General features: G+C 44.9%; 12 protein-coding genes and 2 long non-coding RNA genes across 39 annotated transcripts; 7 read left to right on the forward strand and 7 right to left on the reverse strand.

The window, feature by feature from the left end:
* The first annotated feature begins 227 nt into the window (after positions 1-227).
* Positions 228-62,450, forward strand: SMARCA4 (SWI/SNF related BAF chromatin remodeling complex subunit ATPase 4). Of its 12 annotated transcripts, none has more exons than XM_083592765.1 (36): positions 228-524; positions 9,798-9,886; positions 12,477-12,726; positions 13,377-13,509; positions 14,029-14,421; positions 14,587-14,685; positions 16,505-16,763; positions 17,134-17,260; positions 18,501-18,674; positions 20,020-20,193; positions 20,336-20,503; positions 23,144-23,194; positions 26,392-26,522; positions 27,805-27,862; positions 28,160-28,278; positions 30,174-30,324; positions 30,489-30,652; positions 31,555-31,621; positions 32,604-32,714; positions 34,030-34,272; positions 35,932-36,045; positions 39,916-40,023; positions 40,735-40,821; positions 42,077-42,123; positions 43,254-43,420; positions 45,384-45,547; positions 46,768-46,995; positions 47,215-47,313; positions 47,563-47,640; positions 49,151-49,378; positions 55,591-55,844; positions 57,459-57,567; positions 60,206-60,307; positions 60,795-60,927; positions 61,444-61,583; positions 61,954-62,450. In XM_083592765.1, exons 3-36 carry the CDS (start codon positions 12,505-12,507, stop codon positions 61,984-61,986), a joined length of 4,935 nt encoding a protein of 1,644 aa, XP_083448891.1. In that variant the 5' UTR covers positions 228-524; positions 9,798-9,886; positions 12,477-12,504; the 3' UTR covers positions 61,987-62,450. The 12 variants fall into 12 exon arrangements, with proteins under 12 accessions (XP_083448891.1, XP_083448897.1, XP_083448898.1 ...); XM_083592771.1 differs by having other exon boundaries at positions 57,462-57,567; XM_083592772.1 differs by having other exon boundaries at positions 49,151-49,369.
* On the reverse strand, positions 18,696-24,695 carry LOC310753023. Of its 3 annotated transcripts, none has more exons than XR_014543071.1 (5): positions 24,567-24,695; positions 23,917-24,072; positions 21,006-21,568; positions 20,399-20,459; positions 18,696-19,768 (listed from the first exon to the last, which is right to left on the reverse strand). It is a non-coding gene; the product is annotated as an uncharacterized lncRNA (long non-coding RNA). The 3 variants fall into 3 exon arrangements; XR_014543072.1 differs by lacking the exon at positions 24,567-24,695 and adding an exon at positions 24,182-24,480; XR_014543073.1 differs by having other exon boundaries at positions 18,697-19,768; positions 24,547-24,611.
* Positions 62,451-62,685: 235 nt separating the features above from the next.
* On the reverse strand, positions 62,686-69,787 carry DNASE2 (deoxyribonuclease 2, lysosomal). The gene is made up of 7 exons (XM_083593769.1): positions 69,496-69,787; positions 66,488-66,605; positions 66,033-66,210; positions 65,046-65,160; positions 64,655-64,816; positions 63,621-63,818; positions 62,686-63,485 (listed from the first exon to the last, which is right to left on the reverse strand). Exons 2-7 carry the CDS (start codon positions 66,583-66,585, stop codon positions 63,106-63,108), a joined length of 1,131 nt encoding a protein of 376 aa, XP_083449895.1. The 5' UTR covers positions 66,586-66,605; positions 69,496-69,787; the 3' UTR covers positions 62,686-63,105.
* Positions 69,788-72,830: 3,043 nt separating this feature from the next.
* On the reverse strand, positions 72,831-91,959 carry LOC310752821 (uncharacterized protein). 2 transcript variants are annotated; one of them, XM_083593897.1, is made up of 12 exons: positions 91,812-91,959; positions 91,484-91,560; positions 84,430-84,564; positions 83,657-83,774; positions 79,326-79,376; positions 78,734-78,811; positions 77,751-77,807; positions 77,243-77,302; positions 75,855-75,919; positions 74,615-74,696; positions 74,067-74,125; positions 72,831-73,118 (listed from the first exon to the last, which is right to left on the reverse strand). In XM_083593897.1, the coding sequence occupies exons 2-12, from the start codon at positions 91,525-91,527 to the stop codon at positions 72,905-72,907; spliced, it is 963 nt and encodes a 320-aa protein (XP_083450023.1). In that variant the 5' UTR covers positions 91,528-91,560; positions 91,812-91,959; the 3' UTR covers positions 72,831-72,904. The 2 variants fall into 2 exon arrangements, with proteins under 2 accessions (XP_083450023.1, XP_083450022.1); XM_083593896.1 differs by having other exon boundaries at positions 83,642-83,774.
* A 4,914-nt stretch (positions 91,960-96,873) lies between these two features.
* KLF1 (KLF transcription factor 1) lies at positions 96,874-102,705 on the reverse strand. The gene is given in 4 exon segments (XM_083593737.1): positions 96,874-97,844; positions 99,085-99,952; positions 102,466-102,554; positions 102,557-102,705. Coding segments are annotated over 4 exon segments (1,194 nt in total). The 5' UTR covers positions 102,618-102,705; the 3' UTR covers positions 96,874-97,668.
* Positions 102,706-111,172: 8,467 nt separating this feature from the next.
* On the forward strand, positions 111,173-123,658 carry GCDH (glutaryl-CoA dehydrogenase). Of its 2 annotated transcripts, none has more exons than XM_083593658.1 (12): positions 111,173-111,407; positions 111,823-111,937; positions 112,316-112,351; positions 113,915-114,058; positions 114,742-114,804; positions 115,648-115,818; positions 116,218-116,347; positions 116,924-117,140; positions 118,255-118,358; positions 118,554-118,679; positions 119,103-119,263; positions 120,211-123,658. In XM_083593658.1, the coding sequence occupies exons 2-12, from the start codon at positions 111,835-111,837 to the stop codon at positions 120,282-120,284; spliced, it is 1,329 nt and encodes a 442-aa protein (XP_083449784.1). In that variant the 5' UTR covers positions 111,173-111,407; positions 111,823-111,834; the 3' UTR covers positions 120,285-123,658. The 2 variants fall into 2 exon arrangements, with proteins under 2 accessions (XP_083449784.1, XP_083449785.1); XM_083593659.1 differs by having other exon boundaries at positions 111,230-111,407; positions 111,740-111,937.
* SYCE2 (synaptonemal complex central element protein 2) lies at positions 123,646-133,198 on the reverse strand (the record flags this gene model as incomplete). 8 transcript variants are annotated; one of them, XM_083594079.1, is made up of 4 exons in its annotated part: positions 123,646-124,475; positions 125,370-125,574; positions 128,914-129,035; positions 133,037-133,198. In XM_083594079.1, the coding sequence occupies 4 exons, from the start codon at positions 133,196-133,198 to the stop codon at positions 124,281-124,283; spliced, it is 684 nt and encodes a 227-aa protein (XP_083450205.1). In that variant the 3' UTR covers positions 123,646-124,280. The 8 variants fall into 8 exon arrangements, with proteins under 8 accessions (XP_083450205.1, XP_083450207.1, XP_083450212.1 ...); XM_083594081.1 differs by lacking the exon at positions 133,037-133,198 and adding an exon at positions 130,412-131,160; XM_083594086.1 differs by lacking the exon at positions 133,037-133,198 and adding an exon at positions 130,834-131,158.
* Positions 133,199-133,323: 125 nt separating this feature from the next.
* On the forward strand, positions 133,324-141,822 carry LOC310752976 (small integral membrane protein 44-like). Its single transcript, XM_083594177.1, has 3 exons — positions 133,324-133,442; positions 138,054-138,363; positions 141,066-141,822. The coding sequence occupies exons 2-3, from the start codon at positions 138,114-138,116 to the stop codon at positions 141,224-141,226; spliced, it is 411 nt and encodes a 136-aa protein (XP_083450303.1). The 5' UTR covers positions 133,324-133,442; positions 138,054-138,113; the 3' UTR covers positions 141,227-141,822.
* An 865-nt stretch (positions 141,823-142,687) lies between these two features.
* Positions 142,688-151,918, reverse strand: FARSA (phenylalanyl-tRNA synthetase subunit alpha). Its single transcript, XM_083593569.1, has 13 exons — positions 151,696-151,918; positions 148,904-149,041; positions 148,710-148,808; positions 148,425-148,543; positions 147,949-148,041; positions 147,470-147,598; positions 146,813-146,928; positions 146,401-146,485; positions 145,745-145,844; positions 145,297-145,465; positions 145,076-145,153; positions 143,656-143,770; positions 142,688-143,053 (listed from the first exon to the last, which is right to left on the reverse strand). Exons 1-13 carry the CDS (start codon positions 151,876-151,878, stop codon positions 142,948-142,950), a joined length of 1,530 nt encoding a protein of 509 aa, XP_083449695.1. The 5' UTR covers positions 151,879-151,918; the 3' UTR covers positions 142,688-142,947.
* LOC310753050 lies at positions 151,898-159,489 on the forward strand. Of its 3 annotated transcripts, XR_014543119.1 has the most exons (5): positions 151,961-152,087; positions 153,220-153,367; positions 154,997-155,047; positions 157,913-159,161; positions 159,199-159,489. It is a non-coding gene; the product is annotated as an uncharacterized lncRNA (long non-coding RNA). The 3 variants fall into 3 exon arrangements; XR_014543118.1 differs by lacking the exons at positions 157,913-159,161; positions 159,199-159,489 and adding an exon at positions 156,949-157,883 and having other exon boundaries at positions 151,947-152,087; XR_014543117.1 differs by lacking the exons at positions 154,997-155,047; positions 157,913-159,161; positions 159,199-159,489 and having other exon boundaries at positions 151,898-152,087; positions 153,220-153,471.
* A 6,296-nt stretch (positions 159,490-165,785) lies between these two features.
* CALR (calreticulin) lies at positions 165,786-175,786 on the forward strand. The gene is made up of 9 exons (XM_083593701.1): positions 165,786-165,988; positions 168,556-168,657; positions 168,986-169,189; positions 169,644-169,738; positions 170,566-170,775; positions 171,107-171,220; positions 172,364-172,507; positions 173,328-173,420; positions 174,647-175,786. The coding sequence occupies exons 1-9, from the start codon at positions 165,901-165,903 to the stop codon at positions 174,845-174,847; spliced, it is 1,251 nt and encodes a 416-aa protein (XP_083449827.1). The 5' UTR covers positions 165,786-165,900; the 3' UTR covers positions 174,848-175,786.
* An 858-nt stretch (positions 175,787-176,644) lies between these two features.
* On the forward strand, positions 176,645-191,573 carry RAD23A (RAD23 homolog A, nucleotide excision repair protein). 2 transcript variants are annotated; one of them, XM_083593822.1, is made up of 10 exons: positions 176,645-176,971; positions 182,484-182,645; positions 182,979-183,166; positions 183,992-184,047; positions 185,065-185,192; positions 185,934-186,009; positions 186,240-186,370; positions 187,413-187,577; positions 189,715-190,783; positions 190,831-191,573. In XM_083593822.1, the coding sequence occupies exons 1-9, from the start codon at positions 176,900-176,902 to the stop codon at positions 189,826-189,828; spliced, it is 1,092 nt and encodes a 363-aa protein (XP_083449948.1). In that variant the 5' UTR covers positions 176,645-176,899; the 3' UTR covers positions 189,829-190,783; positions 190,831-191,573. The 2 variants fall into 2 exon arrangements, with proteins under 2 accessions (XP_083449948.1, XP_083449947.1); XM_083593821.1 differs by having other exon boundaries at positions 176,718-176,971; positions 184,013-184,047.
* A 10,078-nt stretch (positions 191,574-201,651) lies between these two features.
* LOC310752617 (tetratricopeptide repeat protein 39A-like) lies at positions 201,652-226,635 on the forward strand. Its single transcript, XM_083593400.1, has 19 exons — positions 201,652-201,701; positions 206,067-206,165; positions 207,923-208,054; positions 209,402-209,469; positions 210,197-210,264; positions 211,036-211,100; positions 212,014-212,116; positions 212,486-212,551; positions 214,718-214,826; positions 215,425-215,492; positions 217,501-217,560; positions 217,745-217,906; positions 218,887-218,978; positions 219,348-219,468; positions 220,244-220,355; positions 221,159-221,273; positions 222,019-222,135; positions 223,045-224,075; positions 224,583-226,635. Exons 1-18 carry the CDS (start codon positions 201,667-201,669, stop codon positions 223,160-223,162), a joined length of 1,710 nt encoding a protein of 569 aa, XP_083449526.1. The 5' UTR covers positions 201,652-201,666; the 3' UTR covers positions 223,163-224,075; positions 224,583-226,635.
* Positions 226,636-228,425: 1,790 nt separating this feature from the next.
* GADD45GIP1 (GADD45G interacting protein 1) lies at positions 228,426-235,669 on the reverse strand. The gene is made up of 2 exons (XM_083593985.1): positions 235,173-235,669; positions 228,426-229,139 (listed from the first exon to the last, which is right to left on the reverse strand). Exons 1-2 carry the CDS (start codon positions 235,652-235,654, stop codon positions 228,791-228,793), a joined length of 831 nt encoding a protein of 276 aa, XP_083450111.1. The 5' UTR covers positions 235,655-235,669; the 3' UTR covers positions 228,426-228,790.
* Between the last annotated feature and the right edge of the window lie 47,897 nt (positions 235,670-283,566).

A 283,566-nucleotide genomic window follows, 5' to 3' on the forward strand; every position in this document is an offset into this window, starting at 1 on the left:
CCAAAGCTGTCCCTTGTATCCCTCCCACTCACCCCCGCTCTGCTACGCCGACGCTCTCTAGTGCTTATTCAACTGGCGGAGGGGGGAGGAGGCGGGAACACAACAATGCGACGTCTCTCTATTGGCCAGCCGGCGACTGAAGGTGGGGACTTTTTCCCCTCTTCCCCTGATTGGCTTTGCCGGGCGGAGAGAGCTCTCTTCCTATTGGCTTGGAAGAAAAGAGAAGGCCGGTTCAGCCGAGAGGGAGCACGCGCGTGTCCCAATGGGCGCGCGCACGCACGCACGCGGGCGAGAAACCTGTTCTGCCTGTTGGGTGAGCGAGCGCGGCCGAGCGCCTTCTTGGTTAGCGCTCCCTCAGTCGGGGACGCGCGGCAGAGGGGCGGTGGGGGAGGGGAGCGAGAGCATCTTTCTCTCACACGCGCGGCGGTAGCGGCGGCTCCAGCTCCTCCTTTGTTCGCCTCCACACACCCCACCTCGCCCTCTCTTAGAGATACCGGGCCGCCCGGCTGGCGGGGGCCGGCACGGTAAGGGGTGGGGTCGGGTCGGGGGGGGATGTGGGGGCTGAGGGAGGGTTGACCGCGCACGCGCGGATGGATGGATGAATGGATGAAAGAAATGTACAGCCGTGTGAACGAGGAGGGAGGGAATCGTGAGGAGGGGGCCGCGAGGGGGGGAGGATGACCTTCGGAGCGTCGTGTGTGGTCGGAGTGGGGGGGCGCCGTTATTTCGCCTCACCTGCCGCGCGGGTGGGGGTGGGGGGGGTCGGCGGAATTGAGGGTAAGCGGATAAAGGCGTGCGCCCGCGTCCCCGCCTCCTCCTCGCACACCCCCACCCGCAGCATCCTCCCTTTCTTCATGATCCCCCCACCCGAAAGGACCCCCTCCTAACATTTCGCACCCCGATCTCAGCATCGATTTTGGCGTGTTGTTTCATAGATGTAGTTAACGTCCTTTTAAAAAAAATAAAATAATTCAGGATGGGGAGATTTCCAGCCATCCAGGTCTTTAAATCCATTCATTCATTCATTCATTTCTTATCACACCTACATTTTGTCCGCTCTTGACCCGCCTAAACCCATCGACTTCCCCAGAGCTGTAATAGGTAACTGTTAAAAATCCCCCCCCCAAGAGAAATGCATGTGGATGGATTTGCAACCGGTTTGGAATAAATAATATATTGTGCTATTGTGAATGCATTGACGGTCAGTTCTCCCCCACCGGTACAGTATTAGCAACATTTAAGTGTTACGTTAACATTTCAGAATAATAGTTGATAGGTATGATTTATATTGTACTATGTAGCCGCCTAAATGAGAATAAAAATTCCATTATGTCGATATTATATTAAAGCCACCCATACACAACCGAAAACCAGTTCTAATGGGCCTCATATTGGCCACCAGCAGCCCAGTATTATTCCCCACTCACCCTCCTGCACCCACCAGCCCAACACCTTCATTTGCCATTCTTGCTTCCACTTCTATAATCCAGTGCCTCCTCCTTCAAGCCAACATCTCCAGGGACAGTACTTACTCTTCTTGTTGTTGTTACTTATTTGTACCCTGCCTTTTTCCCTGACAGGGACTCAAGGCAGCTTACAGATAACATAAGGGGGGACGATAGAACCATAGAATTTTAGAGTTGGAAGGGACCCTGAGGGTCGTCTAGTCCACCCACCCGCTAATAATTAAAAAGACAATTAAACAGTAATAGAATTAAGCTATATCTATAAAGCTCTCTCTCGATATATGATCTATTAAAAACCTACAGATAATTACAATAAAAGCATCACAGCACCAGCCCTTTCATTAAAAGCAGTTCCAGAAAGCCTGTTGGAACAAGAAAGTCTTCACCTGCTTGCAAAAGTACAGCAAGAAGGGAGCCAGTCTAACTTCTCTGGAGAGGGAGTTCCAAAGTCTGAGCAGCCACTGAGAAGGCCGATCACTTGCTCCTCCACTTACCATCAGCAGGTCTCTGTAGCATCACTGTTTATTCAGAGTAGAAGAATAGCCATTTTCTAATGGATCACCCAGTATCAACTGGTTGCTGGGATTGCTGTGAATTGTGTTGGACTAGTGTGACTTGGTCTGATCCAGCCCTTAAACAAGCGTGCATATTCAGGATTGCTTGAAACACCTTTCATTTATGCTGTAACTGTTAAAAGGACCTGCATGCATATACCCTTATACATAACAAGAATAAGAGGAACATGAGAATTTTAGTTTTGCTGCTTAAAGTAGAGCCCTTACAGGACTCTTTCCTGACCCTGTTGTGCACTATATCAAGCCTCTAGCTACCTCCTTCATACACTTCCTTATTCCCAAGGGCTGACAGATGCATCCCGCCAACATGACCTTTTCTCTAGCTACCCCTAATGCTACTACTCCTTCATTATTCCTTGTGGTTTCTTGTACAATAGCAGTATTTTCTCATGTTTTTCCCACAATTTTTGAAGGTATTGGACAAAATATTTATTTTTATTGGTTTTTTTATGTAAACTGCCCTGAATCTTTTGTGTGTGTGTGTGAGAGAGAGAGAGAGAGAATGGTAAATAAATTTATTAAATAAATGGGTGACCCATCTCCAGGTTCCTATAGCCAGCTAGGGATGGAGGCTCTTTCTGTCCTGCCCTCCTAGTTCTCTTCACTCCTTTGCATATTCCTCTTCTTTTATTCTTCTCCCTTTATGGCTTGCTTGCCCCTTGTTTACTCTCCTCCAGTCCCCTCTGTCCTTTGGTTTTTCTGGAAGCCTTGAATAAAATAGGAATGTCATCAAGGCAGTGGGATCTCTCTGTGGGGGTTCTTAGAGGTATCTTTTCCTGTTCTCTTTTTTCTTGTTGTTTGTTTTTAAGCTATTGTCGTATTTTATTATGGAAAACTTCATTTAAGAAAGAAAGAAAGAAAGAAATGGCATGAGCCTCCCTCATGCTGGTTTAATATTCCTAGAAGTGCTGCTCAGAGTCAGTTCTCCATTCCAGAGTCCATTGCAAATTGCAAAGTACTCATTATGTTTATACAGTGTGTGAATTTGTGTGACTATCTGTCACTTTCTCTGTCTTGCGCTTCGATTATGATGGACTGATGCTGCTTTCAGTCTCTCTGGACATCCAGCATGTCATGAGAATGCCCTTCTTTGCCCTGCCAAAGTCCTTGTTCTGTGCAGGGGACCAGTAAGCTAGGCTATTTTCCACTGCACAGTGGAGCAAAAGGGAAGTTTGTGCTGTTGTTCTTTTCATGACAGCATGATAGGTATGACAGGCCCCTTACTCAGCTACAGCATTTGCTTAGTCTGGACACCTTCTGGAGCCAGCCATTGACACATCCAGCATTTTCTCAAGGAATCTAGGAAATTGAGCTCTACATCCTTCTCTCTTCACAGATGCTCTCCCCTTCTGAACCATGAGCATTCTTCCCATTACTCCGGACTCTCCTCACAGACAGTGCCCTTTTCCTTTCAGCCTCTCCCACATGCTCACTGCTCTTTCCCACCCTGCTTTAGTTGGGGAAATTGCATTTCTCTTACTGCTTGTGCCATTCACCAACCCACTCACACCATTTCCTTTGCTCCTTCAGTGTATCTCCTTGCCACTGTACCCAAGGGTCACAGTTACCCATTACCTTTTTGAAATGTTTTCTTTGTCAACAGCCCAACCACTCTTTCACTCCTCTTTTTTTGGCAGAATTCTGCAGAAAATTGAAATATTTGCCTGGCTGAGATAATTGGGGCTCAGAAATAATACATAATAATACTGAATGCATTCATCCATAGCACTGATTCATTAGTTTAGCTTTATGAGGAGCGAGCCTTGTGTTTGCTTCCCTTCTCCAGTGCAGCTGTGAAGAGGCACTAAAAGCATTTGCTCCCATTTTGGACTAACTGTAGCTTGTGACATCCAAACCCAGAAATATTGCAGTTAGTCTTAACTTCTTAGATGAAACAAGCCAACATCAAACTATGATTTATCAAGCTGCTTGTTTTTACTAGCCGTAGTTGACATTAACTACAGTTTGTAATTCATATGTAATGCTATACCATGGAAGCTTCCAATCTTGCAGTCGTGCTGGAGGAGGGGTTAGTAAGCAAGTCCTAGGCTTGGTTCACCCCATCCTTGTAACCTAAAACTGTGGTTTAGCATTAGGTGTGAAGCAGGCCATTGTATAAACTGCAAAACAGATGTCACATGTACGTGGCTCCAGTGTTAGAAATTCAGATATATAAGCTAGGTGCCTAATGGCTCCTTAAACCAAGTTTACAGTCACCAAAACAGAATGTATAGTTGCCATTTTTGGGCAAGACAGTTTTAAAGTATGCAGCCTGGGATTCATTTTGGACTCACGGCTCTCCATGGAGGTGCAGGTCAATTCTGTGTCCAGGGCAGCTGTCTACCAGCTCCATCTGGTACGCTGGCTGAGACCCTGCCTGCCCACAAACTGACTCACCAGAGTGAGGCATGCTCTGATTATCTGCCGCTTGGGCTATTGCAATGTGCTCTATGTGTGGCTCCTTTGAAGATGACCTGGAAACTACAATTAATCCAGAATGCGGCAGCTAGACTGGTGGCTGGTAGTGGCTGCCGAGACCATATAACACTGGTCCTGAAAGACCTGCATTGGCTCCCAGTACGTTTCCAAGCACAATTCAAAGTGTTGGTGCTGACCTTTAAAGCCCTAAACAGCCTCGGACCCGTATACCTGAAGGAGCGTCTCCACCCCCATCATTCAACCCAGACACTGAGGTCCAGCTCTGAGGGCCTTCTCGGTAGTGGCACCTGTCCTGTGGAATGCCTTCCCATCAGATGTCAAGGAAATAAACAACTATCTGACTTTTAGAAGACATCTGAAGGCAGGCCTGTTTAGGGAAGTTTTTAATGTGTGAAGTTTTATTCTGTTTTTAGTGTTCTGTTGGGAGCTGCCCAGAGTGGCTGGGAAAATAAAATTATTATTATTATTATTATTCAAATGATGGCCTGATTTTCAGTTAAACATCTGGCTAGTTAAACCTTTAGCTAGGTTAAGAACTTGGAAAATGTAAAGAAGAAAAGTCACTTGATCCAGGGATAGTCCACACATATATTGGCCTATTCCTACCTCTTTCTCTTAGTGGTGACTGCTCCTGCTCAGGCTGCACAAAAAGCATTTTGGTTCCAGAAATCCAATCAGTTATAAAATATAACTGATAGAATTCTACATGGTGGGGTATTAGTGTGTGAAAACAGTCCAGATCCAATGATCCCCAGGAATGCAGCTCCTGGTGGTGGAGATGCCAGGCACAATCCTGATGCCTAGGCATCTTCACTTGGTCACAACTGGTTGAAAACCAGGTGCAAAATGCTCCTGGCTAATTTTGAACACTGCTTGGCACATTTAGAAGAATGATAGCAGTGTTAGAAACTCAGATATATTAGCTAATCTTCAAATGCCACCTTAAACCTACAGTTGCCACAATGAAATGTCTAGGCACCCTTTTTGCCGTGGAGTTTATTATTATTTGTTTTAAGGGGAAAAAATATCAAAGCAGCTTACAACATATTAAAATATCAAATAAAACAATCCAGAATAAAACAAATTCAGTCTTCAAGGAAAATATTTCAGATCCTTCTCTAAGTGACATTTTGCTTTCCCCATATTTATTTGCCTACTGAATTTATATAGCTCACCCATAAGAGAAGTACTCAAGCAAGCCAGTGGGGTTTAGTGGCTAGAGTGTCGGACTAGGATCAAATCCTCACTCAGTCATGAAACTTTGCTGAGTGATCTTAAGCCAGTTACAGCCTCTAAACCTACCTCATAGGGTCATTGTAGGGATTAACTGAGGAGGCGATGAACCATGTACTATACTACCTGGAGGAAAAGGTGGGATATAAATGCAGTGAATAAGCCCTCCTGCTTACCTGCTTAAGAAAGCTAGTGGAGCCAGTCAGATGGAGGTGTCAATTGCCACCCTGGCATCCAGGCATCTCCATGTGGTCGTAATTGGATTCACACACCAGTCGCAAAATGCAGCTGGCAAATTTTGAGAACTTAATTTGATTTGATTCTGGCATTTAGTTCTCTTGTTTATTTTATTTATATTTTAATACTGTATTATTGTTTTAACATGCAATTTTGAGCTGCCTTGGGGGCTCATATGAGGCTGAGAGGCAGAATATAAATTATTTGATAAATAAATATTTGAATTTAGGCCTCCTTTGGTACAAGTGAATATGTTTATGTTTTCCTTTTCAAAACTGTAACAGAAGCATTACTCTTATTATGTTTATGCATAGTGCAGTGTAGGAGTGGGGAGCACATTTTATGGCAATGGGCTTGTTTTAATGTGTTGTAAACTCTTTTGAGATTTTTTTCCTCTTTAATATATAAAGTGGTCTAGAAATGAAATGAATAAGAAGAAACTCCAAAAGGGACACCTAGACATTCCATTGTGGCGACTGTAACCTAGGTTTAAGGAGCCATTTGGCGATTAGCTTATATATCGCGGGTGGAGAGGGACGTGGGTGGCACTGTGGTCTAAACCACAGAGCCTAGGGCTTGCCGATCAGAAGGTCGGCAGTTCGAATCCCCGCGATGGGGTGAGCTCCCGTTGCTCGGTCCCTGCTCCTGCCCACCTAGCAGTTCAAAAGCACGTCACAGTGCAAGTAGATAAATAGGTACAGCTCCAGTGGGAAGGTAAACGGCATTTCCGTGCACTGTTCTGGTTTCGCCAGAAGCGGCTTAGTCATGCTGGCCGCATGACCCAGAAAAACTATCTGTGGGCAAAAGTCGGCTCCCTCGGCCAGTAAAACCAGATGAGCGCCACAACCTCATTCGCGACTGGACTTAACTGTCAGGGGTCCCTTTTATATATCTGAGTTTTTAACACGGACTCAAATATAACAGCGGGGAAGGGGCTTAAATCAACCTAACAGCTTGTGTAAAAAAGGTGTGAGTGGGGGCTTAAGAGAGCTCCAAAAAGCTAACAGATTTGTTAAACTTCTGTTCTAGTTCTCACCCATCTGAACTTCCAGTGACAATGGCACATGAATCTTTTAAATAAATTTGCATGTTTACCATAGAAAGCATTTTATTACTGTGTTAAGTGTTTAAGGACTGTCATCCTAGAAACACTTAACTAGAAGTCCCATTGAACTCTTTAAGTATTCTTTTGAACTATAGGTGGGGATATTATGATGTTTCTTTATATTTGTCAAAGCTGCACGTTTTCCTTTAAACTATGGAAAAATCTTGTCTTTATAAAGGTTTAGTTGCCCGCATCAATAAATGCAGTGCTGCCTTAGCATCTTGTTTGCCACCATCCTTTTGTCTCTCCCCCCCCCCGCCAACTTAATAAAGGGAACAGCCTAAAGAATTTTGTGCAAATTTCCCCCACTGCTTCCACTTGAAGCTTAGATTATCATAGTCAAACATCACAATTAATTATAGTTAGCTACTAACTAGGAGTGCTTATGAGCTTCAACTCCTGGTTAAAAGCAATTCCTTATTAGTGTTAGCATCAGTGACCGTGTTACCTTTAGAAGTGATAAAGGTCAATGGAAGTAGTGATTTATTCATGAGACTGGGAAGTGCGAGTGCATAATATGGTTGCCTGTCTGAGATGCATTAACTGGTTTAAGGGATTGTTCCCTCTTCACATCAGTTAAATCATAGAGCTGGGAGAGGATCCCAAGCATCAATTTATATCAACCCTTCCTGTCCAGGAATCACAGCTAAAGAATCACTGGCAGATGGCAACCCAACATCTGTTTAAAAATGGTAGTCTGTTCCACTCTCAAAACAGCTCTTATCAGAAAATTATCCCTAATGTTTAGTCGGAGTCTCCTTTCCTGTCATTTGAATCCATTGGTTCCTACCTTTTGGAGCAATAGAAAACAAGTTTGCTCCATCATCCTTATGACACACCTTCAGATAATTGAAGATTGTAGTATGTACCTCCTTCTCACGCAGTGTTAGAAACTCAGATTTATAAGCTAGGTGCCAATCATAGGTTATGGTCACTACAGCAGAATGTCGATTTGCCAGGGGGTTGGACTAGATTACTCTCGTACCTTTCAACCCTACAATTCTATAATCTCAACTACATTGCTTGACTCTTACAGCAATTCACTTGTCCCAGTATGCAAGAAGAAGAATCACACACAATGGAAATTGTATTAACTGTGAACTAAGGCAGAAGTTGTTGCCATCCTGACGCCCAGATATCTCCATTTAATCGCAATTGAACCCATGCTAGTAGCAAAACGCGCCTGAGAAATTTCGAACACTGTTCTCAGATGCTTTTCACCTGTCTAACTGTTTACCTTGATATTTTGTCACTGAGGCTGAGACTTTCCATCACCTGTGGTTCCCCTCATGCTTGTAGAGTTTGGCATCCTTACAGGCTGTTTTTTATACCCCTGGCTAGCTTTTCTCCTTAGGAAACACTAGCTTCAGAATAACAATTTTCTTCTGAACCACTGTGGGAGGAAAACAAATTCTGCCTCCACACATGTCCTGACCCCATTAATCATCATCTCTGGCAACTAATGCAATGTACATTTTTTTAAAAAAATCCTACGAGAAGATTTTAAAGGAAGGGTGGATAACCTTTAACCATTCAGATGCTGCTGAACTGCAACATTATCCCTCACCATTGTCTATGCCAGGCATAGGGAGTTGTAGTCCCAAAACATCTGGAGGGCCAAGTTTGGCCATGCCTGGTCTATGCTGACTGTGGATGATGGGAGTTGTAGTCCAACAACATTTGGTGTACAACAGGTTAGCCACCCCTTACACACCAAGAACAATCAGATGAGTGCTATTTATGAGAACCAGCATTATTGTTCCAGCATTTTAAGCATTCCATTTTATCTTATGTGTTTTCAGGGAGCCACATGCATAAAAAATACCCTTACCACATCCCTTGTGTTAACTTGGTCTTTGGTAAAGGTAAAGGGACCCTTGACCATTAGGTCCAGTCGTGACCGACTCTGGGGTTGCGGCGCTCATCTCGCTTTATTGGCCGAGGGAGCCGGCGTACAGCTTCCGGGTCATGTGGCCAGCATGACTAAGCCGCTTCTGGCGAACCAGAGCAGCGCACGGAAATGCCGTTTACCTTCCCACCTATTTATCTACTTGCACTTTGATGTGCTTTCGAACTGCTAGGTTGGCAGGAGCAGGGACCAAGCAATGGGAGCTCACCCCGTCGCAGGGATTCGAACCGTCGACCTTCTGATCAGCAAGTCCTAGGCTCTGTGGACTTTTGTATGTCTCCCTAAATGAGTACTGAAGATAATGAAGGGATAAGTGGATTTAATGGGTGATATTGGATCCCTTAAGTAGGATTTTACTTGGGATTACCTTAATAAATACTTTTCAGTTGCCAGCGCAGCAACAGCAACCCCCACAATAATATTAAATTATTATTTTCAGGTGCAGGCACATTAATATGCATTATTTATTTCGATTTAAGACCTCTCTTCATCAGAGACCACAGGGTAATGTAAGAAATAATAATAACATTTACTAAATAAATAAATTAATGAAATTTATTAGAGTGCCTGTTTCAAAATATATCACAAATGGTGTGTGTGTGTTTGGGGGTTGCTTTTCTTTTGTGCAAGTATTTAAATGTGTGATTTGCCTAGACTGGAATGCAGCAATTCTTAGTGTTTGGCATGATCCTAGAAAGGCTTACTTACCTATATATAACATTTATATAGCAGGTCGCTGTGTTGATTTTTTGGTAGGCAGCTGGCGTCCTTGAAAAGCTAGGGTGTATATATTTTAAACAGAAAAGTAAGTTCAGTTGTGGTTTTTTCAACAGCATTGGAATAGATACTGACAATTCAAAGAAATTGCTCATTGCCACAGTGGACAACTGCTATGAGTTAACAAACAACCTGAAGTTCACAGGTAGGTGAACTTAAAGGATAAAAAAATCATGTATATTTCAGCTGTTCTTAAAAAATGAGAGACTTCGACAAAATACATTTCAGGGTTTTATTTTGGGCAGATTTTGCGTTACTTATCAGCATTTCTGTAGTTAGGAATGGAAAAGAGATTGTTAAAATAACAAAATCTTCAAGTTGCTAACAGTTTTTAGATAGTGGAGAAAGCTAGGGTCCCCATGGTCGGGTTCATTGGGTTTTGTCTGTACGTGTGTAAAACGAGGTATCAGTTTTAAATTAAAGCTATTTATGTTCATTCTAAATGAAGTTAACCACTTTCCCGCAAAATGTGTCTTAAAGAGGCAGTGTTTTCTATAGGAATATGTTGTTAAGTAGCGATGCTTCTGGGCATAGCCTTAAGTTGAATTTCGCACAAGTAAGATTTCTGGGTGTGAGAGAAAGTGGTAAAGAAGATCAGATGGAAAATATTGTGCTTCAGGTGACACACAGGCAGAGGGATACTACTAGAATGATAGTCCCAACAGTAGTCTGATGTCCAAACTCGTGATACCATGAGAGGCAAGGTCTGGGCAGTTCAAAATCCAAACACAGGGAATGTATGTATGTACATATGTACTTACTGCTGTAGCATAAACATATATTACAGTGGCTTTACAACAATTAAAAAAAAACATAAAGCAAGACAGTAAAGTTATAGAAAATTAACAACTACTGAAAAGCAAAAAGAAATTAAAAACAAACACCAACAGACCATTGTGAGGGACGTACCTAGGCCTGGTGGAATGGAAAAGTTTTCAGTAAGCTTTTAAAAGTTGGCACAGAGGGCCTCCACTGATTCTCTGTGTCCACATGTTCCACTGGACTGGGCCAATGACACTGAAGACTCAGGTTCTCATTGTTTTCAAACAAGTCTCACCGACTTGGGGACCAGAGACTCTCCTGCAGAGGATCTCAGTGATTCAGCTGTAATGTAAGGGTTCAGGCGATCTTTGGACTGGGCTCTGTCTAGGCCTTGCTGGAGAATGTGGGATCCCTAAGGCAGACTCCAGCTGTCTGTGTCTGTACAGACACTTCCTAACTCTCATCTAAAGTCCTGGAGGGCTTGGGAAACAGCAGCCATAGTAACACTCTGTTGGTGTCTGTCTGGTAGATTTAATGACAAAAAGGAGGGACTGAGAAATGTTGGCTTATCCTGAGGTGACTGGCCCTGCTTTCTAGTACAGTGTTACCTCGGGTTACATACGCTTCAGGTTACATACGCTTCAGGTTACACACTCCGCTAACCCAGAAATAGTGCTTCAGGTTAAGAACTTTGCTTCAGGATGAGAACAGAAATCGTGCTCCGGCGGTGCGGTGGCAGCAGGAGGCCCCATTAGCTAAAGTGGTGCTTCAGGTTAAGAACAGTTTCAAGTTAAGAACGGACCTCTGGAACAAATTAAATTCTTAACCCGAGGTACCACTGTACTGGGTGATGAGAGAAGGAAGTGGATTCTAGCCAGGAGCTGGTGTTATCCCTTGTTCTGATGTAACAATATCAATTGAATAGTATCAGATTGTATCTTTTTTAGGAAACAGAAGAAGCAAAAGCCAGCTGGTGTTTTGTACATTAATAACCTTAATAGTAGGATGCTGCTGTGCAGGCTTCGGGAAATTGGAAGAAAGGACTTGTGGCACCGTGTGGGCAGGGCTTGCCTTTAGCCAGTAGCTCCTAGGAATGGTGTTAGCTGGTGAGCTGCAATTCAGCTGGGGAGTGGCAGGGAGGTGAATGGGGTAAGAGGTACAGCTGGCTGAAAATGCTACTGACAAAGTCTATGGGGAAGGCGAGGAGAGAAGGCCACACATCTTTACTCAGCCAGGGGGATGGGGAGATGCAGATAACGCAGCTTCCTTCTGTGAAGAACATGGAAGGACTGTCCATGAACCAGTGACAGGTCAGAGGCTTCTGAACAGGCTATGCTGGGAGAAGTGGAAGGGGGGCTTTGGAAGCAAATACACGTACACCAGGAAATAAAGCCTGCTTATCTGCATCACGTTAACCTGGTTGAAAGATTTCCTGTGAGCATAAAGGCCCTGATCCATGGGTGGGTGGAAGCAAGTCCCAGTCATACTACATCATCCAAAGGTACTCCAGTTACAGTGGTGCCTCGCAAGACGAAAAACCCGCTAGACGAAAGGGTTTTCCGTTTTTCGATGCGCTTCGCAAGACGAATTTCCCTATGGGCTTGCTTCGCAAGACGAAAACGTCTTGCGAGTCTTGCGATTTTTTTCGCTTCCCCCCCCTTTTTGCTAAGCCGCTAATAGCCTTTTAGCCGCTAAACCGCTAATAGCGCTAATCCGCTAAGCCGCTAATAGGGTTGCTTCGCAAGACGAAAAAACTGCTAGACGAAGAGACTCGCGGAACGGATTATTTTCGTCTTGCGAGGCACCACTGTATTCTCTCTTTTTTTCCCCCTAAGCACAAATGGTGGTGTTTCCAGAGCAGCACATAACTATGTCATGCTGTGAACCACTGATGATGTATTTTTCCTCTGACAATGAAACACAAATGGTTTGGGGGCTTTGTTTCTCACTAATAATGAATGATCTTGCCCTAGGATACTATCTTGAACAACATCGTTGAAAATGTCTACTCCTGATCCTCCAATGGGAGGAACGCCTCGTCCGGGGCCTTCTCCTGGGCCTGGACCTTCTCCTGGTGCTATGCTGGGCCCCAGCCCTGGACCATCTCCAGGTTCTGCACATAGCATGATGGGCCCCAGCCCCGGGCCACCATCAGCAGGACACCCTATACCACCACAAGGGCCCGGAGGTTATTCTCAGGACAACATGCATCAGATGCATAAGGTAATAAACCACAACATTGCTTTGCCTCTGTGTATATATAATGGCACTGCTGTGCTCTCCTGGTGTGGAAAATCAAGTGATCTTTGTTTCAGTCTTCCTTCTTTCAACGCCCCCTCCCCAATAAAATGGAGCACATCTCTTATGTTTCAGCATAAGAAGTAGAAGCCTTCTCCTCGCAGGTCCATTCTTTAGAAATTTAACATTTTAGTTCTCTGGTTTTAACCACATCCTGGGGCTTCAGGTGACTGTTTCTACGTGGTACTGAGACTTTCCTTTTTCCAGATTGTGTCAACCCCCAATGTTTCAGGCAATTCTTCCGTTCTGAAAAGTGTTTCATTGCTATCTTGCTGTGTGAAATGTCCATACATCTTTTAAAATTAGGCCATCTTGTACGTTTTTGAAAGAATGTAGAAACCTAGCAGTGTTGGTGGGCATACTTATTACCCAAGTCACACACACTGCAAGAGCACCTTAACCGACAGGTGTTTAGAAATGGAACTTTAATGTTCAGTGAAATGTGTGTAGTAGCAGTTCTCAATAAGCTGGTTTGCACATCCCATTGGTTTCATATAGTGCACACTTAGAAACTGTTCCAATGAAATAGCTATTTAAATGGATTTTCGATATTCGTTTTTATATTGTTGTTGCAGCCAATGGATTCCATGCATGAGAAGGGAATATCTGAGGATCCTCGTTACAGCCAAATGAAGGGCATGGGAATGAGGGCTGGTGGGCACACAGGAATGGGACCTCCTCCTAGTCCAATGGATCAGCATTCTCAAGGTATTGCTTTCTTAAGATTAATGTGGACCAGATTGCAGATTAACTCTGTATTCTTGATATAAATTTAAGAATTTGAGATCGTTTTTAAGCAAGAAAAAGAGTTTCAATTTTGGTGGTACTGGATAAGTTGCTGCTTTTACAACTGGGCAGATGTAGCAGGCAGTAACAGCACTGCCGCCGCTTTCTGTTACTGATCTGACTGAGAACCACCTCTGTAGACTTTCAGCATATATTTGAAGCATTTGTGCTCTTTATTCCTAGCAAATATTGGCATTATTATGTTGTGCGTTTTTAAATAAAAACAGCTGTATATTATATTGTTGTATCCCACCTTGGTACCTTACGGTGAAGTGTGGGTAAGAAATATTTTGAATAAATCTCTCGTTTTAAATGGCTATTTAAAAATAGATAAATGTAGTATCTGTAAAATGCAAAAGCATGTTTAAAACAGAATTGTATTTAAAGCTTGATTACAGCAGATTGATCTCTCTCCGTCTGTCTGCCCACTCTTCTCTCTAGGTTATCCTTCTCCCCTTGGTGGTTCTGAACATGCATCGAGTCCAGTTCCAGCTAATGGTCCTTCTTCTGGCCCCCAGATACCCTCTGGTCCTGGAGGAGTCCCATTAGATGGTACTGACCCCCAAGCGCTAGGGCAGCAGAATCGTGGCCCAACTCCTTTTAACCAGAATCAGCTGCATCAACTGAGGGCTCAGATAATGGCCTACAAGATGCTTGCCAGAGGCCAGCCTTTACCTGACCATCTTCACATGGCCGTGCAGGGAAAAAGGCCAATGCCTGGAATGCAGCAGCAAATGCCAACTCTACCTCCACCTTCTGTATCTGGAACAGGACCAGTGCAAGGACCAGGGCCTGCCCCTGGACCAACACCTCCAAACTACAACAGACCTCATGGTACGTATAAGCTTAAGTGCATTATTCTGGGGTGATTGGCCACAGAGTAACCCACTTCTGCTAGAGCCACACCTCCTTCTCCTTCTCCCATTTAAGGAGTGATACAAACGGCGGAGGAAGAAAAACCTTACTCTGTGTGTATGTGTCTGTCCAATGTATGCACAGGTATGGGAGGGCCTAACATGCCCCCTCCTGGACCCTCAGGAGTTCCCCCAGGAATGCCCGGGCAGCCCCCTGGTGGACCCCCAAAACCCTGGCCTGAAGGTAAGACCTTTGTGAGGGCAGGATTAATTGAAGTTTAGCTTTTTGTTTCAGTTGTATATTGAAATGCATTTTGCATGAACAGCAAAATCCTATAAAAACTTGAAGGATGCAACTGTACTTTTTGTTGAGTTTTGTTACATTAAACTAGTATGGCTACCCCTATATAATCCATGCCATATCACATTGTTTCAGTGATACCAATTTGGCCATTTTTTCTGAGTTGAAAGTGATAATTCTTAAGATATGTTTTCAGAAATCAGTTTGAAAACTGCCACTGAATTACAGTTCTAACTTTTGTGCATGAATTATTATTAAATTTATTTTTATGACATCTCTGATACCTCATCCCAGCTCCTATTCTCCCCCTCCCCCTGACTGTTGTGGTGCCAATGGTGCCCCACTTTAGGAGAAGCTGTTGTGATCCACCTTTGGGTCCCGCTCCAGTAGCTGAAGACAAATGCTTTAAATAACCGCAAAGTGGTTTCAAATCATGGGATTTAAAAACTTTAACTAGGATATCTTTTGACTTGATTGATTCTGCTATCCATGCATAAACAGAACACCTCCAAGCTAGTCTGCAGCACCATGAGGCTGAAAATGATTACAGAACTCCTCAGCCATCTTGATGTTTCAAATCCAGAAATTCTATTAACTTCACCCATTGGAAGGTATAAGTACCATTAGAAATTCCAGGTCACATTGGAAAGTCAACTTCTGGAGATTATTGTATTAAATTTGAGGTAATTTGGCACTGATTTGTTAAAAAAACAATAAATTTTCATTGTCAAAAAAAGGGGGAACGTCTGCCTGACAAATGGAGTCATCTTCAAGTAGGATAGGATCAACTCCTGAAAACCACAACATATTCAGACCACTTTCTTTTTGTTCTGAACTTGTGTTTAGCAAAATAGTTGCTTTCCTTACTTAAAAAGGCCTCTGGGACTTGCCTCAGCAGGATCCAAACTGCCTTTTGTAACATACAGTTTTGAGGAGGAAAATGGGCACTAGCCGTCTGAGGCCATCGGAACAAGGTGGCGGTTTGGGGGTATGTTTTGGTGCTAGTAGGAGAAGCTGCTTTGCAAACTGCTGAAGGTATCAGAGATTTCACGTAGCTGGTTTTGCCAGCTTCTCGTTAGATTCCTTTTCCCTTTATGTTTTGTATTTTTGGATCCACTCCTCCCAGCCATAGAGCTCCTGCAATATTTAGGTTTTTCTCCCAAACCAGATAAGCAGATATTTTACTCTTTGGAATGGTTCTTATTGATGGCTCATTTTCTCTAGACAAGTACACCAAATAGAGTTAGAAAGTTGTGAACATTCCATGACATCACAGCAGCTCAATGGCTTGGATAAAATGGTGGTTGAATAGTAATAGTTGTCAAACAGTTTTCAACTTATTATTATAGGCCAGATAGTGGAATAGGTGTTCACATTTAGTGCTCCTTTAATTCATTATAGAGAGGGTGTGGTATTTTTTCAGGTCATTTCTTGGGTTGAGAGCCAGTCTTATGTATGAGTGGATGGAATGGCAGGTGTATACAGCGGAGGCCATAGCAAGCCACAGTGGGAAGTGGTTGACTTTCTCTTAGCTTACTTCATAAGATGTTTGTGAGGATGAGCAAGGGAGCAGAACACCACTATCTTCTGTCTTGAGCTGCTTGCAGGAAGGTTGGGTTAAATTATAACGAAACAAAACTATTATTCAGCATGTAGAAATTGGTCCTTGAACACTGCAGTCTTTATGCTCATATGTGCTTATATCAGGCTCTTCTACGAGGGAGTCTTTAACAGCCTTCTTCCTACCAACGTTCTTCTATAGGACCAATGGCAAATGCTGCAGCCCCTACTAGCACACCTCAGAAACTGATTCCTCCTCAGCCAACAGGCCGTCCTTCACCAGCACCTCCGGCGGTACCTCCAGCAGCATCCCCTGTAATGCCTCCCCAAACTCAGTCACCGGGACAACCAGCCCAGCCTGCCCCAATGGTGCAACTCCACCAGAAGCAAAACCGTATCACTCCAATCCAGAAACCAAGAGGACTTGACCCAGTTGAAATCCTTCAAGAGAGGGAGTACAGGTAAAAATGTAGCTACTACAACCTTAACTGTTTCACTGGTGCTTCTGGGCAACAGGTTGACTTTAATGAAGGCTGCATTCAGTGAAGTGACTTTTGGGGGCCTGTTAGCACTATTCTAGTCTTGGTCTTCATTGTGCTCTCATGCTGGAACAGCAGGAGAATGTTATTAGCAAACCTGTGTTTGACCTAAGACAAGTGTTACAGCTTTGTCCCTTTGCAGAGGGGTGAATTTAGGTTTATCTTGAACCTGTGTTGCCTTTCTCTTAGGTTCCTGACCCCTTGGTAGGTAACTGCTGTAGCTGATATCTCTTGTTTAGACATGATAAAAGACCTAAACAAATGCATTGTTTGTCTTAATCTACTGTGTCAGACTGCAGGCTCGCATTGCTCACAGGATACAAGAACTTGAAAACCTTCCTGGGTCACTGGCTGGTGACTTGCGAACCAAAGCTACCATTGAACTTAAAGCACTACGGTTGCTTAACTTCCAGAGACAGGTAGGCTGAGTTCCATAGCTGGAACTCCTGTTGCTCAAGACTATTTTGGAAATCGGAATCACATATTTTACTCCAGGGTTTCGTAACTTAATAGAAACGTACAAAGGCATTGAGTAGCTTCATTTCAATAAAATCAGAAGCTTAAAATGTGACAACCATCTCCTGGCCTTCCAGGGTCAGTTACTTGCTTTTCTGGTAATTTTTTTGTTTAGATACGGGCATGGTTTCATAATAGAGGACCAAATCAATTGTCAGGTGTGCCAGTGCTGTTTTGTATTCATAAAAACGTATCTTGAAAGCAAGAGGTGATAACTTGTGCCAATACTACCTTGGTGTAGTCTTTTAGCACCTGGCCTACCTGTTTGGCTTGAAGTGCCAGAATTTGTTTGTGCCTTAGGCAAATACGTCTCTCTGTGTTATGAATTGGAATAATTTTCTATTTATGTCTGCCTCACATTTATATATCATGAGGTAGTTAAAAGAGGTGGCAATTCAGTAGCTTTCCTTTTGAAGAGAAAATGACCTGATAGCCATACCAATGTAGAGAAGTTCTTCAAAATGCACTTACTGTTCTTTCCTTCTTATTTTCCTTTCTTCCATTTCTTCCAAGATGGTCTCATTTAAAATAACACAGATAAAAATTAAAAACAATTTAAAAGAGGAGCCCTTGGTGCTAAGCAGCAGCTGCAGTCCTTGTGAAGCCTGTCAAGCCCCGCCCCAAGTCAGGTGGAGAGAGGCAAGGGCAGGGCTCTTCAGGCCCTCAGCAGGCAGTCCTATCAATCATTTGAGGTGGCTATCTATGTATATTTGCTTTGTCCTTCTGCCTTGCTTGGAATTCTAGTGATTGGGGTTCTGAGGTTCAAAGGAACCTCAGGTGTGGATAAGTCTCATGCCTTTCAGCAGGGTCACGTGTGTATTTTCACTGCTTAAATAGACTGATAAATGAAGCATCCCCTAAAACAGTGATGGCCAAACTTGTAGTTCCAAAACAGCTGGAGGGCCAACTCCCATCATCCCTAGCTAACAGGACCAGTGGTCAGGGATGATGGGAATTGTAGTCCCAAAAAACAGCCGGAGGGTCAAAAGACAATTGCAAAAATATCTTATTGTAATGTGCAGTTTTGGATATGACTTGGCAGGTACGTGCCTTGTGACAGCGTGCAGGTGTATGTCTTAGTCCATTCCTTTCTCAACTTTCAGATCGGAATTGACTCTTTCTTTTAAAATTGTTGTTTCAAAGCTGCGTCAAGAAGTTGTGGTATGCATGAGAAGAGATACTGCTCTGGAAACAGCACTGAACGCCAAGGCATACAAACGTAGCAAACGGCAGTCCCTGCGGGAAGCTCGCATCACTGAGAAGCTGGAGAAACAGCAGAAGATCGAACAAGAACGAAAACGCCGGCAAAAACATCAGGCATGCAATTCTTCTGTTTTTATGTGAGATGGTGGTGTGTAGAGGAGGGTGGCAAAAAGAGCAGCGCCGGTGAACATTTATTATACTACTAATGTTTCCATTTTATTTTTCTACATGAAGTTATTGCATTTTTGTAGGTAACTAACATGCAGCAAACAAAGTAACTCCATCAATTTCTTGAATAAGGAGAAGGAAAATTAGGTCGTGGGGATGAAATCACTTCTAAATGTTGAGAAGGCTAAAGGGTTAAGAGAAGAGGGTTAAAAGAAGAGATAAAGGGAAGTAAAATGCAATGCAACAATGGAGGTGAAGAACTAGGTGCATCACTGCTCAAAGAGCTATTGAAAATATGGAGTTAACCATCTTTGGTATCCATTGCTGTAGGTCTAATTTCTTTAGCATAAAAAGTTAGCATATCGCGAGCCTGTTTATCCAGAGAGGGAGGTAGATGAGATTTCTAACGTTCTCTATAATAAACGTCTTAACTACTAAAACAGTTCCTGTATTTTCAGATTATCATGTACAGTATTGGAACTGCCTAAACATAGACTATGATTAAAATCTTAAATAAGAATACACTGCACTGTTTTGCTTAGGACTGTTGAGTAGCATTCCCGCTACAACCCTGTGAGGTGGGTTACAGCAAGCATAGGCAAACTCCAGCCCTCCAGATGTTTGGGACTACAATTCCCATCATCCCTAGCTAACAGGACCAGTGGTCAGGGATGATGGGAATTGTCATCCCAAAACATCTGGAGAGCTGAGTCAGGGATGATGACAATGGAGTAGAGATTTGAACCCAGGTCTTCATAGTCCAATCCCAAACCTCTTTCCACTGCATCTCACCAGCTATAGGATGGTGTCATGTTTACTCCTTGTTCACCTTTGGCCACTCTCTGTATCTGAGGAGGAGATGTTTTTGATTCACTGAGTATCCTTTGGCTTACCATTCTCACACGACTGAACCTACCTCACAAACAATTTTGGTGTTCCCATCAGGAGTTTATGGGCAGCTTCGTGTACATTGGGCTTCCCTGGAGGTTGCCTCAACCTGAGTGCTCTGTTTGTCTGCTTCTGGCTTTGTGGAGATAAGACTAAAAGAAATTACAAGCAGAAATTGAGATTTTGGCTGGAGGAAGGAAACCTAAATTATTGAAAGCAGTAACATCCTGCAGAACATTTGCAACAGCTAAGAATGTGACTGGGCTTAATATGCAATTGAATACACTTGTAATGGGCATTTTGTGATTGCTGATATCACAGTTGTAGATTGCCAACAGTCTTAAGAGGCTCTGTCACAGGTGTTTACATTCATTAACCCCTTTTGTATTACATTTCCTTTTAGGAGTACCTCAATAGCATTCTTCAGCATGCCAAGGATTTTAAAGAATACCACCGGTCTGTCACAGGGAAGATTCAAAAACTTACAAAGGCTGTGGCCACTTACCATGCCAATACTGAGCGTGAGCAAAAGAAGGAGAATGAGAGAATTGAGAAGGAGAGAATGCGCAGGTTGATGGTAAGGTTTGTTTCAAAATTGGAAATTGGAAAGGTTTCAGGCATAAACTTTACCCAGCTGAGCTTGCAGTAGATTGCAGTTTGGTACACTTTGTTTTAAATTACTGTTGTTCCTAATTTAAAGCATTTTTTTTTTTAAAAAGGCTGAAGATGAAGAAGGGTACCGTAAGCTAATTGATCAAAAGAAAGATAAGCGCTTAGCTTACCTGCTTCAGCAAACAGATGAATATGTGGCCAACCTCACAGAGCTGGTGAGACAGCACAAGGCTGCCCAAGTTGCAAAGGAGAAAAAGAAGAAGAAGAAAAAGAAGGTAACCTGGAATTCATTAACTTGCTATGATCAATAATGCTGATGAAATGCAAACTTCGTATAAGCATTTGGGTTGGAAGATGCTTTTCATTTCATTTCAGGCCTTTGGTTGTGTGCTTCTGAACAGGGTCCAATTCTCTAGTTATTTTATTTTTTGGCATAAACATAGCATTGGTATCATAGCAAATCAGAATAGATCACACAATATCCATAAATAAAACACACAAAACAATTGTTGTTAAATAGACTACCATTTCAACATTTTATGTTAAAACCAGTCCTTTTTCATGAACAAATAACATGACTAAAGGATCTAACTGTTCGGTCATAACCTGTTAGATTTCTCACGGCATCTTTTGAAGCTGCTGAGAAGGTCCAGAATATTCAAAACATACCAGCTCTTCAACATGTTCCTTACTCATCTATAAATGTGATTAAGCCTTAGATGTCATATACCAACAGAACATATATTTATAGAAACTCTTCTTAAGATTTGTACTTACATTTTGTTGTGGAACATGTTGCCATAGCCAGTTCTGGGCACCTAATACCTTGCTCCAAATCCCTTTCCCATAGCAAGCAGCCGGTTTGTGGTCCCTTCTCAAAAACCTCCTGCTTTAAGGAACATAGATGTTTCTGTGTCTGAGTGCAATTAATTAAATCGAATTTATTTCCTTTAAAGCTTCCAATTTTCTATATGTTGCCTTGGAACATGTTTCTGCTCTATTTGTACTAGATCTTTAAAATTTTGTAATGTGGGTCTTGGTAATGCAATAAGCAAGTTATATAACCATTCTCAATTGAGCATGGGAGGTATCCAAGTGGATTACAATCTCCCCTATTGATTGGAAGGCAAGACTCATATGAACAGCTTTTTCCTGGAGACGTCTCCTGGTCCAGTTCATTTTCTGCCTTTGCTTGGAGCAAATCCTACTTGCTACTCCTGTGTGTTATTCCTGAGCCTCAGGCCTGTTGTTTTTCCTCCATTTAGTTAGTCCCTTGTTTGTTTTCTCCTGGTCCCAGTCTCCTTTTCTTCAGCATTCTTTTTTATTATTATTATTATTGTCTGAAAGCAAAGGAGGAAGAAACACTTTCTTATCATTCTACATTGGTTTGTTGCCTATATTCTCTTATTACCTGTTTTTACTCCCTCTCCTCCCATGCTCCTACAGGAAAAAAGGCGATAGTCTCCAAAATTATGCTCAGCATTACATCATGACACATTATGTCAGGGTGGTCAAGCATTCATGGACTGCCTCAATAATTGTCAGGAGGCAAGTTCCATCCTCTACTGTCAATGTGCATGTTCTCCGGGAGCTGATAGTGTTTCTTGGTTGACCCCAGTTGTTGATGTTGTAGGCACAACCAGGAATGAGATCCTCATAGCACTGTACCTACTTTACAAAGGATCACTGTGGCTCTTGTCTTCAGTACAAAACCATCCAGGATTCTTCCTGTACTCGCTGCAGACACGCTCTCCAGCCAGCACCATTATCAGCCACAAATGTTAGCCCTGCAGTGTCAGATGTGGGCCTCCAGAGGGCACATGATGACTTTGATTATACCAGGCATCCCCAAACTCAGCCCTCAAGATGTTTTGGGACTACAACTCCCATCATCCCTAGGTAACAGGACCAGTGGTCAGGGATGATGGGAATTGTCGTCCCAAAACATCTGGAGGGCCGAGTTTGGGGGTGCCTGGATTATACGGAGGAGATTGATTCAGAAGGAGAAGACATTTTAAATGCACTAGGAGTGATTGAAACTGCAGTTCTCCAGAGGGGATCAAACTGAATAGTTAAGTCAATGTCTACTGTTAACTTGACAGTTATTAAACCAGTCCTCTTGTTTTCACCATGACCTACAGATCATTTTGAACCACCTGAAGGATCATGGGTTTCTCATCAGTCAAGACAAAAGCCATCTACATTCCACTTGCAGGATTCAGCATAAGGGAGCAATGATAAATACTGCTCAAGGCACATCCCCACTCTTCCTACTGAGAAGTTCTGCTTCACCATGGCATCTATGGCCTCTAGCAGGACAGCAGAAATAATGGTTCTTGCCCAAGCTTTGGAACACATATTGCCATGGGAAAGTTTCTATTCTAGGCCACATCAGTGGACACTTCTCTCATATCAAGATGCCACTCTGGAAATTTATTTTTTCCCATGTGGCAGTCTCTGTGCTGGTGGACAAGATCTAGCAACTTCTCCAGGGGAGTCCTGATCAAGGACTTGCTGTACATGAATAAATGCCAGTTTCTTAGGATAGGGAACCCACTGCAGGGGCACATGGGATATATCAGAAGCATCCCACAGCTTCAGCTGAAGGACCAGCAACTTCAGTTCCTCCTCTCCTTGTAATCTTTTCATTCTAGCTGGTCACTGCACTCTGTAACTAAGAGAAATGCTGCTTGAGGTTCGTTGCTGTTTTTACCTCCTCCATCACAATCCCTTTTCTTTTCATGTCATGTCTTAGATTGTAAGGCTGAAGGCAAGAAATGTTTTATCGCTGACATCTAGGAGCCTTTTTTGGCTGAAGAGTGGGATAAAAGTGTCTTAAGTAAATAAAGTGTTTAAAAATGCAATTTGCTATTATTCCTGTTAACAAAGGATTAATATTCTCCCTTTATTTCCAGAAGGCTGAAACTGCAGAAGGACAGACACCGGCAATTGGACCAGATGGTGAAGTAAGATCCAATAACAACAATAATCATAATAATATTCTCCCTATTCATGACTTTTCTAGCCACAGTTTAGTGTGCTGATCTGTAGCCATTGGTCATAACACACTATAAAGTGCTATGGAGCAGTCATCAGATACTGTTCCATTTCATTCCTTCCCTATGTCCCAATTCCTTATAATGGCTAAATGGATATTCCATGTTCAGAGACAGTTACTGAGAAGGACACAACAGGCCAGGGGCTGAGTTCTTTGGCCTTCATGCCCTGCTTAACATGCTGCTGGACTAGAAAAGACCAATGGGGTGACCTGACCGAGGCAGTCTTTGTGTTCCCAGTGTGCTCTCACTTCTTGTGCATCTAGTCTGACCATCAAGAGCAGCACTGTATTTATATCCTTGAAGGATTTCGGGAGTTTTGTACTTTATAATCCCAAGCAAATGTTAAGGGCGTTCCATTAAAAAGGCATTGTTCCCTTCCACTTAACCCAAGCCAGAGCCACCCTGTTCTTAGGCCTAAACAGAAGAATCATATAGAATACTTTACCAGAGCCCTGTCCAGCCATCAAGGCATGAAAATGACAGTTTCAAAAATGGAGAGCAGCTGCCTATGTTGCTTTTGTGCTGGCAATAACCTCTTCTCATCCTGTAAGTTCTGTTGCATGCCTTTTCAATGTTTGGTCCTTTCTTTACGTTCTTCTATATGTTTTACTTCCCACTGAAAAGCTCACCTGATTTTGTGGAGCGCATTCCTTGGTGGTAGTAGCAGGTTCCACCTGAGGCTCAGGATCCGTGTCCTGAACCTTGGTCTGTTTTGGATTGTCTGGACAAAGCGGAAGGCATGGAAACCCAGCACTTGAGCCACAGGCTTAGATTAAGGTTTTTGACTATGTGGAAATGAATTTTGGAGGATAGCCAGCATCAACATTCACAGGAGAAAATTGAAAGAAATGTTAAAAACAAGTTTCTGATTGCTTCTTGAAAATCAATCCTTACCTGGTAAGCTAGAGGCTGTACTAACTTGCCACAGTCAACCCAGCTGATGGTTCTTTACAAACTTGTCAAACTGCCCAACATTTTTGGTAGTTTTCCCTCAGACTAGCATTTACATATCATTAATACAAAGACAATACAGTAGCTATATCATTAGAGCATCAGGTCTCTTACGTGATAAAGGACTTTGCCTGTATAGTAAAGGAATAACCCTTCCTGTAACATCCTATCTAAATTAAACTTATAACCATTTAATTTATATCCACGCAAGTAACAAAAAGCATCTAGTTCTAATTCTAAAAACAGCTAAATCTAAATATATATAGTTTAAATCTTTTGGAACAAGAAAATGAAAAACTCAAGAAAACCATGTAATAACTTCTTCCACCTCCAACAGTCAGTTAGAAATGAGTATATTCAAACAGCTATTGTGATGACCTCATTTACCAACCAGTATTGTTGTCTAAGCATGACTTCATAGAGGAAAGAGAGAAGAATGGTGATTGGCTGACTAGATGTTCCTGCTTATAGGGGCTTTCCACAAGCTTTATATTATCATATTTCAATATCTGCTTCTTAGGAGGGTCAGCAGAACCAGTGGCGTAGCGTGGGGGTGCAGGGGGGGCCCGGCCGCACCGGGCGCAACATCTGGGGGTTAGGGTTAGGGGGCGCAAATCCACGGGTTAGGGGGCGCAAATTACTTGCCTTGCCCCGGGTGCTGACAACCCACGCTACGCCACTGAGCAGAACCATTAACCTGAAGAAGTTAGGGCCTGCTGCCCATATTAAAAAAACCTCAACTAGCATGTTTTTGTGCCTTTCAACAAAGATTGTTCTTCAGAAATCCGCCAGTGAAGGTTAATATGAACATTGCTGTTTCACTGCGGTTAAAGGCAATTTGAGCACCAGCTCTCTGAGAAGTTCAAAGAAGAAACTACAAAACTGCTTTTGAACAATTGAGCAGAAAATAAATGAGCTGCTTAAGCAGAAAGATGAACTAATGAAGAAGCTTGAAAACTTGTTGTTGAAAATTAAACAGGAAACACACAAGTGCTGCCTCACGCAAAATGACCTCAAGAGTATTGTCAGTGTGTTGAAAGTGATGGAGAAACAGTTAAAACAGGAGGCTCACCACCATGTTGAAATAAAGCTAAGTTTGAAAAATGAGCCCTGCAAGGAACATGAAGGTTTTGGAAAAGATCATGAAAGGGCTGGAGATGAAAGAAATGGTACCTAGGCTTCAACGAGAAACTGTGGAAAAAGAAGAGCTGAAGAATCAATTTAAAAGAAGCCAAAGAATAAATTGCATGTATAAACAAGTAACAATGATATAAAACTGCTTAAGGCTCAGTATGAGAAACATCCAGCTTACGAGAGGACCATCAAAGCCCAGGCTATAAATAAGCTGGCTGTAGTCATTTCAGTCCAAGTGTCTTGGTCATTATTTGCCAGCTGCTTCCCTATCGCAGCTTCGCTGCAAACAGACCATAGATTTTCAACCATTTAGATAGTATCATAATCATCATAATTTTATTTGTGTGCCAATGTGAGATTTACATAATTACACACATAACAAAAGTAGTCATAAACAATAAATAAAACACATTAAAACATACACAACCAAATTTATTTTAAATAAAATTTATTATAAAAGCAAACATACACAACCAAATTGAGCAATTTCCACATAAATCATAATGCAGTCTAAAAATAGAGATGCAAAAAAATTATATAACAGCAGAACAGTCCCTAAACAGTACCCCAACCCAAGAGTTTGTTCAGCAGCCTCATCTTTTGTAGCTGGAGTCGGTCAGCGCCCTGCTCTCCCAGGCCAAGTGGGAAAAGCTAGCAGGGCATAGAGGCAGCACTGCATGCACTCACTAATTTCTTCTGACCCTTTGTCTATTCTAATCATATGTGAAGCACTCCAAAAGCTGCAGGAATGTGCAAGTTTCCCTGTCCTTGTCCAGCAAAGTGTCCACTATGTCACAAAAGCTCTCAGTAAGCCATTTTTTCCTAGAATTATAGTGTTGGAAGGTACCTTGAGGGTCCACCCCCTGCAACGTAGGAATCTCAACCAGATCCTACATGCCAGGTGACCAACCAACTTTTCTTAAAAAGGATGCATAAACAGTACCATCATTGGGGACCCTCATTTTTTGTACTGTGGAAATATAAAACAATATGTTTAACACACATCTGTGTTTTTTCAGCCTTTGGATGAAACCAGCCAAATGAGTGACCTACCTGTGAAGGTGATCCATGTAGAAAGTGGGAAAATTCTTACTGGCACGGATGCACCGAAAGCAGGACAACTGGATACTTGGTTAGAAATGAATCCTGGGTAAGTTGCCAACAGATTTTAATCCTTTGTATTTTGCCATGAAATTAGCACCTTGTAACTGCATCCTGTTTGTTTGTTTGTTTGTTTGTTTGTTCAAAAGTCATATTCATGGGGTCATCCACTACTTCTGAACTTTCATTGTTAAGAAAAGCTAGTTTGTAATATGCCTCTAAGTTTTGTATTCAGAAGGGGAGTATTGGTATGGCAACAGCTATTAGCCTCAGTTGCTTAAATCAGAGGTTTTCAACTTGTGTGCCTCAGCACCCTTGGGTGACAGCGATTGGTCAGGGATGCCGTGGGAGAGCCCTCCTTCTCCCTCCCTCCCTCTTGACATCATTCTTGCATATCTGCAAATCGATCAGTCTTTGTCTCTTTCCCCACCCCAGTCCAGCCTGAATCATGCTGCTCCTCCTGCTGTTCCCACTTACATGCACACCAAAAACCGCACCCAAAAAGAGTGGGGGGGTGGGGGGGTGGAACAGGGAAATCCCTACATAAACACGTCCTGTGATGGAACCCCAGTGTACATGGCTACCATGGGGGAGCCGCAGAAAGAATGTGGTTGGTCAAGGGCACTGTGGACTCAAAAAGGTTGAAAACCACTAGCTTAAATCAAGCTTCCCTGTAAAGAAACAGTAAATCTGGCTACCAGTTTCTAGCAAGGCATCTCAGATGCCTCCAGCTGTTCACAGTTGCAGGGGAAGGATGCTGGGCTTAGGTAGCTCCTTGATCTGATCCCACAGGGCTCTTCTTATGTACTTGGTGTTCACATTCCTGAAACCTTCCTTTGGTTGGATATCATGTTACAGAGCAAGTGTTCTCTTTGTTTGATTTTCCCACTCCGTAATATTGCCCTAGTTTGGAAATCCCAAGTCATAGCTTCCCTCACTGTGTGGGAAAACAGAAAATTTGATTTGTGGTGAACTTAGATTTTGCTTGTTTATCAGAGAAGCATTTTTCCCTTCCAGCCCTGGGCATGTTAGGGATTGCTTCTTGCTGTGTGTACAAGGGACTGGAGTGGGGATAACTTTTTAGAAATGTCTCATTTTCTCTGTTCAAGATTCCCCTACCCCCAGTGCTACTGACAGAATACAGACCCCTATTTTCTAGACTTGAGATTCTTTCTTCCTGCAAACTCCCCCAGTGACTTCAGAAAAGAGGAGCAACCCTAGTCAGATTGCTCTCCGTGACTGATTAAGTAGAAAATTAAGAGTATCACATTTTCCTATCTAATTTTTTTCCGTGTTATCCATATTAGCCATTTTAATATCTGTTTAAATAGATATGAAGTAGCACCAAGATCTGACAGTGAAGAAAGCGGATCCGAAGAGGAAGAAGAGGTATGAAGGAATGGCTCAGCTTTCACATAATTTTCTTGATCGCATTCTGTGCAGATGTAGCAGATAAGCCAGAAGACTGCTGTGGAGGCATGGTCAATGCCCACAAATTGTATCTACATAAATTCCATGTTAAATATTATGATATACACAGGCTGCGGTTCTTGAGATTTTGCCTGCGGCTGGTCAGTGTATGCAAGTATTTCAGCAGACTTTCCTCCTAATTAAGACAGCATTGAAAGCATTTTGATTTTATGTCAGTATATATATCAAAACTGATTCAGTTTTTGTTTCTGACAGGAGGAGGAAGAGGAACAACCACAACCTTCTCAGTCTGCTTTACCTGTGGAAGAGAAGAAGAAAATTCCAGATCCAGATAGCGATGATGTATCTGAAGTGGATGCAAGGCACATTATTGAGTAAGGCTCACATCATCCCTCTGTGTTTATGTTACCAACTATCTTTCCCTCTAAATATAAGGGAAAGTGTCAGATGAAGGTGTTGGTCTCTTCCTTCACTGGAGGTTTTTAAACAGAGGTAGGGATGTTATCTTGTCAGGGATGATTGAGCCAGACAACCGTTGAGGTCCCTTCCAACTCTACAGTTCTGTGATTCTAATGTATAAGTTCACCCCACAAGCAGAAGAGGGCAGAGTCTGTGCTTGTAAGTCTACCAAAGTGTCTGAAATCAACACACACAAAGACTTTAACACCAGGAGCAGAAAGATACAAGGCTGTAGTTAAACAGGCTTGAGCAGAGGTTGCTCTTCTGATATCTCTTGTTCTTGCTCTACCTTTCCTACAGCCCACTTTCAAAGGGGCAAGAGGAAGAGTTCTCCTTCTACAGTCAAGGAGTAGAAGAGACTCTCTCGCTCCCTATCTCTCTCTCTCTCTCCCCTCCCCAAGAGGATAGGAGTTGGGGAAAGGACCTGTTACTCTCCACCCCCATATACACATAGGTATCAGGGACACCATAGATCCAGGATTAGTAGCTGGGTCTGGTTGTGTAAATTATTTTCAGCCTGCCTTTCTGGCTGACAGGAGGCCTTCAAGGTAACCAACAGAAAGTGAAAATTAGTGCACAGTAACATACAATACAATTATTTTTAAATAGAATCATGACTTGTGAAAAATTAAGGGAATGTTTATCTAATTTATTTGCCATACAAATTTTTCATCTCAAGCTGATTTACAGTAAAAGCAGGCAATACATTTCAGTAACAATAAGCTATGGATAAAAATAACACATATAACTAATTGGCTAAAAAATATAGCACAGCAGCAGCATCAGATCCCCCAGTCATTCACCTAAGAGAGAAGCAGGTTATAGATCACTTGAATGATCCTAGAAGAGGGGATCCACGGTGCTGTGTAGAGTTAGTTCTGCCCTCACTGATCCTTATACTGTGGAACATTGATTTTCAAATATAATCTGTTCCGGAAATCCGTTAGACTTCCGAAACATTTGAAAACCAAGGATCAAAGGGCTGTCCGCAAGTTCAATGGGGAAAATTGAGAAACGCCCCTCAGATGCCATTCGACTTCCAAGGCATGTTTGAAAACGGAAGCATTCACTTCCCAGTTTTTGGCGTTTGGCAGCCGAAATGTTCGGCAGCCGAGACATCCAAAAACCAAGGTTTGTCTGTATTGCAACCCCCCCATCTTTCCAGAGGCCACAACCCTCCCACAGTACTAGGAACTTTAGGCAGGGCCTTCCCCCAAAAGAGAAATAAACCCAGCTCCAACTCCTCCCACAGCCCAGAGGGTGAGGAAGCTAACTGAGATGATGCTGCAGTTCAGAGGAGGTGTTTTTTCACCTGAACCTCATGCCAGTTTCCAACCTAAAACACTTATCTCCCACATTTAGGTTGATCCTACACAAAAAATACACAACAAACCAACCAACCAATAACCCCGCTCAAACAAACAATAGTCTTTGTCGTTCTGCGCTATAAAAGGTTAAGTTTTCTTTTAAACGTTCTAAGTTAGTAAGAACATAAAAGACCCTGATGTTGGGAAAGATTGAGGGCACAAAGAGAAGGGGACGACAGAGGGTGAGATGGTTGGACAGTGTTCTCGAAGCTACTGACATGAGTTTGACCAAACTGCGGGAGGCAGTGGAAGACAGGAGTGCCTGGCGTGCTCTGGTCCATGGGGTCACAAAGAGTCGGACACGACTAAACGACTAAACAACAAGAAGAAGTTAGTAAGGGTTTTGCCAGTTAAGTATATGATCCAAGTTTACCTCTCTCTCTCTCTCATTTTTTCTCTCACTCTTAACCCATTTTCCCAATCTGTTTAATCTTTTCCCTTAGGAATGCAAAGCAAGATGTTGATGACGAGTATGGAGTGTCTCAAGCCCTGGCAAGGGGGTTACAGTCTTACTACGCTGTGGCTCATGCAGTCACTGAGAGGGTGGACAAACAGTCCACTCTCATGGTGAATGGTGTCCTCAAGCAGTATCAGGTGAGAAACTGAAAGCAAGGCCCTTTACTTCAGAGCAGTGTTAGCTTAGGCACTTGTGCTGGGTGTAGATGTGCTTAAAATTGCAAAAGAGGAAGCAAGTATTGACAGTATTTTCTCTCCATTTGTCCAGAATCGTGTGAGCATTTCTTTTTCTTTTCCCATAGATTAAAGGTTTAGAGTGGCTAGTATCCTTGTACAATAATAATCTAAATGGAATCCTGGCAGATGAAATGGGTCTGGGTAAGACAATCCAGACCATTGCTTTAATTACATACCTCATGGAGCACAAACGTATCAATGGACCGTTCCTCATTATAGTACCTCTGTCGTAAGTATTCCTATTGGATCCATCTGCCACTTAAGGATTGTCACATTCAAACACTTCCGTGTTCATGCAAAATATCTTATTGTAGTATATCACCATTATAGTTCTGATGCAGCCATCTGGGCTGGTCTGCTTCGTGCAGAAATATGAACAAAATATGGTCACCAAATTCAGCAAACTTGATAGAAACAGGGCGAGACTAGCAGAGTATGTGTGGCGATAGTATAAATAACTTTCAGAATTGGGAGTGTTAAAAATTAGACCTGTTAAGCATAGCAAGAAATCGCTGAGGGAGTGTGGCTGGTGTAATTCTGGAAGTATGATTTAACTCAGACTTAGCAAAAGCTGGTTTGCACTAACCACAGCATGGCCACTTTTTGAGGCATGTTACTAGGCCAGATTAATCCCATTCAGTTCTTTGATCCCATGTAACTATATAGTTGATTGATTTGAATCAGGTGGTCAGAAGTCAAAAAGTGCTATGAAATGTGTAAATACTGTATTTGAAGTGCCATTGAGAACTAGTCTTTGTATTATTCCTCCAAAGCTTTTAGTGTTCTATTCTTAAGAGGAACTAGGTCCATAGTTCATATCGTTATTTGATGCAGTATTTGCAAGAAAGACGGCAAAAGCATTACATGAGCTTTGCTAATAAAACAAATGGCTGCTTGAAAAACAAGTTTGCATGTCAAACTCTGTTTCAGGATCGGTGAAACTGACTCTTATCTCCAGCTGACCAAATTACCTGATGAACTGGCAGTTGTGAACGCACATTTGTAATGCGCTTTGGTGATGTGCTATTTTGAAGGGGTTGTACACAGTTCTTGTTTTTTAAACTGCCAGTCTTTGTATTATGTGTGGTTCGTGGCTATATAAAATGAAGCCTTTGCTGTTTTCTGTTCTAGAACTCTCTCAAACTGGGCATATGAGTTTGATAAGTGGGCTCCTTCTGTGGTTAAAGTCTCATACAAGGCAAGTATCGTGGTTCAGATTTTCATTTCAAATTTGTCAAGTCAGTTATGATTCCAAGGAAAGAACCGAGCATCCTCTGACTGAAAGCAAATTGTTGCATTTCCCTGTACATTCAGCAACAGCTGTGGCATAATATTGGGGGCGGGGTCACCTTTCTGTTTCTTAAACTACTCTTGCCCATCAGTGTAGCAGGTCTGCTACAGAAAAGCTTCTTCTAAAGTTAAAGAGAGAAAATGCTTATTTTTTCTTCTTATTTTCCAAAGTCCAGCATATTTGTTTGTGACCCAAAGTTGTCAGCCCTCTCCCAAAGCCTCTTGCTTTTCAACTTCTTTCCTGCAAATAGCACACAGCTTCCCCCCATAATCCCTCAGACCTGTGTGTGAAAAGGAAATTTCTGTTTCCTTAAGTGGTATGCATCTTCATCAGCCCTTCCCCATTAACCCTTCTTTCTCAGTCATCTCCCTGTACCTTCTGCCTTTTTCTTCAGTGCTCCTTTTTAATTTACATTTCTTGTTCCTGCTTTTTTGTGCAGTGTCTGCCTTTCTTATAATTCCTTCCAGCCTATCAGCTCTATATTCCTTATATCTAAGTTTCCCTCAGCCAGCTCCACAAAGCCCCTGTCTTTTGTTTGTCTTCCTTTGCTAAATCTTGACTGCAGACAACTTTGTTAGAAAGTTCATGTTCATATTAGATCATCACTCCCCAAACTTCAGAGCATGGGAAGACACCCAAAGATATATAATTTGGCATGAATATTTGGCTTTTTTATTGTATTATAATTTGGAATGTTTTAATGTGGTTTTTATTGGATGGTTAAAATGGAAAACTTAATAAATATTTTTTTATAAAAAAAGAAAAGAAGGAATACTCATGTTCTAGCTCAGCCAGACAGAGTCAGGGGTTTCACAGCCACAAGTGCAACACAAATGTCAATTATTTCTCCAAATTCTGTGCTTAGTTTTTCTTAATTCTTTTTTGTTAGGGCTCTCCGGCTGCAAGGCGGGCATTTGTACCTCAGCTTCGAAGTGGGAAGTTTAATGTTTTGCTCACTACGTATGAATATATCATCAAAGATAAGCACATTCTTGCAAAGGTGAGGCTTTCCTATTTGAAAGCAGGATTTGCTGGTGTCTTGATTTTCCATTAGTTCTAGAAATGAATCATTGTGGTATCCTAAAGGTATAGACAATATTAAACAGCTTTTCTTGGAAAACCAACGTTAAGTAAAATACATTATTAGTATTAGAATAACAGATAAATGAAGCATTTACAACATCCCCCCACCATGCATAACATTTTCTTGATTACTGAAAAATGGAGGACCCTTGCTTATTTTGTCCTTTTAAACCAGGGACAGGGAACCTATGGCTCTCCAGATGTTCCTTCCTTGACCACCATCAATGCTGGCTTGGGCTTATGGGAACATCTGGCAAGCCACAGGTTTCCCCACCCCTGAATTAAACTGTGGTGTCTTCTTTCCCAGTCACTTGATCTTCAAGATGGATCATGTCAGTTATGTCTTCTGAAGCAATTCAAAGTGGCAGTCCCCTCTCCTCTCTGATTAAGAGCAGATACCCGTCTCACCCATAATGAAAGGGAGAAAGAAAGAGTGTAGTGTACGTGTGAATATGTTGGTTTTTAAAAAAAGAAGAGTAATTCAGCTAATGCAAATGGCATTTGTTGCATATGGTACTGTGGTTGAATATGATATGCAATCTCTTGCTTCTCAGTTCTCATTTGGGTGAGATACTTTTGCTGCAGTAACACCTGTACAGTATTATTTGCTCATTGGTTGCGGTTTGTCTTGGTTGCATGAATAACACTGCATGTGCTCTGTTGTGTTATGTCCTTATTAAATTTTCAATAAAAAGCAATGTTGAAAGAACAAAAACAAATAACGGCTTATGTCAGCCCACATGTCAGCTGCCTCGTATGGCTCATTAACTTCAACTGCAATCATCGGACCCTTTGCCATAAAGCAACAGCAGTGTCCTGGGAGATGTTGCTAAGATGGGGTATTAATAAGTGCCAATTCACAACTTTCTCATCATGATTACATTTGAGTAATTGCTCACAAGAGCCATAGCACTAGTTTAGCCTATGTGGGATGCTTCAGAAGTCCCATTTCTCTGGAGCATTTGAGGGTGGTGAGAATTTCCCCGTCTTCAATATTTCCCTTATATTGATTCTACCTGTTATATTGCTTCTACAAATTAGTGGCATAGTGAATATTCCCCTGCATTTTTCTTAGGTGCAAATTAAAACTGAACTAGTTTAACAGATACCTAGCTACATCCAAACTATCACCTTGCTGTGGGGTGAGCTGTACTGTATTGAAAGCCTAATAATCATACCTGAGAAGTAAACTCTTAAGTAAAGTAGATTTGGTTACTGTCCTGCACCATCAGATTCGTTGGAAGTACATGATTGTTGACGAAGGTCACCGAATGAAGAACCACCATTGCAAGCTCACCCAAGTCCTGAATACACACTATGTAGCTCCACGTCGTCTGCTTCTCACAGGGACTCCACTACAGAATAAGCTGCCTGAACTATGGGCTCTGCTCAACTTTCTCCTTCCAACTATCTTCAAGAGCTGTAGCACATTTGAACAGTGGTTTAATGCTCCTTTTGCCATGACTGGAGAAAAGGTAAGTGCAGGAAGAAGCATCTACCAGCATTTTCCACCCAGGGTTTTTCACTCCGAGCTCTGGAGTCATTCCCTGTCGGTCCCATGAAATTTTGCAATCTTCCACCTTCATTTTCCCCTCCTTGCACTGTCCAGTCACCCATAAATTTCACCAGTTTTTATTTAATTTTTCTTAGGGGGAGGGGGTTGGATTTCTTTAGGGTGCCCCAATGTGATACAGATGTCATACAAAAAAAATAATACTGTTTTTAACCAATTTGATTTATTAGAGTCTTGTGATTCTGTGTGACTCCAAATAGTTTTATTGCAATGATTAGGTCAGTTGGCACAACATTTCTAACATTTTGTACATTCTTTTAGTGAGCTCAAGTGTTAGGCCACATTTACTTTCAGAATTGACTTCACTGTTGACTGTCTTAGTATACATGCATGCAGCATGCTGTTCTGATCAGATGCAATGGTGAATTTCCTTTCAAGGCCTCTCTTCCACTGTGTATTGTTCAATATAGTAAGTACCGATGGGACTGCAATTAACCCATAGTAGAAGGCACTGCTAAAGAAAAACACCTTTCTGGTGTTTGCTTTTAATATTTTGCATTTCAAAAGACAGTGCTCACTCTGAGGTAGAGTTTTAAAATACTACGCCAATTTTGTGTACGTGTGCATTTGGCACTTCAAATAGTTTGGGGCAGAAGATGAATAAGGATAGAAGATCCACATTTTCCCTGTGATTACATTTGGTTTGACTTCTGGGTGGACATTTTCCTCATTCCAAGCCCTTTAAGAGAACTGTAGCATTTCTCCCTCGCTCCTGCCCTCCTCCTCCTGTGGTAGCATGTATGTGAAGGAGGGAAATGTGAGAGTTTATTTTGGGGGAAGTGGATGGGAAATTATATCTATATATCTACACACACACACACACACACACACACACACACACACTTACTTATAGTGCTGTTACACTCTGTTATTTTGTTTTTCAGGCTATGCAAGATGTTTCCTCTAATTTGCCATGTTGTAATCTTGATGCTCACAGCATTTTAAGTCAGGGTTACAGATTGGTAAATTAGAGCATCCGTAACCAATGGTGACTTGGGGCCAAATTAAGTAGACTTGCCTCTCGGAAGCCAGGTTGCTGTCAATCAGCAAAGGGGCTGTAGGATTTGAAAAAGAGAAATGGATGGCAGGAGGAATGTACTAAAGCTTCACCCTTCCGTTCCCTGCTGCTTTTCCCTTAAGAGACAGCACTCATATCTGTTGCAGCAAAAAGGCTGTCTGGAACCCCCGCTGGGAAAGGGGGCTGTAGGAGAAGCATCAGGTGCAGGAGGGGTTAAGCATTGTGCTCTCCTTGGCCATTTTACAGCTCTTTGGTAGTCTGGATTTGCTGTCAAAGATCTTCTTCAACCCTGCTGCATTTATCTATCTATTGATATGTGAGATTGTGTAATTGCTACGCTGATTGTGATCATTTTAGGGGATTAGAGATGAATCAGTGAAGTGAAATTTTTTTGGTTCGTGGTTTTATTGTTTATTGTTAACATTATAGTTAATGATAGTATGGGTTTTTTGTCTGAAAGTGATCATACTTTTTTCTAGTGATGTTGGGGAAATATATTTAAATAACACTTGTTTCCTTGAATCTGTGTGCAACTACAAACAGGTGGATTTAAATGAAGAAGAAACTATTCTGATTATCCGTCGTTTGCACAAAGTGTTGCGTCCCTTCCTGCTAAGAAGGTTAAAGAAGGAGGTAGAAGCACAGCTGCCTGAAAAGGTAACATTTAAAAAGCAGGCAATATTCCAGCTCTTAGAATCTTTCATATCATGTTGTCCATATGCAAGTTCTTCTGCATGGCATCATTCCTAGTTCACTTGTTTTGAAGGGGCTGCTGGAGATTCTGTTTTATCAAGGAAAGTCTGTAGAGAGGCTTGGGACATGGGAGGCGTGATGGTTCAGTAGAGTGGCAGTTCAGTACCAAACTAAAATGGTTCTTTGGTAGCTGAGATGGGAAAGACCTAGAGTTGGAAACTTGGAGAGCCACTAGCAGAATGTACAGTACATGACTAGACAAACAAATGGCTTGTCTCAGAATAAAGCTTGGTATGTATCAATGGACCATTCACGTAATTTCAAAGAAGGCTGGGGTACTGCTACTAAAGGCATCTTTCATTACTTCAGGCTTAAGATGCTCCTCTGTGTGCTTTTGACTTGTGGCTTTTTTGCTGATTATTGTCTAGAATTTAGGATTGTGATGCTCCATCCCCAACACAGAGCCTGGAATCCGTTGTAATATTTAACTTCGTGGGAATATTTCTGTCTTGTATTCTGTTTGTAGCTCTTGTGGTTGCAGAGAAAAATCTGAGCACTGCATAGTTTGTGGGAGGAAATGAAGCCCTCCTTTTGGTGCAGCTGTCTTCATTCTGTAGGGCTTGACACAAGATTAATTGAAAAGAAAGATGACAAAAAATGAGTGTGGAACGAACAGTTCTGGCAGTATTTCGTCCTTCACTCTCAATGCACACACATACCACCATCCAAAGATCACAGGGCAGTTCACAACATAAAAATACAAAATGATAACAAACTGCATAATAAATCAAAACCAATAACCTCCTTCCCACAAACACATTTTAAAGGCCTTAGAATTTACTTGGTTGGCGTATTCTGTGATCTGCATCCTAGATCAGGAGTGTAGAACTCAGAGGCTGATAGAATAAGAGCTTTCTGATTCAGTTATGGTATTTGATCTCTCCCAGGGCATGGTTGGATCCTACTCCAGGGAGCTTCACTGACTACTACCTCTTCCCTTTCAGAATGAGATCACAAATGGGGCATGTCTTGAGTCTTTTTGATTCAATCTTTCCTTATACCTTTGCTAACAGCTGCTTCCTGGGCATCTGACCCAGGAGAGATCCCATGAGGTCCAGTTGACTATTAGATATCAGAAAGATCTGCTGTAATGAGTTTTACAAACAACAACAACAACCATCCTAAAGTGGATGACTTAAGGCAAATTTATCCATAGAGGAATCCCAAACAAATGTTGTTTGGCAGAAGTTGACCTAACTGCCTTCATCTCAGCATCACTGTAACTTATCACCATTGTCAGCGTCATCACAGATCCCTATACTGTGTGTAGGGTAGATGAGATCCTTTCATGCAGATGAGATCCTCACATCTGCATGCAATGCCAAATTTTGCCCTCCAGAAGAGCTCTCTTCTGACAGATCTGCTGTCTACATGAATATCAGCTTCCAGTGCAATCGGAGGAGTCATCAGTCAGGAAGTTTGGGGCTCTTTCATAACTTCTGTAATTCTTGCTAAACAACTAAGAGATTCACCACCACCAATGGTGTTTCCAGCTCAAAGGTCTTCATATTTCCATGTTGGTATTTTATAGGGCTTGGCTCTTTCTCACCTTTCTGCAACACAAGCCCTCCTTATAAAACAGACATGGCCATGGAGAACTTACATTTCATTTGTTTGGTCTCATAGAATCTTTGGACATACTTGGTGGGTATGACCACAGAGATTACAAAACCAACTGTTCAGTCACCACAGTTCCACTACCTGAAAACTGAGTCTGCAAACTCTGGTGGATATAGCTGCATGCAAACAGTTGCATGCCTTAACACAACCTGTTATAGTCAGAAATTAATCTGACTATAAACACTATTCTGAAGGGGAAATGGTGGTACTCAAATCTGCCCCAGATCTGTTTGGTTGTCTGCTATGTCCTAGGATTTGCCCAGCAGCTCTCTTGCTAGCTCTTTTCTGTGAAAGGGTGCTCCAGAAATACATTAATATTAATATATTTTTAAAAATCTTTTTTTATATACTAGGGGTTGTATGTATTTTTCGCTCTATAGGATGCACTTTTTCCCCTCCAAAAATGAAGGGGAAATGTGTGTGCGTCCTATGGAGCGAATGCAGGCTCCCTGGCTTCAGCGATAGCAATGCGAAGCCTCTGAAGCCTGCACTCCAGAGGCTTTCCGTTGCTTTCGCTGAAGCCAGGAGAGTCTGGTCTTTGAGGCTGGCGGTGGGGGAAAGCAGCGCTTCCCCCCACGGCAGCCCCAGAGGCTCGGGGGGGCAGCGGGAAGGCGCGCGACGCCTTCACGCTACTCTCCGACCTGGTTTGGAGGCTGGCGGTGGGGGAAAGCAGCGCCAAGTCAGTTCCTTCTCCCTCCTGTGGGCTTTTGCGGGAAATGAGGGAATTCCCCCACCTCCCGCAAAAGCAGGCAAAAGACGTGCGCTCTTTAAAGGCTGCGCGGCTCCTGCGGGCTTTTCTACGAGGAATTCCCCCACCTCCCGCAATAGCAGGGAGGTCTGGGAGAAGTGCACAGGCTGCGTGCAGCCTGTCCGCTGCTCCCAGAGCTGGAGGGGGGGGGAATCAAATTTTTTCCCTTGATTTCCCCCTCTGAAAACTAGGTGCACCCTATGGAAAGGTGCGCCCTATAGAGCGAAAAATACGGTACATTGCTTGCCAGCTCCCTCCCTTTGCACCCAGGCAAACCCCACCCTCCCGTTCAATCTCCCTTAAATCCTTCCTTTACTCTTTAACCCCTCAAAAATCCCCCTCCTCCCTTTATACACCCAAACTCTCCTGCTTCATGAAGCCCCACTTCGCTGTACAACGTGCCTCCCAAAATCCTTCCTCTTGCAGCTCATCCCAAAAAACAACTTCCCCTCACAGCTTGCCAAACCACCACTCCCCTCCCTCCTTTACATGTCACCAAACCCCCATCCCTTTCGTCCCTGTCCCTCACTGCTGCTTCTGTGTGAAGCTGTGGGGGGAAGGAGAGAGAGAGAAAATGCATTTTGAAATTCAAGCTTCCTTCTCTCTTTTTACAGGAGAGAAGAAAGCTTCTTATTTCCCTTTGTTTCCCAGTCTAATGCTGCTGACCAATTAGACAGAAGAAAGTGCATTTTAAAATGGGGCAGGAATGAAGGGAAAAACCTTTCTCTGCTTTGTTCCCCTCCCAGGAGCAATGAGGAGCTCAGGAAACAAGCTGGACCTGCTCCAAACCTTTCCACCCCACCCCCTGCCTCAAGTGTCCCCCATCCTATATTTGTGCACCTGGTTATTCCTGTCTAAGTGCAGAACCTTTCTTTTGTCCCTCTTAAAAAGCATTTTGTTGGGTTGGGCCCAGTTTTCCCATCTGTGAAGGCCATCTTGCATCCTGGTTCTGTTTTCTGAAATATGAGATACCCCTCCCAGTTTGTTGTCGTCTGCAGATTTGATTAGCATCCCCTCTATTCCTCATCCAAGGACAGAACCCTGTGGCGGCACCCCTCCTGTTACTTTTTTCCAGGATGACGAGGAACCATTTGTGGGGACTCTTTGGAAAGTCTTATACCAAGTCAGAGACCATTGGTCTTTCTATCTCAGTACTGTATACACTGACTAGCACAGGCTCTCCAAGGTTTCAGGCAGAGCAACTTTTCCAGCCCTACCTAAAGGTACCAGGGATTGATTGAACTTAGAACCTTCTCCCCAGCCGCCCCCCAAATACTGCTACTCAAAGATTTCTACAAGTCTGAAGACACTGGAAGCAATGAAATCTTCCGAACTCAGGATATTTGGATCCATGCTTTGTGAATGCAGTTTCATGAATTAATATCTCCTCTCTCTGTTCACAACAGGTGGAATATGTGATTAAGTGTGATATGTCTGCATTACAAAGGGTACTTTATAGACACATGCAAGCCAAGGGAGTGCTGCTTACGGATGGATCAGAGAAGGACAAAAAGGTTTGGATTTCAGCCTTTTTCTCTAATGTGCAGTAAGAACAGGCATCTTATTGTCAGGTCTAGTCAATGAGAGTTTTTATTTTTTTCATGCAAGGATAGTTGTTATGATAGACAATGTTTTTTCAGAGGGGGAAAGCATTTTACTAAAGAATTTGAGTTTGGGCTCTTGAGGGCCTTCAGATTCATAATGAAGAAACATCAGCTCTCTTTACACAAGCCATTGAACAAATAATAATAGTATCTGACTGTAACACTGTTTTGAAACGTAATTTTAAAATTTCCTACTAGTTCCAAAATTTGTAGCAATATCAGGGTGAGAAGCTTTCCTGCAGTGGTGCTCATTTTTTAAAACGTGATGTTGCAACATGGTTGCTTGAATAATTTTTGTGAAGAGGTGCACCTTCATGAAATTGTTTACTTAGGTTATCTGGTTGCATACTGCTCAAGCAAAAAAGCCAAAACAAACACACACTTCATGAAATAAGGCAAAAGAAGGTCTCTGCCATGGTTCCTGTACTGTCCAACATTTGTTCCATGGTTTAATCCCTAGATAGAAAATGATAGATTTATTAGGAAGCACAGTGATGAAATATGCCATAAATAGTTTAACACCCCCCCCCATTTTTTTTTTTAGGTTTTGCACACATTGCTATCAATAATTGTAGTTCACTGAGGGAGAAATGTTTGAGTAGTGCTGTCTTATTTTTCCAGGGCAAAGGTGGTACAAAAACGCTCATGAACACTATTATGCAGCTGAGGAAGATTTGCAACCATCCCTACATGTTTCAGCACATAGAGGTAAAGAAGTGTTTTTGGTGTTGACATTTTCAGCCTGCTCAGTGAGGGCAACTAGCAATGATGGGCCAAAAGTATTGCTGGAATACTTGTTCTTTAGCAGGAATGAGGAACTGCAGCCCCCCATGGTGTTGAACTACAACTCCCATCAGCCTCAGCCAAAATGGCCAATGGTTTGGGATGTTAGTTGTATTTAAACATCATCTATAAGACCACAGGTTCTCCTTCCTGTCCTACAAAGTAGTTTGGGCATGGGATGTCTCGTAAATGTTAGATTGACCCACCATTTCTATTCAGTTCTGTCCTGCTTCCCCAACTTATTCTACCTTCTGGAACCTCCTCAATGCTGGGCCTTAGCTGTGCAGCTACATGGAGAATCTGACATGCAGTTGCATATTTCTTGCTGCTGTGACTTCGTGTGATAATATTAAATATAGTTTCGGTAAGAATGCAGCTCCTTCTCCTCCACACTCATGCACCCACCACCCCGCTTTATCCCACAATTTGAAGATCCAAAAGTTAACTGTTTAGGCTCTTTTAAGTTCTTATTCATGGGGGAGAGGGTTATCCAAAGCTGGCCATGATGGCTACACTGCCTCCACAGTTGATGGCAATAATGCTTCTGATTACCAGCTGCTGGAAACCACAGGGGGGACAGAGTGTTTTTGTGCTTGGATTCTGCTTGCGGGTTTCCCATGGGCATCTGGTTGGCCACTGTGAGAACAGGATGCTGGAATGGATGGACCATTGGCCCGGTCCAGTAGGCTCTTAATGTGGTTGTATATAGTGCAATACTTTGACAACATCAGCCTTTACCAGCCTGGTGCCCTTCATGTGCTTGGGACTGTTAACTCCCATTGACTGCAGTCAGCAAAGCCATCGTAGTTCTAGTTCAAAGGATATGGAGGGCACCTGGTTGGCAAAGCCTGGGCTTAATGATGGAATCTTGGAATCTATATGGAAAGCTTACAGATGTGGAATCCAGTGATGCTTGTCTCTTGTTCTTCTGCAGATATTTATGCCTCGTTGAAAAAGATTTCAAACCCAACTGAAGCATCAATTTATTTGTAGGGTGCTTAGATTTTAAAATTGTCATAATAATGATTATGATAGCTGAAAAGTTAATTACTGTTTACCATTATCTCTTTGCATGTTACTAAAGCATGTGGACCATTATCTCTTAGAGGAAACCGTCTCTGAAATATTGTTTGGCCTGTTCTGTTCATGCTTAGACTGGCTTTCTTATGTTTTGTTGTAGGAATCCTTTTCTGAGCACTTGGGCTTCACTGGAGGCATTGTGCAAGGGTAAGTTGGCCACCACAAAGAATTTTAGGAAGTGCATGTTTTTCTTGGGCAATCTCTGAAACCAAATGCTGAAGAGGAGACTTTAGTGCCCTGCTTGTGAGCTTCCAGAGACATTTGACAGGCTGCTTCTGAGTTATTGTGGGATCACTCACTGCTTTCTCTTCAGTAAAAGGATTTTGGTTAGGCTCAAAGTGCCCTCAGAAACCCAAAACCCTCTATTGTTCATTGAGTGAGTCCTTTATTTCTCCAGGAGAAAGACCAGGCCTCTTCTCATCATTAGGCACCAACACTTGCCAAGTGTTTTGTTAGCCCGCCTGTTTTTAGCTTACAGAAGCCCTCACAATTCTGTTCCTAGTGTTCACATCACTCCTTTTAACCATTAAGTAAATTTCCCACTTGTCTTGTAGTTCCATCTTCCATGTTGATTTGTGGTTCTGGTATGTTCCAGAATCCTTCTGTTTTGGCTTTCAAGGTTGGTTGCTCTCAGTCATGTATCAAGATGTATTGCCCCCCTGGCTGTACCTTGAGGTACCCTGAGAGCACCTGGGGACCCCACAACTAGAAGACTAGTTATGATTAACATTTCCCCCTGAAAAACACTAATGTCAGCCTTTCCCTGCAACCTGAAGCTGGATAGAAGTATTAGTTACGTTCTAGAGCGCTCTTAGTGAAAGGGCTGGTGCTGTGTTGTTTTTTGTTGTGATTATTGGCACGGTTTTAATAGATTTATATTTGTATATAGTTTTAATTCTATCAATGTTTAATTGTTTTTTTATTATTGTCCCCTCCCCCCGTGTTTTTAGCAGTTCTTATTTTTATCTATAAGCCTCCTTGAGTCCTTTAGGGGGAAAGACAGAGTGTAAATAAATAAATGATTGATTGATTGAACCACACTGTCAGTTCACACAGTTAAAAAGGAGATCCAGTAGGGCCAGGCTTTGTGTAAAATTGCTGTGCTTCCTGAAGAATTCCCAGTATCCACTGAACATACAAGACTTCCACCTCAAACACACAAGCATTGCTTGGCAGATAAATTGATGTGAAAGCAGGTCCCCGAAGGCAGAATGTTAAAAGCCACTATACCAGAAGAAAACAGTTTCTTTGTTTCTCCTCTTCATGTTCTGAACCAGGCTTGACCTGTACCGCGCTTCAGGGAAGTTTGAGCTCCTAGATCGGATTCTTCCCAAGTTACGAGCTACCAACCACAAGGTGCTGCTTTTTTGTCAGATGACCTCCCTCATGACCATAATGGAAGATTATTTTGCTTACCGTGGCTTCAAATACCTCAGGCTAGATGGTGAGTTTTGCATTGGGGCCTGTAATGTTGTAGGAAGACCTGGTTTTGGCACGCAATTAATTACCTTTCTTCATGTAGTCTCTGTATGTCTTTAGTCAGGCTGTGTGTGTGGAGCATTGTAAGAAAGTGAAACGCACCAACTTCAGTGCATAGGAAGGTTCTCTTGGCATGTGCAATTTTGGGGCGTGATCCTGAATGGCCCATGGGGTAGCATGTGGAGCCATCGCGTAGGAATTTGAGCTCTTCCCTCCCCCACTGGGCTCACTTCATGCTAAGCTTAGTGTTCTGGCTGCACCATTTCCAATTCTTCCTCTCTGCTACAAACATTCACAAGTTGATTTCTCTTTCAAATTTCAGAATGGCAACCAGACACTGTACTTAAGTTACAGTGACCTGCCCTGGTTCTCCCTCCCCTCCATCCTGCAAGTCGTAGTCTTTCCCAATGATGCCCCTTGCAGGTGGTTCTCTCTTGAAATGATGGGTCCTTTGTTTAATAATGATCCCAAAATACCATTCGTTTAAACATTCGGGCAGATATGTTCCTCTATCACAAGAGGATTTGAGCACATTCCCTCTGTATTTATTCCTCTTTGGTTATGCCAGTCTTTTATTATTTCAGTTTTCATGTTTCCTCTTTTTTTTCCCTTCAACTGGTTCCTTAATTAGTGGCAATGACCCTGTTCACACATTTTTCCCATTTTAAGGATGGTTTGTGAGGTAAGATCAAGAGCAGGTCTTGAACTCATTCCCCCTCAACACGTGATGCTTCACTTTGCAGGGGAATGAGGCCTTTATAGTGTCTTCCCAAGTGAATGCCATGAAGTTTGAAGTACAGTGGTACCTCGGGTTACAGACGCTTCAGGTTACAGACTCCGCTAACCCAGAAATAGTACCTCAGGTTAAGAACTTTGCTTCAGGATGAAAACAGAAATCGCACAGCAGCAGCGTGGTGGCAGTGGGAGGCCCCATTAGCTAAAGTGGTGCTTCAGGTTAAGAACAGTTTCAGGTTAAGAACGGACCTCCGGAACGAATTAAGTTCTTAACCCGAGGTACCACTGTATTTACATTCTGACAGGGGACTGTCCAATAGCATCATGTGCTGCACATGTGACCCCCAACACTGGTCAGAAATGGGGGTCTGCTTGTATTGTGCTAGTAACAGAGAAGAATAAGTGTAGCCAGAGTTGATGGCCTACACTGGGCAAAACAGAAGCCTGCTTATGTCATCGGCGTAGGCCCTGCGTGGTTGCTACTTCAGCAACTACAGAGGCCTGGCAGATCACGTACCCTACCTCCCATGTCACCAGCAATGCTGAGCTAGGAACTTGCTACATGATCCACCTGCGCTGTGTGATTGTAGGTCAGTAAATATTACTAGTTGAGTCTGGGGTTCCCAACCATGTAGAAACAGCAGCCGCAACTCTTTTATAAATTGGCCTTAATTAACATAGCCTGCCTCAATGGTTTCCTTGGTGAATGATAGTGGACAAAAGCAGGATGGTGCCTTTTTACTGCAGGTACTGGTGTGCAGCTGAGTGTTCATTTCTATCTTATTCCCCTCTTATCCCCAGTTTGGAGTACAGAAGTAGGAAGAGGCAGGATTGGGAGAAAGCACCAGTACCAACTTCCCTGTCCTCTCTTTTCCCCTTCCCCCTCTCCACCCCACCCCAAGACAGTATCTGCTAATCCAAACCACCTGATTGTTCTCTGATTGTAAGTTGTCTTTCGTAATACCATTAGGAACTTAAATAGTTAAATTGATATGCAAGCTCTCCAGACATTTTGGAATGTGGGTGTATATCTCAACTTGGTTGGTTCCCAGTATAAAAAATAATTCCCCTCTGTGGACCAGTGCTATGCTTACCCAGATTTCTGGGGTTCGTAAAGATGACAGGCTTTCTACTCAATCCAAAAATTTGTAGCAGTGGGGGGAAAAACCACTCTTGTCTCTCTACTTTTAAAGGAACCACTAAAGCGGAAGACCGTGGTATGCTGCTGAAAACGTTCAATGAGCCGGGCTCTGAATATTTTATTTTTTTGCTGAGTACCCGAGCTGGAGGCCTGGGGCTAAACCTACAGTCTGCTGACACTGTGATCATTTTTGACAGTGATTGGAATCCCCACCAGGTAATAATAAAATGCATATGTGGGCTTCAGAAATGAAGTTTTTTTGAAACTGAATACTAGTGTGGGGTGGGGTGAGGCTGGTAATGATAAATTTGTAGTATGCCTGTTTTATCTGTTGAGCTGATACAAAAGAAGCGGGGCTTTTCTGTGTCTTGCTGTACTTTGGTCAACAGTAAATGCACATCTGTTTGATTACTGAAGTTCTGGATTTTCAACAGAATCTTGAATGTTAGCGCTTTTCTATAGTAAAAACTGAGGCTCCTTTGAATATGGGGGGGTGCTTTGTGCCAAACATAATGGGAATCTTGGGGTAGAAATCTTCCTATCACCTCCTAAAGCAATCTGGCCTTCACTGAACACACTATGCCATGGATGTCTTTGGGAAGCTCCTCACATAATTGATTAACAATGTTTCTTATATCCCATGCGTCTTCCTAAAGGAAGCCCAGGGCAGCTAACTTAATGTAATACAGAAAAATACATAAAACCATTCAGCATTTAAAATGTCAATTAAAATATATTTAAAATGGCATGCTAATACTTTCAGCCCAAAGACCTCACAATTATGCCCCAAAGTCCTAGGCAAAAGTTTTAACATTCTGCTTGAACGTAGCAAATCTAGCAGACTACCTGATTTCAGCAGAAACAGACTTCCTTAAACATGGCACTTTTGCTGAAAACACGCTGTCCTAAATCACCTTGCCACCCCTGCTGATGGGACCACAAACAGGACCTCTCCCACCGATCATTAGTCTTGGGTCAGAAGCTATGGGGAAGGCACTCCTTCAGGTACTCAGGTCCCAAGTTACGGCTTTGTAAACCAAGATTTATGTAAAAAGTTTCTATATTACCCTTCGCCAGAGTTTCCAAGACATACACACACACAAATATATAAATAAAATCAGCTATTCCGATAACCCTGGTGAGTGGGCCACAGAGTAGAACACTGGTCTTCAGTGGAAGGGTCTGGACACACTACTGGTTCACAGGCTGACCTAAGGTAAGTCACAGCAGCTTCATTACTACTATGCAAATGTATGGTGGTAAATTAAGAAGTGGGTTCTGAACAACACTGATCTCACGTAGGTGCAACTTAATCCACTGGAGTATTGTGGGTTGATTCTCTCTAAAGTGCTGTGCATCAAAGCACATGAAGGTGATAGCTGAATTTTAACTACTCTCTGAACAGTGAGAGCTTTCTTCTTCTCTCCCTTTCTTAGGACCTGCAGGCCCAGGACCGAGCGCATCGCATTGGGCAGCAGAATGAAGTCCGTGTGCTGCGCCTTTGCACCGTGAACAGCGTGGAAGAGAAGATCCTTGCTGCAGCCAAGTACAAGCTGAATGTAGATCAAAAGGTTATCCAGGCTGGCATGTTTGACCAGAAATCTTCCAGCCATGAAAGGAGAGCTTTTCTCCAGGCTATCTTGGAGCATGAGGAGCAGGATGAGGTAAGGGAGCAGAGGGGTGGTTTTTTTGCTTTCTCCTCCTCCAGCGTATGAGTGGTGAATGCATTGCCTAGCTTTGTGCTTTGTATGACGCTGACGCAAGGGACTGTGGGCTGGAAGGAAATGGCATGAACCCTTGTCATGCTAGAAAGTGAATTTGAGTGTCAGTGAAAGGGGCTGGCTTGACAGCCCTGGAGACTGAAGTCCTCTATCTATCCACAGACCAGATACAGCACGGGCAGCGGCAGTGGCAGCGCAAGCTTTCCCCACACTGCCTCAACCCTGTGCCTCAACTCCGACTTGGAGGAACCACCTTTAAAGGTGAGAGGGGTCATTCAGTCGCCGCGCCTGTCCAGTCCTTCGCCTCACTGTGTTTTAAGACTGTCAGCAAAGTTGCCAACTCGGGTGGCGAACTTCCCTGTCCACTGAGACTACCCAGCTCGTTTTTACATGAGTAGCTAAATCAAATGTGAAATAGTAAAAACACATTCAATGTACAGTTTTGAGCAGTGAGTTGCCAGATGGTGCATCTCCATATGAATTAAACGGGGCTCTTTTGAAATCTTTCAGGAGGAAGATGAAGTTCCTGATGATGAGACAGTTAACCAGATGATTGCCCGGCATGAGGAGGAGTTTGACCTTTTTATGGTGAGAGTGACTGCCTTGCTTCTTGCATTTCAAACAGGTCAGCCTTATCTTCCTGAATTCAGTCTAGTATTAAGGTGTACTGGTGTTAAGTAGTGTTAAGTAAAAGCACGAGTCCGGGTCTAGAAATCAAGAGTCCTTCCAATAAAGAGAAGGGTTGTGCTTTTTTTGGGGGGGGGGGGAGAAAATACAAGGTTTCTGCAAATTCTGCCCTTGCAAACCCTTTGAGTTCATTCAATTAACTGATTATACTTGCTTTAAAAAATCCCAGTGGCAGTGAAAGCAGGACAAGCACCATGGGTTCTTTTACAAAACTTGAGGAAGAACTTGTGTTCTGGTTGACTGGGGTGGCTATTAGTCTGAGTCTCACATTATGGCAGCAGTAGTGGAGAGAATGAATAGATAGCTGAGAGTGCCATCTTATTCTTTGTGAATAAGCTGATACCCAGTTCTAAGGCTCAGGGCAGGTGACATACTGCAGCTGCTGGGTTGGATCCTATGCCCTTGGGATGCTGCTGTCCTTCTGTTTCCTCCAATAATCATGAGCCCCTCACTTTAGGGCCCTGAGAAAAAGGCAGAAGGGGGTGGGGAGAAGAATCCTCCTACCCTTCAGCCTGTGAACACCTATGTTTACACTAGCTACAGGTTGCTAGAGGAGGGGAGAAGGTGACAGGTGAAGTTCTGGATTTTCAACAGAAAGGAGGGAAGTGGCAGTTGAATCTGGCTTCTTTCAAAGAAAATGATTGCAGTGTTTCCTTCTGCTCTGATATGGTGTCTAGGGAGAAGAGTTCTAACAGGTAGAACTCGATTCATGCTTTTCCATAGAAACATACACATTTCAGGTATAAACCCCTTTTGGAGCATACTTGAAATGGCTTCCTCACCTTTCAACAGGCTATCACGCATCCATGCTGACCTCCAAAGCCTGTTAAATTGAAAATAAGCCCAATTATAAAATTAATGAGATTTATGTCAAGCATATTGCAGCCCAACCTTCATCCACTAGGCAAAGGGTGGCTAACCTGTGGCGCTCCAGGTATGGTCGTACTCCAGCTCCCATCAGCCCAATAAGCTTGGGAGTCCTACAACATTTGGACATTGTCTCATGGGCAGGGCATTCCTGGGTTTTATTTTAATGAGAGAGGCAATATATAAATATTTTAAATAAATTAATGTTGTTAGGCTCTGTCTCCTTTTGATGGCAAGTCTCGCCCTACTCTAGGGACATGATGCCTGCTGGTGTTTCCCCACTGTCTCTCAGCAGAAACAACTATGATTGTGGCATGAATTAGTGTAATTTTTATCCTTTGTTTTCTGTATAACCCCTAGTCTGCCCAGTATGTTGCTAACACAGGCTTAGTTTCCCATTGATGACCTTCTTCTGCTTGATGACTCTCTAAGAGCAGCTGCCGTGGGTCCAAGTAGAATATATAACCAGTATGGCCTTAGAATATATAACTAGTACAGCCAACATACCCTTTGGAGCCTTCACCTCAGGCTATTTTCCTTACAGCGCATGGACTTGGATCGCAGGCGAGAAGAAGCCCGCAATCCAAAGAGAAAGCCACGTCTAATGGAAGAGGATGAATTGCCCTCTTGGATCATTAAAGATGATGCTGAAGTAGAGAGGCTAACCTGTGAGGAAGAGGAAGAAAAGATGTTTGGGCGAGGTTCTCGTCACCGTAAGGAAGTGGACTATAGTGACTCGCTGACTGAGAAGCAGTGGCTCAAGGTATACATGGTACAGCATCGTTCTCCAATGATTTTCTAAATTTTTATTTCTACTTGTGTCTGTGTTGTCTGTCTGTGTGTCAGAAAGTTGAGGAAAATACCCAGTCTCAGAAGTTTTGATGGTCAGCTAAGATTGTGCTAGCAAGCACCGAGTTTGGCAACAATACTTTTTCTACATGATTATCAGAAATACTATGATGTTGTTAAATTGATAACCTAAATGTTGGCATTTATAAAGTCTAGGAGCTTTCTTGAAACACACATCAACTTCACCATGCAAAACTTCTGTTGGGTATTAGGAACTCAGCTGTGTGGAAACCATGTTGCCAAATTTAAATTCAACTGATCTCCTTGACAGATTGCAAACATTTCAGATGCAGTAAGCCTGCTTGCTTTGCAGCTGAGTGTATGCTGTTCTGGCCCAGCAAAGATTTCATCCTACTTGTTGCTAGGCAGTGATCCAGAGACTGGGGGCAATTTGGTCTGCAAGAGGCAGACTTTGGGGCAGCACGGGGAGGGAATAGAAAGCTGGTCCTGAGCTGCAGTAGCCATCCCGAAGCACTGTTCCTCCTTCGAGCTTGTGCAAGAGAAAGAAAGTGCAGGTTGGTTAACTTTGTTCTGCTGCCGATCAAGCTAAGCTGGTTTTTCTTTGTGGAATATCCCAGGTGCTGAGTTAGGCTCTTAAAGGGTGAGAAATTCAGTGTGCAAGTCAGGAGCCAGAGAATCTTGCTATGAAATTCAGTTATGAGTTCCTCCTTCCAACCTGCTCCCTTAAGGGCATGGTGGCGAAGCCAGGTTCTCCAGCTGAATAGTGAGTCCTCTGCCCACACGTTATGCTGTCCTGTTTGTCCAAGGCAGGGACACGTGACTAACATGGTGAACCCCCGTTTCAAGACATTTCTTAACAGCTTCGTAGAGTGAACCAAACAAGGTGTCCTGTCCAAACTAAACACTAGACAAGGATCTGTCCACTGCACTCGTGAGTCTCGGTTGTTCTTGTCGCCTAAAATACTTGAAGCTTCGACATTTCTTACCATAGACTTCTGCTTGCTACCTGAGGGGAACACCCAGGCCTATGGACCAAGTGCACAGAAAGTGAGCCTGGCCTTAAGAAGATCCACAGAGCACATGACTGAAGTCATTAAGGTGGTCTCTGCCACGACTTATCCTGTTAGAGACATAGTAGCCTGCCTTAAGGCTCTGAAGGAGGAGTTGTCAGGAAAATTAAAAAGCTGCAGCTTCTCTTGCAAATATTCTTGTACCTCATACATGCTATTGTTGCAAATGCTGACTTTTTTTGAGAGAACTTATTCCTTCTTTTCCTGTTTCTGGAAAAGTGCAAAGACCATCCTGGAACTGTTACAGGGAAACAGTTTTGCCAAAGAAGGTGGCTCAAGATGCTGTCGCATCCACTAGCTGGTCTCTGCAGACCTTGACATGTGTCTACATCTTTGTGCTGTTTCATCTATCCCTTTGGAGAGGAGCAATGCTTTAAAAACCTGTACCAGTGCCTTGCCATTGGGAAGTTTGGTGCTGGTCAGCAGGTGCTTTTGAGCTACATAGACCAGTGCATGTAACACGGTACTAAACAACTCCTTCTGGTAACTGCCAGTAGTGTGAAAGTGAGGTTGCCCATTATGCAAGTTAGTTGCATGTTCTCATGGGCACCTGCCTGTCTTCCCTGGAACAAATTCTTTGGGAGAGGGACTGAAATGTTGAGGTGGCATGCATGCCTTGCATGCGTCAGATTCAGTCCATTTGAAGATCACAAGCTGAGAAAGGCATCTGCTGGAGACACTGGGGAGTAGCTGATGTTCAGCAGTGTCTCTAGATGCAGCATATTAATTTCCAAGGGCAGGAGGCCGAAACTCAAATCGAGAAAATGCCATTCCAGCTCTCCAGCTTCTCTGACGGTAATGGCAATGCCATTAGAGGAGATCTGCTTAAAAGACTGTGCCTCACTGCAAGGTTTTTTCACAGACCACATCACAGCAAACCAGATTTCAGAGAAGTTTATTTTGCAGAAGAGTCACTGGCATGATGACTGTTGGTGTTCCAACAGTTCCAGAGGAAACGCAGGCATCATGCATCGGGATTCATGCAGGCAACACTTCTACTTCAACCCAGAGATTGTTCAAGCGCTTTCTAGCTTGAGACCAGCATGGGTCTTTGTCACCAAGTAGAGTATCCCTTACTGGGTTTGAAGTGCGTTTGAAACCTTGCTGAGAACATGATCAGCACCTTGATGCTTTGGATTTGGGCTTTACTTTGTTGGACTTTACTCTGTTCCGAGTCATCATACGCCTTGGTGGGCAAGCATAAGCCCACTCTCTTTCATCCCCACCCCCTTCCGGGGCCGAAAATGGCACATGTGTCATTGGTTGCACATGCCTTGAACGCATGCAAAATGGGAGGTGCCTGTATTTCATATTGGGAGCTCCAGCATTTAAACCTTCGCAGGTGAAAAAGCTGTGCATGGCCCTTTTACAATATACACTGCATACATTGAATTTGAAGGGCTGTGTGCTGTAAAATATCTACTGTCAAAGCTAAAAGTTGAAACGCATCCTGCAGTTTTCTGTGAATCAAGTAGACATCTAATAGTCAAACTTGGGTTCTTCAGTCTGCAAAACCTTTGCTTCAGCAATTCTTACAGGGTCAAGCTGCTTTTTACAACCAAACATGGAGCACTTTGCTGTGGATATTGCTGCTTTTAAAGAAAAAGAAATCACTTTAAACTTGTCTATATGATCAGATCAATATTTGGTGGGCACTGAAGCAAAACTATTGCCTATAACTGGTTTGTGTTCTGCTTGTGCAGACCCAGAGTAACCTGGTGGAGCAAGATATTTATTTCTGAGTGCTGTGCGCATTTTCATAAGATCTATCAGTATGAAGAGAGACATGTCTAAGCCTATCTTTCTACCAAGGGGTATCCAAACCTTGCTTATAAATTAGAAAAACAGTGCATGAACCTCAGGGTTCTGATGTTCTCACCTACCTCCAGTGAGCAGACCACTGCCCAGCAACAAATAAAACAGAAAATGTTGTCTTAGCTGAAAACTTTCTGTCTGATTGTTTATTGGACAGTAATCTATAACCTGCATGTTTCAGTGGTAGTCTGTTGTTTGTATAGTGTGCTTGTTGTTTGAGTTGTAGTGTGTGAGGTCTTAGGCTAGGAGTGGATGGTTGTACAGAGGAAGAGGTGGGTGCTCTCTAAGTCCTTCCCAGAGACTTTTTGCTTCAGCATCTGCTCCTTATTGGCTGGTCAGAGAGCGTGCCCTGTCTCTGGACTGCTACCTATCAAACAAGTAGAAACAAAAAAAGGTAAGACCACTTTTTCTGTGTTACACCGTGTTTGAAGGTAGCAGGGAGGAAAATATCATTTTATTTTATTTTTGCTTCTGGCCTAAGTACTTCAAAAGTTAGATGCTTTATCAAAAGATAATGAAGATCATATGTTGCCAATAAGTCCGTCACTAAATATCAGAGTGACCTGCCAAGCAAGGTTATATGATCTGCTCCTTTATTGCAGATCACCTTAGTTTCCCCCCCGACAGAGTCATTGAATTCTTTTTTATATTTAAAAAAATTGCAGAAGCGTAGCCATATTAGTTCTAAACAGCAAACAAACTACCATGTTTTGCATTATGAATGCCAGGGATATCTGAGCTTTCATCGAGTAAACCAGTTAGTCTCTAAGGGTGACATCTTTTCTAGAAGATGTCACATAGCAAGCACTGGCTGGCTGAAGCAGTGCAAACAAACTGGCAGGCAATCCTTGCCAGGTTTATTAATCCATTGTATGTGATGACGCTGCATATGGATGGTCCACACATTTGGTTTCTGGTCCTGAGAAGAAATGTGAGGGCAAATCCATTCGCCAGATAAGTCTCTGTCAGACAGAACCATGTGGCACTTACTCAACTGCCTCTTTTTACAAACCAGATATTATTCCAACTGGGCCGTCTTTGTGGGCATGCTTTTCTCCTGCATCTTTACCCAGTAGCTGGATTCTCCAGGGCAGCATCTTCCTGCCTTCTGATAGGAAAGGCAGCATGTTTGGGATCTCTCTGTAGCCCCTCTTTTCAAGCCTGGCTTGAGCTATGCCCACTAGCAAGTAGCTGAGGCTTAACCACCAGGAACCACACTGGTCCTAATAGGCAGCCCAGACTTCAGCTGTAATGCATTGCAGCTACACGGGTTGCTTTCATATTGAAGTTGAAGATCGCATCTTTTTACCGCGCATAATGAGGGAAACAGGAAACTGATCTCATCTTGGAAGTTCCCTGGTACTTAAAGGAATTGTGCCGGTATCTGAAGACAATGTGCTTAGTTTATTAGGTGGAGCATTTCTTGTAATCGCCTTTTTTGAACATCCCACCCTATCCAAAAGAGCAAGCAGAAGCGAGAATACCTTCTTGTGGAATGAGCGTACCCCACAGCTGAACAGTGGATCATTGACCAGAGGATCTGGAAAGGGATTAACAATGCTTTATTTCCTAGGAAAGATTTTAAAACCTGCTATAGCTTAGGGCAGTGAGTGGCAAACACAGCCATACCAGTGAGAGGGAAATTGCTCAAGTGTGAGCCAAGCTGGTTTTTTGTTTTTTATGTTTTCCATGGGACAAGAGACTCCATTTCAGTTCTGGATCAAGAAAAAGGAACGCCTTTAGCTCCCGGATATGTTTCCATTGGACTCCACATTTAATGTTTCATACTTGTGCCCTTTAAAAGTGAATTCTGCTTTCCACTAGAGCCCAATCGGAATCTAGCAAGGTCTTCACCCCATACTATGTGTTTTGGTGTTCTCTCTTGGAAGAGGCACAGCAGTGTCTCACAGCTAATGTTCTGGACATCCCTTCCTGGTAGGTACTAATTGATCACAAAACAGAGGCCACATCAAAAACATAGAAACTAGGTGTATTCATAGTTCCTTGAGTGATTTCACCCCACCCTCCTTCCTCTGGAGGTGTCTTGCTCTGAGTGAGACAGTAAGACCTTCAGACTTTGGAAGGGGATGAATAGAAAGCAGCATTCTGGGACCCCTTTTGTTTTGACATCAGTTCTGAAAGAGATGTGGGCACTCTTCTCCCGTGCACATGAGCTTTCCGTGGTGTTTCATGTGTTGGCCAGTGCTGAGGTATAGTACCTAATGTGTGACTAAAGAAGACCATTCCAAGAAGGCGAGTAATCTCCATATTTGGGGGGAAAGTGAGGTTGAGGCGGGGAATTTGAAAGTGGCAGATAGAGTAGGTGGAACCCCCCATAGGCCCAAATTTCTAAAGAAGAAGAGTCAGGGCAATTTCTTAGGCTCCAGTCTTTTTCTTTACAGTCATTCAAGAGCCGCCTGCCTCTATTGCACTTGTTCTCTCTCTGTTCACCAAATTGACCAGAGTCAATATGACACATGCAGACTCCAGGTCTCAGTTCCTCAGCAGCTGACAATAGCATCTACAGCACGTATTCCACAACTTACTATTCACCATAATTGAAAAGGTGGGTACTGAGTGTGTGGAGAGGCTTGGAACCAAAATGGGTTGAAGCCAGGGTGTCGATGCCATTTAAACGAACCTTGTTGGCAGGCCATTCTCCTCTTGAAAGTCCGATACCAGTTTTCGGGTGTTATGGATAGTGCCTGAATTGCAACCGTGAGGTTAATTTGCTTTGGATGAGAGCCTCTAGCCATGTATGACTAAAGAAAAAGGAAAGATGGGCCATTTTTACTTCTGAGTTTTCCTACTTCTGTTATACATGGCCTGCAGTTTGCTGGCCTCTATTCCTCTCCTGTGCAATCTGAAGCATTAATGTGTCTTGTTAACTGGTGGTTAGTAGCCGCGGGTCTCTTTGCAGCTTCGGAAGAATTTGCAACTGAGCTGGCAGGAAGGGGCATCCCCCACACTCTCCTCTGCATTGTCACGACAGATTCCTCTGCAGAGTCCCAGCCTGCCGGCCCTGTTTAACATGAGAAGAAAAGCTCATAGGTAAGAGAACCATCTTTCCTTTCCCACCGCTACAGAGTTGCAGCCTTCCATTATCCTTTACTGGTTAACCCGGGAAATAAGTGTCTTTTGGGAAGCGGCCCATGCAGACATCCCATTCCTCACTGTGCTAGATTGCTTGGATGTTTGTGTGAATGTCTGTGTTTGATCATTTCACGGTGTGTCGTCTTCATGCTTGCTGTTCATTTTACCTGGCTGACTGAGCTGCTCCTGTCCGCAGGCCATAGAGGAGGGAACGCTGGAGGAGATAGAAGAGGAGGTGCGCCAGAAGAAATCTTCCCGCAAGCGGAAGAGGGACGTGGACGTCAGCTCATCCACGCCAACCACCAGCACTCGCAGCCGGGATAAAGACGACGACAGCAAGAAGCAGAAGAAGCGTGGGAGGCCCCCGGCCGAGAAGCTTTCGCCAAATCCACCCAACCTCACCAAGAAAATGAAGAAGATAGTTGACGCTGTGATTAAATATAAGGACAGGTAACAGAAGAGCGGGATGTTTGTTTGTTTGTTTGTTTCTAAGAAGGCATAGGACATTCTTCAGTATTTCTGCTCTCTGGGTAAAAGTTCACTTTCCTAAATCTCTCCAGGATAGACTTCCTGCTGCTGCATTTGGCTTCAATTCAAGGAAAGATATCACGAGTTAAAAGGACACTGTGAATTAGGCACATGTCATTTACATAATTTGCATTTTTTTTCACCATCATGGAGAATCCAGACTGAAGTTGATGGATAGACATGTTGTTCTTCTGGATGAAGGCAGTGGGTTGATTCAAATATTGAAAGACGCAAATGTGGGTTAATTTGTAGCCGTGCATATACATCAGTATTAAAATCAGTGGGTAAAACCTCAGCGCCTAGGGCTTGCCGATCGCATGGTTGGCGGTTCGAATCCCCGCGGCAGGGTGAGCTCCCGTCTTTCGGTCCCAGCTCCTGCCCACCTAGCAGTTCGAAAGCACCCCTAAGTGCAAGTAGATAAATAGGTACCGCTTTATAGCAGGAAGGTAAACGGCGTTTCCGTGTGCTGCGCTGGTGCCAGCTCGCCAGAGCAGCTTCGTCATGCTGGCCACGTGACCCGGAAATGTCTCTGGACAGCGCTGGCCCCCGGCCTCTTAAGTGAGATGGGCGCACAACCCTAGAGTCGGACACGACTGGCCCGTATGGGCAGGGGTACCTTTACCTTTATATACATCAGTATTAAAATCAGGAACTAACAAGTAATCTCAGTATTACCACTTTTATCAGTTGCCATCATTTCTGATGTTTGTGGTTGAGTGCCGTTGTTTTTGTATCCAAAATGGCACCAACCACAAACAAAATGGGAAGATACCAGCATGCTCAGAACTGCGGAAGTACAGAGAAGCTTTCAGGTGTTAAAAAGGCCAAGCAGACAAAAAACAAAAAATCCCACCAGTGATTATGGTGTGTGCTGAAGTGGGCAGAGAATGCTGATTGCTTGGGGACAGGGAATGCAATGGAGTATCCTGGAAGAAGGCCTGGCTGATTGGCTGGAACAATGTTCATGAGCATTACAAACTGCAACATTTTGTCATAGGTTCCACTTGTCTACCTTGATCCTCTTAAATACCCTTGAGCTGGCTAGATCAATTACTGAGCGATTTGAAGGCTGCCGGTGATCCAGGGGGCCAGGCAATGAGCTATCCTTGCATCAGATTATTTTTGCTTAAGCGGAGAAGGAAATATTAAGCCTCCAACCTTGGCTCATATTGATCATGCAACAGGATGCTCATTTCCTTCTGGTCTCTTGTGATCCATCCTGACAACTTTTATTCAGGACCTTGAGCCTGAACCACCGACCCTGATTTTTCCGTATTTGGAAAGGCTAAACAGAGTTGGTACTTATCCAGTGATTGCTGGTGTGCACATTCCTAAGTCAACAAAGTGATTAACGTGAGGACGTGACATATTGTGCAAGCCATTGATGGGTTGCTTTATTAAATACAGAACACGTCACTATTTGTAAGAAAAGTCATCTTTGTATTTTGCTGTTGGTACTTCATGGCTATTGAAGACCCGTGGAGTGTGAGGGAAGCAGACCTCTTTTTAATCGTCTTCCTTTTTCTTGTCTTGTAGCAGCAGTGGACGCCAGCTTAGTGAAGTCTTCATCCAACTTCCTTCTCGCAAGGAGCTTCCAGAGTACTATGAACTCATCCGCAAACCAGTGGACTTCAAGAAAATAAAGGTAATTATTCTTGCCTCGTTGTAGCAGCACAACATTCGCCTTTATGTTCTCATATTTCCAAAATTCTAATACTACCAACAATGTAAGGTAGTTGGAAAATGTTCCTGCTGGCCATCCTGATTAGGGCATCCATCATTTTATGTTAGTAGTACAATTTGTTGTTCACTCAAGATGATAGTGGACTCCAGGAAAGAAGCCCACCTTGTGGAACGCCCTCCCATCAGATGTCAAGGAAATAAACTATCTGACTTTTAGAAGACATCTGAAGGCAGCCCTGTTTAGGGAAGTTTTGAGTGTTTGATGTTTTAACGTGTTTTTAATATTCTGTTGGGAGCAGCCCAGGGTGGCTGGGGAAACGCAGCCAGATGGGCGGGGTATAAATAAAAAAATGATGATGATGATGATGATGATGGCAAACAGACCTGATCCCATCACTGCAGGGCTATTCTAAGGATTTGTCATGGCCTGTTAAAGCTGAGTTTCCATGCTGTTGTTGCCAACTATGGAAAAGCAATGCTATCTCTAATTGATCACAGGAATAGCTCACTTTTTCTCCCTTGGTTTTGAAAGTCCAGTTTACAGTGTGTTGAAGTGCTGTATTTAATGCCATTCACCACAACAAAGGCAAATGAACAGGAACTGGCCAATGCAACACAGTTGTGACAGACGTGTAGCAGCATCCACAGTGGGGAGACCCAGTATTTTTCTGCATTATTTGTAGGAACACTTTTCGGTAGGCTTGTAAGAACAGTGCACACAGCTCTTGCAGTTTCAGCAGCAGTGCATTGATCCATTTTTGCTCTACATCTTGTGTTGATCTGTTAGGTTGGATGCTGTAGACCTTATTTTAACACATTAGTTTTCATTGCATTTTAATATTCTTGAGAGCAACCTAAATAATGTGCTGTTACCTGAAGTGTGATCCAGCTCTGCTGACGTATTAAATTGATCTCCTGTTTAGCAACATATATTGCTTTATGAATGTAATTTTATTATTGATTTTATGCTGTACACCACCACAATATTTTCTTAATGCTGCCAGTATGGAAAGTTTTGAAAATAAATAATAAGCATGATTTTGAAGGGGGGGGTATAAATATATCACTAAATTTAATTACAGTTTTAAGTATCCTGTGGTTTTTCTAGATGAGGCCAGTGTTGGTTTGCCAGTAAATGCACCTATTTTGGCTCAGAAGCATATTATTTGGTAGTTGCTAACGCGTAAGTGGCTGGTTGGTTTTGCTGCGACTTGTCTTGTGTACATGAGCATTTCAAGGGGCTTCCCACTTAGCTTTCTGGAATAGATGATATTTATGTGTTTCAAATTGGCTTCAGTGTAACTGATGGAAGGCAAACTTTGGAATATGCAAAGCTTTGTATAGTCTCTCACTCAATGGGTGGAGTTCTTAATGATTTCCCTGAATACGTACACACATTACTTGTTCTGTTGAATGTCAGGATGTGACATTTGTTATCCAGCAGTGCCACCCTACCCTTTTAAAATTTTGTGCACATTCAGGTGTTCCAGTCTTTCTAAATGTTCTACTTTAGTTACTAAATCCATTAAAAGCTATTAACTGTAATTGCATGGTTAAAGCCCTTTAACAGAAGCTTTCATTTTCTCCAAGTAGGAGTGCCGACTCCTGTGACTTAATTTCATAGACGTCCAACAAAATCAGTACTTGGGTATTGCTTAGTTCACATTCTAACACATCCAGAACTGTGTGAAATCTTTTATTTTGCTTCTGAGCACTAAGTCTGTCAAAGTGGACTTTGATCCATAAAGGGTTATGCTGTAATAAATTGGGTCAGTCTTTAATGTGTTATAAGACACTTTTGCTGCAACAGGCTGTTGCCCTTCTGGAATATGTGGCTTAGTGGTTAAGAGTTGTGAACCATTAGAAACCCTGGTTGGGGTGTCGCATCTATCATGAACTTGTTAGGTTATCAGACAATGTATATAGTAAAGGACTGCCTCCAAGCAGGAAAGCATTTGTAAATTTAAGCTGTTAACTGTCATCCAGTTGTGTACATCCACAATTGTATCTACAATTGTGTCCCTCTTTTAAGCTGTTATTGTGCCACAAATAACCAGCATGGGAAAATATGGGTCAGCAGACTAGTAGGAATGTTTGTGGGCTAGTAACTTTTATAGACTTCACTGAAGGACTGGCTCTTTCTAGGGTGGAATATAAAAAACGCTGTGAAAATGCTTTTTTAAAAGAACGTTTTGAAAAATACATTGAATTGAGTGTCACATTTGTATATTACATTTTACAACATATTTAAAAGGTTTTATTTGCAGCTGAATCCTAGGAAGAGCAATTGAGCCTTAGCCTGGGCAAGGCTGAGTAGGATGTGTTTCATTTCTTTCTGCTTTGCCACCCCCTTTTTATCTTAATACAATGTACTATATAGATGGTTTTATATGGCTTAATGCGGTGGGCAGTTGTTGCTTTTACTCCCATTACATTAAATCTTTTCCCTTGTTTAACTGTTAAGAGGTAGAGCTGTATGTTCACGTGGACAGATAGAAAGCACAGGATCCAAGGAGACAAAGTAGAACCTATTTAAATACTGGTGATTTCTGTGCAGACATGACCTGGAACCTGTCCCTTTGGTTCCCTTTCCTTTTCAGGAGCGCATCCGGAACCACAAGTACCGCAGCCTGAATGATCTGGAGAAGGATGTCATGCTCCTGTGTCAGAACGCACAGACTTTCAACCTTGAAGGCTCTCTGGTAAGGCAGTTGCCGCTGTCGTATGAATGGCATGTATGTCCCTGTCCATGCAAAGAAAGGTTCACTGCATCTCTCTCCCTTGAGTCCCTTAAGGTGCGCATCGAACTAGACCTCTTGTTCTGGAACTGGAATTGTCAAAACCCGATTGCCAGCTGTTTATCCTTAGAACAAGTAGCTGCTGTTGTGTCATCCCAGTTATCACAGGGGCTGTAATTTTTTTATGGAACCATGGTATGTTGGCAGTGTATGAAGCAAGTTCTGAGGTTGCATAGAATTGTTATTTGCTGCGTCGTGAGGTTTTCTGAGACTTCAGGGGTGTGTATAATATGAAGTGCCTTGAACACTCAGAAGCACTTTCAGCATGAGCCCTGAAAAGATTTCTCTTTGAGCAAAAGCATTGTGACAGTGTAGCATGATAGTAAACATGTGAACTAGCTTTGTGGAGCTAGGATTTTACCCTAAAATGTGATTTGCATGTTCCTTGCAGATTTATGAAGACTCGATTGTGTTGCAGTCTGTCTTCACCAGTGTGAGGCAGAAAATTGAAAAAGAGGAAGACAGTGAAGGCGAAGAGAGCGAAGAAGAGGAAGAAGGAGAAGAGGAAGGATCTGAATCTGAATGTGCGTACTTGCTTGCTTGCTAAGGTTTCTTTTGTAAAAAGTATGTGTATGCAGTTTAGTAAAAGAAAATGCCTGAAAGGAGGAACCAGAAAGTCAGCAAACTGGTATTGGATTGAGCCACGGTCTCATGTTCTGTGTACACTCAGAGCATCATATAGGGAAAATCCTTGTGCTGCCACTGTTTTCTCTATCCTTGGAGACTTCTTGATTTTCCTTGAGGGGAAAAAAGCCCGTTTTCAGTGTGCAGATGCAAAGGCTTACAGTCATTGTTCAGAACCAAGCGGAGGTGAAAGTATTGGTTCTTGATTTAAAAAGGCAATGAAGTACAGGTGGCATAAAGGGAATTAGGCTATATAACGATGAAGCCTTGTCATGAATGGTATTGCATTTCCATTCTTGTGTTCTTTGCTCATGAAGAGATGGGAGCACACAGAGATGGGGAGTGAGAGAGAGCATGAAGGCTGATCCTATCCTGTTGTGGCCTTGCCAATCTTACCTTTTTCTCTTTCCCTTCAGCTCGTTCTGTCAAAGTGAAGATTAAACTGGGCAGGAAGGAGAAAGCACAAGACCGGATGAAAGGACGTAGGCGCACCAGCCGTGGGTCACGGGCCAAACCTGTAGTTAGTGATGATGATAGCGAGGAAGAGCAAGAAGAGGTAACTGCAGGATGTCATTCCCCTCACACTGTTGCCAGTGGTTCTCAAAGGAGTCCTCAAGGACAAATTTGTTCAATTCCAGTGGAGGGAAAGGGGCAAAGAGAGAAAGTAAGACAAGTCCTTTTACAGTTTAGGCAAGCACAGAAGTGGGTCCCACTGCTTATGATCCAGCCTCTTGGGTTTGGAGTAGTGGACAAAATGCTGAGTTAGAGCCAGGGGCCACTACTCATCCATGAAATTTCCTGGGTGACTTTGGGCCAGTATATCAGTCTAATCTCTGGCTGCTGTGAGGATAAAGGGGGAGGGCACCCTGCTTAAAAAAATTAATTGCCTAAAAAAGAGTGACATATTATTTTTCTTTCTCCTTCAGGATCGCTCAGGAAGTGGCACCGAAGATGATTAAAGAGACATTCCATGGTGCAGACCTCAAAGCATCCGTCTTTCCAAAGCAGAGATGCTGTATTCCCTTAGCTGCAACGGGTAGCAAGAAACGTAGTGTCGGATGTGGGCAAACTGTATAAAACTCTTCCATATTTATACTGCAGTGAAGATGTAGGACTTGTTTGTGTCTTGCCTTGTCCTCACATCAGTAGCATTTGTAACAGCATTAACTGTTTTAAAAAGAATTATGAATTGGGGAACACTTGATATATATTTTTTTTCTTTTTATGGCAGTACTATTTTCAGTTGCAGTATTGAATCACTGTAGTTTTAACCTGTGGGTGCATGTGTGTAGCAGTCCACTTCCTAGTACTGTATTTTATGAAAACAGGTTGAGCAGCCAGCTGCCCACCAGGTGAGGAGAGGGTGGCAGTGGCAACTGTGTGTCACTGGATTTCAAAACAGTAATAAATTAAGCAAAAAGTACACCCCTTTGTCTGCGTGATGCTTTCACCTTGCCGTGTCAGCTAAATAAATTCCTCCAACTGTTGCCATTTTTAAATAGCTCCTTATCTTGACTGATCTCACAGCATCAGGGGTGTCCGCTTGAGACCATTAACCAGCATTCTGTCTCATTTTACAAGCCTTTCTTAAAATCACACCCATTTCCTTGCCTCTTGTGAAACCCCAAAAATCCATATTCCTTGAATAAACACCCAGCTGTTGGAATCAAATATTTATACAAAGCACAGACATACAAAAAGTACATTGCTGCAGCAAATTAACTTCTATGGGCCAGTTATTTTCTCTGTGCAGCCCCCAAAACTGTGGCAGGTGCTGTTATGTTGAGGACACTGAAGGAGAGGGAAGTCCAAAGCAAAGCCTATCATGTTCCCAAGTTTGGCAAGGGGTCATTTTCAGAAACGGGTGGAAGGCGGGAAACGGGGGGAGCCAAGAAGTGGTAGAGACCATTTCACAGGAGCAAGGATGGTTCACAGCACCAGAATATACCAGGACCCAAAACTGGGAGGAGCAAACAGGATCATGGGAACAATTTAGGTAGTGCTTAGCCCTTGGGAGTCACCCATGGCACTCTTACCCAGTTTGGTGAGCCATGTTCACCTAGTATGGCTGAGGCTTCTCAGGTGATCACAGTCCGTGTAGCTGGCTGGTGCCCGGCACCATCACAGTCAGTGTACTTCTGTACCAAAGAGCGGAAGGCCTTCCACACGGCTGCATCACGACAGCAGATGGTGCCGCCCCCACGGTATTCCTCCGCACGATTGCGGTTCATGTCCCCAACACAGGCCCAGCCAGGATCACTCTCTGTGCTCACACACCACTTGGAATGGTCCATCATGGAAGCAAAGGAAATGGCTGCATGCTGGAAGGCTATTTCCTCCATATTGTAGACTCGGAAGTGCCTGGAACAATTGGAAGGCAGGATCCCTCTGGACCTGAGCCAGAACTGGACGTAGAGGTTACTGGCGAGAGCTTGGGCCAGCCAGCCTGAGTAGAGGTCTGGGTAGAGGAAAAGTTCTTATGAGAAAAGCCTTGACATGACTGTGAGTACATATTACCAACCCCTTCTTTTAAACGTGTTGCTCAACATCTCCCATCGCCTCCCTTTTCAGCCGGTCCCATCTCTTCACCTACCATCGTCAAAGGAGCGAAACTTTGCAAAGCTGATAAATTCCTTGCCCCCCACCGATCTGAGGGCCACGGTGGAGTTCCAAGGCTCCTCCTCAATGTGTTGCCCCTCTGAAGCATTCAACAAGGCAGGCAGGTCCTGGGCAAAGGTTCCTTCCACGTGATGATCGTAGACAAGAGGCTCAGTGTAGAGCAGCTGATTCCCTGCAGCAGAGACAACACATCTGGCACATCAGAGCCACTGGCTTGTAAAGGAGCTGTCCCCCAGCTGACAAACCTCCTAATAGAGATACTCAAGATTTGCATGGGTGGCATCAGATATGCCAGCTACAGGCTCCGTTGACCATCCCAGCCAATAGACCTACCTGAGCTATGTTTCATGCTTAAGGGCAAACTCCTGTGTATGTAAACCTTAGATACCAGAGGTACATAGGACAGGGAGAGGGATGAGGGATAGCTTGCCCCATCTTTCCTTGAAAATGACTGGCATGGCATATACACTTGCATCTTGCATCACAGCCTTGTCAGGGGCAGGAGAAATGCTGTCTTGTTGACCCATTTCCCTACCAATACAGCTGGGTATCTATCCGGCAAAGTTAGCTGAGAACAGATAGCCTTCCAAGCCCAACTGTAGCAATTCTGTTCCTTGCTCTGGTTCCACTAGAACATAGATGACAGAAGAGGGTCCCTCGCCCCTAAGGAAGGAGTGTTTATGTGCATGTGCAGAGTAGCCAGAGCTGAACTGGATCATTTTCTCTGAACTTTCCCTGTCCTGTGGCATATTTTCACAAAGCTGGGGATAGTCTCAAATAGTACACAGGGGCCAATTTCTGCCTTAGGCTACTCTGTAAAGTACCACGTACCGCTATGGTGCTGTATACAGGTTTGGTTCATACAAAACACATGTCAATGAAACAGAATTTGTAGGGGAATCCTACCATAGGGAAGCCCTAGCCCTTCCCTACCAGGAGCCTGGAAATAATCCCAGAGTTCTGACTTCCAGTATCAATATTCCGTCTGTATCAAGATCCTACACCTACCAATCTCTTTGAATTGGCCATAGGGAAGTGTGATGCACAGGAAGGTCTGCCCATAGGATAGACCACTGTGAGGCCAGTCATACTGCTCATCTGCACTGGGCGGGAAATGAGGAGTGCTGTGAAGCAGCCAGAATCCCTGTGTTTTGTCCAGCAGGATGACTCCTAGAGGGGGAAACAAAAACAAACAAAAAAGTGGGGGTTGAAACTTAACCCAGGTGTGCTGAAGTTCCAAGAGTGTTGGGCCAGGTGGCTGGTCAGGCCAAGTCATGATCTACAGCCACCACACAAGTTGACGATAACGCAGAACCAGTAGCTGAAGTTCTCAACCTTCTTCAAACTTAAGACACATTTGCTGCGCTCCTTTGCATGCATTTGGATAAGGGGGGTCTACCTTTTGTATGGCCATTGAGGCTGGAGAAAAGCTCATCTGGAGGCTCATAATTGAGGCTGGAGACAAACTCCTTTGGAGGCTCATCGTTGTATAGGACATAGGCTGTTTGCTCCTCCTGGGTGAGAAATGAAAGATACGGTGGTTAGAGAACTGGTCTATTTTCCAAGCTTTCCTCTTCACTGAGTTTATTGAAGCAGCCAATACTTTAGCCCCTCCTCTGGGCCAGGCACTCAAGAGCCAGCCAAACTGCACAAGGAGTCCAGGTAGTTGCACTACTGGCAAATGTAAAAGGGGTGTTTAAAAGCTTTCCCAAAGCTGGAAAAGCACTAACGAGACTTTGGGAAGGAGGCGGGAGGAATATAGGATCCTGTGTTGAGCCCTCACACCTTCTTCCCAAAGCCCAGCACCTCCATTGCGTGACAGCACGAGGGGAGGCAGCAGGGGGGCTGAAGGGGCTTCCAAAGTTGGCAAGGGCTGCCAAAAAACAGCCTTGAGGGTTGCATGTGGCCCTTGGGCCACCCAGCTGTAAAGGATCCTTGGCTGGACCTTGGAGATCATGCAGCACTTCTTGCAGGAGCCACAAAATAAATCTGAGCTTGAGGAGGGCCATCGCTCAGTAACAGAGCATCTTGTTTTGCATGCAAAAGGTTCCAGTTTCAATCTCTGGCATTTCCAGGTAGTATGCCTAAAACTACAGAGACCAACAGCTAGTCTTTGCAGACAGCATTGAGCTAGGTGGACTAATGGCCTCCCTAGATATAAGTTGGCTTCCTTTTTAAATTAATTAAGCCATTTTGAAAGCCTGGGCTCTAATCTAGGCAGCTGAGACAGCCTGCCAGTGGACAGACAGTGAACCAGTCTGCCTGGAGTGAAGGCGTTTGCTTTGGGCTGGAATTGAACCTTCGCAACCAAGATCACCCTTCCTATCACTCCTACTCATTTGGGATACTGCAAAAGCAGCCTCACGCCTCCTTTTCTCAGACTCACCTGTCTCCGGGATGCCTCTTTGTACAGCTGCTGTACAGTCCGTCCCACAGCTCCTTCGGTACTGTTCATCAGGCTTTTGCCTTGTACCCAGCCCTGGGTCTGGCCGTCTAGATACATGTACCGCATGCCCTCTGCTGGGGGGCTATGATGGGGTTTGGGCAGCTTGTAGGCAATAAACCTGAAACCCAAAGCCCATTAGAAATCACACACCTTGCCACACAGGGGACAGAAGTCTTCCCTTTCTACTTAGGACACAGGTGGGCAACATGGTTACTAACTAGACATTCCTAGTTTACAATCCCCTTTTCCCACCCACATTTGATAGGTATATAAAATCCTTTATTTATTTATTTAATTGGTTAAAACACCCTGAAAACTTTGCAGAAGGGTAGTATGCAAACCTCATAAAATAAAACAAGAGTAATAAAAGCAATTTAGGTCCAATGGACACACACCAATCTACAGGCTGCCCAGAGTCGTCATAGCAGGAAATGCTCCCCGAGACGGCATTGTGGAGGACGGGCACAGACAACAGCAGCAGGATGGGCAACATGAGGCCTTTGTCTGAAGTCCCTGCAAGGAATACAGCAACAGCAATGAGTGATGGTCAAGAAGTAGCCTTGAAAAGGATACAGTACCTTGTATCCTTGGTGACTGCAGCCCCCCTTTCTGAATTTTCAGCTTCCATTACAATAAAGCATCTTCAGCGCTTTTACTGACATGAAGGCAGTTTTTTTTTTATCCAATTGCTCTCTAAGGGATAGAACAAGGAAAACAGACTCCTTAGTTAGCCCCTTAGTGACCAAGCTGCATAGGACCTTCTCTTGGCTCTTTTTCTTTCCTGTTTATTTCCATGAGCACTCCCTATTAACAGCAGGTAAGAATGAGCTCATGGGACATGGCTGGCGCTGCGGTCTAAACCACTGAGCCTCTTGGGCTTGCTGATCAGAAGGTTGGGGGTTCAAATCCCCGCGACGGGGTGAGCTCCCGTTGCTCGGTCCCAGCTCCTGCCAACCTAGCAGTTCGAAAGCATGCCAGTACAAGCAGATAAATAGGTACTGCTCTGGTTTCACCAGAAGCAGCTTAGTCATGCTGGCCACATGACCCGGAAAAACTGTCTGCGGACAAATGCTGGCTTCCTCGGCCTGTAAAGCGAGATGAGCGCTGCAACCCCAGAGTCATCCGTGACTGGCCTTAACTGTCAGGGGTCCTTTACCTTTTTAAAGAATGAGCTCAAGTACCAGCTGTTGGTCAGTAGCTGCTAACAGGGGTTCCAGCATCATATTGCAAGATCCTGAAGAGTTTGCTCACGTGAGGAATGCCACCAGCTACATATGGGACTGAGAGCTACAAGAGCAACGCCCCTCTTAAGACAAGGAGCTAGAAAGCGCAACAACAGATCTGAAACACATGATGAGCCTCCTGACATTTACACCCAAGAAGATTTCAGGATTCAGCATCTCCCACTACACACAAAGGCGTACTTTACTCTTTGGTGGGGAAAGCAAACAAATCCTAGGTAGAGATGTTCCCTAAGAGTCAAGACAGCCTGCCAACTGACCATGACAAAAGAGGCCCTGGGCATGTGCAGAGCATCCAGCAGTCTTAAGCTCAGAGAAGGAAAGACCTGGGATTGAAAGAGCTGCTGGTGATTGGGAGATCTATCAGATCAGGGATGGGCAACCTCTTTTATTTATATATATGTTCTGTTTTACAATTTAGAATATTTATTTAAACAACCTTAAAATATCAATGACTTCCCTTCTTCTCTTTCCATAGTTCATTTAGCATAACATAAATCCCTGCTTATTTTATATAAAGTAAAGCATTCTGTATTTATTCCATTATCACAGCCCTCAAAACTTATTTACACTGTTGAATTTATCTTAATGCTGCCGATGTTTTCAAGTGTACACAATTTCCCCCTATATATTCAATAAGCATTTTCCAATCTTCTTTAAACATATGTTCTTCAGGTCACGGGGGTGATGATACAATTGGCTAAAGATTTTGGATATAATATTCAGTTAGAATCTTGGGAAAGGTTGTGGAAGGAAGGTACTGTATTAACTTTACTGCATGCAGTGCACTTAAAGAAAATGTTATGAAAATGATGTACAGATGGTATTTAACACCAGCTAAACTGGCTAAAATGTACAAGACTAATGAGTGCTGGAAATGTAAGGATAGGAAAGGTATCTTCCACCACATGTGGTGGACTTGTAAAGAGGTAAAGGCTCTCTGGGAAATGGAATATAATGAGTTAAAGAAAATTTTAAAAAATACTTTTGTTAAAAAACCAGAAGCCTTTTTTACTGGGTATAGTGGGTGAAGAGATACCAAGGGAAGATAAAAAGACTGTTCATGTATGCAACAACTGTGGCATGAATTCTTTTAGCCCAAAAATGGAAACAAGAAGTACCAGTGAAAGAAGAGTGGCAGATGAAGATGGTGGACTTTGCAGAACTGGCAAAGCAGACAGGAAAAATCTGAAACCAGCACGATCAAGTATTCCAAAAGGATTGGAGTAAATTTATATGATATTTGAGATATTATTGTAAGCAATTAACATCACTACCAGGGTTGTCTGAAGACCTGTAATGAGAAATTTTCTATCTTTCTATATTAAATTAAATTTGGAGTCACTCTGTAATGAGTGTAATTAGAATTGGAAAACGTATAAATTGCAATGATATAAAGGTTAATTTTGAAAGCCATGAGGCGGGAGGGAAGGAAGTCAATAGGCTCTAAGAGCCAGGGCAGTATAGTGGATAATGATGATGTGAATGTACAGTGGTATCTCGGGTTAAGTACTTAATTCGCTCCGGAGGTCCATATTTAACCTGAAACTGTTCTTAACCTGAAGCACCACTTTAGCTAATGGGGCCTCCCGCTGCCGCCGCGCTGCCAGAGCCCAATTTCTGTTCTCATCCTGAAGCAAAGTTCTTAACCTGAAGCACTATTTCTGGGTTAGCGGAGTCTGTAACCTGAAGCGTATGTAGCCTGAGGTACCACTGTATATATTAAATGGGAAATAAATAAGACGAAAGAGGGACAGGGTTGGACTAGATGACTCTGAGGGTCCCTCCCAACTTCTTCCCTCACTGGAGGCATGCTCTCCCTGCCTGACTCCACGGCGTACTCTGCACATGCCCAGGAGCTCTCTCGGTGATTACCTGTTGCCAGTCTCGTGGGCGGAGCCAGAGAGGCGGGGGGGGGGAGAGAAAAAAGGAGGGCAAGCGCCCCCCAGAAGGAGCTCTTCCCCCTCTCACTTGCCCACCGAGAGAGACGCTGGGCCCCTTCTGCCCCTTTTCTGCCAAGGCGCTGACAGGGAAAGAAGCCATTCCCGGCGGCGCTGCCTTCTCTCGGCGCCTCCCCCCCCCCGCGCCCCGGGACCAAGAGGGGCTCGGCGGGGAAGAGGGGGTGTGGGGGGGTCCCTCAAACTGCAAACAGGGCCACTTACCAAGCTTTCTCTCCGGAGGCGGCGGCGGCGCCGCCCTCAGCCAAGCGCAGGAACCGAAGTGAACGACGCGCCGCTGACACAGAACTCGACAGCTTTCGCTCGCTTCCCCAAAATACAGCCGGCGACCCAGGGAAGCTGGCGGGGGGGGGGTCACGTGCCCGCGCTCGGCCCCTCCCACCCCGCCTCCCTGGGCGCCCCCGCGACGCCTTTCTTTGGGCGGGGCGGGCGCAGGTTCGGGCGCGCCGGCCCTGCTCGCGTCTTGCGCGCAATCAGGGCTTTTATCTGCAGCCGAGTGATTCACGGCGGAGGGAAGGCGGGCTCTCGGGCGCCCCTAGAGGAAAGGCAGGGAGCCGGGGGAGCCTGGTAGGCGCGCGCAGGGGGGGGTCCTTTTTTTTTGTGCGCAAAAGTTCTGTTTATTATTATTGTTGTTATTATTATTATGTGAAATATACTCGGGAGTCCAGAGCGGATTTCATGCTCTTTATTGAGCTCATATTATTATTATTATTATTATTATTATTATGTGAAATATACTCGGAGTCGAGAGTGGATTTCATACTCTTTATTCAGCTCATAGTGGTGAGGAGGAATGGAAGTTCCCCCAGAGTGTCTGCCTTATATACATTATTTACACAATGGGCCCCACGTGATTGGCTAATTCCGGGATTCTCCTGTAGGCCAATCAGGTTGCGGATTTACTTCCACCTGCAGCTGGATTGGGTGGCTCCTGTGAACCAATCAGACTGCTGCATTCTGTATCCTATTGTTCTAGGACCAATCAGAATGCTGCATTCTGAATCCTATTCTAGGACCAATCAGACTGCTGCATTTTGGATCCTATTCAACTCAGTACATAACATTATATTTATTCTTTTGAGATTTACACATTTCACCAACTTCAAATCTGCTGTCAGATCATTTGTCATATGTGTGCATATATATATACACACACACACACACACACACACTTTATGATTTTCAGGTTTATACACTCCAATAATTTTCCAGTCATTTTAACATTTCAAAACTTTGTTCCCTCTCTTTCTGCGGTTCCTTACATTTATTTTCAATATCTTCTGCATATCCAAATTGACTTAATTTGCTCATTTATTCATCTGCTTTAAATATATACTCTTATGAAACTGCAGGTTATTACAATAATCCTGCCAATATTCTTGCAATTTATCTGTAAGTATTCAATAAACCATTTCCATTATTTTATAAAAAGTTGTCTTGATTTCTTTTTCTTCCCGTAAGTTTCGCCATTTCTGCGTATTCCATAAGTTTTCGTATCCATTCTTCTTTTGCTGGGACTTCTGCTTCTTTCCATTTTGGGGCAAGTAACATTCTTGCCACTGTAGGAGCATACATGAATAAGTTTCTATACAGTTTAGGGAGTTCTGTCTCTATAATTCCCCAAAGAATTATAATGTTCTTTTGGGAACATTCAGGCCTTGGAGAAGCAACCTGTCAAGGAAAGAGCTCAACTGCCTGTCAAGGAAACTCATCAAATCCGACACTTGGCCAAAAAAAAAAAAAAAAAGGCTGCTGGTCCTCCTTACTAATGATAACCAGTGTGATAAGTTGTTCCACTGTGATGTTCTTCATCTCTTACACACTATTATCATTATTAAAACACATTTATTCAAATGTTGGAATACAGCTTTATCCACTGCCGTAATATCAGAGAGTGATCACTGCAATCCTCAATCTCTCATCCCTGTCATGTTGGCTTGCCAAATACCCTCAGTAGGAACCCACTAACAATCTGGTTTACATTTACAATTAATATATCCTATCCACAGACACCTCTGCATTGATGCTGGCATTAAAATACCCTGTTCTTCAATAAAGAGAGAAAAAAGGAGACCAAATTGTGTCAAATGTATCTTTTGATTAGTCGCTGATGGTATGTGAGGTGTTTTGATAGAGCAATGCTCCAGATGTTATGAACCCAAACCTCTGGTGGTATATTAGAGTCTTCCTTCCATCGTTGGGCAATAACTAGTCTAGCTGCTTTGAACAGGAAGGAAACTAATTCTTTAGATTTAAGGTTATAATTTGGGGTCAAATCTAGTAAGGCATAACATAAAAAGGGCAGGCTAATAGTGGGATGGGCAGGAGGGCCATTTGTTATAGGGCCTCAAGTTCAAAGGGGACCTCAAATTTAGACACTGCAAATCCCTTGTGGCTGGAGCAGGAGGGATCATTTTTATGCTGTGGTCCAAGTTCAGAGCAGCATGGCAGGACCTCCTCCTGCTCACCTCCTTGCCAGGTGATTGCTACTGTCAACTCTGACAGCATCATTTAACAAATAGCTAGTATGTGATGTGGTTTATCCTAGCCAGATCAGAACTCTGGCATGGGGAAGGGGCTTCAGACTTTTGCGCCTGCCAGTCCTGAACAGAACAGGAAGCCCTGGAGGCCTGCTATTCACAGCAATGCTAATAATAATAATAATTTATTATTTTTTCCCACCCATCTTGCCGGGTTTCCCCAGCCACTCTGGGTGGCTCCCAACAGAATATTAAAAACATGATAAAACATAAAACATTTAAATCTTCCCTAAACAGGGCTGCCTTCAGATGTCTTCTAAAAGTCAGATAGTTGTTTATTTCCTTGACATCTGATGAGGACAGGTGCCACTACCGAGAAGGCCCTCTGCCTGGTTCACTGTAACCTCACTTCTCGCAGGGAGGGAATCGCCAGAAGGCCCTGGGAGCTGGACCTCAGTGTCAGGGCTGAATGATGGGGGTGGAGACGCTCTTTCGGGTATACTGGGCCAAGGCCGTTTAGGGCTTTAAAGGTCGGCACCAATACTTTGAGTTGTGCTCGGAAACGTACTGGGAGCCAATGCTGGTCTTTCAGGACTGGTGTTATACAGTCACCAGTCTAGCTGCCGCATTCTGGATTAATTTCTTTCTGTTATAAATAGCAGAGGAAGGCTGTTGGTGGAGATTCTGATCTGGGCTGGGGCTGGGGGGGGTGAGTCAATGCCTTCTTCTCCCCACAGCACACTCCTGATTTAGAATTATGGAACTGTAGAGTTGGAGGGGACCCCCAGAGTCATCTAGTCCAACCCATTATAATGCAGGAAACTCAACAAAATCCATGACTGATGGCCACCCAACTTCTGCTTAAGAACCTCCAGTGAAGGAGAGTCAAGCAGCTTCCGAGAAAGTCCATTCCACTGTCAAACAGATCTTAACTGTTGGAAGTTTCTTCCTAATGTTTAGTTGGAATCACCTTTATTGTAATTTTAACCCATAAATTCAATCCTTCCCCCCCCCACCGCCTATTTGTTAAAACAAAACTCAACCACACAAAGACAGATGTTTGATGGTGGATTTCAGATTTCTTCTTATTAAACTTTATTAAAGGACATTCAACCACAGAAGCCTAGGTGCCTTCACGAAGTTAAAGGGGGCAGTAACCTCTTGGGTTGGATATAAAGCAAAGGAGCTGAATAGATCTGCAGACATGGCTGGCTGGAGAACCAGCCTTGGAGGAAGTGGAAGCCCACAGCCAACAGCAAGATTAGGAGCAAGGCCTTGGCTAATGCCCACAGCAAGCTACATGCGTCCCGGAGAGTTGGGCGCTGGGGACAGATGCAAGAGAATGACCTACAAGCAGAAACACAAAAACAAAAGAAGACACCAAACTCCAAGTCAGCTGCACAAGATGGTTTGGTTCTCGGTGGTTCTGTCTTTGGGGAGCTCTTGTCTGCTAAGAAACACCTACGTGTTGCAAGGGATTCTGAGCAGTGTTCTAAGTAAGGCACACAAACTGTTCACAAAGCATGCTGGTCGGGTCTACCACATGAATTGAGATTATAACCTTGAGCCCACCTAACACTCATTCGCGGGAGACAGTATTGCATGCAGTGCCGGATTTACGTATAAGCTAAACAAGCTATAGCTTAGGGCCCCACTCTCTTGGGGCCCCCCAAAAAAATTAAAGGGGAAAAAACCTGGATGTACATTTCCAAAATATAAAATAAACAACAAATAAAATAAAACCTACATACAGTAACAGTGTTTTGTGTTGTATAGGCTCCTATGATGTAAGTCATGGGCCCCGCCTGCTAGCCTGCTCCCTAAAATATCACTGGTTTGCTCATTTATATATATAGGGTGCCTACATTCTGCATGGACTGGTTGCATGGCAACATGTGCAAATGGCTTCAGATACCTATTAGGTCCATAAATTACCATATAGCATATATTCAACACAAAAAACAGCGACAATTTGTCGTTAACAAAGGATAGTTGGATATATAAAGCACCCCATTACCTTCAGTAACTTAGTGCCTCATCAAACCTAAATCCGGCCCTGATTGTATGGACAATGTGTCTTCCAGGGGACCCTGCTTTTCAGTATCTTCTCTCTGAAAAACCCCTGATCTTTGCAAGAATGCTAATATTCCCTTGGACACAGCCTGAAAACCACCAACCGACCACATCAGCGCGCAATGTCTGTGCCTTCCCTTCTTCTCCTCACCCTGAAATTCTCACCCCGCTGTCTCCTCCCTATTTGTATGATATTCTCTGATAATCCGTTTGATCACTTACCAGGAAGGGAGCTGCTCTTTGAAACTGATTCTGTTTAGTTCCAAACATGGAAGCCTTTTCTGGGAGAACAAAAAAAGTGTATGTTGAGATTCAAGTGATTGGCTGAGCATGTGTACTGTAAAAAGCCCCTATATTCTGCTGTAGACCAAGAATGCCCCCTAGAGCGAGGAATCTGGCACCCCTGCAGTGAACCACGGATGAGTTTTATTTCCAAATACATCAACATCTGGAGGACCATAGGCTTCCCACCACTGATCTATATTTTTACACCTTCCTTTGGGCAACAAGGAGTCAGATAGGAAGAAATGTGGCAAGGCTGAACACTGAAGGATTTGATTCTCTGCTACCTCAGTTGTGCTGCTTGAATTCTGAAGTTTCTGGGGTACTAAGACAGGGTTTACATGCTATCATTTCCCCCTTACATTCTGTCTGAACCCCAGGAATGGCACTGACATGAGCCCATAAACATTTCACATAAACCACAAAGGTCACATCCCCTGACTCACATGCCCCCTGCACTTTGCGTATATAATTTGTGCCCCTCATACCATCTGGTCACATGCTTGTTCCTCTAAAAGAAAGCCCCCATTCGAGGTCCCCACTTGTTCTGAAAGTAGCTCTTTCTGGAATCTGAAACAGAACATAGTATTACATCTCCAAAAGGAAAAGTTTGTGAAAGAAGCAAAACAGAAGGCAGGACAAGAAAGGACACTGCGGTGATGGCATGATATATTGTGGGCCCAAAACATAGTTACTTTGATTGTACTTCCTTCTTTCTCCTCTTTGATTCTGCTTGAACCCTAGGGAGAATGTTATGTTGATTTGTAGGTCCCCAATGCAGCATTTACCCAAACACACACACACACACACACACACACACACACTGTAGCAAACTTTAATACTAACCCCAAACACTTGCATTTTAAGAGAAAACACACAGGTAACCCTGAAACACACCCAGGGATGTCTGTTTTTGCTCTACAATTTTCAGGCAGCTTATATTCTTAAACTGGGAGAGAACACTTCATCACATTCAATAACCTCTGGTGCCTGCAACTATTATTCCTGGATGGTGAGATTTGTGAGGACCCTGTCCAAGGCCACTCAGGTGGGTTTGAACAGGCCTCTGTCATAACATCATCATCATCATTTCATTTCATTACTGCTTTTTATTTTTAAGGGGGGGGGAATCAAAGCTGTTTACAACCCCCATTAAACATCAAATAAAACAATCCAGAATACAAAATTACAGAAGAAAGACAGATATAAAGTATACATTCAAAGCTACATATTTAACAGGAAACTAAATTATCATCTTAAAGTTATTTCAAAATAAAACATTCCAAAGGAAGTCAACTACGGAATGCACATTTAATGTGGCAAAGTTAACGATATGTAGTGTGTGTGTGTCACAAAAGGAAACATTACTAAAGGAAATTTTATTTATTTATTCATTCATTCATTCATTCCGCGCCCATCTGGCTGGGTTTCCCCAGCTACTCTGGGCGGCTCTCAACCGAATATTAAAAACACAATACAGCATTAAACATTAAAAACTTCCCTAAACAGGGCTGCCTTCAGAAGTCTTTGGAAAGTAAGATAGTTGCTTATTGCCTCGACATCTGCTGGGAGGGCACTCCACAGGGCGGGCCCTCATTTAAAACATCATAATTAGCAAGAGAATAAAATATTATCATAAACATAGAACATGCTGGCTAAACAGTTCACTCATCTATTCAGTCTGCCTCTCCAGTTCACCATAAGCAACCGTTATTGCTTTAAACTTACAGTGCCATTTCCTGCTGAGCTTCCATCACACTGTCCTCCAAGAGGGTGATGTTTCTGTGCAGCTCCTTTGTTGTTGGAATTAAGAGAGACAGAAACAAAAAAAGCAACACCTGTTTTTTAGACGTTAGAAATCTCCGTTCTCTGAATCCCATTTCGGTCAGGCTGCAGGCTCAATTATCAGCCATGAACTGGAGGAGACAGGAGAATTCGAGTACTATATTAAATGTTATGGATTTGGGGACGAGGATTAATGATATTTCTTAGTCCAATGATTTGGCCTGTAAAAAAAGTTCAGGATTTCCCAAGAATATGGGAACTAATTTGGAACTACTTTGAACTTGCCAGGGCACGTCCAAGCTTTATGAGGAACAGCTGAGGGAACTGGGTACGTTTAGCCTGGTAAGGAGGAGACTGAGAGGAGATATGATAGCCAGTGGTGGCGCAGAGGAGATATGAGAGGAGATATGATAGCCGTATGGGCGGCGCAGCCCATACAGACTGCGCATGTGCCAGACTAAACGTCTTTCCTTCTGCAGTGTTGGATGGCAGGTTGAGAGGAGTTCCCCACCAGGACAGACTTTGCTCGTGTGATCGAGACATTGATTCCATAAAACATATTTTGCTGCACTGTGCGAAATATGAGCAAGCCAGGGCTGAACTGATATTACCCTTGCTGGTACCTTTCCCGGGAAAATCTGAGGCTCACTATGTCAGGTTCCTATTGGAAGACTGAACAAACGCTAGAACATTAGCAGTGGCGAAGTTTTTATCGGTGGTTGTAAGAACCAATGATCCCTATCTTTAAGTCTGAACAAAATGCTTGTTTAACCTGGAGGTAGGCTGTCTGAATTGTGCATTGCTTTGTAACAATTTGTTGGATCTCTGGACCGTAATAAAGATTGACATGGTTGATATTTTCTCATGCTCAGGAGCAGTGGCGTAGCGTGGGGGGTGCAAGGGGGCCAGCTGCACCGGGCGCAACATCTGGGGGTTAGGGTTAGGGTGCGCAAATCCACGGGTTAGGGGGCGCAAATCCACGGGTTAGGGGTGCAAATTACTTGCCTTGCCCCGGATTCTGACAACCCACGCTACGCCACTGCTCAGGAGGGTAGGACCCAAACCTGAGAAGTGAGAAGGAAGAAGATTCCAATTGAACTTCAGGAAGAACTTTCAGACAGTAAGAGCTGCTTGACATTGGAACAGACTCCCTCGGGAGGTGGTGGACTCTCCTTCCTTGGGGGTTTTTAAGCAGAGGTTGGGTGGACATCTGTCAGGGATGTTTTAGTTGAGATTCCTGCATTGCAGGGAAATGGACTAGATGAGCCTTGGGCCTCTGCCAACTCTACAATTCTATTAATCCATGATTCTCTGGGATGGTTGGGACATACCTGGCTCTTCAGAGACATTCCTTGAATGGTGGTGCTGAGTTTCTCAATCTGGTGCTGTCTCTGAAACACCCATAACAAAACAGAACTCTTTTGTTCAGGTTCAACCCACAACAACAAAGTTTCCTCAACTCCTAACATTCCTCCTAGCCTGAAATACTAAATCAGTCTTACTAGTGATGATATGGTGTCTGGAAAAATATGATATTATTCATCTCTGTATGTTCAAAATTACACCCTCTTTTATGTACTTAAGTACTATGAAAAAAACAGTCTGTTTCCAGCCTTAGATGCTGCCTTCAAGTTGCGCTTCCTTTGCAACACATTCCTACAAATAAATTGTAAGAGCCGTTGTCCAAGCCATGGTAGCAGCTAGGAGATCCTGAGAGTAGTTTGTGGAGTTGAGCCTTGCTTCAACATTAAGTCCTTCCTTGAGCCAAAGAGACAAAGTTGCCTTAACTTACCACCGGGAACATGTGTATATCGAAAGCTCAAATACATCTGAGTTTACCTGTCTGATCCTGTTGTTCTTTGCCTGCCACTTGGCCTCCCATTCAGACAAGTACCTCTGTGGAGTAAGGTTAAAAAAGAGAACATTATTGCATTAGCAACCTTGTCATTCAGACACAAATGCACAGCCACTTACCATCTGAGCTGTTTTCTATTCCTTTAGATCAGAGGTAGCCAGGTGCAAAGGTCAGGAAATATGGAAGGAGTATGGTGCAATGCGTCAGTGCATCTAACTGTTAACCAGAAGACTGGTGGTTCAAGCCCAAGCAGGGATGGCTGTGGGCAGGATTCCTGCACTGCAGAGGGTTGGACTAGATGACCCTTGGAATCCTTCCTAACTCTACAATTCTATTCTCTGAACATCTGGAGGGCATAGGACTGGCTACCCCTGCCTTTGGGTCCTATTTCTGTCCCAGTCAAGTTGGCATGCAACCCTGGAAACCTCCTTTCAATTTCTCACCCTCTGAGCAAGTTGGAAGCAAAGTCCTGTGCTCCAAAAGCAGAAAGCACACCCTCAAGCATGTCACCAACGAAAGCAAGAATACCTTTGTTAACGTCTAATGCCTCTATTCTCAAAACTAATATCCCAAAGTATGTTACTATCAACACATTCCAGAATGCTCCTCCTAGCTATAGCAGTTCGAAAGCACACCAGTACAAGTAGATAAATAGGTACCGCTGCAGCGGGAAGGTAAACTATCCTATCGGAAGGAGTACTTCGCTTCTAGGTTCTACCGGTGTTCCTGGGTTTGCCTTGTTTGTTTTTCTTACAGTTCAGGGTCAGGGGTGAGGAACCTGTATCTCTCCAGGTGTTACTGGACTATGCCTCCCATCATCTTAACTATTGGCCATGCTGGATGTGGCCAATGAGGGTTTGAGTCCAACAACATCTGGATGTCTGCAGGTTCCCCATCTGCCTTAGGTATTGATATAGAGCCATCAGCTGGTCCTTATACAAAGACATACAAAGAATGTGACCTTCACCTTCAGCTCATTGCCTTCTGTTCTCAGCTCCTTTAGGATATCCTTGTTGGACTTCTCCTCCAACTGTTGCTTGAAGACCTTTGTGTAACGATAGTCAAGTCAAAGTTGATTTCTTTACAATATGCAAGTCAATTTTAGTAAGAACAAAAGATTTCATGATTGGGCACATGGAGGGAAGCAGTTCTGAGAAGCACGCTTAAGGAACTGAAACCTAGGACAGCAATCATTTTGAGACAATTTGCAGTTAAAACTTGCACAGTGTTAAGTAGAGTTGGTCCCTTTGCCCCACCAATAAAATATTTGAGGGGGCTGGGGGCCCTCAAAGCTGATGGGCATTGCCTGATGGGTCTGGATTAAGGTTAAACCCATGTCTTTGGCATGCTAGTTTTCTACTTGCAATTAGTTTTTGGTTCTTTGCTGGCTAGGTCACCACTCAAACATGTGAATTCCTCACTTGCAGTGTGAAGTGGCACCATCTAGGAAAAGTTTAATGACTTGATCCTGCTGCACGGACAACCAAGGCCTTCAGGAAGACGGATGGAACCCATGCTGGTTGGTCCCAACTAAATTTGCCACATCAAGCAGCTCTCACCTTTTTTTCCAGTTCTTTAACAGTCTCAGCCATTCTCTGATTTTCCTTCTGCTGTAATTTAGAGAAGAGATGGAAAGGTCTAACTAAGTCTTGCTTCCCAGATACAGATCAGACTGAGTTCTGTAGTCTGTTCTATTCAAACACACAAACCTGCACAGATTTTCCTCTATCCCTTTCAGATTATGGGAAGGGAAGGACTCTTAATCTCAGGGTCATGGGTTCGAATCGAGCCCCACTTTGGACAAAAGATTCCTGTACTGAAGGGGGTTAGACTAAATGAACTTCCAACACTACAGTTCTATAATTCTATGTCAATTATTTCCCCCTCCAGCCACACCCCACCCTGCACCATACATTTTAAAGTACTATGATACTACAGTGGTACCTCAGGATTAAGTACTTAATTTGTTCTGGAGGTCCGTTCTTAACCTGGAACTGTTATTAACCTGAAGCATCACTTTAGCTAATGGGGCCTCCTGCTGCCGCCGCACCGCCAGAGCCCGATTTCTGTTCTTATCCTGAAGCAAAGTTCTTAACCTGAAGCACTATTTCTGGGTTAGCGGAGTCTGTAACCTGAGGCGTATGTAAACTGAGGCGTATGTAACCTGAGGTACCACTGTACTTTAAACAGTTGTGGCTTGCCCCAAGAATCCTGAGAACTGTAGTTTGTTAAGGGTACTGAGACTTGTTAGGAGATCCCTATTTCCCCTCCCGGAGTGGTTTAACAGCCTATCCCTCTTCCCAGGGAACACTGGGAATTATAGTTTTGTGTGGGAAATAGGGGTCTTCTAACAACTCTCAGCATCCTTCACAAACTATAGTTTCCAGCATAGGCTTAGCCAAGGGGGGGCAGCTGCCCTATCAAGTAAAACAATACAAATACTTAACTGACCAATCACATTGGTTCGGGCCCCCAAAAAAGTCCTGCCCCCCCTAACCAAGTCCTGCTCTCCTCACAAAAATCCTAGCTATGCCCATGGTCCCCATAATTCTTTTTTTTTTTTTTTTTTTTTTTTGGTGGAGGGGAGTCATGACTGTTAAAGTGGTACTTTAAATTTATGGTACAGATGTGATATCAAAGTAAATGTGTATTTATCACATGATGTTATCTATTTGTAGCTGTATGTGCCTTATTGTTTTGTTTTTGCTGTACATACTCATTAGTTGGAGCGAATGTCTTATATTTTACCCCTGAGTGTGATCAGAATTTATATAGCACTTCTGGTTCAATTACAACATTTTGTTATCCTTCAACAATACTATAAAGTAAGTAGAAGTATTCTGCAGATGTGGGGACCTAGGCTGGAAATGTCTTCTCTAGGGCAAAGTAGTAAGTTCAAGTAACTACTTAATTCGTTCCAAAGGTCCGATCTTAACCTGAAACTGTACTTAACTTGAGGCTAATGGAGCCTTCCGCTGCCGCGCAATTTCCGTTCTCATCCTGAGGTAAAGTTCTCAACCCGAGGTACTACTTCCAGGTTAGTGGAGTTTGTAACCTGCAGCATCTGTAATCCAAGGTGTCTGTAACCTCAGGTACCTTATTTCCTCATTTTAGCAGAGCACTAGCTTAGCATGCAGAGTTCCAAATTTAGTCCTCCAATGTCTTTAGGCAGAGTTAGGAAAGACTTCCCCCCTCAGGCCTGAAGAGCCATTGCCGGTCAGCACCAACAGTCCTGAGCTAATGGACTGGGCACAAGGCAACTTCCAGTGTCTCCATCATGTTGCCCCAGCTCAGGAGAAAGAAAGCAATTTTTAAAATAAATTGGGTGCTTATTAACACTGAACTCTGTTAGTATCATCATAGAAATCTATTGGGTGAGATTCATTTTTATAAACCCCATCAGTTCAGTGAGTCCCACTTGCCCAACAGGGCTTTCACCCTCTTCCCCTGCCCCCACCCCGGCATGTCCCCTCCAAATTGGCTTAGGAGGGAGGAGGAGTTGGGGGGCACGACGACAGCAGAACAGTACAGTATGCAGAGGGAAGGAAGGAATCCTTTAATCTTGCACAGATGGAAGGTTCCTCTTAGCCAGAGGCTGAATTCCAAATGATAGTTTTGTTTTTTCTTTAAATGTATGTAAGAATTCAGATAAGGAGCCGGGGAAATGTGCAAAATAGAAAACAACATCTCTGCACCCAGGAAGAAGCAGCAGCTATGAGCTAAGAAGCGAAACATAGAAAACAACAGTATATAATAATGTCTGTTGCGTTAATATTTCAAAATAAAGTGCCGTCACCTTTAAGTACTGTTTAAAACACTGGACTTCAAAACCTTTAACTGTTGATTCTAAAACACAGATTCCCCAACTGTGGTCTGCAGACCAGTTTCGTTCAGGTGGCATGCTGTAAAAATATAATTAAAATCACACAGCATCTAGCACAGTGCATTATCACTGTTACAACAGTCAGAAAAATAATTTAGTGGTCTGCCAAGACCCTCAGCAATTTTCAAGTGGTCAGTAAAGGGAAAAGTCTGAGATCCACCACTGGGGGCCTTTTTTTGACTGGAAGGAGACTTATAAACAACAGAGACACAACACAACGGAACAAGATTGTTTTATCTCCGCCCCGCCCGCCTTCATCCCTCCGGCAAAAACACTGGAAAAAGGCAAGAAGCTGTCCTGATTAAATTGTGGGGGTGATTGTTAAACTCATTACATGGAACAAAGGGCCTTTCCAGAAGGAGAAGCACCATTGGAACTTGGGCTGACCTAAGCAGAATAAAATAAGAATGCCACAGACAGGGTTAAGATAATATTGTTAAGGCTTGGCTTGCTTATCTATCGTGTTGATGGCCCTCCTTTGTTCATAGAACTCAGTGCTGGCTGGCACTTTCCCACAGGCCTGCTTTCAGTTCTGTGCAATGAGAAGAGAGAGCAGCAGAGGCCTTGGAGTTCCCCAACAGCAGTTAGCTCCTGAACAGACACACCCGTGATAGCCAGGTGCTATCCTGAGAAGTATTGAATTACACCAATCGCTCCTGAAGTAGGCATTTAGTCTAAATCAGCATATGGAAATTGGTCCTTATCTCTGATAATGCATTTACTCTTTCCCCCTGATGTTCCCTGAAGTCACCCTCTTCAAAGCAGGGTGGGTGGTGCTGACTTTCAATGGCAGACCCTGCAGAACAGAAGGACTGTGAATGTTTGCCTTAAGGCAGAAAATGGGATTTCTGTGCTAAAAGACTGACATTCTATACAGCTAAGGCAGAGGTTTTCAACCTTTTTGAGTCCACGGCTCCCTTGACCAACTACATTTTTTCTGTGGCACCCCTGTGGGGCTCAGGAGCTCAGTTATACTACCATGGATAGGCAAACTAAGGCCCAGGGGCCGGATCCAGCCCAATCACCTTCTAAATCCGGTCCATGGACTGTCCGGGAATCAGCATGTTTTTACATGAGTAGAATGTGTTCTTTTATTTAAAATGCATTTCTAGGTTATTTGTGGGGCCTGCCTGGTGTTTTTACATGAGTAGAATGTGTGCTTTTTATTTAAAATGCATCTCTGGGTTATTTGTGGGGCATAGGAATTCGTTCATTTTTCCCCCAAAATATAGTCCGGCTCCCCACAAGGTCTGAGGGACAGTGGACCGGCCCCCTGCTGAAAAAGTTTGCTGACCCCTTGCCTGCAGAGCTGGCAGCCTCTCATTCTTTTTCAAACACCCTCCCTTGTGGAGTGTTCCCTCAGCTCCTCTCCTCTCTCTTTGGGAGTCCTCTGGGCTGCTGCTGCTGCTGTCCCCCATCCCCACCCCAAAAAGAGGTGCCTCCTCACACTGTCCCACAGGGGCCTGGGACTTGTCTGCCCATTCCCAACAGCAAGGGCTGGTGGACTGGCTGGCTGGGCTCCCTTGCCCACTTGCTTGCTTACTCCAAGGCCACCTCAGCTCCTGGCAACCAGCACCCCTTGGCCAGTCCCAGAGGCACCATTTGCCTGAGGAGCTTGTAGCCAGGGCTGCTGCACCAAACAGCTGTGCAAGCCTTTGGGAGACAGAGCTGTGAGAGGACACCAGAGGGAAGGAAAGAGGGACAGAGGCCAGTGTTGCCCACGGCACCCCTGACCATCATTCAAGGCACCCCAGGGTGCCACGGCACACTGGTTGAAAACCACTGAGCTAAGGGGATGCAACATCCATCCAATTCATCCGTGGGACCATTCCAGTGGCACCTTTCCCCCCCCCCCAGCAAAAATTTGCAGGGAGTGCCTAGAGCTTCATGCCACAAAGCCAGTCCCCACACCTCTTTCCATGAAGCAATGACTGTACGAAGGTCTACCAAAGAGTCAGGGAGGGGGGAGAATAAAGGAGTCCCAAAGATTCCCTGCAAGGGTCTCACTTGCTTGTGGATGCGCAGTTGGCGTTGACGGCTTCGGTTCTGGAACTCCCTCAGGGCGTACTGGGCTTCCTCCAGCTCTTCTTGCAGTGCCCGGGTCTTCTTCTCCAGGGGTTCAAAACTGCAGAGGGAGAAAGTCAGCTGTATCCCCCAGGATCAAGTGCACCAGGACGTGGCAAGAAGTTCTTGCCTTACTCAGTAAAGCCCTGGCCTCCCTGCCAGAGACTCCTGTCTCTTTTACTTGTTGTCTGCCTAAAATATGTTCTGTTACCCCAAGCATCTACTTGACACAATCCAAGAGATATATTCCATCATCCTTTGTAACAGTGCATCTCTTTTTCAACTCAATGCAACAATGGGGAAATGGCTGAAAAATCTATTGATACAGGGGTGTAGTGTGCAGGGCATAGCTGTCAACTTTTCTCTTTTCTTGCGAGGAATCCTATTTGGAATAAGGGAATTTCCCTTTAAAAAAGGAAAACGTTGACAGCTATGGTGCAGGGTGCCCGGGAGCCATGGCCCCTAGTACACAATTTTTGAAGGGGTGCGAATCAGGCGACCAGCAACCAGTGCTACACCACTGTCTTGATACCAGCCAGAGGAATAGTTGCTGCTGCTTCCTGCGAAGGTTGGCTAATGTTCAGGCACCAAACAGCCTAAAAAACTTAACTGGAAATAAAACACACCCTTTGTAGGCAAATCTAGAGCAGCCACGGACAGTTTTTTGCCCTGTGCCCCATCCCTAGTTTTGGGTGCCTGCTCTGAGAGCCTCTCACCTCTTGGCCTGCAACAAGGAGCAGAGCTGGGCCTGATGTCCCAAGAGTGCCTCATATTGGTTCTGCCAGACTTCACCATGAGCAAGTTCTTCGTGGATCCACTCCTGTAGCCAAGCGTTCTCTTCCTCAAAGTTTCTGGGTTTAGATGGGGAGAGACTAAGTGAGGACTGAGTGGGTGGTGGAAGTACCATTGTAGAATCCCCAAAGATAGCAAAAGAGATGGCTCCTCAGCTTCAACTCATACCTAAAGACAGACATCTAATGGCTGTCCATCAATTTTTGTATAGAAGAATCTGGTGCAATTGGCCAACAGAAAATATGAAAGCAGAGTAGGGGATATTACATTATGTACCTCCATTATTCTTGTTAGTCTGTTTTATTTCATACTGTGCTGTTGCTGAGGCTACAGAAGCAAAGGAATGACTGGCATGATATTGTGGGGAAAGGCCAGGAATCTTATCCCTTTCCCCTCAGGCCATTTTTGTCCCCCAAACAAAAATCGCTCCCCGCATCCAAAACTGCTTGCATACGAGCAGGATGTAAATCTACCCTCTTAAAAACTGAATTTGTTGCTTCCTTTTCCTACCCTAAGACAAGGTGAAAAAAAAGTTCTTCCCCAACTCAGAAAGTCGTGGACTCTGCTTCACTGAAGGTTGTTTTGACAGAGGTTGGGTGGCCTTTTGCCAGCGATTCTTTAGCTGTGATCCCTCCATTGCAGGGGGTTGGACTAGATGACCTGTGGGGTCCCTTCCAACTCTACAATTCTAGGATTCTGTGCTTCTAGCTGTCCCTTACCTGCTCTACCAAACTGAGTGTTTTATATTGTGATTTAACTCTGTTAAATGCATTCAGTCGGCCTTCCCTCCCAAACTATTGATGGAGAAGTTGACCTTTCATTAATAAGAACTCTCTCTGCACCCATTCTCTGGACAATGATTTTGAACCACTAGTTCTGTACTTCCAGGATCAAAGTATACGAGATGTTACTCATGTCTTTATCCCTTTTGTGGTTGGGTGGTTTAAAAACAAATAAATAGCAGGGGTAAGGTTTAGACTATTTGCCCTTGTTTGAACTTATCCCTCCCCCCCCGCCCCCCCCACCATGTTTGCTGTATGTAAAAAGGTAAAAATGTAAAAATGGACCCCTGACCATTAGGTCCAGTCGTGACCGACTCTGGGGTTGCGGCGCTCATCTTGCTTTATTGGCCGAGGGAACTAGCGTACAGCTTCCGGGTCATGTGGCCAGCATGACTAAGCTGCTTCTGGCGAACCAGAGCAGCACACAGAAACGCTGTTTACCTTCCCGCCAGAGTGGTACTTATTTAGCTACTTCCGGTATGATGGCGACCAGCACTCTACTAATGTGAGCCCGTTGATTTTATCTTTTTATTTTCTCTTACTCCTTTTAAAGACTATTTTAAAGACTATTTTAATGAACACTGAGCTCAGATAAATTTAAGCACCTCACCGCATTCTATCCCACGCTTTGTATTCCTGACTCTTCTTGGAAGTTTAAAGCTGAATTGACTATCTTATCACATTGCGAAGAGTTTACAGGAAGACTCATGGGCTGTTCCCACCGCAAGTTTGGAGGCACAGACGGTGCATAATTTAGTGTTATGCCAATAACCTTTGGCACACTACTCCTCCTTGAACAGGATACTTTCAAGGAAAATACTCCCTCGACTCTTTGAAAAACCTAGGGAAGATAGAAGAGCGAGGTAAAGGGAGAGATGACTCAGCAATTAGACAGCCCTGCTGATGCGAGGAGGGGGGTTGGAAAACGCTGCAGAGAATCTGAGGATTTAGAGGAAATGGCATGTTTGCCCCTCACCAAGCAAACCAAAATCAGTGAATTCTTTAATGGAAAAACAAAGGATACTTTTAATATTCCGACCTCGAATAGCTTCTCTCCATTAGCAGAGATAATAGATAAGGAAACTACACCGAAGGAATTATCCGCTAAACAACCCACTAACCCCTTAAACAACCCACTAACCACCATCACGAGACCAAAAGGTCCCCAAAAAGTTCCAACTATGCCCATTCAGGCGGAAGACTACATCAGAGAACAAGAAAACCATCTCTCTGAATTACTACTGGAACACTCTACCACGTTAGACCTAGTGGCTAAAACCGTGGACTATATCTTTAAATACATAAGAGACATCAAAGGCTCCCTAGAGAAGATTTTATCCTTTGTATCCCCAAAAGTTAATGTCAGCCCCGTAGATGCTTCACCGGAGGATAGGGCCGAACCAACACCTACAGTACCTGTCCTACTGCGCTCAACTTCGCAGACTGGCTGCAAATTTGAAAATGAACAAACTATGGAAGATTTACACACCATATCTTCCTACAATCTCTCACTACAAGCCACTAGACTCTGTTTAATTATCCTCCCCTTCAAAGGTCAGGTTGTTAACTGGTCGTCTATACATGTCGCAAGAAGGCATCTAGCTGAGCTTTTGGGCGTAAATCCCCTTTCCATCGATCTGAAATCCACTGTCCACATTTACAGCAAGCCACACATGCAGAGGATACTGCTCACCTTCGAATCTAAAAAGTTTCCAACTTATATGATGTCCTTACGAAACTACCTGACTAATTATGGAATTTTTATTACAAGAGTTTTTATCAACACTAAGATTTGCCCTCTTATACCCTACTCTCCAGCTAAAAGGAAAGCAATTAAAAATGAGGGCACCTCACTTACTACGAGCCCTTCCTCTCCACCCTCAGACTTAATTAGTTGGACAGAGACCCCCATGCCCCTCCTATCAAAGGCTACTCATCTAGAGAATTCGATGGAGCAGGAGTTACTTGTTTCCTTCTCCCATCTGCCAAAAGCCGAACAAACAGAGATAACGGACAGACTAGATGAGTTATTACTCTATCTCCGCAACTCTGAAGATCTAGCGCCCACAAAAGAGGCAAATACTCCACCTAACTTGGAGCGAAAAATGGGATATGAATCTCCTCAGGTCACGTCAGAACACACACCCCTACTCTGCCCAACTGAAATCCACGCCGAAATCTCTGTGGCGCCCCTAATCACATTACCGGAGACTTTACCATCCAATGGATGCATCTTCCACGACCCCGGGAAAGCCCTAGATGCTATTGAAGAGACAAAATGACTCCCACCTCTACTACTATCCTGGAACGTTGCTGGATGGCAATCGAAAACAATGGACAAAGATGTTCTAACCTACGTATCACAGTTCAAGATCATCCTGCTCCAAGAAACCTGGATGCAAAATCCTTTTGAACTACACAATTATTTTGCTTTCCATTCTTGTGCCACAATCGGCCCAAAAGGCAGAAGACCAGCGGGAGGTCTGAGCACCTTCGTATCGACAGATCTAGGAACCTCCCCTATCCAATTGAAAATCGATAAAAAATGGATTTTGGCTGTTAAAATATTCTCTACCCACTTTAAGATCATATGCATCAATGTTTATATTCATCCACTTATGAAACAAACTGATCTTAAAAACATCTGGAACGAACTGGAAGACTGCATTCTCCTCAAATAAGTTCCCCTCTGCCTCCTTAATTATTGGTGGGGACTTTAATGCAAGGCTAGGCCACTCAGACGAACAGCTAATTAACGAAAGTGGAATGGGTCCCCTAAATGCTAATGATGAACATTGGCCCCTATTCAGGCGTCATTCACTTGACCCAGTTACCAATTTTGCTGGTACATGTCTTTTTCTAATGGCACTTAAATTAAACCTTGTTATTTTAAACGGCCTCTCCTCGGGAGACTGCCCCAGCCAATTTACTTATTGGTCAGGCTTAAGGCATTCTGTTATTTACTACATCCTTGTCTCTCAAGAACTCTTTGATGAATATATTGAATTTACTGTAGATATAAGAACCGAAAGTGACCATCTACTCCTAAATCTTAAAAGGACTGAATTTTGGGAACCCTCTAGATGTGGGCTCGTCCCACAGACACCTGACCCTAATGTTCTACAACAAATAGGCAGATCCAGAATTAAATGGTCCCCTTATGTTAATAACAATTTTAGCATTTGGACACAATCAATGGAAGGTCAACTCCTCTGGGCTGATCTGACCTCCAATGACACTGAAGAGACCTCCCCAATTGACCATTATAACACTTTAATCCGAAAACTCCAACCGTTATTGTCAAGACTCAGGAGACCTAACCACAATGAGTTCCCTACCAACAAAAAATGGTTTGACCGCGAATGCATCCAGGCAAAACTTATACTTAGGGAATGCTTTAAGGTCTTCCGGCAAAATCCTAACCCTATTACTAAATTAGAGTTACAACTTAAAAAAAAGAACTACAAAGAGTTACTAAAAACCAAAAAAAGAACCGCAGACTCTCTCATCTGGCAAGCCCTCATAAAAGCGTCAATAGAAAAAGACAATACCAACTTCTGGAAAATTATCTCCAGTCAAACCAAAACTCCTAACGAGGGCACAATAATCCCTGCAAACTCATGGGAAGAGCACTATAAAGTGCTGTTTAGGGAACATCGTCCTTCCGCGCTGCTTAACATCTCTTTAAATAATGATACACCATGGCCCCCAACATCTGAAACTGAGATCACTTCGTTAATTCTACAAATGAAATCTGGCAAAGCCCCAGGAAGTGATTTCATTGTCGCTGAACTTCTGAAAGTGCAAATAAACTGGTGGGCCCCGGTTCTTGCAAATCTATTTTCATATATAGATAAGACAACTGAAATCCCTAAAGGTTGGGGACTGGCTATAATTGTTCCTATATTTAAAAAGGGCAACCCCTCTGACCCAGCTAATTATAGACCAATTAGTCTTCTGAATGTGATCTGTAAACTTTATACAAAACATCTATGTTTAAAATTATGTGAATGGTTAGATCATAATGACTTGCTAGAAATTGAACAAGCAGGGTTTACATCTGGACGTTCTACCATAGATCACTGCTTAGTGTTAGATTATTTTGTCTACAAGTATGTGAAACATTGGAAAAAGTCATTGTATGCGGCCTTTGTGGACCTAAAGGCAGCATTTGATTCTGTATCCAGGGGTAGGCTCTGGGCCAAATTGGCCAATATGGGTATTAACAGAAGGTTATTACTTCTGATGATTAAGCTTCATGAGAACAATACCCTCCAGATAAGACTCGCACAGGACGGCAGACTCTCTAGAGAAATCCCAGTCCAAAGGGGAGTTAGACAAGGATGCCTATTAGCCCCATTTTTATTTAACATCTATGTTAACTCCCTGGTCACATGTTGCCGTGAAATCGAAAACCCCCCCCGCGTGTTCTCTAACGGCAGAAAAGTACCAGTTTTAATGTATGCGGATGACACTGTTCTTCTCTCTCAAACCAAAGTGGGCCTGAAACGTGCCTTAGGAAAGTTTAGTGACCAATGTAACACTGAACTGTTAACAATTAACTTTGCCAAAACCAAAATTTGTACATTTTAACCGCTCCTTCAGGAAAGATAATTGGAGCGTAAAGGGAAACGCCATTGAACAGACTAAGACCTTCCAATACTTAGGCATTACTTTCTCTTATAATGCCAAACTGTCAACACACCTGACCACATCAGCTATATCAGCAGGAAGAAGTGCAAATGCCATCCTTAGATTATTCAGAAGGAAAGGAGCTGGCTTCCTCCCGATGGCCCTAAAAGTTTTTCAGGCAAAATCTCTAGCCCAACTCCTGTATGGCTCTCAAATTAGCCCCTCTGCCAACCTTAAGACCCTTGAAACAGTACAATCAAAATTCTTAAGATCATTATTTGCTACCCCAAAGTGTACACCTAATGCAGTCTTAAGGCAAGAGGCAGGACTGCCCAGAGTGGAATTAAAAGTCTGGGAGCAAGCAATATCCCTCTGGCTGAAAATCCATTACAATCCTAAGGGACTGTTACCTTGCTTCCTGGCCGCAGCTCCCTATCCTCCTTGGCTTATGCAAATAACTAATAAGATCAAACAAATTGGCCTAAACCCTGAAAATCTTTTTATTGAAACTCCGAACAAGGCAAAAGCAATTATCACTCAGAGACTTTACGATGTCGAATTACAACAAGAAGTCGCCCTACTCCCGGAGACGTATAGATGCTTAAAAGCTTGGCCTAATTTTGCAGCTGCCCCTTACTTAACTAACATCACTAACGAAGCTTATAGATGGGCTTTCTCTAGAGCCCGCTTTGAGACAATGCCCTCAGCAGTGCTGTACGGCAAATTCACGCGGGTACCAATGCATGCGCGTCTCTGCCCCTGTATGTCTAATAAGGTAGAATCTGTCACACACATCCTTCTATTTTGCGAATTTTATAGTGAAGAACGAGTTCAACTTATTTTGCCGCTTTTATCAAAATTTATACCCCTACAACAATATTTGGAATCCTCCCCCGAAATTCTACGAAAATACCTTCTGGAAGATTCCTCAAGCTCAATATCATATGAGGTGGCCAAATTTTGCACTTTAGTAATCAGGAAGCGTAAATCTCTTCTGTTGAATGGCACACTGCGAAGTTCCCTTGTGTAATCTTTTTTTCTTTTCTTTTCTGATGTTATTGTTGATTTCTTTTTGTTTGATCTTGTGGTGTTTAGTGTTACTGGCTTTTGCTGCAATAAATCTTGAACTTGAACTCTACTTGCACTTTGACGTGCTTTCGAACTGCTAGGTTGGCAGGAGCAGGGACTGAGCAACGGGAGCTCACCCCGTCACGGGGATTCAAACCGCCGACCTTCTGATCAGCAAGTCCTAGGCTCAGTGGCTTAACCCACAGCGCCACCCATGTCTCTTGCTGTATGTAATGGAAGGGAAATTACTGCAGCCTAATTCACATCAGGACGATGGTGGGCTGTGGTGGGACAAAGTGTAAAAAAGACCCTTCCGTACACTGCAGCCCCAGTCTGGTTCAGTCTGCACAAGGGCTAAAGGTGTGGATCACATCTCATTCACCCTCAATGCTCTACATTTGCTTAGCTGCTTTCTAGCACACACTTGCAATATTGGGTCATACGTTGCTCACTGTCAGCTTCTCAAGCCACAAACTGAAAGCTATAGGAAACGTACCCTCTTTGCTTCAGTTTGTTGTCTCGACTTGGTGCCACATCCATGATGCTCAATTCCTCAGTTGGTCACTTTCTTTTCTAGAGAAAAAAAATCAACACATGTGCCAGCATGGACTTTGGAGAGACTGGCGGGAGGGGGGGGGGAAAGTTAGCTGATTGTGCTGTTTTGGATGGGGAGGGGGGAAGAAGTTGAAAAGGAAGAGGGAAAATTTCCGCCACAGAACCCCCAAGGATGGAAATACAAAAAACAAAAACAAAAAGTAGAGGACCACAAAAATGCCATATCCATTCCTGCAAGTTAGTTATAGAAGAAATGACAAGGCACTTACTTCTGGCAAATAGGAGCCAGTCTGAGCTAAACTGGGGCATCAATTTATTGCTAACATGCAGTCCAGCTGAACAGATCTTCTGAGATTCATCACGGAGCTCTGGTTGCCATCACATAGCCACAGGTTGCTTAGCAACCACCTGAACTCGGATACTCTGGCCTTGAATACACCTGCTACTTGGTGTCCTACTATGATTAAGTTTAGTTAAAAGTTTCTTGGCAATCCCATCTGTGGGCCCCAAATTCATAAGACCTGTACACAGGCATTCTTCAAAGGCATTATTGGTGGTTTACAGAGTTGTGGAATTTCTTCCTCCTTTGAGAGATTCAGCCTTTTGCATCTGAGCCAGCTTTCCCATTTGATCTGCTACCGTCGTTTTCTTAACTGAGATCTTTATAATCTTTTTGGGTTTTGTACAATTAAAGTGTGTTAAAATTACATGGAAACTATGGTTTGGGGGATTAATTATGATAAAAATGGTTTGCTTTCATAAATTGTGTGAGACAATGTTTAAATTTCCAAAGCTTAAACAGGAAAGCTGGTTGCCTCAGAAGTCTGATTTTCACTCATATGGTAAACATGAGCTCTGCCCCTTCATACTGCAAGTGTAGGTGGATCCTTCCTTCTACAAATAAAATCCATATCAGGAGAAAGGGTTCTAGTCTAGCCCCCTCCCAGACATCCTACATACTGCTTTTCTAAGTGCAATTATCTATTTGTCTTATTGCTGCAATGTGAAAACGGTAACAGCCTTTGAGTAGTTTCTGTAGACTACAAATATAAAAGGAAAATTGATAGAAAGGACAATACAGTGGTACCTCGGGTTAAGTACTTAATTCGTTCCGGAGGTCCGTACTTAACCTGAAACTGTTCTTAACCTGAAGCACCACTTTAGCTAATGGGGCCTCCTGCTGCCGCCGCACCACCAGAGCCCGATTTCTGTTCTTATCCTGAAGCAAAGTTCTTAACCTGAAGCACTATTTCTAGGTTAGTGGAGTGTATAACCTGAAGCGTCTGTAACCTGAAGCGTATGTAACCCAAGGTACCACTGTATTGTAAATAAAAAGACAATAGACAAATATAAGCAATAAGTTTATTGGTACAAAATGGAAGAGGCGGGAAGTCATTCATTTATGAAGAATATTATGATTTTAAAATTACATATTTTTTCTGTTTTGTGTGTATTAATATCTGCTGACTTAAGAATGATGACAATAATAATCATGAATATACTTTGAAAACAAAGAATATGTATACTTGTAAGATGTAAAGCTATGATGTAAATATATAATTGTGAGTAATAAAAGGGGGGAGATTTATTTGTCTTGCAGAAGCCCCCATGTGAGCCCCCACAGGCTACCAGAAGTGCTGCTACCTAGGCACAAGTTTACTGTTATCAGAACTAAGCCAGAATGTACACAAAGGAGGCTGTAAGTCTCCAAGAGAGCATTCACTTCTTATTCCTTGTTCAGCACCTGCAGAGCAGGCAGAGCTGCATGATCGCAATGTGTATATGAAACAGTGGCTGTTCTCTCCTGCTTTGCGCAAATGGACAAACAAGCCAAGATGGGGACAGCTTAGTGTTGCATTAAAACCTGGGCTTGTGGTTTGTTTCCTCTTAACAAACCAGGATTGCTAGCCAGTCTTAAACCCAAATCCTGACTTGTTAAGGAGAAACAAACCTTGAACACTGTGCCAACCTTCTCCAGCCTGCTGTCCTCCTGATGTTTTGGGCTATGACTCATGAAAATTGGGACATTCTAGAGCTGGACTGTAAAGAAGGCTGATTGCCGAAGAATTGATGCTTTTGAATTATGGTGCTGGAGGAGACTCTTGAGAGTCCCATGGACTGCAAGAAAATCAAACCTATCCATTCTTAAGGAAATCAGCCCTGAGTGCTCACTGGAAGGACAGATCCTGAAGCTGAGGCTCCAATACTTTGGCCACCTCATGAGAAGAAAAGACTCCCTGGAAAAGACCCTGATGTTGGGAAAGATTGAGGGCAGAAGGAGAAGGGGATGACAGAGGACGAGATTGTTGGACAGTGTTCTTGAAGCTACTAACATGAGTCTGACCAAACTGTGGGAGGCAGTGGAAGACAGGAGTGCCTGGCGTGCTCTGGTTCATGGAGTCATGAAGAGTCGGATACGACTAAATGACTAAACAACAACAATTCTAAAGCATAGAATGTCCCTATTTTCATGCAGAATGTTGGAGGGTATGCCTTCAGCCCCAAGGAGCATGGCCAATGGTCAGGGATTTATAGTCCAAAACATCTGCTTCCTACTTTGCCCTTACACAAAGCAAAGAATAATTGGGCTGTGTGAACAAGGGAGGCCACAGCTCATTGTCAAATGTGAACACAGCCAATGATGGAATGAAGAGGGGTTTAGATTTGATGGCAATGCTAAGGAAACCCCACCTTAATGATAACGAGGCAATTAAGCCTAAACCTGAGAAGGGAGGAGAACTGTTTCTAAACTATCTAATGCTGGGATGTTTTGCAGGGGGCATTATTAGGCAAACAATCAGTAACCCTGGCAACCAGGTGGCTTTGATCAGCCCCAGAAAGGATACTGTTATCTGAGGAAGAATTTATAGCGCTGGTGATTTGAATTATGCAAGGTTTGCAGCCTTGCTTCAGAGATAATGAGATATACTTGTAGATGTGACCACTTAGGGCTAAGTACAGGTTACATTAACCACATGATTTTTAAAGCATGCTTAACGCTGGTACTTTTCTTTTGAAGAAAAAGCTGCTAGAGTGCCCCAACTCAACGTCATACTCCCCTTCTGGACTGGTGCTCCATTGCTGATTTCCTACAAATATCACCAGGGGAGGTCTATACACATGGTTTTTAGCATTTATTTATCAGATTTTTAAAACAAAAAACCAGTAAAACTGAACCAAATAGGATGGCATTTTGGTTGTAATGTGGGCCCAGGGCAAAACTTGTACGCATAAGCAACAGAGGCCATGATAAACTTCCATGTGGAAGCATCCACTGTCGTGGCATTTTCAGGAACATGGATTTAGTTTGAAAGCACACATTCACCAATTGAAAACACCAATGCTGCAAGTGGGTACTCAACCCATATCTACCACACTTAAAACATTACAGCTGTCTATTCACTGAGGAAGACAGCAGGCGTCTGCTGACTGCAAGGAACCAGCTCCCCTACAGAGAAACCTTCTTCTTCTTCGGAGATCACTTGTAGCCGAGTAAGATTGTCTTCCATAAACACAGTTTTAACAATGAGTCCGTAGGTGACTGTGGAGGCCAATTCTGGATCCACACATGCTTCCACAGTGGGGACATAGGTTTCTGGGTGGGAGTTGATCGCTGTGTGGATTTGCCAAGTGTGCCTTCCTCTTAGCACCATGTGCATGCTAGCACTAGATTGGGTGCTCAAGGGAGGGGGATATGGGACACAGGGCTCCTGCAGAGCTGTAGCTAGGCGATCTTGCACCCCTGGCAGAACCGTCCAGATTGCGCCCCCTAGCCATGGACAAATTAGCTCTTCTTTCCACCTCTTATCCAACCCCCCCTTCAATCCACTCTCTATTTAAAACCATTTCTTATAAGGCAATAATCAATTTTTTTATTTATAGACATATTTATTGACATATTTATAGTCTATTTTGCGCCCCCCCCCCTCGCCTGTGCCCCTGCCGGGGGCCCACCTCACCACCCCCTAGCTACAGCCCTGGGCTCCTGCACCTTTAATGTGTAGAAGAGAGAATTTCAACAGGTATAGCTTGCAAAGCAAGTTACACATTTTCTCTTCTAAGTAACGGTTAAAGATTCAGGAGAAGCCCAGTGCTCTTTTTCTCCTGGCCACTATAGCACTAGATCCGGCCAATCATTTTTTCCACTGAATAAAATGCCTCACACTTAAAATACACGCACTATGTCTGAAATCACATTTTAGCAATGTAAATCAAGGTCTGTGGTTTCTTAAAGAGGGTTTTTTGTCACTCATCCTTCCCAAAATTATAGTATTCCAGAGCCAGATTAATGCAACTATATTGCCACATACAATACCTCTTAGCAAAGGCCACAATGCAGCCTTCTGGCTGTGTCTCATGACAATAGTTTTATTACTCAGCAGCAGCTATCACAACCACAATTTCAACCAATACTGTTTTTGGATTGCTGCTCCCATTTTGTAGTTTGAGGACTTTAAAATATATGACCAGCATTATGTTGCCCTTCTAGAGATTTCTGTACCTTCTACCTAAAGCTGCAATCCTAACACCATTTATTTAGAAGTTGGCCCCACCAAATTAAGCGGGACTCACTTCTGAGTAGACATGATTACTATTGCACAGTTAGTGGCTGGGGTGAGGTGGGAAATATCCAATTTATACACAAACCTTAATCTACTGACATGTGAAATCTGAGGCTGTGTACAACCAGGAAGGTTCATATAATCAGTTAATGTGACCATAAGTTTAAGACAAAGTTTACTTTTTTAATCAGTCCAGGACAGGTTTTTACCAAGCAAATTGGTAGTGAACAGGAAGAAGGAATAGCGTAAGAATAAATTGTTATATGCCTACAAGCCCATCCTATTTTAAGAGCTTTTTTTTCTTAAAAAATGTTTAGGGGTACTCTCATTTTCTGACTCGTATTGAAAGACTGCCCCTCAATGAGGCCAAACTTAAGATTCTGCACCCCCCCAAAGCACTGCCTATTTCAATCTATGCAGTGATGAAAGGTACCAATGTGTGATCCTTCTGGTGGGGCCAAGTTATTCTTGGCATTATCATTTTGGCTTGCTGGGACAGCATGGCATGAGTTTTAGCTTATTTTTATAATTTTATTGTTTATCTTTTAATAATGTTTTATGGTATTTTGTGTAAAGGCATGGACCTCACAAATCTCATAATAAACTTTGAACTTTGATCATTTTGGCTGCTAAAAAGGTGAGAGGACACCAGAAATTATTTGTCTTCTAGAGGGTAAAACTCTGAGCTCTGTTGCCCAGTATCTGATCCAGCAAACTGTAGAATGAACACTTTCAGTTTTCAGCACAAATGAAATACATGAGACAGCACTTTTTCAGCCAATTCATTTTAATAAAGAAAGCTGTAGGGTTTTGCCCTGGATGGTACTATTACTCCACCTTCCCTTTATACAGTTAGAGAACCCGCAGGACGCAGTTGTCTCGGGATGCCCACATCCCTTGGACGCGAACTCAACTTATGTAAGCAACCCGTAGCTACAGGAACATTCTGGGGGGACTGAAGACAGTGGTCTGCATGGATGACGACTGGGTCAGAAAAGCAAAATACAGGGAGAAGATTCTATTCCCCATGAGCAAGGAACAAGCAATGTCCCCATAAACAAGCGATGTCCCCATAAACTGGAACAAGCAATGGTATGATGGGAACTTTAGCCAAACAATGTCTGAAGAGCCACAGATTCCTCACCTCTGAGATAGATGAGTTGTTACCCCAATCATTCTGCAACGGCTTGGTTTTATTTCATAGAAATTAGTACATATACAGAACAGTGGCAAACTTGATCCAGTTAAGAGCCTGGATCAGCACAGAGAGAAGCTGCACCAGAACTCGCTAGTGCAGCCAATCCCAGCCATGTCTTTAATTGCCACACCATTGAGATGGCCATAGTTCAGGGGGAAGTGGCCTAGCTGCCCAGATTAAGACCCTTGCCAGGCCTAATTAGTTCCCTACCACAGATGCAGAACACAGCACTTGTGAAGGACAAGGGGCTACAAGTAGAGAAAGGCTTACACCTGCAGTTATCCAATGACCCACCCCTACCACCCTCTTCTTCAAGATCTCCTGTTGGCCCAGAATGTCCACTGCAGTCCAGGGTTTGGGCATCAGTTACACGTGTTTCTTCACATGGAGGGAGAGGTGATCCGAACGGGAGAAAGTGCGCAGGCAGACCTGACACTTGAATGGGCGTTGGCCAGTGTGCTTGCGATAATGGCGAGTCAGCTCATCGGAGCGGGCAAATTTCCAAGCACACCCTTCATACAGGCATGGGTATGGCTTCTCACCTGCAAGAGACCAGCAACAATCACTGCAACCTTGTGCTTCTTCTGAGCCAAAAGAGGATTATACTCACGTTTACTTAACTTATTTCTATGTTTGCTTCTTGTTATGTTTCTATCCCACCCTTCCTCCCAAGAGTCCCAAGGGCAACGAACATACAAATGATAAAACAAAAAAATCTATATAACCCCCATGTGTTCCAATACAGATGCAGACAAGGGAAAATATCTACATAAAATGTTTGTTGGGAGAGGCTGGGCTTTACCAGGCGCCCAAAACGGAACAGAGACAGAGCCCATCTAATATTTAATGGGAGGTAATCTGTGGCTTCTCAAGGAAGGCCCCACTTATTGAGTTCATTGCAGTAATCCAGCCTGGAGGTTATCAGCACATGGGTGGCAGAAGCGAAGCCATCCCAGTCCAGAAACAGCCATAGCTATCTTACTAGCCAACGCTAATAAAAAGGTTCTCCTAGCCACTGAGGTCATCAGGGCCTTTCATGACAAAGATGGATCCAGGATCACCCCCAGACTACAAACCTGCTCATTTTGGGGGAGGTGGGGTATGATTTCATCTAAAAAAGGCAACTGAGTAGACTCACACCCACTATTGAAGAACAACTCAATCAGCAGCAGTTTCCCCCTCCAGCCTTGGCATGGGTCTGGGTCACTGTAGTGAAACACCCTATAGTTAAATGATGGGGGGGGGGAACCAGAATAGAAAGCAGAGTACCTGCGATGGGAATTTCCAGTGGAAAGCTGGAGTATGGTTAAGTAGTGTTCAACTTGCAGGATGATACTACTGAGGACAGCATTACTAAGGAATCCACTCCCAACCCAGGGACCTCCCTCAACCAAGAGCCAGGGCTTTTTCGGCTGTGGCCCCGATCTGGTGGAACGCTCTGTCACAAGAGACTAGGCCCTGTGGGACTTGACATCTTCCACAGGGCCTGCAAGACAGAGCTGTTCCACCAGGCCTTTGGGCCAAGGCACAGTCTGACCCCCTCCTTTGCTAATCCTCAGAACTCTAGCCCAATGGTTGCCATTAACTGAACTGATTTTAGAATGAATTGATTTTAGAATGTATTTCAATTAATTGATTGTGGTTTTATGTAAATTGTGTTACTTTTACTGTTGTTAGCCGCTCTGAGCCTGACTTCGGCTGGGGAGGGCAGGATATAAATAAATTTTTATTATTATTATTGTTGTTGTTGTTGTTATTATAAAGCGGCTTTTTTTTTTTTACCTGTGTGAGTGCGAAGATGGGCCTTGAGGTGGGAGCTCTTGGTGTAAGTTTTCCCACAGTTGGGATAATTGCAGATGTGACTGGCAGGCTGCTTACGGGATGAAGTCTTGTGTCCTTTCTTAGGCTTGTCTGCGGCTTCCTTCGCAGGCAAAGGAGGCGTCAGGGTGCTGTAAAGGGAAGATGTAGTAGACGCAGCTGCATCTGTCTGGTAAAGCTGTAATGTGGCTTGGTAGTGGCCAGGGTAGGTAGGGAAACTGCTGCTCAGCAGACTGCCGTGCGGCAGCTGGGATTGCGCCGGTGGAAGCTGACTGTGAGATCCATGTTTGCTCTGCAAAGAGGGACCTGGGTGTACATAGGTCAGCTGGTAGTACTGCCCATGAACTCTCTGCTTTGCCTCTCCATGGTGCTGTACTGTGGGAGCAAAAGCCCCAAAATCTGCCTGGGCAAGGAAGTGCTGCAGATGATCACTGGACAATGCTAGGCTCTTATTTGGATCCATCACATTCTGGGCGTATCCGTGATGGGCAGGAGGAACATAGTTCACAGAGCTATCTCCTGGTTGGAGTTTGGTGTCAAACCCTGGTGCCCAAGGAGCATCAGGCACCCCTCTGTTGGTTTTGGGTAGCCTGCTTCTCATTCCCTCCTCAGTGGTTACTGGCAGGCAGGCAGTGGACACTGCAGGTTGTTCCTCTTGGCCAACCCAAGTAGCACTAGAGGTGGCTGGCTCCGAGGCAGAGAAGTTTCTCATGAGGAAGTCAACATCCCAGTAGGCTTCATATTCTTGCTTCATCTGCTGAACCCCCTCAGGCTGGGGCACATCCAAGAGCCCCCGAGATGAATGGCCTAATGAATCCTCCTGTTTCCACCACTGTAACGTAAACAAACAGTACAAAAAGGTTAGGCCCTGGTGCCGCAACTGGCTCCTGCTGAATAAAGCTTGCAACCGTTCCCTTCAGTTTCCTTGCTTTAAACTCTGAAGCAACTTACAAAAGCTTCTAATGCGCTCCAGTGCCTGCCATTAGGGCAAAGATAATGGGCTTCTTATCAGGCCTCCTGCACAAGCTACAATTCTGCATCAGGGATAGGCAGGACCCTAGCTATCTCTACAGGGAGCTCAAAGATAGGCAACAAAAATATTCATCAGAATATTTTGAGCCCTGGGGGAAAACCATGGAGCAAATGTTTCTTGTGGCTCCTGTCTTCTAGTGCTCTCAAACCCACCTATCAGGATCACATCCCACAGCACTGTACTGCTGTTGTATGACTGGATGTACAAGAAATTTATTTTTTATTAGGAATTTCAAATTAACAGTTCTTCAAAAATACATCATCCTCATTTTCCCCCATCCCCATTTTTCCCCTCCCCTCCCCGGAAAACAGAAAACCCTCCCTTCCCCCCAGACTTCCCTCAGCTCCTCTCTCTGGTTTTTCAGCGTTAGTTATTCTCTGCATGTTACAGAATTGTACAGATCCTTAATTTATCTATCTAAATATTATCAATAAAAAGTTTGTGTATGTTTATTCAAAACCTGCCAAGGAGACCAGTTCATTTTGTTGTTTCTTTAAGTACTTTGTAAAGGGTTCCTATTCATCTTTAAAGTCACAGTTATCCTTGTCATGTAATGATGTACAATAAATTTAGATCAGGATCAGGAAGCAGAACTGAGAGATGCCCTTGCAATGCCAAGCACACAGGAATCTTGGTTATAAGACAGGCATAGGCAAACTCCAGCCTTCCAGATGTTTTGAGACTACAATTCCCACCATCCCTGACCACTGGTCCTGTTAGCTAGGGATCATAGGAATTGTAGTTCCAAAATATCTGGAGGGCTGGAGTTTGCCTATGCCTGTTGTAAGAGCTCTCTTCTCTAAACACAAGCTTCCCTCTTCCATCTGCCCATGAACGCCTCTGGGGTGCAAGGCCTCTTGCAATCATGTGATCCTCTGTGAAGGATCCAAAATGAATCACCATCCATACTTGTGTAAGGTAGGTTAGTAGTCTTATTCTTGGATTGCAGAAGGGGTGGAGACCAAAACAAAACTGCAGCTTGCTTCGCCACACCCAGCAAGTTCATGGCTCAGTCAGAGATCTGAACCAAGGATACCCCATGCCTACTAGTTTGTCAGTTTACCTGGCACAATGGCAGTGTTCACAAGTTTCTCTAAAAATCCAGGTCCCACCACAGTTAAAGTCAAGAAACAGGCGTACAGTGATTTATAAAACAAGCAACCATTATAGATTACATGTTTCTCCCCAGTCATAATTTCAGAGCATTGATTAGGTACACATTTTTGAAGAAAATTTAGGCAAAGGGAGGGGCAAAAGAGAAAACGTAATAAGACTGTGCAGAAAAGAAGGTATGCTATCTTGCCCATTTCACATGAATGACAAAATTAAAATCTTAAAATAAAGGAAGCCCCACATATATCACCAGTCTCCTGAAGGACACTGCTTTCTTCACATGAGAAGGCATTTATACTGCTGATTCTACAGCGAAAGGGCAAATACATTGGCAGAGTGAGCATGTTGTTAGAAACACATGGAAATTCAATTCTACCCTAATTGTGCCAAAAAATATTATAAAATGCAGATCCCTGCCTGGAGGAGCTCACATTCTAAACTTAGATTAGGAACTTAGGCAGGAAGAAAAAAGGGGGAGACATACAAGGGTAGCAGGCATGTTGTGCCCAGAGAAGAGACGATGAAGACTGTTATCATGTATTTCTTAAAATATCTGAAGGGCTGTTCCAAAGAAGACAAAGCAGACCTGTGTCTAGAACCAATAGGTGAAAATTGCAGGTAGGCAGAAACTTGCCAACAGTAAGAAAAGCGGAACAGACTGCCTCAGGAGATGGTTGGGATTCTCCTTCACTGGAGGTATATAAGCAGAGGCAGGATTGGAACCTGACAGGGATGCTGTAATTTTCCCTTGACTGAGCAACCAATTGGAGCGTATTGTTTCCAATGTGCCTTCTAGATCCAGAATTCTATGACTGTGGTTATAAACAACATATTTAGCAGGTAGACATGTGCAACTTTAAAAGCTATCCTAGAAGCCTAGCATATGCATATTACAAGAAAACATATATGGCTGTTTCAGAAAGAGTGCCTTGCTGGAAGCATGAAAACCAAGTTTTACATACACTTTTTTAAAAAACCTCTTCCTTTTGCCATCTTCAAACAAGTTAGGCAGAATTCAGAAGTGTTTGGAAAGAAGCAAAATGGAACACATCAATTAAGGGCAGATATTTTATAACGCTAAGAAGTAACCTAGGGCCAAGTCAGAGACCGGTTAACGCCCCCCCCGCCCCCCGTTTTAATTCCCAACCCTCGGCAAAGGACACAAGCCAACAGGACACCATAAACCCCTTGCTCCTCACCTGGATAAGTTCAGATTGTACATCCTGCAAGTGGTTGAACCCAGCTGAGGATATTACAGTATCCACAAATGCCATGACCTGCAAGTAACCAACTTGAACACAAGAACGCAAAAATTCAGAGGTTTGGTCCAGGAGCGCACCTTTCTTCTCATTCACCTAAACCCTACAGCTTCTCCTCTTTTTCCAAAAATAAAAACTTGGTATTCTAATAACCCTTTCCCCTTCTTAATTCCTCCTCTCATTTGCCAGTTTGGAGAGAGCGGAGAAGATTAAATGGGTCTATCAGCACCAATCAGGAGCAAGGTGGGTGGGGCTGCCTAAGGAACGAGGCGGAGCTGGGATAAGGATGTTCAGCTATTTTGCTGCATGGTTATTGGTGATTTTCTTTAAATATCTTGTTTGGTGAAAGTCAAGCTCATGTTTACACAGAAGTACATGCAATCATTTAAATTGGGCTTACTTCAAAGTAAGTATGTATAGGGTTGCAGCCTAACAACCTTCAAAGCTACTAGAAAAGTGGGATTTAATTTTGTGTCTGTCCCATGTAACTCAATGTGGCCAGGTGGTTTAAAATCCAAATGATCCAGCTCAGTTAGATGGTAGACCCCACTGCAAACTAATCACAAATTAGTGTTTGGGATGCGTAAATATTAACCCCGAGGCATCTGAAACAATTAAGAAAGTTGAGGCACTTTAAAGTCTTATCAGTTTGTATTCTCTCCCACTGAAAGCTGCAGTTCCAAACTCACAGACTTCTGAGTAAACTTGCTTTACAATACAACCTCATGCCTGTTTACTCAGAAGTAAGTCCCATTGACTTTCATGGGGCTTACTCATAGAAAAGTGAGCAATCTTATAATGCACAGGTGAAAAGAATGAGGGAAACATCCTGAGGCATGTAACCAGCTTTAATAAAGGCACGTAACTTTTTAAAAAAAGTAAGAATCCAGGATTCCCTGTTCTAAATACTAAAACATCCTTTTTGAGAAAAAAATAAATTTATTCTTAGACCAGGAACTTGCTAAGGCTCATCAAGAGGAAAGTAATATGGAATTCTCAGTTTGTATTCCAAAATAAGGTGAGCATACTTGGCCAAAGGAATTTAAAGGTGGGACTATAGGGTTGAACTGCTGAACTGCTAAACTGCTGGTTATCAAAATGTTCAACTCCATTCATTTGGTTCTGAATAGAAACAATGGTTTCTTTGCCACTGTGGTTGTATTGCCGGTTTCCTGGATCTCCTTGCTTATTTTGAATAGGCCCTAGATCTAATTGAATTGTTAATCTCTATACTTTTTGTATTTCATTTTACTGCAGATGTGAGGAACCTTTGGCCCTCAAGCTGAACTGCAGCTCCCAACCTCCCGGGCTATTGGCCACACTTGCTGGGGCTAATGAAAGTTGTTATTCAGCAATGCCTGGAGGGCCAAAGATCCCCCATATTTATTTATTACTTTTAACTCTCCGCAGAGCCCCTTACCACCATGCATATAGCCCTGTAACTGAGGATTATACTTTCTACATAGACTCTAATTTATTAAAAGCTTATTCCACAATGCATTTCTTGGTATCACAACAAGATATGTTGTTGATTTCACCTTCATAAGAACGGTGCTGAGTTCAAAATGTAGTAGGGACCTTGGCTTAACCTTTTGGGACCCTTTCTTAAATGTACAGATTTGATAATGACACTTTCCACACGGTCTTCCATTATTTGCCCTACCTCTCCTCTCTTCATCCTGCCAATTTTTGCAGCTGAAACTGTATAGAAGATTGTTTTGCGTGTGGACTGTGTCACATATTTATGCATTGTTTGCATAAGTCAAGAGGTGGGAAACTTGTGATCTTCCATATATTGTTGGACTCACATCAACTCCAGCTATTGGTAAAGGATGAATAAAACTGTAGCCTAGCAACAGCTGAAGGGCGAGGAGAGGCTTGGCACCATTTTGAGCAGAAAACCAAATTGTACCTGTGCAATGTTTCAAGATGAAAAATATATTAATATTAAAGCATAAGAAGAGTTTTTTTCTGCTTTTAGTGTAGCTTCTAGAATAGGGGTCAGCAACCTTTTTAAGCGATGGGCCAGTCCACCATCCCTCAGACCATGTGGTGGGCTGGACTATATTTTGAAAAAAAAATATGAACAAATTCCTATGCCCCACAAATAATCCAGAGATGCATTTTAAATAAAAGGACATATTCTACTCATGTAAAAACACACTGATTCCCGGACCGTCTGCGGGCCGGATTGAGAAGGCAATTGGTTTATTCTATCATCATCAGATTGGGCACAGTCTTCCTTTTGGGAGAAAGCAGCTGCTGAGCAATTCCACCTTCTCTCTGTCACCCAATAGCATTGCCCCATCAATGATACAGTGGTACCTCGGGTTAAGAACTTAACTTTTTCTGGAGGTCTGTTCTTAACCTGAAACTCTTCTTAACCTGAAGCACCACTTTAGCTAATGGGGCCTCCTGCTGCCACTGCGCTGCCACTGCACAATTTCTGTTCTCATCCTGAAGCAAAGTTTTTAACCCGAGGTAATATTTCTGGCTTAGCGGAGTCTGTAACCTGAAGCGTATGTAACCTGAAGCGTATGTAACCTGAGGTACCACTGTACAGGCTTTTCCTTTTCTTTATTTATTTTCCTTTTTTCACGTTTTAGTTAGGGACTTGCGGAAAAGGCAACTTTGGGTCCCCCCCTCCAGACCTGCCCAAGTGCTCAGTTGAAAGCCATTCAGGAAACCTGAGTAGCCTGGAACCTGGGGTGATTTACCAGCCTCTCCCCCCAAATAAGTCTCTTTTTGTTTTCCTGCCTTGCGCTGGAATAAGAGTTAAGCTCTGGCTTTTCTCTGCCCTGCTTTTCTCATTCTCTAAGTCTCCTCCTCTAGCTAGTTAACCATCCTACTTGTAGTCCTTCTGTTTCTATCCCTCCCTCTCTAACCCCTTTCCAGCTCTCTCAGGGTCTACCTTGTGCCCATCACATGCCCCTCTTCATATTTGCATTTAGAGCCCTCCATTCTTAACCCCAAGGTTGCCAGTCCCGTTCGCAGGCTTACTGTATCGTCAATCTTTCGTTTTCATAACCCCACTCAGCCTTTACTATATAACAAGTCAAACACTCTTCGATTTGCGGTGTTTGGCCAATTGCTACTTCACCCGTGTATAACTTGTTTTGTGGTGCCCTCTAAACTTGAGCAAAAGCCCGGCCAAAATAGATGTGCTTGCTGGGTACAGATGTTTATCAGCAACTCTGTATACATGTAGATAAATGGTACCATTTTCCACTCAGCCTGGCAACTGAGGAGTGATAAGGGCTAGCCTGAGGTATAATGGAGAATGCCAGTGCTATGAAGGAATATCTCCTCCTTTTTCTCCTTGCTGAAGAATGGTGTGTGCTTTTAATATATTGATAGGCAGAAAATCAACACGTCCAGATTTGACCATCATGCAGGTGCAGCAACTGTGTGCTAAATATTTTCTTCATGTTGTGCAACAATTAACAGCAGAGAGCTTCTCTCTCTCTCTCTCTCTCTCTCTCTCTCTCTCTCTCTCACACACACACACACACACACACACACACACACGGGGGGGGGGGGGGTGGATTGCAACCCTACTGCTTATACTCAGTTTCTGGCAATATACAACCCCGTCTCCTTATTTTCTCAAAGCTTTATTTGTTTTTGCACATTTTGGCCAATAGGAATAACATAGCATTGATTAAAATCACATTTTACTGAAGGTAAATCAAGTGAATTATGTTGTTGACAGCAAAGCATAATTTTCCAAGTACTGCTTTCCCAAGTAGATATGGTCTCTGTGTATGTGTGTCTTCTTCTTAAGGGAAGATGGCAGCCAGCAGTGCTCCACCAGCTGTCACTGCAGCCGTGGTAGCAGCGGACAGCCCAGCAGCACCGATTGACTGAAGCGCGGTAACAGCGCTCCCAGCTGCTACTCCTCCACCATTGGCGACGGCCGCTGCCGACATCATTTTTGCAGCCAGAGAGCCAGCTACAATTCCAGCTCCAGTGAAGCCTGCTGCCCCCAGTGCTGCTGGGACACCAATCATGGCCACTGCCAAGCCGGCTGCCAAGACACTACCTGGAATACCGACCATGTTGGCTTTAAGAGACCCACTCCTCTCCTTGCAGATCTGCCCCATCTCATTATATTAATATCTGTGAGCTACTGGTAGAGATTGTCCTCTCCTGCTCTAGAGTTTCTCTTCTTCAGGAGCTTGTGGGCTCAGATATTTTCCAAACAAGCGCCTTTGTGGAATATCTCTGATCCCTGCTTTAAAGCGTCAGCAGTAATAGGAGTAGAACAACCCCATTTTGCTTCCAAGCCTGTTCAGCCGGGCTTCAGATCTTTTTTAATCTTCAGAGCTCACCATGTTGAAGTTGGGCAGCATAACTCTGCCTGCAAGGCTTATCTCCTCACAGGAGCAATTTATCCCCCCTCACTCTCCACGCTAGTTTTAATATCACCACAGCTTGCTACCAGGCCCTTCTGAGGCATCCAGATATAAGCCTAGAGCAAGCTGCTAATCCAAGATCTTGGTTTTCTCTTAAAGCAACCTGCAAATGTCTTTCCAGGGGAATGCTAGTCTGCTGCAATATATTACCCAGGAGTCTCAGAGCCCAGGTCCTTTCAATGCATCTTCTGGACCCAATTTGCTTTCGAGAGCAGCTGATATTATTCTGGGGCTCTCATATAATGTAAGTTTAGTCATGGACACTGTTTCTCCATTCTCTACCTGCACATTAGGTACTATTATTACTATTACTATTTATTATTTCTTACCTGTCCATCACCATAAGGTCCCAGGGTGGGTTACAACAACTTAATTAAAACCAGTTTAAAACAAATCACAATGAGCAGAATAGGACGGACCCTAGAAATACGTATCTCAGATGGGTCTGAGGGGCTGCTTTGCAAGTATGATTGAAATGAAATAAATGTTTACAAAGAACTTACAAGTGGTATAGTTAGATGGATGTAGTAAAGAACTTCTAATAAATGCTTGGAAATAGACTTTGTGAGAAAGAGTATGTCTCCATTTTTGTTATTGGCATGTCTGTTTCATGTAATAACTGGTGCTTAAAAACAAACGAACCTACATTTTATCTCCCATACCTTCTGTGCTGCCATAGAAACAACTAGCTAGTAAAACTCCTAGATAGAAGGAATCAATGGGCCAAAGCCTCGCTCAGCTAGATACAACTTTATCCTAAGGGCAAGAAGAGGAGGAGTTTGGATTTGATAGCCCACTTTATCACTATCATAAGGAGTCTCAAAGCGGCTAACATTCTCCTTTCCCTTCCTGCCCCACAACAAACACTCTGTGAGGTGAGTGGGGCTGAGAGACTTCAGAGAAGTGTGACTAGCCCAAGGTCACCCAGCAGCTGCATGTGGAGGAGCAGAGATGCGAACCTGGTTCACCAGAATACGAGTCTACCGCTCTTAACCACTACACCACACTGGCAAGAGAACAATAGGCCAGCTTTTGAGAGACAGTGTGGTGCAGTGGTTAGAGTACTGGACTAGGTTACAGGGGTCAGCAAAGTTTTTCAGCATGGGGTCGGTCCACTGTCCCTCAGACCTTGGGGGTGGCCAGACTATTTTTTTTTTTTAATGAATGAATTCCTATGCCCCACAAATAACCCAGAGATGCATTTTAAACAAAAGCACACATTCTACTCATGTAAAAAACACCAGACAGGCCCCACAAATAACCCAGAGATGCATTTTAAATAAAAGGACACATTCTACTCATGTAAAAACACACTGATTCCTGGACCGTCCGAGGGCCGGATTGAGAAGGCAATTGGGCCACATCCAGCCCCCGGGTCTTAGGTTGCCTACCCCTGGACTAGGAGATCCAGGTATAAAATGCCCATCCTTCAGCATGAAGCAATTTGACACTGTGGGCAGTGGCAGTGGAGAAGGCAATAGGTGGCATGGGAGAAGCCACAGCGGGGCTGGCAGCCATGCCACGGTGAGGGCTAGAGCCAGATCTGCCTGCCACCTGAAGGAAATGGCTTTACCTCAACTTTTGCATGGGCCAGCCCTGACCTTCGGTATATAACTTGGTGGCTGAATAGTACCATCTCGAAATCAGGGCACACCATTAGCCACGCTGGCAAACACTACAGAATAGGACCACAGTTCACACTGTCAGCTTCTGCTGGGATGACGTTTTCCAGCACAAAGGGTGCGCCCAGTGCACATGCACTCCCCGGCCCGTGCTTTAAAAAAGTTATCCACAGTGCAAAATGTGGCAATTGTTGCCTTCAGTGAGGATGTGAAACCGAATGAAATAATACAGTATAGCAATACCGCTCCTCCTGAACACTGACTGTTCTAGAAAAACAATATCCAAACTTCAAACGAAAGAAAGGTGAATGGAAAAAATTCAGACCAATCCCATCACGGATTCTATGATAATTAATTTAACATTGTGTATGCCATCAAATGCCAACAGTGCCTTTCAGCTCTCTATATTGGACAAACAGGCCAAACTCTACGCCAAAGGATAAATGGACATAAATCTGATATCAGGAATCACAAGACAGAGAAACCAGTAGGAGAACACTTCAATCTCCCAGGACGTTCTATACAAGATCTCAAAGTAGCTGTCTTATTACAAAAGAATTTCAGAAATAGACTGGAAAGAGAAGTTGCTGAATTGCAACTTATTACCAAACTTAAAACCATGGAGAGACCTGGTCTGAATAGAGGCATTGGATTCTTATCTCATTATACATGATATGGCCCCTTGCTTTTTTCCTGTAAGACCAATTGCAGTCGTTAACAGGTTTACCACACCTATCAGCCGATCACCCATTCCCACCACCCTTCTGAGTAATATCCCTCCCCACCCTCTCACTATATATAATGGTCTGGGGACTTCTGTTTCAATGTATTTGAATAAGTGTGCATGCACACAAAAGTTCATACCAATAACAAACTTAGTTGGTCTCTAAGGTGCTACTGGAAGGAATTTTTTTATTTTGTTTCGACTACGGCAGACCAACACGGTTTCCTACCTGTAACTTATTTATTTGTTTGTTTGTTTTAAATTGAAATACTGTCCTTCATCCGAAGATCTCGGCAGCTCGCAGCATAGAAATACAAAATAAAAGCACAAAATACATAATAAAACAACAAAAACCAATAACCCCCTACAAATGCATTTGAAAGGCCTTAGAACAAGGGTTTTCAACCAGTGTGCTATGGCACCCTGGGGTGCCTTGAAAGGTGCTCAGGGGTGCCGCGGGCAACACTGGCCTCTGTCCCTCCTTCCTTCCCTCCTCTGATGCCCTCTCCCATCTCGGCCTCCCAAAGGCTTGCACAGCTGTTTGTTGCAGCAGCCCTGGCTACAAGCTCCACAGGCGAATGGTGCCTCTGGGGCTGGTCAGGGGGTACTTCCCAGGCCCCTGTGGGGCAGTGCGAGGAGGGACCTCTCATTGGGGTGGGGAGTCAGCTCAGATACCAGGGGTGGCAGCTACGGCTGCCCAAGGATAGGGGAGAGAAGGCTGAGGGAACCCTCCACAAGGAAGGGTGTTCGAAAAAGGGTGAGAGGCTGCCATCTCTGCAGGCAAGGGGTGGTGAAACTGGGCTCTTGAGCAGGGTGCCATCGAAAGAATGGAGTTGGTCAAGGGAGCCATGGACTCAAAAAGGTTGAAAACCTCTGCGTTAGGATGTTACTCTAAGAATATTAGAATTGCATAGCTGTCAACTTTTCCCTTTTCTTGCGAGGAATCCTATTTGGAATAAGGGAATTTCCCTTTAAAAAAGGGAAACGTTGACAGCTATGGAATTGTATTTTTAATATTTTGTTGGAAGCCGCTCAGAGTGGCTGGGAAATAAATAATAAATTGTTGCTGCTGTTGTTAATCAGCCAAAGTTTGCCTGGTTGAAGAGAAGCATTTTCCCCTGGTGCCTAAAGATCAGGGCCCAATTGAGGTTTGATGAGGTCCTAAGCTATTGAAGGTAATGGGGCCCTTTTATATCCAGCTGTCCTTTGTCAACAACAAATTGTTGCTGTTTTTTGTGTTGAATATATGCTATATGGTAATTTATGGACCTAATAAGTATCTAAAGCCATTTGCACATAACAAAAAATGTATTTTAACAAAGTAATTGTTGAAGTGAAATACAATTATGAAGTATCTTATATTTTGGAAATGTACATCCTGGGGTTTTTTTCTTTAATTTTTTGGGGGGGCCCAATAGAGTGGGGCCCTATGTCATGGGCTCCAGGAAAGCCTCCCTGGGAGAGCATTCCACAAATGAGGAGCCACCTTAAAGACAAGCAAATTTGTTACTGAGAATCTACTTCATGGGTAGGCAAACTAGGGCCTGGGGGCCAGATCCGGCCCAATCGCCTTCTCAATCCGGCCCGCGGACGGTCCGGGAATCAGCGTGTTTTAACATGAGTGGAATGTGTCCTTTTATTTAAAATGCATCTCTGGGTTATTTGTGGGGCATAGGAATCCATTCATTTCCCCCAAAAAAATATAGTCCGCCCCCCCAAGGTCTGAGGGACAGTGGACTGGCCCCCTGCTGAAAAACTTTGCTGACCCCTGGCTCTACTTCAACAGGTGGACGGAGTCTCCTGCGTGGCAGGTGAAGAGAGAGAGAGAGAAGAGAGACGATTTGGCAGAGGATGAAGCGAAGCTGGCAACGCGCCCGCCTCCTCCTCCTCCTTCCCAGGCGGGCAAAGCAAGGCGGCGTCGCGAGCAAACGCCTCCTCTGCCGGGCCAATGGCGGAGAAGCCCTCCCTCTCCCGCTGCCCGGAAGACAAGGCAGCAGCAGCAGCAGCGTTTTGGCCTAAGAAGGTGTTTGCAGTGAACCTGGAGGGGACGCGAGGCGACCTTGCTGCTTGCTTGCCGCCGCTTTGCGAGCTCACAGAACAAGAGCGCAGAGCCAAGCCGAGGTGAAAAGCGGCAGCCTTGTTGACTGTGCATTTGTAATGGCAGAACGGGAGGGCGGGATTCCTCTTCTGGGGGGCCTCTATGCTAACTGTGGCCCGGCTGGGCCCTTCTTCGCTGAGCTCCGTGCGTTTGGGTTGGTTGCGCGCGAGAGAGATCCACCCAGGCCTCCTTCCTCTCCCCAAACTGAAAACAGAAGATCTCTGCTCATTGCATCAGGCGTTTCAGCCACTTACTTTTGGGCATGTTATTGGCATTAGGGATAAGCCTGACCAAAGGTGGCTTATTTGGGAATGGAATGGCCAGCTAGCACCATTGCCTGCTTTTAATCTTTCAGCATGGCGAGAGTTAAGGCTGCAATTGGCAGGGAGCCCTCCAGAACTTGTGGCCTTACAATCTTGTTTCACCTACCTCCTTCAGGAACTCGTCCTGATGGCGCTGAGGTTACCTGCCAGGAGGCTTTTGCAATGCAGCCGTTGTGTGACAGGCCCGTGCGATGTCCGTGCACAGGCCACCAGCTCAGCTGTGCAAAAGGGTAAGTGGGCAACTTCTGCTAAAAGGGATACCTGAACGGGTGCAATATTGAGGGGAAGGTGGGAGAGATAATAATGTCCGCACATTTCTTTGGGAGTTTCCACCTTGCCCCATTCTCCCTCCAACGGGGGGAAAAAACTGCAGCTGCCACCCAGACCCCTTTTTATATCTTAATTTTGGCCTGAAGGTGTACAGGGCAGATTGTGCAAGGAGGAGGTGTTGGAGAGGGCCGAGTCCTGAAGATGGTGGTCTCTCTTAGCTGCTTTCAGGGCTGAGAGTGACAAGTTGTCTTACAAACCTACATTATTGCGTCTGGGGGCTGGGGATGGAGGGGTTCACTGTGCTGGGAAATTGCATTATATTGTTGCTTATATTGCAGAAAAAGAAGCAAAGCCCTCTGGGAGAGAAGAGAAAGGTATGCATGTTTCAGTTGGCTTGTGGAATGGGATGACCTTTGATTTAAAGCACCATATTTGGACTTCCAGCCACCGCGTCATCTCCTGCAATGTTCCTCTCTTCTCTTGGTCCTGCTCCACTTAAGAATTAATGTTTGGTAGGCCGTGTGCACCCGTCTTCCAGTGCTACTGTATAAAATAACAGCATCTCGCTAACTGAACTCCCTGAGTTTTGATTAGCCCGCTCTCCCCTTCACACCATGTGGACTGGTTGGGTGTCTTTAGAAAGATGAACTCGTAGTTCTCATAGGACAGTGGTGGCAAACCTATGGCACGGGTGCCAGAGTGGGCACGCAGAACCCTCTCTGTTGGCATGCGCCATCACACCAGCAGTACCGTTGTTTGGGGTTTTCAAATTGGGCAGCAGCTCCCCCCCCCACCTCTTCGTGAGTAAACTGATCCCATCCCACCTCAGCAGCTTAGAGGCAGTTTTATCTCCGCAAAGCAGGTGTATTCCTGCCTCCCCGCACCCCGCGCGCGCAATTGGTGGGATTTTTTGGCAGCCAGCAGGCTGTAGTTCCTGTGATTGGTGGCTTTGTCAAGGGTTTTTGTTGATTGGTTGCTGCTTGCTATCCTTGAGCACTTGCCAGTGTGTGTGTGTGTGTTTCTCCCCCCCCCCCAAAAGCAACTGTGATCCAAGCTGCCAAAAAAAGCTCTGCTAGTCTTGGCAATCCCCCCCAAAAACTCTGGGCAATGCCCCCCCCCCAAGCTCTATGTGTTGTTTCTGCTCCAAGTGCCATAGGAAGTGTTTATAATGCATGTGAGTGTTTTTCTCCCCCCAAAAAACAACTGTGATCCAAGCCCCCCGCCCAAGCTCTGCAACTCTTGGCATTCCCCCCAAAAGCTCAACAACTCAGGGCAGTCCCCCCTGCTCATTTAATTACGTTATATTAATTATTATCCCATATTAAATTGCCGTGTTGGGACTTTGCGATAAATTAGTAGGTTTTGGGTTGCAGTGTGGGCACTCGGTCTCCAAAAGGTTCACCACCACTGTCATAGGAGGTAAGCAACTGTTGAAAGCCTGCTTTGTCGCTGTATTTTGTTCAGTGGTAGAGCCCAGATATCCTGTCCTTGTAATGCTCAGCATTTATGGAAGATGCAAGCCATTACCTGAAGATGCTACCATGATTACAGCTGTCAGCAACTTTAACAGAACAATACTATGCATGTCTGCTTAGAAGTAAGCTGCACTGAATTCAGTGGGACTTGCTCCCAGGTTAGTGTGTATACCAGGGATAGCCAGATGTTCCTGCTTAACTCCAACTCCACCCTCCCCCAGCCAGCATAGCCAGTGGGAGGTGGGAGATGTTGTTCAACAACATCTGGGATGGCACCACATTGCTGTTCCAGATGTAGGCTGTGCTGCAGTGAAGTGTTTACTTGTTGTGATCTCTGCCCGAATAGGCAGCTGTGAGCTCAGTGGTTAAAAGTGTTAGGGGAATGACTTTTCCTACTGGTGGACCCCCCCACTAGAGGGGAGATAACTTCTTTAGGCTGAGCTTTCTGTCTTTCTTCTCCAGGCCCAAGAGCCCAGTTTGACTGGCGAGATGCCTTGCAGTTGGAGAGGCTCCTGTCTCCGGAAGAAATAATGATTCGGGACTCATTTCGCACCTATTGCCAGGAAAAGTTGATGCCCAGGATCCTCATGGCCAACCGAAACGAAGGTATGGTTTGTTTGTTTTTAAAGTATTTATTGAGTACTTGTAGCCTGGTACTTTGTGCTATGTGAGTTGGTGCAGGATACTGCCCCTTCCCTAAAGGTGGGGAATGGCTTGTTCCATCTTCCACATGAATGTGCCAGTGCGTTTAATAGCTAACCACAGAGTTACTATCCATGATCCCTGCTGTGTGTTTTGGATCAACACCAAAAATGAGACTGGCTTTTCACCCTTGAAGGCTCCAGGAGTTAAATATTTCTCAGGGGTTTTTTTTGTTTTTGTTTTTTAAGTTTTTAATCATTTTGTTGAATTTGTGTTGATTTTTTTTGTAGAGCATCTTGCACGACCTTCAAGTGTTGTATCCGTTATAATATAATAAATGCTGCATTTGGGTGGTGCGGGCTTTGTGTGGCTCTAAGCCATTTTATACTTACGGCAGAAGCCTGTAGAACAGTTGCTTTAAAGGGGTTCCCACACTTCATGTGCCGACCATCCTTCATGCGCTACTAGTAGCAATTTAGAAACGGTCATTGCATCAATCCCATGCTATTAGACATAGCATTGAAGACCAGGGCTCTGTGGGCCAGAAAAGAAGCATGAAGATGTAGTACTCATAGCAGGTTCTGCCTATAGTTTTGCTGTCTATATTTCCATTCTCCCTTAATTCCTTTCCTTCTCTATTTTTGCAGTCTTTCACCGGGAAATTGTGTCAGAAATGGGGGAACTGGGTGTCCTGGGCCCGACTATCAGAGGTAATGCCATGTGGCTCTTTTATAGTGTCTGAAAAAATGGCTGGTGTGATCTGGTTGTGCTCCTGTTAATGTGATGATGATGATGTTATCCTCCTTCTCCTTTCTAAAAAACAAAACAAATTGGGGTTTATGGATCCCTGTAGCTGCTGATCATTTAATTACTTTTGAAGTGTTGGGGCTCATTATTTTTAGTGAGCTAGTGAAACATTTTGGCTGTTCTAAGGCTGGTTGAAAATGTATTTGCTTTATGTTGTTTGCATGCTGCTTTATAAATATACAGTAAGGTAAAGGTAAAGGAACCCCTAACCATTAGGTCCAGTCGTGGCCAACTCTGGGGTTGCGCCGCTCATCTTGCTTTATTGGCCGAGGGAGCCGGCGTACAGCTTCCGGGTCATGTGGGCAGCATGACAAAGCCGCTTCTGGCGAACCAGAGCAGCGCATGGAAACGCCGTTTACCTTCTCGCCAGAGCGGTACCTATTTATCTACTTGCACTTTGACATGCTTTCGAACTGCTAGGTTGGCAGGAGCAGGGACCGAGCAATGGGAGCTCACCCCGTTGCAGGGATTCAAACCGCCGACCTTCTGATCAGCAAGCCCTAGGCTCTGTGGTTTAACCCACAGCGCCACCCTTATAAATATACAGTACAGCTGCATAAAATATTAGAGTATTTTAAAGGGCAAAAATAAGCAACTCTGAGGCATTGCAGTCCCTAAACTGCAATAACATTGTTCTCCTTTTGTCCCCCCCCACTGCCCCCACAATCCTTGTTAGGAGTTGGTGGCGCAAGATGCACTTTGAACTCATGGCTCACTTGCTAAATCTGTGCATCTTCTTCTCTTAGGCTATGGCTGTGCAGGAACCACCTACGTGGCATATGGACTCCTGGCAAGGGAGATTGAGAGAGTGGACAGCAGCTACCGTTCGGTCATGAGTGTACAATCATCTTTGGTGATGCACCCTATATATGCATATGGGACAGAAGATCAGAGGCAAAAGTACTTGCCACGACTGGGTGAGTGGGTAGGGTTCAGATGCTGGATGTGAGAGATCAGAATTTAATTGCATTTCTAGATTGTGGCCTGTTTTTCTTTTGCCTTCATTGTCTTTTACTTAACTGGTAACTTAGGCTTCAGTCCTAACCCCACTTACCTGGACGTAAGCCCCATTCAGTTCAATAGGTTTTCCTTCTGATTAGAAATTGTATGGTTTGTGCTATAAATGCTGAGATCCAGGAACTGACAGATTTTCCTACTATTGTATTCATTCTTTCAGAAATGTCTGTGGGGATTTCAGTCCACTCGCAGTCTTCAGAAAAGTGATGTGGGGGGAAGCATGAGACTCGACAGCAGAGAGGGAAAGAAAGGGGTGCTCTGGGGAGCAGCTGTAGCTCATCATGTCTTTCTCCCCACAGCCAAGGGAGAGTTGCTGGGCTGTTTTGGGCTAACGGAGCCCAACCATGGGAGTGATCCTGGTGGCATGGAGACCCGGGCCAAATACAACCCCTCCAGAAAGACCTACACACTCAACGGCACCAAGACCTGGTGAGCTCTGCAGCTGTCATGGTGCTCAAGTGGGCAGGGGAGTTACCCAGAGCAAACTGCAGGCAACAGCAGCAGTCTAGATTTATCAGAAGATTTAAATACCAGTTCAGTGGGAACTCGGGTTAAGAACTTCATTTGTTCTGGAGGTCCGTTCTTAACCTGAAACTGTTCTTAACCTGAAGCACCACTTTAGCTAATGTGGCCTCCCGCTGCTGCTGTGCCACCGCCACACGATTTCTTTTCTCATCCTGAAGCAAAGTTTTTAACCCGAGGTACTATTTCTGGGTTAGCAGAGTCTGTAACCTGAAGCATCTGTAACCAGAGGTACCACTGTATGAGGAAATATTGCCTTATACAGCTGGCTTCAGACAGACATTGCTTTCTGGGGAAGGCTGGATACCCAACTCAGCTCCGCTACCCATCCTGGAGAATAGTCTCCATGCCTTAGCTTTCCCTGTTGAGTGGCCCCTTTGGCCTCCTGGGTTGAGATTTAGTTGACCAGAATCTTTGGCATTCTGTAAGACCTGCTCTGGGTGGTGTACCCAAACATCTGACACCTGCTTTCCGTCCTCTCAGGATCACCAATTCTCCAGTGGCCGATCTTTGTGTGGTGTGGGCTGTGTGTGAGGACGGCAAAGTGCGGGGTTTCCTCTTGGAACGTGGAATGAAGGGTCTCTCCACTCCAAAGATCGAGGGCAAGTTTTCACTGCGAGCCTCTGTCACGGGGATGATTGTTATGGAGGATGTGGAGGTGCCCGAAGAAAACCTGCTGCCCCATGTGTCTGGACTTGCTGTAAGATCCCTTTCCGTTCACGGTTACTTTGATCCTGCCTTCCAGAAGATATACTGGGCAGGGCCCTAGCATTGAACCTGCCTTCACAAACCCCACCCCAGTGTCAAACCAGGATCAGTATCACCCACTGCATTCTTGAACACACTGCAAAAGGGCCATCCCATCTTCACACAGTGTTATCTGTGGGATTTGTTATCATAAGATGCGGTGATGGCCTCTAACTTAGATGACTGTAATTAGACAAATTCATGGGTGGTTGCTCTTTCAATCGCTTCTTGTCATGATGACTGTAAGCTACCTCAAAGACACCAGTTATTGGAGAACAACCATGGGAGTGGGCTATTGCAGTTATTTCCTACTTTTAGGCTCTCCATAGGCATTTGGTTAGCCTTTGGTCTGATCCATGAGGACTGAGTTTATAGTAATAAATAGAGTGACATATTCCAGGTGTTTAAATATGTTATGGTGTGTCATAGTGAGCACAACAGATTTTTATTTATTGGAGATGGGCAGTGGTAGTCCAGTGCATTTTTAAAATTATTATTCATTAAACTTATTGGTTGATTATTATTTTTACCAAGGTAACTCAAAGCAGCTTACAAACACATACATTGAAACCAGCATATAAGAAAAAGCAAAGAAAAGTCTAAAACACAAACCTATTCTTAACAGGCAGGATTAAAACCCATTCCAAATTTAGCAAAATGTTAGGCTCGATCAAGGCATTTCAAATGAAAAACTGTAAATTAACAGACATGTTGATCTAATGTTTGCAATAAATATCGGGAAGCATTCCCCAAAAAAATCAGTTCAGAAGAGGGAAGTTCCATATAGAAAGACGACTGATTTGGGAGATCTCTTGCATACATTTCTATGGCTATCGGTGGAGAATATCCTTCACATTTCAACCCCCTTTCCCCACCCCAAAAACTAACACTGATTTTACGGGACTAAAGCCGGGGAAATGAAAAATCTAAGAAGGTGGCAAACATTATGGACTGCCCTCAGTGTTGCTCCATTCAGATTTAGAGTTCCAGAAGATAATCCATAGGGAGTCTGAGCAGTAGAACTGAGGGACTCCTGGTCAATATCTTACCTGAATCTCTTCCCACAGGGTCCCTTTGGCTGCTTGAACAATGCTCGCTACGGCATCGCTTGGGGAGCGCTTGGAGCTGCTGAGTTCTGTATGCAAACTGCCAGGCAGTACACCTTGGACAGGTACTGTTTCAAGAGGTGGGGAGGGGGTGCCAGATTTCTGCAGATATCGTATGGGTGTATAATACTTCCATATCACTTGTTTCTCGAGTTCCTCGTGTTTGGCAGGCATTCCCAAAGCCATCTTTACAACTCTGTAACTCTAGCTGTATAATAGTGGAAAGCAACTTCACCTTGCCATCCAATGGTGTCTCGTAGGTCCCAGTTTAAAGTCCCCCTTGCAAGAAACCAGCTTGTCCAGAAGAAGCTGGCCGACATGCTCACAGAGATCACTATTGGCTTACAAGCTTGCCTACAACTGGGACGCCTGAAAGACGAAAACAAGTAAGTGTGTGCATGAATGGAAGCAGAAAATTGGTTCCTGCTGTAGTGAGAGTTCCGGGGGGGCAGGCGGGGGGGGGGGACTTGCTTGATCTTTTTCCTCCTAAGGGGTTTTACTGACTGGAAGAAGTATGGGATTGGTTTGTGGATAAGGAGCACTCATTGCATTTCAAAATACATGCATATATTTCCAGGGTGAACAAGTTAGGGATTAAGTGGTGATGTCCTGAGGTGGTAGAATTAATTGCTTCCCTGCATCCCTCCCATATCTCCTGTTTCTCCCTTTTAAATAAAAAAAAAATCACAAATATTGTCCCTAACAACATGTTAAGCATTGTCCTTTTTTGGGTACTCTGTTTTAAAAGAGAAGCGCCCAACCGTGTTCCAATTCCCTGCTCTATTCTGTTATCTCCTCTGTGTTCCCAGAGCAACCCCTGAGATGATCTCCATGCTGAAGCGGAATTCCTGCGGGAAAGCTCTGGAGATTGCCCGGCAAGCCCGTGACATGCTGGGGGGCAATGGAATTGCTGACGAGTACCATGTTATCAGGCACGTCATGAACCTGGAGGCTGTCAACACATACGAAGGTAAATTAGTTTCCTGGCTTTCTTCCTGCAAGATCACAGTTTTGAGGAACTTCTGTTAGGATCAAAAAATAAATATGGAGGATTGGAAAAGAACTGTTAGCAAGGTTGTAGCATGAAGACAGCCATCTTCTTTTCCTTTCCTTTTTCTTTATTGGATGTATCCCTTAAGGCACTATAAGGCACTATTTGTTTGGTACATACTGTATGAAACTTGCCAAACCATACACCACCATGCAAATCCTTCCCCCTACAAAGTGGATCAAGGAAATCCATGGAGTGTTGGAACTATTCTAACATTACTCAAGCGACATGAGAGCCACTGCAGAGAGGCCCCTGTCCAAGCCACTAGAGAAATATCGGGCCCAGACCACATGCAAAGAGTCTGTGATGGAGATCTTTTCTGTGCTAATGTTACCTTCATTGTGGAGAGAGACATTGCCAGCATAGGAAGGAGCCACATTGTGGACACTTTGCTCACAGTTACCCTAACACCATACCAAAAAAACCACACTGTAACAGCATCCACCTATCAGAATGGGCCTTAAATCTAGGCATGCATTCTGCAAAAGAATGCAGTTCATTGGTCTGTTTAGATCTGTATTGTCTACACCAGTTGTTCCCAACCTTTTTTTGGCCATGCCCCACCTAAGCATCTCTAAAATCCTGATGCACCCCCCCCCATGACATATAATTCTTATTATTCAAAAAGTGAATTCCTGTTCATGTGGAGGAAGCCTAAAATGCCATTAAACATGGTCTAACTCATTCTCGAATTGCACCCCCTCCCTTAAAAATCAAATTGGCCCCCTGTGGGAACTACGGGTCTACACTGACTAATGGTGTCTCTCTGGGATTTGACACAGGTCTTTTCCACCCTACCTGGGGATGCCAGGGATCAAACTTGGAAGCCCATTTTTTCAGATCACTTCATTTTGTTTTTCCCCCAGGGACCCATGACATCCACGCGCTCATCCTTGGGAGAGCTATCACTGGACTTCAGGCCTTTACTGTCAGCAACTGAATGCATTTCTGCAGGGTTCCTCTTTGCTGCTCATGGCTCCAATGCAGTGGGGTTTGGTGATGCCACAATGGTTTTAAAAGCTATTGCTGCTGACTGGACTCTCAACAAATGTGTTTCTTCAGCTCAGTTCAATTATTTGTCATGAATTTGAAGCCATACCAAAACCAGGCACTCAAGAATACTTACTTCTCCACCAGGAGGCATAGAGATAAAGAGCATTAAGATGGCAAAGGAGCACATCATTAAGACTTGGATTATCCTTTCAGTAGGTAGTAGGGAGGGTGATGGCAAGCAGAGAAAGTTGCAATATAGAGGAATAGCACAGTTCAAACATTGCCAAATTATCTAGGAGGCAAGCTGTTTTGGCACGTAACTGTGCCAAACAGTCATGCTATGAAAAGCTCTCTGCTGCCACAGGACCCAGCCAGGACAATAGGTGCTTATTAGGTGTCCATAACTGCAGATTATCTGCCATTTTAATGATTTACTGTTCTTTTGAATGAAGCCCTTGAGTTTACTAAGCACTAAGAGTGGGAATTACAACTTACTGTCCACTTTGCATTCGTCCTGTCATGCGACCTTGAGCAAGCTGCTGCCTTTCAGTGCCTCAGTACCCGTTTGTTAAACAAGGACTGACATTTGAGCAGATTGTTTTTTATGTTGAGCTCAGCTAGGGCTTTTTTGAACTTGTGATTCTCATGTGAGCTTTTTCTTAAAGAATAAATTGAATTTGGTGGATTTTCCACAGTAGATATATGTATGTGAAGTTGAAGACCTGATACGCCATTTTTATCAGGCAGGTGACCAATAGCAATCTAAAGCTAATTCAGACTGGTTTGGACAGTAGCCGACAGTGTTGGGGCTGCCCCAGTCACCTGGCCTCCCTCCAGCTAAGTGGCTACTGCCTACCAGGATGGAGAGGGGAAGGGCTGAGGTGGCAGTGAGGTCGGCATGGTGGAGTTGCACTGGCAGAGCCAATCGGTGCTCCTGGCATGTTTCCACTGCGCTGACCTCATGCATCTTCTTTCCCTTGTCACCACTCCCCTCTCCTCCCCTGAAGGTGTCCCTTAAATGTTCCATTAGCTGTGTGGGGATGTCTTTCTGTGAGTAGCTCCTGCACAGTATGGGAAACATTTAAGTGACTCAACTTTGGTCAAGTTTGTGGTCCCAGCCACAGCATCACTCCAAAGTGGGGTGGAGGCTTGCCAGAGGCCTCTGCCCACCTGCCACTTTGCATTCTTTATGTGTTACATAATCCCTGTTGTTGTGGGGTGGAATTCAGGAAGTTGTAAGTGGGGATGTGCTGGAAGTTTTTAGCTGTTTTTAGCACCTGCGGTCTATAGCCACATTACAATGGGTGGGGCTTAGAGGCTGACCTCAGGTTCTTCCATACTACACCATGTTTTCAGAAACACACTAGAAATAAAATTAAAATGATGATTCCTTGCAACACTTGATGACAACACAATATATAATCTTGGCATGTCTCCAGGGCCAAGATCCTTTAAAAAAGTTTAGATCCTTCTCATTGTGGGATCTTTTCTGATTGTTTCCTGCTTTACACAATAGCATACTGATGAACTGACCCCAGAATTGCTCATTAGTTTCCTATGGGGTAGGTCCATTAATGGCCCCCTTGAAGGAAAGAGGAACTGACAGACGGGAGCAGTTATGGGGCTGATTCATTAGAATTGCTGCTGCTGCAGCACCTAAAAAGACGCAAAACGAACAAGTAGGAAGCTTCTAATTAAAGGTAGAGAGGCCTGGAAAGCCTCAATAATGTATTGTCAATCCACTGTGGACAGGGTGGCAATTGCTTTGTACCTAAAATAAGACGACGACAGGAGTAATACAAAGAAAATGATGCAACAGGCTGGCAGTGATGTCTTCTGGATTCTCTGAAGAGTGTGAACCCAAGCATAGCAATTCCAGGTAAAAATAAACTGAATGCTGCTGCTTCTTTTTAAATTTCTCAGTATGCTTTTATTACCTTCAGCTGATTCTAATAGAAAAACAGCATATTTAAAATATAATAAATAATTTTAAAACTGGGTTGCAAGCAGTGGCAGCAGCTGATTGTGAAAGTGTCTCTGAACGGAAGTTGGCTGAGTTTACCTTAAAAACAACTCTGCTGAATGGAACTTCATGCACTCAAGTTGTCTAAAAATCATCTGTATGCCAACTGGTTAACTTCAGAGTGAATTGAGCACTATTTAGTCTCAACTCAACATGCTTCCAGGCCAGTGTAAAAGATGAACATAAGATCTTAAGCTGTCACTACCACACCTAAGGAAGCAATAACTTTTTGGATAGGTCCATGATAAACCAATTAGAATGCATACTTAAATTAGCAAGTTCAATTTCAATAATGATTCTGAATACCAATTCTATCCCAGGTGTTCTAGAGCTGAAACAAAGCTCTCCTTGGTTAATTATGATGTCAAATATCTTACAGATCTTCTCTGAATATTTGCCAGGCATTGACTAATTTATTTTCAATTATATCAATATAGTATATGACAGCAACTAATGCACGGGTTACATGAAATCTAAATGGAACCTCAGCCAGTAATCTGGCCAATGCACTTTGAAACAGATGAAGTTTCTGAGGCATCTTTAAGGGCATGAAAAACACATTGCATTAATCTGATCTGGAAGTTACCAGAGCATGCAGTATAGTAGCCAAGTCATTTCTGGCCAAAAAGGGCTGGAGCTGTTGTGGCACCTGGAGTTGAAAAAAATGAACTTCTGGCAACTGAGGTCACTTGAGCCTCTAGTGTAACTTGAATTTAGGAACATGCAAGGAGCAGTGGCAAGATCATGGGACACAGCTGTGCATGCCATGCAGCCTGCCTTTCACTCCTTAAGTTAGTTTGCTATCTTTGCATGTAGTGGAGGATACTGTCCCATCATCAGTATTGATTTTAATACCAACTTCCAGTCCATCCATCCTGTTTTCAGCAAAATGTTTTGGGCCAGCCCTGCATATCAAATGAGATAGTGTTGGATATCATCAGTACCCTAAATTGTCTTTGCAATGAGTATCTTGGTGGTAACAAAAATCCCTGGCTTAATTGCAATGCATGCTCTGGTGCAAAACTTGCAGAAATGACTAGCAGTAGTAGCATAATTAATAAGCCATCATGGCCAGGCAACTGAATAGTTCAGCACCCTTAAAAAATTGCCCTGTTGGAATAGCTCAATGATGACAAAATGGAAGCAGGAGACAGAAATTGGGGCCCATGTTTCCCTTCATTCTGCTTTAGTCAGTATCTTTTCAAGTCATTTGTTATATTTATAGCTCCTTAAGACATAATGGCAGTAGTTCAAACTCTTCTATTTAACAAAAATAAAAGTACAGTTTTTCATGCTAATATATTTCCAATTTTATTGAGTTTTCACCCTGGAATAATTCGACTCGTACACACAAGCAAAGAATGATGAACAAAGTGCCTGAAATTTGCTTACTGAGGGCCAAATGTGATATCTGTTGCATAGTTTGGTTTTGTTGTTGATTTTTTTATTAAATGAAGGGGAGGAGCCTTTAACTCTTTGTTCCTACTGTGTTGTGATAGGAATCCCACCTCCCATGACACCAATTGTGATGTAACAGGTGTGTGAGATAGGCCCAGCCATGCCTGTGGCATGGGCAAAGGAGTAAAGGCACCCTCCTGCCATTCAGTGGTCCCAATCCTGCTACCCCACCCTTCCACTTTAGCTATTTAACAAAAATCTGCTATATAATATGAACATGTCTAGTTTGATCCTGATAACTGGGATTCAATTTTCCTTTCTGTTTAAATACGTTCTTCCTTTCCCTACCTTCATTATTTTTTAAAGTATTTTTAAAACAAGTAACAAATTCAGAACAACAAAAACAGTCAGAACTCAGGTTACAGGGGCTTGGGGTACCAAGTAAGTATATATCCGTTACATTCACCAGTGATGCAAAAGGACATGTAACAATATTCCCCAACTTTTTCTCTCTCCATACAATCACAATTCAGACTGCTCACACAGGTCTTTATATAACATCTCCACAGTGTGACAGACCTTCCTGAGCTCTGTTTCAATTTGTTTGATCCTCTCCATGATCTGGTAAAGCTCTTGGATTTTATCTTGAATGAGCTTGTTATGATGATCATAGACAGGGAACATGCTTTCCTCCAACTTCTCTGCCAAGCTTGAAACCTTTTTGGTAGAAAGAGAAAGAAGCAGGAGTTAAAGTAGACTTTAGATTTCTAAGGACTCCTTAGTAATAGGGTTTCCCTAAATAAAAAGACTACCTGCTTTTCATTTCTAACACAAATGTGTCCACCTATGAGTAGCTAAGGATTAAGTGATAATTCCTTAAGAGTGGCTATGCTCACACATCAGCTGTATGACAGTCACATTTACGTGTAGGGTCTAGGAAGTATAGCAAAATGAAATGGCAGGATCGGGCTGTGACAAGTTAGAACACAATCAAATAGGCAACCATGCAGTAATTTTGAGTCCCTTTGAAGTGATCACAAAACGCTATTTGTGGTGTGGTCACTGTGGGGCTTTTTCAGGTGTTACTGATGCAACATGGACATGTCAGTAAACATATGAAGGAGAGCCTGGCAAGCAGAGGGTGGCATGCTAAACACTGATTGCACCATGTTGGTCTCCCCACTGCCTCGCCCACTAAACAACAGCGACCCACCTACTGGAAAACTAATGTAGCAGCTCCACCCCACCTATAGAACCACTTCTGCCAAGCACAGAACAGTGCAGAGTTCATGGATGAAGATGAGCAAATTAGTCAATATGGATGTGGAAAAAGCACCTTTCAATACAGGAAGTGGGAAGAGGAAAGAATTGAGGGAGTTTATCCAGTTGGTGGAGGGGATGTGGTATGAGGGAATAAACTCAAGGCTGGTACTTAACATTTTTCCAGGACACTGGTGTTAACAATTTGTAAATCTTAGTCAAATGCACCAGGCAGATTTGTAATGTTTTGGGGGGAAATAATACAAAACATTTGCTAACTGGCAAGATGGAGCTCAATAATTCTTTCCTGATCCTCAGATTCCCTGCACTCCATTACCCCCACATATTTACCTTCATCAAAAGACCTTCTCGGAAATTGTTCATGAGCACTTGGTCTTCTTTACGCTTCTCATTCATCTTATCAATTATTTGCTGGGCTCTTTCTTGCAGATTTTCAATAGATGAATCAAGGGCTATAAAATAACTTGAGGATTTGCTGTCTGACTCCCCTCCAGTTGTATTTGAATTAGGAAGAGGTGTGTTGGAAGTTTCTTTCCTATATATCATGAAAAAATGTCAAATGCTGTTTGAATTGTCTTCATTTTTGCCTTTGAATTCAAAACAGCAAAGGCACCAATATTTTACTCAAGAGAGGGGGCTACTCAATTTATTTGATTTTTTTTAAATTTCAAATTATAAAGAAATTGGTTATGCATACAAACAAAAGAAGCCAAAAGAAATGAGTCATAATTTAGCATATCTTACAACATATTCTCCTACCTCACATGATTATCAAGAAAGTTTGTTCAATAAAGGAATAGGAAGAAAAAGTCAAGACCACTCAGTTCAGACACAAGGGGACATATCACCAAACTGGTTTCTGATTCCAAACCAAGGTGCATTATTGGGGGGGGGGGGTCTCATTGGGGGCAAACATCTTCACTGTAAATTCAATTAAAAATTGCCAGATGTTATAAAATGTATCTTTCTTAATTTGTCCCCTAAAGAGGCATATTTTGCTTAATTATTCTGAGACTGACAGGAATCAGGCTTTGTTATACCAGGTACCCAGCAAGAGGTCAAGGTATTCCCAATGTCTAGTGATAACCAATCTGGCTGTCATTAATAGGAAGCCTACAAATTCCTTGAGCTTTCAGTCTTCGTTTTAGTTTTCACAGTAATGGAATAGGCAGAAGATCCTGGCCCATGATACAATTGATATTGGTGAAAATTATATCCCCAAATAATGCTGCTTTGGGACACTCCCACCATGTAAGTCTCTTTGCTGTGCCAATATCACAAGCAGGAGAGGTTGTTTTAGATGTATGGAAGAGTTGCACTGACATATACTGTTGCGCCAATGAAACACTTTTTGAGAATTACCTCTACTCACACCAAAAGATTCCAGGTTTTCTTCATATCCAAGTCTCTGCCCCTGACCTTTCCTCCAAAAAGCCCAAGGGAGCATTCAGAAGGTTATCACATTTTATCCTCACCACAACTCTGGAGGCTGAAAGCCCACCAGTGAATTTCACAACTGAGCCAAATACCGTAAGTCCTACATTTAATCTAGTATACACTTGATTGAAGAAATGTGGGCTCATTCCTTCTCTCTGATCCCATAATTCAGTGGGGGGGGGTGTCACAGGAATATCCTCAGGAATAGGCCCTGGTCTTGCATTGCATGCAACAGGTCAGAGATTCAGTCCCTGGCATTTACAGGCAGGGCTTGGAAACACGCCTGTCTGAAGCCCTGAGGAGCTGCTGCCAGCCTGTAGAAAATACTGAGTTAGATGAACCAATACTGTAAGGAATATTCCTATGTTCCAATGGTTGTGACTGAAATGTGCATAATATTTGTGTACAACCTTAGTCAAGCATCCACATTTTGTTTTTTTTGTTTTTAAATTTTTTTATTTATAAAATTTTCAAATTTAACAATATATAATAAAAAAAGAAAACATTCCATTTAATCTTTCCACTTTCAGACTTCCTTCAGTCTATCTGGAAATTTTCATGTTTTCACAACTATTCACATTTCTTGCATCTATATTGTTTTGTTTTTTTAACCAAATTAATCTTAACAATTATTATAAAACAATATTTCTTTCCATTATTATCACAGAGCTTCTTGAAAACCTACAAACGTTAATTGACATTCACATATATTCTTAATATACTCTGTAAATTTATTCCAGTCCTCAGTAAATCTCTGGTCTCGCTGGTTCCGAATTCTCCCCGTTAGCTTGTCTAATTCTGCGTATTCCATCAACTTCATTCTCCATTCTTCCTGTTTCCATTTTTGTGCCACCAAAATTCTTGCAGCTGTTACTGCATATAAAAACAACTTCTCATCCTTTTTTTATGTCATTTCCTAATATTCCTAACAGAAAAGTTTCTGGTTTTTTAACAAAGGTATATTTCAACATTTTTTTCAATTCATTATAAATCATTTCCCAGAAACCTTTCATTTTTTTACATTCCCACCACATATGATAGAATGTTCCTTCTTTCTCCTGACATTTCCAACATTTATTACTCATTTTATACATCTTTCCAAGTTTTACTGGTGTAACATACCATCTATATAACATTTTCATAACATTTTCTTTTATTGTAGTACATGCAGTAAATTTCATTCCTTCTTTCCACAATCTTATCCAATCATCAAATTGAATATTATAACCAAAGTCTTTGGCCCACTTAATCATTGCAACTTTAACCTCTTCATCCTTAGTATGCCACTCAAGTAGTAATTTATACATTTTTGATAAAATTTTAACATCATTATTCACGATTTCTTTTTGAAATCTAGATTTTTCATATTGAAAACCTCTTTCCAGCATCTCTTTTTTAAACATCGCATTCAGTTGGAAGTAGTGTAACCAATCAAACACATATTCTTTAACTTCATCGTATGACTTCAATTTCCATTTATTTCCTTCTTTTATGATTAAATTTCTTTTATGATTAAATTCTCATGTAATCCAACTCCCTGTCATATTGATCTTCTTAACACTCATTACCTCCAATGGTGACAGCCAATAAATTTTTGTACCTATTCCATACTTCAATCAGCGGACCTCGGAAAATGTGATTTTCAAAACCTTTATGCACTCTTTTTTTCTCATACCATAAATATGCGTGCCAACCAAATCTATTATCATATCCTTCTAAATCCAAAAGTTCTGAGTTTTCCAACTTTATCCATTCTTTCACCCAGCGAAGACATGCAGCCTCAAAATATAACTTTAAGTCTGGCAGGGCAAAGCCTCTATCTTTTGCATCCGTTAAAATCTTAAATTTTATTCTAGGCTTCTTGCCCTGCCAGACATATCTTGATAATGCTCTTTGCCATTCTTTAAATATCGTAACACCTTTAATTATTGGTATTGATTGAAATAAAAACAACATTTTTGGTAGCACATTCATTTTTACCGTTGCAATTCTTCCCCAAAATGACAACTTCATTCTTCCCCACACTTCCAGGTCCTTCCTAACTTTTTTCTAAACTGGTACGTAATTATTTTGAAAAAGATCAATACACTTGGGAGTTAATATAATCCCAAGATATTTAACTTTCTTAACCACTTCCATATCTGTTTGTTGCTGACAAGCATCCACATTTTGGTTATGTGGAACTCTGGACCAGGTGCAGCCGTAGCTGATACAGCTAAGTGTTCACCACTTTCAGTAAGAATTTACACTGAAAACCAATCTCCCTAAAAAGTTTGCTTTATGAATGAATCCACCTTTGTTACCCATATCAACTCCTTCACATTTGTTAAATTGTTAGATTAGGACATGCTTTTGTCAATATGCACAGTTATTTTAAGATTTAACAGTATTTTGGTATTTTGGTTTATTTGGTTTTTTTAAAAAATGTGATTCTTACCTGGATTGATTATCACTTAAGTCATTTCTTTCTAGATTAGTGAAGATGTCAAATGGACTATCAGGTTTATCTTGCTCCTGCTCTGACTCTTGGAGCTGAAATTTCTTATTAGACATAACAGCCTGTAATGATGAGGAGAATAAGTTTATCTATAACACAAAGATTTAAAAAACACCAAAGGATAATTACAAAATACTTGTATTACAAAACATATGTACCATTTCTCTATAAGGAAAATTAGAATAAATACTGTAACTAACTGTGAATACTCCCAGAAATTCAGGACAAGCATGCTGAGCAGATTTACTGTAGGCATATTTTGTCTGTGGTCAGCACAGTACATGTAAGTGTTCATTCAGAATCCACTAATCAAATTAGTTGTTGGTGATGGAAAATGCTAAAATCTCAGATGGCTCTTACTGATCTTGCCTGGGTCATGAAAGAGATAAAATCCTCATCTAGTTCCAGATGAAATCCAAGCCTAGCATTCAACAACTGTTTACTTGGATTCCATCCTTGGCTTGGGCCTGTATTTTTCCATCACAGGACAGGACAGGACATTAGACTGCAAGCCACTTCTGAAACTCCAAAGCAGGTTTTGACGCAGCAGAGGCATCAGCTGAACAGTAAAATAAGATACTCAATGTGCCGTGCATGCATATACCTCCTACTCTGGATTGTGGCTAATATGGAAGAACAGTTAATAAGGTGAGGGCAGAGATGCCCGTCTCTCTCACATGCCCACCTACATAATGACAGCAACTTCAGAAGGTTAAATAATAAACTTGCAATAGAAAAAAGTAATCTGAACTGACTTTCCTCATCCTCCACCCATAGTTTGCTGAGAACCAAAGAAATGATGACTTCTTGAACAACTTCTAATCTGTTCAGCTTGGAGTTGGCTGGAGAGCATTCTATCCACAATTTGATTTATCCTGCTTCATTTATAGTCATTGTGTTCAGGAAATTCCAACAGGAAAGGAATTAAGTGCAATGTAGTGCTCTATATGTATATCTGAGAATGAATCTGAATCACTATGGATGATGGTTTGCTTCTTTTCAAGTGAGTAATATTAATGTTAAATAATTTTTTAAAGAAGCAGTTTTTCTCCTCCAGAACCCAAGAAAAGACAGAAGCGAAAATATATCTGCATGTAAGATGGAAAACTGTGGTTTTTAGCTGATAGGCTGATGAGACTTGGGAGCAAAGAAAAACCTCAGCTCAGACACCTCTTCAGTCATGAAGTTGTGTGACTTTGGCCAAGCCCTTTGTTTTTGTCATGTTGTATGAAAAATTGAGGTTATCATAAGAGAATTAGGCTTTTATAAGTTACGTATATCATTCAGTTCTCCATTTAAAAGGGGGGGGGGGAAGTTGCCTTTCTTAAACATCTCCCCACTTTTTAAAGCTTTGCTAATGTTACAATTAGAGATAAGGAGGGGCAGGTCATTTTCATGACTGAAAAAGTCACAAAAGTCACAAGTTTTTGTACAGTACCCTGGCACCTTCTTGCTGCCCAGCGGCAGCCATTTTGTGCTGGCACCCACAACACTTTTAACAATGTGCATTTACTGGCACCTCGGGGGTTTTTTACCACAGAAAAGAAAGCACGAGGGGGGGGGGATTACAAAATGGTGTAATCTGTGTACGGTAGGGAGGGTAGTTGATGGTGTACATTTCTCTCCGCCCGATATTAACCAAACGTCTTGATGTGTGACTAACTACGAGTCCATGGGACACTACTAAGGACATGTTTAAGAGACATTGCTGTATAAATAATCTCCTCACAGAAATGAAAAAGGATCACACACACCCTACTCTCAAGAAGGATGGTGCATGGAAGAAGAGGCCAAAAGAAGATTGGGGGTGAGGGGTGGGGCTTGAAAATGATTTTGTGAGAAAGAGGTGTCACAGTTTACCTTTTTCCTTCACTGATTTTGTTCTAAGACAAGTGGACCAAACTCTGCCCTGAAGGAAAGCTGCTTCCCGCCCAAAATTCCCTCAGGGCAGCAGCAAGACTTTTCCTAGCATTTAACGGGTAGGAGGGGCCTGGGAACAAATATCTGCATTTCCAAATCACCAGCCACCAGAACACATTCTGTTCTAATGAAAGACTATCTATTTTTCTATTTATTTATGCTACTACATATTTATTTATACTCCCCCCTCTTTTCCTGACAGGGAATAGCTATACAGTGGTACCTCGGGTTACATACGCTTCAGGTTACATACGCTTCAGGTTACAGACTCGCTAACCCAGAAATAATGCTTCAGGTTAAGAACTTTGCTTCAGGATGAGAACAGAAATCGTGCTCCGGCGGCAGCGGGAGGCCCCATTAGCTAAAGTGGTGCTTCAGGTTAAGAACAGTTTCAGGTTAAGAACAGACCTCCAGAATGAATTAAGTACTTAACCTGAGGTACCACTGTACAGTAATACCTCATGTTACGTCATAGTGGGACGTCGAATTCCACCCACTGCATTTAATGTCTTGCCATTTAAATTAAAATTGTAATACAGTGGTACCTCGGGTAAAAATTACAGTGAAAATGTATATTAAATAGGCAAACTTCTAATCTTTTATAGAAGCAGATTGGTGATAATTGAGAACAACTGAGATGATTTAATGACACCTACAGTGGGGCCAGGAACCACTACATTTGCAATAATACATAGCATAGATAAACTGGCATTGATCAGCTAATTAACATATACAGTATTATAAAAAAAATTTGTTTCTATTTAACCCAAAAGCAGTGGCATTGAACTTTTTCATGTATTGTAATTCAGCTGTTTCATGTTGTATTCTTCCTTGAGTCCAGAATGGACACCTTAAGATAAGTTTATTAAAGAGTGTCCTGGAAGGCTGGTTTGTGGATATCCACTGGTTTGTGGATATTGCCGTTTCTCCTGGCAATGTCCACTTCTTGCCCAGTTCAAAATAAAATTAGTTAAACATTAGTTGCAAGTCCAGGGCAATATTTACATATAATACACACACACACACACACACACACACACACACATATATATATATACATATAATCTGACAGTTATTTCATTAATTTGCTATTCTGCAAAGACTGATTTGTAGAGTAAGAACAGGATAAGAAAGTTGAAAGCCATGACTCTGAAAATCCAGAGGATGGAAAGAAGACTTGTCTTTTAAAAGTTAACAAATCTAGACTGAGATTCCACAATCAGTGAGGATTTGTGAGTTGTCCTGGATTTGGGTGACACCACATATGAGATTTGCCAGCTGGTGTATTTTTACTATCATAATCCATGTGCAGACAGCACCAAAATAGAGCTTTGCAACTTAAGAAAAGGGGGCACACCTCCCCCTTGCCTTGGCTAATAGGATTACTAAACTAAAATTATTACACTACAGAGCACTATAGCAAAAGCCACCCGACTTTCTTGTTAAAGTGGAGCGATATTTTGAAAACGATCAGAAAAGAAACGCCAGATAGAGGAGGCAGCGCTACCAGGTGGGAGGATGAAGTATTTTGAGTTTAGGAACCCTGTCGAGATAAATATTGCTGAGTGTTTCATCCAAGTACATTTCCTTAAGTCCAGAAATGTGCAAATATCCCAGGCAATTCATTTCAATATGTTATGGCCTAGTTAATTAATAGCAACAACAAAAAAAGCTGCTTTCAGCTTTTATTTTAAAAATAAAAATGATTTTTTTAAAAATAATAATTTTAAAATCAAACTTTTGCAGAGTTAAAAGCTCAGAAAGGCAGTTTTAGATTTCCAGGAGTGGTTTTCAACTGGTGGGTCAGGACCTGTTTCAAACCTGCAGTTTCAAAAATGTATATGAAATATATATGAGAATAGATGAATAAAAGAATAAGTTAAGGTGATTTAGAGTATGCAGGAAAGGACGGAAATAAATTCAAAGAACTGCAGAAAGAAGGGGAAGGGAGACGACCTCGGAAATGTTAAAATTATGGTTGAATAATTGTTGTAATGTATATAAATGAACTATCTATCTAATTTATATACATTACAACAAACACACACACATATGCATGCTCTGGACACCTTCCTGCAATAATGTGCTCCCTTCAAAACAAATTCACTTCATGCTGATAGTTGTAACTCCTTTAAGCCACTACATTTAGGAGATGTGTGTTCAGTTGACTATTCTTATCTTGTATCCTAGGCTCTTCTCTACTGGTCATTGACCGAAATAAATATACTACTGTGCTGTTATCATCAGCTGTGCATTCACAAGCCCAAAATGAGATCCAACCAGACAAGAAACCATTCTGTGACATCACTTGAGTGGGCGGAGTCTTTCCCCTGGGCTTCCCTGGCCAGGCGCTCTCTGCACTTTTCAAAGCAGCGGGCTGGGCAGTGACCGCAGCTGCTAATCTATTTGTTGTGCTTCTTCAGCGGAGTCCTGAAACCAGAGGAGCCCAGAACTGCCTTCTTCTCAGCTGCTGCCTGCCAAACTTGCAAAGAAGCAGATGCGCCATCAAAGCAGGGGACGAGAACATAAAATCCAACATCACCACCCAGGTAAAAGATGGGGAGGGGTATGTGGAAACTGGAAGGAAACTTTTAATAACTGTGCAGGAAAATGATGTTAGTTTCTGTCATTCCTCACATGATAAGCAGCACCCACCAGAATTCCCTTTGCTGCACCAGTGGAGAGTGTTAAGGGTACACGTTGCTTTTGCTTTCCTTATGGAACATGTTAAAATGTGTCTGCTTGCTTTTTCACTTGCCTGAACAGCAGTGCATTAATACAAGACCCCTGGGTTTTATGCTGGATTTGTAGGGAGGGCAGAGAGTCATATAACAGGAGCTGATGCCAAATCGTCCCTTCTGATGTACTTTCCCTTCTGTCTCTCTGTGACTAGCTATAAACTGATGCACCCCCAGAGCCACTCATAACTGGCACTAACAATTTAATGATAGTGGTTTCTTGTGTGTGCATTTTCTTTTTTCTTTCAAGCCATAACTGCAGAGGCAGGCTAGGGGGAAAACAACCAAACAAAAGAGCAGTTATTTTAAGCCTTGTAAATCTTAATAACTTCTTGGAAGGCTTAGGAACAAGTAACAGGATTCCACAAAGCCTTTGCTCAGTAACCCTCATTGGAATTAGCAAGAAGGCGAGGAGGCAAATTCCCCCGCAAATGACTTTATTGCTTTTAAAATTTGAATTCATTTCTCAATGGTGTCTTTCTACCTTTCTTTCCCCCCTTAGAAATTAAGTGCTGCTCAGTACCAACAACTGTTATACCTGATTGGAGGAGGCAGCATCACTTCCTATTGCTTAATCTGGTTGGGTAGCCATGTTAGTCTCTTGTAGGAAAAAATAAGACTCCTGTGGCAAAATGCATTTAACAAAGAAGGCTTATGTTGCATTGTATTTATTAGTTTTAATATGCCACTACTACATCAGGCTGAAAAAACCTGAATGAAATTCTTACTACGTAGTGGTTCCAAACGTTTTTCAAAGAGGGCCAGATTTGATGAAGTGAAGGGCCGTGAGGGCCGGCCAAAGGGCCAACCAAAGTTGTTGACCTTTTCAATGATTTTACCCCAAAGTTGCTGAGCTTTTTTTTAGGGTTGAAGTTGTTGAGGTTTTTTTAGGCTTTTACCCCAGGAAATAAACTGCCACAGGGCCTGGATTAAACCGACCAGCGGACTTTGCACATGCTTGGATTAGGGGCAAACCATTCTTTTTTCCTGCCTTGCTTTTCCAATATTCAAAATAGAGACAGTTTTCCTTTCTAAGGGACAGGGTGCTTTTTTACACAATCCTTCATTTCAGCAAGTTGTTGGACAATGTCATGAAGTTTCTGTCAGGTGAGAACCTTTCTGACTTTTAAAATACAGTACAGCTGTCTAGTTCCCATTTGCCATGCTAGTGCGATGAACTAAGGCTCTGTTATCCTTAATAGCTGCGTAGCTAAAATGCATTTTTGGAGATATTACAAGATCCTAGCTGCTAGGAGTGGCCCTAGTTGGGTGAATAGTCCTAAATGGTTTTTTTTAAAAAAGCCTTTGGAAGGCAATAGGAAGGTCACTCATTGATACTGATGTGTTAATTTGCTATGCTGTCTTGCATGTCCGCATTCCTATTGATGCATACTTCTAACAACATAGACATGGGACCTGCTTCCTTGTGGTGAGCTCCCACACCTCTGCCAAATTTCTGGGATAGTTCCTGGCCTATAGCTTGGCTACACAGTTATAAAATTTATAAAAGCTTTTTTTTTTAAATTACCATGTTTATTAGTTGCCCAACAGCCAAGATTCTGTCATATAATAAAAACAATAAAACTCAATATACAATTCTAAAAAGAAGCATTAAAAAGGTAAATATATCACAGAGAGAAAGCTAAAAGTATATCTGTTTTAGAACTGCATTCTGAAACATTCCAAGTGTTAAAGGAAAAGATTTAAAAGGCCATCGTAGCTCGGACATCGATTCGCTACTGGTTGACCTTTTTTCTGCCCAGTCAAATATTGCTGCTTTCTTTGAATTGGCAAGAAGTGCTTCTACAGGAGTCTTAACTTGTAAGATTTTTGAACTGTATTGCATGGCTACAATGAAGTCTGAAGGTGTATTTTTTACAGCAATCCTGCTATGCTGACCAACATGCAGCATCAGCAAACATCAATAACCCAGAACAAGTTATTGTACAGAGATAGAGCAGACTTTCCAGTTTGCTGTTGCACTCATGGCTTAGGACTGAGACATTATAAATCAAACTGAATTGTCACTATCCGTACTTTTTGCTTTTAATTTCCTTCTGACCTCACTAGTTAACAACTCTGCACCTCTTTACTATCACCATGTGTATATATATATCTGCAACTGACAACTGCCTAGTCTAGGAATGATTTATGCCATAATAAAATGTAACTCTTCAAGGTGCCACAAAATCCTTTGCTGATTATTCAGGAAGGTTTTGTGGAAAGAACTAGTACCCCATTCTGACTTCATATTGCCACATCTTTACAATTAATTTTGCTCCCTCCAGCTACCAACTTTATAACTGTAGAAGTGGATGCCAGTACCAATCGTTGACAAAGCTAGCTGCTATTGCCCATCACCTAATCATCCTCCCACAGAGGGCTAGTTGGTGAATATACATAGTAGGAGGTCAGTAAAGGAGCACACCGGGATAGATTTATTATGAAACAGGAGGTTGAAAACACATGGGCTGAAACTCCAGCCCATTCATACTATGCAAAATGCAGACAACCTATTTAAGGTCAGAGCTTTTGCCTTCATACTAAGGGTGTTAACAGAGCAGCAAAAAGTACAGTATGCAAAACCTCATTAAAATCTCTTCTTTGCAGCAATATGAAAATAGTTGCCTACTTAATGGATCTGTTTGCAAATATTATGCTAATTTACATGGATCTGTTTCCAAAGATTATGCTTTGAAGTCCTGCAATGCACTATACATGCTTAGTAGCATTATTTGCACCTTACTTAAATGGGTGTGACTCTGGCAGGAGTGTCATTTAGAAAGGCACAAGAGGAACTCTCCTGACTGTATTCGGGATAAAGAAGGAATTATTTGCAACAGGTTTGCCTTCCCTTTTGGGCTTTTGAGCATGTGTGGCAAGATGCAGTTGCCTATTGGTTTAATTTTCCTGCCACCCTGCTTGAGGAACACTCCCATCCTGTGATTTAAAGGCTGGGAGAAGCTTGTGGGATTGCCACAAAAGAGACGGAGAAATTTCTGGGAGATAAAATGGCCTATGGACCCCATTCTTAGAGTAGAACTGGGATCTGCCTGGAGCATCCTTCTTAACAGTACTAAGGCTCCATCTGTGCTTGAAGTAGGGAACCAGTGGCCTTTCAGATGTTGTTGGACTCTATCTCCCATCAGTCCCAGAAACCATGGCCAGTGCTGAGGCATGGCAGTTGTAGGCTAACAACATACTGATGACAGCAGGGTGATGTAACCTGGCAATGGCCAACCTGTCATCACTAGAGGATCAAGTCTTAATTGCTCTCTGCAGGTTATGGGGAAGTTTGTCAGGTAGATTTTCTTGGTGGTGCAACACTTGTAGCATCACAACCTGAAATTGCTTAAAAAAAAAAAAATCCCCTTATTTGCCAAGTTAAAATAGGGAATTCTAATGCTGAAAGCTGGTAAATGCTGATGTAACCCATTTGTAGGACTCCTAGTAAATTTTCAGTTTCTGTTGAATATTTATTTATATGATAATATTTGAGTGCTTGGCATAAAAAAGGACTGGTACCTGCTTTGGAATTTTGAGGGGGAAATGACCTGGCTCTTTTCTAATGGCTAGGGAGGGAAATAGGATTAGTTATTTGGAGCAGAAGACTCAAGGAACTGCCTGGATAACTTGTTTCTTTATGTATAGGTGTTGGGTTTTACTGTATTATTTACTTGGTGCTATACACAGCTTTGTGATTTTCAACTGAGAAGTGGTATAGAATATTTAAAATAAAAGGTAGAAAAGGATGGGGGAAAGCAGCATTCTAAATAAATGGATGAAGATAGACGGGAATGAAATTACAAGTTCTGTCAAGGTTTGACAGGATCTGGCATACTGGACTTTTATGCAAACCTCTTACCACACCTAGAGCTTAGTCCTCACTGAGGTGGTAAGCCTGTGTCCAGAAAGTACTGCTTTACACTGTTTTTGAAAAGATTCCATGTGCACAAACATTGGAGAACCCTCATTGGTTTTTAACTCTCCCCGACCCCAGTGCCATTTTCCCAATCTAAATTGTCACGTCCAAAGCTGTTACTGAGCCCAAAATAGCAAAAACTCTTAAAGCAGAAGCTGCTAGGAAACACTAGTCTCTTTTTAAGTCCAGTGTTCCTGCAGTAGGATGCTAAGAAACCTGTTGGCTGGTGTCAAACAAACAGTGAGCCAAACAAACTGATTTCAGAGGGGTTACCCTTTGGGAATACCACAGGGGGTGCAGATCAATGGTTTCCTTGCTGCTGCTGCCAACCCATCCTCCATTCCCCCAACAAAAACCCCTGCATGGTAAGGCAACACCCTCTTTTCCAATACCACTGCAAATTTGCTGTAAGAGCAAGTATAAGTCATTTGTAAATGGCATCAGGACAGGGCTCATGATGGGCCCCTAACTAACCAAAGTATCTTCCCCTTGTGTTTCAGACTCTCCCTGTCCCTGCAGCCACTTATCCACCAGGCAACAAGGCTCCACAATATCAGAACATGGCTCTCCCCTCTCAAACGTGGCCAATGAACATGAGCTCCTCAAATCGCACCGAGACCTTTGCACTACTTACTCAACCCTCTTCCTCCAATGAGAGCCCTCTTTACAGTGAATACCAGCCAGCTGCCTATGACCTTGTTCCATTGCCCAAAGCTGTGCTCTACATGATCATGGCCGTGATGGTGGTGGTGAGTGTGGCCTATGCCATTGTCGGTCACCTGATCAAAGACCTGGCACATGATCTGGCAGGTGAGTGTGGCAGGTGACAGCAGCAGTGATGTACAATAAACTATGCCCTTTGTAGCATTCAGTGCTTTTTAAAAAAATCCCACAATCTGCACCAAGAAAAGCTGAATTCTGTGACCTGTATAATTATTCAGACTTCTCAAGCTTTGCCCAATTTACAGTGGTACCTCGGGTTAAGTACTTAATTCGTTCCGGAGGTTCATACTTAACCTGAAACTATTCTTAACCTGAAGCACCACTTTAGCTAATGGGGCCTCCTGCTGCTGCCGCGCCACCAGAGCACAATTTCTGTTCTCATCCTGAAGCAAAGTTCTTAACCTGAAGCACTATTTCTGGGTTAGCGGAGTCTGTAACCTGAAGCGTATGTAACCTGAAGCGTATGTAACCCAAGGTACCACTGTATTCTGGTTTACTAGCCATGAGAATGGACACTGAGAAATACAGGACACAAACCACACAGAGCCTTATTTCTCTGTGTTGGCATCCATCTGTCTCGAGAGACAAAGGAGTACACCTCCGGGGGTGAAGTCATACCTTTGTGTTAGCAGCCCTCTAGTGACCTCCCCGGGACACAAGCCTGGGTAGTATATATGGAGGTCCTGGGCTGCCCAGACAACAAGACCCTCTTCTCAGCATCATTGATGTGGTCCAATAGAAAGCAGAGCAAGATGTCTGGCACCAGCTTGGCTGCAGGAATTACCGGAAGAAAGCATACAAGGCGCCATCCAGCTGTCTTAGCGACTCCACTCTGGATTTGTGTAAGGTTTACTCCTTAGTCTTTTCTTCTCCTGAAGATATCCCCACAAGGCAGAAGTAGTTTAGGATCAGATGGGCTACCTTCTCAGGATTATGATCCATATTACTAAGGTTTATTTCTGTAAATCTTATTAATTGACACATTTTGGTTTTTCCAAGCAGACACTGTTGAGATGCTTTCTAGCTACTAGGGCTAGAAACATTTTTGAATGGAAATTGTGAAGAAACTAACTTTGAACTCTGTACCATACTCTGCATTTTGCCTATGCTCCTGTAGTGTATATATATATACAATATATACAATCAATATACACACAGCCCAGCCTTTTATGACTGTTAAAAAAACAAAAAACTCATTACCTATTTCAATGGGATTCATGTGCTTGATTCCAAGATGTGATAATGTTTTGCACATAGAAATTTCCAACAGTCCTGTGAAATGCTACACAACCTGGTTGTAGTCCTGAGGTCTGAAGGTCAGCGAATAGAGTTATGATCATTCCAATAAAATGTTTTCTGGTGGGACCAGCTTCGTAACACAATTCCCATCTCTATAGGGCTCTTTAGTTGGGATAGGGGAAAGAGATGGGGGAGCTGCAATGACAGATGTTTAACACTAGGAATTTATGGATACTGTGACCATCTCCCCTACAGCCCTTCATTTCTACTTACAGAAAGTAGGGAAGCGGGTGGTGCGGTGGTCTAAACCACTGAGCCTCTTTGGCTTGCCAATTGGAAGGTCGGCAGTTCAAATCTCCACAACAGGGTGAGCTCCCGTTGCTCTGTCCCAGCTCCTGCCAACCTAGTGGTCTGAAAGCATGCCAGTGCAAGTAGATTAATAAGTACTAGTGTAGTGGGAAGGTAAAGGACATTTCCGTGCGCTGCTCTGGCTTCAGTCATGGTGTTCCGCTGTGCCAGAAGCGGTTTAGACATGCTGGCCACATGACCTGGAAAGCTGTCAGTGGACTAATGCTGGTGAGATGAGCACTGCAACTCCATAGTCGTCTTTGACTGGACTTGACTGTCCAGGTGTCCTTTACCTTTACTTGCAGAAAATATTTGGGGTTGTAAAGTGTTTCCATCACTAGATATGTGCCACAAAGCATAGCGTAATATGACTATATACCACCATAGCATAAATCTGACCTACACCTTAAAAGAAAGAAAAAAACCCACTTGGGCATAGTAACACCACTATCCCCACTCATGACACAAATTTCAAGTACTATTTTGCATTATCTTGTTCTATAATTGAACACTTATTTAAAGCCAACACTACATGGTACCATCCATGTGAGCTGAGTTGGCTTGTCTCCATTCACTTGCCATAACCAACTCCAAACTGCTTGCCCTTATATTTGTATTGTATCAAAGAGCATCCCTTATATTGTGTGGCAGTCCATCACACTTAACTGCTAGAGGCCATGTGCTCCAGTTGATTAATAGAGTGGGGGGGAGAGGAGATGCTCTCCCCATACCCTGCTGCTTCATGGAGAATGCAGAAACCCATCTGATACAGAGTCAGATGAAAACAGGGCAGTAGCTATCCATAGTAGGCTCCTGTTTTGTTAGCAGCTGCACTCATTTACAATAAATCAGCAGGTAAGGTTGTAATGCAGAACACTAGTCCAGCCATTTTCTTAGTGGTGCTCTAGATTCCTCCCCTGCAACGCTAAGGTGCTTTTCCTACAGGAAAGGAAAACACAGGATGGCAGCTTTGGAGACATTTGCCTTTAGGGAATAGGATATATAGCTTAGTGGGAGAGGATGATTCTATAGGCACAAAGACTCAGGCTTACTCCTTGGCACCTCCTTTTAAAAATGGATCTTGGATAGCAAATCAGGGAAATACAACTTGGCTGACAATACAGGGCTGAAACACCTTCCCCTCCTTGATAAAGCGACTGTAGACGACAGTTTCATGTGCCCCCTTTAATTTCTCCCTCTAGATTGCTTGCTGGGGCCAGCGCCTGAGGAGCCTGACGAGGAGGAGCCAGAGCCCCCACCTCTTACAGGTTTCCAGCCCTCCCTCTTGGCCAAGGCCCGCACTTGCAGCTGCTCAACACACCACCACCAAGAGGAGGTTCATATAACATTAGAAGTGACATAGTGACCGTGGAAGAGCAGGCAGCACAGCCTTGCGGAAAAGGAGAGCAGAGTTCTTGGCTTCCTGAATTGAATGGGAGAAAACGGGCATGGCAGACCAGCAAAAAGAGCCCAGACGACCATGTAAAGAAGCACTGGCTTGTTCTGAAGCAGTCGTCCCGCCTTCTCAAGGCAACAGCTGTCTTGCTCCTCAACTTCTGGGACTCTGCTTCTCTGGCGCCATGTATTCAACTTCCATGTTTATCATTATTTTTAGTTTTATAGCCAGTGGCCTCTCCTCCTTTTTCTTCCTAAGAAAACTGAACTGGAGAATCACTGGAAACTCACCGAACCAGCTTCATGAACCAGACTACTGCTCTGGGCCTAAGAGGCTTTTGTCTAGACTGCGAGAGGAAGGACTGGGCTCCAAAATGGTAAATGCAGACAGAACCTAGGAAACAAGGATCTGGAACCACTTGGTTGTTGAACACTGCTTCAGCTTTGTCATATTTTACTCCATGAGGTGGAACATCCAGAGTCTGGGGACGGCAAGGGCTACTCACATAGCTCTGGCATTTCAAAAAGCGGCTTTTTTTGTACAATAAAGTAATTAAACCTGTATGCCTTGTGGGCTCTTGTCTCCAACAGCTGAATGCTGCCATTATGACAAGAAGTTAATATGACAAGAGGTAGTGACTATGCTTCCTCATTTGGCACTTGGCCTGGTCATGGTCTTAGCTCCTTTTTGAGAGCTTGAATATGAACAAAGTTTTAGCAGAACTCCCCAAGCTGTAGAACATGGACTTTCTTTCTTTGCAGATCTTCCCCTTAGTAGCTGTAGCCCAGATTTTGCTTTACAGTTTCCCCCCCTCAAATTGTGTGTGCTTTATCTGACACCTGCTTGTAGAGACAGGTGGAAATCAGGATATTGAAATGTGTATATACCAAGTCCTTTCCAAACATTTGCCTCCTACCAGGCTTCCCAAAATACAGCTTTTGGTAGGAAAAGGGTCAACGTAAAACCAACCCACTGTCCTCTCATGTTCTAATGCTTAACAACATTTTAAGATCAACAGCAGCCCTGCTTGTGGGTTCTTTTGAAGAGGGCATGAGACACAGAAGGATTGGGGATGAAGATGAGACAATAAAATGATTATAATGGAAGAGAAGAGGAAAGGTTGACATGGAGGCAAATAGAGGAAAGAATTCAAGGCACAGAATTTTTTTAAAATGCTGAATTTTTGTGTGGTGGCTAGACGTGGCAATCGTATCCCACCTATAAGCCAGTTCCCACCATGCAGGAGAAAGACCCCTCCCCCCCCAAAATACCCCAATATTTTGGTATAAGCAGGGTGGTGAAAGGTACAGAAGTTCCCTTTCCAACTATGTTACTTTCCCACAGCCACGATGGTAAAGCTGACAAGCTATGCTCTACAGATCAGTAGAACTGCAGCGATTCCTGACTATTTACACTAATCACAGACTCGTGGTCGAGACACTTTTACTGAATGTAACATGGGCTACAAGTTTATTCCCCACACAAATTGGGAGAACCCATTCACCCATGATCCCTCCAAAAGGTGTAGGGGCTAAAGCGTCCATACAAAACAGTGGAATGGCTTGACAGGCACTTTCCCCCAAAGGAACCAAAAGCGTGGAGGATAGAAGCCTGAAAGGCCCAGTTTTCCAACAAGCAGCAGTGCTAATAAATAGGGATGTCTCTGAAGAGAGGAAAGTTTCTGTGGACTAAGCATCCAAGCGGCAGAGCGGGCTGTCATATACCATCTGCAGATTGACTTTGTGACCAACCAGTTCCCGGATATTATTGATGCCATACCTGATCATGGTGGGCCTGAAAGAGAAGAGGGAGGAATCTCCATTCATACCACTTTCATTTTTCAAAAGGCAACAACACGAAACAGACATTAAAATAAAATTTGAAAGATAGTATTAATGTACTAGACCATAGCAAAAAGTCACAGCGAAGTACAACTAGAGCAGGATAGGTTTGTCCAAACTATCCCAACAAATGGATCTTTCCCCCATACCCTTTGGCATTCTAAATATGGGATACACCTTTGACACAACTTCTGTGGTCCAACACACAGGCTACAGCACTGCTGATGCTCACAAGCTTGATCTGGGAAAACAGCCTGTCTGAGGGAAAGAGGTGAGTGAGGTTTAATCCTGCAGAGGCAAGGAAGGCACATGGCTTTGGGTCATGCAGCCGCACGACAGAGATTTATAGTCTTGGGAGACAGAAGGTGCCAATTTGTAGACTGAAGCTTTATTGAGATTAGTTCCAGCCTCTGCTGACTTAAGACTCTTAAAAGGGTGCAACATGCAGGATCTGACAAGAGAGACAGGCAGCCCCCAGGCTTGGGGCCCTTCCGGACAGGACACTATAGCAAAAGGTTGCTTAACCTAGGCACACATTCCAGCCAAAACACTTACCGTTCCAAAGAAAGGCCCCAGGCAATGACAGTCACTCCATCAGGCAGACCCATAGGCAGCAGCATCTCTGGACGGAAGACTCCTGAATTGCCCACCTCCACCCACTTCTTTAATCCTGGAAGAGAAGTTTTATTGTTAGGGCTAGTGAAGTGGGTGAGGGTGGGCAGCAAAGCCACATGCCTAGGCAGAGCCCAAGCTCTGGGGTTGCTGGAGTCCAATCTGAACAACACCCTGGGACAGAGGGCAAGTCAGAGATATGGACACCTCCCACCCATAAAGAAAAGTGCCAACACAAAGCAGGTATTTTTATGTCAGGCTGCTCATGCACAACACTTTCCCAGGTCAAATCAAGGGAATCATTTCAGCTGACTTATTGGAGCCCACTGCAACTTGTGAGGCTGTGACAGCAGCTGTAAGGGGCAAAGGGTGAACGCTGACTCTGTGTTGTCGTAGCCTTGTGAGCGAATTCAGGATGATGTTGATGTCTGAAGTCCTAAATGGTTCGGGGCCTAATATAAATGACTACCATACTAGCAAAAATGAGGACATAGAGGCATTCTTTATGGTTGTGCCTCCGTTCTGTGGCTCCTGCTGCTTGGAAGCTTAAGAACCTTTAAAAACACTGAAACATTTTTAGCGGATGCTTTGCACACCCAATCTCTCTTCCAATGGTTCTCTTCCCCTGCCTCACCTGCCCTTCCCCACTCCCAGAATAGGGTTAAGGAACATTTGCTTCTCTGTTGCCTTTATCAATTTGCTGACTTCATTATTCTCATGTTTTATAGAGAAAAGGGGCATTATGAGGATTAAACCTGAAAGGCAAGAAGGTATTGATTTCAAGTAAAATCAAATTCATCAGCCTTGCATTTCAAATGAAGGGCTGGGGAGGTTGCCATGGTGTTCGGGGCACGTCCTTTAAATATCAGGACACATGGAACCTCCAGAAATAGAAGTGCCTATGAATAGGTGGCATACTCTCAGACTACTGTTGACACAGTGGAAAAGTGTCCTAATTTATAGCGCATTATCAGGGTGAAGAATTTTTGCAACTGCATGAGTCATAAGGGGATTATGAAAGGCTAATTCAGGGGCAGTTGGAATTCCTTCTTAAGGCACTGAGTGTGCAGCTGCCTTCTTGGCAAAGGTGGAAAACTGAAATTTCTCACAGGTAAGAATGCAAGTAGAGTTCAGAGTGATCGGACTGCTTGCCCTGTTCCCTCAAAAGCCACCCACGATTTACGGCCTTTCCTTGGTGTACCTGACCTCTGCTGCCAGTAACTGCTATTCAGCTCAGCTGCTAGGGAACTTGCTTTGATTCCCAAGGGCAGGAGCAAAGAGATACTGCCAGGGACATGGAGGACTCCTGTGGCACAGCGTCACAGTTCCACAGAATGGTACACGGCTATCTTCCTGCACTCACCCTGGTGGTAGCTGAACACCTCCATGCTGGGCTCCGTGTAAGGATTGTAAGCGGGTTTGAAGCGCAGCTGGGTGATTCCTGCCACAGAGAGAGAGATGAATGGAGCTGGGAGGCTGGTCCCTGAAAACTGAGAAGACAACCACCAAGGAGCCTGTCTCCTGCCAGACTGCTTCCCAACTGGAGTCCACTCTGTATCCTCCCTCTTATTCAACAGCTCTTACCCATTTTGGTGAAAAACTCTTTCAAGACACCCATCAGGTCGCCCAGTGTCAAGCCATAATCGGCTACCACCCCTTCAATCTGGTGAAACTCAGCCAGGTGGGTGGCGTCGAGTGTCTCGTTCCTGAAGACACGGTCGATGGAAAAGTATTTGGCGGGGGTGAATTTCTCCTGCGGGAGAAGAAGCAGTTGTCACAGTCCCACACTTCGGATTGGTTCAGGTACTTCAGTCTCAGCAGGCAGACCATCCCAGCCTCAGAGCGTTTTTATCCTACCAGCTTTAGATTACTATTATTAATTGAATTTGTATTCCTCGCTCCAACCTGACAGTTCCTAGGTAAATGAAGCCTGGCATTACTTTATACGGAAACTCTTCAATGACCTGTTGTTTTGTCAGCCTTCACAGCTAGGATACATCCAGGCAGGAAAGAGTTTTTACTGGATAGTTACCTGCTGGGCCAGCTGATAGAGCATGCGAGCACTGGCGGATGTGGTGTGCGTCCGAAGGAGGTTCTTCCGAGCCTCCTCCAGCTTCCACTCATATCTGTACCTGGGAGGGAAAGATTGAGATATGGAGTGTGACTCCAGCAGTTAATATCTGAGGTACAGGAGCTGAAACAGGCCCAGTGATGGGTGCTATTGCTTGGAAAATAAGAGAAAGAAACAGTTTGCCTACTACTGTTTCGTTTTTGAAGAGTCTCCCATTTCCCAACAACATGATACAGATTTGGGATTTCCCTTCCTTACTGATCAAAATCCCAACTCCTCTGCTGTTTACAAACGAACATGGACCCCATGGCTATTTCCAAGAGCACTGTGGCCCAGATGACAGCACCTGCCAATCAACTCCTCTCTCCACCTAACCTTGTAGCACAAGTGTCACAGAGAGAAGTGCCCCCATCACCCTCCAGACTTGGGAATGGGAGAAAGCTCTATGCTATATGCTGCTGCAACAAACCATTTGTTCTCCTGTACAATGCGTTGCACACCAATGTGAGCTGACTGGGGCAGAGATGCTTTTCATAACCATGACCTGCTTTTTGCACTTCCAGGCCCAGCACTAAAACTGCAAAAAATAAAAATAAAAAAATGCTGCTGAGTCTTACCCCTGAGAGCCATAACCTCCTTGTGAATGAACCCTCTTTACCCTCTTCAGGTAATCCATGGGGAAGTCGATGGCTTCAGCAGGATCTAGAAGGAAGAAGGCACATGCAAGTAACTGGGCATGTGGGGCTCCAGATGGTCCAGTAGAGAAAGAAAGAGGCTGGAGTCAGCCCTTTACTACTCCCCAGATAAAGAGAGGTGAGGACTGCCCACTATCCATAGGAAGATACGGAGCCATTCCACTAAAGCCCGTAAGATATGAAACACCCAACACAAAGAAAAGAACATATGCTAGATACTTGGGGCTCAACTGGCTCCCAAAAGGACGCTGTCCCAAGATCCTGATCCACAGCCTCTTTGCTGGCAATGAAAGCAGATGCAAAGGTCGTGTGTGGCCCAAGCAGTGTGACTGACCCTTTAGGAAGAAGGTGTCATGCTGGTCCCGAGCTGGATGCTGCTGTGGCTGGAAGAGGGCGTCAAAGTTCCAGAAGGAGCTCTCAATGAAGTTATTGGTGGGCATTTCTGTAAAACTGAGAAGCGAAACACACAGCCATTAAGCAAAGTTTTTTTCAAGGGTTGATCCACTGAAATTAATGAATTAAAACGACTAATTTAGACCCATTAATTGCAATATTCCCCCCCCCCCCATTAACATGACATATCGCAGAAGACTGGCTAATGACGATGGGCACAGGGCAGGGACATCGAGATGTACTCAAGCCTAGAAGAGTAGCGGGGGGAGGTTTGCTCCTGTCCCAGTGCTTTGCCAGCACAGTCTTCGTCACGTGGAGTTATCTGCATGGGCAGGTAAATGACAAATGCTAGCCCAGTCTCCTCAGCAGACTGTGCCATGACTTCAAGCTTGGGCTACAATGCACTGCCTCCTCCGAGGAAAAGAAGCAAGCATGGGCAGAATTCCCAAGACAGGCGTGTATTGAATCTACAGCCAGCTGTGCAGGCCTCATGGGCATGTACCACGCACACGGCATGGTAGAACACACCTCACCACCCGCAATCGCCATTTTGTCACACCCACATACCCCAATATTTTGCAGACATTGAAGTACACACCCCATTTCAAGGAAGATCTGCCGGAACTGGCTGCGGACCTTGAGGAGTGGGTGGAGATGTCCGCTTTCAGGCATAATGCCCAGTGCCTCAAAGTTATACGCCTTGAACTTCAAATCTTTCCAGGAGCCACTGAAAGTTTAGGAACAAGTGTAGGGAAAACAGGGGGGAAAGTTAACTTTGCAACGGGCTGCGGGTCTTTTCAGATCACCTTCCATGCAGAACTAGGAATGCAGAGAAGGCAGTTACCAACAAGCAGAGTGGTCAAGAGTTCTGCCGAGATTTGTTACAAAACGGTTAATGTCTACAACAGCAATCCCACAACAGCTGAGTGGGATAATCTTGATTCTATGGTTTGAAGCCAGCATTTTCACAGCCAAGGTTCACACCCAGAATCCAAGAGCAAACTGAAATGGCAGCTAAAGAAACACAGACAGACCGTGTTAGTCCGACTTTAAACAAGGACTAGAACAGTTCCTTACCTGGCAATCATCTCTGGAGTGAGGTCCGTTTCCTGCTTGCTAACTGTGGTACTGAAAGCGTTTCCTTTACTGATCCAGTATGTCTTAATGGTCCTGAAAGCAAATATAAAGGTTTCGAAATATAACAAGCACAGTAAACAAGAGGTCCTGCAGTCTAGTGGATACAATGCTAGAGAGGTGGGTTCAAATCCCAACACAGATATAGATCCAATCAGACACAGACACAGACACAGACACACACACAGCCTCAGCTCCCTCCCAGCAATGGAAGCAACAATAAATGAGGTAACTGCAAAGCACTTTCCAAACAGGAAATTTTCTTCCAATGTTCAGGCACACATTCAGATACCCTGAGAATGCACAATGAACTCATCTGCTCATTGAGACTGTAGAATATTTCTACTGCAAAAGGGTGAAATTAGTCCTGAAAACATAGATCATCCCATGCAGAGTGGGATGGCAGAGGCTCAACTCACACTTCTGCCAGGAGTTTCCGCTTCTTCAGTTCATTCTTGTCCTTCTCTTCTAGTTTGTCACCCTCACCCTGCTCCACCTGCAGCAGCTTCTCTCTGACAGAGTCCTGCACAGTCTCCACCTAGAAGGGGGGGGGGGGAAAGGAAACTTCACAGCCCTGATGCAGTCTTCCCCATCCCAACATCCTTGGATTGAAACCAACATTGATCTGCACTGTCCAACCCCTTTTCTGACACAAACCCTGCAGAAACCCAAACCCAAACTGTTAAGGAGTAAGGATTACCTACCGCCCGGAAGACCCGGGGTCCACCTTCTGCGGTCTTGTCTAGCTGGATCCACTTATTGGACATTGCTTTGCTGAATCCCACCTTTCCACTTGGCAGCTTCTACAGCGAAAAGAACCAAAAGTGACACTGTCAGGTATCCAAAAGCCACATAATCAAAGAAGCCCACAGGGAAGATAACCTCAGTAAACTTTTACCATCAGCTCACTGTGGACCAGGCCTTCAGGGGGGATGCTGTTAAACACTCGAACTTCATGGCTCCCTTCCTGGACAATTTCTTTGCCCTCAGGTGTCAGCTCCCATTTCTTGGATGTGCATTGCTCAGCCTCAATCACCTAGAGAGGACAATTGAGAACATCAGCACGGGTAGAAAGGGTCTGAAAGGAGGTGGGGGTTGGAGCTTGAAGCAGAAAAAAGGGAGCGTTATAAGGCGGTATTTGAAAGACAACTGAATACCTGTGGTCCTATCTGAAAAGACCCCAATTATCTTACAGCTCATTGGTTTTTACTGTCCATCTGGAATATTTGTTTGTGTAGAACCCCACCTTGATCCAGTCCTAGTTTTTGCTGAAAGGGCTAACATATGCCTGTGCTAAATCACTTCAGATTGTAGCTAGGGCTTCACATGGCAACTGATTTTCCATGCAATCAATCAATAATCCTTGCACATGAAAAACAAGCATATCAGCCAGAAAAATTCTAGCAGTATCTTCTTCGTCATATGTTATCATACTTCATCATGTAATACACTTGCAGCCTGAAATGGAACAGCACAGACACAGTCTTATTGACTCAAATAAAGTAGGCCGCAGCTGAGAGATGGAGATTTTAGGGTGCTTTCAATGCCCCCCACCATATCAATGCTGAGATAAACCACTGAGATTTCTCCCTAGCAAGCCTTCAAAAAAAGTCTTTACTAGGATTTCATTTTCTTAGGAAACTGCTCTTCAGTCAGAACAAGACTGAACTTGCTTTTGGAATGATCTCCCCAGAAGACACACATGGCACCATCACTATCTATCTTTAGGCACCAGGCAAAAACCTTTTTCTTTGGTCTTTAATTTTCTGTGGCCTTCTTCAGTACGTGGGATGTGTAAGTACTGCCTCGTTATAAATTTGAATGTATTTTTAGCTTTCACTCAGTTTTAGTCCTATGTTGATTTAAATTTATGTGTTATTGTTTGTAAGTCACCTGGAGATACTTTTAATTTATAAAGTGACAATATAAAGTACAATAAACATAAATAATAATAACCATCATTTCACGACACAGTAAGTCAGTTTTACTAGCAAACCGGAGGTCAAACTAGCCCCTTTCCAGTCCCAGGAGGAGAACAGGGAGTTTTTGCACAACACACCTACACACTGCAATTGACAAACTGACGTGTCGTGACACACAGTTTGGAAAGATCTACTGTAGGACATGACTATCTTAGAGGACAAGTGGAAACTTTGTGAAGGAGCACTTTGGAAAGACATTTAACAAAAAGAGAACATTTTAATCCTCACAATCCTGTCAAGTTGTCCAGGGTTGCTCTCTAGGCTTGGAATGGCCAACTGGTGGCTGTCCAAATGTTACTGGACAGCAAATCTCACCATCCCTGACCATTGGGTATGTTGGCTAGAGATCATGAGAGTTGCAAGTCTGGCAACATATGACTGCCACATATTAGCCACCCCTGCTCTAGTCTTTATAGCTATGGATGGATTTTAATTTGGTTTTCCCAAGTCCAATCTTACACTTTATCAACTACTCCATAGCAGGGTTTCATAGCAGGGTAGGAGAGCTGGGGGGGGGGGTGTTACATCTGCAAACCAATGCACCCCTTTGGTTTCAGACAGTACATAAGTAAGGTAAGGGTAAGGGGACCCCTGACTATTAGGTCCAGTTGTGACCGACTCTGGGGTTGCGGTGCTCATCTTGCTTTATTGGCCGAGGGAGCTGGCCTACAGCTTCCGGGTCATGTGACCAGCATGACTAAGCTGCTTCTGGCGAAACAGAGCAGCGCACGGAAACGTCGTTTACTTTTCCGCTGGAGCGGTACCTATTTATCTACTTGCACTTTGACGTGCTTTCGAACTGCTAGGTGGGCAGGAGCTGGGACTAAACAATGGGAGCTCACCCTGTCGCGGGAATTCGAACCACTGACCTTCTGATCGGCAGGCCCTAGGCTCTGTGGCTTAACCCACAGCGCCACCCACATCCCTAGTACATAAGTAGACGAGTCTAAAAGGCCCACGGGACACAAATTTTCACAGCCCTCCATCAGCTATAGTGGCTTACTTACTAGAAATAATGTATTTAGCATTAACTCTGGAAGTGTATACTTGATTCTAACCAAACTAAGCCCCCTAAAGCAACATCAAGCTGTTGGTTGTTTTGTTTTGAAGTAAGGCTCTCCTCTCTGTTTTGGCCCAGCCTGTGAAGCAGCAGCAACTGCAGAACACAAGTGGCTTGCTTTCAAGACCAGCCTTTCCCAACGTTGGGTGCCCGTCCTGACGTTGGACTACAACTCCCATCATTCCTAGCTGCATGTCCTGCTACCTGGGGATGCTGGGAGTTGTAGTTCAATGACATATGGGGGGGAAAGACCCAGGGTGGAGAAAGGCTGCTGAGTCAAGCCTAACCTGAAATTTGGGGATACAACACTGCAACTCTCGCTTTCGCACCTCAGGGTAATGTTAAAACAAAGCAAAGTCCACACACCCTCCATTCAAAAAAGGAGTGTGCCCATCTACACTTTTTTATAACTCTGTGGGGATCCTACGCTCCGCCCCCTGTCATTTTCTTAAAGGAGCCATAGAGCGACGCTCTGCTACCAAGAGAACACAGGGCTGCACGCATGCGCAGTTCTCCTGTTCCCCCGCCTCAGGTACGCAGAAGCGTCCCTCTTCCTTCCGAGGGCAGCCCCTATCGGCGCAGGTAAGGATGACGCCACACCCGCGACGGCTAACGGGGGCGTGGCCAGAGACCGCCACGCCCACTTACCTCCCCCAACGACTGCAGGCTCTTCACGGCCCCGACCAGCACCTGGTGGTCCAAGCCTAGCGCCGCAGCCGCCTCCAAGCTGCAGAGCCTCGCTTCGCCTTGGGCTCCTACTAGCTCTAGTCTCTGCAGCAGGAGCTCGGCCGCTGACCCAGGACCCGCCGCCGACTCCACGGTGGGAGCCATGTTCCCGGCGACGAACGACAAGGAGTTCCTGCGTTGGCCGGAAGCGGAAGTGACGATCTGAGCATAGAGTTTTTGACGTTTATGTGCTAGAGAGCCTCCATTGTGAGATTACTGTACGGGGGGGGGGCGGGGGGGGAGAGAATAAGCCGGTTGATAAAATTAAATTGTCCGAGGTGGGAAGCCAGCAGATTCCAACTCTTCATCCGCAGGTAGAAGAACAAGTGTAATTACACAGGAGTTTAATTTTTTTGGGGGGGGGAAGGGAGAACAGTTTTCAGTGCTTTGAAATTCAACTGCCCCCCCGCCGCCTTCTCACAACAGCAGTTGGTTGGTTTGTTTCATAAAATTTTATCCACCGCTTGATTGCAAAAAACCAAAATCAAAAGCGGTTTACAAAAGGATAAAACAATAAAATAAGGGGGGGGGGAATTCACAACCTTGCTTTAAAACATAAAAAAGTTAAGATACTAAAACGGGTTAAGATTACCTCAGCTTTCCTAGCATCCCAGTAGGCTTGCCTAAACAGGAATGATTTTTGGCAAGCGCCGAAAAGGGTAATACGGTGAAAGCGCCTATTTGATCTCAACAGGCAGGGAGTTCCGAAGTGCAGTCTTTCTCCCCACCCCGAAATGCTTGCATCTTTTAAAGGCAGGGTTCCTAAATAACTTGCAACAGGGAAAGTTGGAACAGCTGAAAGGTCACAGTGGTAAGGAGGGCCTCGCCGGTTGGATTTCTTTCGTGAGCCATGTTTCAAAGACAAGGAAGTGTTGGTTAAAGTTTCCCTTTACAGGCATATTTTATTCCCTCACACCCCACAAACTATGAAGCTGTGTCCCTCCAGATGTTGCTGCTCTGCTACCCATAGTATTTAACCATTGTCCATAGTGGCCAGGGCTGATTTGACTTGGAGTCCAACCACGGCACGTGGCTGTTCTGTTCGCAGGTTTAGAAGAGCGACACAAGCTTGGTGTAGCTTGGTCAAACGGAGAAGACGACAAACCGGTTTCTATCTACAGTTCCCAGATTCTTTGGGGAAAACCCTAAATATATGCTTTAAATGTATGTTGTGGCAGTGACTGGCTAAAGGTTTATCCTTTCTTGCTTTGAAGGCTGTGCAGAAATTCTATAGACACTTTCCTCCCAGGTGGAGCAAAGATAGCTGCATCTGCCAAACTTCTGAAAGGAAAAGGCACCATTTTGGCTGAAATGGAACACTATCTGTAATACCAAAGTAAAGAAACACTCTTATTGGCATTTGCAGCCTGTTAGAAAACAGCTTTTCATCTCTTAGGATATACGAATGCCAGTAACAAAAAAAGCTTTTTCTTCCTCCGTCCCCAGCTGTTTAACGTCTCTACAATTGCAACAAAACATGTCCCTCTACAACCACAGCAGGCACTGCAAGCATCCAACAGGCCAAAGGTGCACTCCTCCATTGCCTCCCAAGACAGACGACAACAATATAACAGCCACTAGCCAGCGGCGAACGGTGGGCAAAATAACTCTTATGGTTAGCCAGTATATCAGTGCAAGCAAAAAACAGAGGCCCTAACCCTCCTCTGCTGTATTTAAAATTTCATGTTCAGGAATCCAGCCATAACCAGAAGTGAGTGATTTGTCCAGATCTTTTGTTTTTATCCCCCTTGAAGAAACAGCTCATTGGGTACCATCTTTCTGTATGGCAAAATAGGTGAGCAGTAGGTTTCAATATGCTTGGTTATAGCGCCACCTACTGATACTCTGAGAAACGGGTGTAGCAGCTCATTATTTTTGTATGTGCATATACTTAAAATTCAAGTGCTAGTTTTTTAACCTAGCTTAAAATAAGGTCAGATTTTATTGATTTGCGGTGGGTATAAAGGATGGTGTGGCTGTACAAGACCTGCCATATTACAAGCCTATACTGTGAAGAAATAAATACTTTGTAGTATAGGTAAAGGTAAAAGGACCCCTGACCATTAGGTCCAATCATGGACGACTCTGGGGTTGTGGTGCTCATCTCGCTTTATTGGCTGAGGGAGCTGGCATACAGCTTCCGGGTCATGTGGCCAGCATGACTAAGCCGCTTCTGGCGAACCAGAGCAGCGCATGGAAACACCGTTTACCTTACCTATTTATCTACTTGCACTTTGACATGCTTTCAAACTGCTAGATGGGCAGGAGCAGGGACCGAGCAATGGTAGCGCACTCTGTTGTGGCGATTCGAACCGCCAACCTTCTGATCGGCAAGTCCTAGGCTCTGTGGTTTAACCCACAGCACCACCACTTAATTTACGTGGGGGTTTATGTTCTAGGGGTAGTGTGTAAAGCAAAAAATGTGTATAGTCAAAACACATTTGGTTTGATGGCAATTGCCATTGTCAAAGTCTTTTCTCCTGGATGCCTGTCCCCTTTCTGCCCTCCTTTTATTTTTATTTTTTATGTTTTTGCCAAGCACGTAAACCTGAAAGCATGTAAGTTAAATGCACATAAGTTGTGAGTTACCTGTATAGCTAATCTACTAGGGCAGCTGACCAACTAGAGCTCTGCAGTCTTAGCAAGTTGTCAGAATTGCAGTAAGCAAACACTAGCTGATGACCCATGGAAGTGTTGGCTATAGCGCTCTGTGAATGTGGAGACATGGAGCGCTCACCCTTGGTAATAATAAATCCATGAAGGCAACTGGCAGCACTTTGATGGGTGCAGTGCATTTTGTGAGATGAATGTGCACTCATTTGTCGGCTGTCACCATGCAGATGAGCAAACCACCCCAGAACAGTCCCACAAGTGAGTGATGGTTTCAACAGTGCAAAAAGAAAGTGGCTTCTCTCTTCATACCTCTTGCCTTTTGCAAAATGTCTCTAGTCTAATAAATAATAATAATAAGTCCATTTCCTTTATGGCAACTCAAAGCGACTTACAATATTGTAAGCAAAAACAACAAAGAAAGTAAAACCAGCAATTATTTTTTTAATCTACATTATACAAAAAGGCCATAGATATGTAAAAGCCAAAGGCCCAATTAAAAAGGAATGGTTTTGCCTGGCGCCTAAAGATATGTAATGATGGTGCCAGATGCGCCGTTCCAAAAGTGGACAGCCACCACTGAAAAAGCCCATTCCCTGGTTGCACCCTCTAGACCTTGAGTGGAAGAGAGCACGTGAGGAAAGGCCTCAGATTATGATCACAGGTATATGGTTCCATATGGTTCTTTATATTGAACGTGTTTTCAAAGCTGTGTCTGATGAGATTTGTGGCTTAGTGAGTATTCAGACAGAGTAAGTCCCCTATTTCCTAGAGACTAGGAAGTAATGTCAAGCTACATACCTGTTTCTTCAGAGGGAGTGTAAGTCTTATCAAGTCTACCTTCCATTGGAGCAGGGATGGGGAACCTGTGTCCCTCCAAATATTGTTGGACTTTCAACTCGCATCAGCCCTGGTCATCTTGGCCAGTGGTTAGGGATTTGAAGGGCCACAGGCTCCCCATTCCTGCCTTTTTGAGAGCTTGTGCTAGCTATGATGTAGCCCCGTATGACTTCTCTTGAGGCTACTTTTTAAAAAAATAAACAACAAATAGAATCACTAGACACCCAGGACAGGAATTATGCAGAAGAGAGAACATCAGCAAGGACAGCAGGCTAGGTAAAGATGAGAAGCTGCACTTGCTGAAATGCCCTCCTGTATACATTTGGGTATACAGGGACACAGGTGGCGCTGTGGGTTAAACCACAGAGCCTAGGGCTTGCCGATCAGAAGGTCGGTGGTTCAAATCCCCGCAATGGGGTGAGGTTGATAAATAGTTACTGCTCTGGCAGGAAGGTAAACGGCGTTTCCGTGCGCTGCTCTGGCTTCGTCAGAAGTGGCTTAGTCATGTTGGCCACATGACCTGGAAGCTGTACACTGGCTCCCTCGGCCAGTAAAGCGAGATGAGCACTGCAACCCCAGAGTCATCTGCGACTGGACCCAACAGTCAGGGATCCCTTTACCTTTTATACATTTGGTAAAAGTACAGGAGACATAGTCTCTGTATAGGGTCACCCGGGATGCCAACTACGATGATTTTTTCTGGGTTATTCAAAGTGGTGTGAACCTCTTCCAAAGTTGTAAAACACAGGGAGTGAAGTCTGAGGGATTTTGGAAGCATACCTTCTGTCCCCACAGTCTTCAGAGACTGTTCATAAAGAAGCAATTATGGTAACTTTGTTCCCCAAAGTTAGATGGCAGACTGTTGGGTACAGAAACTACCTGGGCTTCACATAATATGAAAGTCACTTGAATTACAAGGGCTTGCCCGTAGGGGACTTACGTAGACATTGGGTGTGCTTATATGGCATACCTGATGCCTTAACTTCACGTGCCAGAAAGCCTTAGGTACACCCTGGTCCCTGTCCTGTACATGTAGATAAGGACATCAGCATAACCAGCAGTCTCTCTGCAAGGCAGCTCTGATAGCCCAAGCAATCTAAGTTGTCTGTCTGGGGCAGCAGCAATATTTATAGGGGGATAATACTGCAAAGGGACCTGGGGCATACCTATCAGATTTTGCACTACAGCCATTTGAGATGATACACTACACATCTACAGAACGGTCTGTTTTAGCCTTCTTAATGTGTCACAATCTTCCCTGCATTAAGGCCTCCTCATTTCTCTCCTTATCTTTCGCTGTCGCTCTTTTGGTTTATAAAATCTTTCCCCTTTGGTTTATAAAGTCTTTCCCCTTTGGTCTTCAGAGCACCATCAGCCATACTTGACCGCTTTAAAGAATATTTCATTTTAAACACCAGCACCTCTAGTTCAGCTCCTTCTGTTCTTTTAGGTCCTGATTCCATATCCAACAGGACCCCCTCCCCAAAGTGTTGTGATGTATCAGTCCAGTGCAGGAGTGTGTTTGTGGGGCCATCAAAAGCCCCACTTCTTCATAACTATTAAATATAAGGATTTATTGATTTAAAGCATTACTTATTGAAAACATTCATATGGCATCCTTCATCATATTAGATCCCAGGGTGATGTACAAAACACGAAAAAGCAATATGCCATCCCTGATCATCATTGCATTGTGCTGCATTCCACATTGTTTTTGCTTTCCAGCTGTAGGATGACCTGGGCACTTTCAGCGGCTGTGAGAAAGAAGACACTTAGTACAGCTTCTCATGCAGAGAAGTGAAGAAAGCTGCACAGGCTTAAACTGCCACTTCTGGTGAATCCATACTGGCTCTCTCTCCTTCCTCCTCACCCCATCATAATGCCTCATCATCAATCCAGATCATTCCTGAGATTTCTGCCTCTTCATTCTGTTTTCTACAGAACTATTAAAGGCATAGGAGTGCTGTCTTTTGGGGCACCTGGTGAGAGTTTAGGATTGCCACATAAAAACAAACAAACTAGCCCAGTTCTTATAATCTTTAACAGAAGCCACTTGCAGGCTTCACTAGGTGAAGCTTTTCTCAGCATTATGATCACCAAGTTATATATTAAACTGAGTTATGTATCAGGAAATGTTTTGTCTGCTGTTGAACACACAGAGCATAAGGAAGCTGCCAATTCGGTTGTTATCAGACAGTAAGCATCCCAAGACAGACACTTTCCTTTTCTCTGGTGTACAAGTCTTGGTCCTGGGGTAGGAGAGCTGGGGGGGGGGGGATCGCATCTGGCAACCAATGTGCCCCTTTAATTTCAGATAATACATGAGTAGACAAGTCTAAAAAGCCCAGTACACAAATTTTTCACAGACCTCTAGCTGCTATGGTGGCTCCTTTACCAGAAGTAATGTATGTATTTGTATATTTTACTTGAGTCTGACCAAACTAAGCCTCCTTGAAGAGACTTGCAGGATCTGATTGAAGGTTATAGCAACTAGTCTAGTATCCTGTTAACTCGATGCCTATGGGAAGCCCACAAGTAAGATAGGAAGGCAATAACCTTCCTCTCTTAGCAGCTGGTATTCAGAGGCAACCTCTGAGCTAGAGATAGCAGTCTCTGATAATCTTATCCTTCATGATTTCCTTCGTTGTTTTAAGGCTCTAATTTCTAATTTCTACATAAACTTACACAGGCTGTGATTGTATGCACACCCACCTGGGGAGCAAGTATATTTGAATTACACAGGCTTGCTTTGAATAAATATGCACCGAATTGGCCTGTATGGCTCACAACCCTGGTCTATTAATTTCACCTCAAGCAAAGAGCATGATGTGTTGCACAAGACTGTGGTTAATCAAATCCAGTGGAAGAACATCAGCAACGTCTGTTCTGGCACGGTGTTTAGGGTGTGCCTAACTTAGGGGTGATCTGTGTTAGCAGCACATCCAATCCATGCAGTACACACAGACAGAGTGCCTCAGCACCCAATCATCTCCAGCCACTCCATGTGATTTGCACCATATGCACACCTGGGTTCCTGCCCTAAATACAGCAAGTATTCCAGAAACAGGGACGTGGGTTTTCTCGAGATGCTACCTGCCTATCCAGTTTCCAACTACTACAGGCTGTAGAAAGAACAGTCTGAGGCATCTAAAGAAACTGGCGTGGCTGCAGAAGAATAAGAAACATGCAGACGAGCTGAGATTTTAGAAGGGCCCATATAAGAAATGGAATAAAGGAGAAATCACGAAGAAAGAGTACCGTATATATGAGTAGCCAACAATTGCAGGGAGAAGGTCAGGCAGGTCAAAGGACATGCAACACATCCAATTCCTGCTCAGCTTGCTACTATACCATTGTCAGACCCCCCAAGTGTCCCTGATTTCCAGGGACAGTCCCGAATTTACAGAAGCTACCTCAGTTTCTGATTTGATCCCGGAATGTCCCGCTTTTCCTTAGGACATCCCTATTTTCATTGGAGAAATGTTGGAGAGTATGCGTTATAACTAGGCGCAAACTACACCCACCGAAAGGGTGGTGCCTCAGGATACTTACCATAAGAGGCAATGGCCTAGGCCGCATCCCAGAAAACCAGGTCCTCACTCCACATGCTGGACGCACTCATGCCATTTTGGGTATGCACTCTGAATTTGGAGTGATTGGCAGCCAATCAGCACATGCCACCAGGGGAATATAAACCCCTGCCTGCAGCAGACTCAGGTAGGGGATGCCCCTCACGGTGCAACGCCCAGCCTCACACACCTCTCATGTTGGAGAGCTGTAGATCAGGAGGGGGTCTCCAAGAATGGGGCAGCACAGTAGAAATGTGCATGGTATTTGAAGAGCACTCAGACCGGGGCCGGTTCAAGACATTTTGCTGCCTGAGGCAAAGGAGAAGATGGTGCCCTCCTTCAACACACATACAGAAGCCAATTGGCCTGGTAGTTGAGTCGTACTTCAATACTGATGAAAGGACAGTATCCTTCACTGCACTTGAGGGCAGCAGGCTAGGGTAGGGGGTACAGGGAAGCCTTGTGGCACTCATAGCTCTGTCTACTCCCCACTGCTCAGCATCTGCCACCTAAGGCACCTACCTGACTGCCTCATGATAGGGCCGGCCCTGAACCAAAGTCCTAACACACTTGGAGCAAAATAATGAGCCAGCTCTCAGTTCATGCCTGATTCCAGTGTGATATAAATGCATGATGAAATCTCCATTCTGTGTCTAAATTTAGGGAGGGGGGGGGAAGCCGCCAAGATGTCTGAAGAACTGCCATATCCTGTGTCTAACCACATATTCGGTTTGGGTTTTAGTGGCTTAACAGTTTCTGGACTAAGTATCCACAGGAGTAGCATGAAGAACCCTTGCTTTGCTAATGCTTGTTATGAAATGCAGCAGAAATGTATTCATTGAAAGTAGTTGTATACTATTTTATAGTATTTATATACAGTGGTACCTTGGGTTAAGTACTTAATTCGTTCCGGAGGCGTACTTAACCTGAAACTGTTCTTAACCTGAAGCACCACTTTAGCTAATGGGGCCTCCTGCTGCTGCCGCGCTGTTGGAGCACGATTTCTGTTCTCATCCTGAAGCAAAGTTCTTAACCTGAAGCACTATTTCTAGGTTAGCAGAGTCTGTAACCTGAAGCGTATGTAACCTGAAGCGTATGTAACCCGAGGTACCACTGTACTGTGTGCAGTATTTATGGGATATATGGGGCATTCGGGGAGGAGGAGTATCTGTGGTGGACGACATGTCGTGCTCCTTAGCTCTCTGCACTCAGCTCTCACCTGTGGCTCCTAGAAGCTGTCAGCATCCGACAGCGGCCACACTCTGGGAATGGCTTTGACTTGGATAGCTTGGATATAGATCAGGGTCTTTCCAGCCTCCCATAGATTTTATTGAAACTTTTTGCCATACAATACAATAAAAAACCAAGCTAATCTAAATAAAGGGGGAGAGAGATAAATAGAGAAGAAAATACAGGGTTCCATCATTACAGAACATTGTCTACTGATAACAACCAAAGAAAACCCAAGTTAGTATGTTCGTGAGAAATGGCAAAATATACTTACCCGAATGGGCTTTTAAAAACAGTCAGGTGGCAATTCATTTTTCAGAGGAACTATTTATTCTGATGGGAGGGAAAGCCAGCAATACAGTTGCTCTACTCCCTGACTGGCTCAAACCCTTGGTGAGCTGGGGACTTCCTCTGCATTCCAAGACAGGCTCCAGTGAATTGAATGGACGAGACCAATGGTGGGTCCACAGTCAACAAAGCAGTTTCTGCATGTGCTGTAGAGGGAAATGAGAGGGCAGGTGGGGTTCGTCAATCTGGGAAGATAGCCCATCTAGGAGAAGGAAAACTGATACTAAACCTCTGCTGCCACAGATTTGCGGGGAAGACTGCGGGAATAAACCCCAGGGAAAAGTCCAGGCCTTTCAGAACATCTTTGGGAGAAGAAAAGGCTAAGGAGTAAACTTTACACAAATCCGGGCTGGAGTCCCTAAGATGGTTGGATGGTGCCTTGTACGCCTCCCTCTGGCAACCCCTGCAACCAAGTTGGTGTGAAACATATTGCTCTGATTTCCTTTGGACTAAATCCGTGAGGCCAAGAGGGGGGTGGTCTCTGCAGCCACATTAGGTGCTGTGATTCTCCAGCAGTTTTACCTCAACCCCAGAGGCGCACTCCCATTTTCTATCGAGACAGACGGATGCTAATAAAACAATATTATACAGTATTGCTCATATAGAAGTGAAATTCCATAAAATGTATCCCCATAATTAGCACTGTTAAACGGTGGGTGAACATATCAGACAACACAGCGATTCTTCAAACAGCTCTTGTTTATTCACAGGCCAGAGCAGAACTGAACTGAAGGGTTCAGCCAGCCTGAGCTCCACTACAACGCAACTGTAACCACTTTCTGTAGCTATTCAATCACTGAACGTTACTTTCAATCCCTTATTTGCATATGTGGACCTGAGTGAAAAATACCTACGGTATCCCCCTGCTGGCCCAGGGTGAGAACTTCAGTACATAACAAGCACCAATAGAAACCATACATTAAAAATGGAAAAGACAAACAACTGTCTGCCTTGAAGCTTCTCCGCTCCCCTTGGGGCAAGTGGGTTTGTCTGAAGCCCCTGTTGTGGGGTCTGGGGTAGTATAGTTGTGTTTTCATTTTGTATTTTGTTGTTGTGAACCTCCCTGTGCTCTTTGGATGAAGGGTGGTGCACAAATCTAATTAATAAATAAAATTGAAATTGAAAATTGCTTATCTCTGTTGAAGCGGTATTGCATTGTAGGGAGGACTGTACAAAAAAAGGCCTTATCATAAATAGGTGTTTTGTGCCATTTCAGCTGGGGTCAAATTACCATGGTCTCCCGCCCCATAAACCATTTGTGAGAAAACTTTTGCCTCATATGTTTTTATGGGTGGATAAATCAGATTGCCTTTCTTTTCCCATTTTCCAGTCCTGTCACCTTTGTTTATCAAAAGCCCCTGAGAGAAATTTCTGGAGCGTTAGAATTCTGTGTAATCAGTAGGCTGCAGATGATATACAGCTCTGTGTTTTATTTTCAACTAATACAAGGGCAGCAGCAGTGTGTTCTGAACCAGTGTTTGTCTGGGGGCCTAGTGAATTGGGCAAAGGTTGAATCCAGATAAGATGAAGCAGATGGTGGAGAGCCAATGGCTCTGGGGGAAATAGCCATTTTGACAGCCTTGCAGTGCAATCATAGCATCTACTCAGATATGAAGCCCCACATGGAGCTCACTCCCAGGAAAAGTATGCATAGAACTGCAGGCTTAGTTTTGGAAATGCAGAATATAATTGGGACATAAAAGTCTAGTGGTGGCATACATTACTCCACGCAGCCCTGAAAGACTAGATCACCAGGCTTAGGGTATTCCTGGATCTAGCACTATTCCTGAAATCCAAAGTAGTGTCTTCAGCCAAGAATGCATTTTTTTAGCCATGTCTGATATGCTGGGTGGGCCTCTTATGGAAAACACAGACCTGGTTGCCTTTATACATGTGCGTGCAGCCTCAGATACTGACTACTGCAATGTGATCTAATGCTGCTTTTGAAGACTGCTCTGAAGATTCAAGCAGTTCTAACTCTAACCCAGATCCCTTTTTTGGCAGGCGGCGGGGGGGGGGGGGAGAGAAAATAACATATTCAAGTGGTTCTGTAGCAATTGCATTGATTACCTGTTACCTTCTAGGTACAACTCAAGGTGCTGTTTTCATCTCCAACACTTTGAAGATACAGAGACTATGAGTATGCTGCATATATTTCAGATGCAATAATGCACACAGTTAATTGGGTGTAAGCCTGTTAACTCAGTGTGATCCGCATTTATTTATTATTTTACAAAAAAACTATATACCATTTCTAGAAAAAAACCTGAAAGTGGTTTACAAAAAAAGATAAAACAATCAAATTCTCACTAAAAATGTACAATCATAATTTAGCTGTTAGAAAGTACCTCTCCCCATATGGCCCCACACTCCCCCATTAAGCTTTGCAGGAGAGAATGCTGTGTTAATAATAATAATAATAATAATAATAATAATAATAATATAATTTATTACTTATACCCCGCCCATCTGGCTGGGTTTCCCCAGCCACTCCTGCCCATTTGGAAACAGCTTGTGATATAGAGCAGGGTCTTCCCTGCCTCCCATAGATTTTATTGAATTTTTTTTGCCATACAATACAATAAAAAACCAAGCTAATCTAAATAAAGGTGGGGGGGAGAAAGAGCAAAGAAAATACAGGGTCCTTCCATCATTACAGAACATTGTCTACTGATAACCACCAAAGAAAACCCAAGTTAGTATGCTTGTGAGAAATGGCAAAATATACTTTTGTGAACAGGCTTTTAAAAACGGTCAGGTGGCAACTCATTTTTCAGAGGGCCTATATATTCTGATGGGAAGGAAAGCCAGCAATACAGTTGCTCTACTCCCTGACTGACTCCTGTGTCAGTTAAGACACAGGCAATAAGCTGTTGTGGGGACTACACGCCCTTTTTGGCCACGCCCACTGCTGGTGTATGCCCTCCTCTCTGCAGAGGTTGGAAGGTGCCAATACAGTCATTGGCATAGCTGTCAACTTTTCCCTTTTCTTGCGAGGAATCCTATTCAGAATAAGGGGATTTCCCTTTTAAAAAGGGAAAAATTGACAGCTATGGTCCTTGGTCCTGAAAAGGTCTTCAAGGAGAATAATAGCAGTAGAGCATGGGTAGGCAAACTAAGGCCCGGGGGCTGGATCTGGCCCAATCGTCTTCTAAATCCGTCCCGTGGACAGTCCCAGAATCAGCGTGTTTTTACATGAGTAGAATGTGTGCTTTTATTTAAAATGCATCTCTGGGTTATTTGTGGGGCATAGAAATTCATTCATTTTTTATTTCCAAAATATAGTCCGGCCCCCCACAAGGTCTGAGGGACAGTGGACTTGCCCCCTGCTTTAAAAGTTTGCTGACCCCTGCAGTAGAGGCTTGGGTAGAACTCTTGTCCTTTCTATACACACCAATGGCTTGCTCGCATAAGTGCAGGAGTGAGCGTTTAAGAGCTTTTTGTCTGTCTCCCCTGAGTCTGGAGCACCCATGCCAACCCGGCCAAGCCCAAGGTAAGCCCCTGGTTGAAGTGCATAGATAGGAGGGCTTCCTGCTGCCTGTTTGGTTCTGATGGGATCAAAGAAGCAGGGGGTTGTTTGACATATAACCTTTGGCTCTGCTTATCTGAGGGACGCAGGTGGCGCTGTGGGTTAAACTACAGAGCCTAGGACTTGCCGATCAGAAGGTCGGCGGTTCGAATCCCTGTGACGGGGTGAGCTCCCGTTGCTCGGTCCCTGCTCCTGCCAACCTAGCAGTTCGAAAGTACGTCAAAGTGCAAGTAGATAAATAGGTACCGCTCCAGAAGGTAAACGGCATTTCCGTGCGCTGCTCTGGTTCACCAAAAGCGGCTTAGTCATGCTGGCCACATGACCTGGAAGCTGTACGCTGGTTCCCTCGGCCAATAAAGCAAGATGAGCGCCGCAATCCCAGAGTTGGCCACGACTGGACCTAATGGTCAGGGGTCTCTTTACCTTTACCTTTATCTGAGGAGAGGTAGCTGAGCTGCGTAATAAGAAGGCCTACCTGGGATTGCTGACTGCAATCGAGAAAGTCTGAAGAGAAGCTCTGAGGGCTGCTGTGAGTTCCCAGTTGCCTATGGCTATGACAGAGCGTGGCGCAATTGTCTGTGCTACATGCAGGCTTTCCCCAATATAATAATTTGATTCCAGTAAAGCTGTCTTTTCCTGCTTGTGCAACTGTCTCTCATATATCCTACCGAAGCCCTTATGATTATAACAATTGCTATATTAGTCCTGCAGCCTATATCATTATTAGCCTCTTCTGCCCCAACCATGCTGCCTTTGTTTTCTGTTCATTTGTGGTTGCTGTTTTTCAGTCCAGGTTGTGTCTCTATGCTTTATGCCAGGGGTCAGCAAACTTTCAGCAGGGGGCCGGTCCACTGTCCCTCAGACCTTGTGGGGGGCCAGACTATATTTTGAAAAAATAATAATGAACGAATTCCTATGCGCCACAAATAACCCAGAGATGCATTTTAAATAAAAGGACACATTCTGCTCATGTAAAAACACGCTGATTCACAGACCATCTGCGGGCCAGATTTAGAAGGTGATTGGGCCAGATCTGGCCCCCAGGTCTTATTTTGCCTACCCATGATCTAAATTGTACTGGCAGATCTCTAGTTAGATGGTGAATACTGTAATTGGAAAGGAACCTGGATCTACAGCACTGAAAACAGGTGCCTACCACCTGCCCCTCCCCCAAATTGCTGGGGCTGGAAGAGCAACAGTTGCTTCCACACCTGGCACACACCTGGAAGATTAACACATTTCTTAAAGCATAAGTTTTCCTGGACTACAGTGCACTTCATCAGATGCCTCATGAGATGTTGTCCTGCCTAATAGAAATGTCTTTGGGATGGAGGCGGGGTTGTAAATCTGCTAAGTAAGGAAGCCCACCAAGTGACCTTATACTAGATCATCTGCATGGGCCTTATAGTATCATATAGTTTGCTGACCCCTGATTTAGATAGTGCCTGGCTAGACAGCACAAGGCTGATTCAGCTGCTCACTGTGCTTCCTTGGTGTGCTTGTTAGTGCTGGGAACACATTCTGCATATGGCTATTCCAGTTAACGCGTTGGCTTGGGAGGCGCTGGGGTGGGCGTGGGAAAGATTGCCGTGAACTGGCCCTTTAAAACCCCGCTGGGCTCACGTGGGGCTGTTGCGAAAAAAAAGGAAAAAAGATCGGGTGACGCATCGACGGCGGAGGGGAGGGGGGCGGCTCCCCCCGAACGCGTGGTCGTGCCTCATTGGCCGGGACCGGCGGCCAATAAGAAGCAGCCATCTGGGACGCCAACGTTCGGGGGTGCCGCCCAGCCCGCCGCGCTGCCGGTGGACCAATGGCAGCGCCGGCCGGGACCGGATGGAGCAATCGGAGCGCGGCGTGGGCGGGCGTTCGGAGGAGAGCCGTATAAAAGGGCACCGAAAGCTCCTCGCCGGCCGCAGTTGCTCTGTCGTCGGTGTCCGTCACCGAAGCTTTTGCTCTTCTTGAAAGGGCCGCCTCGCGGGGAAATAAAATCCAAACAGGGAGATGGGTCCCTTCTTCGCCTTCTGCTCTCTGCTGGCTCTCGCGTCGGCCGGGCCTGCCCAGTACTTCAGGGAGGAGTTCGGGGACGGAGGTGAGGGTCGCTGCTGGCTGGCTGGGGGGCCGGGTTGGAGGCTCCCGGGGGCCGCGGGGGTTCGGGCCTCGCTTGGGGCTGTGCCGCCTGAGGAGAGGCTTAGAGGCGGCGGCGGGGGGGGTCGATGTAATTGCTCCCCCCGCCATCTTGGGAGGCTTTGGCCCCCCCCCCTCGAATTGCCAAATGTCGTATGACAGGATCGCGATATTCGCCTTTCCTTGCAGCCCTTCTGGTATTTCCACGCGATGCGGCCTCGTGAGGGCGGACGGGGTCGGCGTTATTCCCCTGTTGGGGTTGGAGGATGGGCTGTGGGGTGGAGGTCCCTCTGCGGCTTAAGCCAGCAAAGGCCGAGGCACGACTGGGAGCGGGCCGGGTTTCGGTTTCGGGGGGGGGGCGGGCGAGCGCTGCAGCTGTCAGAACCAGGAGGAAGAAAGCGTCCCTTAAGGGCTGGTGTAGCGAGTGAGAAGGGGCTTGCTTGCTTGCTTCCTTGGGAGCTCCAGGATCCTGTCACAGGTAGGGCAGGATGTGGAGAGGAACGTATGGCTGCTCCCCCCCCCCCTGGTAAAAATGGGCAATTAACAAGCCTTGCACCTTAAGAGGGGGAACTTGATGCGTTCATTCTGACACACTCCTTCCCATTTTTTCAGGAGCAACTCAGCCTACCAATACTCTTCTCATTTCACAGGAGCAGCTTCCTATGCTGCCTTTGACTTGCTGTTTATAAGAGCCTCACTTAAGAGAAGCTAGCAGATGTGATGGAACCTGCTATAACCCCCCCCCCCCCGCACACACATACATACACCTTGGGGAGGATGCCACCTTAACTGCATGTGTGACAAGGACATAGGTCTTGTTGTGTCTAGTCTAGACCAGGGATGCGATGGGGAGTTGGTAATTAAGCCATAATCAGCAGGGGCCATGGGGATATAGAACACGGGCTAAATAGATCGCTGTGGGGATGTCTCTAGAACACACAGACCGCCCATTGCTGGAGTATCGAAAATGACAGGTGCATCCTGGTGTGGAGAATTGAAAAGCAGTGTAACACTGCCAGCTGGTTTTTCCTCTTAAAAACTCTACAGAAATATGGTGGTTTTCGTGTGTTATGTGCATGGCTATAAGGATAGAAATGGGTGTTGGTGCAAGATGGGAGTGCAAGCTGCTTAGCTTGTTTTAGCACCTCAAGACTAGTTTTTGGTATACCACTGCTGCAGGAGTGAATTATTGTCCAGTAGAGCCTTTTGATAATACTAGCTGAGGCCCAGCTGCTGTGGAGTGTCTGACATGCGTCTTCTCTTGTTCCTCTTTGTAGAGATTTAAGCTGCAACCTTCATCCATTTAACTTGGAGTAAACCATGTTTAACACATTGGCATATGATTTTGACATGTATAGGATTGTGTTAATCATTTCATTTGTGGACCTTTTAATTACACATTTTTTTAATTAAATATTTTTCATAGCAAAGCTGTTCCATTAGAAAGCCATGCAGTTGCAGTGCCCTGTCTTAAATGGGACCAGTACCCCAAAAGTGAAGATGCTAATACTGCTTTTCTGTTGTAGCATATTATATGTAGGCAATTTATGGCGGATAGAAATTAGGTAGATCATTTGCGTCTGCAGTGATCAGGCAAAGCACGTTCTTATTCACTGTTGAAATTGTTTGCAGGTTAAGACAAGTGTTTTATCTTAACAAATTCTAGTTCAAGTTCATGTTAACTTACACATGATCAGAATTTGCTCACTAATCATTTTTTGCATTCCACCCTATGGGTCAAATTCATGTTGCCAACTTGATCTTCCACAACCTTGTGAAGTAGATCTGGCTGGGAGGAAAGATCAAGGGAACCCACAAAAACAAGACCATTTAGTAAATCACAATTCACTAACTTGGTGCATGCCTGCTGGGGAATTGTGCTCCCAAAATACCTGGTGTGAGCCAGATTGGCAAGAGTTGCGGTAGCCAACAGGGGAAGTCATCTAATAACAAGTAAAGCAGAATCAGCATACAGATCTCATATGCATCACAGCATTGAAAAGGGGTTGGGATGTTGGCCACATATAAATCTGTCACAACCCATTATATGCTAAATCACTTCAAGCAAAGTAGATGTTGTGTTGGGCATTTGTCCTGAGACTGTCTTGTCCTGGGACTGCCATTACATGTCATGGCCAAGAGCAAGGTTTTGGACCCAACGCATACCTGTAGTCATCATACCAGATAGTCCATTATTGTATCCATTTTAGCTTGCTTCAAGTTGAGTGGTAAGTTGATTTTAAAAGAATCAAGGTGGGGCCTGAACTTTTGCAACCAAAACTGACTGATTTTGACTGACGTTTTGCTTCCTTGTACAGGGTCACTGCAACATTGCAAAAACGTTGTAAGCTTGTTGCAAAAATTATTTTTGTAACTGAACAGAAAAAAATGTTTGTGCCACATGTTGCATTTGAATGGTTTTATTTGCCCTCTGTGGTCTTGGGAGCATTTGTAGCCCAGTGTTAACCAAATGTATGTGGTGAATCATTGTAGCTCTTTAGTTTCAAAATTTGTTCCTTTCGTTCCTTTTAGATGCCTGGACAAACCGTTGGGTAGAATCAAAGCACAAGTCTGACTATGGGAAATTCAAGCTTACTGCTGGCAAATTCTATGGAGATGCAGAGAAAGACAAAGGTAAGGAGATATTCTGGAGGACTGTGTTCTCTTAATTCAGTCACAAATGGAGTCCTAAATCTGAAGGTGATGATTGCAGTGTTGCACAGGATCAGGCTTGCCTTATTAAATGGTAGTATATCAGGCCATCCCTGAGTTTTCACTTGCCACAACTTTTGTAGACAGACTTGTAAACATTGGATTATTTTTCCATTTCTGGTCCCCCAGGTAATAAAAAACTTGAGAGGGTTTCTGTGAGGGAATTGTATAATCAGATTTGCACACTATTGTCATCTATAATGATATCCCTGTCTCTTATATACACCTTGACTGTGTTTCATCTTCCCAGGACTTCAGACAAGTCAGGATGCTCGTTTCTATGCACTCTCTGCTACCTTTGATCGCTTCAGCAACAAGGATAAGACCCTGGTGATTCAGTTCACAGTGAAACATGAACAAAACATTGACTGTGGAGGTGGCTATGTGAAACTCTTCCCCTCAACCCTGAACCAAGAGGACATGCATGGGGATTCTGAGTACAACATCATGTTTGGTGAGTGTGCTTGCTTGAAATACATGTCTGGGCGGTTGCTAATCTGTAAGGCTGTAGGAGGGGGTCAACAAGAGGCCCATGCAGCAAATTGAGGGTTGGTGCTCCTTCCCTTGGGCCTCCTCCATGTACGCTAGTAAATGGACATGATGGTGTTTGTTTTTTAGAGGGCAGGGGGTATAGCCTTGCATGGTGCTAGGCAAGCATTGGAAACCCTTCTACAACACTTACATCGGTCTGCTTTTGCAATGGCACCTAATTTGAGAAATATGGTTTGTTATTGGGGAATGATTAAGCTATGCAGTAGTGAACTGAGTATTTTCTGTATCCTTGTAAGTGAGCATTGTGGTGTTAGTCTGAGACTGAACTGAATGCTTGCTGCCCACTTTTGATCATCTGGGTGTGGGCCCCCATTTTAATTCTGTTATGAATCCTATGCCCTTTGTCTCCAATGCAGGTCCTGATATCTGTGGCCCAGGTACCAAGAAAGTTCATGTGATCTTCAACTACAAAGGCAAAAATGTCTTAATCAATAAGGACATCCGTTGTAAAGTGAGTGTCTGGAGACCTAACTGAGCAAAGTCCTTTTGAAATTCTGATCCTAGAAAGAAAGCAGTATGAATAAAAATGGATAGAATTGATATTAAATTAAATCAAACCAGATATTAGGTTGTATTTCCCAAAGTTATTATTGGACTGCACCCAATGAGATCACTGGCCATTATTTTCAATGGAGCAACTCTGCATAGGTCTACCATTGGGTAGAATTTTATAAATACTGTACGAAATTTCTTACTAATTTAACATGTTGGTGCTCTGTAACACACACACACACACACACACACACACACACACACACACATATATATATATGAGTTAAATGAGTCTTTTGTCTAAATTGATACTTTTGTTCATTTATCAGATGCAACTATTTATAATCTAACATTCATTTTTTATATCATTAAAATACTACTATGAATCTGCCCAGAAATTTCAGCCTTGCCTCAAAGAATTGTGGGCATTTAATTGTGTGGAAATAGGAGAATTGTCCAGTGTGCAGGTTTTGATATTGTTGTTCACAATAGAGGCTCTATGGGAATAAGGCACTCCCCATAGGTAAAAAATGAAAGCATGCAAAATGTATTCATTTTGCAAACTAGGCAAAGCCTAGTTCTAAAAATGAAGCTGTGTAAATAATACTCTGTTTAATTGTAAATTAACATGGTCTATTAGTCAGACTTGTGCCATAGTTTAGGAAATGTATGCAGTATCAGTGGGAAGCTTGACTTAAATCTGCCTTTTTTTTCTTGCTGAAAAGCATTCCACCCTAGGCTAAAGGGATTCTGTTATCCTCAGTTTTAAGCTGTTTCCTTTGACAGGATGACGAGTTTACACATCTTTATACCCTCATCGTGCGGCCTGATAACACATATGAAGTAAAGATTGACAACAACAAAGTGGAGTCTGGCAGCTTGGAGGATGACTGGGATTTCCTGCCTCCCAAGAAAATTAAGGATCCAGAGGCAAAGAAACCAGATGACTGGGATGAAAGAGCAAAGATAGATGATCCTGAAGACACAAAACCAGAGGTTAGTGTGTACTAGTGGTGGTATAGCACCAACAATATACACGGCACTTAAGAGCAATGAAAACAGAGGCACCAGACTTGAAATCAGAGTTTCAGCTGTGGGGTAGACAATAAGAGGGAGCTGGGGAAATGGTTACATTCTTTGTGATTGGGTGAGAAGAGATTGTGACACTGTAGCTTCAACTGATAGCTGTGCAGAATCATAGAACTGTAGAGTTGGAAGGGACCCTGATGGTCATCTAGCCCAACCCCTGCAATGCAGGAAGCCAATACTGATCTTGGTTGGGTGAGAACGTTGCCTAATACCTGTTTTCCCCCCAACTTGTTTTCAGGACTGGGATAAGCCAGAACATATTCCTGATCCTGATGCCAAGAAGCCTGAGGACTGGGATGAAGAGATGGATGGCGAGTGGGAACCACCAGTAATCCAAAATCCAGAATACAAGGTAAATAGTGGCTAAGGCTGCAGTGTTGGATGTTTTCATTTTTAAAGTCGCACCACCAAACTCCTCACTTAAGTGCCTCTAATTTAATTGAGTAATAGACTTCTAAAAGAAAGCAGTCTTAGAAGAGACACCCCCTTGTCCCTTACACAGATGAATGTCTCTTCTAAAGTGATGTCCACCATGATTAATTAGTCTTTAATCAAAATGTCATTTTTAATATAGAATATTTTAGTCCTCTGCAAGTAGGAGTTAGATTAAATCTTTATTGGGTGAGGGTTCTAATGGTTGCCCTTGAAACACCTCTTAATGCAAAGAGGGTTTGCTACTATGGATTTAAAACCATCACACTTGCCTATCATACTGGAGTTAGACTTCAAGCTCTTGGTCTAAGATGGCCTTGCTATATACAAAATTTCAGTGTTATCTTTGTTTTTCTGGGTAGGTAGTTATAGACATGTTGAAAACAAGTATATTGGTTAATAGTATGATCCAGGTGCAAAAAATCAAATTAATCCTTGGATGTTTTGAACAAGACAGGAATATGAACATACCATACTTTTCCGTGTGTAACACGCCCTCTATTTTGGGGGACTAAAATTAAGAAAATGAGGGGAGGTTGCCCAGAGTTGTTGAGCTTTTTTGGGGGGAAATCACTCACCTGCCTGACCGATGCTAACACACGCGTGTCACAACATCCTCCTAAGGTCTGTCCCCAATTGCCGTAGTGACACCCAATCACCTTGCCGCAGACACCAATAACACACTGCAGACAATCTCCAGCTCGTGGCATCAACCAATCCCATGTTTCCCCATGCACAATCCATGTATAATACGACCCCCTATCTTAAACATGATTTTTTTTAAAAAAAACCTAGTTTTATACACTGAAAACTACGGTAATTGGTGTCCTTTTTTAAAACTCCACCAGAGCCCTATGTGGAATGTACACATACATGTATAAGAAGGTTGAATTAAAACTGGAATTAATGTAAACCATTCATTTTTTATTCTTTTGTCCCTTCCATGCTTAAGTTATCAAACGTGCTGGCCACAAGTATTGGAGATTTATTTTAAAACTGGCTCTGTGTGTCAGTTGTAATAGGTTCTGGATTTCCTATATTTTTTATTAATATATTTTTGCAGGGGGAGTGGAAACCTCGTCAGATAGACAACCCCAACTACAAAGGGAAATGGATTCATCCCGAGATAGATAATCCTGAGTACACTCCTGATCCCGACCTTTACTTCTTTGAAAACTTTGGTGTCATTGGCTTGGACTTGTGGCAGGTGAGTTCTTGATACAATATCCCACTTCTCCATGCTCAGTTCACAACAAACTACATAGAAGTTACCACATTAATATACCTGGCCAGAAGCTTACAATTAAAAAGTGCAGGTCAGATGTTAAGCATAGAAGAATGTTATCTAAGGATGCAAGTTTGCATAGTTTCCTGTTTTTCCAATACTTCCTGCCCCAACATCTGAATGTATTCTGGATTTATTGGTGGCATTCCTGACTTTCAGGATTGTTGTATATACTCCTGTTGTGTATGCTTTGATGAAATAGAAAACTATAAATAGAAAACATTAACTTGATAAATTAGTTGCCACAGCTGCCAATTTTCTCAAGCATTCATTTAGTGGGGAAGCAGGATAAAAATTATTGAAATAAGTAATATAAATGTTAATAGAAGTCGTGAGTAGTCTCAAATCTAAGGCAGTTTTGTGTCCAAACTGACACCAAATTATAGGAATACCATAACTATGATGTAGTAGTAAAAGAGAACATATAAACAGTCTTTATTCAAGACTGTAATAGTTATGCTATTAAGGTGGTCTTGATTCAGAATGTGGTATCAAAAGCAGCAGCTGCCATTGGCAATTTTGTGATGTCTTATTCTGTGTTCAGCTGCAGGATTTATGAGAGAAAAGTAGAGTGTAAATACTTAAATGAATCTGGAGCGGTTGGTGGAGAAATTATGGCTGATTTAAAGACCTACTTACAGTGTGAAGTGATGCTGAAACACTTCATTGCTTTATAAACTGTCAGAAACCTAAAGAGTTATGTAGAAACATTGGAGCTCATTGTTGTTGTTGTTTGCTACAGGTCAAGTCTGGCACCATTTTTGACAACTTCCTGATTACTGATGATGAGAAATTTGCTGAAGAAGTTGGCAATGAAACCTGGGGTGCCACTAAGGTGAGAAGTCATTTTTCTTGATCTTTATGGCCAGGGTCATCACCACATCATCTTGTTTTACCTAGGTTTTGTAAAGTGCTTTAAATGAATAATCTTCATCTCCACTTCAAATGAGCAAGTTCCAGAGTCTGAACTTTAAAAACTGCTATGGACTATGTTAAAATGTTGAGGGTGACTGTTGGCCTTCATCTCATTCCTTCTATGATATATCGTCTAAAACTGGTTTGAAGTCCATATTGTGATACTGGTTTCATAATTTTTGACCTTGCAAAATATCACGAATCCTGGTGTGTGTTGCAAAAATCACAATGTGGGAAAAACCATGAAGCCAACCAATGCTTCTCTCAATTCCTGCAGCCCGTATGCGAGCTCTGCTAGCTCAGCTCTCCCCTGCCTCAAGCAGGGGGCAGTGAATCATAAAAGCAGGCGGTGGCAAAAATGATACAGGAAAAACCATGAAGCCAATGTTGCTCCATCCTTATATTGATATACCACAATGTTTGTAATGTCACAGTATTTAGCTGGTGATATGGCACAATATTCAAAACCAAATATCACCCAGCCCTACTGGGGGGGGTAGGTCTTTTTCAATCCTGATTCTATTCTGAGATCAAATTTCTTTTCAACTGCTTTTATTTTGCTGCTCCTTACTTTTTATCACTATGTTCTTAATACTTCATGATTAGCCCTGGAAGTATAGTATGCTGAAGGGTGGGATATAGAAAGCTAAGTTAGTTGGTGGATCAGAGCCCAAGGCTTAGGCTTCTCTTTAATAGCCAGATGCCTTGTCAAACACAGTGGTAAGGTATGGAAGTGATGGCTTTCCCCCGTTTGTATGCGAGCAACTCCACATTTACAAGGAGAGGTTGCATTCTGAGGCACTGTGTCCGTCAATGGGATGTGCTTAAGCCTGCCCTGTTTTGCCCCCTTGCCAATTGTGCATAAATGGGAAGTTGTCAGTCTAAATATGGAGGTTTGATTTTTGCATACTATCTGTTGTTGTATTTGTTCATCTATCTGCCCTCCATGAGTTTTTAAGTATGGAATGAACAAACACTCAAAGCTTGTAGCAATCACCTAACTTCTGTAAGTTATATTTTCTATGATATATCTTTGCTGAGAGATGAGAGCAGCTGCATGGTTTTCAAGCCTTTAGCACCATACTACTGAGTCCTACTTAACATAACCTCTATTTAAGAACATATATCCCTTTAAATTGTCACTAGGATGCTGAGAAGAAAATGAAAGAGCAGCAGGATGAGGAGCAACGAAAGAAGCAGGAGGAAGAAGACAAGAAGAAGAAAGAAGAGGAAGGAGACGATGAGCCGGAGGGTGAAGATAATGAGGAGGATGAAGAGGATGAGGAGGAAGAGGAAGAAAAGGATGAGGAGGAAGAAACAGATGGCCCACTGAAGGATGAGCTGTGATTAGGGGTGGTTAGGTGTGCTTGTTGGCTGAGCCTCGCCCTGGGCCTGTACCATGCAGTCTGCTTGGTTGAACCCAACAAAGGAGAGGGGAATAACAGTAATGTCTCTATGAGACAAAAGAACTTTTTTTTTATTGGTGTGTTTGTTTGTCTTAACCCTCTTCCCAAATGTCATCAGTTATTCATTCATGTGTGTAGAGGGAGAACTAGAACCTGCGTCCTAAGGTGGCTAACTGTAGGAACATAACCCTTTGAAATGGGGATGATGCCATTGACCATCTCTTTTTTTTTTTTTTTAAGAATATGGCCACTTTTTCACTAAAGTTTGACTCCAGTCACCCTCCAGAAATGGATGTCCATAAAGCAGAACTCCCCTGTATTGCCTGCCCTTTTGCTTATCCTTTTAAGATATTTGAAGCTCCAAATGGTGGTTTCATACTTAAAAGGGGTGGGATACCTGGGACTAGAATATTAGATGGCTTCCAGGAAAACAAAATTGAGACAACCAGTATTGTATGATGTGTAAGACAACGGATGTTGACATCCTGTCTTGTTCTAAGAGTAGTAACGGTCACTTTTGCTGCTGTGCCCATTAGACAAATCAGGTGCTTTTTAAAAAAGCACAAAGTGCAATGGGCAAAGCAAACTATTACTTTTAACCCAATTTGGATGGCACCCTTAGCTTTTAGATATTTCATATGACAGCCTTGTGTGTGTCAGGGTGTGGTGGTGGTCATTGCAGAGCTTCAGGGGGAGGATCACTAGGGGTGGGGGTGATAAATTTCTGCTTTAGATGTGTCCGGGCAGAGAGCTAGGAACTGAAGAGCCTATGGAGGCAGAGACTTAACACAAGGAGTCATCTCACTTGTTCACACTTGAATGTATGGAAGATTGAAGAAAATTTCTATTAAATTAAACTTCATGTCTGGCCCATAAACAATTTGTTGTGTTATACTGTGTTTGGATGATCGTTGTATTCTGAGCAACTATGTGCTCCATAGCAAAGCAAGGGCACTTGCCAAAAAGTGGTTTAAGAGTATATAAAATTCTACTCTTGAAAGAGAATATAGGATAGTAGAAAATGAATGATAGCATGGCTACTCTCTAGTTGACTCTTACATGAAGTTATCATCCCATCCTATGGAAAGCTGCTTGGCCTGTCCCTTGTCAATGAGGAATTGAGTTACTTTCTAGCACAAGGTTTTCCTTTTAGGAGAATCACTTGATTATTCAGCCTTGCTTTGGTGAAGTTCCCCCATATGGAAGGAAAGCTATGGTCTGTCCTTGTCAAGTGTCTGGGCTCCCATTCAAAATTCTAGACCTGATTCCACTGTCTGAAATCAACATACAGTACTTGCTAGCATTTAGAGCCATTCTTTCACCTGGCATGCAAATGTAACGGCTGCCTTTAATACCCTACAGAGAGGCAAAGTCAGTAGCTGATGCTGTACTGCACAAGGACCTTGATTCGCCTGGGGAAAATGCCGAATCGCAAATATACCCATAATTAAGGGTGGCATGAAGGCGATGGGGAACTAGCACCAGTCGTGCATTGTACAGTCGCCCTGTCAATATTTACAGGCTGGAGGCGCCTACTCGGAAGTAAATCCGTGTCCTCCCATGGGAAAATCGTACCGCGTCACTTCCGCTTTGTTCATTAACACTGGATTCCCAGAAAAGAAATCCCCATCGAAAGCGACCCCCAACTTAAATCACCCCCTCCTCCCCCGGCGTTACTCGCTTGCGCAGAAGGCGCGCGAAACGGAAATCCCCGAAACGAACCGGAAGCCGGGAAACGTGCGTGTGCGTGCATTTTCTACCCTTTCTGACTCTATGGTTAAGGAACACCTCGGCCTGTCTTCCTTGGCCCCTGTCACGTGGGAAGGGCCCGTCAGGGAGCGGAAGCGGCGCTCGGACGCGATTAAAATGGCGGCGTCGTGAAGTTGCATGTTGTTGTGGGGGACCCCCAGCTGAGTCCGTTGGGAGGAACCGCCAGTTGCCGCCGCCGCCACCACCGCCGCCCTCTCCCCTGCCTCCCTCCCTCCCGCCCGCCATGGCCGTGACCGTCACCCTGAAGACCCTCCAGCAGCAGACCTTCAAGATCCGCATGGAGCCTGACGAGACGGTGAGGGGCGGCGGGTCCTCCTCCTCCTCCCCACCCCCCTCTCCTTCCCCCGGCCTCTTCAGCGCCCCCAGCCCTCTGGCGCCAGGAGCCCCCATTCGTCTTGCAGGTTAAGCGGGCGGTACTTCTCGCCTCTCGCTTTCCAGATCCCCCTCTTTCGTTCGTAGGAGATTCCTCGCGAGGTGGGAAGGGAAAGGGAAGCAGTCCACCCCCGGGTCGCCTTACAGAGGCGATCCTCCAACTTCTCCCGATCTAGAAGTTAGTCCTTAAAGAACAGCGCCGTTTGTTTTGCCACAAAGCTCACACAGGAAAAGCTGTCAAGTAGGGGTTTCTCGAAGGCGCTCTCTCTCCCTCCCTCCCTCTCTCTCTCTCTCTCTCTCTCTATACACACGTGTAGCCACAGCCCTTGATCCTTACTGGCGTAAGGATCTGTTCGCTGCTGGGCACGTAACACACGCGCGCCCGCGCCCTGGCCGCCTTCCTTCCAGTCGTGCTTTATTCTTAATTCCACATACACACCCTGCACTGTGTGGCACATAGTTACACCAACATCTATAAAGGGGCTGCTCCCATTTCCACCCCCTCCTCCCCAGCACGTGCTTAAGTTCAAAATCAGATGCAGATTTGTGGTTTTCCGATTTAGCATCTTCGATTCTGGGTGCCTTGCCTTGTATTTGTAGTCCTGAACCCCCCCCCCTCAAATCAAGAACATAATAAGAGTTTGCTGGGCCAGGCCAAAGACACATGTGGTCCCATATTCTGTTCTCACAGAGGCTGTGGCAAGCAGAACATGAGTGCAACCTATTGGCTTACATTTTGGTTATTTTGGCATCATTTTGTTTTCATAGTTGTTACTTCCAGCATATGGCCTCTGATCCTGAAGGTAGAGCACAGCCACCATGACTAGTAGCCATTGATCACCATATTCTCTATCAACGCCTAATCCTCTTTTAAAACCATCCAGGTTGGTAGCCATTGCTACCTCTTGTGGGATCAAATTCTATAGTTTAACTCTGTGCCATGTGAAGAAGTGCTTTCTCTTGTCTGTCCTGAGCCTTCCAATATTCTGCTTCAATGCATGGCCCCAAGTTCTGTTCTTAAGAGGAAGGAAGAACCAGAACTGTACCCAGTATTCCAAGTGTGGTTGCACCATAGATTTGTATAAAGGTACTACGATACTAACAGTTTTATTTTCAATCCCTTTCCTAGTGATCTCTAGCATGGCATTCACCTTTTTCACAGCTGCTGCACTCTTAGTCAATATATTTATCAAGCTATCTACTACCATCTTGTTCCTGGTCAGTCACTGCTAGTTAAGATCCCATAAATGTATGTGTGAAATTAAGATTTTTATTTTTTTTGCCCATCCTGAAAAAATTGGCATCATCAACAAACTTGGTTACTTCACTGCTCCTAACTCTAGATAATTTGTGAACAAGTTAAATGGCACAAGTCCAAATACCTTGGAGGACTCTACTTTGTACCATCCCTTCCACTGGGAGAACTGTCCATTTATTCCTGCTATCTGCTTCCTGCTTTTTAACCAGTTACTGATCCACAAGAGCACCTCTCCTCTTATTCCATGACTGTTAACCTTGCTTGGGAGTCTTTGATGAGGTATTTTATGTACTTTGTCAAAAGCTTTTAAAAAAGTATTTGTTAACTGGGTTGCCTCTATCTATATTAAGGTGACCAGATCCCCCCCCCCAATGAATCTGGGGACACTTTTTAACTTCCTACTACATAGATGGATTTTGTCAGGGGACTGATTTTTAAATCCAGAGACAGTTTCTGGAAGAGATGCTAAGCTAACCAGTCTGTGGTTTCCAGGATTACCCCTGCCCCCAGTCCCCCCACCCTCCCTGTGAAATGGCACTACATTGATCATTTTCCAGTGTTCAGGTATGGAGGCAGGTATCTTAGGAACAAGTTACATATTTTTGTTGGAAGTTTAGTATTTTCACATTTGAGTTTCTTCAGAACTCTTGGCTGGATGCCATCCAGACCCAGCAATTGTCAAATTATATTTTTTCAATAAGGGCCTATAAGAACATTGTATCTTTTCACCTCTAATTGCCTCAGTTTGGCAGGTTCCCTTCTAAAAGTTAGTTCAGGTACAGGGGTCTCCCATATATCTTCTACTGTGCAGGCAAGGCAAAGGGACCCCTGACCATTAGGTCCAGTCATGGCCAACTCTGGGATTGCGGCGCTCATCTCGCTTTATTGGCCGAGGGAGCCGGTGTACAGCTTCCGGGGCATGTGGCCAGCATGACTAAGCCGCTTCTGGCAAACCAGAGCAGCGCACGGAAACACCGTTTACCTTCCCGCCGGAGCAGTACCTATTTATCTACTTGCACTTTGACGTGCTTTCAAACTGCTAGGTTGGCAGGAGCAGTGACTGAGCAATGGGAGCTCACCCTGTCGTGGGGATTCTAACCTCTAACCTTCTGATCGGCAAGTCCTAGGCTCTGTGGGTTAACCCACAGCGCCACCCGCATCCCTACTGTGCAGGCAGGTACGTACAAATAATTCATTTAGCTTCTCTGCAATCTCCTTTTTCTCCTTCAGCATACCTTGACTTCCTTGTCATTCAAAGGTCCAACTAACTGTCTCCCTAGCTAGTCTCCTGCTTTCAATGTATTTAAATAATTGTTTGTGGTTAGTCTTTATGTTTTCAGCAAGATGCTCTTCAGATTCCTTTTAAGCATCCCTTATTGTTCAATTGCGTTTCTTTTGCCAAAGCTTGTGTTCTGTTTTCTTCTCATTTGGACAAGATTTCCATTTTCTAAAGGAAGCCTTCTTGCCTTTGATAGCTTCTGCTAGTTAACTCTGCTTGTTATTCATGCTGGAATCCTCTTAGCCCCAGTGGTACCTTTTTTCATTTGCTATTTACATTTAAATGGAGCTTCTAGTGTGGTTTTAAACAACCCCTGAACATTTTGAGAGATGTGACCTTATTGACTTTGCCTTTAAACTTCATTTTTACCAATTCCTTCATTTTTGGGACATTCCCTCTATTGAAGTCAAATGTGACCTTTGGGTTTTCTTGGCCATTGTCTGGATATAAATTGAATTTGATAGCACTGTAGTAACTATTCCCAACTGGTTCAACAGTACCCACATCTCTCAGCAGGTCATCGGCACCACTCAAGATTAGGTCCAGGGTTGCCACTCTTATGATCAGTTCCATGACCAACTGTCCAGGGCACAGTCTATCAGCTTTATTGTTGTTTTGGTAGCTTCTTTCCCACCACCAATATCTATCTTTCCTCAGTTGTTGATTTTAAATCAGTGTTTTATGTATTTTATTACCCATGCTATTTATAGGTAGATTTCTGCCGTTTGTGCTTCAACATTATACTGATTCATCTGGTTTTGTTTGAATGAAGTGAGTCTGAATATGAATCCAGGTACTAAAAGTAACATAAATGTGGAGTAATCACCTTGATTCCTCCCTTGTCATATAATCCTGGAAGAACACATATGAGGAGTGATAACTACTAAGAGTTCATTATTATTTTTCAGTCTCTGCCTATTGTGGGTCTAGAGGCATGCCTCTTTAGCAACTTGCTTTTAACTTCAGTGGAACAAAGTAAATCCTTTCAAACACCAGTACCTACATATGAATAAGCCCTGAACTTAACCAATTTGCTAGCTTTTATCATGTTCTGATTTGATTCAAGTTCCAAAACTGTTTTAGTAAGGATTCCCAAACATGACCTTTTGAAAGGAAAAAAAAATATTTATTTTTTGTCACAAGCTGCATGATCCCTTTTGTGCGAGGTATATGTTGCATCCTGGTGGACTGAGTTCTTTTTATCAAAATTTAACTGTACGGCCAGGGCAGGACCATTCATCCATCGTCTCACCCTGCACAGAAGTATAGAAGTAAAACAGCTTTGGGAATTCATTCAAGAGAGACAGCCACACAGTGCAGAGGACAACTGCCTCCCTATGCAATCTCATCTTGCAAAATTCCTTTTTAACTAAACCACAGTGTAATTGCTGACTGTTCACAAAGGTGAAAGCTTTTCTGTGCCCTATCAAGGAAGTTGTTTTTTTAAAAAAAAAATCCAAGCCCTCCTTTCATTTTTTGAACCTTCTATTTTTGGATGATGATTATTATTTTGGATTATGATTATTTTGGATTATGATTATTATTATTTTATTTCATAAAATTTATACAGTGCTTGATTGTAAAAAAACAAAACAAAAACAATCTCAAAGCGGCTTACAAAAAGATAAGCAAGAAAATCAAGAAAAACCCATGACCATATTTAAAACATACGAAAGTTAAAATACTAAAATTAACTCCAATTTCTAAGCATTAGGTAGGTTTTTTGAAACAAGAATGTTTTTAACAGGCGCTGAAAACTGTACAATGAAAGTGCCAGCTTGATCTCAATAGGCAGGGAGTTACAAAGATTGGTTGCTGCCCCATGAAACAATTGAGTTCTTATAAATGTAGTTGTCAGGGATTGGACTGAATGGTGCCCCCCCCCTTCTCCTGAACCTTCCCGAGAACAGGAGGACAGTATAGATCAGGCATATCCCTAGCTAACAGGACCAGTGGTCAGAGATGATGGGAGTTGTAGTCCCAAAACATCTGGAGGGCCGAGTTTGCCTGTGCCTGGTGTAGATTTAGAACAGTGGTTTGCAGAGGGGCATAGTTCAGAGGCTGCAGAGGGCAGAAGCTGGGAAATATTGGAAGAGGAACAGCAGGAAGAAGAAAAAGCACCAGGGAAGAGACAGCTGACAGACTCAGTGTCTTTAGAAAGCATTCCTGACCACCTCCCTCCCAGAACCAGGTGTGCCTTGAGAGTAGGCTCAGAGGCAGAAAACTTAGATTAGCTGGCGCATGGGTGACGTAGAATAGGGACGATGTAGGGGGTGGGACTTTACTTGGAGCAACGCCATTGATGGATAGGGACTATATTCCTTTGTCTCGCTCTGTAAATCCTGAATAAATTACATGGTAAGGACTCTTCTTGTCACCTGCTTTTTTTGCTGCCACCAGGGGAGGGAAAGGATTCCCTGAACCTTGACAATAGTGCAGAATGTGGTGTTTATATGCTGCCAAGCACCGTATAATCATAAAATCCTACAGAGGTGTGGAGCTGTACTGGGTTTGTGGGAATGGAGAGCAGTCCCAGAAGCTGGGAAGATTGCCTATTAATGGTACTTGGGGGGGGGATAGTTTTTTTGAACTGGGGAAAGTACCATGAAGTGTGTGTCTGCTCTTGCTTTTGGTATTTATAGATGGCAGGGCAACAGGTTTGGCTTTCCTAAAAGCTTTTAGAAGGAAGGGACTTTCTGAACCCATCTCTCCTCATTGGGAGTAAAGACAGTACTCAAAAGAGCATTAGATACTGGACAGATTCACTGTGCTGGAGGAATGTGGCTTACGGGCCAATTCAAATATCTCTACAGCCACACTTCTTGGGGTGGAAAAAGTTTGACTCTCAGGCGTTCAGCACAAGACAGATGGTGGAACCAGTTTGGTCTTGACCCACAGGTCCGAGTTCTTAAGGAGAAGATTGAGGCTGAAAAGGGCAAGGAAGCATTCCCAGTGTCGGGACAGAAGCTTATCTATGCTGGCAAGATCCTGAGTGATGATGTCCCTATCAAGGAGTACAAGATTGATGAGAAGAACTTTGTGGTGGTGATGGTCACCAAGGTATGGTTGGGCACCTCCATTGCTTCATGGGAATGCTTTCCTGGGAACAGAAGACTGATTCTGCTTCAGTAGCTTTCCCTCCCCTCCCTGCCTTGCTGTGGTTCAAAGGATGGTGTGCTAGGAAGCAGTTTTGGTGCATGTTTCTGACAGTGCAGGTTTTGGCCTTGGGGTGTGGGCACATCCAAGAAAGGCGATTACAGGGCATTGAAAATTCCAGGAGTCGCTTCTCTTGGTTTCTCAGAATTAACTTGAAGGTCAATCCCCTTTGCTTTTCTCTGTGGGATAGAAATGCATTGTATCTTCTTCTAAGTCTCATTTTGATTTTCTGTTCAGAACAAAACAGGCTCAGGAGCTCCTGTCCCCTCACCAAGTGAGGCAGCGCCCCCATCAGAGCCTACACCATCCTCTGGACAGATGCTGCTGCCTGGAGCAGCTACTGTTTCACCCCCACTAGGAACTCCAACAAGTGAGGAGAAGCCTCCTGAAGAGACAGTGACTGTTTCCCCCCAGGAATCAGTTGGGTAAGTTTGGCTTGCCCTGCCACCCTCCGCACTCTCATTTGTTTTGTAGGTGACGCTGGAATGATATAATGGAGGGAGAAATTCTAGGCCTTGGAAATCATGATTGGTTCTGAAAATCCACCAATGTTTGGAGTTTGGAGTAAACTGATTGGGGGATAACTTCAAGAGCAGATGCTAATGGGACACAGAATTAGCCTACCATCACTTGGACCAGCCGGTTGTGGTCTTGTGTTTGTTTAGCTGTTAGATTTTATTGCCAGTTTTTCCTCTACGTTTGAGGACTTTAATGTGGAAACTCTTTCTCCACACGTGGAGATTTGAGTGGGTTTGAAAGTGGGCTGCAAACCACACAGCCTAGGTACCTCAAATCTCAGTCTTGGAGAGGAAGAGGGAGGTGAAGGCCTGTGATGTCAGAATGCAGCTCGGGTTGCTAACTGGTGTTATTAGACGGCTATAAAAAGGGTGCAGGATTGGGGCGGGAAACAAGAAGGTACATAAGAGCATGTGTTTTGGGGGTGAGCAGCCCTCCTCTCCTGGCCTCTGTTGCTTCATAGCTTCGTACCACCAGTTTTAGCACCACTACCCACTCTCAGAACAGTACCCCTGAAATGTGGCGATTGTAGTTGCACTCCAGGCCTCGGTGGTGGTAAGAATCGTTAGGCTAAGCAGTTGCTTGCTGTTTGTCAGCCATGGGGGTAGGAGAGAGATTGTATGACTGAAGGGAAAACCAGCTGTTCTGTTGCTTAGTTTATATTTGGCTTTTCAGTTTTCTTGGCCAGTTATCTGAAAGGACCCAGCTACTATTTCTCTCTCTTAAATTTGCAGCTCTGTTCCCTCTTCAGGTAGCATGGGACGTGAAGATGATGCAGCTTCCACTTTAGGTAGGTGAGCGCCTTTCCTTCGCTTGCCACAGGGGAGAGCTCTCAGCTCCTTGGCTGCAGTTTGCTCTTATAAGATTGGGACCACTCTCTATGGTCTCCAGATCCATAGTTGATGGACTTCTAAATACAATACAGCACGGGATAACTTAGGAAGTGCTGCCCTCTAACGGTCTCTAGTGGTTAAAACACTTCTCCTTCCACCACTGTTTCATGGGGATCCAGCATGCAAGCGTCAGCTGGGAGCCATGAGTGGGTTGCAACTGAGACTGCACCATCATTTTTGCTCTAGGCTTCTTTAGGTGGGTAGGGTGTGGGGAGAGAAGGCAGCAAAAGAAAACCATACATAGTAAAAAAATTAAAGTGGGTCTCATGTTGCAGGTTAGGGTTAAAGATGGATCCTGGGTCTGAAAGTTGAACACTGCTTGTGGGAACAGTTTGGCAGATTTCACCCCCAAATTCTGTCATCAGCCACTGATACCTGTATTCTTTCCATCAAGGTTACGGCATAGTGGGCACCTGCTTGCCCTTTTGTGCCCGTGTTATATAAGGAGCAGCATCTAGCACTTGAGCTATGGCCATGGGAACTGGAAATTCTGGATTCCATTCCCATTTCTGGAAGCAGTCTAGTAGTTAAAACCTGGAATCCTGATGCTGCCTCCAGTTCTGTAAGGGGAATGAGATTTAGTAGCGAAACTCAGCGGGCTTTTGAGAGGGTGGTCTCTCTTGGTGGAAAGAGGCTTGAGATCTTAATTCTGTTTTCAGCCATTAGAGGGACTTTGAAGATGTGGGAATAGAAACTGGATTTGAAGCTTTGGCACTTACTGGTGTTCAAAGCCCCAAAGATACAAGGCTTCCTGGTTCTGCAGACATTGTAATGAGGATGCTGGCAATGGCAAAGTGACCTGTTGCCTTCCAGTCCAGCTGCCCATCTTGCTCCCCTTCCCATATGCAAAGGTCAGGTGGAAATAGTTGCACATCTTCCCCTAATGTCAAACTGTCTTCCTTTTCCGCTTCCAGTTACTGGCTCAGAGTATGAGACAATGCTGAATGAAATCATGTCAATGGGCTATGAGCGAGAGCGGGTGGTGGCAGCTCTGCGGGCCAGCTACAACAACCCTCACCGGGCTGTGGAATACCTGCTAACGGTAAGGAGAAATGCTGGGTTTGTCCTACCATCATCAATATATTTTGGGCTTTCCTCTAGTTCTTCAAGGGGTGTTCCTGGCTTCCTTTTCCTTCCACTTCACTGGTGTGCTATTATCATTTTTTGCTCACTGCCACCGCAACTCTGTTGCTAGCCTGGGTTGCTTGAAAGAGGCAGAGCACCATGCTTTCTGAACCATCTCAGACAGGTCCTCTAGAAGGATGACGCCATACTGGTTTCTCAGCTCTGTGCATCTTGCTTGCTCTGTTGTCTCCCCTGCTTAGTATAGCACAGAGGAAGACCACGGATGCCAACCAGGGAGCTTGCTTTATCTAAACAGTTGTGAGGTTAGTTGGACACTTTGCAAAGGGCTGAGGGCTGTATCCTTGCACTCCTACATTAAACTAAATTTGGAAGGCAGAAAAAATCCCTTCAGAACGAACATTTTGTAAATGTAAGCAAACAACCTTAGTCACATAATACGGGAAAATAAAATTGAAACTGAAGAGATGTGAGCAGGCAATAGACACAACTGGACTTGGGCAAGGAAATCTGGAGAGCAGAAATGTTCCCCCCGTCACTGGAAGTCTTGCCCCAACAGAAACTGCCTTCATAATTTGTTTTGCCTTGAACAGCACACCGTCAGTCTCTGAGTATAGCCATTAGTGTGCTGTGGATGGAATCTTGAAAAGTGTATGATCTGGAAGAAGTTCCATTAACTTTGCTTTCTCTAACTTTGCAGGGTATCCCAGGTAGCCCAGAACCAGAGAGAGCCTCCATCCAGGAGAGCCAGCCTCAAGAGCAGTCGGCACCAGAAGGTGTGTGTCCCCCCCCCACTTTCATATAAAGAGTTTACTGGAGCGGTGGACTATGGGGAGTAACAGTTGTGCCTAACTAGGCTGCAGTGCATTGGCTAGTGGCGTGTTGGGAGAGTGGTGCCCCTTGATGGTTTCATATGCACTCTTCTCTCTACGCACATGCCCAGCCCCTCCCCCACTTGCTGCTGTTCTGCTCGCATGCATGGCTTTAACAATCATTGGATCTACAGGAGAGAACCCTCTGGAATTTCTGCGAGACCAGCCCCAGTTCCAGAACATGCGTCAGGTGATCCAGCAGAACCCAGCTCTGCTCCCAGCCCTGCTCCAGCAGTTAGGCCAAGAGAACCCTCAGCTGCTGCAGGTAACTGAGTGGACGGGCTTTGTTTGTTGTCTCAGTCAGTTGGGGATAGCCTTGGAGCAACCAGATGGGTCAAAGTGACACTGGTCTGAGATCCGCTGGTGCCAGCATGGGTAGCATCTCTCGGGCTGTTGTTTGGTATTTCAGCAGGAAAAGCAGGCACAACAGAGCCAAGTGGGTATGCTAACCTGACTAGGCAGCACCATTTGTGCTGTTGTATGCATTGTTTGCGTGTCATTGACCTGTACAGCCAGATCCTACTTCTCAGATGAGTGTTTGCTTCCCTGGGGTTCCTACTTTAAATGTTGCTGCCAACCCTCATGGCTCAGTTTCCTCCCAGTTCTCCTGATTTGCCGACCATAGGCTTTGGGTTAGGGCATGGGTAGGCAAACTAAGGCCCAGGGGCCAGATCCGGTCCAATCACCTTCTAGATTCTGGCCTGCGGATGGTCTGGGAATCAGCGTGTTTTTACATGAGTAGAATGTGTCCTTTTACTTAAAATGCATCTTGGGTTATTTGTGGGGCTTGCCTTGTGTTTTTACATGAGTAGAGTGTGTGCTTTTATTTAAAATGCACCCCTGGGTTATTTGTAGGGCATAGGAATTCGTTCATTCCCCCCCCCAAAATATAGTCTGGCCCCCCACAAGGTCTGACAGACAGTGGACTGGCCCCCTGCTGAAAACGTTTGCTGACCCCTGGGTTAGGGTGATCACTGCTGGCTCAGTCATCTTCCTTTGCTTTGCCTTAATTATATATGGGCAAGCTTTAACAGTGGATGCAGTGTGTGTTGGCACTAGAGGAGGAGGATTATGAATACAACATACTTGAAAATTCAGTGGCATAAGAGTGAGGACTTCAATGTAGGAGAAAAGGATGGCAGGTCAGGTCTCCTCTCTTCCCCTCAAATTGGAGGGTCTCATGCGAGGGTTTGGTGTCCTTTGGAGGTGCTTGTGTGAGGTTTGCTGTCCCAGGGGCCCCGAGGGGTCGCAGGGTGTAGGCATGTGTTAATTGATAACAGCAAGTTCTTCTCTTCCTCCTCCTCCAGCAAATCAGCCAACACCAGGAGCAGTTCATTCAGATGCTCAATGAACCACTGGGTGAAGTACCTGACATCGCAGACATTGAAGGAGAGATGGGTGCTATTGGGGAGGAAGCCCCTCAGATGAATTACATCCAAGTCACGCCTCAGGAAAAAGAAGCCATAGAAAGGGTAAAAGAGGGGAGCAGTGGCCTGGGGCAGGGACAAGAAGGGAAGTCTCTTGCTGTTTGTGCTGGAGCTTCTCCCTTTAGGATTTGCTCCCTCGTGAGATACAGAACAGTTAAGCTGCCAGGGTGGTGGCCTCTACGTCTTGCGCTAGTTTCTGTAGGCTACAGAGACATCTTGGTGGGTACAGTGGAAAGGGTGGGACTTTCATGTTATTGCCTAGTATTACAAGTCACTCCCCATCACCTTGCTGTGTGGACTAGAGCTAGGCTGGCTGACCTGTGGACCTCCAGATAATGTTGGATTCCAGCTTCCACCAGCCACCTCCAGCATGGCCACTGGGCAGGGATGCTGGAAACTGTACTCCCTCAGGGCTCACAGGTTAGTCAGCCCCGCAATAGAGTCTGAGGGCAGCACAGGAGCTTTAGGGCAAGAAGTGCCAGCAGCCTGGCAATAAACGGATTGGCATGTGAGCTCTGAACATGTGGTTTCGCTTCATTCGCTTTTGTCTTTCTCTAAGGCTGTAGAACCATGGTTATTCATAAGCCAGTTCTGCACCAAACAAGCCAGTTTTCTGTACTGAAATATTTGTTGATTCTAAAAAAAACCAACACATTTCTAAACTGCTTGATATGTTAAAATCTTTAAGTGATGTACAAACAAATAAACAGTATCGCGAAAGCAGAGAGAAAAACAAGAACCTGTAAAGCTGTATTATAAAAACAAGAGTTCAGTAATAACAAGGTCCAGGGAAAGCCTGAGCAAATATATATATCTTATGTTTGAGGCAACTGAAGAGGAAGGGCATACCACAGTATGGGAGCATATGAACCTGCCTGGACCCTGAGATCATCTGAGGCCCTTCTTCGTGTGCCTCCTGCATGAAAGGTCCGGAGGGTGACAACACAAGAACGAGCCTTTTTTGCAGCCAAACTGATAATTACCGTATTTTTCCCTCTATAACACGCAGATTTTTTCTCCTAAAAAGTAAGGGGAAATGTCTGTGCGTGTTATTGAGCGAATGTGTGGTCCCTGGAGCTGACTGTCCCAAGTACAGGGCAAAAATCAGGCAAAAATCATATCGCACCGTCACGGAGGAGAGGAGGCTGCTGCTTTCCTGCATTCTGCCTCAGGGTCTTACTGCCCACCCTCTTCTGTTTCGTTACTGTGTTTGCTCAAACGGAACAAAGAGCAGGCAAATCCCCTCCCCTCCAGGCAAGCAGAGGGGAAAGCGGAGCGTTCTTCCCTCTAATTCCTCTCCGTGCTCCGGTGCTGCTGCTGCTGCGTCTAGGGACTCGCAGGCAGCGGAAAACATGCAGGAGAGAGGGGGGGGCTGGCTTGGGGGGGAAGACTTTTGCCTTCCTTCCCCCCCCCTTTAAACCCCTCTCTTACATTCTTAGCCAGCTGCTTCTCCGCACACCCCTCTCGTGCTCCTTGTCCCTTCTATGTTTTTCCTTCCCTCCCCACTTAAAACGTGGTTACAAAGCACGGATCCACATGGATCCTCAGGATCTTTGCATTGGGTCACCCCAAATTCACCATCAGATCACATAGCATGTCCATGGCTACAGCCTGCACCAAAAAAAATCACACACCCACTGTTGCCTGGGGCTGCAATGGTGCAAAAACGTGGTTACAAAGCACAGATCGACATGGATTCTCAGGATTTTTGCATTGGGCTACCCCAAACTCACCGTCAAATCACATGTCTGTGGCCACAGCATGAAGCACAAAAATGATACATCCACTGTTTCATTCAGATTTTTTTTTCTTGTTTTCCTCCTCTAAAAACTATGTGCGTGTTATGGTCAGGTGCGTGTTATCGAGCGAAAAATACGGTACGATAACCCTACTAATGATGTCTGCCTACTCCGCTCCTGTGGTGAACCATGCTGTAGAGTGCCATGGTCCTTATTTTGGTACTTGCCTTGCCCAGACCTGACCCAACACAGGATAAGCATGTTGGGATCTCCCATAAGGGGGTCTGTGTATTATTATTATCATTATCATCATCATTGGCAGCAGTTGGCTCCTTACAGGAAAGGTGAAATTGTAGGACGCACAGTGTTGCCAATCAGAGCGTTTCTAACTTTTTCCCTTCCTTTCCTCTTTCTCTCTCTCTCTCTCCCTTCCCCACCCTTAGTTAAAGGCCTTGGGCTTCCCTGAGAGCCTGGTGATCCAGGCCTACTTTGCTTGTGAGAAGAATGAGAATCTGGCGGCCAACTTCCTGCTGAGTCAGAACTTTGATGACGAGTGATAAAAGAAAAGAGTTTTATATAAAATTCTCTATATAAATATTCGTTTATTTAAAGGGGCACGTATTGGGATATGGGGGAACGGTATGATTTTAGAATGTCCCAGGCAATTTTGCTGGCTGGAGGAAAATACTCTACCTTGGAAAACTGGGCAGCTGGGGAAAAAGCAGAACTAAACGCACCTTTTCCTCTTTCCCTCCCCAAAAAACAAGGGCTGCCTTTGAGCCCAGCTGCATCCCACGACAAGCAGGATGTTCAGGGAAAGGTTGACATGGCAGATGGGTTCGATTGGACCTCCTCCCATCTGAGCTGATTGCGTGTGTGCAAACAGATTGCTCTTTTGTTTGCAAATCCCTCCCCCCTCCCTCCCCTGACTACAATGCCTAAATGTGTCTGGGCTCATCAGCTAATTCTGTCAGTAGTATTATTCCCTTGGCCTTTGAAAGAAGGCCACTGGCCTTTGAAAGAAGTCCAGTTCTTCATCCCTGTTCCAGAGAGCTGCTGCACTAGGTGGGTGACCTGCCTTCTGATGATCTTTTTGATAGCTGTGCTTGCACTGAAGAGGCTGTGCCGCGATGGAGGAATACCTTGTAATGTTGCACATAAATCCCCTTTCCCAGCCCTGGTATTACCTTTCATCCTCCTCTGCTAAGCAGCCACCCACCATGTAACTGCAGCTCTTTGGCACTCTTCTTAAATTAATTCTCAGAAGTAGCACTGGAAATGGGGGCCTGGTGGACAGTTGCCCTTTGATACAGCAGGTTTCAAAACTTGGGGCCCTTTGACCTGTTTGAATTTGTCCCACTTCCCATGGCTACTCTGCAGAATTGGAGAAGTGGCTGGACTGCCTTTGCCGTCTCGCTTCCCCAGACTTGCCTAAGCAGGGCTCATCACTCATGTAACACATTGCTCAGCAGAGTTTGATTTCGAATTGTTTTAACATTAACACCTTGAAACGTGCATTAGCAAAAGCAGGAGGAGCTTTTTACAAACCTCTATAGCAGGCGAGTCTTTTAAAAGCGGCTTTTTGGCACTTGTGTCCATTGAATGAATTCCATTTTTAACATTTTCTGTGTTGTGGAAGTTTTAAGGAAATTAATATTTTCTAGTATTAACTTGATTTACCTGTTGTTTGAAAGATTCTTGCATTTTAAGGACTTTTTCCCCCCTTAAAGGAAACCCATTAGTATTGGGGAGATACAGAATCTCTTTGTTAAACGTTGGGGGGGGGGCGCTTTGCTTTTTTAATTTGGTGGGAAATATCAAATTGACATATTTTCGCAAATCTTTATAGGAAAATGTAAAAAGGAAAATTCTGCTTTGATGTACCTTTTCGAAGCTTGAGTTTGAGCTGACTGCACTTGAACATATCCTGATTGATCTCACCCGGAAGCTGACCTGTACTTGGCTTCAGTCTCAAATATCCAGTGAAATTGACCTTGAACTTGAGATGCACAGGCACAGAACTGCAGAGTTTCCTCCAGTTTAGCTCATCCTTCACCTTATCATAGGAATGTTGGTCAAAATTGTTGCTGGTTTGAACATCAATAAAACTGTCAGTATCACCTGTCTAAACCCCCGTTTTCTTCGATGAACCATGAAATTGACTTCTGCCTTCCCCCTCTACCCTCATAACAATCCTGTCTCGAGTCGCACTCTTTCCTCAGCACATGCCCACTGCAGAGGGATCAGGAGTATTGCCTCTATGCCTCAAAAATAAATTCCGAAGCCATAAATTACTGCTAAACTGTGTGATATTGTTCTGTGGCTATGACTGACAGCGTGCAATATGTACTGGATAAGTAAAACTAATGTGATTTTTTTTTCTGGGGGGGGGGGGGAAGGCAGGGGAGACATGGAGGAAAGGGGAATTTCTGGTTCTCAAGCCTGAAAGCGAGTATCCGGTGGTTATAAACATAGCTGTAGGTAAGAGCCAAAGAGTGCAGATTCTCCTGATTTGATGAGCAAAGTTGCTTTTCTCCGCTGAAATACAATGGTACTTTGGTACTCGAATGGCTTGACTCCCGAACAAATCGGCTCCTGAACGCTGCAAACCTGGAATGAGTGTTCCAGTTTGTGAACGTCCGACATGTCTTCCGACTGAGTGCAGGAAGCTCCTGCAGCCAATTGGAAGCCGGGCCTTGGTTTTTGAACGGTTTCGGGAGTCAAATGGACTCCCGGAACACATTAAGTTCAAGAACCAAGGTACCACTGTGAACCCTGTTTGAAAGCTTCCTGAGATGGCTGTTCCACTTGACCTTGTGACTTGGCTTAGGCATTCAGACAGCATCGAGGTATCTTTGGGTAGTAAGCAAACCAAAAAGCTGATGATCAAGGTGGCATGGAAAACTTTTAGAAGTGGGAGCTGAAGAATGATGTCACTGTTGATTTACGGCTCTCTTCAGAGCAGCAGCAGTTGACTCCTAGGATGGACTGAAAAGGTACTCAGTGTGTTGCCCAGGAGTGGAAGTTGGGTGCTGAATCCTGTGCCTGAGACCCTGAGGTTTACAGGGCAGGGGCCTTTGTATAGCTTCTCTTCCCCAGTCGATGACTTAAAAAGCAGAATCAATTACAGTGGTATCTCGGGTTACAAACGCTTTGGGTTACAAACACTTAAGGTTACAGACTCCGCTAACCTGGAAGTAGTACCTTGGGTTGAGAATTTGACCTCAGGATGCGAACAGAAATCGTGGCGCAGCAGGAGGCCCCATTAGCTAAAGTGGTACCTCAGGTTAAAAACAGTTTCAGGTTAAGGACAGACCTCCAGAACGAATTAAGTTCTTAATGCGAGGTACCACTGTATGCAAAATAAGCAAGCAATACACAATACTGCTTAATTTGCAAAATGTGATCACATGTAACAGTTCAGCTGCTTGACATAGCAATTTGATTTAAGCACATTCTCAGATGCTGAGGTCTTGGTTAGAGAAACTGCAGCTGTGTATTTTATCAGAGATGGGTGGAAAGAACTAGAGAAATCGCTTGCAAAAAAAAAAAAGTTTGACCAGCTTTACTTGCTAAGTCTGAAAAGAGCAAAGACCACCAACCAGGCCCCTTTTGGGAAATTAGTTAACGAGTTAATTGCAGTTCTGTTTGGGCGACCTGCCAGTTGTGCCCCCAGCTGAAAACATGGGACATTTTATCCTTCCAAGTTTTGGGTGGGTGTTGCCTTGAAGAGATCTGCTTCTCTGTATCTGATGGAGCACTATTGTGGGCACTATGGACAGAATATGAAATAAACAAGCTCTCGAAGCCACTCAGTGGCAGGAAAGGGACATGGATCTCCTTCACAATGTGTCTTGTTTTTTAATTTCCAAATGGAGTGGGTCTGAGTGGTAAGAGCTCCAGGCAACAGAAGAATAACTCCCAAGTCCGAAGAAGAGGGCTGCTGACATGTTCAAAATAGTTCTTGAAAGGATACTGGCTAAGTAGGCTAGAAAGTTGCATCTTTTACCAAGTTTTGGGCAGCTAATAATTTATTTGTTAGGTCTTGTGTTTCTCTGTGCAAGGGAAGCTGAGGCGAAAGGAAGAGACAGGCTTCCTTGAACCAGGCAAGTCCAGGACTGAGCCAAGCTACGCTTGTGGTCCAAGTTCTTGCAGCTGACCACCTCAGCCTGTCTTAAGCCTTTTCGCAGGTCCAGAAGTTTCAGTATTCATTTCTAGTTCTCCAGAGCAAGAAGGGCCCAACTCGTCTGGTATGTAATGCTATGCCTCCTTGACCTTTGGAGGCGTTTCCCCCCCCCCAAGCACTTGGGTGGTCATGTGCCCACATAATGCTCCCTCCGGTTGGCACCAGCTTGGGCCTTTGCTCAGTAACCCAGGGCTTGCTCCCGTCAGTCTGGATGCTCCTCTGTCTGCTCCTCCAGGCTCCTGGCCTCTTCCATGTGCCATGTGCACGGTTGGCTCGTTGAAATGGGTGTTCTCGGTGGCCAGAGAAACTTGGCTGGGAACTGGATTCTGTTGGGGGGGGGGAAGGCTCTGATCCCTCCAAGCAAGATGGTGATTAATGGCAGGTGTCCTGTGAGTAGCAATTCAGGTCCAACTTGCTCATTTCTGCTCTGCGTTTGGTGACTGTGTGCATGTGTGTGAGAGAGAGGGAGAGGCGTTTGCATGCGCGCCCACACACATCAGCTGTCTTTTGGCTGCCTCTCCCTAAATTGGCTAATTACTTGAGATTAATGCTTAGAAGCAGCAGCTTCCTCTCCCCTCCTGCCATCTGCTCTCTTCTGTATGGGGGGTGTCATTGTTTGCCAGTGGCTGGATTCTGTTTTCTGAATTTGACTCCAGCTTCGTAGTTTTAACCTACAGGGGATTGCAGCATGATTCAAATACAAGGGCAGATGCTAGAGCTTCACTGATGGAAGGAAGATCCAGCAGAAGCATTGTGTGTGTGTGTGTGTGTGTGTATATATATGTATATATGTGTGCATATAACGGGTGTGCACCGTGTAAACATGGGAGGGCCTCGCCTTTTCTTAAATAATTACATTTCCTGTTCTCGGGGTCATATCAGTTTGCAAGAGGCCACAGTGCTTTCCAAGGATGGCGTTGCAGTATTGGTTGTTATTTTCCAGCACTGCTTTTTCTCTACCTGACATTTGCCCTGTCATTGCCTTGCTACTTGCCAGAAAGAAGGGATTTTTCAGTTGCTTAATTTTGCAGCTAACCAAGTGTGAAAATAGAACAGGTTCACGAAAAGAAGTTTATTTGCATATGTCTCTCTCTTTTTTTGGTGCATTGAGCATACGCTTTTGCCTCATTGCACCTAACTTTTTACAACGGGGGGCAAAAAGACAGGTGGGCTCTAGCCATAATTGGTGGCACTAGTCAAGCCACAGGATGGGGGGGGGGGAAGATCTGGATTTTATGTTTCTGCCCCCAGATGGGAGGTTTGTAGTCCCCAAGACCCCACCTCCAATTTGCTACTTTAAAAAATAGATTTTTAAAATTAGTGGGGTTTTTTAAATGACCAATCCTTTGGGTCTCCCACTGTGTTGTCCACACCCCAGCCCCACTATTCCCTGCTTCTAAAAAAACCCCCACTTTTTAATTTAAAAAAATCAGACTGCTCCCATAGGCTCTTGTCAATGCCCAAATGTTTTTTGTTGCATCTCCAAGACCTCCCCCCCCATTTATCCTTAAAATAATTACTGGTTACTCTTGCTGTGATGCTGAAAGGTTTTTGTGACACCCCTCCCCCAAACCCCTTCAAAATTGTGTTATCTTAATAATACTGAATTATAAAAAATGGTTTAAAACAGTATAGAATAGCTGCTGGGGAAGCTTCTGCTAGGCTTTTAAAAGCAAGTGTCCTTTTAAGAGTTGTCTGTAGTTCATTGGCACATAAATGCCACCAGTTTGGTGCTTCTTGCGTCAGTTTTAAAACAAAGTCTTGGCAAGAATAGTCTTTGCGTTCATAATCCAAGGTCCACAATATTTCCCTGGACCTCAAGACACAGTGACCAAGAAGAAGCTGCTGTAGGCTGCTCTGCTCCAGCTTGTCCCCAGGACCTGTTCCCCTCTTTGGCATATCCCAGCTAAGTACAGGTGGGAGGAGCTTTATAAAAGGGCACAGCCCCTTCAAGTAGGGGCTGTCAATCAAAGCCTCCAGGCTGCTTTGTAAATAGGGAGATGGTGAAAGAGCGAGGTGAGCAACCTGGCAGAGGGAAAACTTTGCTGTGCTGAGAAACAGGTCTCGGTGTTTCGATTTCTAGGAATGGAGTTGAGAGATGACCTAACCTGGGGAGAAAACAGTAAAGACCTGATGAAGAGAGCACAGTAGAGGTTATATTTTCTGAGAATACTCAAAAAACAAACAAACAAACAAAAAACCTCTCAAAGGATCTGTTGATGGCATTTTACCATTGTACTGTGGAGAGTGCATTAACTTATGGTCTCTGTGTGTGGTTTGGAGCTGCACGGTCAGGGGCAAAAAATGCTGTCCAGGGCTGTAAAGACTGCGGAGAGAATAATTGGGTGCACTCTTCCCACCTTGGATCAAATCTGTGCTTCCAGGTGCCATAAGAAACCTGCAGAGATAGTGCGCACCCCAAAAATTATCTCTTTCAGCTTCTGCCTTCTGGAAGAAGGTACAGGGTTATAAAGACTAGGACTAGCTGCATGAGAAACAGTTTCTAGCAAAATGCGATTTTGGTTTTAAACGCAGTGTAAGGTAGTCTTTATGTGAGTATATTGTATTCAGTTATGGGTTATCAGAGTTTTTAGGGGCTAACCAGGCTGGGATAGCTGGGATAGCAGGCTTGTGGGTTTTTGAATGTCTGGTGTAGATTTTTCAATTTCGTTGTTCTGCAATAAAGATTATCATATCATAAAAATTTGCTGAGTGCTATGAAAAGTGACTGGGGGGGCGGTGAGCTCCTGTTGCTCGGTCCCAGCTCTTCCAACCTAGCAGTTCAAAAGCATGCCACTGCAAGTAGATAAATAGGTAAACGGCGGGAAGGTAAACGGTGTTTCCGTGCGCTGCTCTGGTTTTGGTGTTCCATTGTGCCAGAAGTGGATTAGTCATGCTGGCCACATGACCCAGAAAAACTGTCTGTGGACAAACGCCGGCTCCCTCGGCCAGTAAAGCGAGATGAGCACAGCAACCCCAGAGTCGTCTGCGACTGGACTTAACCATCAGGGGTCCTTTATCTTTACCTTTACCTTTATGACATGCCAAAAGTGCTGGAGCGTACAATGAAAAAATGTGGGGCACTGTCAGAAGCTCAGCTGGTCTGGAACCCGGTATAAGGGCAAGACCAGGGTTTCTTCATGGTATGTGCTTGCAGTATCGGCACAAAACTCCAGGCCTTATTTGAAACGAGGAGGGCTTTTGCTGTAATTTCCTTCCATGCCTCAGTTTCCAACACCCCTTCAATAGCTCTGCAGGAGACTAAGGGACAGGCTTCTCCCAGAGATCTTGGTGTCTGCTGGCAAACCAAGTAGATGATTGACAGAAGAGGTAGGCCTTCCCCTGGCACAGCTCCCCCAGGGATGGCTGGCAGGAGGTGGCACACCCCTGGAATACTGTCGCAGCAGCAAGGCCTTGCTTTGTTGGTTGCTAAGCAACCACCTCTTGAGGCACAGCTGGTGTTGGGAGCTGAGAGGCCAGATTGCCACTGTGAGGATCAAACAACTGGGCCCTTGGCACCTGTGGAAATGCCATGGCAGGAGCCTGAAAGCAATTTAGCTACCAACCCCTGAGGTAATGCCGGTTAGCATCTCACTTAAATCCAAATGTTGGAATTAAATCCACTTCTCTGAGGTGCACACGACTTGCCACCTGTTTTGCACCATATGCTGCTTCATTTCCAAGCAAGGATCTGTGTGGGCTTCCTTAACACTGTTTGTTTTGTTTTTAACGTCTGTCTGTGCTTGAAGACCTTGGGAATGACAGAGGCCTGGTTGTTGACAAGAAAGGTTTTATGCATGAACGGAAGGGAAGAATAAAGGCAGCTGAAATGTGCCTATTTAGTGGCAGCATCTTTCTCACAGAGCTCTTGAAGTTGCTTGAGAGTTGTAGGATCTCTTCAGTTCAGGGTAGAGTCGGCTGATTCTGGGTCGCAGCCACGGAGCTGAAGCAAACATGCAAACTCTGAACATCTGCAAATAATTTTCTAATTCCACAATTCAGTTTTTCATGAGTTTTAAAGCAAAATTCAGGTATGTGTTTTGCTTTCTTTGTGATTTAAAAGAGGTGCATGTCAGCTATAACTACTGACTAATAAGTAAGTAAAGGTAAAGGGACCCCTGACCATTAGGTCCAGCCGTGGCCAACTCTGGGGTTGCGGCGCTCATCTTGCTTTATTGGCCGAGGGAGCCGGCGTACAGCTTCCGGGTCATGTGGCCAGCATGACTAAGCTGCTTCTGGGGAACCAGAGCAGTGCACGGAAACGCCGTTTACCTTCCCGCCAGAGCAGTACCTATTTATCTACTTGCACTTTGATGTGCTTTCGAACTGCTAGGTTGGCAGGAGCAGGGACCGAGCAACGGGAGCTCACCCCGTCGCAGGGATTCGAACCGCCGACCTTCTGATCGACAAGTCCTAGGCTCTGTGGCTTAACCCACAGCGCCACCTGCGTCGTGGACTAATAAGTACTATGGCCTATAAACTATACAGTATTATATTTATGCTAGATCTCTGGCTTTCAGATTATCTCTTCTGGGGAACCTTGGCTTCTTTGGGAGTCTTATTGTGGTTTCCCATTTAGAGCAACAGCTGAAGACAATGTAGCCACTCATATTGTTCTTCCTTTGCAATGTGCAACCATGCACTTATTAGGTATATTCTTATGCAAATCCTCAGTTTACCAGTAGGCAGTGGAAAGGACCAGCGTTGGCCCAAGCAAATTGAGTGCACATACCACCCCCCTCAAATTCTCTGCAGTGCAGATGTTAATGTGGGAGATTTTTTCTGGGGATATGTTTTTTTGAAAGCAGAGTGCTTTTTAAATAAGGTAAAAGATAAAGGTAAAGGACCCCTAGATGGTTAAGTCCAGTCAAAGGCGACTAAGGGGTGCAGTGCTCATCTTGCTTCATGCCGTGGGAGCTGGTGTTTGTCCACAGACAGCTTTCCAGGTCATGTGGCCAGCATGACTAAACAGTTTCTGGCGCAACGGGACACTGTGACGGAAGCCAGAGCGCATGGAAACGCCATTTACCTTCTTGCTGCAGTAGTACCTATTTCTCTACTTGCACTGGTGTGCTTTCGAACTGCTAGGTTGGCAGAAGCTGGGACAGAGGAACGAGAATTTACCCCATATTGTGGATTCGAACTGCTGACCTTCTGATCAGCAAGCCCAAGAGGCTCAGTGGTTTAGACCACCCTTTACTTTAAAAAAATCAAACACCAGAACACTCCAGTACTAAAACCCATTGCTTGCCAACTATCAAATATTGCAAAGTATCAATTGCAGTTATCAAATGTTGAAATCAGATGCCACTGGCTGTCAGGTACGCAGGTATGAAATACCTCGAGAACATTTGGGGGCTTCTTTAGCAGCTAAACATCTGGAGAATATTTAACAAAAGGGGAGTAGATTTCAGTTCTCTAAGATTCTAGCTACTGCACACAGACACAAGCTCCTATATCTCCAGAGCATCAGGACCCGAATATTTTACTCAACCTCATATTCTCATGCATTTCCTTAACAAGGACTTTTAATGCAACAAGTTCTTTGTAAATTTTATCATTCCCTTGTTGGTCAGTGCAGCTGTTATTTTAGGGGGCAAGAAAGAATGGAAGCTTTCTGTGTGTGACTTGTGATTTGAGCTTTCTATTGCTAGCTTACTGAACTCCTTTACATCCTAGTACCTCCACAGAACAGCTTCGAAGGCCAAGTGGCATTCGCCCAACGTTACAGAGCTTAGAACTGCTCTTCTTAAAGTTTACTGGGTGCTTAAAATAGCTGTTGCCCTGTGGACTTCCCCATACCACATGGCCATTCTGCAAGACTCTGGGCGTTTCCAGAAAGCAGGTTTGGTCACATTTAGTGCAGAAACAGATCAATGAAAGAGGAAATAATAAAGCTACCCTGTTCTTTAAGGCAGATAGCGAATGAAGGGATTCTTTCTATTCCTGAAATTCATCTCAAGGAAGCAATTAAAGTTTTTGAGGCTGATATTTCTTTTGGCGCTAACCAAGGCTAAACCGTTGCAGTTTCCATAGCTGTGATTCCTGCATTGTATATGGCTCTATAGGTCCCTTCCCACTCTACTATTCTATGATTCTGGGAGATCTGTGGTGAAGGAAGCAACTACTGTAAATCCAAACACACAAAGTCTGCCCCCCCCCCAGTTTTTACCTAACCAAAATTAGAACCCTCTTGAAAAATGCAGAAAGGCTTCTCTTTCCCAAACAGACAAACCATTAGCAATGCAAATAGCTTCAGTACCAATCAGATTTATAGCTTTGCACCTCCACCCACCTTTCTGTGTTCCCGTCTTGCTTTTAGTTGTCTTTGCTCAAGTCTCTCTAATAGGAACTGCTGTGGTTGTGTAAGAAGGCTGATTGTTTAATGGAAATCTCATCAATAGCATAGCGTATCCGTATGTGAGCCTGTGGAAGTGTGAGTCTATGATGCTTTTGTTCTCTGCTCTCCTCACCTGGGAACTTTCTATGCTCCAAGTGAGAAAGGACTGTCTGAGATTCCCCAACAGAAATAATGGCTGCTACAGTACAGCTGCCCTGGTTGGACAAGCTGTTTATCTAGAGAAGTGACAGCGAAGCTATATATCACCCAGGGGCTCTTGCAGTGTGGCAATGCAATAAGGGTCACTCTTGGGCCACTAAGAGTACTTCCCTACACTGTCATTATTTTTGGGTGGGATTCAATCATATATTGGCAAATTCAGGGTGCACCATTAAAGTTGTTTTCAGCGCTCTTGGCAACAATGCCTCACTCCGCCTGCAAAAATAAAAAAGAAAGCTAAACGTTTGCAGTAAGGAAAGTGACAGGGAACTAATCTACCAGCAAACAAATCAGAATGAATGCTCAAGAAGCAGCCAATATCATCTAACCTCCCAACAGAATCAAGGGAAATGCTCAGGAAACAGGTTGTCTGGAAATGACCATAGTCCAGCTGTTTTGGAGTGGCAAATGCCTTCATACAGATGGAACTGGTGGTAAAAAGGAGAAGACAATTTGGGTGTAGGCAAAAGTGTTCCCTAAAACAGGAAAATCCCCTATTGTTGGAACATTAGTACATTGTAATGCTTAAAATAACGTATTGGAGGGTTCCAGAGTTGGGGAAGTGATGAGGCCTTGGCTTCTGAGATTCAGCTGGCACTGTCATTGGCCGTTTTCTGAACCCAATGCAACAACAGTCGATCTCATGGCTTTTACTGAGAACCGATCAGTTATGAGCTGAATACTGTGACTGTAGTATTACTGGCAGTGGAACGTATTCCAAATCATAGGCTGACCGCTGTGATTTTACTCTTGTGTATATGTTTTTTCTTTTTGTAACCCAGTCTGGGATCAGAAAGTGATTAAGGAGAAGCCAGAAAGGTGGGTGGATACTGTTTTCTCACCCTCAGTCTTGCCAACTGCGAAAGGGGGATAATATAGACCTTATCTTCCAGGACTGTTGTAAAGGCTATACCACCGGGATAAATGCATATACCCGGGGTGCTTGGAACATGCTTAAAATGTTGCTAGACCTTAAGCAACAATCACCTTGCCAACAAAGGTCCGTATATTTAAAGCTATGGTTTTCCCAGTAGTGATGTATGGAAGTGAGAGCTGGTCCATAAAGAAGGCTGATCGCCAAAGAATTGATACTTTTGAATTATGGTGTTGTAGGAGACTCTTGAGAGTCCCATGGACTGCAAGAAGATCAAGTTGGTGAGTTGTTTCATAAGTTTTGCACATGGATGCCCAACCCTGAGCACCTTTTCAGTAGACCCTTCTTCCCTTCCCCTCTCTCCATCTGTGTCTTAAAACAATGGGAAGGAACAGCTGGCACAGGCGCACCTGTCGAATATCCGCAGGAGCCCTTCCAGGGAAAGCGAGAAAAGAGACCCGAAAAGCTGTCTGGTTTGGGGGAGGAGTGTATATGCATTATATTCATGGCTGTGACTTTTGCCTGCCTGCTTTTGGTCCAGACCTCTTGGACGAGGCGATGCCGGGCTGGGGGAGGCGAGAATCCGGCACGGTCCGGGTGGCCGGAAGGGGAGGGCGGAGTTGTCACCTGTGCTCCGCAGCCCAGGTAGGGGATGGGAGGGAGCCACCTGCAGGGCGGAGCCCGGCCGAGCCCGGCCGCTTCGCCTGCGTGTCGCCTGGCATTCCTGAAGGGGCTGCGAGTGCGACTCCTGCTCCCGGCCTGGCAGCTCTCCCGGCATGGCTCTGGAAGGCGGCGGCGGAGGCAGCAGCAGGTAAGGAGGTGAGCGAGGCAGGGAAACCAGCAGCCCTCCTCGCTGCCGGACGGAAAGCGGCTCCATCTCTCCTCCTTTCCTTCCTTCCCGCTCCCTCCCCCACAAAACCCCCCTGCTTCCTAGGCGGAGGAGACTTTTAGGGCTCTGACTCGGGGGCACTGCAATGCAGTCTCTCTCCAAGGCAGAGGGCTGGACGGAGTGGCGGGGAGCGATCCTGCGAAGAGGGGTGTCCCCCCCCGCTTTGGGCTAAAAAATGGGGGGGGGATGTGCTTTCAACAAGGAGTGGAAAAGGGAGACCAAGCCCGGGTCCCTGGGTTTCAGCGGGGGTGGGGGTGGGCATAGCATAAGACAGCGCTTAACAAATGGAGGGGTTTTTTTTCGGGGTGGGGGGGCGAGGGAAGAGATGGTAGATGCAGGATGTCCCTGGAGTCCTGATGCTCCTGGATGAGGTTCTCCCCAAGGCCTCCGGACAAAGGCCCGTCTGGTCCAGCCCCCTCCTGTTTTGGCTTCTCAGTCATCTCCTCTTCTGTGCCACCAGTTATTTTCAACCACCCCCTGCCCCCCCCCGCCCTTTGTCTCCCTTATGTTTCCCAGGGCAGCAAGTGTAGGGTTAGGGGGAAGGCGAGTCCTTGTGAGTGACCCTAACTGAGCAGAAAGGCTACGCACATTGACCCACGACAAAGCACACCTCTGAACGCGTGGAGCATAACGCAGGATTTTGTGGCGTGGATTTTGAATCGGGAAGTTCTCAAACCGGGTTGGGGGCAGCATCTTGAACTCTCATGTTGGCCACAGCCAGTGGAACCCAGTGGTCAGGGATGATGGGTCTGATATGTCGAGAGGGCTGACCACCTCTGCAACTGGGACCTGATTTAGTTGTGGATGATCTTGCATGTGGTTTCGTTCCTTAGGAAGAAAGAGCCTCCAGCTGCCTGCAGTATTTCCTGGGAATACTGAGGGTCAAAACTCAGAGCGGTGGGATGTTTGACTTTTCAAAAACCTCTCTGCGGTGTTCCCTCCCATCTGCATCCAAAGTAGAACTTCTTAAAATGAAGGTGTCCAAGTCTGAAATCTGAACTTTGCATTTTATAGTTTAGAATTTGGTTTCTGAGGTGTAAATTTCCACCTGCAGGTTCATAAGTAAACAGTAGATGCTCAGGACAGGAGCAGCCCAGGGGATATAGGCCTCTGTGCCTTGTTTGCTTGAGGGCACACAAACATCTGGAGCCCAAATGCAGGACCAAATGGTGTGATCCAGGAAGCCAATTATTATGGTGGTCCATTTATAGCCATAGCTGTCAACGTTTCCCTTTGTAAAAGGGAAATTCCCTTATTCCGAATAGGATTCCTTGCAAGAAAAGGGAAAAGTTGACTGTTATGTTTATAGCCCCTCTTATTTCAGTGGGGTTTGTGGGGTAATCATGAGTGACATGAAAGGTAAGCTGTGCTGCGACATCCACATTGCAGAGTCAGTGCCTGGGCTGAGATGGCTTCAGGTTAAGCGTGTGAGGTGGCCATTAATGGTTACAGGCCACTGTGACAACTATACTTCAGCCAGGAACTTCCTGACTTGCTATCAGTGTTAGAAACTCAGATATATAAGCTAGGGGTCCAGCGGCTCCTTAAACCCCCAGTTACAGTCGCCAAAACGGAATGCCTAGTTGCCATTTTGGGGCCAGGCAGCTGCAAAGCCATATTTTTCAATATGATGTTTTGGTTCCTGAAATTCATTCTGACTGCGCAGATAAAATATAACGGAGATTCCCAGGCATGTATCTCAAGATGGTGGAGACGTCAGGCACCATCCTGGAGCCCGGGCATCTTCACTTGGTCGCAAATGGCCGATAGCCAGGTGCAAAATGCGCCTGGCGAATTTCGAATGCTGCTTGCTATATATTAGCTGCTACTCTGCAATTCAGAGCAGTGGCTCCTCATGAATGGCTTTGTGATGGACAGAAGTTCTCTGAGATCTCAGGCAAATCTCTCTCTCAGATCCTGTTATTTACGATCAGGATTCCTTGGAGTGCTGCAGGCGGTGCAGCTATCAGGTTGTGTATCTGGTAGGATAGCGCTAAGCACCCTCTGCCTGAGAGACCCTTTAGGGTGAGGAACCTGTGAGCCTCCAGATGTTGTTAGACTCCAGCTCCCAGCAGCTCTAGCCAGTGTGGCCAATAGTCAAGCATGATGGGAGTTGTAGTCCAGCAACATCTGGAGGGCCACTGGTTCCCCAGTCCTCCTTTAAGTGGACGTCTCTAACTTGAAGATGAAAGGCTCAGCGGTGAAAGCAAAGCATCCTACATTTAATCCCTGGAACCTTCTAGGAAAAGACTCCTGCTTTAAATACTAGAGAGCTGCTATCAGCCCATGTAGATAAAACTGGGTTCGGTGGCCCAGTGCAGCTTACTATGATAAGCCAGGGATTGAAGCAGGGACCACCAGGGACATAGCCCTGTGGCCAACCCAGTATTTCTGGGACTTGCCCCATCTCCCTCAGAAGACCATCTGGAGCGTCAGCAGGGCATGTCTGGCCTCTGAGGACCCAGGTCCTCGGCCCTGTTTGAACAAGGTGGGGTGGATGTGCTGGCAAAGGCCTTGCCAAGCCTGTGTTTGCTTAGTGTTCAAACTTGGTAACTCTGTGCTTGCTGGAAGGGCTGAGTAAAGTGCGTCAGCTGGGTGGGAGGTTGTTGCTTTCACAAACAGAAACACCAGGCCCTTCCCTTCTAGCCTCTGCGGGAGGGAAGGAAGCAGGAAACCTTCCCCTGATAGCACGAGACAAATTCTGACTTTCTTAGGCCATCCCTGCTTCCCCTCTCAGTTCAACGAACCCTGTCCTAATACCTCACAGGGTTAATCTGAGGATTAGTCAGATGAGGAAATGGTATTTACGTCTCTCTTTAAAAACATTTTTTTTTAAAAAACCGTCATCTACGGCTCTGTACTGTACACTGAAAAATAGTCACTCTGGTAATGCTCTTCTAGGCAGGTCTTGTCAGAAGTAAAACCCATTTAGTAGAAACCCCACCATCAGGAGCAGTCTACCTGCTGCTCTCCTCCACAATCACCAGGCACTAAGCACGAAGAAGAGGGCCAGTTGCCCACCCGCCTCATTCCCAATGTGCCTGATCGGGGGCTGCGTTCTGGACCGCCCCATCCAAACCCCCCCCGTACCTGGTACTTGAGCTCCATGGAGCTGTGGCCTGGTAGAAGCACTCCCTCCACCCGGCCAGCAGCAAGAGGGTGAAGGCAGCATCATGCAGGGTGCGCAGCAGCGGGTGGGCCTCAGTGAGGACCCTGGGAGGGCCCCCAAGAGCAGCAGTGGCAGCTGGAGTGCAGAGGCTGCAGCTGGCACCATCGTTGGGGTCCTTCCTGTGGCCAGAGGGAGAGGGAAGCTGGACCGCTTCCTTGGCGAGGAAGAGGTGACTGTGCTCAGGAGGGATGCAGGTGGCAGAGGGCACACAGAGCACAGCTCCAGCCTCCCACTAAGAGGGGGTGCCACACATTTTCCTCTCATTTTCAAAATGAGCCAGCTGACTTGTGCGGAACCCAAAAACAAGTCTTGTGCTCTTGTGCAGGACTAAAAGATGGGACATTTTGGAATCCGATCAAACACCAGGATGGCTTCTGTCATTCTGGGATGTCCCAGTTAAAACGGGATGGCTGACGGGTATGTATGACATACAGTACTGTTATGCCTGTCTGAAGCTGCTGGTGCAAAGTGTGGTTTTGAACCATGGACCTCTTGGGCATACATTGTGGCTGGGGCGACCCAGTCAGATGGGCGGCATACAATTATTATTATTATTATTATTATTATTATTATTATTATTATTAATTGTCTCCTTTTAGGGCTGCCCACTTAGACTATGTTTCTCTGTACAGTGGTACCTCGGGTTACAGACGCTTCAGGTTACAGACTCCGCTAACCCAGAAATAGTACCTCGGGTTAAGAACTTTGCTTCAGGATGAGAACAGAAATCGGGCGGCAGTGGTGCAGCGGCAGCAGGAGGCCCCATTAGCTAAAGTGGTACCTCACGTTAAGAACAGTTTCAGGTTAAGAACAGACCTCCAGAACGAATTAAGTTCTTAACCCGAGGTACCACTGTAGTAGTATGTCGTGCCAACACTTAAATCACATGGCTTTCCCCCAAGAATTCTAGGAACTGTAGTTCACCCTTCACAGGACTACAATTCCTGGCCTGCTTTCCAAACTACAGTTCCCAGGCTTCTGGCAAGGAGTGGGGGTGGGGAAGCCATGTGATTCAAATGTGTTCTGAATGTGTGCATTGTGACTATCTTACCAAAGGTCTCATGGGCCATTTCGGGGGAGGCTAACTGAGCTCTCTTTTTCTGTGCCTTCCTTCTCAGCAGCAGCTCCCTGGAGGCTGCCCTGGCCGAGTGCACAGAAGCACTGAACTGCTTCCTGAAAAACCAGTTCAGTGAGAGCTTGGAGATGCTGCAACCCAGGTGAGTGGGGAAAGGGCCTGATCCAGCCACCTTTGTGGAAAGCGGGGGACGGGGGGGACGGGACACATCAGACCCAGGGCTTCCCTCTCCTCCCCAATAAGCTGTTGAACCTTCCTCCAGCACTCCTTCCTTGGAGCACCTGACTGGCCCTTGGTGTGCAACCGAAACAAATTGGTAGGGTGGAAGGAAGGGAGTCTATGGGTAGTGAAGCCAAGTGGCCTTGGAGGAGAATTTGATTAGTGCACTTTGTCATTGTTTCGAACTTTGTAGTCACTTCTGGCAGGAACGGGGTGTGTGGTTACACTAAGGATGTGAACTAATCCATAATAGTAGCGATAGTAGCAATATCTTTAAAAAACCCACACAGTGGAACAACAACTATTGGAGGGAGGGGGACTAGAAGCCGCCCTGAGACTCCCTTCCCCCGGTATAGGGCGGTATATAAATTTAATAAACAACAACAACAACAGAAGTAGCTCTGCACTACCTCATGCAGGGAGCAGCGAATCGTAAGAGCAGGCGTCGGCAAAAATCACGATGCAGGAAAAACTGTGAAGCCAGCCAATGTCTCCATGTACTGGTAGCTCCACCCTTATTTCAGACACTGCGATATATTGGTATATTGCGATGCTTAGCTGGTGATATATCACACGATGCTGAAAACCAGATATCTCCCAGCCCTAATCTAGTTCTAGTTTAGTGATGTGGTACAGGAGAGGACAGTGACCTGGAAATTACCTGCAAATGTAAAACAAAAAATTATAATCCCAAATGGGAGAAACCGCTTACTCCAACTTTTGTGGTGGTGCTTCGAGTACCAGAACACATTCCACCATTTAGCGTTCTGGAGGGGTTGCAAAACCCATATTAATTTCACATGACCTTTGGAAATTGAGACAAACGCCTCAGCCATGGCATGTGACTTTTATTGGTTGGCTACAGAAATATGTATTTAATGAGGTCCGCCGAATCTGTGGCGTTCATTGCTGTGCTTTAAATGTTTTGTGTGTGCGTGCGCAATCTGCTTTTTGTTTAAGGAAAGCAGTATGCAAATACCTTTAATGGTAAGCGCCCTGTGCAAGTTAGAAGATGGAGTTTTCACCTTTTGTGCACGCTGGAAAAGAAATGCGAACAAAACCCAAAGCCCTCCGTGTGTGTGGGAGGTTGCTCCTGTCTTTGCCAGCAAAAGCAGAGGCAGAAAAATAGATGAAAAGGAGAGCTCTGCTTTTCCTAAAAGCAGAAGAATGCCGTTGAATATTGTTGTTCAAGCCTCTCCCTGTCTTAGAAAGGCCTCCTGCCTGCTCTGTGCATGCTATTATTCTCACAAAGCTTGATTTGTAACTTCGTTAAGTATGTGGATTTCTGGCAGTGGCTTCAAAGAAATTAGACTGGTTCGAATCCTTGTTCATGGGTTCAACTCAGCAGGTAACCGGGCTATGTGGATTCAATCCCAGCAGAGTCTAAGTTGGGCCGAGGACATTCCAAAATCTTCAAGTGTTGACCCTTCTCCTTTTTATAACTTAATGAATTGTGATCAGGAATGTGACCATCTCTTTGTTTGTTGTAGTGCTGGGCATTGATTTTCAGGTGCATAAAGGTGAAATTCCCCTTTCACCCTTATCCCACATCCTTTTGTGGGCAAATATGAGAAACATGGAGGAAACAATACAACCCTCCCTGGCTGTTGCCATCACTCATTAAAACAACTATATTGCCTGCAACTACACCTGCTTCCTTTTTTTGATCCCTTTCAACAGGGCCAAAGAGAGCATGTATCATGCCTTAATCTATGCCACCATTCTGGAAATGCAAGCCATGATGACCTTTGAGCACGATGACATTGTTCATGCTGGACACACAATGAAAGAGGCACAAGAAATCTGCCAGAGGTGGGGACTGCAGGGGGGGGCCTCTTGGGGTGGGGAATGAGGCCTGTTTCTGTAGACTTCGCATGGGGCACCTCTGAAGGGGTGTCTGGTCATGTTAGGGCAATGCAAGTAGCTTCTAAATGGGGGGTGCTCTCGCCGAAAACCTCACCTGGCTGCATCACTTGTGAGTGGGTACAGTGGTACCTTGGTTCTTGAACTTAATCCATTCTGGGAGTCCGTTTGACTCCAGAAACCATTCGAAAACCAAGCCGTGGCTTCTGATTGGCTGCAGGGGCTTCCTGCACTCAGAGGTGTAGCTAGGTGATCCTGCTCCCCTGGCAGAACTGTCCAGATTGTGCCCCCTAGCCATGGACAAATTAGCTCTTCTTTCTGCCTCTCTTCTAATCCCTCCCACCCATTCAATTCACCCTCTATTTAAAACCATTTCTTATGAGGCAATAATCAATATTTATATTTATGGACTGGACGCGGGTGGCGCTGTGGGTTAAACCACAGAGCCTAGGACTTGCCGATCAGAAGGTCGGCGGTTTGAATGCCCGCAACGGGGTGAGCTCCCGTTGCTCGGTCCCTGCTCCTGCCAACCTAACAGTTTGAAAGCACCTCAAAGTGCAAGTAGATAAATAGGTACCACTCCGGCGGGAAGGTAAACGGCATTTCTGTGTGCTGCTCTGGTTCGCCAGAAGTGGCTTAGTCATGCTGGCCACATAACCCGGATGTTGTACGCCTGCTCCCTTGGCCAGTAAAGCGAGATGAGCGCCACAACCCCAGAGTCGGCCACGACTGGACCTAATGGTCAGGGATCCCTTTACCTTTGCCTATATTTATGGACATATTTTTTAGCCGGTTTTGCACCCCCACATTGCCTGCGCCCCTGGCGGGGGCCCGCCTCACCACCCTCTAGCTATGGCCCTGCCTGCACTCAGGCAGAAGCCGCGTCGGACATTTGGCTTCCGAAAAATGTTCGCAAACCGGAGCACTTACTTCTGGTTTTGCAGCGTTCGGGAGCCGATTTGTTCAACAACTAACCCGTTCAGGAACCAAGGTACCACTGCATTTCATTTTCTCCTCCTGACCCAAGTCAGGATTCAATACGACTAGACCAGCTGCTCATAGGGGAGAAGGAAGTCTCGTACCCTTCTGAGTTGTTTCTTTAAGCAACATTCTCTTCCTCAATTTGATAATGGGTCTTAAGGGGTACATGGGAGTCGTTGGGTGGGCATAGGCTCAGGGGAGGGGAGAGGTGTTGGTGCTGACAGCCCAAAGAGGACGCCCAGCTTGCATTCTCCAGGGGTTGGGATGGAGGAAGTGGAACCTAACTATGCATCCCTTTTGGGGTTCCTCTGGTAGGTTTCGGAGGAAAAGCACAGTGACCGGATCCTTCTCCAGTCGGCTTGGCGGAGATTCCTGTACTGAAGGTGAGAAGAGTTAGTGGCCCAGTTGTGGGGGTCAAGACCACTGCATTTTTTCTTCAGTCTATGAGGGGTGGGGAAAGCTAATGTTTGTGCACTAGCCAGAGACATCTGGAGGCAGGTCGGACTACAGTCATACCTCATGTTACGTCCGCTTCATGTTACGTTCTTTCAGGTTACGTCCCGCGGCGACCTGGAAGTACCGGAAAGAGTTACTTCCGGGTTTCGCCGCTCGCAAATGCGCAAAATGACATCACGCGCATGCGCAGAAGCGGCAAATCGCAACCTGCGCTTGCACAGACGCGCCACTGCGGGTTGCATTCTTTTCATGTTGTGAATGGGCCTCCAGAACGGATCCCGTTCGCAACCAGAGGTACCACTGTATATGGATCTTGGATCCAGTACAGAAATCCTTACAGTACCTACTCTGGCTCGTCTTGATGTAGGCACAGGGTAGTTTGTGGAAAGGAATAAATATAAGTTGTGCAATGTCTGGAGGTTCCCCCTTACTTTTGGGGCAGGGAATCTTCATTATTGGCTGATGTGTTGCGAATAAGTAAATAGTCCAGGCTTCCAGATGTGCGCAAGACAGAGATCCAAGGTATTTTTTCTTTGGCGCTGCTGTTTCCAGTGGGTGGATGTGAATGTTTAAGGGTTGAACAGAGGAGGACATGGTAAGCCTGGTTAGGAATGACACATGTCTTCCCTGAACCTGTTCCTTTCCCCATTGCAGAGGAGCTGCATGCAGAAGTGTGCTACGCAGAATGCTTGCTGCACCGGGCTGCCCTCACCTTCCTGCAGGTAAGGGGAGCTTCTCTCCACTACAGGGCACAGGCCATCAGGGCAGCAGTTTTCAAGTGGTGGGGCAGGACCCCTCGACAGGAGGTGTCCCAGTGAGAGAGGTCTTGCAGCAGGTGGAGTCAGAGGCATTTTCCTTCCTGCAGCAGAGATTTAGCATTGCAGCCACTCACACTTCTATGTTAACTGTGTTGTGCAGGTAAGCAGCCACTTCTCTTCCTCCTTTCTCTGATGGGTTGGATTTCAGGAGGCAAATGTCTCTGGTCCACCTTCTAGTCCTCTTGTAATGACAATATATAAGTAGTGCCACAATCCACAGATTCATATGTAACACAAGCCACAGACTGCATGCAAGGATTCTATACGCTGCCTTATGGGGAAGCCAGGCAAGAGCCGGCCAGCATAAAGCAATTTCCCTTCCTGTTCTCCGATCAGCTTCCACTATCCATGCCTGGGATGGGGACCCTGCAGCCTTCCTGATTCTGTTGGACTCCCAGCAGCCCCAGTCAGCATGCCTGGCCCAATGGTCAGGGATGATCAGAGCGGTCTTCCAACAGCATCCAGAGGACCACAGGTTCCCCATTCCAATCCGTGCCAAGCTTGGGACCAATGTGCCAAGGCACCCACTGCTTGTGCTTTCCCCTTACAGCAGCGACCTACAATGGATGCTTGCATTCAACTGTCCCTGTGGCATCACACACACACATCAGATTTAAGGAGCTGAGTTATCTTCCTTAAGCTGGGGACTTTTCAAAATTCCTTTTCTTCTTTCAGGATGAAAATATGGTGAATTTCATAAAAGGAGGAATCAAGGTGCGTAGCAGCTACCTCATCTACAGGTGAGTTGTGGTGACAGCTGGCAGGGCTGGAACAGCAGAGCAGTACTGAATCACAGGTAGCACAAAGTTGGGAATGAGAAGCAGCACCAGTGAAGGGTGTGAGATGAAGAAGAGGGGGCAGGACAATTGAATTCCATGCCAGGTTCAGGAAGGGAGAAGTTTCTGGGACAATCTGCGCATGCAGAGAAATTCAGCTGATACAGAATCCCTGCACCATAATCTTTCCGCTGGTTTGCTAGGAGTGTGTGTGTGTAAGAAATATTCACTCCCCCCCTCTCTTCCCCCTCCATTTGAGCCTGGAATGGTACAGTCCCAAGAACATGTGATTTATCTTTGTGCTGTACGTCAGCAGAGGAACGTGTGTGAGAAAAGTCTGAGATGTAGCTACTGCTTCCAGCATGCATCCCACATAGTGTCAGGAAACCACTCCCAGCTTTTGGATGCTTACACATGAGAAACTGTCTGTATCTGAGAGGAGAGGAAAGAAATGTCCACTTGCCCACTTACTCGCCAGATTAGCAATGCACGGAAATGGCCACAAGTGTCATGGACATCTCTGGAAAACTGGGATAGCAATATCGGTGGCCATCCAGGACATGACTGCCTTGTTTGACAAGCATTTTCTAGACTGACCGTTCCTGAAATGTGTGTTGGATGTTTGAATCCAGAACATAGTCCTTCTTTGCCTTAAAGCAATTTTGTGGGGAAGGGGGCGGGCGGGAAGGAATTGCATTTCCTATTCACTCGTATCCCCTGTCACAACAATGAAGTATCCTCAAACTCTGCGACTCAAGGTCAGGGTGGGAGTGGTCTAGTGGTTAGGAAAACTGTGAGCTCGGATGCCTGGGTTCCATGCTTCACTCCTGGTAGGTGAAAGTGCAGTGGGGTTTTCTAAACCTTCTTACATTTGCAGGGAGCTCAACAGCTTCATCCAGCCCAATCAGTTGCCATCGAGTTCTCCTTCTCGCGCCCATCTGGAGGGAGGAGTTGCGCTGGGCATTGGTGCCTTCAACTTGGTGAGTCTGCATGCGCTTCCCCAGCGGTTATAAGGACAGAAACTGAGTTACAAGCAGCAGCCCATTGGAGTTAGTCATTTTTATCTCTCTTCTCCTTCCCTCTGAAGGGAGTAGCTTCTCTGTAGTTGTTGCTGGGCTGCAGCTCCCAGCATTCCTGGCCATTGGCCAAGCTGGCAGGGGCTGGTGGAAGTTGGAGTCCTAACAACATCAGGAAGAGACCACACTGTCTGCTTCTGATGTGTCCATTTGCAAGTGGATCACACTCGAAAAGTGGAGCTCTCCACTGCTGAAGAAGTGCGAAGTCTAAGAGGAGGATTTCTCCCCACAAGTGTGTCCATTGCCATTCATGTCAATGTCTTCCTTCCACAGACGCTCTCCCTTTTCCCACCCCGGATCCTGAGACTTCTGGAATTTGCAGGGTTTTCAGGGGACAAGGTATGACTGCCTTCCTGTGTGTGTGTGTTTGAAGAGGCAGGATGTGGTCTGCTTATTTCTAGATATAAATGCTGTCATTTACCTATCTAGCTCTGTATATCTACTTTGATGGGTAGCATCTGTCTGCGACCTGGGGCAGAGAAAGCTCTTTGTAGACCAGGGGTCAGCAATTTTTTTCAGCAGGGGCCCAGTCCACTGTCCCTCAGACCTTGTGGGAGACCGGACTATATTTTGGAAAAAAGAGAGAGAAAATGAACAAATTCCTATGCCTCACAAATAACCCAGAGATGCATTTTAAATAAAAGGACACATTCTACTCATTTAAAAACACACTGATTCCCGGACTGTCCGCGGGTCGGATTTAGAAGGTGATTGGGCCAGATCCGTCCCTCTTGCCTTAGTTTGCCTACCCATGGTGTAGACCAGGCACGTCCAACAGGTAGATTGTGATCTACTGGTAGATCACTGGACATCTGTGGTAGATCACTGGCTCCCCCCAAAGAAGCCCATAAAAAGAAGCTCCACAACAACTTTGACCTGAACCCCTAAAAACAGGGCTTTCCTTCCTAAAAATGCTCAATAACTTTGACCTGAACCCCCAAAAAGGGGGTAGATCACTGCCTGTTTTTAACTCTGTGAGTAGATCGCAGTCTATTGGGAGCTGGCCATCCCTGGTGTAGACAATACCATCTAGATATTGTTGGACTAAAAGTCCCATCATCCCTGGCCATTGGCTGGCTGGGATTGACAGGAGCTGTGTCTGACATCTGGAGGTTACCTCATTTGCCTAATCCAAGTGGGTGGGCCTGACCTGAACCTTTCCATGTTTTTAGAGGTGCCACTGAAGCTGTGTGTGGTCTGACAGGCACATCTAAGGACTTGGATCTAGAATGCTTTCTATTCATAGTTCTTGTAAACACTCAAGACTTGCAAGACCTGGATCAGGTGGACTGGCAAATAACACCCAAATCCTGCAGCTGCAGACCCTCCCAAGTGTCCCTATTTTCTAGGGACAGTTCCAGATTTACAGAAGCCGTCCCAGTTTCTGATCTTCCTATTTTCATCAGAGAAATGTTGGGAAATATAGAGTTATCTGACCCCTGAGCCATCTGAAGGCAGCCCTGTATAGGGATTTTAAAAAAATGTTTAATGTTTTATTATGTTTTTATATTGTGTTGGAAGCTGCTCAGAGTGGCTGGGGCAACCCAGTAGGATGGGTGGGGTATAAATAGTAAAACACCACCACCACAATTATTAATATTATTATTATCATCATCATTTTAAAAAGTTTGTTTATTTATTTATACTTTTCAAGTTTATACATGTCACTAATTTTATACATTTCACTAATTTTACAATCATATTGACATTTCAAAACTTGACTTCCTTCCCCCTCTTTCTGCAGCTCCTTAAATTTATTTTTTTATCTTCTGCATATCCAAAGTAACTTAATTTGCTCATTTATAAATCATCTTTAAATATATACTCTTATAAAACTGCAGGTTATTACAATAATCCTGCCAATGTTTTTATCTGTTTATAATTTAGCTGTAAATATTCAATAGACCATTTCCATTCTTTTATAATAAAAATTTGTTATCTTGATTTAATATTATTCTGGTATGTTTTGCCATTTCTGCGTATTCCATAAGTTTTTGTATCCATTCTTCCTTTGCTGGGACTTCTGCTTTTTTCCATTTGGGGGCAAGTAACATTCTTGCCGCTGTAGTTGCATACATGAATAAGTTCCTATACATTTTAGGTACCCAGAACTACCTGTTATTGTTATCATTATTGATAACATCCCTATAGTCATCGGAGAAATGTTGGAGGCTATGTACTTGCCTCCTCAAGCCATCACTTCCAGTCCAGAGACACGGACAATGCCCTGATGGTCTTTAAGGCTATCTATTGTGTGCTGTTTCGTCCCTCATGCTGGGATGGGTGCTGATGTGTTTGTAGTAGGCCTCTGCACCAGCTTGTTCTTTGATTAGCTGAGTATTTCCTGGGGAATTATTCTGGTGAAGCCGGGTCTGTTCATCCGGAGACCTTTGCTGAATGGAACTCTCACATGGCTGATCTTTGTTGCGTCTACCTACAAACAGCTGTTCCCTCCGACTCTCTCTCTCAACCCCCACCTTATTTTTATTTCTTCTTCCCCACCAGGATTACGGCCTGCAGCAGCTGCATCAGGGGGCCACCACAGCCAACCTGCGGGCTTTGCTTTGTACAATGTTGCTGCTCTGCTACTACACCTTCCTTACCTTCGTCTTAGGTAAAGTCTTCTCTCCACCTTTGGGAAGCAGAATAGAAAATGGTGGCCTATAATTGAGTTGGCAACAGTAAGGCAGGGAAACTGGGGCCCCTTTTCCCCATTTGGGGGCTTTTATTCCATGACCTGCTTAGGGTCAGTCCTTCGGCTCAGTATCTGCTCAGATGCAAGGTCTCCTGCCACGACTGGCTTATGCCACTTCATTGGGGTCTATGCGAATTCTTCTGATTACAGAACTTGGTTTGTGGGGGGAACTGAAGGAGGGCCCTGAGGCGGGTGAGAGGAGGGGAGGGAGGGAGGGTGCAGAATTCAAATCCTTCTGATATTGACTGAACTGGGCTGGAGATGTGTTGCGGTTAAGTATAAGCTGCGAAGTCCTCTGCTCAAGGTTCCTTTCAGCCATGAGCTTGCTAGAGTTGGCCTAACAGCTTGAAATCACCAAATGGGAGAGAGGTGTCTCCCCTGGGACACTGCAAGAGAAGCTGGAGCAAATCTTTTGGTGGTGCAAAATATTGTGAGCTTGCTCTGCTTAGGGACATCAGGGGAGAGGGTGCCCTTTGGGAAGATGCTTAACGCCACCCCCTTTCTGTGCCCCCACCAGGGATTGGTGAAGACAATTTTACAGAGGCTGAGGCCCTTCTGAGTCCGTACCTCGCCCGCTACCCTAAGGTAAGGCACTGTGCGGATGATTTGCAAAGTGATGCAGGCTTTACAGGCACTCACCTGATACCTGTGCAGTCACCTGTGCTCCTCACTGGAGATCTATAAAGAAGCACCCCTTGCCTAATGTTCCTAAGAGGGACCAGTTAGGCTTTACCTGCCCCACTTTGAGGCAGTGGTGTGGTGCTCAAATTACAGTGGGGCTGGGGCACAATTCCCTTTTGCGGCAGCCCCCTTAGCTACTATTTCCAGAAGGCTAGAAAGCGACCTGTGGATTGGCTAAAGTTGAGTGCGGTGGTGGAGCTGGTGGCTTTTATTAAGGACTCCCCTCCTTCTTCCCGCCCCCTCCCACCTCAAACTAGAGCACTTCTGCAGCAGACAGCATGCCTTCTGGTTCAGAGTTTTTGCCATATTAAGATTGCGCTCTTTTTCTCTCTTCCCGTCCCTGTCTCTGTGCCCCGTGTCTTTTTCAAGACTCAGGCCGACTCTGCATAAGCAGCGGAATGGATTGGTAGAATGGACTGTGCCATTTCGGACCGCAGGTGGGGGATCTTTTTTGTTTTTTGTTTCCCTCCCCTAAATTCTCCCTTGGATATACGTCTCCTTGTGGGCAGAAACCTAGCACACCAGGGAGGGAAATGGGATTAGAACATTTGCCTGCAATGTGCTGGCTTTCTTCTTGAAATGCATTCAGATAAATGGGATGCATTCGAAAATGGCCCCTGCAGTCTAAAGCGGCTGCTTCCCATCTTTGAGACTCTACCACATCATTCTGCTGCATGTGCAGACCAGGCCAGCACCCTCTGTTGTGACTGGGGTGGGGTGGGGGTGGGGGTTTCAATCTCTTGGATTTCTGCTACTAGGCTTTGCAGGAGCCCCTGTGCCTGGGGCGGCATTTGTGCCCTACTCTGGTGTTGCGCGAGGCAGATCCAAAGCACCAGGCATGGTGTGTTTAGAGTTGGGTGGTGGTTTCTCACAACTCTCCCGCCTTTTGACTCCTGCATTGAAGGAGAAACCTAACCTTCTCAGCCTCAGAAGGCCTCAAGGTCTTAAGACCATGGTCCTAGGCCCTCAGAGATGCTGTAGGAAACACCTGGCGGGTTCTTCTCTGCCCTTATAACTGGGTTGACCAATGGGGGCGCTGGAGTCTTAGGCCACGTTCTCCTGTCACCACCACCACCTCTGAACAGGTTGCAGGTGCCCACAGAGGCTGGGTCCATGCTTTTCATGCAACTTCAGATATCGTGTGATGGTCCCGTGGGTTACCCGAGAGGCGAGGTCCAAGTCTGGTCCGTGGTCAAAGGTGCAATATGGAGGCAGTCCGTAGTAGCTGAAGCTGGGTGCAGGGCAGGGAGTCGGGTGAAGACAGGAACAGGCTTGCAAGCAGGGAGCCAGGGCGGGTCAGGAGCTCAGGCAGGAAAGCAGGACAGGGTTCAGGCAGGAACTAGCAGCCAACAATATTGCTCCTGCAACTTGGGACTGGGGCTGGCCGGCTTTTATCTGCCCCGAGGCCTAGGGCGGCCCCAATCCTCTGGTGACTCACCTCTCCTGGCCTGGAGGCGAGCACTCCTCCTGTGGGAACTTAGTTCCCTCCACCTCTCTGCCCTGAGCCTCTGCAGCTCAGGAGAGGCTGGAGGGTCACCAGACCCAGAGGCAACCTCAGCTTCCTCTGACAGGGCTGAGAGTGGAGCACCTGCAGGCAATGGGTCCTCCATCACCTCAGGAGCCAGAGCAGACTCAGCTGATGCCTGCACCTGAGGATCCAGCACAGGTGAGGACCCTTCAGGCTCAGCCCCAGCCCTGGCTCAGCTGGTTCTGGAGGCGGGGAATCCTGTGCAGGCTGGGATCCCTCAGGTTCAGCATCCAAGTCCGAATCCCAGGCCATCACATATTGTGTGTGTGTGTGTGTGTGTGTGTGTGTGTGTGTGTATGAATGAATTAATTGAGGAGTCTGAGCTTCACATGCCTTGTGGCTCCCTGTCTTTCATGTCTGAGTCCTCTTTCTCTCACCTTGCAGAGTGCCATTTTCTTATTCTTCGCCGGGAGGATAGAGGAGATCAAAGGGAACATCAATGAGGTGAGAGGTGGCCGCACACATTCTTACACCACCACATCACAGCTCCCCCATGGCGAAAGGCTGGGAGTTTTGCTTCCAGTATAAAGCCCTTCCCACTGTGCTTGCTAGTGAAAATACTGAGCTGCTGCTACCCTTCACCTCCTTTCTGGACTAACCTGGGCTTGGCCTCTCCATCTCTGCCCAGGCCATCAAGAAGTTTGAAGAAGGCTGCTCAGCCCAGCAGGCCTGGAAGCAGTTTCACCATATGTGCTACTGGGAGCTGATGTGGTGCTTTGCCTACAAAGGAATGTGGAAGATGGCCTACTTCTATGCAGACCTGCTGAGCAAGGAGAATCGCTGGTCCAAGGTGCGAAATGCGAACAGGAGGTTAATGAGCAGCGGGACAGAGGAGTTGTTGTTCCCTGCAGGGTTTCCTTTGAGATAGACCTCAGTTCTGGAAAGTGGGAGACTTTTCCCTGCTTCAAATAAGAAGAGAGCACTGAGGCTAGGTGCCTTCTTCTGATACTAGCTGATCCACAGGGTTCTGGGCACCTTTACAGCCAAAGTAGCAGAACTTCCAGTAACTTCAGGTGGCAGACCTTGGAACTGCAATGCCTGTGTGAAGCATTGCCTGGGAATACTTCTTCTTACCCTTTTAGTATAGAATTAGCCCAGCTAAGAATATTTTGCAGCTGTGCTATGGGACTGGAGTTGCACCCTGTTCAATGCGGCAAGGGACCCTGGAGGCCTCACTTTGTTAAAACTATCACTAGCATGAATGGCTGCTAGGAGACCTTGTGCCGCCAGGCTGGCTTTGCCTTTTATATCAAGCTCTGAGTGTGTGATCTGCTTCACAGTTTTTCTCCCTCTCTTCCCTCATGCATTGCAAGGCCCACTCAGATTCAGCCTCTGATGACTAAAGCCAATATTCTGCCTGCCAGGCTCTCAATCCTATCCCTTACTTTCTGAATGAGGTCAGAATCCATCATCATTAGTCACTATGGCCAGATGACATGCATCTGGGGTTAGGTGTTTTCCAGGCACTCTTGAACAATGGAATCTATTTTGTGTTGCTCTTGCTACATGCCCCTCCAAGCTCTTGAAACTTCCCAAAAGACTAGTTTGTGAGTGGCCAATGCTGGGTTATGTCTGCAGCTGAAGGGACTTCCCTATGTGCTTTCCTTTCCCTTTTCCAGCTCAGTCAGAAGAGTCTCACTCACAATGATTCCCAGGCTGTTAAACTCCCCAAAGCAAACCTACTGCTGCTGTCCTCCTTCCCTCTCACCACCTTGCTCTGTCCCTGGTTGGACTTCTTCCCTTCTTTATATCCTCCTTGTCCCCCTACAGGCAATGTATGTGTACATGAAAGCTGCCTTCCTTAGCATGCTGCCTCCAGAGGAACCGCGGCCTTTTGGTGAGGATGAGGTTGAGCTCTTCAGGTAAAAGCCCCCCTTTGTGTCACACACTAGCACTTATTGAGGGAGGGACAATGCGGGCTGAGTAAGGTGTTAGCAACTAGAGTACCCCTGGTCTAGGAGCCCCAGTTCTGCAAGTGTTTTGCCAGAATATTTGCTGTGCAGAAATAACAGCAGTATTACTGGAGGACTGTTGTGTGATTGGCGCCTATCTGAATGGCTGCAAGCTGTGGATGAGGTTTGCTGCCTGGCAGCAGGCAGGCTCCTTGAGCGAGCGTAGCCAGAGTCCCTGAAAGGTGGATGAAGCACTTCTGGGAGCACAGAGTCTCTCTCTTCGGCTTCCCTGTTGGAACGAAGCTGCAGTGAGGCTCTCCACCTGTCTTTCCCTTGCAGGCAAGTTTCCTCCTTCAAGCAGAAGATCGCAGGGAAGTCTCCACCCACAGAGAAGTTCGCCATCCGCAAAGCAAGGCGCTACAAAGCGAGCGAACATGTTCCTCTGCCTGTGCCAGCCCTGGTAAGGGTGGAGATACATGACCTCTCTACGGTTGTGGGCATGGGTGCGAGAGATGTCATGGTTTCAAGCGAATGGAAAACCTTTTATTGACCATGCTCTCATTGCCAGTTTTATTTTTTAATATATATATTTTTTTATTAAATTTTCTAAATTACATTTCAAAATATTCATTTAAACAACCTTAAATCAATGACTTCCTTTCTTCTCTTTCCATTGTTCAATTTGCATACCATACATCCCTGCATATTTTGCATGAACTAAACCATTCAGTAATCCAATGTTAACATCCATCAAATCTTATTTACACTGTTGAATTTATCTTAATGCTACCAGCATTTTAAATGAACACAAATTTCACCCATATACTCAGTAAACATTTTTAAATGTGCATTCTTCTTATTCTATATGTTAAATCTGCAAGCTGTGCATCTCATTGCTAGTTTTAAATTGGTCCAGGGGCCGCACGTAGAAATGAAAAGAAAGAGGTGTGCATTTTCCTCTCATAAATTCTGATGCAGAAAACATATTTGCTACGCTCTCACATCTAAGAAACATTGTGTCCTCCCACACCCGTCCATTTGTGTGCATCTAGTTGCACACAAGAGATGCATGTACGAGTCTCAAGAAGCAAGAAGCTTCTGTCTTCTTCCCCTGGGCTGGCAAAAATAGTTTGATGAGAAAGGAGGTGCTGCAGCCTCTGTCTCTCCCCTCTCCCCACCTCCGTCCCAAATTCCTGCTATCATCACCATGCCCTACCTGTGCTTTTCCCTCCCAGGAGATGATGTATATGTGGAATGGATTCACCGTCCTGGGCAAGCGCCAGGAACTGCTCAAGGGGACTCTAGAGACTCTGACACAGGCTGAGAAGCTGCTACAGAAAGCACCAGGTAACACACTGGTTTCACGAAAGTGGCAAAGTGTGGGTGGACACACAGAGCTGCTAGAATAGCAACTTATGTTCTGGAATGCATGCAAAAAATAGAAGTTGCATATCCTAATATCTAGGCACAATATTTAGAGGGGTAAATAATATAAGTAGTAATAGGATTTTGGGGCAAGGTAGACAGGGGCTGGATCTAGACACATCAAAGAAGCGTTTCAGTTTAAAGCATTGTTAATTTAAAACAGGGAAAACAGGCAGAGAAAAACAGGACTCCGCATTGCCATCTGGTGGCACGATGTTATATATTGCACATACAACATACCGTATATAAATTGCTTTTTCTTTACTGTACCAGTCCAGCTGATTGCAGGGACGAAATGACATGCTAAAAGTTTGGGAAATATTGATAACCTCTTTTAGTTTTCAAATCCTTGTCAGAAACTTGGCAGAATTTATTTGAAACCATGAGAAGGCAAGGTCACAATATTTTGTACTGGACTTCAAAGTTACAATTCCTTGATCCTGGGAAATAATATTTGGAGCTTAGATGCCTTCCTTTTCTGGCCTGTTTTTTTACAAAGTGTCACAAGTAAACTGGGCAGGGAAATCCATGTAAGCAGGGAAACAGGGAAAGTTTTCCTTCCTAGTTGTAGGGTTGAGAACAAAAGAAGTGTCTGCTGACCAATAATCTGAATGCATATGAACTGCCAACTGCTCCTCAAGTGTGGAGTTGGGGGCAGCAACTGCTTAGCCTGGTTCACCTCTCTTTTTGCCGTTTTTCTTCCTATTCTTCCCCATTACCTTCAGCCAGTGAGTACCAGGTGGATGACCGGTGTCTTGTGCTACTTCTCAAAGGCCTGGTCCTCAAGCACTTGCACAGTTCGGCTGAAGCAGAGGCTTGCTTCAGTGCTGTCCATGGCAGGTGAGATTCCCAAGAGTTTCCAGTCTATTTGGAGGAGAATATGGGTTTTTCTTTAATGAGCTGGGCTTCTCCCAAAGTAAGGATCATTCTGCCTGGCACAGAAAGAGGGCTTCGTGCTTTCTCTCCTCAGGCCTCACCACCCTTTAGATGGCTGAAAGTAATTAGATGCTCCTCAAGGAGTAAGTTGCTTCCCATTCTACCTACAATTCTCTGCAAACACAACAATCTGGTTCCCATTTGTGTTCCACCTCTTATTAGTTCATATATGTTCATTCCATTCCAATACCTCTTTCCATATCAACCTACCCAGACCCTGATATCATCTTATGAGGCCTTCTTTCGTGTGCCTCCTCCTTGATAGGTCCAGAGGTTGGCAACACGAGAACGGGGCCTTCTCTGCAGTGGCTTCCCATCTGCGGAATGCTCTCCCCAGGGAAGTTCACCTGGCGCCTTCATTACACACTTTAGGTGCCAGGCAAAAACGTTCCTTTTTAACCAGGCCTTTGGTTGGACTGATTTATATCCCATGCCCTTTTAAAATTGTCTTTTTTTGGGGGGGGCTATTGTTTTTATTTTTATTATGTATTTTGTGGTTTTATATCTTGATTTTATTCTGTGAACCGCCCTGAGACCTCCGGGTATAGGGCAGTATATAAATTCAATAAATCAAATAAATCAAGACTAAGTAGACCTTCACCCTAAACCCAGCTGCTTTTCATGTACATGTTTGCCTCCCTGTCTGCAGTGAGAAGAGGATCCGGTATGATCACTACTTGGTACCCAATGCACTGCTGGAGTTGAGTCTCCTCTATGTGGCACAAGGCCGTAATGAAGAGGCTGTGCAGCTGCTTCGTCGGGCGAAGTAAGTGAGCCCCCGGTTTATTCCACAATGCTTGGCTTTTAAGGAAGAGAGCAAAAGCTTCCTCGGAAGCTCTTGCTACCTTGTAATGTACAGGTGAAACTCGAAAAATTAGAATATTGTGGATTGAATAGCTATTGCACCTTTTCCCAATATTCTAATTTTCTGAGATTGTTAATTTGGGGTTTTCATCAGCTGTATGCCATAATCATCACAATTACAGTGGTACCTCGGGTTACAGACGCTTCAGGTTACAGACGCTTCAGGTTACAGACTCCGCTAACCCAGAAATAGTACCTTGGGTTAAGAACTTTGCTTCAGGATGAGAACAGAAATTGTGCTCCAGCGGCGCGGCGGCAGCGGGAGGCCCCATTAGCTAAAGTGGTGCTTCAGGTTAAGAACAGTTTCAGGTATAGAACGGACCTCCAGAACGAATTAAGTTCTTAACCTGAGGTATCACTGTATAACAAATAAAGGCTTGACATATCTCACTTTGCATGTCATGAGTCTATCTCATATATTAGTTTCACCTTTTAAGTTGAATTATTGAAATAAATGAACTTTCCCAAGATATTCTAATTTTTTGAGTTTCACCTGTATATGGAATCCCGTAAGATTTATTAACCCCATGGAGGTTAAGGAATAAAGGTTGCCAGTTCAGCCACTCATCCTTTCCTCCAATCCAACCATTGAAACTGCATTCTGGGCAATAAGATCTTAGAACCAGTAAGGCAAAACATGAAGCTGCTTTGTACTGAGCCAGATCTTTGATCCCATATGATCCCTAATCCAAATTACCATCATTTCATTGGTTGGCTACTGAGATGCGCATACCTTGGGATGCTGTTAAATACAATGAGTAGAATAGACACATTCCAGGATATAACACCTGCTGATTGCCTCTCCCTACAGGAACAACTACAAGAATTATTCAATGGAGTCACGCACTCTCTTCCGGATACATGCTGTATTGTCCAAACTCAAGGCCTGCCAGGAAGAAAATGGTGCAGTTGGAGACAGCCCTTCCTAGGGAATGGTGTGTTTCCTGCCTTCTTTCTCGAAAGAGGAGGTGAACTGTTGCTCTCAGGAGCACCTAGACCAAAGAGGGAGCCTGCAAGGTCTTGGGATGATCCCTCCTTCCTCGGGTGGGTGTGTTTGGAAGGAATGTGTTGTCGTCACCTGTTGTGCTGCTTGGCTACCAATCTAATGCTTGATACTTGGTGTGTGGGAATGGACAAAGCTTTACCCATCAGAATTTTGACTTCCAAGACCAGGAAGTAGCTGGGGAAATAATTGCTTGCTAATCAATGAAGCTGAAAGGAGGACCTCATCTTCGTTAATCAGCCTCCTCTCTCAAGGTCCTACAAATGAAGGTTAATATCTCCCCCCTCCTCCAACAATCAAATCAAGACTTGGAAATAACCTGAAGGTGTAGTACTCTCCACCTTCCTTTTTTTGGTTTACTATCTCCTGTTTTGTTGGCAAATCCTAATCCCCTTTCCTTCTTGGTCCCTGATCTTTAACTCAGCAAGCCACAGCACCCTGGAGCCTGCATCCGGTGGCCTTTCATTTCACATTGGTGTTGAACCTGAAAGTTTCAGCCAAGACTTCCAACTTTGGCTTAGAAACTGGGTTTATCTCAACATTCTGCTGTGGCCTTCTCGTTTTCAAAAGTGCAAACAACTTTTTGGTACTGATTTGATCGTTCTCCATTTAAGGACAGTTTTCAAATGTTGGAAAGGAATAAGGAGGTGATTTTAGCAGTTTCTTGAATTAGGGTATCAGCCAGTCATTCATGTCCTACACGAGGGTGGGTAAATATTTTAAGTGAAACCACCTCTAAGTAATAACTGGACTGTTTACTTTGGAAACAGCTGCTCTTCTCTTCTATCATTAAAGTTTCACTGCTGCCCATGTGTTTATGTTCACTGCTGATCATCCTGGTTAATAATAATAATAATAATAATAATAATAATAATAATTTATTATTTGTACCCCGCCCATCTGGCTGGGTTTCCCCAGCCACTCTGGGCGGCTTCCATAGAAAACCAAAAATACACTAAAATATCACAGATTAAAAACTTCCCTAAACAGGGCTCCCTTAAGATGTCTTCTGAATGTCAGGTAGTTATTTATCGCTTTGACATCCGATGGGAGGGCGTTCCACAGGGCAGGCGCCACTACCGAGAAGGCCCTCTGCCTGGTTCCCTGTAGCTTTGCTTCTCGCAATGAGGGAACCGCCAGAAGGCCCTCGGCGCTGGACCTCAGCATCCGGGCAGAACGATGGGGGTGGAGACGCTCCTTCAGGTATACTGGGCCGAGGCCGTTTAGGGCTTTAAAGGTCAACACCAGCACTTTGAATTGTGCTCGGAAACGTACTGGGAGCCAATGTAGGTCTTTCAAGACCGGTGTTATGTGGTCTCGGCGGCCGCCCCCAGTCACCAGTCTAGCTGCCGCAGCTGATGGGCCTACCATCTGAAATTGTCTTCCTTTCAATGTGGTTATTGAATTGGCCTCTAGTAACGAGTTCTACGGATTCACCGAGATGGGGAATAAGAACACAACCACTTTGCATTCTTATTCTTTCTATGGCAGGTAGCACTTACTGGTTCTGTAGGAGGGTGCAGATCACATCTGCATTGGTAACCCTGTCTACCCAGAACTCTTCTGCCATACCTTTGACTCAGGGTTGCTCATTAGAGATGCGTGTTAAACCCATGTGAGAGGTACAGTATTAGATCCACATGATTTAGTGTTGCTCATATCATGAGCGCACGTGGTGAAATATTTTTTAAATTTGCATACGTGGAGGCAGAGCATAAAAGCGGCAACAGCTTCATGCACCCCCTTTGCATGGTCACCATTCATCTACAGACTGATCTTGTGGAAAATTCTTTGCTATGGAGGGAGGCAGTGGCATGCTAACTTACTCTCTTGTTACTCTCCTTGGCTCTCTTCTTCACTCCTACTTTCATGGAGAGAATGCATTAAATCAAACGTAGCAACACATCACTAACAGGAAGGGAGAGTGTTTTTGTGCTTGAATTCTGCTTGCGGGTTTCCTACCAGCATCTTATTGGCCACTGTGGGAACAGGATCCTGGACTAGATGGGTCATTGGCCTGATCCTGCAGGTTGCTTTTTATGTACTTATAAAAGATTGGGCACCTGCACACCCCAATTCATGAGCCCGGTTAAGGAAGATTGAGGCTCAATACAGCAAGCTCCTTTTCTCCTGCTCTGGAGGGGCGGGACTTGAACCAATGGATTCAAGTTACAAAAAGGAGATTCTGATTAAGTATCAGGAAGAACTTTCTGACAGTAAGAGCTGTTTGACAGTGGGACAGACACCCACGAGAGGTGGTGGACTCTCCTTCCTTGAGGGCTTTTAAGCAGAGGTTGGGGGGCCATCTGTCATGGATGCTTTAGTTGAGATTCCTGCATTGCAGGGGGTTGGATGAGATGTGCTTTGGCGGTCCCGTTCAACTCTGCGATTAAATGGTTCTAAAATGCTACTAACTGGATAAAGAACAGTCCTGTGCCGTGTGGTAGGGAGCCTTGTCCTAACTTGCAACAGCACAGGCCCACCCCTGAGATAGAATGTGAATATACTGAAGCTTATGCTATAGCAGCAGCTAAACTATTCCACCATACCCTAATCGTATGGAAAATGCAGGGGTGCTGCTAAGAACAGAAGAAGGGTCGCAAACAGTGTTGTCCTTGTGAGACTTTTAGAGCAGATGTTAAGAGGACTGGCATGAAATTACGGTAACTCTACCTCATCTGTGTTGCAGAGTAAATGCCTAGAACGACAGGCCTTGCCTTAGCTGTTCTCTGCCTTATGTGCTGTGCTCCATAGAAGCAGGATATAGTGTTCCTGTTAAAAAAAACATGCACGCACATGTGTCTCTGTCCCTTCTCTTTGGGCAAGCTTGTGATCTGTACCTTAGTCCAGAACGTGGCACTTCCTGCAAATTCCCCATGTGATCCGTGACCAACTCTGTCCCATACTCACAGGAGCATAGGTCAGACATGCGCTTGAGAGAGCCCTGCGAGGTTTGCCACTGAACACGTAACTCAACTTTTAATCTGCAGGAGTGGGTCAAATGTTTTATCTCTTGCCATCCCTTTCTTTACGAGAATTTTTGCATTGCCTTCTTGCTTTTCATTAATTACATACACATTGCAGTTAAGATGCTTCCCACATCTTGCATGATCATGTGTAGATAAGTTAACACTGGTGGGCCTATGACTTGGGCCTTTCACTATGGGCACTCAGTTGGAGGGGGGTGTTGTTTTGAGAGTTGACGTTAAAAAAATGAAAATATGCTAAAAGGAGAGACATCACACGGGAGTCAACCGAAGCAAAATGCTAACCAAAAAAAGAATCGCTAGCAAGAGAAGCTCACCACTGCTTCTTAAGCACCTCAAATAAGGAAAAACAGACACATACAAAATCCTGTCGCTACTACTAACTGGATAGGGAAGGGTGGGAGATTTTTTTGTTTTTTTTAAATTTTAATTATTAACATAGTTTGGTCTTTAAAACTTTATGTAGAAATTTTGGTTCCAGCACTGGGTGATTGATTAATTCTGACAAATGTATGTAAAATAAAAATAATTTATATAAGGTGTTTTGCTTTAATTTAACAAAATCCAGGGTTAAAGGGTAAGGCATTTGTTTTATCAGCCCCAAAAGGAGCAGCAGCTTAACTGGTCGACGTAAAGAAGAAAAAAAGCTGGAGGTTAGTTCGCAACTGTGTACGGATGGCCACGTGGTGATCACTGTGGAAGAGCAGCTCAAATTTGTCATGGGAAAAACTGAGACAGAGCTGAACATGTATGTGTCCCTCCACATACTTTTAGATGATCTTATGTGTACCTGTCCCCCCCTTTAAATTCTAGCTGCCCTATAAAGTTCTGAGGGACTTTTAGGAAGGAACTTTAAAAAAATCAGAACCTCTTCTGAATGTCTATTCAGAATTTCCTCCAAGTTCTTTAAGACTTACTCTAGCTAAGCATGCTAGGGTTATAGTTTTAAAAGGCCTGTATCACTTTCATTTCCCCTGCTGTCTGTTCATTCATTTGGGATCAGCTCCCAATGAAGGCTGTTTTGAAAATGGAAGTCCGATAGATCTGAATCTACAATTGTTCCACTAGAGGGAAGCAATCGCCATGCTACAAACGTCTCTTGGCCTGTCCATTGTGGAAAAGGGACCAACATATAGGCCTTTCCAGCTAAACACTTTGGAGAGGGCAGCCTACGGCCTCTTTTTACAGGATACCGTTGATGCTATTACTATAGCTGTACATGACAATACACCCTCTGCTTCTCTGCAGACAGAGGTTTGCAGTCATATCAGTCCTTTCCCAGCCGTTCATGTAAATTGTCCCTGGTTTCAGCAGAGGTCTGACCGAAAAGTTCTGAGTGGGATTTGCTCCTTGCCTGTCGAAACATAATCACATCAAACCGAGTACAGTTGCGGACTCCACAAGAAGAGCTCAGGAGCGAAACAGATCCTATTTGAAGCAAGACTTACCCAACACAAAATGAAGCAGAACCCATTAAGTTTGCACATTTGATGATAGTTCATAGCACTGCAGGGCCCAGCTGATAATGTCAAATCCCACAAGCTGCTTATTGGGGTCTGGAATGACTGGGTGTCAAAATATGCAAACAAAGCAATTAATAAATTATTAGTGCTCATTTGCAAGCTGGGGCTGTCAGAAATACATGATGTTTCACATCACCTATTTATATGTTCAAATAATGCTGCCTGCTTTATGGTTTTAGACACTGAAGGAAGAAGAAAATCACTGTGACTTGTTGCTCATGAATACTCTGGTACTATAAATAAGCACACAAGTGCTATTTAAAGTAGGTGCTAAAATAAGATGGGGAGAAGCCCTAACTTCACTTGTTCTATTGACAACTGAAGCTTGTGTGTGCTTGTAGCAGGACACGTTTGCCCCATAAGAAGTGCCAACTTTCTAGCCTCCCTTCAAAAGGTGGACACACAGCAACTAATCAAGACACAGAGTGGCACAGGAGCTGGAATTGGGTTTAAACAAAGACCCAGAGCTTCAAGTCCCTGCCTAGCCATGAAGGTCACTGAGTGGCCTTGGAAGAAACCACAGGTTGGCCCACCTCTGCAGTTTTGTTGTGAGGATTACACTCTGTGCTCTTTGAAGGAAGGGCAAAATACAAACATAGACAACATGTTGGGCTTGGCAGGTTTGGGGTTCTTTCTCCTGTTATTAGTCTGTTAATTTTAAAATATAAGAAACCCAAGGTTAAAAATACCATGTACATTTATTTGTCTGTAACTGCACGCAACACATCAGCCAGCTAGTAAGTGAGGGTAGTTTACTGCACTGGAAAGATATAAGTCAAAGTTTGACATCATCACCCTCAGGATCCATCAACAAGGAATTCAGAAGCATTAGCAGCAAAGGTATTTGCTACTCCAAATCCATTTTTGGTGATCATTTTGGAGAGATAGGGAGAGAATACCTGAATATTCTCTCATCGGTGGTCAGAAAGTTGGGAAATGACCTTCAGGCAGGATCAAGCATTGCAAGGGATGTGCTTGCTGGGCCTCTGCACCAGGTTAACTCAATGCACAGTCCAGAGTCTGCATTTTCAGAGCCCCAACAGACTATGTGACCTGATGTGATGCCTCTGTTGCAACCACCTCCCCTTCTTTGTCTGGGATTGAGGCAACAGGTGCGCTTTGCATTGCTTTTTTGGCCAGAGCCTCCTCTCTCCGCTGCTTCTTCTGCAGCTTTGCTTCCTTCTTTCTAGCCTTCTCCATCTCTTGCACCATCTCTTGGAACTGAGGACTGCGGTGATCCAGGTTGTAACCAAATCGCTCACGGGCTTCAGCCAGTAGCATCTGCCGCCGCTCCTTCTCTTCACGCTCTTTGGTCTTGCGCTCCTCCTTTTCCCGCAACCAGTTTGCAATCATCTCTGGCATCTTGGCCATTCGGGCAGCAATGTGCTCCTCTCTGTGAAGAGAGCAAAAACAGAAGATCAAACACCTGCAGACTCCTCAACAAGCTGGAAAAGATATAGACTCCCTTTGAATACTTCAAGACATGCCACATTCTTTGATTTAAAATGACTCAAGCCTCACATTTCAATTAAAAAAAACTGTGAAAACATTAAGTTTAAAAAATGAAAATATAAATAACTCAGTAATAAAGGCACAATAAATCAGCAGGAGCAACAACAAGAAGTATGTCAATGTGACTATTTTTTTTAATTAAAAAAACCCTGACAACTAGAATAGTTTGAACCCAGCAACTGAACTCACACAAGGTAAGCACCAGGTGAGCCATCCTGGGACAGCATTACAAGGCTGGAACACCTCAATAAATAAGGCTCTTTCCCAGTCACCATATGTTCAAAGGCAGAGGCAACTGGAGCAGAACCTCTTGAGGATGATCTTAATGTGTGGGCAATTTTCATCTGATCCATCTAATGCAATTATTAAGTTTGCAGATGATACTACCATAACGGGTCTAACTACAGGTAGAGATGAATCAGCGTACAGGGGGGAGGTTCAAAAAGTATCTACATGGTGCCTAGAGAATAACTTGCACCTAAATATTAGCAAGACAAAGGAGATGGTGTTGGACTTTCAGAGGAAGAGAAGGGAACTAACCCTGTTGTATATCGGTGTGTGTGTATGTGTGGAGAGAGTCTCTTCCTTTAAATTCCTGGGAAGTGAAGACCTTAGTAAAGACCTCACTTGGAAAAACAATATAACTCAGGTGGTTAGGAAGGCCCAACAGAGACTCCATTTCCTCAGGGTCTTGCGAAAGAACAATATTAAACAACAATTGATGACCTCTTTCTACCGGTCCACAATAGAAAGTGTCCTCTCATATTGTATCACGGTGTGGTACGTTGGCTTGACAGCTACGGGCAGAAAGTCTTTACAGAGGGTGGTGAACACAGCACATGTTATCATGGGCTGCCCCTGAGCTTGCTAGATGACATCGCAAGGGATCGATGCCTTATGAGAGCGAGAAAAATTCTCAGGGACAATTCACATCTCGGCCAGCACCTCTTTAATCTTCTACCCTCGGGCAGGAGATATAGAAGTATAATCAGTTGTACCAACAGGTTAAAAAAACGTTTCTATCCATGGGCTGTTAGGCTGCTGAACGGAAAATAATATAGTGCCACTGACTTTTGGGGTTGGTGTGTTGTGCGACAAGCACACAGAGTGCAGTGAGACTGAGTGTTTGTGTGTGGGGGGGAGGGAGGCTTGGTTAATTTCATTGTACACAGATTGTACATTGACAATAAAGGTACAGTGGTGCCTCAGATTAAGTACTTAATTCGTTCCATAGGTCCGTAATTAACCTGAAACTGTTCTTAACTTGAAGCACCACTTTAGTTAATGGGGCCTCCTGCTGCTGCCGCGCCGCTGGAGCACGATTTCTGTTCTCATCCTGAAGCAAAGCTCTTAACCTGAAGCACTATTTCTGGGTTAGTGGAGTCTGTAACCTGAAGCGTAAGTAACCTGAAGCATATGTAACCTGAGGTACCACTGTATTCTTATTCTTAATATTCGTACAGAGCAGGTTGTTGCTACTGTTGTTTCAATACCCAGGTCCCAAACCTAACAGGGCTTTATAGGTTAAAATCAGCACTTTTGAGTTGACCCCAGAAACGAACGAGAATCCACTGACACTGTTTTAAAATAACTGAGAGGGATTCTGACTGACCCTGCTTCCAGGAAGTCTACCTGTCGTGTTCTTTGCACCAGTTGAAATTTCAGAGGAGTCTTAAAATGCAACATAAATTGTTACTAGTGGCCAGCCTCTCTATCTGGAAGGGACTGCAGGTGGTGCCAGGCGAATGTGCATTACGTTGCATGTGCCACCTGTGCATTTAGTGTGAGAACCATATGTAACAGCGCTCCATGGGGCAAACTGGCCCTTAACCAAGAGTGGAACAGGCTGACTGTTACCTCCCTGTTCAGACAAGCCACCTACCAATGGGACTTCCAATTTATCTGGACTGTGAGTCAATTTTTAGCCCTTACCCACTGACATTAGATACTTGTTCAGAACTTCCGGTATCCTACCTGAATTCAGTCAAAAGGATGGTAGCCAGTCCTAAATCCTCGCTCAGAAGCATAACATAAATGTTAAAGAGCATTTGGGGGAGGGGGAGATATAAACTTCATACTGGCAGAACTTCATACTACCAGTGCCATGGCAGAGCAACAGTTCCCTAGCATGTTATGGAACCAGTCCACCTGTAGGAACAGAACCACTGAAATACAGTCTCCAATTCCCATCCCAAATAGGTCCAAAGGTTTGCCTTTGGAGGGAGAGAATTACGCCAGCAGATGTCCTTAATTTTGACTGGCCCTGGTAATCACCAAGATGATGTTCCTTGGCCTCAGGCCTCCAATGGAAAGGAAGCTAAGTTGTTCTCTGTTCCAACCTGCATTGGCCAGATGCCCCAAGTGGATTGGCAATTCAGCGCCCAAAGGACCTCAGCCTTGGAGTAGAGGGGATCATCTTGCGGCCACTGTGAGGACAATTCCCACCTCTTTCCCCAAGGTCAAGGTAGCAGCAGCTAAGACTCACAATGCTCACCAGAGGGCAGCAGCATACTGATCACAGTGAGTGAAAATGTGGAACCAGCCTAAAAGCAAGGGTCTACAATTTTTGGCCAGCGTTGCAAGTGAAGACAAAAACTGTGGTCATCAGAGCCTTCCCCTCTGCTGGCTTGATGGAAAAAAGTGCCTCTACCCAACAGCAAAGGGACGCGGGTGGCGCTGTGGGTTAAACCACAGAGCCTAGGACTTGCCAATCAGAAGGTCGGCGGTTCGAATCCCCGCGACGGGGTGAGCTCCCGTTGCTCGGACCCTGCTCCTGCCAACCTAGCAGTTCGAAAGCACATCAAAGTGCAAGTAGATAAATAGGTACGCTCTGGTGAGAAAGTAAACGGCGTTTCCGTGCGCTGCTCTGGTTCGCCAGAAGCGGCTTAGTCATGCTGGCCACATTACCCGGAAGCTGTACACTGGCTCCCTCGGCCAATAAAGTGAGATGAGCGCCGCAACCCCAGAGTCGGTCACGACTGGACCTAATGGTCAGGGGTCCCTTTACCTTTACCCAAGAGAAAGGAAGCTCCCTCTACCCTTCAGGCAGACTGGCAGGGAGTATTCTGACTTCAGTCAGCTATGGGGTCAGAGCTGCTATGCCAAGCTCAGAGTGCGGCCACAGAAGCTCTTGCCACCAATCTGAAAATGATGGGGGCTTGCTGGGTTAACCCTGTAGGACCAAGGTGCTGCAAGGGCTTAGCACCTCCAGCCTCCCTTTCAACCTTAGTAAGGGATAGGACTTGTCATGAAGTTGCCAGGATGATCCCTGCACACCAAAGTTGGGAGGAAGGCTCGTTGCTCAGCGTTCAAGAGGAGACCGTGCCATATTTGCTAGGGCAAATGTAATTGTTGAAGCCTGCCTACAAGTCACCTGCATAATTAGGAAACAACTGAGGGAGGTGGGCAAAATCAATCTTTTCCTTCTAAATGTCCTCAGAATTGAAAGGAAAATTACCACCAGCTGAAGGCTACACCAACAATATATCTGGCCTAGCATACTTTGAGTGTCTTGTCTTTTGCAATGCCCTTTGTTGTCACTTTTGACACAGTGTGGTCTGGACTGGGAGCAGGCAGGCAGAAGACTGGTGTCACCTTTCAGTTAAATGCTGGCCTGGGTGGTACCTTCCACATCAGATTTCCTGTTGTCTATCATTGCGAGAAACCACAGAGACCCATATCCTCAGCGTACAATTCATGTCTTTCCAAAAGGACATTTTTGTTTACTGGCTGCCAAGACACCTTACAGAAAGGTAAGCAGGGGTGCCCTGTGTAAATAAGGATATGCATCAATATCCTTATATTGGGCTGCATCAATAGGATATCTGGGCTGCATCAATAGGAGTATAGGAGTATAGCATCTAGATCAAGGGAAGTAATAGTGCCACTGTATTCTGCTCTGGTCAGACCTCACCTGGAGTACTGTGTCCAGTTCTGGGCACCACAGTTCAAGAAGGACACTGACAAACTGGAACGTGTCCAGAGGAGGGCAACCAAAATGGTCAAAGGCCTGGAAACGATGCCTTATGAGGAACGGCTAAGGGAGCTGGGCATGTTTAGCCTGGAGAAGAGGAGGTTAAGGGGTGATATGATAGCCATGTTCAAATATATAAAAGGATGTCACATAGAGGAGGGAGCAAGGTTGTTTTCTGCTGCTCCAGAGAAGCGGACACGGAGCAATGGATCCAAACTACAAGAAAGAAGATTCCACCTAAACATTAGGAAGAACTTCCTGACAGTAAGAGCTGTTCGACAGTGGAATTTGCTGCCAAGGAGTGTGGTGGAGTCTCCTTTGGAGGTCTTTAAGCAGAGGCTTGACAACCATATGTCAGGAGTGCTCTGATGGTGTTTCCTGCTTGGCAGGGGGTTGGACTCGATGGCCCTTGTGGTCTCTTCCAACTCTATGATTCTATGATTCTATATACTGTTCCTCTTCAACCAGTTCTTAGAAGGCACATTTCATATTATTCCCATGCGCGTTACAATATCAAATCTTACCTATTGTTCTCTAGTCTAGCCACTTAAGTTTAAGACACCTTCCTGGGCCACTTCCATTTGCGTCAGCTTTACCAACCTGGAGGATAGTTTAGCAATAGCGCTAATATACTCAGCTTTCTGCAATCTTTTTGGAAGAAGATAATGCATAATTGGGCTGCCATATGTTTGGATTTTCGGTCAGTGAAATGGCACCCAACTTTGAAAACTTTGACGCCCTCTCCACCCCAAAGCAAACTCAACAATTTTGTCCTGATTTCCACTTTGGGGAATATGGCAACCCTAAGTATGATAAAAATTGTGAAGCTCTCTCCCTCTCCTTTCCCTCTATTGTATGTATACAATAGTTTTTGTAGTATGTGTGCTGCCACCTGTACTTTTGCAATTTTTTTGCACTGGCCCTCTCTCATGGCTTCACCAATTCTGGTGACAATACAATACAAGCCGTCCTATATGACCCATCTTCTCCCTCCTACTCTCTCATATGTGAAAATACAAACACATCTACTTGTTCTATTGCTATCCTGCCAAAGTTTCACAGAATCCTATAATTGCAGACTTGGCAGGGGATCCCCAAGGGTCATCTAGTCCAACCCTCGCAGGCAGCTCGCTGCTTTGATTTATTCTATTTCCACGCTGCTTTTCACCCAAATGAATCCCAAAGCGGCTTTTACAAAGCAACAAAGAGCAACAACGTAACAGGATATATGGAGGAAAGCTGTGTTTATTTGAAAACGTGGGCAGCGTTAAGATAAATTCAGCAGCGTAAATAAGTTTTGATGGATGTTAATAATGGAATACCGAATGGTTTAGTTTATATAAAATATGCAGCGATTTATGTTTTGTAAATGAACCATGGAAAGAGAGGAAGGGAAGTCATTGATATTTTAAGGTTGTTTAAATGAACATTCTAAAATGTAAAACAGAAAATTTAATAAAAATTATAGAAAAAGAACAATAACGTAATAAAAAAGAACAAACAAGCAAAAACACCTTGGCATAAGTCGCATGAATCACGTCTTTGCAGAAAGTGACTGCAAAGAAAGAAAGAAAAGATGGAGTATAAATGTAATTTCTTTCTGGAAACTTGGGAGTATAGAATACTGTAATCAAATTTCCGTTTGTATCCTTTGAATAACTTTGTGTACTTGATAAATTTCTTTTTTTATATTTTTACTCTTTTTGTATTTTTTCTTTTTAGTTGTGAAGATTTGGATGTAATGTTTAATATATGTTTTCTTTGTAAATTTTTAATATGCAATAAACATTAATTTTTTTAAAAAAAAGTCGCATGAATCAATTAACCCAGTCGTCGATAGAACCATTCCCATCCCTTAAGGCTTATCCATATTATCCCGCCCCACCCGGGGGGAGCAGGGCGCCCTCGGCCGCAGCCCCTCCGGAGCTCAGTCCCTCTCACCTCGCCCGCCGCTTGGCTTCGGCTCTCTGCTCCTTGGCGTCCAGCCGCTCCTGCATCTCCCTCAGAGACGGGTACCAGGCCTTCTCCTCGGCCTCCATCTCCCGGAGCTTCTCCGGGCTGGGCCAGAGTCCGGCCGGGTCGACCCCGGAGGCTGATCCATGGCGCCCGTACACCTTCGCTTCGTAGGCGGCCGTCAGCTGCCAGGCCGGCGTACGAGGGTTCTCGGGGTCCGGCCGGTAAACCCCTCCGAGCCGCCGCCTCAGCGACCGAGCGTTGTAAAACCGGACGCCTCCCAGGGCCAGCCGGACGCTTCTGAGGGCGGCCATCTTGGAGCCGGCTCGCCAGCAGCTCGGAGCTAGGAGGGCGGCCATCTTGGGAGCCGGGCTCCTCCTCCCACCCGTGGGCGGCGCCATCTTCGATGTGCGTCGCGTGGGCGCCGCCATTTTGCACGCCGCGGCTCCCATTTTGGAACGTGACGTCATCGCGCGTTTGGCCAGCCGACGGAGAGTTGCTTTTGTTGATCGTTATCGTCACAGAGATAGGAAAGGTTAAAGGGACGCGCCCTGCAGCGCGCCATTGAGTCGCGTTGGGTCCGCGCTGAAGCGGGAAGGAGTCAGGAGAGCGCAGCGGCAGCGTTAACCTGTGGAACTCCCTTCCACGTGACGGGAGGCAGCGATGGCCAACCAACTTAAAGAGAATTAGACAAATTCATGGAGGAGAGGGCTATCAATAGCTATTATTTGATTGACATCCTATGCTCTTTTAAAATGTGTGTGTGTGGGGTGTTTGTTATTGGGTGGTTCTCTTTATTTTGATTATATACTTTGTGTTTTTATATTCTAATTGTATCCTGTGAACCTCCCTGAGACCTGCAGGTATAGGATGCTACATTAAATAAATTAAATAAATTAAATTTAAATAAATTTAAATTTAATAAATTAGTCGTGATGACTATGCTCTGCCTCTTGCAGTTGGAGGCAGTAATGTTTCCGAATACCAGTTGCTGGAAACTGGGAGGGGAGAATGTTGTTCTTGCACTCATGTTCTGCTCTCTGGTTCCCCACAGACAACTTTTCAGCTGAGAACAAGATGCTGGGGTAATAATAATAACAACAACAATGATTTTATTATTTATACCTGTCCATCTGGCTGCGTTTCCTCGGCCACTCTGGGTGGCTCCCAACAGAATATTAAAAACACGATAAAACATGAAACATTAATAACTTCCCTAAACTAGATGGGCCACTGGCCTGATTCAGTAGTGATTTTCGTATGTTGGGATAGCTCTGTTGGGATAGCATGAGACTCTTAATTTCAGGCTTGAGGGTTCAAGCCTCACATCAGACTCTGGCAAAATATTTCTGCATTGCAGGGAGTTGGGACTAGATGAACTCTTATGGTCCCTTCCAACTTTACAGTTCTGTGATTCTATGGTCTTGCGTTCTTATGAGCAGGAAAGGGGGATTTGAGGGGACAGTGGACATGACAATTTAACCAGATTTCGCTTTGCAGCAACCCGAAGCATATTCCATTTGGCATCTCTTTTTTGCTTTCAGAATGACCAATCGTTTCTCTTGATCTTTTACTAGAAGCTAACAATTGCAGGACGGTTGGTGAAATTTGTTGAGCTGAATTGCCGGTTTTGTACCTTGAAATATACTCGGAGTCGAGTGTGGATTTCATGCTCTTTATTCAGCTCATAGTAGTGAGGAATGAATGTTCCCCTAAAATATCTGCTTTATATACATTATTTACACAATGGGCTGCATGTGATTGGCTAATTCTGGGATTCTCCTGTAGGCTAATCAGGTTGCGGATTCACTTCCACCTGGAGCTGGATTGGGTGGCTCCTGCGGACCAATCAGACTGCTGCATTGTTCTAGGACCAATCAGACTGCTGCCTTTTGGATCCTATTCAACTCAGTACATAACATACTTACTTTAATGTCTGCCTGTATCTTGATAATAATGACACACATGTGTTGTGTCCTGCAGTGCAGACCTGGGACTATGGCCTTCTATTTCTCTAATAAAGGGTGAGAAAGCGACTGTAGTTCTTAAGATGGAGCGAACCATTTTGTACTAACCATGGCTGCCAGCGGTAGTTTGGCCTCTCAGCTTCTACTGCTACCTCCAAATTGCAATATTTATCCAGTTCTGATATTTTCTCACGACTGTGGTTGGTCCCCACCATAAAAGCGGATGCCTCCATTTTGAGATTATCATCGTTATATAAATATTTATTTATACCCTGCCTTTTCCCTCGACAGGGACTCCAGGGGGGTTACCGATAAAATAAGAACAGCTTAAAACATAGAAAAACGATCATGAATAGAATTAAAACTATAAAAAGATCTATTAATTCCACACCATTGTCAGGAGAGTCTGCCAAGCGATGGTGAATAGATGATAACAGACCACCAAAATAAATGCGTTTGCATTTGTGTAGGAATATCTTGCAGACGGCTGCAGCTCCTGGAGACGAGCAGTCAGGCCGTGCATCCATAACAGTGACCAGAGGAGGAATAACCACTGGGAGGAGCGTTGAGAGATGAAATGCCATGGTGCATCTGCCCCAGCTGCAACAAAACATCTCTCTTCCATTATTGGTCTCTACAGCCACAGCAGGTGCTGTATTTCTCAAATGGTTTAACTTCACCACTGAAGGCAAACCTCTCCATGGTCTCCTGAGACAGATGGATGCCAAGTGACTCTCCAAGGTTTCAGGCAGGAGGGAGACAGCAGAGATTGAAACTCCCGCTTGGCCAATGCATGAGAGATACGTATGGGTCCAAGGCACACAATTTCCCCTCTTGTTGTTGTTTAGTCGTTTAGTCGTCTCCGACTCTTCATGACCCCTCTACTGTGCCTTAAAGAAAACCAAAAAAACTACTTGACTGTTGCTTACTCTTGCAGGGCAGACCTTAACAGTTTGTTCTCCAGTTGGAGCTCATACAGTGGTACCCTGGTTCTCAAACTTAATCTGTTCTGGAAGTCTGTTCCAAAACCAAAGTGTTCCAAAACCAAGGCGTGTTTTTCCATAGAAAGTAATGCAAAATGGATTAATCCGTTCCAGACTTTTAAAAACCACCCCTAAAACAGCAATTTAGCATGAATTTTACTATCTAACGAGACCATTGACCCATAAAATGAAAGCAATAAACAATGTACAGTACTGCAGTTGCACAATCAATCAATCAATCAATCAGTAGCTGAACCGGGTTCCACACAGTCACAAAAACAAAACAGCCACGAAAACGCAAAATAAATTGCAAAAACAGACAGACCTCAGTGTAACACTCAAAACAGCACACTTGCCTTCTGAAAAAAGTTCGCAAACCGGAACACTTACTTCCGGATTTGTAGTGTTTGGGTTCCAAGTTGTTTGAGAACCAAGGTGTTTGAGAACCAAGGTACCACTGTACAGAAATAGCACGAGCACATCATGGTTGAAGGGAAGGAGGAGGCAGCTCTGGCTACTAAAACCTTGAGCCCCCATCTCCCAGCCCAGCAAAGCCCCATTTCTAGAGATCCAAAATTAGTTTCTTGAAACAAGGACAGAGTATAGAATAAGCTTTGTCCAATCAAAACAGAGAGTGCTGTTGGTAGCCTTATTCCACAGAAGTCAGAGTCTGAGGTTTGAAGCCATCTTGGAGAAGGAACGATGGAGTGGGAACGATGGAGTTGAAATGTGTTTCAAAAGTAGATGAGGTAGATTGGGTTTTCTGCAAACTGCTATTCCGATTCAGCAGCAAACTCTGGCTTTCCCTGGGGAAAGCGGCGGGACGAAAAACTCCACTTGGACGTGGACTTGGGATAAGCAGAGCTGTTCTTGGAAAACGCAGTGCAAAAGGGAGTCTGGATGAGCCCCAAGGAGGCATCAGTTGCCTTTCAGAAGCATTCCTTTCACCCCAAACTCTTACCTTGTTTCTCAATTTTAAATTTAGAGTATTCTGCTGCTTTCACATTCCTTCACACCGTAGGCGGCTAACAATCGAACAATTGATCAGCACCTCTCTCTCTCTCACACACACACACCTCGTTTTGAACACTTGGTGGAAACCAGGCTCTTATTTTATGAGATACTTTTATGTACGTTTTGGGCTGTGAGAATAATTATTTCCCCCTATTAAAATGAAAATGACATGTGATGGTTTGTTTGCTTTGAGCCTGATGCTTTTTAACGAGATACCAGGATTGCTGTACTGGAAAAATGGCTCATTTCTACGGGAGGGTAATGATCCCTTTGCAAAGCTGATATAAAAAATAATAATAATTACCCCCAAGGGCCTGTAATGAGGGTGTGATTTCTACATAGCACTGTTACCTCAAGGTTCCGCTCTCTCTCTCATGCTTGTTCTCTGCTTGGACTAGTTTTAACCGGAGGAACGATTCGGGGGCGCTTGTGGTCATTAAATATCCTTTATTTAACTTTTCCCAAGAGTCAGGGTGTTAACCTGTTTCGTGGCTGGGCTCCAATTTCATTAATTCTGCATCCCTGAATTCCCACCACCACCTTTCAGTTCAAGTTGCTTACACAAAGCACTTTTCTAGCCTGTGTTGTTATACAGTGGGACTGAGCATTACTCTGTCTCTTCTCCCCATGTCCTCCAAACTTTCTGCTTCTCAGAAACTTTCGGCACCACTGCACCTTCTATGTGTAGCATAAGGTAACTGGATAAACGAAATCCTTTCCAGTTCCCCACTAGCAAATATAAAACAAATAGCTTTCTTTGACAAATGCTCAAACTGCCATTTGTCCTCTGTCTGAATTCTTCAAATATTGGCGCAAGTACTATGGAAGCTGAAGGGACAGGGGCGGTGCTGTGGTCTAAACCACAGAGCCTGGGGCTTGCCGATCAGAAGGTCGGCGGTTTGAATCCCGCGACGGGGTGAGCTCTTGTTGCTCAGTCCCTGCTCCTGCCAACCTAGCAATTCGAAAGGATGTCAAGTGCAAGTAGATAAATAGGTACCACTCTGGCGGGAAGGTAAATGGCATTTCCGTGCGCTGCTCTGGTTCACCAGAAGTGGCTTAGTCATGCTGGCCACATGACCCGAAAGCTATATGCCAGCTCCCTTGGCCAATAAAGCGAGATTAGCGCTGCAACCCCAGTCAGCCACGATGGACCTAATGGTCAGGGGTCCCTTTACCCTTTACCTTTAGTTACTCCCTGAATTAAAAACCCTAGTTTAGTGGCATCCCCCAAGTTTGCAGAGATCAGTGTGGCAATAGGTGAAGTCTCTCTTTGCGCATTACAAGCACTGGGCAACTACTGGAATTTTTATTGGATCGGCTTCTCAGATCTCTCATTGGACATTTGAATTTGGACTTGTTTATCCTGTGGTAACAATCTCTTAAAGTGATTTTCTCTAGCCTCCCCCCACCCTCAATGTAATGAATTTGTGGAGGAAGTGGGGAGGAGAGAGGGCTGCTTCTACACTAGCAGTGTTCTCTGAAATTAATATTATTTATTCACTTCATTAATAAGAAAAATCAGACATTGCAAACTGCAATGTTTCTTTGTTGCCATCCCATCTTTTTAACCTTTTTAACCTTTTAGGGCTGCTAAATTGTTGTTCTTCCTCAGTCAGCTGAAAGCAGAATTAAGACTGTACATTCCTGCAGCGCTTAATAAGGTACTTGCATTCTCCATTGCCCTACAACACGGGCAAGTCCCTAAGTATGTTCACTCAGAAGAAGCAAGCCCCGTTAAGGTGGAATCTAACACAAATAAAAAATGTTGTGAAAATGCTTTTTAAATATATATATATATATATATATATATATATATTGGAAAAAAATATTGGATTTCCCCATAGCTCACCATCGCCACCTAGTGTCACATTTGTATAATGCACTTGACAACACACTTAAAACGGGGTTTTTTGCAGTCCTACGTGTGCTTAATATGGCAACATCACTCAGCAAATGTCTCTGTATTCTTCACAAGCGGTTTCTGCTACTAACATTTTAATTTGGTTGCTTCCTCATCATCAGGGCCGGCCCACCCATGAGGCAAGGTGAGGTGACTGCCTCAGGTGGCAGGATTTCCAAGGAATGCATTGCTTGTTGCTGCTATTGCAGTGGCAGCAGCAGTTGTGGCTTGTTCCTTGGAGGCTGGATTTGCCCCTTCCCAATGTAGATCTTCACTCACCCCTTCTTCCCTGGCAGGGGGTGGGGTGGGCACCGTTGTGTGGTTTGCCTCAGGTGTCAAAATGTCATGGGCCAGCCCTACTCAGTAAGGCTGTATCAGTCCTACCTGTTCACTGGAAGGGGGCATTAATGACTCACTCCCCTTTTGCAGCCATAGCTAATGCTTGTTTCAGATATATATATGTGTGTGTATATACACACACAAACGAATGGTCAATAATCTGAATGGAAAGAGAAAATGAGTCATTAGAGGCCCTCTTCATGGGAACAGGAACTGCCTAATGTTGGTTTGGTATTGTGAAAGCTGGGAGTGAATAGGAAACAACCAATTAAAGTGCTAATAGCTTGGAGAAGCCTTAGTTGTGCTTTCTGTAAAAACTGGGCATGGAAATGTTAATTCTAAAGAAAAGGGCCAGTGTGGAAGCAAGGCTGGTTTGTGGAAATATTTGGCTTTTGTGGAATCGCTCTTTCCTGCCTAGAATGAACTGCACCGGAGGAGGAATCTGTGAGAAAGTTGATATGGCTGGTGTTGCCCCACTTATACTGCTTGTCCTGCATTTCATGAAGGGCTTTTTCTTTTAAAATATATATTGTTTTATTTTTCCTCTGAAGTGCAAATACACAAATCAAGTTTTCTTTTTTGCTAAAAGGTAATTGCAACAGTAAAAACAAATTAAATTACAAGCAAATGGTGATACTGCTCTCGCTGCAAATTGGCAACAACTACTGTATTGTTCCGTGTATAAGACTAGGTTTCCCCCCCAAAAAAATAATGTAAAAAACTAGGGGGTGTCTTATACACAGATAGTGCCGAAGGTGGACTGGCGATTGGTTGTTACCCCCAAAATAGGTGGCTTACATTGGGGCAACTTATTTACGGAAAAATACGGTAATTAAAGGCTATATTTCAGTCATGGTTGTGGGTAAGAGGAGCTACGTTAAACCGTACCATACTTATTGAAGGCTACAGATCTAACTATACCTTCTAAACTGTATACGGCTTCAGAATAAATATTGTAGAAGGATCTTGACCATGGGAGCAGGCATGTTAAACTGGAACTAGTTTAAATTTTGATTTATTGTGGAAGAGCAAGGCCTCAGCAGAACTAAAGGGCTCTAGTGCAGGAGGTGATGTTTGCTTCAAGAAGGGTTTTATTCTCTGGTTACTTCCACACTAGCTAATTTATCTGGTGAAATTCATTAACTCACTCAGTTTTTATGGAGATTGAGATGACATTTGTTGCATTCTGGTGATTTCTATTTAAAGGTAAAGGGACCCCTGACCATTAGGTCCAGTTGTGACCGACTCTGGGGTTGCGGTGCTCATCTCGCTTTACTGTCCGAGGGAGCCAGCGTACAGCTTCCGCGTCATGTGGCCAGCATGACTAAGCCGCTTCTGGCGAACCAGAGCAGCACACGGAAACACAGTTTACCTTCCCGCCTATTTATCTACTTGCACTTTGATGTGCTTTCGAACTGCTAGGTTGGCAGAAGCTGGGACGGAGCAATGGGAGCTCACCCCGTCACGGGGATTCAAACCGCCGACCTTCTGATCAGCAAGCTCTAGGCTCTGTGGTTTAACCTACAGCGCCACCCATGTCCCTGATTTCTATTTACTCTACCTGTTTTTCTCCAGCCTTGATTTGTGGTGATTTTAAAACCTGAAATTCCAGTTGCAGTGCCACCTGTCTGCTGTCTAGGCTTCTCCTGACTAATTTGCCTTTCCTTTATCATTTCCTCTTTTGGCCCCTCCTTTAAAAAATAAAATAAAAGTAGCTTCTGCTTCTCCCCTACTGGCCCTTTGATTAGTTGTTTCCTTTCAGCAGAGACCACAACAGTCCTGAATTGGCACTTTAATTATTCAGTTTTTGTTTCCTGCCGGCGGACCCTTTGATTCCTTATTTCATCCTTGAAGCAAGCTTAATTGCTCATTGATTTATTTTAGCTTAATTTCAGTTGCACAAGGAAAGGAATGTAATTCCCCGTTTCCACAATCAATTGAGAATACCTACGTGTCAATATCCATGGGACCTCTAGGGAGACACCCCAGGGCTGCTCCCCAACTGCTGGATCCTAGCAGTTTCATTACTTGACAACAAAAGAGTCCAGTAATGATTACCAGATGGAAGAAACAAGTGTTTACATAATCAAAGGTACAAGTATACACTACCAGTATTGTTTAAGTGCCATTGGTGTTGTGTCACTGGAAGTATTAAGCTGTTCCAGATTTATAGCAGGCAGTAAAATAAAGAGAGCGGTCAGGGTCAGTCAAGATTTAACTTGGGAGTTTCCTGGTGCCCCTTATGATGAACCACTCAAGCACGCAATGTAGAAAAAGAAAGTGCAATATTGTTCTCCCAAGGCTTAGGATGGGACGCAGGTGGCGCTGTGGGTTGAATCACAGCGCCTAGGACTTGCCGATCAGAAGGTCGGCGGTTCGAATCCCCGTGACGGGTGAGCTCCCGTTGCTCGGTTCCTGCTCTTGCCAACCTAGCAGTTCGAAAGCACGTCAAAGTGCAAGTAGATAAATAGGTACCGCTCCAGCGGGAAGGTAAACAGCGGTTCCGTGCACTGCTCTGGTTCGCCAGAAGCGGCTTAGTCATGCTGGCCACATGACCCAGAAGCTGTACGCCAGCTCCTTCAGCCAATAAAGCGAGATGAGCCACGACTGGACCTAACTGTCAGGGGTCCCTTTACCTTTACCTCCCCCTCCTCCTCCCTAGGCAGCCCATTGATTTCTCCTGATTGTGCCTTTAAAAGAAATCTGATTGATAGAAATCAACAGGTGAAGCTTTTCATGGCATAATAAACGGAAATCTGCCCTTATTCCCTTATGGGGTATCCAAGAGCCCTTATAGAGTCCTTTGTAGGTTCTCCATCGGCTGGAGAAAAGAACAGAGGCCAACCAGAGAATATTAAGAAGCAAAGCAGCTAGTAAGCCTGATCTTTATTGAACTGTTGCAACAGGGTGCTCCCCTCACACGCAGGAAAGGAGGAGGACCCAGAACCAAGGTGTGTCCGCCCTTACATAGACATTTTAAATTGCCCGCCTTGGAGTCCAAGACCACCCCCCCCGATACATCATACCTACATCACAGAAAGGGCGGTCTACAACAGAAATCCGAGTGCATTGTTTACCTCCTGTTTGGCAAGTTACCTGTTAATGCTTACTTGATTGGATACCCTGGGGAGCCTGGCCAGTCTTTTGTAATGATAAATACTTAGTTGCTGAGCCAGGTCACAGGCTCACCCTATTCATACACAGACATACCCTTAAGACAGGATTTGTGAAGGAAAAGACAACGGGGAGGCTTTTCCATTTTCCTTTGACTTTGCAGAGAAAACATTTGGTCAGTTTGGGAGTCAAAATGGTTCCAGGGCTGTTTTCCTGTGCTGCTTCAGACATGTGGTTTATATATTTATGTACGTGTTTGCTTGGTACATTTATGAACATTTATTATATATATAAGACCTTAATTTTTTTTATTTCAATGGCGTGGGGATGTGCATGATCATCTGATAATGAATTTGCAGTGAAAAGCACAGCTACAGGAGCTGTTTGCAGAGATGGCAACCCGGCCACCTATAAATGCAGACTCTCCAAGTGTCCCTGTTTTCCAGGGAAGCCCCTGATTTAGAGAAGCCATCAGTTTCTGATTTGATCCCAGAATGTCCCCCCTTTCCTTAGGACATTCCTATTTTCTTTGGAGAAATGTTGGAGGGTATGGTTGGATGTCCTTATTCTCCCTGGAGAAATGTTGGAGGATATGGAGCTATTCGACCCCCGACCTGTCTGAAGGCAATCCTATACTGTGGTACCTTGGTTTACGAACTTAATCCGTTCTGGAAGTCTGTTCTTAAACCAAAGTGTTCTTAAACCAAGGCGTGCTTTGCCATAGCAGTGGGGGACTCAATTTACAAATGGAACACACTTAACAGGAAGCGAAACATGTTCTTATTCCAAGGCACAATTCACAAACCAAAACAACTACTCCCGGGTTTGCAGCGTTCTTAATCTAAGTTGTTCATAAACCAAGGTACCACTGTATAGGGAATTTTTTTTTTAATGTTTAATGTTTTATTTTCTTTTATATATGTTGGAAGCTGCCCAGAGTGGCTGGGGTAACCCAGTAAGATGTGTGGAGTCTAAATAGTAAAATGATCATTATGGAACGGGAACACTTCTCCTATTTTCATTGGAGAAATGTTGGAGGGTATGTAAATGCTACTGAATCAAACCTGGTTCTTTGTATGGAGAAAAACCAGCCTTTGGCCTACTCTGTGTAACTCCCTTATTGCTGCACAATTCTGATTTAAAATGCATCTCGGTTGTCCGTCTTCTCAATTTGGAATGAAGCTGGATTCGGGGGGATGTGGAAATGCACCAGAATGCAATATTTCCTAAGAAATGAAATTATAGGTGTGGATTGCAGGTACTGTTTTGTGCACACACCACTTTCCAAACCAGTGATGGGAGTGCCCTGAATGCAGAGTAAGTGGGAGTGTGTACACAGCCTGGTGATTTCTGTTTATCTCTCTCCTAAGTCTCCTATGTCCAGCTCCCTTACCTGCTGCTGCTTCGTATCGTCCTTGTTCCAGCCCCTTTTGTACCGACTTTTGGCCATGCTGGCAGAAATAGTTCAGAACATCAGGAGGGCCTCAAGTTGGCCCGGCTTAGACCTTTGCCTGCGGTCAATGCTGCCTTTTGTTTTGACTTCCTGTGCCTACTTTGAAGCTTCTAGGCCAGTCATGCCCAACCTGCGGCCCTCCAGATGTTTTGGACTACAACTCCCATGATCCCTAGCTAACAGGACCAGTGGTCAGGGATGATGGGAGTTGTAGTCCAAAACATCTGGAGGGCCGAAGATTGGGGATGCCTGTTCTAGGCTCTGCCTAGGTCAGCACTCCAGCATGACTTTGGACCTAATACAGTGGTATCTCGGGTTACATACGCTTCAGGTTACACACTCCGCTAACCCAGAAATAGTGCTTCAGGTTAAGAATTTTGCTTCAGGATGAGAACAGAAATCGTGCTCCGGCAGCGCGGCAGCAGCAGGAGGCCCTATTAGCTAAAGTGGTGCTTCAGGTTAAGAACAGTTTCAGGTTAAGAACGGACCTCCGGAATGAATTAAGTACTTAACCCGAGGTACCACTGTACTGCCAAGATTTACACGTTTTGCTTGGCTGCCTGTGGTCCAATGCTGACACTCGGCTGCCTGAGACTTCTCCCACCAAGTATGTGCTCCTGCAAGCTGGATGAATCTAGACGGGCCCCATTTCTGCCTGCAACTTTTCCCTTGCTTTGTTTCCCATCAAACCCAACCCCTCCGTAAGCTTTCTTTTCCTTCAGCTGACAGTCTCTGGCATCAGTTCCTCATCAGCCAGGACCCGGAGTCTAAAAAGCAGCATCTCCCTGAGTAGCGTTTGCCAACTTTAAACTGCCTTTTACTTAATTGTTTAGCTGGCGTCTCCTTCCCCTGTTCCCTGGAGAGGGAGCGAGTCGGGGAAGCTTAAGAGCCCCGCTAATAACATCATGCTCCCCGGAGAATTGCATGTGTTGGAGGAAAAAGGAGGACAAATTGCTTTCCTCGACTCCCCTGCCATTCCCAGCTTGCACTGTGCATGCCACTCTTCCCATCCCGACACCCCCAGAGTCGGCCTACTTTAAGGGAAACCCAACTTTCCTTTTTTCAAGTTAATTAAACGCTTCGGTCTGGATGAACACATTTGTCAGTGGCAAGAACACAACCTGCTGGGGTGGTTGTTTCGTCCCTCATTTTCCCATTCCCTCGCTTCCTCCCCTCTTTAAGCCTATTTGTTTCTTGTCAGTACCTCTCTTTGGAGACCCTCCTCTTCACTTTCTCTAACATCTTAATGATTCCTGGCACCAGCAGACGAGAAGTGGGGCTCAAATGGGAATGCTTTTCTTCCAGACTCAGCTCTCCTTGCTTGACAAAAACCTTCTGCCCCACCCTGCGGAGCTGTGGGTCTGGCCACACTTAGCCCTTCAGCAACCCCCCCCCCCATTTGGCATGCAGTTGGGAAGAACTGGATAAAAAGCTACTTGGACTGGTGCAAAGAGGCCAGCTTGGCAAGCAACCACCAGCCTCTCGTACCCAGGCCCAGCGGTGCGCTCTGCTTCCTTCCCATCGAATTCTCTTTCTAAATTTTTCATCGGTGCCGCGAAGATTTTGTGACATGGCTTACCGATTGCACAGGAGCGGTCCCTTCAGCAAAAGGAGGAGGAGGGAGTCTGCTGACTTTAATCTCCCTTATTGTTGGAGCTTTAGCATCTTGGGGGTCAGAATGGGAGTGAATTTGAAGGCTGGGGCATTTGACTAATACTAATCTCACTTGTAATGTTTATTATTACCGTTGTCGTACAGAATGTTGGGTGTCACAATATTGTGCTGTTTTTTCTTTTAATCATGTTCTGAGTCATCTGCTGCTTCCACCCCCCCCCCCAAATGACGACCCTTTGGCTAAATAGCAAAGATGCACATAAGAGGAATGACGCTTCAGATTTGCTTGGGACCTTTCAAATTGCACCACACATAAAAGATGTGTAAAGGGACCCCTGACCATTAAGTCCAGGTGTGGCTGACTCTAGGGTTGCGGCGCTCATCTCGCTTTATTGACCGAGGGAGCCGGCGTACAGCTTCCGGCTCATGTGGCCAGCGTGACTAAGCCGCTTCTGGCGAACCAGAGCAGCGCATGGAAACGCCGTTTACCTTCCTGCCGGAGCGGTACCTATTTATCTACTTGCACTTTGACGTGCTTTCGAACTGTTAGGTTGGCAGGAGCAGGGACCGAGCAACAGGAGCTCACCCCGTTGTGGGGATCCAAACTGCCGACCTTCTGATCGGTAAGTCCTAGGCTCTGTGGTTTAACCCACAGCGCCACACCACACATACAAGCTCATTAATCCAGTAGATCTGCATTGGAGGCCAGACTGGACCAGGGAGACCTGAGGTCACCTAGTGAGTCTGGGGCTAAAGCTAATCAAGGGCTTCCTGGGTCATGCTGCTCCAGCTTTCAAGCTCAGCTTTCGAGCCTGGACCGGAAAATAAGAGGAACAAACTGTAAGCGTTGTAAAATTGTGCCCTCTAACTCATGTGGAAGTTCTTCTTAAGGGGGGTCTTCCCTCTCCCCCTTCTTTTCTTTAAAATAGATATTTCCAATGGCTTTGGCAAGGATGAAGCTGAGCGGGAGCTGCTAACTCTGCCATGTGGAGAACAGGGCCCAGGCAGAGCAGATGGCTAAGTCTGGCATGATGTTAGCCAGGCCATTTGGTAGTGTTGCTGTTTGTGGGCTATGCCGCACGCACACCACTGTCCTCATGCCCTCCAGCCATGCAGAAGAGCAACAGCTTTCTAGTCCCATCCAGCTGCCACTAGCTAGGCACATTGGGGTCATCTTGAGAGACAGAGAGGGAAATAGCATCACCTCCGGGAAGAGGGGGTGTCTCCAAAGTGTCTGTCGCGCTCAGGTCAGGATGCCTGCTTCTGAGGTGGCCTGGTGGGGCTCTAGCCACCTCCCAGCCTGGCTCTGGCTCTGGCTAGTGACACACAGAGCTTGGGAACAGAGAGAAAGAGAGATGGAGCAGTGGAGGCTTGTCTTGCTGCCCCAGATCTCCTAAAGAAATTGTCCCTCCATCTTCTGAAGGGTTGGTAACAGACCCTTTCAAGTGCTCTCTGGGCCACACATGCCTGCATGTCTCCTCAGCCAAACACAAGCTTGTCCTGTGAAAACAGAATGTCTTTTACTGGTTTTTGTACATCGTTGGCCTAACAGATGGGATGCACATTTATAACAATATAGATCGTATAAGGATTACTCCTTAATGCTAGGATAGGCTAATGCAAGTGTGTAAAACTACTCTCTTTAATAGCTGAGAATTAGAGACTTCTTGGAGGGCAAGGGCCAGCTCAGGGGTTTTTGGTGCTTGAGGTTGATACACCAATGGCAAGGGGAGCAGGTGGCGTTGTGGTCTAAACCACGGAGCCTCTTGGGCTTGCTTATCGGAAGGTCGGTGGTTCGAAGCCCCGCGACGGGGTGAGCTCTGTCCCAACTTCTGTCAACCTAGCAGTTCAAAAGCACACCAGTGCAAGTATATAAATAGGTACCGCTGCAGCGGGAAGGTAAATAGCATTTCCATGCGCTCTGGTTTCTGTCATGGTGTCTCGTTGCACCAGATGCGGTTTAGTCATGCTGGCCACATGACCAGGAAAGCTGTCTGTGGACAAACACCGACTCTGGTTGAAAGCGAGATGAGTGCCACACCCCGCAGTTGCCTTTGACTGGACTTAACCACCCAGGGGTCCTTTACCTTGTTACATCAATGGGGCAGCCCCCCTCATGCTCCCACTCATTAACACGGGGCACAAAATCCTGCAGGAAATGCTCCTGTATAAGCCCCATTGAAACAAACAGGCACTTGCAAAGCTGCCATTCACTTCTAAGGGCCTGTGAAAAAAACCCTAGTGGGTTGTGCTCCCGGGGGGGGGGAGAGATCCACCTGCCTCCAAGGGGGCTTAATATTACAAAGGGGGCTTAAAATTGCAAAGGGGGTCATTCAGATAACACAAACTGAGTTGCCAGCAACATTTTTTTTAACTTACCCAATTTTCTGTGGAAATATGTAACATCCGGATTAAATGTGTGCGTGGCAGGGGAAAGACAAGCTGGCCTGTTAATGGTCATTATGTAGATGCTGAGAAAAACATATGCATGAGGGGCACTGATCCTACAATCAGCACGCATCTGGAAGCACCCTACTCTGCCACCCTTATTGGCACCCAAAATCTGCTCCCTGAGGCACCATGCCTTGTGGTTGGGGAGTTGCTGAGATCCACTGATATAGGCAGCATTAGACTTGTCTGATCAGCATCAACAGCCTGAAAGTACAAAGGATTTTGGTATCCTCAAGGTCTAGCCCTGTGGTTTTTTGGCAGAGCAAGCAGCACCTGGCAGAAGATTCCCTTCCTTCACCTTGAACTGCCTTAAGACGGTATAAACAACAACTCTGTTTTCATGGCATGTTTGCAGGAAGTATCCAGGTTGGAAGGTAGTTCTACCCCAAACAGATTGGATTGTTCCTCCTAGATGGCAGGTTATATGGAGGTCCTCTGCAAAGGAGAATGAGATGTGGTGCAGGCTTTCAGTCTAGGGAATTTACAGTACAATCCTAGGCATGTGTACTGAGGCATGCATTGGATTCAATGGGAACTACTTTCAGGAAACTGTGTGTAGGATTTCAACCGTAATTCCTAGGCCTGCAGCTCAGTCTATCAGAAAGCCAGGCCCGTCCCCTCTTAACCTAGTGCTGCAGCATGAATGTAATGTAAAGGTAAAGGGACCCCTGACCATTAGGTCCAGTTGTGGCCAACTCTGGGGTTACGGCGCTCATCTCACCTTATTGGCCGAGGGAGCCGGCGTACAGCTTCCGGGTCACGTGGCCAGCATGACTAAGCCGCTTCTGGCGAACCAGAGCAGCGCACGGAAACGCCGTTTACCTTCCCCCTGGAGCAGTACCTATTTATCTACTTGCACTTTGATGTGCTTTCGAACTGCTAGGTTGGTAGGAGCAGGGACCGAGCAACGGAGCTCACTCCGTTGCAGGGATTCGAACCGCCGACCTTCTGATCAGCAAGTCCTAGGCTCTGTGGTTTAACCCACAGTGCCACTCGCGTCCCATAGCATGAATGTACATGGGAGCTTAAAAAGAAAAAGTGTCATGAATCATAGAATTGCAGAATTGGAAGGGATCTAAAGGATCATCTTGTCCAACTCTCTGCAATGCAGGGATTGCAGCTAAAGGATCCCTGACAGATGGCCATCCTGCCTCTGTTTAAAAACTTCCAATGAAAGAGAGTCTACCACAGGGGTCCTCAAACTTTTTAAACAGGGGGCCGGTTCACTGTCCTTCAAACACTGTTGGGGGCCGGACTATAGTTTTTTAAAAATGCATATCTATGCGGAAGTCGCTCCCCTATTTTTTACTCAAGAGTAAACCCGTTGACATGAGAGGCCATGTCTAACCCGGGTCCATTCATTCCAGCGGGCCTGCCCTCTGTGTAAAAGTTAAGTTGACATCACATCCTACCAGAGCGCAACAACTCCAGGGTAAGTGTGCGCCATGCAAGGGTCACAACAATATTGTGGCAAGGTCTCTGTCTGCGTGCATAATCGCTGGCTCCGTGCAAACGCCACACAAATCTTCTTGCAATGATCATCTGCTTTGCATGTTCCACTTCATTGTGGGGAGACAGAGAGCAGGCCCCCACCTGAGGCCCAAGCCCGGTTACCTGCAACGGCGATGGCTCTTTCTTCATATCCCGGCCGCCCAGAAAGGGGCCGTGGCCGGCGCAGTGGCGTTGGGGAGGAGGAGAAGCAGCAGGAGCAGCAATGGCAGAGGAGGAGGAAAAGGCGTCGGAGGAGGAGGAGGAGGAGGAGGCTGAGGGGAAGCCAGGGGCCCTTGCCAAGCATGCACCGTCACCATGGGCAAAGCCCCACTCAGGTGCTGGGGGCAGCAGCGCCACCTCCACTCTGCTCTGTGCCGTCGCCTCCCCTGCACGCAATTCCAAACGTCGTGGCTTCGGACTGGCTGCAGGAGCTTCCTGCAGCCAATCCAAAACCGCCCCAGGGTCGCCACCCGCCCAGAGGCGTCCGTGCTTCGGATTGGCTGCAGGAGCTTCCTGCAGCCAATCTGATTCCGTTCCAGAGTCGCTGCCGCCCAGAAGCAGTGCCAGCGTTGTGGAGGTCAGTCCCCGCGCGGCGAGGCATCCGCAGTGGCCGGGGACTGACTGAGTAGGCGGCAGGGTCCGTGGGCCAGATTTACAAGCCTGGGGGCCGCATCTGGCCCCCGGGCCGTAGTTTGCCAGCCCCTGGTCTACCACCTCCTGAGGTAGTCTGTTCCACCACTGAACAGCTCTTTACTGTCACAAAGTCCTTCCTAACGTTTAGTTGGAATCTCTTTTCTTATAATTAGATTCTATTGGTCCAGGTCCCACCATCTGGAGCAGCAGAAAACAAGCTTGCTCCATCTTCCATGTGACAGACAACCCTTCAGATATTAGAAGATGGCTATCATAACACCTCTCAGTCTTCTGTTCCCCAGTCTAAACATACCCAGCTCCTTCAAACGTTCCTTGGTTTCCAAACTCTTGATCATCTTGGTCACCCTCCTTGGCACACATTCCTGCCTGCCAATATCCTCCTTGTTTGAACAGTCAGGAGAAATATTCAGTTGGAAGATCCTTAGCCAGATTACACCGAATTGAGGTGAGTTGCAAAAGAATACAGAATGATCACTGATGCAAGCACCAACTTTTAAACTAGTAAATGACAGATTTGAAAGAAACTGATCAACCTAGGGCTCATCCACAGTTACCTTTTGCCCTGCACTTTCTAGTTTCAGATTCATGCTTTACCAGTTTGTGTCCAAGCACTCCCCCGCCACCCACTGCTCCCCCCAGGAAAACCTGCTCTTTAGTGCTGAATCGGAACACATGGCAGTTCATGTGGATTGCCAAGAGCATTGAAGAGCCGGTTTTCACGGAGGAAGCAGCAGAGAGAAAGGTACTCTGACATGGACCAGGCAAGTGTGAATCTTTACCTAGAAAGCACGGTGAAAAATTAGTGTGAATGAGCCCCTGCTGATCAGAATACAAACAGAAAACTTGCAGAATGGGATACATTACAGTTCTACAAACAGGAATCCAAAAATCACAAAAACTAAAATTGCATCAGATATTTGGTTCAGGCTCAGCCCTCCTTTCCTAAATGAAACAGTACCAGTATTCTTTATCTGACTGTTGTTGGGCGGATTTGAACATGGAATATGGCTGTTTGGGGATGTACGTATAGATAATGCGCCCAGGGCATTGCAGTAAGGTCTGCCCCGTTAACAATGAGCTGCCTTTGTCTCTGCTGCTGAATGCATCCGCTTTGCCTTGTTAGAAGTAGGTAAATCTTTCTGCACATAGAATTGATGGCACTCCACCAGATCCGGCTCTTGTGTGGGATGCAAGCCCAGTTTGATCACCTGCAGGCTTCCATCCCCACCAGTGCGCTTGCACTGCGTGCATAAATGTGGATCATCTATTACGCATGTGTGACTAACTATGAATACCTCCAGTCCTGTGGGTTCCTGTTCTTGACAACCAGATGTCAAGAGGTCGCCTAACAGAGATGATTACAGGTCACGGAGAGGGCTCTGGGAAGTGTGGGAACTGGCCAACAGGCCTGGTCACAAGAGAAGACAGGGAGAGACGGAGGTGTCTGCTGCCTACAACTGAGGCATACACGAAAACAGCCATGGGTAGGGGATGCCACCAGACCACACCTTCTAGACTGTGTCCTGTTGTTTGTTTTTTCAGATGTGCTGTCTCTTCTTCTTCTTCCTCCCTTCCGCCTTCTTTCTGGATGAAGGGAGAATTGTCCTACTGGTTAGGAACTGGAAAACTGGCCTACTAGCTGGAGAGAGAGGACTCGCAGCAAGGGCTCTACCTCCATTTCCAAGGCTCTACAACCACTGGTGCTGCGCCACGAGTCCCCTACCCCTTTCTACTGAGGCTTGGTTGCATGCTTGGCCCCACTAAAGGCCACAGGGAGGAGAGGAATCATTGCTGTTTTGCTGTTGCCCCACAGCTATAGGATTCTCTGGCCAGTGATCACTAGGTCCACCTTGGCTCTGCTGGCACTCCTACCCCTCCCACTGAACTTCTCTCTTTGTGTTTTCTGCCTCCTGCCCTACTTGCAGTGCTTTACCTACTTCCTATACGAAGCACAATACGTGGGTGGCGCTGTGGGTTAAACCACAGAGCCTAGGACTTGCCAATCAGAAGGTTGGCGGTTCGAATCCCCGTGATGGGGTGAGCTCCCATTGCTCGGTCCCAGCTCCTGCCAACCTAGCAGTTCGAAAGCACATCAAAGTGCAAGTAGATAAATAGGTACCGCTCCGGCGGGAAGGTAAACGGCGTTTCCATGCGCTGCTCTGGTTCACCAAAGCGGCTTCGTCATGCTGGCCACATGACCCGGAAGCTGTACGCCGACTCCCTCAGCCAATAAAGCGAGATGAGCGGCGCAACCCCAGAGTCGGCCACGACTGGACCTAATGGTCAGGGGTCCCTTTACCTTTTTATACGAAGCACATTCTCCTTTCACAATTTGATAGCTGTTATGTACTAAGCTTGGATCCTAGAACAATAGGCAGGTAGGATCCTAGAATGCAACAGCTGACTGGCTTGCAGGAGAAGACCAAGCAGGCTCCAGGAGGAAGTTAATCAGCCTATTAGGCTGGCAGGATCGTAGAATGCAACAATTGATTGGCCTGCAGGAGAAGACCAATCAGGCTCCAGGAGGGAAGCAGAATCAGCCAATCAGACGGGACTCATTGTGTAAATAGAGTGGTACCTCCGGTTGTGAACGGGATCCGGGATCCGTTCTGGATCCTGGTGTAGAGGGCTTCTTTTTCTCCAAGCAGAATGGTGATTATGAGATTCATACATGGAAATTTTTGTCTGTGTTCACTTATAAATTGATAAATATGTAGCAGTAGTAGTAATATATTTATTTATATGCTGCCCTTCTGACTAGGTTGCCCTGGCCACTCTGGGTGGCTTCCAACAAATTAAAACATTAAGGACTATACGGGAGTGCCAACATGGCCTTACAATCGTGGGTGCCTGGGGCTGTGGGTGCCATGCAGTATGCATGGCCGTGGCACTGAAATTTGTGGGTGACCAGTCCCTTCATGGGAATTTTATGGGTGCTATTTTATGATTTAATGAAACTAAGTGTGGCCTCATTGAGGGGCAGTGTTTCAATATGAGTAGGAAAATGAGAGTCCCCCCAAACACTGGCTGAGAGTATGAGAAAGAAAGTGGTGCAAAAGGACAAGGAAAGAGCAGTTCTAAGCTCAAGCTCTTGCACCTCTGCCCAGACCAAATCTGTAGCCTCTGCCAAATTGTCCAGCCCTGTTGGTGTTCTACATCCCTCCATGTCAGCTTGCTTTGAAATGTTTGCTTCCCAATAAGCAGGGCCGGGTTTAGGTTTGATGAGGCCCTAAGCTACTGAAGGTAATGGGGTCCTTTATATGTCCAGCTGTCCTTTGTCAACAACAAATTGTCACTGGGTTTTTTTGTGTTGAATATATGCTCCAGCACCATAATTCAAAGAATTGATGCTTTTGAATTATGGTGCTGGAGGAGACTCTTGAGAGTCCCATGGACTGCAAGAAGATCAAACCTATCCATTCTGAAGGAAATCAGCCCTGAGCACTCACTGGAAGGACAGATCATGAAGCTGAGGCTCTAATACTTTGGCCACCTCATGAGAAGAGAAAAGACCCTGATGCTGGGAAAGATGGAGGGCACAAGGAGAAGGAGAGACAAAGGATGAGATGGTTGGATAGTGTTCTCGAAGCTACCAGCATGAGTTTGATCAAACTGTGGGAGGCAGTGGAAGACAGGAGTGCCTGGCGTGCTCTGGACCATGGGGTCACAAAGAGTCAGACACGACTAAACGACTAAAGAACAACAACAACAAATATGCTATATGGTCATTTATAGACCTAATAGGTATCTAAAGCCACTTGAACATAACAAAATATGTATTTTATCGAAGTAATTGTTGAACTGAAATACAATTAAGAAGTATATTAATAGTGAAATTTTTGGGGGGCACCCAAGAGAGTGGGGCCCTAAGCTATAGTTTGTTTAGCTTATACGTAAATCCGGCGCTGCCAATATGTTTATCAGAGACCCGCATGTGTGCTTGCTTGCTTGCAAGGGGAATGGGTGGCTGCTTCTGCACCGCTTCAGCGTGGAGGGCAGAGCAGGAAGTGACAGGCGCGTGCCCAGCTGTTCAGGGACCTCCTTCCATCCGTGCCTGTGGCCTTGAAGGACCGAAGCCAAATTCTGAGTGGAGGAGGCCTTTCGCGTTTACGATGCATTTGGGGAGTGGGAGCTGTCCTGTTGGCACAGGAACTGCAGGAGAAGTGGAGAACAGCAGTGGCGAAGGCCAAAGGGAATAGAGAGGCTTTTAGAGGCTTTTTAAAAGGCTCGAAGGACGGGAGCTGTGTGGGAGGGGGGGGGCTCTTCTTAAAAGCCCCAGCGCCGTTGTTGGAACGCACACAATTGCCCTCTGCACTTAGGAACGGCAGATGCTGAAGCCTGGGAACTGCCAAGAGGGGAGGGTTTCTACTGCCTTGGAAATGTGGCATATTCCCAGGCTCCTCTGAGCTGGTGTGTGCACTAATTTCCCCGTGCCCTTCTGCTCCCTGCTCCCACAGCACGTGCTGCTCAGCAGTCTGGAGCCTGAGTGGCAGGAGATGCCAGACGGAAAGAGTGGAAGTAGGCCTAGCCCCCCACCGCCCCCCAAATCCGTAGCTGCTAGGAGATGGGTGACCCTAGTTAATTTCCTTGCTGTCCCTCCCAGCCCTTGCGGACTCTTCATTGGAGTCTATCCCAGCAGGGCAAAGTGGATCCAGTGCCAGGTCTTCTCCTATGCTTTTGGAGAGTGGGGGCTGGTTTCACCCGGAGCCCCTCTCCAAATCCGGTCCAAGGCCTTCTCCTCTGTAATCCAAACAAGGGAACAGATGGGCGGAATCCTCTCTGCGTCTGCCACCATGGCAGATGGCATAAGCTGGCACTCAGTCACCTGGGCACTTACATCTCGCTCTGCAGTGTGGATTGTCCTCAAGTCAGGCTTGACTGCAGTGGGCTTTCATGGCCCATCCAAGCTGCCTCAGCGTTCACCCAAGGGTGCTGGCTAGCCCCTGCTGTCTAAGGAGAGAGGATACTGAAGGCTTGTGTGGGCAGGGGGCGGGGGAGACTGGCCTGATTTGGAAAGATCTCTGTAGGAATTTTTTGGGGTCACCTGCCAAGTCTTCTTTCTGTTATTTATTTTGCCACAGTGCATTGTTTCTCAGGGACAGTGTGCAGAGTCTCTTTCAGCTTTGATTTTCGTTTGAGTTTCCAAACCTGACTTTGAATGGACACACACACACCCATTTCATTGGGTAGCCAAATTCTACGAGTCACCAGACCCTGTTATCTCAGTTAGAAGGACGTATCCTGCTGACTTTCAAACGACCACCAGGGGTTTAATTTTTCATGCCCTGGATCCATTACTTAGGAGGCAGAAGGCTACCATTGTGCCCTGGCTGGGAAGCCTGTGACCCTCCAGATATTGCAAAACGACAAATCTCAGCATGCCTGACTGTTGGCCATACTGGTAGCGGCTGTTGGGAGTTGATGTCCCCTGTTATACTTCATGGTGCTCAGTAAAATCCATGCTGCTGTCCTTTGCATACAGTTCCACAACACAAGAAGTGTCCTGCTGGACATGACCATCTAGTCCCATGATGGTCAACATGGTGCTGTCCAGATCTGGAGTTCAGATGTTGCGGGACTACAGTTCCCATCAACCCCTGACCACTAGACATGCTGGCTAGGACTGATGGGAATCTGAGCCCAATAACAACTGGAAAGCCGCAGATTCCTCATCTCTTGACTTCATCCAAGAGGCATTTCCCCCCACTGTGCCTGCCTAGTAGTGAGATGTTTACAGGAAAGCTCACCAGCAGAACCTAGAGACAAAAGTCGCTCCCCTCCCCCGCCTCACTGTCATCCCCCACTCACTTACACCACACATGCAACTAGTATCCAGAGGTATGTTGCCACTTGTACCTAATACAGTGGTAAAGGACCCCTGACCATTAGGTCCAGTCGTGACCGGTTCTGGAGTTGCTGCGCTCATCTCGCTTTCTTGGCCGAGGGAGCCAGCATACAACTTCTGGGTCATATGTCCAGCATGACTAAGCCGCTTCTGGCAAACCAGAGCAGCGCACGGAAACACCGTTTACCTTCTCGCTGGAGTGGTACCTATTTATCTACTTACACTTTGACGTGCTTTCGAACTGCTAGGTTGGCAGTAGCAGGGACCGAGCAATGGGAGCTCACCCCGTCGTGGGGATTCGAGCAGCCGCCCTTCTGATTGGCAAGTCCTAGGCTCTGTGGTTTAACCCACAGCGCCACCCGCGTCCCAATACAGTGGTACCTCGGGTTAAGAACTTAATTCATTCTGGAAGTCTGTTTTTAACCTGAAACTGATCTTAACCTGAGACACCACTTTAGATAATGGGGCCTCCCACTGTCTCTGTGCCGCTGCCGTGCAATTTCTGTTCTCATCCTGAAGCAAAGTTCTTAACCCGAGGTACTATTTCTGGGTTAGCGGAGTCTGTAACCTGAAGCATCTGTAACCTGAAGCGTCTGTAACCCGAGGTACCACTGTATTGGCAATACCAGCCAAGAGACCTGTCCTCTGTGAATTTGTCTTTTAAGAAAACCAAACCAACTATCATCACATGGAACCTTGTGGCAGTGATGAGCTACGTTGATAGCACATTTTGTAAAGTTTTGCCTGTCCTGCATGTGTTCTACTGCTGATCTTTCCCCATGGGAGCCAACTTCTAGGGCCAAGGTCACTTTGCCCCCCCTAAAATATTTGAGGGGGCTGCCCCCCCCCGGTTGATGGGCATTGCCATTCAAATTTTGTGTGCGCACTATGTCATGTGATCGCTTACCTCCCCCCCCAATATTTTATTCAAGTTGGCACCCCTGTCTCTTCCTCTAGGATGACCCTGGTTTAGCACAAGGGGAGAGTTTTAGAAGTCTTTATCGAGCCTCCACTCCCACCGGTTGCCTTTTAAAAATAACTTTTTTAAAAGACTCAAACACTTTAGCTTTCCCTGATAGGGAGAGTCATCTAACTTGCTCATTTTGGTGTGTGTCCCCCCCATGTTTTATCAGGCTACCTTTTGCACCCTGGTTGCCAGCCTTCATGAATAGGTGCAAATTTAGAAATAGTTGCTATAATTTAAATAGAAATATAATGCATATCACTGTAGCGAAGGTGAGAAAGCCTTTGTAAAGACATGGGGTGACTACAATTTTTCATCTGGTGATACAGTGTTTTTGACAACAAGTTCTGTCTGTGTGAAATGCTGAAAGAGCTGAAATAGGTATACTTTGTGGTTAAGAGCTTGAGCCATGAACGTCGTGGTCCTTAGAAGCCTGTATTCCTCAGCCTCCCAGCGCTAATAGGATGCTAACAATAGTATTGCTGTAAGAATTAGGAAGAGAAGGCATATGAATTTTGAGCACTTAGAAAAATGCTCTCCATAAATGCTAAGCACTATTCTTACTCTTGAGCACTTCCACACTAGGTTTTTTCTCTGGTATTGGTGCCAAATGGCATTAAGAGCATCTAAGCAGCCATTCATTCATTCCTGAGAATCTATATAATGCTCTTCTAAACTGTTGCATCCCTCTGTTCTTTCTGTTGTCATCCTGGTTTTCACAGGTGCTGGAATTTGGGTGGTGGTTAGTCCTTCATTGAAAAAAACTTCACAAAGCTTTCAGGTATGACCTGATGTAGCACTGTTGTCCACTCTGCTGCGGAGAAGTAAATGTAAATGATACAGAGAGGGCTTCTTCTTCTTTTCTTTCTCAAGCGGGGAACCACTAAGGATGAATATGAATTGCCTTTTCCCCTCTGCCTCCCGAAGTCCTTTGTAATTTCAAAGCACGAAAAGTCACATACTCTCATGCAAAACGAAAAGAAAGGAAGGAAAACTGGCTTAGGAGAAAGAGCCACTTTTCCTGCTTCATCTCTCTTTCTTGACAGCACCCACAACTTGTGCAGAGCGCAACCAGCAACTTTAAAAGCTGCCCATGTCCCCAACTCCTGCCTGAATCTCAACATCTCAGTAGCAACTGTTGCTGAAAGCACAGAGGAAGCACAAAAGAGAGTGGCCTATATGGTGCTGCTGCCCCCTTGGGAGCAAGCATCCCATGGAGGCTGCCTTGTGATGAATGGGCTTGGCCACTGGATGTCACTTGGGAGCCATGTGTTGGCAGAGAATTTCGGCAATAGGCAATCCTTTCCCTACGTTATGTGTTTCTGCATAGCAGCCATTTCGGAGCACTCAAGCTCTGTGCAGAGGAGGATGCTAGGACAACTGCCAAATTTCCCTGGAAAGTGGACAGCACACCAAGAAACAGTAATTCGCAATGGATACATCAGGAGGAGGCCCATCATTGTGTCATGAAAGGCATCTGGTTGGAACCCAACATAATATTCTGAGCAATCTGGGGCAGCAGGGTGTGTGTGTGTGTGTCTGCGGTCTCTTTTCTTTGTGTCACAAGAGGTGAACTCCACAGACATTTCCTGCAAACAAAATTCACCAATTTAAAAAAAGTTGGAGCTGGTGAATTTCCATTTCCCTTCAGAGTCTGCAACAGAATGCAGGAGTTCAGCCTAGGTGCAATGGGTAGGGTGTCACGCTTTGCAGATGATGGTCCTCTATTTGAAGGACTGCTTGCTCCAAATCCAGTTTAAACACAAATAACCTTAAGAAGGAAGGGGAAGAGCAGGATGGGGCCTTGAAGGTGGCCAACAGTCCTTAGTTGACTGAGCAGGCACCCAGGTCACCTGGCCACAGTCTTATCGCTACAGTGATATGTATTATATTTCTATTTAAATTATAGCAGTTATTTCTAAATTTGCACCTATACATGTAAATTAGCATATGCAAATGTTATGCAGATCGGTGCCCTTTTCTGGCCTCATTGGGGGGGGGTGAGGTTTGTGTGATGCATCCCATCTTTTCTGGCAGTGCTCAGGTGGTCACCCTGCCAGGGCTGTATTTTCACACTCAAATTTGAAGATGAAAAAAACAGGGCATGATACTAAAGAACCCTTCCACGGATTCTTCTTCTTATTCCCCAGCTTGTCTTGGCTGCCGCTTTCTAAAGATCTGGCTGGAAGATGGATCCATATTTACAGGCAATCTGTCTGCACCCATCTGGTGAAGTTGCAGACCTTCCTGTAAAACTTGCTTGGTTTTTCCCTTCCTGCAGACATGAGTCTCAGGTCCCTAAATACCCCAAACCCATCTGACTTGTGAAAACCAGCCAACCACTTCAGATTTCTATTCCCAGCTAACCATTCCCAACTGCTCTCAAAAAGGTTAGGAAGATCTCCTCCTCTAGTGGCCACAAGCCTGCAGAAAGTTCTGCTATACATCATACCCCTCCACACCCCACATCAGTTCTGCTGCTCCCCATACCAGCTTTTGCTTGCTGTCTCCTTGATATAACCGCTCTTTCTCCAACCATTCTCACTCCAACCTGGCATTTCCTGGAGAACTGAAGCGGCTTCTTTGCCTTGATTGCTCTTCACAGTGCATGAAAAGAACTAGCAAAAAAACGAGTTCTGGCTTTGAAGAAGGAATCCAGGCTGCACAGTTGAAGATCATTGGGAGGCCTTGCGCTACAAACCCACGTCCCCCAACAGACAGACTTTTTGCAATAAGGAAAATGGCAGGAAAATATACAGGGAAGTTTGTGAGATAACACTTAACTTTGATGCACTGCTGTTTAACCTCCCTGCAAACAAATTGGGATGAATACTTAATAAACAGGTCATTGCCCTTTTCAATGAACAGAGCAATCAAATTACAACAGTGTTGCTCTTTGTAGTAGCGGAAGAAATGCGGCAGCTAGACTGGTGGCTGGGAGTGGCCGCCGAGACCACATAACACCGGTCTTGAAAGACCTACATTGGCTCCCAGTACATTTCTGAGCACAATTCAAAGTGTTGGTGCTGACCTTTAAAGCCCTACGGCCTCAGCCCAGTATACCTGAAGGAGCATCTCCACCCCCATCGTTCAGCCCGGACACTGAGGTCCAGCGACAAGGGCCTTCTTGCGGTTCCCTCATTGCGAGAAGCTAAGTTACGGGGAACCAGGCAGAGGGCCTTCTCGGTAGTGGCACCTGCCCTGTGGAATGCCCTCCCATCAGATGTCAAGGAAATAACCAACTATCTGACTTTTAGAAGACATCTGAAGGCAGCCCTGTTTGGGGAAGTTTTTAATGTCTGATGTTTTATTGTATTTTTAATATTTTGTTGGAAGTTGCCCACAGTGGCTGGGGAAACCCAGCCAGATGGGCGGGGAATGAATGAATGAATGATGAAGAAGAAGAAGAAGAAGAAGAAGAAGAAGAAGAAGAAGATGAAGAAGAAATCAGGGTACTTCTGGTATGGCTGTGTAGTGGATTTCTTCAAAAACCACACCATGGTCATGTTTAAGACAACTTTAGTAGCTCATAGCAGCCGCTGCTGGGCAACTCAGAAAAATGGATTCCACAGGCCAATCAAACAGAGGCATTCCCTCTATATAAGCCTTTATACAATGTGTAGAAATTAAGTCATTCTCAGGGGAAAAGCACCCCTGCATTATTAGAGCTCGATGCCTGATTCACAGAGTATAACAGGGCGTCTACTCTCTTATCAGGGTAGCTCAAGTCTGAGTTTTCCCTGCACAAACATTCTTAACGCATTCTTAATACAATCTGAGTTTAGCAGATTCTCCTAACAATATCCTTTCACACTCCTAACAGTTTTTACATCTCTTCACAGGTAGGCGATCCCTCAGAGAAAATACTTTAATTTCCGTTACACCTGGGACACCAGAGGAGACAGTAGGGGAGGACAGAACCCTAGAAATTACGGACAAATGGAAGTGTGGATGGCCCCATTGTTTTCACTTCCTGCGCTTTTTAACCCTTGTTTGGGGGAAAAGGCAATTTAGCCACATGCTTTGTTCAGAGAGGTGAGGACAGTTGGAGGAAATGAGAAATGCTTCAGTTCTTCCACTACCTTGGTGCGAGAGGACAGAACTGAAAGGCAAGCTATGAGCCCATGCACATATCCTGTTTTAATTCTGGAAATGAATACATCAAGGAAGAAGTTTGTTCTGGACACTGGACAAAATAGCCAGCTTCCCTCTTCTGCCAAGACGCCTGGCACCTGTTAAGTCACCACGGGTGAGGTTGGGTTGGGTGGCCGGCTGGCTCCATTCGGGCCATGAGCCGTGGGCTGCAAGCATTCTCTGCCTTGAATCACCCCCCCCAAAAAAAACCCCCACCCAGTGGGGCCAACTGTTGGAACAGCAGCTGATGCGACTGTTTGATCCATTAATCTCCCAGAGTGCCAGCTTTGAACTCGACTAAAAATAATGTTGTATGTAGGGCATCTGCTGAACAATGCCAGGGGCTCCAAGCGCTGTTCCCAGTCCCATCACATCCTTTATCTGTTTGTGCTCTGCACATAAGGTGCTATGTGCAGAGGTGGCCTAGGATGCTGGGAGTGAATTTCAAGGTCTTCCTTTCACTAAAGGTAAAAGGTAAAAAGGACCCCTGGACGGTTAAGTCCACTCCAAGGCGACTATACAGTTGTGGCGCTCATCTCTCTTTCAGGCCGAGAGAGCCGGCATTTGTCCACAGACAGCTTTCCGGGTCCTGTGGCCAGCATGACTAAACTGCTTTTGGCTCAACTGGACACCGTGACAGAACCAGAGTGCACGGAAAAGCCATTTACTTTCCCGCCAGCAGTACCTATTTATCTACTTGCACTGGCGTGCTTTCAAACTGCTAGGTTGGCAGGAGCTGGGACAGAGCAACGGGAGCTCACCCCATCGCGGGGATTCAAACTGCCGACCTTCTGATCGGCAAGTCCAAGAGGCTCAGTGGTTTAGATCACAGCGCCACCCAATGTTACCTCTTTTTTACTTCCTTTCACTACTCCATACTGGTGACCACAACCCCTGCTCCCCCAGTCTGACTATGGTGCATAGAAAGGCCTCTCTCTGTGATTTTAATCCAGTTCTTTTATTTTCTTTCTTTATTAAATTTCCATACCGCCCTGACCTGTAGATCTCAGGGTGGTTCACAACATAAAATTACAATATAAAAATCACAAGATACACCAACCAGGCACATGATCATAACAAAAGGGTCAACTCCTCTCCCCCTCTGTATGTGTCTCTGTGTTTGGAAGACGTTATTATTCCACTTTAAGGAGTGCAAACGGTAACTCTCAGCTTCACACAGCCCACCAGACAATTGCCAAGTCTGCAGTTTCACTGATGGATGTGATTCTGTTGCAATGTGGAGTAACCATGATGTGAAGCCAGTTTCAGACTTCTTCCTTTACTTCCTTAATGTATATTAGGGATGCCAAAGAACTTCAGTTGGCCTTTCTGATAATTGTGTTACCTGTGTGATGTTTCACATATAACTGGACTTTTTTCGACTTCAGGAACAAAATGACAAATTGAGAATTCACACATTATGGATGAGTAGAATGAGCCTCTAGTGCCCTCCCTATCACCAGCTGCTCCCCTGCAACAGGGCGCCAGACCTGTGTTGATGTTGCAAACGCATACCCTCCAACATTTATCTGATGAAAATAAGGGACATCCTATTCTACATCAGGAAGCTGCTCCCGTGTTTGATCTCATCACACACAGAGACCACAAAGACACGTATACAACTGTCACCATGAGTCAGTTATGACCTCTCCGCCTAACCTACTTCACAGGATTGTTGTAAAGAAAAAATGTGAGGCAAGGGATGGTGTGCAACACCTTCAATAGATAAATGGAATGAATTAAGATTTTAGCTGCAAGCTGTCTTGAGGAAACTGTGAGTATGATCAGGAACACAGCAGAGAGTAAATCCTATTGAACTCAGTGGGAATAAAAATGCATAGGATTGCAGTGTAAGGCTGCCCAGTCTTTACATAGTTACCTGGGAGTAAGCTACATTGAATACATTGGGACTTACTTCTGTATAGACTGCGTCAGACTCCACACGTTTCCTAAGAAATGGCTGGCTGCTGAAGCATTGCAATTAAAGAATTCAGAGTGGATTGGTTACCTTTTCCTTTGAAATTATAGGAAGGGGTTCATATGCCAGCATCACTGTTTCCTTCATTTGGTTTTATTTTATGTATAAACAGGACTCTGTTTTTGCACCTACACACACACACACACACACACACACAGACACCCCCCCTTTTAATTGTTCTCTGAGATGTAGAAAAAAGGAAAACCGGGACATTCCGGGATAAAATCAGGACCCGGGATGGCTTCTGTAATTCTGGGACTATCCCTGGAAATGCGAGACAGAGGGAGGGTATGCAAACATGTATGTGGCACCCTGTGTGTGTGTCCCCTCAAGGACAGGAAGCGAGTGTTGGGTTGAGTTTCAAGGGGGAAAGGGATAGACTTAAATATTGCTTGTCCACTACAAATCTCTTCCTCCCCAGGACACAGAGTTCAGAAGAGGCCATTTGCAAACTTTACATGCTGTTAGACTGTAGTTTGGGCCTCGGACTCCCAGTGTTATGCGGGCTCTAGTCTTATTCATGCTTATCTTTTGCCCTGCTCTTTCCAGGCAGAGGTGCCCCCGCCCAGACATTTTCCCTGAGCAAATCTGCTCTTTAGAGCTGAGTTGGAGCAAATGCCAATTCAGCTTTTCCATGGATTGCTGTTTGCTCCAATGGAACTTTAAAGAACAGCTTTTTGCAGGGAAAACTCTGGAGCACTTGGACGCCTGAAAAGTTCAGAGGATGGAGAAGCCCTCTATGATCTGAAAGTAACCTTCATCATTTTAAGGTCCAAGCAGTGTCATTTCCAGGTTCTGGAGTACCCTTGCTTGGACGAGACAACTTTCATGCCCCTTCCCCATCTCTCTCTCTCTCTCCTCACTGCAGCAGCAGGATTCTGGAGCTTTTGTCTGTGAGACCCCTCCTGGGATGTGGGCCTTTGGCCTATGCTGGAGCCATGCTGACCCTCAGTCCAGGCGGCATGATGTAAATTGCCTCTTTGGGCACAAAACTGGAAAAATGTGGGGATGAAACCAGGCAGATGGCTATTTATTTATTTATGGGGGAAATAAATATACTTCCACATGGCTAACCTTGGCTACTTTTTTTCATATGTTAAAATGATGATAATGGACAGCGTCGTGATAGAGGATTCAAACAACCGGCTATCAGTTATGTGGCCATAGCTCAGCTGACCAGACATTTCAAAGTATTCTTCAATCAACATCTGCATTAAGTTACATAATTCCAACAAGTGCCAACCTCTGTGTGTACATTCATCCTGATTTGAGATGAAGTGGGGTATTGATTCTCATTCCTTAATGATAGTCCTGTTAAGTATTAGAACTACAGGATGGTGGCACAGCCCTCTCTCTCTCCACAGAAAGGCACCAAACTCCTGCCCTGTGGATATCTAGGAAAGACAGCAAAAAAGATGTGCAGAGGGCTGTCATACGTCCGGAATTTCCTGGATATAGCAGTCAGAAACAGTATCCAGGCGGAATCCATGTCACAAGATTTTTTTGCAGAAAAAAGCTCCACAACTTTGCCCCCCTCTCCAAACCTCTGTTCAGATTTTCACTTTTTGAAATATGGCAACCCTAATTTATGTTGCCGGGGCATAGTTATGTTTTGCACAGCTTATTCCTTTTGTAAGATTTTGTGTATTGGTGTGCTTGAAGTGGATTTTTTAAAATATGCACTTTGTTTTTCAAATGCTGTATTTAAAACAACCCAACATATAAGAACGGTCTATTTACATTTGGTATACGTGCTGTTAGCTGCACTGGGTCCCTTGAGGAGAGGAGAAGAGCAAGGGGTGCTCTGCAAGGGGTTCTCTGCTGCACCCAGAAATCTAGCTCTAGATAAAGGAACCCAGCTAGCAGCGTGGACTATAGCAGGGAGTGGAACCCACTCTGGCCAAGAACCTTAGGGTGGTGCTGTCAGTCAGAGTAAACAGCCCTGGGTTAGATGGACTTCATTTGGTTTCGATTTGTTCCATTTTATTTCTTCAATTTATATCCCACTCTTCCTCCCAAAGGAGCCTAGGGAGGCAGCTGGTGACTTCATACTTAAGGCAACCAGCTGTCCAGAAGAAAACTCTATTACAGTTATTCAAAATTCTCAGTGGTTGCAAAGCACTGAAGAAAACCCACTGATTAAACAACAATGATTCATATCTAGCACTATCTGAAGTTATTCATAAAACAGGTGTAAATAAAATAAAAACCTCAAGAATTTTATCAAGAAACACAAAATCTGCCAAATGGTGTGGTTTTTTTTACTTTGTGGTCTTCCTCTGTGCGCCTTCTGTTTGCGAAGTCACCAGTTGCTAAACTACAAAAACAGAGCCTTGCGGACTCATTGTTTACCCTCTAACATTTCACAGGTGAAAGCAGGCGCACTCCTCTTGTGTCGGAGCCTGAGCCATTACAGAGCCTGATGCCCTCGTATTAATATGAGCAGGTTGTTCAAAAGTAATCGCCCCGCCTTTCTGATATCTCTCGGCAGCACCATCCATACAAAAGGTTTCAGCCAGCTTGTGGAAGGAAGCCCCATAAGCAGCTGCAATTGCTTCAGCCGAAAAGGTAAAGGTAAAGGGACCCCTGACCATTAGGTCCAGTCGCGGATGACTCTGGGGTTGCGGTTTCATCTCACTTTATTGGCCGAGGGAGCCGGCATACAGCTTCCGGGTCATGTGGCCAGCATGACTAAGCTGCTTTTGGCGAACCAGAGCAGCGCACGGAAACACTGTTTACCTTCCCGCAGGAGCAGTACCTATTTATCTACTGGCACTTTGACGTGCTTTCGAACTGCTAGGTTGGCAGGAGCAGGGACCGAGCAATGGGAGCTCACCCTGTTGCGGGGATTCGAACCGCCGACCTTCTGATCGGCAAGTCCTAGGCTCTGTGGTTTAACCCACAGCATAGGATCCTGCTAAAAGCACATGCCAGTCTTTATGGGGTGTCTGGTTCTTCTTTTGGATGTGGAGCTCAACCAGGTGATTGTTTATCACTTCCAGCTCTATGTATTTGTGATCCACGTCCCCTCTGACGATAGGAGTGTCTGTCTGTCTCCATCTGTTGATCCATCCATCCTCTCAGTATCTAACCAGCACAAAGGGGAGCGTGTCCTACATCCCAACAATGTTCTACTGAAGCCACATTCCCTGCTCTTGGTCCTTCTGTTCTGGTTCTCCTCTTTGCTTAGCCAACTGATTCTAGCCTGTGGGCCTCGAAAACCCTTCATGGCAGAGCCCAGCTTCCTTTCTCCCCACCCAGGGTCCTGCCTATTTGAAGTGGCTGGATAATGACAACTTTGAGGGGCAGCAAGAACAGGGTGTGGCGTGAGCAGGATGTTGGGGTAGTGTAGACAGGGAGGGATGCAGGTGGCATTGGAGCTGGCACGGTGGCAGCTAATCAGGTTTGCCAGCGCCATCTGTCAGAATGTGAGCATCTGGGATTCAAGGTGACCCTGTCACCCTTCGTTAGAATTACGAGTTTGGCATCTGTATTAAACCACAACCAGCCACAGATGCAGCAAGGCTTCTCGGCCAGGGACAAGCTCCGCTTGCGAGCAATATCTCAGCTGGGCGACTTGATAAATGGAACTAATTTGATCTTAATAATTCACTGATTCACGACTGCCAAAGGTTCCTCTCTTACCTCTTTTCATACGTTCAGACTGTCTCTCTCTCCCCCCCCCCACTCCCCGCGTGACCGAATCGTAGCTCCAGATTTTTGGAGGAGTGCGGCACGTTTTGCTCATCCCTCCCAGCACAGATGGTGTTTCTCTTGTGCTTTGTGAGGTTTTGTTACTGCCTACCCCCACTCCCACCCCCCCGCAACACACACTGATGTTTTTCTGTGTGTGTTTCTGGAGCAGGGTGGCAGAGAAGGAAAAGCAGCAGCAGCAACAGTGTTAGTGTCGTTCTTCTTGCACCTGGGTAGGCTACTGGTAGAGGGAGCTGAGCTGCCTTTGCTCCCGAAAATTCCTCCTTCACTGTCCCCTCCAATAATAAAAGGGAGATGTTTAATTGCATGTTGGTCAGTCCTCTTACTGCCTCTAGCTGGGCCTGATGGAGCATCTCTCCATCTCCCATCAATGATGCAGCCAAGAAAGAGGAGCGACCGTGTCTGTCTATTTTTCACCTCCATCTTTCTCTCCTTTCCCCATCCCACAAGTGTTCCTTCTCATTGGAGAGTGCACCTCTGCGGTTCTACTTCCCCTGTGGTCATTTCTCCAAACAGCTGATTAACAAGGATGGTTAGGCCCCAAACGGATCACAAGGACTGCACCATCTTTTATCCCCTTGCGAGGGAAGAGCTCTGAGTCAAAGGCTGGCAATTTATCTGTTCTTGTATATAGTATATTAAAGGTAAAGGGACCCCTGACCATTAGGTCCAGTCGTGGCCGACTCTGGGGTTGCGGCGCTCATCTCGCTTTATTGGCCGCGGGAGCCAGCGTACAGCTTCCGGGTCATGTGGCCAGCATGACTAAGCCGCTTCTGGCGAACCAGAGCAGCACACGGAAACACTGTTTACCTTCCCGCCAGAGCGGTACCTATTTATCTACTTGCACTTTGACATGCTTTCAGACTGCTAGGTTGGCAAGAGCAGGGACTGAGCAACGGGAGCTCACTCCGTCGCAGGGATTCGAACCGCCGACCTTCTGATCGGCAAGTCCTAGGCTGTGTGGTTTAACCCACAGCGCCACCCGCGTCCCACTGTATATAGTATATGATGAGCTTAAGAAAATGTTTAAGTATTACTTTATGAAAAATACAGAAGCTTTTCTACCAGGGATAACAGACGCAGGTATAGCAAGAGAAGATCAGAAAATATTCCTCTATGCCACAGGAGCGGCAAGGATCCTAATTGCTAAAAACTGGAAAAAAGAAATTGTGCCAACGAAAAAGGAATGGCAAGACAAACTGCTAGAGTATATTGAACTGGCTAGATTAACAGAGGCAATTAGAGATCACACTAGACAAGAGTTTCAAAAAGCATGGGGGAAATGCAGAGAATACTTCACAAAACAGTGCCCTAAAATACATACCTGGACTTGTTTTGATTGATGTCTGCAGGAGACTCTGTGGGTATTTAAGTTATAATTAGAAACATCTTAATAATTATTCATAAACAGCTTATAAGAAGTAAATAAGGAGGCCAGAAACTGCACAGGATAAAGGAAGTCTTTTATTTGGTTGTTTGTATTGTTGTATGTTATGCTTATTGTATTTCTGTTTTGGTGGGGTGGGGGGTTTATGTTATGTTGTAAATAAAATTTTCAATAAAAATTAAAAACCGGGCAATTTATCCATTCTTGCGCAGTGCTGTGGGTCAGGTTTTCCAAGCACAAAACCTGGAGAGCTTCGCCCTAGAAACAACAGAGCTGCCGTGAAATTTCAAGGCCAAGATAGGCCTTGGCAGCGCAGTCTTCTGGGGCGTGGTCTCTCTAGGCACATTGCTTCAGGGATTTCTTTTCTAAGGGCTGGTTAGCGGCTGTTGTACTGAAAGGAAGACCCATTTCAATCGCTCGGAAGGAGTACGTGATAAATGACTTGTCCGTCTTGTGCTTTTCCTCCCTCCAGAATCTGAGGAAGCGATGCTTCAGAATGGCAGTTGCTGGAAACCACAGGAGGGGACAGCGATCTTGTGTTCAAATCCTGTGTGCTGGTTTCCCCATTGGTTGGCCACTGTGAGAACATGATGCTGTATTTTAATGTTGTATTTTATTCTTGTTTTTTAAGTTGTATTTCAATCGTTTTTGTAGCTAGTGTTAGTCGCCCTGAGCCCGGTCTTGGCTGGGGAGGGCAGGGTATAAATAAAATTATTATTATTATTATTATTATTATTATTATTATTATTATTATTATTATGATGATGATGATGATGATGAACTAGATGGGCCACTGGCCTGATCCTGCAGCCTCTTCTTATGCTCTTATGTTGGTGGTAGCCTCTAACTAGGCTTCTTATCCTCAGTTTGCTTTCTGACTTTTTCTGAATAATAATAATAAAAATATTTTTTTATTTATACCCCGCCCTTCCCAGTTTAAAAACCGGGCTCAGGGTGGCTAACAGCAAATATAAAACATTGATTAAAATGTGACTTAAAAATAGCATAAACAGCATAAAATACAACATAAAATGCAGCATCAATATCAATAAAATTCAAAAATTCAGGGGTCATTTTTTGGGGGGGAAACCCAGTCAGTAGACATCGAATGATCACCAGGGCTAATTGGCCAAGTTGGTCCTACTAGGGCCAGCAAGGAGACCAGGGAAGAATTTAAATGTGGGCTCCCAGAAAGGGTTTCTTCATAGAAGAGGAAAGGGAAAAGGGGATAGAGGATCAGGCTAATTCAAATTGAAGGCCAGCCGGAATAGCTCTGCCTTACAGGCCATGTGGAAGGAGATCAAGTCCTGCAGGGACCTAGTCTCGTGGGACAGAGCATTCCACCAGGTCGGAGCCGTCACTGAAATAGCCCTGGCCCTGGTGGAGGATAGTCTGGCTTCCTTGTTATGAAGCATATATATAAAAAATGGCTTCACCCAAAGCTTATATAAGACGACTGGCTTGATTGAGAGGTGCGTTGTGTTTGTTGGGGATACAAATAGGCCATTCTAGCAGTAGGTGCTAGACACTTGCCAATACTTGCAGCAGGTTCTCCAGGAAGATTCGAGGTTCAGCTCTGAACTGAGGCTTGTTGCAGTGAATTTCCACGATTATGCTGCGGCACATATCCTGAGATGCAAAAGAGGTGCGCCTTCCTCGGATTTTAGAAGCCATTTGTTAAGTCTCTAACCAACCCCTTGAATGCAGGGCTGGCCCAAGACATTTTGCTGCCTGAGGCAAAGGACAAGATGGAGGTGTTCCTCACCCCTGAATGGGGTTTCACCAGGCCCCCACCTCAGCAGCCTCCACCTGAGGCAGCTGCCTCAGTCTGTCCAAGAGTAGGGCTGGCCCGGCTTGAATGCCCAAACACTTGCAGAGAGGGGTTTATGTCTAAAGTCCTGATAAGAACATCAAATGAGCTCTGCTGAATCAGCCAGTGATTCATCTCGTCCAGCCGCCTGTTCTCACAGTGGCCAGCAACATGCCTGTGGAAAAAACTACAAGGAAGACCTGTTTTCAACAGCACTCTCCTCCATAATATACTTCTCTGGGTGAGTAGAGGACAAGCATCATTTTCAAGGACGAAATCCCACGCTCATTTGCATGTCTGTTGAGGAGGTGTAGACAAAACTTTTAAATACACTGATAAGGATGCAGCCTGCAGGGATAGTGGTTTGCTAAGTCATACACAATCAGCACCATTTGGATGAGATTGCCTGCTTTCCTACAACAAAATCACAGTTGACAAGGGCACACCTAAGCCCTGTCCTTCTCTTGTCTAGCCACAAGATGAGCTCTTTATACACCAGCAAACTTTTTTAGCAGGGGGCCGGTCCACCGTCCCTCAGACCTTGTGGGGGGCCGGACTATATTTTTGAAAAAAAAATGAACAAATTCCTATGCCCTACAAATAACCCAGAGATGCATTTTAAATAAAAGCACACATTCTACTCATGTAAAAACACCAGGCAGGCCCCACAAACAACCCAGAGTTGCATTTCAAATAAAAGGACACATTCTACTCATGTAAAAACATGCTGATTCCTGGACCGTCCGCAGGCCGGATTTAGAAGGCGATTGGGCCTGATCCGGCCCCTGGGCCTTGGTTTGCCTACCCATGCATCAGATTAATGCAGAATAACTACCATACCTGACTCCGTTTAGAGAATACACCTATGAGCAACCACTGAGAAAGTTGGACTTGGAATGCTTTTTGGACAGTCTCATTTTACTGTGACTGTAAAAAAAGTGGTCAAACTCCGTTGTGCCCCTCGAGGTTGAGAAGATTCTACAATATCTCTGTGCAACAATGTTCAATAATCTCCCAGCCCCCCTTTACCATTTCTTGACATCTGACCTACATCTTTTTTGGCTGCGGCCGGTGGGCTGGGTGAACCACTTCTTTCTAAGGGGAAGGAAAAGGACTGCCAAACGGAGCCCAAGTGGAATTGCCCTGAGACTGTTTGCTTCTCCGAAAGAGCTGCATGTACCTCACAACCCCTCGCAATCTCGCAGAGGATTTTTAGAAAGAAAAATCTCTGATCATGTGCCTGGGGAAGTGTTTCCAGATGGAAGTGGAACAGCCAAAAAGAGTGACTGTAGTGGAAAAACCTACGTGGTGCTGAGCGAATGCCGTTTGGTACCTTTCTGCCGGCTGAGGGGGACGTTGGTGTTTAGATGCAGTTTAAGATTACTTCTCCTTGCTACTTATGATGGTGGCGCTTCTGGGAAGGCCAGGCTAGAGATCTGACTGTGCCCATGCTCAGATTATGGGGTCTAAGGGGTTTAGTAAGCTCCGTCCCCAAATCCTCTTCTGTACTCTCCCTTGCGCATTCGTCTCTGGCACACTTCCTGTGAGCCTGCTAAATGTTTTATTTTAGCCAGGCATGGAGAGCGAGGGCGGGGGACGGGGGACAGAGAGAGAGACAATAATAACCACTGCCTAATGCTAACTTGCTAACCAATAACAATAATACTGAAATAGTAACCGCTGCATACTAATTCGTGGCTATTGCTTATTTGTAAAGCATCTGATGCTTTCTAATAGAACGGTGACCACGAACAATGAGTAAAATGCAAGAGTAAAAGCAAGGAAGGGTCCTTCTTTCATCTGCACACCCAGAATTTATGTATTCACTTATTTGATATGAATATATTAATATGGTATTCTCGTTTAACCACTTGGTGGGCTTTTCTTTTTTCCCTTTCCCAGGGAGTGTGTGTGTGTGTGTGTGTGTGTGTGTGTGTACACGCTGGTGAGGGAGGCATGTCCCATTCCCGTTATGAAATGGGGGGAACAGGATGTGCCTTGCCTAAATTTTGGCTTCTTCTCAAACTGCTTCTCCAGGTATGCACACTAGGGGGAGCCATTGCACAGGAGTTTGGGATGTAGGCTCCAGGGTCTGAAATAACACACTCCGTGGCAGCAGCAGAATCATCACTTCCTCAGTTTGGCGGGAAGGAGGATGGTGGGATCGCCAGGGCATTTAACCATGGCACTACCGGTGCATTAAATAACCATGACCGCTGCCTATCAGACCCCTGTGGATTAAGCCAGCCACCCAGACTGCAGTATGACATGGGGCCAGTGGCGTAGCGTGGGGGGTGCAGGGGGGCCGGCCGCACCAGGCGCAACATCTGGGGGTTAGGGTTGGGGGCGCAAATCCACGGGTTAGGGGGCGCAAATCCACAGGTTAGGGGGCACAAATTACTTGCCTTGCCCCGGGTGCTGACAACCCACGCTACGCCACTGCATGGGGCTGCAGGACTTCTCTAGAAACAGATTAGCAAAACAACCCAGGTGCAGATGGCTCTAGCAAACGAGTCAAGTCACATATTACAGGACATAACAAAGGCCTAGGGCTGCGCACATGATCTGTTTTTCCCCACCGTGGGGTTTTCTGTGCTCTTTTCGTCCACACATGAGCACTTTCAATTTAAATCTGTCTCAAGGTTTCCCTTCGACATTATTAGGTGGTGTTTGATAGGATGCAATTCCTAATGTGCAGTTTTGTCTTCTCCCCTCAGTTGCTACTTCCCTTCTTCCTGGAATTTCCGGTAACTCGAGGTCTGTTGTGGGTATTTGTTTGCTTTTTAATACTCTCTGGCGAATAGCACAATAACAAAGCCAACATTCAAGCACGCTGCATAGTAGGGGAAATTGTCGTTGTGTGTTGTTTTTTTTAAATGCATGTTTTTCAGTTTACCAGGTTTGTGCAAAGCAGCTTCCAAAAAATAAATAAATGGTGTGTTGTGCCCTGCCAGGGAGCCAGCAGCCTACCGTTAAGTTCCTTGCCAGGGAAAATAATGGCCAGGCAGGGTGATCTGCAAGCACACCCCTCCCCCTTGCAATACAGAAAACACACCCGGCCAAGACAGGGCAGGGAGAGGAATTTTTCTGTTTTCTTCCCCCTTTCCCTTTCCCGTCTCCTGCACCTGTTCTTATTTCTAATATTGCTGTTTTGCGCAGGAGCAGTTCCACAACACAACTGTTTTAAAAATAATTTACTTTTCCTGCGAATGTTCCTTCAGCTGGTGGAACTAGGCCTGTTGCATCCTTTCCTTTGGGCTGATGGATGTAGAAGGACTTGGTTGTGCAAATGGATGTGAGGGCTGTGGAGAAAGATGGCGCCCCCGAAACAGCAGCCACACATGTGAAAAACAAACAAACCCCATTCCACCCGGTGCTTCAGCGCAGCCACATCCAGGAAATGTGATTTTAGGTTGGATTCTCCCCTCGCCCTGACCCTCACAGCATTATCCACAGAACAGGAAAACTTGAATTAAAGGATGGGTGATGTGAAAAGAATGCACATATGAGATGGATCAAACCCACCTCAAGGTGCACGTAACTTGCTAGCCAGCTGGATCTGATCTCTTCCCAACCCCAAGCATAGTAATGACATAACCGAGGGCAGACAACAACACACAACATCCTCAGGCAGCTAAAGCAGCGGCTATGTCTGATGCCTGTCCTGCCCCTCTTTTTGAAAAGCGGTTGCCCTTTAAATTTCCCACAATGCCCCAGAAGAGTGACATAGAAGGGAGCCCAAAAGACAGCAAAAACTACCCACCTGCAAATCCCAAGCGGTGAGTTCTTGAGTTTGTGGTGCAGCTACAATCTCCCATACCCTCCAACATTTCTCTGATGAAAATAGGGACGCCCCATTCCATAATGATCATTTTACTATTTATACCCCACACATCTTACTGGGTTGCCCCAGCCACTCTGGGCAGCTTAAAGCATCATAAAACATTAAACATCAAGAAAACTTCCCTATACAGTGGCACCTTGAGTTAAGAACTTAATTCATTCTGGAGGTCCGTTCTTAACCTGAAACTGTTCTTAACCTGAGGTACCACTTTAGCTAATGGGGCCTCCTGCTGCCGCGCAAATTCTGTTCTCATCGTAAAGCAAAGTTCTTAACCCAAGGTGCTATTTCTGGGTAAGCGGAGTCTGTAACCTGAAGCGTCTGTAACCTGAGGTACCACTGTACAGGATTGCCACCAGACATCTCAGGAGTCAGATAACTGCATACCCTCCAACATTTCTCCAATGAAAATAGGGACATCCTAAGGAGAAGTGGGACATTCTGGGATCAAATCAGAATCTGGGACTGCTTCTCTAAATCAGGGACGTCCCTGGAAAATAGGGACACTTGGAGGGTCTGAAATCCCAAGTGGTGGGTTCTGGGGTTGTGATGAAGCTACACTCTCCACCTGACATCTGGCCACACTTTGGGGGCATGAGATCTCTTGGGGCATGTGGAGGTGGAGCCACAGGGTCGGAACTAGTGGTAGATCAGCCTCTCCAGATCTAGGCGGGGATGTGCCGCCTGAGAAGCAGAGAGGAGATCTCTCCCCCAGCTGGGCATGAAAGGGAGGGAGCACTTCCTAATGGTGGCAATCTGGCCAAAGGGCTACTTGCAGGAGTTGGAACAGCCTGTACCACTCTGCCTTAGTCCAGCACTTGCTTTGGCCAATGTTGTGATGATGCAAAGATCTGAAGCGCAGAGGCCATAAGAGATGTGCACATTCAATGCACATCTGTTCCCCTTAGGAGCCTCACTCTGGATGTACCTTTAGCTAGCGGAAAGCTATGCCGGGACATTTCCACTCCTCCTGCCAATTTCTTCCTCCTGTCCTATGAATCTCAGAGAGTCAGGATGGGGGAGGGAACTGCTATTCCTGCAGACAGAATCTACTACTACCAACGCTCAGCTCTGAGATTCTCCCTCCTAACCAACGCGTCTCTCCTGATGCAGACTCTGCAGGCAGCGTCTCTTGGTTTTGCTTGTAAGGCCACATGCCCAGCCTGCAACTCTGCATTAGAGGAGATGGGTTGGTCGGCAGGGAGATCAGTGCAGGCTGCCCTAGTGTGATTCCTGCTCTAAGACCTGTAAGGTGCCCTTTGGTCAGATTTCTACCATCAGGAATGTTATGTACTGAGTTGAATAGGATCCAAAAGGCAGCAGTCTGATTGGTTCTAGAACAATATGATTCAGAATGCAGCAGTCTGATTGGTCCTAGAACAATAGGATTCAGAATGCAGCAGTCTGATTGGTCCTAGAACAATAGGACCCAGAATGCAGTAGTCTGATTGGTCCACAGGAGCCACCCAATCCAGCTCCAGGTGGAAGTGAATCCGCAACCTGATTGGCCTACAGGAGAATCCCGGAATTAGCCAATCACGTGGGGCTCATCGTGTAAATAATGTATATAAAGCAGAGATTCTGGGGGAACTTCCATTCCTCCTCATCACTATGAGCTGAATAAAGAGCATGAAATCCACTTTCGATTCTGAGTATATTTCAAGGAAGGACTGCCTAAGCACTGATCTTTCCCTCTCATGCTCAGTTGTGAGAGGTCTCCTGTTTCCAGGTGGCACCTGACCTCCAAGTTCATCTGCCCCACCCACTACAATATTGCGTGACTAATCTCAGGGCTCTGTGTTCTTCACTAAAATGGAAATCACAATTCTGCACCAGGAAAAGCTGCATTTTGTGATGTGCATGAGAGCTTGCATGGCTAGTTACAGTGGTTGCCAATTAGCTCAATACTGCAGACCCCCTGTTTTCCAAAAGCTAAGCCATGGACCCCCTGCTTTTGAAAATGTGGATATATCTGTGGTAGGTTTTGGTATGTGAATGGTGCCACCGTACCCTCCAAGATTTCTCAGTGCAAAACCGGGATGCACATTTTCCGGGCCACACTCCTGCAAAAGTCACATGACCCATGTGAGCACTCCAAAACAGGATGTTCGGGACATTTAACAGGTATGTGCCACGCTGTGTTATACAGATCCCCTGGGGTCCGCGGACCACCAGTTGGGAACCACTGGCTTATTGGATAAAGGACTGGAGCAAACTAGTTAAAATAGTGCCTCTTCTGTGAACTCACTGTTACGTACTGAAGTTCTCACCCTGGGCCAGCAGGGGGATACTGTAGATAGTTATGCAAATGAAGGATTGAAAGTGACGTTCAGTGATTGGCTAGTTAGAGGAAATGGTTACTGTTGCATTCTAGTGGAGCTCCATATAAGCAGGCTGACTGAGCTCCTCAGTTCAGTTCTGTTCCAGCTTACAAATAAAGAGCTGCTTTGGAAGAATCGCTGTGTCGTCTGATATGTTCGCCCACAACTTAACACTCACCACTAAGAGCCTGAGTCTGGCCACTGTCACTAAGCCACAGCTTTCCCATTTGCGATCGTGATCCTGACCTACCTTACAAGGCTGTTGGGAGGATTGGAAGATAACCCATGTGAATCACTCTGAACACTTGAAAATGCTATATAAATGCTGGTTTATTGCTGATGATCGTTTTTCTTCACTTCTGTATTTTTTCGATAGTTGGTACTGTTTTTCAAAATGTGTTCTGCTTCTGCCAGTCATATGGAAGGAGAGAGGAGTGTGCGGTACACATGAAATGGGAAGCCGACCCTCAGATGACTGGAGATACTACTTGGGGGGCAGGAACCTAAACAACTTACAACTAGGGAGTAGGCCCTTTTACTGAACACAGTGGGTAAGCATAAACAGGATAGCACTGTTAGTTGCCACCCAGGCCTCTAAAATTATACCAAGCAAATCTTTGCAACCATGAGGACTACAAACGTGTGTTAAATAAAAGAAAACCCAAGAATCTTAGGAAGCTGAATTGTGTGCCACGGTTGCATTCTGCATTTCCCCTCCTGTACCCTCCTGGACTTTTGGCATGTGCACAGACTTAACCATTGTCCATATGGACAGCGGGGAGTGGAAATTAAGTTTGTCGGTTGAAAATTAGGACCAAGTGCCTGCAGTTAAGACCAAGTGCCTGGTGGTTCTCATTCTGAGCAAGTTTCGTGTTTTTCTTTTCAGATGGATGAATAGGAAAACCTCACTTTGCATCCTGGGAGAGGAGTATGGAACAGTTGACTGGAAAAGTCAGGACTCCCTGTTGCAGCACCCAGCTTTAGTTTCTCTTACAGTATTTGTTTATCTAAAAGGTGTTTTTTTTTACTTCACGCTTCTGCCAAAAAGACTCAGCTTAGAGATAAATAAACCAAAACAGCCTCTGCCCTCAGACTTATAATCTAAAATGACACGACACAAAAGGAAAATGAATTGTGAGGGAGGAGGAAATAATCAAACTCGCGTGCCAGTTCTAAGGGGGTTTATTTATTTATTAATAATTTTTATTTGCCTGGAACAGTTTTCTTTACCACTGTAAAGACCAAATGCAAGTACACTACAGTGGCACCTCTGGTTAAGAACTTAATTCGTTTTGGTGGTCCGTTCTTAACCTGAAACTGTTCTTAACCTGAGGTACCACTTTAGCTAACAGGGCCTCCCGCTGCCACCGCGCTGCCACCGCACAATTTTTGTTCTCATCCTGAAGCAATGTTCATAACCCAAGGTACTATTTCTGGGTTAGCGGAGTCTGTAACCTGAAGCCTCTGTAACCTGAAGTGTCTGTAACCCAAGGTACCACCGTACTGAAAAAACCAAACCAAAAAAAAAGAGAGAGGTGGGAGTAAGGAGGAAGGGAGAGGCCTAAGGGAAAAGGAGAGGAAGGGTAGAAAGTATATAAATACATCATGCAAATAAATTAGCATATACATCCCAGATATCTAAATATTTGCTTACTGCTGCCTTTGAAAGGTCACTTTTTCCTATGCTGCCAGCCTAGTGAGGTCTTTAGCCCAGTGTGGCAGTATCAACCACTTTGCCACCATCAATGCCCTTTCCTCGTCAGTTTTTTTGTCCCTCTGTCCCAGAGCATTAGGATATAATTGAACAATCCATGAATGTGCATCCATATTCCTCCCCCCCCCCATGACAAGTGAATGAGAGTTATGCTTTCCTAAGCAAAACAGGGCCATGACATGTCAGAACCAGACCATGTGCACAGCGACATCTGTGTCGTGTCACAACAGCAACACTTATCTGTCTCTGAAACGTGCTTTGGAAAAAGGCAGCGCAGTGTCCGATATATTCTAAAAGTCATTTTGTTGTATTAAATGTAACCGGAGATCTAAGGAATTTAAACATAACAGAGGCCAGAGCAGCCTTCCATTGACTTTTATGCACTGGATGTTCCAGATCTCTGTATCCTCCCTCCCTCCCCCCCTTCTTCAAATCAAACTTTCGCTCCCACCCACCCTACAAATAAATTGCAGGTTTAGAAAGCTGGGCTGAAGTCCTCCAGAATGTCAGGGGATTCGGATGAGCTGAGGGCTGCAGGGCCAAGTCAAGAAGTCAAAAGAAGTTGCAGCTGGACGTCAGGCTCAAGGTCTTAGTTCCAAATTCTTCTAATGAGCAGCTGGGATGTTCAAGGAGGGGAGGAGCTAAAGGTTTCTGGTCTCTGCACTGCGCCAATCAGGGGAGGGGGTGGCCAGGCACCCCCCTTTTTTTGCTGCCACCCTGTCCTCTGCTGCAGCTGGATGGGTCTATGTCCCAGTTGCACATCTTATAGGGCAGAGACCAAAGTCAGCACTTTGCCACAGTGGCCACAAAGTTCATCATCGCCTGCTGGCAATGGAATCTGTGGGACACAGTGCAGTTCCCACCTTCCCCCCCCCATATATCTTGTGGGGCACTCCTGGATTTGGGAGTATCCTAAAAAGAGGAGTGGGATGCGGGTGGCGCTGTGGGTTAAACCACAGAGCCAAGGACTTGCTGATCAGAAGGTCGGCAGTTTGAATCCCCACGACGGGGTGAGCTCCTGTTGCTCGTTTCCTGCTCCTGCCAACCTAGCAATTCGAAAGAATGTCAAAGTGCAAGTAGATAAATAGGTACCACTCTGGAGGGAAGGTAAACAGCGTTTCCGTGTGCTGCTCTGGTTCGCCAGAAGCGGCTTAGTCATGCTGGCCATATGACCCAGAAGCTGTACGCCGGCTCCCTCGGTCAATAAAGTGAGATGAGTGCCGCAACCCCAGAGTCGGTCACGACTGGACCTAATGGTCAGGGGTCCCTTTACCTTTAAAGAGAGGAGCAGTGGCACCAAAAAGTAAACAAGGGAAGCAAAGCCCCTTTTTGGTATCCCCAAATGATACTGTATTTATGCATATACAGTGGTACCTTGGTTCTCAAACTTAATTCGTTCCGGAAGTCCGTTCCAAAACCAAAGCGTTCCAAAACCAAGGCCTGCTTTTCCATAGAAAGTAATGCAAAACGGATTAATCCATTCCAGACTTTTAAAAACAACCCCTAAAACAGCAATTTAACATGAATTTTACTATCTAACGAGACCATTGATCCATAAAATGAAAGCAATCATCAATGTACTGTACTATATAATAAATAAGACAGTACTGCAGATGATAAAAATTAAAATTAAAAATTTCTTCTTATGATAGAAATTCATTGTTTGAATGGGGGGCTTTTATCCATTTCCGCAGTCACACAATCAATCAGTCAGTACAGTGGTGCCTCGCAAGACGAAATTAATTCGTTCTGCGAGTTTTTTCGTCTAGCGAATTTTTCGTCTTGCGAAGCACGAAATCCCATAGGAATGCATTGAAAATCAATTAATGCGTTCCTATGGTCAAAAAAAGTCCAAACAAAGTCAAATTTGGTACAACAAGAGTTTATTAAGTGCTCTTTAAAGTCACACATACTGTAAAGAGCAGTTCAAAAATTGAAGGAAAAATAAATTAAGTTTCTAAACATGACAGAAAAACATTTAAAAATCAACAAAGTGTACCATACATTTTCTAAGACTCTGGGGGACAACTCGAAGAAGGTTCCTCTTCCACTCTTTGCTTCTTGCTGAAGAACCTGTCCATGGTCTGCTGCTTCATCCGCCTTTTCAGCACCTCCCTGAAAGGCGAAATGACCGTCGTATCAAAAGTGTTCGCAAGGTCATGTATCCTGTGCTTGTTAGGGTGGTGCTGCTGGTGCCGCTGTGCAAAAGCCTGCACATCCTTCCACTTCTGGCAAATGTCCCTCAGTTCTTCGGAGGACAGCCGTTCCTCAGTTGCTTCCTCCTCTTCCAGCGAGGCCTGCTCCTGCGCAGCCTCTGCCTGCAGTTCGAGCAGCTCCTGGGTGGTCAGCTCGTGGTCGTGCTCCTCCACCAGCTCGCTGACGTCCTCCTCTGTGACCTCCAGTCCCATGGTCCTCCCCAAGGCAACAATGTCCCGCACCACTGTTGACTCTGGTGCATCAGAGTCACTTGGTGCCACACAGTCCGGCCACAGGCTGCGCCAAGCGCAATTTAAATTTCTCTGGCTGATCCCGTTCCAGGCCGTGGTGATCATCTTCAAGCAGGTGACGATGTCGAAGTGGTCCTTCCAGAATTCCCGCAGGGTGATGGTGGTGCAGTCAGTCACCTCGAAGCATTGCCTGAAAAGCTCCTTGGTGTAGAGTTTTTTGAAATTGGCGATGACCTGCTGATCCATCGGCTGGAGCAGTGGCGTGGTGTTAGGCGGCAGGAACATGATGCTGATGAAGCTGAACTCCTCCAACAAGTCCTCCTCAAGGCCTTTAGGATGAGCAGGAGCATTGTCCATCAGAAGCAAAGCCTTCAGCGGCAGGTCGTTGTCCAGCAGGTACCGTTTGACAACAGGGCCAAAAGCAAGATTGACCCAGTCCACAAACAGCACACGTGTGACCCAAGCCTTGCTGTTGGATCGCCACATGACACTCAGCTGCTCCTTGTCGACCTTGTGTTTCTTGAAGGCCCGTAGGTTCTCCGAGTGGTACACCAGCAGGGGCTTGATCTTCAGGTCGCCGCTTGCGTTGGCACAGAAGAGCAGGGTCAGACGGTCCTTCATGGGCTTGTGGCCAGGCAACTTGGCCTCCTCCTGAGTGATGAAAGTCCTTTTGGGCATCCTCTTCCAAAACAGCCCAGTCTCGTCGCAGTTGAAGACCTGCTGTGGAACGTAGCCCTCTGTCGTCACAACCTCCAGGAACTCTGCTGCAAAGTCTTCAGCCGCAGGAACATCAGAACTGGCAACCTCTCCATGCCTGACCATGCTGTGGATTCCAGATCTTGTCTTGAACCGGTCAAACCAACCTCTGCTTGCCTTGAAGACTTCTGGCTCGCCTGAGGTTCCTGGCTGTTCCCGGGCGAGGTCTGCGTGCAAGGCCTTGGCCTTCTCGCAAATGACGGCCTCAGTCACTGTGTCCCCTGCACGCTGCTTCTCTTCTAACCAGATGAGCAGCAACTTCTCGACCTCCTCCAGAACAGCTGGGCGGTTCTTCATGATCCTGGTGACTCCCTTGGCTGCATCCGTCGAAAGGATCTTCTCCCTCATCCTCAGGATGGTCCCGATGGTCGATGGATTCCTGCCGTACTCCCTGGCGAGGTCTGTCACACGCATTCCACCGTCGTGCTTCCGGATGATCTCCTTCTTCATTTCCAGCGTCACCTTCTCCTTCTTCCTCTCGCCGGCCTCTG

The sequence above is a fragment of the Podarcis filfolensis genome (genome assembly GCF_964270895.1).
Source record: "Podarcis filfolensis genome assembly, chromosome: 17".
Classification (NCBI taxonomy): domain Eukaryota; kingdom Metazoa; phylum Chordata; class Lepidosauria; order Squamata; family Lacertidae; genus Podarcis; species Podarcis filfolensis.

Excerpts from the sequence above, each read along its gene's own strand:
- SMARCA4 (XM_083592765.1), top strand. The coding sequence starts at position 12,505 with ATGTCTACTCCTGATCCTCCAATGGGAGGAACGCCTCGTCCGGGGCCT. Across the intron at positions 46,996-47,214 it reads AGCATGAGGAGCAGGATGAG|ACCAGATACAGCACGGGCAG; the intron begins GTAAGGGAGCAG and ends ATCTATCCACAG. Across the intron at positions 49,379-55,590 it reads AGTGGCTCAAGGTATACATG|GCCATAGAGGAGGGAACGCT; the intron begins GTACAGCATCGT and ends TCCTGTCCGCAG.
- DNASE2 (XM_083593769.1), bottom strand. The coding sequence starts at position 66,585 with ATGTTGCCCATCCTGCTGCTGTTGTCTGTGCCCGTCCTCCACAATGCC. Across the intron at positions 65,161-66,032 it reads AAGAGGCATCCCGGAGACAG|GAGGAGCAAACAGCCTATGT; the intron begins GTGAGTCTGAGA and ends TTTCTCACCCAG. Across the intron at positions 63,486-63,620 it reads GTTTCGCTCCTTTGACGATG|ACCTCTACTCAGGCTGGCTG; the intron begins GTAGGTGAAGAG and ends TCCTCTACCCAG.
- LOC310752821 (XM_083593896.1), bottom strand. The coding sequence starts at position 91,527 with ATGGATGTGGCACCAAGTCGAGACAACAAACTGAAGCAAAGAGG. Across the intron at positions 79,377-83,641 it reads AGCAAGTGAGACCCTTGCAG|CAGAAGGAAAATCAGAGAAT; the intron begins GGAATCTTTGGG and ends TCTAAATTACAG. Across the intron at positions 77,303-77,750 it reads AGAACAACAGGATCAGACAG|AGACAGCACCAGATTGAGAA; the intron begins GTAAACTCAGAT and ends TGGGTGTTTCAG.
- GCDH (XM_083593658.1), top strand. The coding sequence starts at position 111,835 with ATGGCGCTGAGGTTACCTGCCAGGAGGCTTTTGCAATGCAGCCGTTGT. Across the intron at positions 111,938-112,315 it reads CAGCTCAGCTGTGCAAAAGG|AAAAAGAAGCAAAGCCCTCT; the intron begins GTAAGTGGGCAA and ends CTTATATTGCAG. Across the intron at positions 112,352-113,914 it reads CTCTGGGAGAGAAGAGAAAG|GCCCAAGAGCCCAGTTTGAC; the intron begins GTATGCATGTTT and ends TTTCTTCTCCAG.
- LOC310752976 (XM_083594177.1), top strand. The coding sequence starts at position 138,114 with ATGGCTCTCCCCTCTCAAACGTGGCCAATGAACATGAGCTCCTCAAAT. Across the intron at positions 138,364-141,065 it reads CCTGGCACATGATCTGGCAG|ATTGCTTGCTGGGGCCAGCG; the intron begins GTGAGTGTGGCA and ends TTCTCCCTCTAG.
- FARSA (XM_083593569.1), bottom strand. The coding sequence starts at position 151,878 with ATGGCTCCCACCGTGGAGTCGGCGGCGGGTCCTGGGTCAGCGGCCGAG. Across the intron at positions 148,042-148,424 it reads CGGAAACTCCTGGCAGAAGT|GACCATTAAGACATACTGGA; the intron begins GTGAGTTGAGCC and ends ATTTGCTTTCAG. Across the intron at positions 143,054-143,655 it reads TGGGGCCTTTCTTTGGAACG|GCCCACCATGATCAGGTATG; the intron begins GTAAGTGTTTTG and ends CTTCTCTTTCAG.
- CALR (XM_083593701.1), top strand. The coding sequence starts at position 165,901 with ATGGGTCCCTTCTTCGCCTTCTGCTCTCTGCTGGCTCTCGCGTCGGCC. Across the intron at positions 171,221-172,363 it reads TCCAAAATCCAGAATACAAG|GGGGAGTGGAAACCTCGTCA; the intron begins GTAAATAGTGGC and ends ATATTTTTGCAG. Across the intron at positions 172,508-173,327 it reads TTGGCTTGGACTTGTGGCAG|GTCAAGTCTGGCACCATTTT; the intron begins GTGAGTTCTTGA and ends TGTTTGCTACAG.
- RAD23A (XM_083593822.1), top strand. The coding sequence starts at position 176,900 with ATGGCCGTGACCGTCACCCTGAAGACCCTCCAGCAGCAGACCTTCAAG. Across the intron at positions 176,972-182,483 it reads GCATGGAGCCTGACGAGACG|GTCCGAGTTCTTAAGGAGAA; the intron begins GTGAGGGGCGGC and ends CTTGACCCACAG. Across the intron at positions 182,646-182,978 it reads TGGTGGTGATGGTCACCAAG|AACAAAACAGGCTCAGGAGC; the intron begins GTATGGTTGGGC and ends TTTTCTGTTCAG.
- LOC310752617 (XM_083593400.1), top strand. The coding sequence starts at position 201,667 with ATGGCTCTGGAAGGCGGCGGCGGAGGCAGCAGCAG. Across the intron at positions 212,552-214,717 it reads CAGGGTTTTCAGGGGACAAG|GATTACGGCCTGCAGCAGCT; the intron begins GTATGACTGCCT and ends CTTCCCCACCAG. Across the intron at positions 220,356-221,158 it reads GCTGCTACAGAAAGCACCAG|CCAGTGAGTACCAGGTGGAT; the intron begins GTAACACACTGG and ends CATTACCTTCAG.
- GADD45GIP1 (XM_083593985.1), bottom strand. The coding sequence starts at position 235,654 with ATGACGTCACGTTCCAAAATGGGAGCCGCGGCGTGCAAAATGGCGGCG. Across the intron at positions 229,140-235,172 it reads GAAGCCAAGCGGCGGGCGAG|AGAGGAGCACATTGCTGCCC; the intron begins GTGAGAGGGACT and ends CTCTCTTCACAG.